The sequence below is a fragment of the Geotrypetes seraphini genome, chromosome 5 (assembly GCF_902459505.1).
Source record: "Geotrypetes seraphini chromosome 5, aGeoSer1.1, whole genome shotgun sequence".
NCBI classification, from domain to species: Eukaryota; Metazoa; Chordata; class Amphibia; order Gymnophiona; family Dermophiidae; genus Geotrypetes; species Geotrypetes seraphini.
In genome coordinates this window covers 82,720,330-83,002,133 of record NC_047088.1, presented here as the reverse complement: position 1 = coordinate 83,002,133, position 281,804 = coordinate 82,720,330, and the positions used below count along the sequence as shown (strand labels likewise).

Sequence of the window (281,804 nt, the reverse complement as noted above, 5' to 3'; positions counted from 1 at the left end):
AGAGTTCTCTACATCCACTTCCTCCACTGCCAGATATCTTCCCCAAAGATCATAATATTGCTGCCAACGTCTAGTCAGCAGGGCCGAAAGCCTATAGCGTTCGCAAACCCAGCCCAATTTAGCTCTCATAAGAGGTAGTGTGGGTATAATCGTGCTTCGCCAATGGCGAGCCACAGTCAGCCTAGCTGCCGTGAACGCCAACTGTACCAGACTATCCTGAGAAGCATCAACCCCACCCGCAGGAAACCCCAATAAGGCCACCTCCGCTCTTTCAGGGAGGGGCACCTGAAGGAGAGCCCCCACATAGTGAAACACCTGTCTCCAGAAATCTTGAAGTGACTGGCAGCTCCACCACATATGAAAAAAGATTCCCCGCTGCCCACATCCCCTCCAGCACAAGGCTGAGCCCCGAGCAGACATCTTGCTCATATGAACCGGGGTCATGTACCAGCGGACCAGCATCTTAAGAGCATTCTCCACTAGTACCGGAGCCACCGCTAAATGGTGTATCCGAAGCGATATAGTTTCCCACAAGGCCTCATCGAACTCCTGCCCCAAATCCCATTCCCAGGCCTCAAGATACGTAGGTTTCCGGGCCCCATCCTTATGCACCCATTTATACAACAGGGAAATGCAGCCTCTGCTCACTGGGAATCCCAACAACTGCTCAAAGGCCGAACAGGAATAAACCGCGGCATCAGCCCGTTTAGCCCTTTGCAAATAACTTTTCACCTGGAGATATGGGAACAGGTCCCTAGATTCTAGCTGATAGAGAGCCTGGAGCACAGGAAAAGCCCGGATAGTCTCACCCTCCAAGAATTGGCCAAAGTACTGCAACCCGTTCCTTGCCCACCTCACAAATATCCCCCCATCTCTCCCCGGCACAAAATCAGAGGCAAAGCGCAATGGAAGAAAGTGCACCCCCTTACTCTTACCTAACAGTTTGTGAGCTGCTGCTTTCCAAACCCGCAACGTCCAGGAAGTGAATGGATTAGAAACAGTCCCCAGCTCCCTCGCCCCCAAATCCCCCCACAGCAGCGACCCCAGGGTCCGAGCTCCCCCCGAATCATCCAGCAATCCCTGTTCCACCTGCACCCATAACTTCACAGAGGGTGCATGCCACTCCACACCCGCTCTTAACTGAGCCGCTCGATAATAATGCTCCAGATGAGGGATCCCCAGACCCCCCTCTGCCTTAAACTTAAACATGGCCCACTGAGCCACCCGTCTGCCTCCCCACACAAACCGTAAGAGGCTGCGCTGCCAACGGATAAAATACTTCATAGGAATTTCAATAGGCAAAACTTGAAAAAAAATATAAGAACCTAGGTAACACCAACATCCGAGATACCTCCATGCGTCCCATCCAAGACACATATAATTTATCCCACTGATCCATATCCCGAGCCAGGGACGCCACCAGGGGAATATAATTAAGTTGAAATAAGGACGTCCAATCCACCCCCAGCTGGATACCCAAATATTTGATAGGGCCCTTAACCCAACGAAAGGGCACCACCCGCTTGATACTAGGAATATCAGATTCCGGGACTGATATATTAAGGATCTCCGTTTTAGCCATGTTAGCCTTAAAACCCGATAAAGCCCCATAGGTTGCCATAAGTTCCTGAAGGGAACGAAGAGACTCTACGGAACCCTCTACAATTGCCAAGATATCATCAGCGAATAAAGACAACTTGTGTTCCCTCCCCTGAACCGTTACACCCCGCACCCTAGTTGTCAGTCGAATCTTTTGTGCAAGAGGTTCAATCACCAAGGCAAATAACAAGGGCGATAAGGGACAGCCTTGCCTCGTCCCCCGCTGTAACTCAAAGGGAGAGGAGTAGACCCCATTGATTTTCACACATGCCATGGGTCCATTATACAAAGATAGAATCCAGGACACGTAGCGGGGCCCCAGGCCAACATGGCGTAGGACCGCCTCCATAAATCGCCAATCCACCCGGTCAAACGCCTTTTCGGCACCCACCGCTACCGCCACCCAGGAACCCCCCGAACGGCGGGCCTGCCAAACCAAGTTCAGAACTTTACGGATCCCATCCGCCGCCTGCCGACCCCCTATGAACCCCACCTGATCGGGGTGAATAAGTGTCGGCAGATGAGACGCCAACCTATAAGCAAGCACCTGAGCAAAAATTTTTGTGTCAATACCCAGCAGGGAAATCGGCCTATAACTCCCACACTGGGTAGCATCCTTCCCCGGCTTTGGCAAAATCGTGATCCCCGCCAACCGCATGAAGAAAGGTAATTGAGCCCCGTCTCTCAGATCATTATATAAGCGCGCTAATAACGGCACCACCAAGGAAGACAACTTCTTATAAAACAACCCCGTGAACCCATCTAAGCCCGGGGATTTCCCCGGTTTCAACTGTCGGATCACATTATGCACTTCCTCCAAAGAAATATCAGCATCCAACTCTTGCATCACCGAAGCCGGAAGGGATGCCAAGCCCAAATCCTGAAGATAAGTCTTAATCTCCTCCTCCGACCCTTGACTCTCTGGCGTATAAAGCTGCTGATAAAATTCACAGAAGCGAGCATGTATAGCTCCTTCAGCCGTCAATGTCTGACCCGAACCATCCTTAATTGCCATGATATTAGATTGCGTCTGCTTAAGGCGGAGACGATGAGCCAACAATTTCCCCGTTCTATTACCAGATTCAAAAAACCATAGACGAAGGCGTTCAAGATTGAATTGGACCTCCTCATCCTCCAACTTCCCCAAGTCCGCCCGAACCTCACGAATCCGAAGCCCCAGGGCTGCCCCTCCCTGACCCCGCTTATGTTGATCAACTAGCTGCCTTAAAGTCTCTCTCAGGCTCCGTTCCTTCTGCAAGGTAAGCCGCTTTTTATACGCAGCCATCGATATAAGCTCCCCCCGTAGCACCGCTTTCAAACTTTCCCAGATCGTCATCGGAGAGTATTGGTTAACAGCATTATGCTCCAAAAAATCCAAAATAACCTGCTCCACCTTACGGAGCAGCAACGGATCCTTTAATAAACTATCATTCAATTTCCAGTATCGGTTCCCCACGCGTGACGCCCCCCAGCGGACATCCATCCAAATGGGAGCATGATCCGACCACCCAATGTCCTCGATGCACGTGTCAAGTAATCAACCCCCCCCCACCCCTTATCCAAATACAACATATCTATTCTGGTATAAACCGCATGCATGGGGGAGTAATAAGAATAATCCTTACCCATCCAGTGCTGAGGACGCCAGCCATCTACCACATTTAGAACATCAACAAAATGCTTAAGACGCTGCCTATCGGCCTTAAGCCTGTCTCCCCCAGCCCCGGTAGAATCCCAACGGGGGTCAACCACCAGATTAAAGTCCCCGCCTACCAGCAACGATCCCTTTTTAACCAACAGTACTTTGGCCAATACCTCATCAAAGAAGGAACCCTGTTGAGCATTCGGGGCATACAGATTCACCAATGTAACCACTTCCCCATTGATTTGACTCATCCAAATAACCCAACGCCCCCCCTCATCCCTCCATTCCTGTTCAGGGACTAATTTAAGATGTCTAGTAAATAAAATACCCACCCCCGCCTTCTTCCTCTCCTTCCTATTAGAGGCCCAAACCCTGTCCGGATATTCTTTATATTGTATCAACTTTTCCCCAGTTTTCAAAAAATGGGTTTCTTGCACAAAACTAATATCAATCCTCAACCGCTTTAATTCTTTTAACAATAACTGGCGTTTACGGGGCATGTTGAGACCCTTGACATTAAAGCTGCCCACTCTCAATTTAGCAACTGCCATAACCCCAAATATAAAAACCACACAAGTCTCCTCTCGTTCTCCTCCCCCCGCACCAACCCCCAAATCCCATGCTGTTACCCCCCAACCCCCCTCCACCCCACCCCCCTCTCCACCAAACCCACACCCACCACCTCCGTCTCCCTTCCATTACTTCAGGTGACCCCACCAAAGCCCATGTCCCCATCATGCACCCCCCTGCCAAAAGTACCGCCCAACACACACACACTGCAACCACTCCCCCTACAAGATGCCCCTCACCCACACCCCCAGGCATGCCGCCAAACACAGGATACAGTCCATGCTGTCCAAAAGTCTCAGGTCTCCAGGAGTCCTCCATAGGGTAAGACCGCCACAGTCTCAGCTTCGCCTCAAGTCGCTGGCCCTGCTCCACGTCCCGCTGAGGCCCCTATGCCTTCTCCACCATCTGGCCGTCGTTTGCAGGACTGCGGTGATCTAGCTTGCCACTGGAATCGCTCCGCCGGCTGGCCCAAGGATTTCCCCAGAGGGGGATCCTCCGTGCTCATGAGACCTTCCCTCCGCAGCAGCGCCCCAGCGTCGGACAGGGTTGTGACTCTCTTGTGTGCCCCATTGATGGTAATCAGGAGCCCAAATGGAAAGAGCCAGCGGTATTTCAAATTATGCTTTCTCAGAATCTGCACCACAGGACGAAATTCCCGCCTCCTCTGCAGTGTAATTGCTGAAAGATCTTGAAAAACTTCCACTTTATGTCCCTTCCAATCAAACGTGCCCAGCTCTCTGGCCTTCCGCACCATCCGATCCTTGTCCACAAAAGCATGAAGGCAGGCGATGATATCTCGAGGACTATCATCCTTTTTGGGTCCCAGAGCCCGGTGGGCCCTGTCCACCTTCACCGCCCTTGCATCAACCTCTTCCCCCTCCTGCGGGCAAAGGGTCCCAAAGATCTCCTGGACCACATGTACCGCATCCTGATACTCAGTCAGCTCAGGCACCCCTCTGATGCGCACATTATTTCTGCGGGACCGGTTCTCCAAGTCCTCAAGGCGGGTAAAACAGTCCTGCCAGTCCTTCCGAGCTGCCGTGAAAGCCCCACTCAGATCTTGCACCACCACCTCTTGGTCCCCGATACGCCTCTCGGTCTCCTCCATTCTCCCCAGGAGGTCAGCAAAGTCCTTCCGGATTTCTTTTACTGCGTCCTTAATCTTACCCTTCACGACTGCCACCTCTTGTTTAATGTCTAAAGCCCACTGCTGAAGATCTGCTTTGGTGACAGCCGCGGCGCATTCCTGCCGTCTCAATCTCGGAGAGGCGCCCTTCTCCGACTCGTCCTCCGATGCGCTTTCCCCTGACTCGCGCTCAGGCGCTCTGGAGGCCCCGCGCACATGACGCAGGCCGCACTGCTCACTGCCCGTGTCGGGCCGACGCCCCTCTGCAGACTGCTTTTTTGATGGCATTGTTCACATGCGATCCGCTCTGGACTTATAATAACTGGGTTCCGGGCCAGGAGGAAGTGCCAAAGCACCCTTGGGAAGGAGGTAAATGCCCATGGAGGTCAGAGCTCTTACTCTAACCGTCCACCATGCTTCGTGACGTCACCGGAAGCCGAGGACACTCTCTAAAGTTAAAAGGGGATAGATTCCGTACAAAAGTAAGAAAGTTCTTCTTCACTCAGAGAGTGGTGGAAAACTGAAACGCTCTTCCGGAGGCTGTTATAATGGAAAACACCCTCCAGGAATTCAAGACAAAGTTAGACAAGTTCCTGCTGAACCGGAACATATGCAGGTAGAGCTAGTCTCATCTTGGGCACTGGTCTTTGACCTAGGGGCCACCGTGGGAGTGGATTGCTGGGCACGATGGACCACTGGTCTGACCCAGCAGGGGCAATTCTTATGTTCTATCTGCGGGGTGCAGAGAGGTGAGAGACTGGTAGGGTGAGACTGCAGATTGGGTATTTGAGAAAGTAGGCAAGACCAGGCGATTGGTTTTGCTTGCAGGCGTTAGGAACTTTATTTGATTCTCAAACTTAACCAACTTTATTCGATTTTTAAACTTTACCAACATAGCATGACATATGTTAGGACACAGGTTTTCATATATGCTCATGAAACAAGAGAGTATACTACCAACATGGTGTTTTGATGAACAAATATTCTTGGAATTGTGCCAACGTGACAGAACATAAGTCTATCATTCAAGTTTGTCCGTCTGACTCAAGACTAATATGTGTGGTCAGTTTTAGACAATCGTGGTGCTAGCGTCCATTCTCAGGTTTCTGGCTACCCTCTGTGTGGATCTTGGTAGCCTCTTGTAGGATGTTGAGACCAAAATTGTTGGAAGTCTATAGCGGGCGATCCAGGCAGTAATGTCTAGTAATGGTATGTGGGGTGGACCAGGTAGCGGATCTGCAAATGTCCTGCAGTAGAGTATTTTGGAGGATTGCCAGCATTGTGGCCATAGCCCTCAGTTGGTGCACTATGGCTTTGTTGATAAGGGACAGTCCTTCCTTCTCATAGGAGAAGGCTATGCAGCTGGAGATCCAGCCCGATATGGTGCACTTCCCCACTGGTGCTCCTGGTTTGTTGGGGTCAAAAGAGATGAATAGCTGTGCTGTTTTTCGCCATGGCTGTGGGCGTTTAATGTATAGGCAAAGAACACAGGTGCAGTCCAAGGTATGTAGGAGTTGTTCCATTTTGTTGGCGTGTGGTTCTGGGGAGAAGGAGGGGAGCATTATTGCTTTATTTTTTTTTATTGAAAATTTTTTAACATGAATCCTCAAGTATACATAAACTAGGAATACTATAACAGAAATCAACATAGGTAAATCAATTACAGCTCAAATGCAAGAATCCTATCCAGTCCACATCTGCGGAGAGAAATAACCAATCAATGTAACTTTTCAAAGAAAATTAAAGAAAGATCATTACATCCTTCAAATATCCTGGTGTAAATAAACATTATCTCCTCCATAGTAACTGAAATCTGTCTATACCAAGTACAAAACAATATAACCTAAGAAGTTATTTATCAAATTGACCTAAGAATTGTTCTAATTGAATTGAATCGAAAAATACATAATCTTTATTTTGAAATGTAATCAAGCATTTGCACGGGAAAAAAAACAAAAAAAAAGTACCACCGAGATCTACCACCTTAGACTTCAAAGCCAAAAAGGCTTTCCGTCTAAGCTGGGTGGCTCTTGCCACATCAGGAAAAATATGAATCTTTGCTCCACAAAACATTGCCAATTTATTCTTAAAGTATAATTTCATGATTAATGCCTTGTCACTCTCATTTACACAAGATACCAGGAGACTGGATCTATTCTGAATCATATCCTGGGAATCTTCCAGGAATTGTTTTCTAGGAATATAATAAAGAGCAGAGACAGGTGTTGAATCAAGATTAGTTATCCCCAAGATTTCCCCAAGATATTTCCAAAATAGCATCTCAGGAGAGATCAAGTGGGTAACAGGTAGGTAACGTAGGTTTCTAATCCTTGCTGAATTCTCCATCATTTCTAACTTAGAATGAATAATATGAAAATCTTTTATAGCAGATGTGGAGAATCCTTGAAGGTTAGAGACCTGTTTATCTGTTTTCAGCATACATGCATCCAATACTTTGATATTTGAATCAACATTCTCTAGCTTAACAACAACCTCTTTTGAAAACATTTGAGACTGAGTTATGACAGATTTGAGTAACTTCTCCATCCTCAATTAACCATAAATCTTTTAAAGACACATCCTGCCTAGATTCATCAGAGGCTTCAAAATCAGCTGTAAATGTAGAAATTTGAGGCATGCTTCTATAGGAAACAACCAGATCAGTCTGGGCCTCTGCAGCTTCCAAAGAAGCACCGTTACCTACTTCGGAACCCAGATCAACAGGAAAATCAGGAGGAAGAGGAGGAGATCGCTCTGGAGAGCTCAATGAGGCCCCTGATATCTGAGCAACTTTGTTCACCTGTAAGGTGCTAATACTGCCTACCAAAAGGTGGCAGTCCATTGGGCCTGAAGAGACCGGGGTGGAGGCTTTAACCTTTCCTTTGCACTTCCCTATAAACAAAGAAATAATATAACAGGAAAAATGAATTATACTTGAGCTATATGTAGACCATAAAGTCAAACCTTGCTCCTCTTGTCTCCAATTGGCTCCAAGGGGCTCCTAAGGGGCCACGCGCCACAGGAGCGACAGCGTTTTTGACAAGCCAGATGAATTAGGGCCCGATGATGTCATTGGTGCTCTTCTCCGTGCCTGCCCGATTCGCAGCACTCAGGGGACTCAAAAACAAATGCTGCTGTAGACCAGGGAAACACGTATGAGCAATAAAGCCCCACGCTCTGTCAGCAGACACCACCAACAGCACTTTCTCCCCACTATTGTTTTATTTATGTGGAAAGGTGAGACCATTTTTGGTAGAAACAGGGTGCATTCTCAGCACTGCGTGGTCATGGAGGATTTGCATATATGGTGGGTATGTCACCAGGGCTTGTAGTTCACTGATGCAACTTGACTTGATGGCGAGTAGGAAAACTGTTTTCCAGGTGAGGAACTTGTTTGGTACCTCCTCCAAGGGCTCGAAGGGGTGCTTTGTTAGCCTGTGAAGGATAATACTAAGGTCCCAGCTGGTGGAGGGCAGCAGACCGGTGGGGTGCAGGTTTACCAATCCTTTCATGAACTTGGATACGAGTAGATGTGTTGCAAAGGTCCTAGCTTCAACTTGGTTGTGGAAGGCTGAGATGGCTCTCAAGTGGACTTTTACGGAAGATATCGTCAGGCCCATCGCAGACAGGCCGAGCAAGTATTGGATGATTGCCGGGATTAGGAAGGTGAATGGGTCCCTCCCTTCCAAGGTACACAAGATATGGAATCTCTTCCACTTGAGCACGTAGGATTTTCTGGTTGACGGACATCTGGCTGCTAGTAGGATCTCGTTCACTTCTATGGGCATGTGTAGTGGTCCCAGGATCACCCATTCAGCATCCAAGCCATCAGTGGCAGGGTTCCCAAGTTGGGGTGGAGAATGTGCCCCTGGTCCTGGGTGTTTAGGTCTGGGTGTAGCGGCAGTCTGATTGGCGGTCGTGTTGAAAAGCGTTTTAGAAATAGGAACCACATCTGCCCCAGCCACTAGGGTGTGATGAGGATCAGTGTGGTGGCATCCTGTCTAATCTTCTGCAGTGTTCTTTGGATGAGGGGTAGGAGGGGGGGAAAACGTAGTTCATTTGTTGGCCCCAGTGTTGGCAAAAACATCCTGTGTTTGAGCAGAATAGGGTGCATTTTTGTTGTCCTCAGTGGCAAAGAGGTCCATTTCTGGGGGGCCCCATTTGCAGAAGAAATCCATGGCTATTTCTGGTTGAAAGGACTATTCGTGAGGGTCCAGTTTCTGGATGATGCTGTCCGCTAGGGTGTTTTGAGGCCTGGAAAGTAGTTGGCTTGGATGATAGTGTTTATCGATAAGGCAAGGGACCAGATCTTGTGGGCCTCTCTGCAGAGTGGGAGGGAGCCTGTGCCTCCTTGCTTGTTGACATAGAACATTGCCACCTGGTTGTCTTTTTGGATCAAGATGGTCTTGTTGGAGATCCAGAGGGCGAAGGCTTGAAAGGCATTCCTGATTGCCCTGAGCTCCAGGAGGTTGATGTGGTGTTTGGCCTTGGACGGTGGCCAAGGACCCTTGGTCCATAGATGAAGAAGGTGGGCTTCTCTTCCCAGTTTGGAAGCATCCTTGGTGAGGGTGAGCTGGTGTTGGGGTTGTTGGAAGGGCTTGCCCTTGTAAAGGATCTGTTGATGTGTCCACCACCAGATTGCACTGCAGATGCACTGATCGATGGTGATTTTGTGGAATAGGGGTTGAGTGTCTTGGTTCCATAGTTTTCTGAGGTACCGCTAGAGAGGTTGCATGTGGAGCTTGGCTAGCAGGACAATGTGGATAGAGGCTGTGACTGTATGCACTGATGATATTTGGTGTATCAGGGGTGCATTTCTGCATTGAGGGGTGTGCAAATTCTTGCCCTAATGATTTCCAGTGATTGCAATGGCTGTAGGTTGGATTTTTTGGTGTTCATGAGAAAGCCTAAGGATTGTTGGAGGGATATTGTAGTTTTGATTGCTGTTGTGGTATTCTGGATCGATGGTAGGGAAATACGCATATAGTGGCTGCCACAGTGACACATTTTGTGAAGACTCTCAGAGCGGAGACAGAGTCCAAATGATAGGTATTGGAATAGCTGGGTGAGTGCCTGAAAACAAAGTAGCTTTTTTTGAGAGTGGTGCAATGGTATGTGTGAGTACGCATCTTGGAGGTCTAGTAAGTTCATCCAGTAGTTCTTTTGAATTAGCAGCAGGATGGTTCCCAAGAAGTGCATGCAGAATTTTTCTTTGAGGACATACTTGTTGAGCTTTCATAGGTCCAAGATGGGCCTGAAGCCTCCCATCTTCTAAGGGATGAGAAAGTAGCAGTAGAATCCTTGGTTGAATTGCAACTTGGGTACTGGTTCTGTTGCTCTTGCTTGGAGGAGGGCCTAAATTTCTCTGAGGATGAGCTCGGGCTGAGATTCTTTTACATTTCCTTTTGGTGCGGGGTTGGGTGGTGGGTAGGTGTGGAATCTGATGCAATATCCTTTTCTTATGATTTGTAGCACCCATTTGTCTGCTGTTATGTTTTCCCAGGCTTTGAGGAAAGCTGAGAAGCGGCCCCCGACTGGAAGAGAGGGCGGTGCTAGAGTCAAAAACTGGGACCTGCCTTTGCGGAGGTGGAAGTAGCTGGCTTTTGTTGTTTTTGCTGATAGGGGACATTGTATGATTGTGGTTTCTGCTGGTGAGATGGCCATTTTGTCTGGTTGTCATACTGTCTTGCAGTGTTGTGGTGTCGACGATACTGGTTGGTGTTATGCCATCTTGATGTTAGGGGTTTAACAAATCCATCTGAGGAGAGGGTCTGGAGAGTTGTACAATGTTCTTTAATTGTGTCTACTGCTTCTCTCACTTTGTCTCCAAAGAAGTTCTCCCCTCAGCAAGGTGCATCGGCAATGCATTTATGGGTATCCTCGCATAGGCTCGAGGTTCATAGCCACGCCAGTCATCTGGCTGCTAAGGTGACTCCTGCCATGCGGGTGGATGTCTCAAATGCATCAAAGACTGCTCTAATCATGTGCTTACTGCATTTCTCCTTGTCACGCAGGATGGGAGCTATGCAGGCTTTTCCTTCCAAGTGTAGAGAAGTTATTTCCTCTGCTTTCCTCAGAAATTTATCATTATACAAGATGAGGTGGAAGAGGTGGATATTAGTTCTTGCGTTTAGTATGGAGTTATGGTAAACCTTCTTGGTGGTGGTGTCTAGAGTCTTGTGCTCCTTGCCCGGAGGGTTGTTAGCATGTGGGCAGTTGCTCTTGACTTTCTTGAGGGCAGACTCTACAATGATGGATTGGTGAGGAAGCTGTGGTTTGTCAAAATCCAGTACAGTGGTACCTTGGATTACGAGCATAATCCGTTCCAGGAGCATGCTCGTAATCCAAAATGCTCATTTATCAAAGCGAGTTTCCCCATAGGAAATATTGGAAACTCGCTTTGATACGTTCCCCCCCCCCCATGAGAACCATCATTGCTCCCCCCGAAGGCCATCCCCCCGCGATCCGGCACCCTCCCCCCCGGCCCCCCCCCTGCGATTCGGCACCCCCCCCCCCCGATGCGATTGGGCACCCCCCCCCCACCGCTTCTTACCATCATCTAAGCACCGGCACCGGCATGTCCTGTGCTTGGTGCCGGTGCCCGAAGATCAGCCTCCTCTTCTGCTAGGCCTTGAGCATCTGCACATGCTCAAAGCCTGCGAGTTCACGTGTATAAATGAAAAAGGTTGTTCATAGAGAAGCATAAGCAGGACCTGGGTGGCACCAACATTTACACACATAACTTGTAGAATATTGTAAGTTATGCACTAAAATGCCACTTAGGTCTGCTCATTCATGCCTGCTATTGGCATGGTACAAGTTGATGTGCCTAAATGTAGACACGTCGATGCCAACATTGTGAATATTCTGTAATGGAATCTATCATTGTATTGTCACACACTGCAATTGGGGGTGCTGTAATATAGTACGGAAACTGTACTGGCATCGCTGATTAATCACCTCAACAGCCTATTCAGCTTAGGTACTAGTGCCCTGATTCTTCAAATAGATTTGAACAGTGCCTTCGACTTGGTAGATCACGATTTACTGTTGGGCTGCTTGAATTCAATGGAATCATGGGTAATGTACAGAAATAGTTCCAGGGCTTTTTCAAAAATAGATCTTACCAAGTTTATAATGCAGGTAAATATTCTTCCTCATGGACAAACTCCTGTGGAGTCCCGCAAAGTTCTCCATTATCGCCAACACTGTTCAACATATATCTTGTTCCCTTGGACAATTTATTACAAAGTCTAAATGTGATGTTTTACATTTTTGCCGATGATATCACTATATTAATTTAGTTGAAATTTTTTTCAACTGAATTGAACTTAATTTCAAATGTCCTTAAAAAAAAAAATAGAACAATGAACGATGAAGTCCAAACTTAAACTTAATCCTGAAAAGACTAAGATTTTTCTAGTCAGTCCTAATGACAAACTTATGGTAACTACTATTCAAGTCAATGGCCAAAACTTTGAAATAGCTACTAATGTTAAAGTCTTGGTAGTAACTTTAGACCGTCACTTAACTTTTGAGAATCATACTGATCAAGTGATTTAAAAAATGTTTTGTAATTCTGTGGAAATTAAGAACTATAAAAAAGTACTTTGATTTAGCTTCTTTTAGGATACTAGTACAATCCACTATTTTATCTACCCTAGATTATTGTAACATTATCTACCTGGGATCAACCAAGAAAACACTTACTAGACTGCGTTTGGTACAAAATGCAGCAGTACACTTGATTTTCAGCTTGAGAAAGTTTGATCGTGTGAGTCCTTTCTACTTGCAGCTCCACTAGCTTCCTTTTGAAGCCAGAGTCATCTTTAAATTTGGTTCCATTTGTTTTAAAGCACTCTTTGGTTTATTACCAACACTAGTCTTATAGCCCGTTACATTAACTGTTTATGTACCATACTCCAAAAGCTTGCCGTTTCAAGAGTTTTTTTGGAAAGAAACTTGCTTTTCAAGCTGGAAAAACGAATTCTTGGATGAGCTCTTTGATTGCTCATTCACAATCTTATTATGTATTTAGAAAGTTGATGAAAACTTACTTATTTGAAAAATTTGTACGATAATTTTATTGTTGTATTCTCTGATTTTGTACTTTCACTGAAATGTAACAGTTCTCTTGATGTGAACTGCCCAGAACTATTGGTTGGGCGATATACAAAAAATAAAATTATTATTATTATCTTGACTGATAAGTTGAATACTGTCAGCAATATTTGGAGTCTGGTTATAACCACATATCATTTCCATCATTTTTGGCTTATTGGTGCCCAGATGCAGTTATAGAATTAGGCCCTGATTTTATAAAGTCAGTTTAAAGTTAGGTACCAATATTAGTACTTAACACCCCTTAATGGCTTTAATCGGACTTAATGAAAAGTTAGGCACCTAACTCTAAAAACTTGATTCTATAAAAAAGTAGGTACCTAGCCCAAAGTGGGTGTGGTTAGGACGGATCATGGGCGTGTTTTCGAGTTAGGCACCTTTTTGTTAATTAGGTGCCATTAGGCGCTGATATCAGTGCCTAACTTTAGGCAAAGAAAGCCCTAGCATAAATATGGTGAACAACTTCTATATATAATATGGGAGTGTTATATCATATATCATTTAGTCCTAGGTTCATTAGTAATGCACTCTATAAGTTCCAGAATAAAATTTCTTTAAATCATAATATAAATGTGCATAAGTCGAGTCTCTTTCCTTTGAAAGGAAACTGCAATGAGAGGGCATAGCATGAAGTTAAGAGGTAATAGACTCCAGAGTAATCTGAGGAAATACTTTTTTACGGAAAGGGTAATAGATATGTGGAGCAGTCTCCCGGAAGAGGTGGTGGAAACAGAGACTGTGTCTGAATTCAAGAGGGCCTGGGATAGGCACGTGGGATCTCTCAGAGAGAGAAAGAGATAATGGTTATTGTGGATGGGCAGACTAGATGGGCCATTTGGCCTTTATCTGCTATCATGTTTCTATTTAATCAAACATTTATCATGTCTTCACAACGTCTTTCACATATAAATAATATATTGTGTGGAGTGGTCAGAAAATGGATACACCCTTAGCTCTTTGTGCTATTTCTTATTCAGAGACAAGAAAGCACTATTTTCAATCATCACATTTTTCACAACAGTATCACAAGAGAAGGAAATAAAGTGCACTTATCTTGTAAAGTTCAAAAAGCCTTCTCTTGAAGTAAATGTGGTGCATTTTTCCCAGTGCTGTCTGAAAGTGTTCAAAACTTTCTGTAGTGTCTATATATTCGCCCAATACCCAAAACCCAACTAGGATCCCAATTTCGTCAATAAATGGCTTCTTCGGGGGTAAATTAAAAACAAGGTGAAATAAAATAAAACTTAAACTCCGGTCTTCGGTGAAAATCACATACTTCAGAACTCGTAGTGTTTAACTGTAGGCGGACTTTAGAGAATCAGTGCATCTAGGCACCAAGTTATAGAATTGCTCCCGAAATGCCAGAGAGATATTATGCAGTCAGTCTCTAAATGCTGGCTGCCACATAGCAACTGGCGCTAAGCATATTCCAGACAAGAGCACAATAGCTGGTTTTATGTGCATTTCATTCTTGACACATATAGGATCAGATCCTAAATAAATCTGTTCTTCATATTTTGGCTTTTTCTTACTGCTTTGCTGATGACAGTATAAGGAAAAGCATGAAAGCTCAAATCATCCTCTGCCAGGGTTCACGATGCTCTAGTTCAGGGGTGTACAAAAGGTCAATCACGATTGACCAGTAGATCGCAAGGGCAACACGAGTCAATTGTGGAGCCCATCCCAGGCTTCGTGATCAACTCACGTTGCCTTTGCATTCTCCCTGCTTCCTCGACACCACAAAAGCCAGGTGCATGCAGCCACTGCATAAGTGCCGGGCACACAAGCCTTCCACACACACACCCCTTCCCAATGTCAATTTTGGCATTGGAGAGGAAATTCTGGGCCAGCCAATCACTGCCTGGCTAGCCCGGAACTTCCTCTCTGATGTCAGAAATGATGTTGGGGAGGAAGGCTTGTGGGCCCTGTGCTTGTGCAATGGCTGCATGGGCCTGGCTTTTGTGGTGTTGGGGAAGCAGGGAGAAATCTGAAGCAGCGGCACTTGGGGGGGGTAGGGAGAGAAAAAGAAGACAGAAAGGGGGGTAGGGAGAGAGAAAGAAAGACAAAAAGAAAGCAAGGGGGGGAGAGAGAAAGAAAGAATGAAAGGGGCAGGGAGAGAAAAAGAAAGAAAGGGGAGGTGCAGGGAGAGAGGAAGAAAAAATTGGACTCGTGGAGGGACAGAGAGTGATATTGGTTGGGGAATAGAATAAGATCTGGAGGAGAGGAAGCATGCAGAAGGCATAAAGAAAGGAAGAAATATTGGATGCACAGTCAGAAGGAAGTGCAACCAGAGACTCATGAAATCACCAGACAACAAAGGTAGGAAAAATGATTTTATTTTCAATTTAATGATCAAAATGTGTCCATTTTGAGAATTTATATCTGCTGTCTATATTTTGCACTATGGCCCCCTTTTACTAAACTGTAATAGCGATTTTTAGGGCAGGGAGCCAATGAGCGTCGGGAGCAGTGCGGGGCATTCAGCGCAGCTCCCTGCGTTAAAAACAGCTTTCACGGTTTAGTAAAAGGGGAGGGAGTATATTTGTCTATTTTTGTATAGTTGTTACTGAGGTGACATTGCATATTTTAAAGTCATCTGTCTTGACCTCTTTGAAAAAAATCCCAAATATAAATTATAATTAACATTTTCTCTGCGTACAGTGTGCTCTGTTTTTTTTATTTTATTGTTAGTAGATCATTTTGACTTGATCATTTTAAAAGTAGCTCGCAAGTCAAAAAAGTGTGGAAAACTGGCCAGTGACTATGTTCTGGCTCTGGTTTTTTTAGTTCTGATTTAGGAGAACAAGGAACATAGTGGCATATGAGTCAATAGTCAAAGTGATTAATGGGATAGGAGAAACTCCTGGCCACTTAAATCACTTTTGTGAGGATAACTACTGATATTCAGCAGTTAACCACTTACTGTGCATGTCAGCACTATTTGCTACAGAGAAAACTGGCTATTTTGTGGACAGTCCAAGAGTAGAGTTGGCACTTAAGCAGTCAAGTGCTGATATTTCTTTTCAAAATTTATATTCCACACTATCATTTCAATTCAAGCAGATCACAATGAATAAACAGGTTAAAATAAATATAGAATAATATAAAGCCCAAAAAATAAACACTGGGTTATACTAAACAGTGCTTTCGAGTAGTCACTTCGTTGCTGTTGGCAGAGACTGCCGACTGGTAATTCTGGTGCCTCTGGTCTTTTACATTCACTACTGGTCACCACCAGTCACTTCTGGTCACTCAGCTTTCTTCTGGTTACCACTGGTCATTTTGATCTCCCGGTACCTTGGACCCCACAGACTCTTAGGCACTGATCAATTCAGGTCTCCCAGTACCTTGGTCCCCATGGACCTTCTGGTCACCAGTCAATTTAGGTTTGAGCTTACTGGGGATTAGATGGGTGATAGCATGCATCCCCTACAAGGGTTGCTCTTAGGAGTTCCTGTTGCCAAGAACTCTCCTCACTTGTCTTTCTGTGCTCTGGGTCTTGTCTGCAAGCTCTTCTTTCTCTCGGTGTGAGATCTTCTCCAAAAATTAAAATGAGCTTGCTTTGCTTGGCCTGCTAAGAAGAGCCTATACCCAGCAGGTTTTAGCATAAGGCTTCTCCATGCAGCTTTCTCTCAGAAGTTATTGGGGTGATAGCGACTCTACCCCATCACAGGTGCTAGAGGCTTTTAGCATGGGCCAGCGAACTAAATGCTCATAAGAAGTGTGAAGGCCATTTAATTTTGTTCTGATTCTATCCTTCTATATATGGGTGCTTGCTGTTTATCCCATCTGCTATTGAGATCCATCACTGTTTTGTCCACATCACCTCCTCCAGGAGGGCATTTCAAGCATCCATCACCCTCTCCATGAAAGTGTATTTCTTGATGTTGCTCCTAAGTCTATCACCTGGAAATCTCAAGTCAAGTCCTCTGGTTCTCCCACTTCCCTGTCTCTGAAACAGGTTTGTTTGTATATTAAGACCGCTCAAGTATTTATAGAAGTTGCCAGAACTCTGGTTATTATTTTCTGACAAGATAGGCTTCTGAACCTAATTGTTTCAAATAAGAAAAAAGTAGCACCATATTTTAAAGATGGCATGGAAGTTGCTAATTTTCTCTTAAGCAAAAACCCACAATGTCTTTTGACAGGCTGACAGTCGCAAGGTTCTGAATTCAGTTTGGTTTGTGCAACATACTTGAGGGCTTGAGTTCCTCTTTTAAAATTTTGAAATAGTTCATAGGTTTGGCTTAAAGCCTTCTCACACTTTGAATTGTATAACTAATGAATGTGCATGTAAGATTTTATTATTTATATAAACACCAAAGACTTTATGCCATTCACAGACTCAAAATGAATGGATGTTCTTGATGGGAGCATATAACCCCAATTCTGAAACAACTACACTGGCTGTCTATTGAATTTAGAATTTGGTATAAGACCTTATTGATGGTTTTCAAAGTACTGAACAATTTAACTTCAGTCGTGCTGGCTACTAAATTACATTTATATCAACCATCCAGAGCTTTGAGGTCAGCAGAAATAGCATTGTTGAATGTACCTTCTTTTAAAGCAGTGATGCTGAAGGATTATATGGATTAAATATTCTACATCATGGGTCTGATGTTATGGAATATGCGTCCAGCCTACTTAAGATTAGAGCAGGATGTGAAGGCTTTTAAAGAGGTTTAAAAACCCTGCTGTTTCAGAAGGCCTATCAATCTTGAGAATAGGGATGGTGGTAAATGTTTCTGAATGGATAGTTCTTAACATGTATGATGTGGGATGACCAGTTCTAGAGATTTACTACTGTACTGTTATAACCAGTACAGGTATAACCAGGTACTATAGTTATGACCAGTTTTAGAGATGTACTACTGTACAGGAAGTGGTCCAGTGAAGTGGCCGTTACTTAGGGCTCCTTTTATCAAGGCGCGCTACAGCGGTTAGCGAGTTGGACATTTCATCACGCGCTAACCCCCGTGGCAGCCTAAAATCCTAACGCCTCGTCAATGGAGGCGTTAGGTACTAGCGCGGCAGGTGGTTTAACGTGCGTTATTCCGCGTGCCTTTGTAAAAGGACCCCTTAAGCTAAGTTTTGTTTCTTTAAAATTAAGAAAACTACAAAAGTATAAAGTTTTTCAAAAAATGTAAATAACTTGGTGAAGATGAGAGACCGATGATGAGTTGGGTTGTGGAGCTTTTTACCACGGTTCCATATGACCAATGCAGAGGTTCTCTAACCGCCATATCACTTATACATTAAGTGGGAAATTCTATAACCAGTGCCTAAATTTAGGCATTGGTAGGCACCCTGGCCAGAAAAGGCAGGGTTGAAGCGCCTACCAATGCCTAAATAAATGGCGGCTGAAATTGTGGCTAGGAAGCCGCTTTAGGCCATGCAACGCCAAAGTAGGCTTGTACAACTCCCAGAGTGATGTTAGGCAATCTAAAGTGGCTACCCAGTCGTGAAACCCTGGCCTACATTTCAGCCACCTATTTTTGCCTAGACCGCAGCAGCCGATCGTGGCAGGGAAATTCCCCCCTCTCCCATCAGCTGAGCGTCAGGGATTCCCCAAAGCCGCGATTCTGTAACCAGTACCCAAGTTCTGGGCGCCGGTTACAGAATCGCAGCTTTGGGGTGTCCCTTCGTTCAGCTGATGGGGGAAAGGGACGTCCCCTGCCACGATCGTCTAAGAGTGTCCACGGCAGGGAAACCCTGAGCCCCACTGCAAATCAGCCAGCAGGAGATGCCCTAATTGAGCATTTAAAGTTAAAATATTGGTTTTGTGTTGGAGGTATGGTTAAAGATTTTTCAGGTATAATAAGGAGCAAGTTATGTTGTTCTAGTGCTTCCTGCATTTGTAATTTTATTGTTGATTTTAGGAATTATATGAGCACCAGAGCATTTAATACTCTGGGCATGGTAGAAACTTCTACCGTTGCTTAGTAAAAGAGGTGGGGGGAGGTAAGTGTATACTGCCTTCAATGTTAGAGTACTGGTACATAAATATACATATTACATCTTCAATCTTAAGTTAGGTGATGGTGACAAAGAAGGGATTTGCACAAGCAACCCCTCCCCCCAAAAAAAAAAAACCCTTCAGTTAATTTTTGGATTTCCAGATTTTTAGCTTCTTCATACATTTTTAGGCATAGTAGAATTTTTCAGGATCCACACACCTGCAATTCTAGTTTGTTGTTTGTTTGTTTTTTATTTCTTCAAATTTTACAAGCGTAAATCTTGACATGAAAATAGAATCACAATGCAATAAAGTAAATTCCTTATCCAACTAGGAAAATCACCAGAGTAAATTTAGTGCAATTCTAATTACACCTCATCAATATAAGAAAACTGAAGAGGGGGGGGGGCATGATGTGGAAAAAACAGGGAAATAAAGTAAATTAATAACGAAAAAGCTTGTTGTATAATTGGCGGATTAGCACATTAACTATCTATGTTTCCGCTTCGTTCACATTGGAGGGTGTGGAAACTGCTATTGGAACGAGGTTTCCTCGATTCCAAAAAAATTCTGTAAATGTAAAAGGTCAAAGAATGCAAAAGTTTTATCTTCCATTTTAACAATACATTTACATGGAAATTGAAGGAAAAAAGACCCTTTGAGGTCTAATACCAGAGGTTTTAAAGCCAAAAAGCCTTTCTCCTCTGTTGAGTGGACCTACAAAGGTCAGGAAAAATCAAAACGGAGTTACCCAGAAATTTTACATCCTTAAATCTAAAATACATTCGTAATATCCAATTCCTATCGTATTCTAATGCAAATGTAGCAATAAGGGTAGCTTTATTCAATATTTCCTCAGACTTTTCGAGGAAGCTAGTAAGATCAAAGCCAGCTTCTTGGTTCTGAGCTAAGATAAGTTTTTTCAGTGGACTACCTATATTAATATAGTAAGCTTTAGTAATCGAAGGTATAGATTCGGCAGGTATTTGTAATACCTCTCTCAAAAAATTTTTAAGCATTTCTGTTGGTTGTAGAAGAGGAGATTGAGGAAAATTCAAAAATCTCAAGTTCAAACGCCTTTCATAATTTTCCAATCTTTCCTTTCTCTGATGAATATTCAAATTATCCTTGACCAAAGTGGTTTGAACTTTTTTCACTCTTCTATAACCTTTTCCAATTCTTTGACATGGGAGTCCATTTTAGTAGCAAAGTCCCCTGTTTGCTTAATATGGGATTGTACCACCTCTGGAAGTTGAGTCAATTTAACCTCTAGATTAGTAACAGCTTCCCATACCTCCTCCAATGTAACTTTTTCTGTTGTTCATCTCTTCAACTTCATGGGGGTCTCCATACCAGCCTCTTTAGTTCAGGATACAGTAGGTCCTAGCCTCGGGAGCTCACCCACAGACTGTCCTCCTGCTGCTCCTTCACTGCTCTCCCCGGCTGGTTGTTCCGCCATGGCAAGGAATAGTGAAGTCAACGTCCCAGCTAGGAGGCCTCCAACAGCAACCTCTTGGGTATCTGCAGGGCTTCCCATCGACTCCTCCAATTCACTTCTGGGTTGAGGTGGAGTCTCGTGGTTCTCGGAGCTCAGCGTGGTTCCACTCACGCTGAGGGTGAAATCCCCTGTTAGTTGTTCACCACTGCCCCGAGGATTCTCTAGTGCTAAAGGTAGGAGGAATCTATCCAGCGTCTGTTGTCCCGATACCGGGGAGGGAGCCGAATCGACCAGAAATGTTCGAGGCTTCCCCTTCCTCTTAACCAATTCTAGTTTTATGTGAGTATAATTTATTTTGAATGACGTTTTTTCAGTGCCCAAATGAACCGGATACACAGTAATGAATGTATGACACTTCAAGGAGTGCTCAGAGGAGAGACCTATGAACTTGGACTTCTGCATACTTTTCTCAGTCTTCATCATTGTACTTTGTGTGCACAAACTTGGATTGTAAATCCTTCAAGGCAAGAAATATTGTAATGACGAGATGGTGCACCACTGGTGATATATCAAGTTTTCAAGTTTCAAGTTTTATTAAGGTTTGTTGTATACGCAATATCATATACTTCAATGCATATAACATTTATAAAAAATAGGGGACAAAACAAAACATTTTTTATACAATTGAATACAAATTATATATGTTCTAATACATAACTGATACAGAGGGCAAGGGGGATGAACCACAATCTTTAAAGAAAAGGAAGAACACATATGGTGGGAACACAAAAGAGAAAAAAAAAAAGGGATATAAAGGCAGAAATGATCATTGAAAAAAGAAGATAAATTTACGACCTACTCGTAGGTCTAATTAAGATCTAAAAGATTTAGTGATTGGTAAGTTAAGCTATCTATGTTTCAAATGCGTCCTTGTACAGGAAGCTTTTTAAGGAACGCTTGAATTTTTCTAAAGAAGGTTCATTGCGTAAGTATATTGGTAAATTGTTCCAAAGCTGGGGTGCTATAACCGAGAAAATGGGAGATCTCCTGGTCCCTATTACTTTTAAAGAAGGGATAGTCAGTAAATGTTGTTGTGTTGATCTAAGTGCCCTGAATGGAGAATACGGTATCAAGAGACGATCCAGAAATATTGGAGCGTGTGATTGTTGAATTTTAAAAGTTAACAGTATAATTTTAAAAGTTATTCTATGTGTGATTGGTAACCAATGTGCTGCTTGTAGAGGTGGTGTAACATGATCATATTTTTTTGAATTAGTAATCATTTTTATTGCTGTATTTTGTATTATCCCAGGACAAGCAGGCAGGTATTCTCACTAGTGGGTGATGTCATCCGACAGAGCCCCGATACGGACATCTTGCAAGCATGTCTTGCTTGAAGAAACTCAGAAGTTTCGAGATGCCCGCACCGCGCATGCGCCAGTGCCTTCCCGCCCGATGTACCGGGCGTGTCTCCTCAGTTCTTTTCTTTCCGCGGAGCTGAGAAGTTTCTCTTCATTCTGCGCTGACTGAATTTCAGTTTTTTGCCTTCTTTAACCCGCGTTTTTGTTTATTTCTTTGAATTTAATTCACTTTTAATTTATTTTTTCTAAAAAAAAAAAAAAAATTATTTCTTCCGGCGATTCGGCCGGACCGGCCTCGTGGCTGCGGCCTAGCGCCTTCGACCTTGCAGCGTCGATTTTCCGGCCTATGTCCCGGCCAATCACCGGTTTTAAAAAGTGCAGCAAGTGCCAGCGTGCGATTTCGTTGACGGACCCGCATCAACGCTGCCTTCAGTGTCTTGGTCCGGAACACGTTCCGAAATCGTGCCGGCCTTGTTCCACGCTCACTGCGCGCTCGTTTAAACGGCGCTGCTTGCTCTGGGAGTCGATGTTCAAGATGGAGACTGCCAAGGACATCTCTGCTTCTACGTCTGTTGAGGTTTCGCCGGTCCGTTCGAAACCTGCATCGACGACTCCTGCATCGAGCATCGTGAAGCCAGCATCGTTTGCACCGGCTTCAGTATCGAGTTCAGCATCGGCGCCTGCCTCCGTCTCCTCAGTTCAGGTACCGCCTTCCGCTGTCCCTCCCGTGGTCATCAAAGTGCCTAAAGCTAGCAAGCAGAAGCACTTGGCCACGAAGGAACGCGAAGACCGTACAGGAGGACCCCCTTTCGGTGCGGATCCCTCCATATCGGCTTCGCTTCGATCCCTGCTAGAAGCTCAGTTTGTCGAGCTTATGCAGACTATGGGACCCCGGCTTATCGCCAACATTCAGGGTGACGTTCCGGCCCCGGTTCCAGGGGGCGGTCCCGCCCCCTCCCCCTCCTCCTCGTCGTTCGATCTCCCTGCTCGACAAGGGGGATCGGCGGAGGGCGGCGGAATCCTCCAAGAGGGCTTCCCTTCCTGATATGCCGCCTTTGGAGCCCATCACACCTCCACGACATCAGGGTACTAGGTCGGCCCCTGATAATCGGAGTCCTGGGCATACTGCATCGCAGGAGGAGTTCTTCCGCACTCCATACCAGACTTGGGTGGCGCTGCGTGAGTCCGCATCTCTGCCACCTCTGCGATCCACTGCATCTAGTCCTATCCATTCCTTCGAGTCTTCGAAGGATCGATCGATGCATAGAAGATCTCGTTCCCCGTCCCGTCACCGGGAGGGGCATCGATCTCGGCACTCTTCTCGACACTCCTCACGTCATTCGGAGGTGTCTCCGCAAAAGAAGATGCAGCGTTTGGGATACTCCTCGTCGGATTTATCCCAGCCGGAGGGACCAGAGTATGAGGAACCATCTACCTCCTATTCTCCATGTCGCTCCCAGCTCTCCCTGGAACCGGAGGCTTCCACTTCTTCTAGTCCGTCTCGCCGGCCGGCCTTGGTGGACCAACTGTCTTTTTCATCCTTTCTCCGACAGATGGCGGATGACTTGGATGTGACTCTGGACACTGGGTCTCGATATTCTAAAGAGTATCTGGACACCATGCATTTGCCTCATCCTCCGGCGGAGACACTTCGGCTTCCTCTGCATAAACTGCTGGACCAGACTTTCATGCGTTGTTTTGAGACACCGTATTCCATACCTGCAGTTCCCAGTAAGCTGGATGCTCGATACCGCATCGTTCACCACAAGGGGTTTGAGGGAGCTCAACTTTCTCATCAGTCCCTTCTAGTCGAGTCCTCTCTCAAGCGTTCTCATCCCTCCCAAGTCTACGCTTCCGTGCCTCCGGGCAGGGAGGGGAGAACGATGGATAAGTTTGGTAGACGTATCTATCAAAACTCGATGATGGCGACTCGAGTGCTCAATTACAATTTTTTCTTCTCTTCATATTTGGATTTCTTCTTGCCGGTGCTCCGCAAGTTCATCCCTTTCATCGATGCTCAGGCTCGTTTCCAGTTTGAAGAGGTGGTGGCGACCCTGTCCCAGTTACGACTGCAGCTGATGCAATCCTCCTACGATGCCTTCGAGCTCTCGGCACGTGCTGCGGCCTGTTCGGTCGCCATGCGTCGCCTGGCGTGGCTTCGTACCATTGATATGGATCCGAACCTCCAAGACAGACTTGCAAATGTGCCTTGTGCGGGAGCGGATCTGTTCGATGAGTCTATCGAGACTGTTACTAAAAAGCTTTCGGACCATGAGAAGTCTTTTCAGTCTATTCTGTGACCTAAGCCGAAGCCTCAGCAGTCTCGTCCTTCTAGACCGCCTCAAATCTACCAGCGGCGTTATCAACCGAGGCAGACTCCTCCTGCGAGACAGCCTGCAAAGAGACAGCCTCCCCAGAAGACTCAGCAGAAGCCTCAGATGCCGGCTGCACCCAAGGCTACTCAGCCTTTTTGACTCTCTTCCAGGGCGAGCAGAACGATTGGTTATGCTCTCTGGACCTCAAGGAGGCCTACACTCACATCCCGATTCATCCGGCCTCCCGCAAGTTCCTCAGATTTCGGGTGGGACATCTACATCTGCAGTATCGAGTGCTTCCATTCGGCCTTTCCTCGTCACCCAGAGTCTTCACGAAGTGTCTGGTGGTGGTGGCCGCTGCACTCCGGAACATGGGTCTCCAGGTGTTTCCATACCTCGACGACTGGCTCATCAAGGCACCGTCGGCTCCAGAGGTCATTTCGGCGACCTTGACTACAATTTGTTTCCTGCAGAACTTGGGCTTCGAGATCAACTTTCCCAAGTCACATCTTCAGCCCACCCAGTCTCTCCCCTTTATCGGGGCTGTCCTGGATACCATCCAACTTCGAGCATTCCTTCCTCCTCAACGCAGGGATGCTCTTCTTCTACTCTGCCAGTCGGTGTCTTCTCGCCAATCCATCTCAGCGAGACACATGATGGTCCTCTTGGGTCACATGGCATCCACAGTTCATGTGACGCCTTTTGCCAGACTACATCTCAGAATTCCTCAATGGACCTTGGCATCTCAGTGGACTCAGGTGTCCGATCCGTTGTCCCGCCACATTGTAGTCACTCCTGCTCTACGGCAGTCTCTTCTCTGGTGGATGACCTCTTCGAATCTATCCAGAGGTTTGCTGTTTCACTCTCCTCCCCACCAGAAAGTTCTCACGACCGATTCATCGAACTATGCATGGGGAGCTCATCTGGATGGTCTTCGCACTCAGGGGTTCTGGACCAGTGCGGAACGACTCCATCAAATCAATCTTCTGGAACTCAGAGCCATCTTCAATGCTCTCCAAGCTTTTCAACATCTGCTTCACGACATGGTGGTCCTTATTCGCACCGACAATCAGGTCGCCATGTATTATGTCAACAAACAAGGGGGCACGGGCTCGGCCCCTCTTTGCCAGGAAGCTCTTCGAGTCTGGGATTGGGCGGTCCGCCACAACACCTTCCTCAGAGCTGTCTACATTCAGGGGAAAGACAACGTCTTGGCAGACAAATTGAGTCGTCTTCTCCAGCCTCACGAATGGACGCTCCACTCCGACCCTCTTCATCAAGTCTTTGCACAGTGGGGGACGCCTCAGATAGACCTCTTTGCAGCCCCCCACAACTTCAAACTGCCTCAGTTTTGCTCCAGGATCTACACTCCTCATCGCCTCGAGACAGACGCTTTTCTACTGGATTGGGGGAATCGCTTCCTATCTGCGTTTCCTCCTTTTCCTCTCATTCAGAAGACTCTAGTCAAGTTGAAATCAGACCATGCCACCATGATTCTGATTGCTCCTCGGTGGCCCAGACAACCTTGGTTCTCCCTTCTACTTCAACTCAGCAGCAGGGAGCCAGTACTTCTTCCAGTGTTTCCTTCACTACTCACTCAACATCAAGGTTCACTACTTCATCCCAATCTGCAGTCCCTCCACCTGACAGCTTGGTTCCTTTCAACATAACTCCTCACCAGTATTCTCAAGCAGTGAGGGAGGTCTTGGAGGCTTCCAGGAAGCCTGCTACTCGACAATGCTACTCCCAAAAATGGACTAGATTCTCTTCCTGGTGTATTTCCAATGCCACGGAACCTCAGCGAGCTTCCCTTTCTTCTGTATTGGACTATCTTCTACACCTATCTCAGTCTGGTCTCAAATCTACCTCCATACGAGTCCACCTGAGTGCTATTGCGGCTTTCCATCAGCCTCTACAGGGGAAACCTTTGTCTGCTCATCCTGTGGTTTCCAGATTTATGAAAGGTCTTTTTCATGTCAAACCTCCTATCAAACCTCCTCCTGTGGTTTGGGATCTCAATGTTGTCCTGTCTCATCTCATGAAGCCTCCGTTTGAACCTCTCAACAAGGCTCCACTTAAGTATCTCACCTGGAAGGTGGTTTTTCTGGTGGCCCTCACGTCTGCTCGCCGGGTCAGTGAGCTTCAGGCCCTAGTGGCGGATCCACCGTTCACTGTATTCCATCATGACAAGATGGTTCTTCGTACTCATCCGAAATTCCTGCCTAAAGTGGTCTCTGAATTTCACATCAACCAATCCATCGTGCTTCCAGTGTTCTTTCCAAAGCCTCATTCTCATCCTGGGGAAGCTGCTTTGCACACTCTGGACTGTAAACGTGCTTTAGCTTTCTACTTGGATCGCACTAAGCCTCACAGAACTGCTCCTCAACTTTTCGTCTCCTTTGATCCAAACAAGTTGGGACGACCTGTATCGAAGCGCACCATCTCTAACTGGATGGCGGCTTGTATCTCTTCCTGCTATGCCCAGGCTGGATTATCCCTTCCCTGTAAGGTCACAGCCCATAAGGTCAGAGCAATGGCAGCCTCTGTTGCCTTCCTCAGATCGACACCGATTGAGGAGATATGTAAGGCTGCCACTTGGTCCTCGGTTCACACATTCACCTCTCATTATTGTCTGGATACTTTCTCCAGACGGGATGGACAGTTTGGCCAAACAGTGTTACAAAATTTGTTCTCTTAAGTTGCCAACTCTCCCACCATCCCATTGGGGTTAGCTTGGAGGTCACCCACTAGTGAGAATACCTGCCTGCTTGTCCTGGGATAAAGCAATGTTCCTTACCGTAACAGTTGTTATCCAGGGACAGCAGACAGCTATTCTCACGTCCCACCCACCTCCCCTGGGTTGGCTTCTCAGGCTAGCTACCTGAACTGAGGAGACACGCCCGGTACATCGGGCGGGAAGGCACTGGCGCATGCGCGGTGCGGGCATCTCGAAACTTCTGAGTTTCTTCAAGCAAGACATGCTTGCAAGATGTCCGTATCGGGGCTCTGTCGGATGACATCACCCACTAGTGAGAATAGCTGCCTGCTGTCCCTGGATAACAACTGTTACGGTAAGTAACATTGCTTTATCTGTAATCTTCTTATTTCTTAATGGGTTATGCCATGGTATAAGGTGTTGCAATAATCAAGCCTAGAAATGATTGAGTGTATTAGAATGTTAAGAGCTTCAGGTTTTAAAACTTTTGATAAGGATCTAATGAGACGTAACTTATAAAACAATTTTTAACCACTGAACTAATCTGGTCGTGATAAGAAAGTTCCTGATCTAATATTACTCTCAATATTTTCGTTGTAGTTACTATTTGGAGAGGGATATTGTTTAGGAGTATCTGCGATGAAAATTTAAGATCATTTTTCCATGGGAAAAACATTACAAAAGATTTTATTGCGTTCAGGGCCAACATATTATCCTTAAGCCACTGGCTTATTTGTTTTAACTTGTTATTTATACTTGTTATAGCAGGGATCTGGATTTAACACCACACCTTTTTCAATAGTAAGGATAAGTTAGGGGAAGTTTAGTTTGTTTTTTTCATTTCAAGTTTAGACACTTTTTTTTTTTTTAAGTATGCGCTAGAACCATTTAGGGAAGAATTCATCAAGGGGTACTAACCAATTTAGCAGTTAGCATCAGTGGCATAGTAAGAGGATGGGGAGGGCAGACCACCTTGGTGCCTCTTCTCCTCTCTGCCCCCTCCCACGTACCTCTTAAAAGGTTCACTGGCATGAGCAAGATCTTACAGCTGCTGCTTGTGCCAGCCTCAGCTTCCTTCTGACATTTTTAACCTATTGTATTGTTTTAAGTTTGTATTGTATTGTTCCCCTTTGAATGTACAGTGATGCCTCGCATAACGGACGCCTCGCACAGCGAACGCTGCGCACAACGAACTTTATGTCTTGATCCGTACAACGAACTTCGTTTCACACAACGAAGTCGCCCGAGCTGCATCCTTCCGCGCAGGCACTGCGCTTAACTGCCCTCTCTCCGCCTGGTTCCCTCTTGCCCCCCCCCGACTCCCCGACACGATCGGGGCAAAAAGGAGCCCAAGCCCTCTTGCCCCGCCGATTCCCCGACACGATCGGGGCAAGAGGGAGCTCAAGCCCTCTTGCCCCCCCGACTCCCCGACACGATCGGGGCAAGAGGGAGCTCAAGCCCTCTTGCCCCCCCCGACTCCCCGACACGATCGGGGCAAGAGGGAGCTCAAGCCCTCTTGCCCCCCCCGACTCCCCGACACGATCGGGGCAAGAGGGAGCTCAAGCCCTCTTGCCCCCCCCCGACTCCCCGACACGATCGGGGCAAGAGGGAGCTCAAGCCCTCTTGCCCCCCCGACTCCCCGACACGATCGGGGCAAAAGGGAGCCTAAGCCCTCTTGCCCCGCCGATTCCCCAACTCCCCGACAATATCGGGCCAGGAGGGAGCCCAAGTCCTCCTGGCCACGGCGACCCCCTAACCCCACCCTGCACTACATTACGGGCAGGAGGGATCCCAGGCCCTCCTGCCCTCGACGCAAACCCCCCCTCCCCCCAACGACCGCCCCCCCCAAGAACCTCCGACCGCCCCCCCAGCCGACCCGCGACCCCCCTGGCCGACCCCCACGACACCCCCAACCCCCTTCCCCGTACCTTTCTGTAGTTGGCCGGACAGACGGGAGCCAAACCCGCCTGTCCGGCAGGCAGCCAACGACGGAATGAGGCCGGATTGGCCCATCCGTCCCAAAGCTCCGCCTACTGGTGGGGCCTAAGGCGCCTGGGCCAATCAGAATAGGCCCGGGAGCCTTAGGTCCCTCCTGGGGGCGGGGCCTGAGGCACATGGGCCCAACCCGACCATGTGCCTCAGGCCCTGCCCCCAGGAGGGACCTAAGGCTCCCGGGCCTATTCTGATTGGCCCAGGCGCCTTAGGCCCCACCAGTAGGTGGAGCTTTGGGACGGATGGGCCAATCCGGCCTCATTCCGTCGATGGCTGCCTGCCGGACAGGCGGGTTTGGCTCCCGTCTGTCCGGCCTACTACAGAAAGGTACGGGGAAGGGGGTTGGGGGTGTCGTGGGGGTCGGCCAGGGGGGTCGCGGGTCGGCTGGGGGGGCGGTCGGAGGTTCTTGGGGGGGGCGGTCGTTGGGGGGAGGGGGGGTTTGCGTCGAGGGCAGGAGGGCCTGGGATCCCTCCTGCCCGTAATGTAGTGCAGGGTGGGGTTAGGGGGTCGCCGTGGCCAGGAGGACTTGGGCTCCCTCCTGGCCCGATATTGTCGGGGAGTTGGGGAATCGGCGGGGCAAGAGGGCTTAGGCTCCCTTTTGCCCCGATCGTGTCGGGGAGTCGGGGGGGCAAGAGGGCTTGAGCTCCCTTTTGCCCCGATCGTGTCGGGGAGTCGGGGGGGCAAGAGGGCTTGAGCTCCCTCTTGCCCCGATCGTGTCGGGGAGCCGGGGGGGCAAGAGGGCTTGAGCTCCCTCTTGCCCCGATCGTGTCGGGGAGTCGGGGGGGGCAAGAGGGCTTGAGCTCCCTCTTGCCCCAATCGTGTCGGGGGTGCCAGGGACCACACGGAGTCACCCACCGTACCACCCGATTCGGGTAAGCGCAGGTATCGGTGGGTGGCTTATTTGCGGGGGGGTGCCTTATTTTACATTTTTTTCTAAAAAGGGGGGGCTGTCTTATTTGATGGCCCTGCCTTATCATCGGGGAAACACGGTAGAAAAAAAAAAAAATGAACAGTTAAGTCCCAGTTTTTGCCGCTGAGACTCTGCCCTCTCACTGTAAAATTAGACTCTACTTAGTCTGTCTTTAAATTTAAAAAATGTGTGTTGTTTTAAAAAACAATTATGTTTTTAGATGTATCTAAATAAAAATAATAACCAAAAATTTATCTTTTTTTATGTCATCTTAGCATATTTTATGCTACAGAACGAATTATTTTTTTTAACATGTATTGTTATGGGAAAACGCGTTTCACACAACGAACGTTTCACATAACAAACTTGCTCCTGGAACGGATTAAGTTCGTTGTGTGAGGCACCACTGTATTTTAAATTGTTCATCGCTTAGAACTATGATTAAGCGATTAATCAAAAGAATTAATAAACTTGAAACTTGATCATTTCCTGGTCGCGAAACCAGAATGTGATGTCAGAAGGGAGCTGAGGCCACAGCAGTTGGAAAACGCTGCTTGTGCCGATGACCATTTCAAGACATACATTTGGATGGGGGATGTGTTCAAGCAGTGAGGGGTGGGGTGCACAGCGCAGTAGGGAAGAGCAGGGGGAGGCGATGCTGAGCACTATCACCCCAGGTGCTAACCTCCCTAGTTATGCCACTGGTTAGCATGCACTAAATGCTAAGGTGCCCATATTCCTATAGGCACCTTAGCATTTAGCTTACACTACATTGGTTAGCACCCCATGTTGAATTCCCCCTTAGTGTGAGTAAAAACGATTTAGCATGCACTACAAATTCATACATTTGTATATTCCATGCACCTTACTAAAGAAAAGTAATAGCTTCCAAATTTTTTCATCTACTGATTTCAGACAAAAGTATAAAATTAGAAATTAACTTGAAGAATTGAGGGTCGGAGTAAAGGGTCAATATTCTGACTGGCGGGGAGTCACGAGCGGTGTGCCACAGGGATCGGTGCTGGGGCCGTTACTCTTTAATATATTCATCAATGACCTGGAAAGGGAGGTAAAGTGTGAGGTTATAAAATTCGCAGACGATACTAAACTGTGCGGCAGAGTTAGGACCAGGGAGGAGTGTGAGGACCTGCAAAGGGACCTGGACAAGCTGGAAGACTGGGCAAACAAATGGCAAATGCGCTTCAACGTGGACAAATGCAAGGTCATGCATATAGGGAAAAAGAACCCGCTGTTCAGCTATAAATTGGGGGGGGTATTGTTGGGAGACAGCAGACTCGAGAGAGACTTGGGTGTGCTGGTGGATGCATCACTGAAGCCATCTGCACAGTGCGCGGCAGCCTCGAAAAAAGCCAACAGGATGCTGGGCATCATAAAGAAGGGCATAACAACCAGAACACAGGAAGTCATCATGCCACTGTATCGAGCGATGGTGCGCCCACATCTGGAATACTGCGTTCAGTATTGGTCGCCGCACCTCAAGAAGGACATGGCGGTACTTGAAAGAGTCCAAAGGAGAGCAACGAGAATGGTAAGAGGGCTGGAACACTGCCCATACGCCGAGAGGCTGGATAGGCTGGGGCTCTTCTCTCTGGAGAAAAGGAGGCTCAGGGGAGATATGATAGAAACCTTCAAGATCATGAGGGGCATAGAGAGGGTGGATAGGGACAGATTCTTCAGATTGAAGGGGACAGCTAATACGAGGGGGCATTCTGAGAAACTGAAGGGAGATAGGTTCAAAACAAACGCAAGGAAGTTTTTTTTCACCCAGAGGGTCGTGGACACTTGGAATGCATTACCGGAGGAAGTGATCAGGCAGAGTACGGTCCAGGGATTCAAACAGGGATTGGACGGATTCCTGAGGGATAAAGGGATCATGGGATACTGAAGGAGGAGCTGGGATGTAACACAAGTATAGAAAGTTAACCAGGTAATGAGTAAAAACCAACCAGGTCGTGCATGGGAAAGACCGGAGGGCTAGGGCTTCGATAGGAAGGCAGGACTTAAATGGGAAGCCAAGGTGGCAAGGGAGCCCCTTCTGATGATTTTGACAGGTCGTGACCTGTTTGGGCCGCCGCGGGAGCGGACTGCTGGGCAGGATGGACCTGTGGTCTGACCCGGCGGAGGCACTGCTTATGTTCTTATGTTCTTATTTTATCAACAGTAAAATAAACTTGAGGCCGACTGAATTTTAAGCTCAGTTACAGTGCCAAAGGCAGCCCAAAATCCTTTTTGTCCTTGGTTTCAATTTCAGTTGAAAGATTATTTTAATTTTTGGCCATATTTTCATTTTTGGCCAAAAATGACTATGTATTTTAAGCGGAAGCTGAAACTTTGTTCTTGTCCTATTTGTCTCCCTTCCATTCTTACCCCACCTCCCCCCCAAAAAAAGTTGTCACTCCCCACCCCCTACCTACCTCTTCCTCACTTGTAGACCCCATGGACCTATTTTACAATCCCTAGTGGTCTATCAGTGCAGTTCTGGCAGGAACAGTCCCCAGTTACTCCTTCCCATTCATGATCTGCTCTCAAAATGGTTGCCATGACCGTGGCATCACTCCTGACTACACCACTAGAAAACCAGAGGGGTAATCCTGAGTAGAGAATGACAAGGGAATGGGGACAGAGCCCACATGGTGAGGATGGGGACAGAGGCAGAGTCCACAGGGCAGGGACAGGGACAAACTTTGTCCACATGTCATTCTCTAAAAACTTGAGACTAGTATCGATATGTAAAAACTTAATACATCTTAGACAACTAGCAACTGAATTCAATGATTTAAAAAAAAAACACAAAACAAAACAAAACTGCAGAAGCTGCTTTTGGATTTAAATGAACTACTGTTAAATGACATAAGAACATAAGAATTGCCATACTGGGTAAGACCAAAGGTCCATCAAGCACAGGTTGCTGTTTCCAACAGTGGCCAACCCAGGTCCCAAGTATCTAGCTAGATCCCATGTAGTAAATCAGATTTTATGCTGCTTATCCTAGGAATAAGCAGTGGATTTCCCCAAGCCATCTCAATAATGGCCTATGGACTTTTCTTTGAGGAAAACTGGTGAAGGGTATGGAGAAACTGGAATACGAGGACAGACTTATAACACTAGGATTGTTCTCCCTTGAGAAAAGGAGACTGCGTGGGGATATGATCGAGACCTTCAAAATACTGAAAGGAATTGACAAAATAGAGCAGAGAAGATTATTTACATTGTCCAATTTGACACGGACTAGAGGACATGTAATGAAGCTAAGGGGGGACAGGTTCAGGACTAATGTCAGGAAGTTCTGCTTCACTCAGAGAGTGGTTGACACCTGGAATGCCCTCCCAGATGAGATTATTGCGGAATCGACCGTCCTAGGCTTCAAGAGCAAACTAGATGCATATCTCCTTAAGAGAGGCATATAAGGATTTGGTGGACTATAAATTACAACAGGTGTACACCTGGCAGGGCCTCCGCGTGTGCGGATCGCCGGACTTGATGGACCGAAGGTCTGATCCGGAGATGGCAGTTCTTATGTTCTATGAAATTATCCACACCTTTTTAAAACCCTGCTAAGCTGATTTCACCACATTCTCCGGCAACAAATTCCAGAGTTTAATTACACATTGTGTGAAGAAATATTTTCTCTGGTTTGTTTTAAATCTACTACTTAGTAGCTTCTTTGCATGCCCCCTAGTCCTAGTATTTTTGGAAAGCGTGAACAAGTGATTCACATCTACCCTTTCCACTCCACTCAGTATTTTATAGATCTCTATCATATCACTCCTGAGCTGTCTCTTCTCCATGCTGAAAAGTCCTAGCTGCTTTAGCCTCTACTCATAGGGAAGTCGTCCCAAACCTTTTAGCATTTTCGTCACCCTTCTCTGTAACTTTTCTAATTCTGCTATATCTTTTTTTGAGATACGGTGATCAGAACTGCACATCATTTGTGTCTTGTCTGCCTTTGATGTAGCAACAAGAGTCTTATCTGCTGATCAGACTCCTACCATCTGCAATGTTCTTCTATCAGGTGCCCAACTGTTCAAGCATCTTACTGCAACAGATTCATCCATCGTTGCTGGTATCAAGAAGCATTTCCAACATTTAATAGACACTTATTTTCCTGTCAATCCACTACACAGTTGAGGTTCTCTTCTACACCCATGTCTGAAAGACAATCCAATTACCTTCCCAGATGATGTAAAAACGCAAATGAATCTTTGGGAAGGTTGTACCAAAACCAAATCGAAATGAAAGGCTCTGTTTGTGATTTATAAACAATTGTTCAGAATATTATTCCTTTTTATACTTTAATAAAAAGATTTAAAAATAAAATCATAAGTGTGTGAGGTTTGTACAAATGAAGACAGTCCGCAAGGATGGAGTCAGAGCCCATAGGGATGGGGACAATCTTTGCTCCCGTGTCATTCTCTAGTCCTGAGAGAGCTTTTATTTTTTTGTACCGCAATTGCAAATAATGTAGTTATGATCTTGCACAGAAGTTTATATGGTAAATGCACTGCCTCAAATAAATGCTTTGGATACAAACTATTACCAGAAATTTAAGTTTGTTAAATTTGGTAACATAGACATAGAAACATAGAAACATAGAAGATGACGGCAGAAAAGGGCTACAGCCCATCAAGTCTGCCCACTCTGCTTACCCACCCCCTGTCTATGCCCTAATGACCCAATTTCCTTATCTTGACCCTCATAGGGATCCCACATGGGTATCCCATTTATTCTTAAAGTCTGGCACGCTGTCTGCCTCGATCACCTGCACTGGAAGCTTGTTCCAATGATCAACCACTCTCTCTGTGAAGAAATACTTTCTGGTGTCGCCATGAAATTTTCCGCCCCTGAGTTTGAGCGGGTGCCCTCTTGTGGCCGAGGGTCCCTTGAGAAAGAAAATATCATCTTCCACTTCGACACGTCCCGTGAGGTACTTAAATGTTTCGATCATGTCTCCCCTCTCCCTACGTTCCTCAAGAGTGTAGAGCTGCAATTTGTTCAGTCTCTCTTCGTACGAGAGACCCTTGAGCCCCGAGATCATCCTGGTGGCCGTCCGTTGAACCGATTCAATTCTGCGCACATCTTTACTGTAATGTGGCCTCCAGAATTTCACACAGTACTCCAGATGAGGTCTCACCATGGCCCTGTACAATGGCATTATGACTTCAGGCTTTCGGCTGACGAAACTTCTATTGATACAACCCAATATCTGCCTTGCCTTAGATGAAGCCTTCTCCACTTGATTGGCAGTTTTCATGTCTGCACTGATGATTACTCCTAAATCTCGTTCTGCTGAAGTCCTAGTTAAAGTTTCTCCGTTCAAGAAGTACGTCCTGCATGGATTTCCGCTTCCGAGGTACATGACCTTACATTTCTTAGCATTGAAGCCTAGCTGCCAGGTTGAGGACCAACTTTCCAATGTAAGGAGGTCCTGCGCCACATAATTCTGTAAACTGCATTCACTTACTATATTACATAGTTTGGCGTCATCGGCGAATAGTGTTATTTTACCTTGAAGCCCTTGAGTCAGATCCCCTATGAATATGTTGAAAAGGAGTGGACCCAGGACCGAGCCCTGCGGCACTCTACTGGTCACCTCCGATGTTTTAGAGAGGGTACCATTAACCACCACCCTCTGAAGTCTGCCACTCAGCCAATCATTGACCCATGCAGTTAGTGTCTCTCCTAACCCCATCGATTCCATCTTGCTTAGCAGCCTGCGGTGTGGGACACTGTCAAAAGCTTTACTGAAGTCCAGGTACACGACGTCCAAAGACTCTCCCAAGTCCAACTTTCTTGATACCAAGTCAAAGAAGCTGATGAGATTGGATTGGCAGGACCTACCCTTGGTGAATCCATGCTGACTGGGATCCCGAAGATTCCCTTCATTCAAGATCGTGTCCAATTTGCTTTTAATTAGTGTTTCCATGAGTTTGCACACTATTGATGTGAGACTCACCGGTCTATAATTCGCAGCCTCTGCCCTGCAACCCTTTTTATGCAGAGGAACGACATTAGCTAATTTCCAGTCCAGGGGAACTTTCCCCTTACTTAGGGAGAGATTGAATAGCTCAGCCAACGGTTTCGCCAGGACATCGCTCAATTCTCTGAGCACTCTTGGATGCAAATTGTCTGGTCCCATGGCTTTGTTCACCTTGAGTCTTGCCAGTTCACTGTAAACTTCACCTGGTGTGAACTCAAAATTCTGAAACGGGTCTTCTGTGCTTTGTGTTGCCTTCAACTGCGGACCGTGTCCCGGTGCCTCACAGGTGAAGACTGAGCAGAAGTATTCATTCAGTAGTTCGGCTTTATCGGAATCTGCTTCCATGTAACTTCCGTCCGGTCTTCTAAAGCGTACTATCCCGCCTGTGTTCCTTTTTCTGTCACTAATATACCTGAAGAAGGATTTGTCCCCCTTTTTAATGTTTTTTGCCAGAATTTCTTCCACTCGAAGTTTTGCCTCCCTAACTGCCATTTTGACCGCTGTAGACCTGGTCCTATATTCTACTTTTGCCTCTCTTTTCTCCGTGCGCTTGTAGGAGAGAAACACTTTTTTCTTCTCCTTAATGAGGTGCGAGATCTCCGCGGTGAACCATTGGGGTTTATTGTTTCTTTGTCGTTTATTTACTGATTTTATGAAGCGGCTAGTTGCTTCATGTATGGTTGATTTCAGTGTTAACCACTTAGCTTCTACATCATCGGTCTCCGCTTGGTCCTGCAGCGTCTGATGGACGAAATCTCCCATGCGTGCGAAGTCTGTGCACCGGAAATTGAGTACCTTTGTTTTCGTGTTTGATCTAGGGAAGCCTTTCCTAAGGTTGAACCATACTATGATGAGTTCTTTAGGAATTGGTCTCTATGAAGTTATGACATCAGCCACACTCAGAGTGTGACACAAAGTCAGCCACTGTAAAAGCACCATGATTTTTAGTTTCAGTTTTTATTAGCTGTGGTCCATATGTGTGGAAGCTTTATTGCTTAGAAGTAAAATATGGTCTATCGTTATTTAAATTATATTCTGGCTTAGGTACTCTGGGTTTAGCAGAGGGATGCAGACTGCAAGCTCTGACAATCACCAGCAGCCCTCCCTATTTCACATTCGCACAACCAAACTTGAGTTTTCATTTTGGGCTAAAACTAGGTGATGAGTTTCGGCTTCCATTTTGGCCAAAAGCTTTCAGACAGTTGCAATGGCATGTATGGTTTCAACTAAAACTGAAAAAAAAGCAGTTTCAGTTAGCCTCTAAAATAAACACATATATTTATTCTTAGGAGGTAAAACTTTTTCTGAGAATATGATTTATTATTCCCCTCCCCCTCTCTTTTTTTAGGATTATCACAATTCAAATTTAGCAGATTCTGAAACCAAGAAGCCATTTGTGTCACTACAGCTGCTATGTGCAAGTCAGGGAGGACAATGTGTTTACCTGTGGCCTGTTTCCAGTCATGCAAATAGAGACACGTTCATTTTACCGACGTCATAGCTGTAACATTATATGGGCTCAGCTTGGAGGCTGGAGATTTGAAGGTAGTAAAAAGGGAGGTGTTTTAAAGCTCTGTTTTTCAGCAAGGGCTGGAGACAGAACTGGTTTTCAGGATTTCCACAATTAATATTTTTCAAAAACACTTGCATAGATACGTTTCTGAGAACAAGACTAATCTTTATAGCTTATATGCAGAAAACCAGCCTACTTGTGGCTTTGGCGGGTCAAATTTAGAAACTTTCATCTTAGAGTATGCTCCCTATGGGGAGAGCTGAGAGCACTGGCAGGAATAGAGTTCATCCAGCATAGTTGTACAATGGAAAATTTGTTCTAGCATCACTTCTATTAAATAAAGTTTTTGAAAAACACAAAAGGAAACAGATGAAATGAAAGAGGGAAAAGAAAGAATTCAGTAGACTATAGTGTATGAACAGGACTAATTATACACTGTATATGAGTTCGCTAAGGTTCACATTTATTTAACCATTCATTAATTTTAACCTCAGGGGAACTACACTTCTAAGTCTACAAGCATTGAACAGAGCATAAAAGAAGTTCCCTCAATTTTCACACCAGCACAGTGGTTTAATGTTTAATATGGTTGGAGGAAGTAGAAACAGGATGTGAGGAGAAACTGACGAGATAAGCATAATGCTTTATTATCTGTGTCTTAAAGGACAGAATATATTTTACTAAGACAAGAGGATTCATAGTATTAAATGTATAGATATATAGATAGGGTTACCAGATGCCCGGATTTCCCTGAACATGTCCTCGTGTCGGGCAGGGAGGAAGTCCACGCTTGCGCGGATGCCACGCGATGATATCATGCGCACGTGTGACATCATCGCGTGACATCCATGTATGCATGGACTTCCTGCATGATGCGATTTATGGACAAGAGTAGGCAGCGGTGGATAAGAGCAGGCAGCGGGGGGGGGGGGGGGGAATTAAGGCAGGGATGGCAGAAATGGGCAGACTTGGAGGTAAGGTCTAGGGGTCCAGATTTTCCGATTGGAAAATCTGGCAACCCTATATATAGATGGATGGATACATCTATTGACAATTCATTCATACTAGAGAATGACACGGTGAAAAAATTGGTCCCCGTCACCGCCCCGTCCCCGTCTCACCATCCTCTGCACCGCCCCGTCACCGCCATTCTCTTCACCGCCCCGTCACCGCCACTGCCACCCCATTCACCGCCCCGTCACCGCCACTGCAACCCCATTCACCGCCCCGTCACCGTCACCGCTGCATACATAAAAGCCTCAAACGGGTACGATTTTATATACTTTTCTAATATCTCCCCTATGTATCTGCCATTGCCCCCCCCTGTGTCCATATACCATCCCCATGGCATGTCCCCTTTTTGTCTCTGTCCCTATGCCCCATGCACATAATTTCCCCTCTTTCTGTTACCTTCCTGTGTCTAGATTTCCCCTATCTTCCTCTTCCATACCAGTGTGTCTCTTCTTTTCAACCCCATCTAGCTTTTTTCCCTCTTTCTTCCCCCCCCCCCTGCTTCTAGCATCTGGCTCACCTGCCTGTCCTTCCCTTTCTTTCCTGCTGTGGGTTTTTCTTTCCGTTTTCATCCCCTTGGCCCAGAATCCTTTTCCCTTTCACTCCCTCCTTACAGTCTGAGCCGGGAACACGGGTGATCGCACGGTCCTCGCAGCCCCCACCCGCCTGCCCAATCGATCCTAGTGTTTAGCCAGCTCTCTCCCTTCTCCTCACCTTAGTTTGCAGGCTTTCTTTTTTGGCGACCTGCACGCTTTCCCAAAGAGCCGCACACGCGCGGCTGCTCAGTGTTCAATCTTCTGCTCTGCTGCAACTTCCTGTTTCCGGTTGCGTCAGAGCAGAAGATCGAAACTGAGCAGCAGCGGCTCTTTGATAGCGTGCGGGTCGCCGAAAAAGAAAATCTACAAACTAAGGTGAGGAGAAGGGAGAGAGCTGGCTAAACACTAGAATCGATTGGGCAGGCGGGTGTGAGCTGCGGGGACCGCGCGACCCTTCAAGCCTCACTGCGGGGACAAGACCCATTCACCGCCCCGCGGGCGGTGAATGGCCTTGTCCCCGTCGCCGCAGCGACTGCTAGTTTTCTTCCCCATTTTCGGCGGGTGACCCGCGGCTAAAATGCGGTGGCCGCGGGTAAACCGCCACCGTGTCATTCTCTAATTCATACTACAGGGCAGACAGTTGTTATTCTAGAAAACATATCTGGTTGTAGCTTTTGGGACTTACCTAGCCTCACAATAGAAGGTAACACTGGCAACTCATTTGCTGATCTTTATGGATTCAAGTGACAGAGGATTAGTCTAACAGTTAGAGCTGTGAGCTATGATCTAAGGAGGCCAATGGCTGGCACGACCTTTCCTCTGCTGTGTCCCACCCACAGTAAGCTACAACAGCACAGGAGGATAAAGTCTGGTTGGCCAGAAAGGTAGCCTTTAGTGTTGTCTCCAATGCTGTAATTGAGCATGGGGTGGGGGGGAGGGAGGGCTGGACCTCAGGGCATGGAAGGGAGGATTCAGCTGCAGGTGCCCCCTACCATTGAGTGGCCCTGGGCATTTTGCAGGACTCGCTCAATAGTAGCTACGCCCCTGGTGGCTGAGTATTTCTTAATATGGAAGCCATTTCTTATTTTGGATGCATTTTCCAGCCTGTAGCAAAAGTCCAAAACATAGTATCTCTTGATACATGGGAGATATGTTAAGCCAGAATACAGTACTATATTAGTCTTGGTCAAGAATTGCATCATGGGGATTCATTCAAAGAAATCAATTTTTTGGGACATTTCTCATATTTACATTCTCAAGTGATTGTGGTTTGGCTTTTCAAGCCAGTGCACTCTGCCGCCATCCGTTCCTGGGCAGTATTTTGGGACTAAGCAGGACAGGATGCTGTTGTATCAGTGCCCCTCCATGTGGACCCTTCTACATCATGATGGAACAGGACACTCATTTACATGCCATCTGTGTGCATAAGTATACAGAATAGTGTCACGTTCAAAGGCAAGTGCACATTTACACACTCAAGTAGCAGCAAACACCCATGTGTTGTTCTGTAAGGGCATGCTTGAGTGGCATAGCAAGGGGGGAGCATGTGAGGGGATGTCATGTGCACAACTTACAGAATACAGTACGTTACACACACCTTTGTCACATTTGGGTGCTCACAGTTACACTAGGTCTATGGCTGGTGTGTGGGTGTTTAAATGCCAATACTGGGTTAGTCCAGGATTATATAAAGCAATCTGCGCATCCAGATACTGTTACAGCTAACGTAACCATTTATTTTTTTTCATCAAAATGGGACATTTATTGTCAACCTCACCCCCAATCCCACCCTAGCCCTGCCCCCAATTTCTTCCATTCGTTTTTCATGTACACATAATATCTTATTAATTCATGATAACCATAAAATTTTAAAAAACACAAAGCACACTATACGCAGAGAAAATGTTAATTATCATTTATATTTGGGGGGATTTCAAAGATGTCAAGGCAGATGACTTTAAAATATGCAATGTCACCTCAGTAACTATAGAAAAATAGACAAATATAGTGCAAAATATAGACAGCAGATATAAATTCTCAAAACTGACACATTTTGATTACTAAATTGAAAATAAAATCATTTTTCCTACCTTTGCTGTCTGGTGATATCATGAGTCTCTGGTTACATTTCCTTCTGACTGTGTATCCTTTCTTTTATTTCTTTCTGCACTCATGCCCAACAATTGTCCCTTTCTATTCCCTCCCTCCTTTCTTCCCATTTCCTTAGTGCCCCCAGTGCCTCCTTCCTATGTCCTTAGTGCCCTCAGTGCCTCCTTCTTTTGTCCCCCTCACTGCCTTCCAGCCTTAGTCACACCCCCTTCTTCAAAGCCAGCCTGCCTGCCTCCCTCCCTGCTGTGCCTGCCTCCCTCCTTCCCTCCCTCCAGCGCCCGATTCAACACCCCCCTAGATCGCCACTGCCGATGCTGCCTGCCAGCTTCCCTCCTTCCCTTCCTCCAGTGCCGATTCAAACTCCCGTCCGCCCGCCATCACTGCACGTTCTTCTTGCCACCCAGAAGCCTTCTTCCCAACATCAATTTTGATGTTGGAGAGGAAGTTTCGGTCCAGCCAATTGCTGCCTGGCTGACCCAGAATTGACATTGGGAAGGCTTCTGGACGACAAGAAGGTGCAGCGGCGGTGGGTGGACTGGGGTTTGAATTGGCGCTAGAGGGAGGGGAAGCGATCACCTGTCCTGTTGTCCCTGTGCACAGCTTTGGTATGCTATCCCTGAAAACGGGACATTTCGGCGTCCCGAAGCAGTGGGTTGGGACAATGGAACAGCTGGTCAAATAACGGGATCGTCCCGTTGAAAACAGGACATATTGTCACCTTAGTTATAGCTGCTGGTCTAAAACAGTGGCATATCCATGCAGGGCTGCCTGGGCCCTCCAATTTAAGATTAAGTCACCACCAATGTGACAACCAGTACATGGTTAGTGGGGCTGCTCTAGCCCCGCCACTCAAAGAGTTTCCCTGCCGGAGCCCCTCCCATGCTGCCTGAGCAGCAGAAAGTCAGCAGGGTGCTCTGGCAGCTGATGCAGCACTTTGCGCATAGTCAGTGCACGTATTTGAAGCAAGCATGTGTAGAAGTGCGGGCATCAGAGGCCGGAGCAGCCTGCTGATTTCTGCTATTGAGATAGCGTGGGCTGGACTCCAGCAGGGAAACTCTTCAGCTAGTGGGGCTTGAGCACCCCCACCAGCAAAGGTATGATTGGAGGGGTGTGTGGCAACTGCAGCAGCAGGGAGGGAGAGGGGACAGAGGAAATGCTTGGCCCTCCACAGTCCACCCTCAGCTCCCCCCAAGTCAACTTCTGGTTACACCCCTGGAATAGGCTCTCACCACACAGCATCAGAGCTATAAAAAAAAAGAGGTGCTTATGTAGAATTAGCCCAGGTGGGTAAAAATAAAGAAGGAGGGGCTGTGGGGGATGAGACGGGGGGGGGGGGGAGGGAGAGAGAAAAAAGGATGGTGTGCTAGAGATACCACTACTAGTGAAAGATAAACCAATGTGCAGAATTAAAGCACCAATTCTAGCTTTTGCATAGAGTGCCAGTTAGTATAGAGACAGCATTGACCACTTTCACGGGAAGGATGAAAGCACTATGGTGGCAATGTGGCTTGCAGAACCCATAAAAGCACCAATTCTCATAATTTGTTTAGGCTATGATGCAGTGCTTTAGAAGACATAGACAATCCCATCCCTTCCCCCCCTTTGAACTCAGAGTCTATGATAAAGTACATGAATCTAAAACCACTTAGGATATAAGCAAATAAAATAAATAAATAATACAACAGGAAAGACACACGAAAACCACGTTGCCATGGGGTTCTTTAGTTAAATGGGGCCTGTAGCAAGGAGTGAGGCTTCTTGAAATTCTTAAAGCTAAGGGAGTGAGTAGTGTCTAAATCAGTGTATCTCAAACTGTGTGCCGAGGCACACTAATGTGCCTCCTGAGATTCCAGGTGTGCCATGGTACACTGGGGAGGAGGAGATGCGCCAGCAGACTGCCTACAGGACGTGCCTATCATGGCAAGAGGCACATCCTGTAGGCAATCAGTGGGCGCCAGCACCTATCCTCTCTGGCCCTCTTCCCTTCTGGGACCCCCCCCTCCTAGCATCTCAGGGCCCGCCTGGTGGGCCTTCACGCCCACGCGGACATCGACATGATGTCGCGCATGTGCATGATGTCATCACGGCAATATCGGCGCACTTCCTGGTGCCTCGAGCCACAGCCCCTACTTCTAATGTGCTGCGGCTCGAGAAAGTTTGCGGGACACTGGTCTAAATAATGATCAGAGTTCACTAAAGAGAAGGAATGCCTCAGACATTCATGTGCATCAGCAGAAAAATGTTTGCCTTAGAAATAAACTATGGCCTTGATGCTGTAAAATGGTGCATTACAACTCTGCATTAAGCTTCATCACTAAGAAGTCTTTTACACTTGTTGCCAGGGGCAGACTGAGCGATCTGGGCCCCCCAGGCAATAAGGATCATGGTCCTCCATCCTCCCATCCATCAGAGATTACTGGTTCTGCATCTATTTTAATATTTCTACAGCACTTACCTTGACTTCCAGAAGAAACTTAAGACATCTCTCTTCTCTCTATAGCCATTCTCTTATCCTTCTCCTCTTCCCTCTAACAACCATAAGATTGAGCTTGAAAATGTAACTTCAAGAACTTGATCTCTTCTTATAAACCACATAGATTCCTTGCAGAGAATTGTGGTATATAAGACACTATACTGTATTGTTTTCTTCCTTTTGCTATATCTTAATGTACAAGAAACTATCCACTCCCTCTCTTCCCAGGCTGCTCCATACACTTTACATAAAAAACCCTACTAGTAGGGGGTTTCCCTGCTGGTAATGAGTACTGTCTGGGAATTCCCCTTACCTCCTGTTCCAAAATGTATAGCAGTGGGGTCCCTCAACTAGCCAGTAAGAAAAAAGGGGTAAGAAATCTCCCTATTTGTAACTTTTTTTTTTTTTTTTTTTTAAAGTAACAAAGATTTCATGGCAAATTTCATAGCTATGCATTTAGCTTTTTAAAGAGCAAGCACATGGTAGCAAAGATGTTGAATACGAACAGTTTTGCTATACTAGGTCTTATGCCCAAACTTTACACTAATCAAGATTTGACAGTTTTAATGAAACAAGGAGATAAAGAATGGTTTCAAATTGGTAAAGATGTACAACAATGCTGCATACTTTTCTCATATGCGTTCAATTTATATCCAGAAGAAATCATCCAAAAAGCAGGACTGCATGAAGAAACCTGAGGTGTGAAAATTGGTGGAAGACTCATCGACAGCGTTCACTGTGCTGAAAGTAAAAGAATCTGAAATATCTGCTTATCAGGATCACGAAACATGCCTTAGCATAAAGAAGAAAACTGGTAAAATCAATAAGTGCATCCTTGATGGAGAAGAGTAGACAATTTCAACCTGTTCAGATCAATAATGAAACAACAAGCAATCAAGAAATTAGATAACTTATCGCTCTTAGCAGAATAGCTAGGAAGGACTTTCAAGTGCAGAGAGAGATGTATTTATTTATATAGGCATTCACCTTAGCCAAGATATGGTAGTTTCAATAACATCATATGGATGCAAAAGTTAGACAATGAAGTGCAAGACAGAAAGAAAATCAATACCTTTGTATTATGGTACTTGCAAAGAATACTGTGTATATTGTGGATTAATTTAAAAAACAAACAAACAACAACCCAAAAAATCAATATTGGAGGATATCAAACCTGAACTTTCCTTGGAAGCTCAAGTGACAAAACCTTGGCTTTCATACTTTGGACATATCAAGTGAAGGAAAAGATCATTAGAGGAAACACCATGCTTGGCAAGACTGAAGGTCAATGCAAAATACCAGCAATGTGATTGATCAATAGAATTTCAGCAGCTATGGATGCCTGGAATGCGCTCCCGAGAGAGGTGGTGGAGAGTAAAACTGTGACTGAGTTCATAGAAGCGTGGGATGAACACAGAAGATTTAGAATCAGAAAATAATATTAAATATTGAACTAGGCCAGTACTGGGCAGACTTGCACGGTCTGTGTCTGTGTATGGCCGTTTGGTGGAGGATGGGCTGGGGAGGGCTTCAATGGCTGGGAGGGTGTAGATGGGCTGGAGTAAGTCTTAACAGAGATTTCGGCAGTTGGAACCCAAGCACAGTACCGGGTAAAGCTTTGGATTCTTGCCCAGAAATAGCTAAGAAGAAAAAAAATTTAAAAAAAAAAAAATTAAAATTGAATCAGGTTGGGCAGACTTGATGGACCTTTCGGGTCTTTATCTGCCGTCATCTACTATGTTACTATGTCACCTAACTGAAAATTAAATACAGCTCAGGATAACTATTCAAAGGTTCACCACAAGTCAATGATGACTTGACCATAAATAACAACTACAAATAAAAAGGAATTATAGGTTGTTTTTAAAGATTATATTTTAAGAGTATTATAATTTTGTACAGTAAGTTTCAAAATTACCTTGTGCCTGAGAATCCAAATCTTACTTTCCATTGACTTTCGTTTACTGTGATTTACACCACATGGTTTAATTCAAATTAATATCTCCAAATGTGTTTGCTTTACATAAATACAAGTACAACAGTCCATTCTCATCTGGTGCCAGGGAAGGTAACTGAGAACCAAACTTACAGCAATTCAAACTAGTGGAGAAAAAGACCTCAGAGTTAAAGCCAATATTGGCTAGGAAACCACTAATCAAGCAGGTACTAACAAACATACAAGCCCATAAAGTAGTCCCATAACAGTCACAAAAAAAAAGACTCCACTTGTATTGTATTATAGCTAAATAATGGTCCAATCCTCTCTAGGCATCAGGAACAGCAGAGTCTCACATTTAATACTAAAAATATCCACACAGTCCTCGATATCATACAACAGCACAAAAACTATGGTCATTTATCTTGTGCTGGTCTTCCAAACAGCTCTGAAGAGAGCAATTCAGATCTCTACGGGAGTACCCTATTTCGCCGGACACATCTTCAGGGGAATTATCAAGGCAACAGGCTAGGGTTACCATATGGCTCCAGAAAAAGGAGGATGGATTGAGACATCCGGGTTTTACTTCTGTTGCTTTCAATGGAAGTAAAACCCAGATGTCTCAATCCATCCTTTTTCTGGAGCCATATGGTAATCCTAGGCAACACTCCGCTCACAATTGTTTGCCACATTGTGAGTGGAATGTTGCCTTGATAATTCCACTGAAGATGCGTCTGGCGAAAGGGGCAACTCCTATAGGGATTTGAATTGCTCTCTGTACAGCTGTTTGGCAGACCAGCACAGGATAAGTGGCCATAGTTTTTGTGCTGTTGTATGATGGGCTTGTACGTTTGTTAGTACCTGCTTGATTAGTGGTTTCCTAGCTAGTATTGGCTTTAACTGAGGTCTTTTTTCCTCCATTAGTTTGAATTGCTTGACATTCGGTCCTCAGTTACCTTCCCTGGAACCAGAAGAGTGGACTTTTGTACTTGTATTGATTATATTTCCGCTTTTTCCTTCTTTACATTTTGCTTTATATAACCCAGTTACACAAATGAACCCCCATCTTGGGGGCCAGGTTATTCTAGCACAATCTCAACTTTTCAAATTTATTGTTAATGGTCATCTCTGCAGATGGATTGTCCCTTAAGTGGCATCTGATGGGGAAGTGTTTGGAGTATTTTGGGGAGGCAGAATAGCTCTTTTGCCATCCAGAAGACAACTGAAGTTTTGCGACTGTTTACATGCTTCAGCCACTGAAGTTTTAGTTAACTAATTTAAGCTTTGTGAAACTTTATCAGCTGTGGATCAGTTGCACCAATCTTCAAGTAAGGGTAGTAGAGAATGTGATTTAATTATGCATCATGGATTATTGTTTTTTGAAATATGTATTGATAATGAAGATTTTTAATTTGTTTATGAAATATATTAATTACTAGTATTTTAGCCCGTTACATTAACGGGTGCTAGAATATATGTCTGTCTGTCTTTCTTTCTATGTCTCTCTCCCTCCCGCTGTCTTTCTTTCTGTCCCTCTCTCCCTGGCCCCCTTTGTCTGTCTGTCTTTCTGTGTCTCTCTCTGCCTCTGTGCCTTTCTTCTTTTCTTTCTGTCTCCCTTCCTCTCGCTGTCTGGCTTTCTTTCTATGTCTCTATCCCCCCCCCCCCACTTCCCTGTGCAGCAGCCACAGCAGCATTCTCTCCCCCTCCATGTCCCTGTGCAGCAGTATTCCCTCCCCCTCCACTACTTCCCTGTACAGCAGCATTTAGATTCCCCCTTCCCTGTGCTGCAGCCACAGCAGCAGTAGCATTCCCTCCCACCCCACCCCACTTCCCTGTGCAGCAGCAGCGTTTCCCTTACCCCCCTTTTCCCTTCCCTCGGTCTTGCCTGATCCCTTAGTCCCTTGCCGCCCCCACCCTTCCCTTCCCGCGGTCCGACAAACCTGCCGATTCCAGCAGCGTGCGCAGCACTCTACACACGCTGCTTCGGGGCCTTTTACTGCCCTGATTTACTCTGGCACGTCCCTGATGACATCATCAGAGACACGGCAGAGCAAATCAGGGCAGTAAAAGGCCCCAAAGCAGCATGTGTAGAGTGCTGCACACGCTGCTGGAATCAGCTGGTTTGGAGTCGGGACCGCGGCATCCCTTTGCGGCTGGAGTGTTTTGGGCTTCCCTTCCCACCCCGTGAGGTGTCGCCGCGGCTCCTCTCGATCCCGCCAGCGTCAGAAGCCTTCTCCGATGCTGGTGTGGCTGGTGAGAGGAGCCGACACGGAGAACAGGGAGTCCAGTGCTGGCGTCCAATCCTGCCGGCGAGTGGTAGGTGCTGGGAAGTAAGGCTGGGGACTTGCGCATGCGCACTCCTGCAGCCATAGACCTACGGATCATGGAAGCACACAGATAGGAGTGCGCATGCGCGAGATAGGCTTTTATTATATAGAATATATATATTATGTGCTCTGTTGTCTTTAAATGTATTTATGAAACACCTTTGTATAGCTACAGTAAACTGCTTTGAGCAGTCCTTTGAAATGGTGGGATATAAGTGCAAGATTAGATTATACTTCTGTAATTGGATTGTACATGTTCCATAGTTTCCTACAATAAGCACATAGGGCAGGATTCACTAAACCTCCAAACCATGCACGATCCGTTTCCTATTGCATGCCGGCTGACTGATTCAGTAAAGGACAAAACAATGGCCAATCAGGGACTTCCCTAGACTCCTCCCTAAGGAAGTCCCTTATTGGCTGAGGAGCCCGAGGCACCTTAGTAAATTAGGGCCTTAGATGATGATGCGCTGGGGTGTGGCCTAAGGCTGTTATTGGGCAGCTGCGGGCCGGAGCAGCAGAAGCAGGAGGATTTTTCTCCTGCTCCTGAAGAGACCATCAGCGTTGGAGCAGGAGGGTGCAGGCACCCCTCCTGCTCCCAAAGATGGGAGCCTCAAAGGATCAGGAGGGATCGGGCACCCCTCCTGCTCCCAACAATTGTAAAGGTACCAGGGTGGGTGGGTGGGTGGGCTGGGCCCGACTGCCTGGGCCGACCAGGGGGGGGTAGGGAGGGAGGCCTAGGAGCAGGAGGGACTGAGCACCCCCTCCTGCTCCCAACTTTGGGGTCAGGTCAGGCGTTCCGTGTCGGGGGGGGCTGTGCTGGTTGGAGGGGTTAGTCGGCCTATGGCGCAGGAGGGACCAGGCACCCCTCCTGCTCCCAACATTTTTAAAGGTACAGGGAGGGAGGGGGGGTCTGGCCGGCCTGACCATGGGTGGACCGGTCAGGTGTGGTAGCTCTCCTGCTCCCCCCTTCCAGGCAATCTTGCCACCCAGACTCTCCTGCTCTCTGCCGCCTTCCGTGTAGTGCGAGCCCACGGGTTTAAAGCGGGGCTGCACTGCGGCGTGCAGCACCACTTTAAACCCACGGGCTCACACTGCAGGGAAGGCGGCAGAGTGTAGGAGCTCAGGGCAGAAAGCAGGGCTGGAAGATGGGGGCGAGCAGGCAGGAAACACGGAGCAGAGCAGGACTTCTATGGAGCTGGAGAGTCGAAAAGACATTTTTGACTGGTCTCCAGCATTCGCTTCTTGAGTTGAGCGGCCAGCCCAGTCAGATCTAAAAATTTTTGTAGTGAATTGAGTTGCTGTCCAATTTATGTGCATTTCACCTCATTTACATGCATGGATTCGAAGCGGATCCTAGGAGAGGCAAGCGAATCAGGCCAGATGGAAATTTGATAGTAAAGTGGTTGCAAACCGATCGGTACACGATCGGTTTGCTTTGTGAATCTAGCCCATGGTAAGGTTTAACCCTAGTATAGAATTTTCTGCTTTGTATACTTTGGTATTTCTATAGGTCCTTCCTAATACATCCTATATAATAAAACCCTAGCCATGCATGCGCACTCAACTGCGTGCTTCCATGATCTCGGAGATGTAGGTCTGTGGCCGCAGGAGTGCGCATGCGTGAGTCCACAGCCTTACTGCTTCCCAGCCGCCAGCGTTGGACTCCCTGCTCTCCAGATCGCGGTGTCGGTTCCTCTCATGAGCCACACCAGCGTCGGAGAAGGTTTCCGACGCTGGCGGGGATCGAGAGGAGCCGCTGCGACACTCGCCCAGAGCAGGCCAGACCGTGGGCCAGGCAGGGAAGCGCCGAAAGAGACTCCAGCTGCGAGCCGCTCAGTGGGACCAGGCAGGCAGCCACGTGAGGGAGGGAACAGAAACAAAAAAGGGTACGCGCAGGGAGAAGCTGGGCCTGCCTGCGGGAAACACGATAAGGGAAGGGGGGGCCCTTGGAGCAGGCTACACCGCAGGAGGGAAGGGGGAGGGGCCAAAAGGAGCAGGCCACATCGTGCTAAGAGTAGGGAAGGGGGGTGGGGGAAAATGCTGATACTGCTGCACAGGAACTTGGAGGGGAAGGGAAGTACCTGCTGCTGCTGCACAGGGAAATGGAGGGGGAGGGAAATGCTGTTGCAGCTGCACAGGGAAGTGCAGGGAATGAATGACAGACAGACAGCAGGAGGGAGGGAGACAGAAAGAAAGGAGGAAAGACACAGGGGCAGGGAGAGGGACAGAAAGACAGAGAAAGGGGGCCAGGGAGAGAGACAGTGGGAGGGAGAGAGACAGTGGGAGGGAGAGAGACAGAAAGACAGACATACATATATTCTAGCACCCGTTTATGTAACGGGCTTAATGCTAGTCTTTAATATTTTAGTACAAAATAGTGGTATCTACATGCCATCTACTGGCTACTATAAAGAATGCAGCTGTTGTGCTCCATCCTAAATAAAATCCCTTTGTTGCAAAAGGAGGTGAGAATTAATACTTTGCCTTTAAAAATCAGTCCAGAAGCTGAATTTCTAAATTACTGAGGGGTCCTTTTACTAAGGTACACTAGTGGATTTAGCATGCGCTTAATGTCACCCTTCCCATTTTATACATAGAAACAGAGAAAAGTGAAGGCAGATAAAGACCATATAGTCTATCTAGTCTGCCTAACCATGTCATCTACTATCCCTTCCTGTCCCTTAGAGATCCAATGTACTTATCCCAAGGTTTCTTGAATTTAGAAACATTTTTCATTTCCACCATCTCCATTGGGAAGTCATTCCACACATTCACCACCCTTTCCATGAAAAAGTTTTTTCTGAGGTTAATTCTTTGTCTATCCCTTTCACCTTCAACTTATGTGTGCTCCCTCTTTCCAGAGCTTCCTTTCAAGTGTTACTTGCCTCATGCTCATTTATGCCACATAGCTATTTAAATATCTTTTATCATATCTCCCCTCTCCCATCCAAAGTATACATATTGACATCTTTAAGTCTATCCACATACACTTTATGATAAATACCACTGATCATTTTAGTAGCCTTCTCTGGGCCAACTCCATCCTGTTTAAATATTTTTGAAGGTGCTTTCTCAATAAATGTACACAGTATTCTAAATGCAATCTCACTAGTCTTATACAGGGGCATCATTACCACCTTTTTCCTATTGACCATTACTCTTTCTATGCACCCAAGCATCCTTTTAGCTTTTGTCATCACCTTTTCTACCTGTTTGGCCATCTTAAGATCATTATGTATGATCACACCAAAATCCCAATCCTCTTTCATGCATAAAGGTTTATCACCCACTATACAATGCCCTCAATGTTTTGCAGCCCAAATACACTACCCTGCATTTCTTAATATTAAATATGAGCTGCCAAATTCCAGACCATTCTTCAAGCTTCACTGGGTTCTTCCTCATGTTATCCACACTATCAGGGATGTCTAACCTATTATAGACTTTGGCATCATCCACAAAAGGCAAACCTTACCTGACAGCTATCACTTACAAAAATGTTAAAAGAAAAAGTCCAAAAACCGATTGATGCACACCACTGGTAACATCCTTTTCCTCAAAGTGAGCTCCACTTACCACTACCCTCTGTTGCCTTCCACACAACCAGTTCCTAACTCAAATCTGTCACTTTGGGGCCCATACTAAGGACACTCAGCTTATTTATTAGATGCCTGGGTGGAACAGTGTCAAATGATCTGCTAAAATCTTAAATACACTACTTCTAGAGCTCTCCCTCTATCCAATTATCTGGTTACCCAGTGGTCCAGATTCACTAAAGTCAGCGATCGTTGCTAAACCTGTTTTTACAGGTTTAGCAACGATCACTGCTAACCAACCCGATTCACAAAACGGCCCACGTTTTTCCCCTCGATCGCCCATTCTCCAATCCGGCCATGCAAATTAGTAAAACCCCATGCAAAATAGCCAACTGATTGATTCACTTACATTTGTTTGGCTATTTTGCATCGGGTTTTAAGATCCTATAACTGTGTTACCGACAGGTCTGCCTGGTCTTTTTTTCATTTTTAATAGTACAGATATTTTGCATGTTATTACACACGCAAAATATCTGGCCAATAAAAAGAAATTTTTAAAAAGCCTCTCAACAGCACCCGCCCCCCCCCTCAATAAAGCATCCCCTCCCTCCCCGAACAAAAAAAAAAAAATGGCGATTGAGTCAGTGAGTTTGCATGCAACTGATTTGCATGCAAACTTGATAGTGAATCAATCGTTGTTTGAAAATCGGCCAGAGAATTGGCCAACAGGGACTGAGTCGCTATCTTTAGTGAATCTGGGCCTTAGGCATCTATAATGTAGGCCTTTAAAATCTTAGCCTACATTACATGTGCCTAGGCCCCGATTTTTGTAGGGAAACTGAAAGTTAGGGGACAGTAGGCGTCCTACTGCTGCCTAATTTAATTGGTCTAATTGGCGATAACACAATAATTGGCCGGATTGTTTAAAACCAATTAAAAACAAATTTTAATAAAATGTAGGCGCCTACAGAATGGGCCGCTGATGTATCATCTACAGAGGTGCCAATTAGCACTTACAGTTAAATTGGGCTTTGCTTGCACTGAAAGTGACCATAGGCGCCGGTTGGAGCCCCTATGGCAGTATCTCGCTAACCTTTTTTGAGCTGGGGCACACAAAACCTAATGTCTCCGGTTCAAGACACCTGGAAGTGTGCTGGCGTCGGCATGATGATGTCATGCGCCACCGTCAGTGCATGCACAAAGGCCCTTCAATTGGGCCTTGCACTGAAAGGTCCGGCACTGGAGAGAAAAGCTGGCAGAGAAGAGGTGCTAGCTTCAGGAGATTGCTTACAGGACATGCCTCTCTTTGCGAGCCATGTCCTGTAGACAGTCAGCTGACACCAGCACGTCTCCTCTTCCACAGTGTACCCATGGCACGCTTGAAATCTCAGGAGGCACACTGGTGTGCCGCGGCACACAGTTTGTGATACACTGCCCTATGGAAACAATTCTCATGTAAAGTAGGCACCAGAAATGTAGGCCAGTAAAACCCTGACCTACATTTCTGGTTTCTACTTTACACGTGGCTGTGATTCTGCGACTGGTGCCAGGTTTGCTATATATTAAAGAACTCAATGTGTCCGTACATGGCCATTTGGATGAGGAAGGGCTATGGAAAGCTTTGATGGCTACAATGGTTTAGATGGGCTGGAATGAGCTTTGACGGAGACTTCAGTAGATGTAAATTAAGCACAGTACCGGGCAGAGCTTTGTGTTCTGGCCCAGAAAGAGCTAAGAAGGAAAATTTAAATTCAATCAGTAATTTAAGGAGCAGGTAAGGTTGGGCAGACTGGATAGACTATTCGGGTCTTTATCTGCCATCATCTACTATATTACTATGTCGGACAATACCGGTGCCAGTTGCAGAATCTGGACTCTAAGTTTTAAGTTAGGCACCGCTTAGCATGATTCAATAATGTGCGCCTAAGTGTGACTGACATGCAATAGGCAGCCAACTTTAGGTGCTAATTACAGTGGTGGTAATGAAGGACGCGTAACAAATGCCTGATCTGTATTGTGTACTTAGGCGATAATGATATGCTGCAAAACAGCTGATACAGCATATCATTACTGCTTAAGTACAAAACACACAGATCAGGCATTTGTTGCGCATCCTTTATTGCCACCACTTTTTGGGACACCCTAAGGAAGACTGTTTGTTCAAAACACGGACCGTGTTGGGTCCCATATTTTATATAAAGTGGTTCATTTATACGCAACAATCTGTTTGTTTAAAATACGCTTTGCCTGCACCTTGTGCATCTGTCTGCAGTATCTTTCTTTGTCTTCTGGATTTCAAACACACAGACTTCAGCAAAATGAAGTATGTGATGGAGGAGCTGCAAGGATGTGGAAAAACTTAACTAAAATGTACAACAGATCTTTATGTAAGGCACAAACAACATAAAAGGAGCAGAGATGGCCAGAAGTCTGTGGAATTGAGCAAAGTTTATTATGCAATAAATGATTTGATGGTTTTGATGAATGTGCCTGATTTAAAGGTCTCAAAATTTACGAGTGTGTAAAAACATGAAAATATGGACATATAGATATAAAGGAAACACAAAATTTATAACACACTAATAAGCAATACTCATAAGACAAAAAATAAATAATAAATGTAACCATTAAAACAAAGTATTTAATAAATAAAACAAACCTTGGCCAGAAGATAAAAACAACACATAAAAAACAAGCTAACAATTTACATAAATTGACTCATGTTATACAGAAGTAGCACTCACATGATCTATTAAGGATCAAAAAAGGGATGATTGTTGTCTCTCTCATCTTATTAAAGTGAGGATTTTCATTATATATTTTACCCTTCACACAGTGGCATCAGAGGCCCGGGGGGATGGGGGAGGGGTGGGGGGAGTTGCATGGCGGCAGAAGTGAGCATCTCTCCCACTGCCAGGAAAGGACATCAGGTGGTGGATTGTTTGACTGCTATATCTGAAAATTATAGCAGAACTACTAAAAATGGTTAAAGTACAGAAGTCCTAGGAAGGAATGCTGCCATAGAAGGTTCAGCAATTATAGGCATCTTTTAAAAAAGAAGCTTTTAAGATTACTCTTGAAGTAGTCTATATTCCTATCTTCTAAGTGGGAGGGCATTCCAAGTCTGTGGTGCAGTAACCCAAAATATGTTTTGTCTGCGTGTACCGATAATCTTTAATGATGGTACTGTCAGAAGATGTTGACCCATGGAACGAAGTGTATGTGTTGGGGAGTACGGAATTAGCAAATTATGTATATATTGAGGCTTCTTAAAAAGCTGCATTTTGAATGGTTTTATAGGAGATTCTATGCGTAGTCGGGAGCCTTCAAAAGTGGTAGAAAATAAATTATATGCCTTTTGCACTCGAGGAATCGGTTATGTGGCCTGGATCCTATGCAGGTGATTAGCTCTCAGTGGTTCAGACCCACATAACCAGGTAGTGCCACTGAGTATCACTAGTAACTGGCCATCCCTTAACTGGTTAAGTTAGAGGTGGGCTAGGGGTAAAGCAATTTAGCTGGTATGGGGCAATATTGTCCACTAACTGGCTAAGCAAGCACACAAAGTTAGGTCAGCAAAATAGCCATCTTAACTTCTTTATGTGCTGAGTTAACCAGGAACTGGTCTGAATTTTGGCCAGAACCCAGTTAATTTTCAGATCAGCAGACATATCCAGTTACAGACTTTTTTTTTTTTTTTTTACCATGACCATCCAGAAATTTTCACACATTCAAAAATGTTTGTACTGTAAACCTACCATTATTTGGGAAAAAAATACCAGGGTACCAGCTTTCTGTTAATGATGTCACAGTGACAGACTTTTTTTCTGGAGCGTAACGCTGCCTCAAATAATCACCACTCAAAGCAGCACTGCGTTATCTGGGACAGCCTGCCACAGGGCCTGATCGACAAGACTGTTAAGAACGTCTCAAAATGACTGAAGGCTTGTGTTAAAGCTGGGGGTGGACACTTTTGAGCATACACAGTAACTGCAAAATTCTGACATGTTGTTAAATATATCATTTGAATGACATTATTTTACTGTTTTAGCTCAAATATTTTCAATGCACAAAAATCGCTAGGTAGTAACATTGAAATGTCAGTAACAACAATATAGCTTAAGATAATTATATTGTTTAACACTAATACGTAAGTATGATGACATACTATGTAAAATTTCTCACTGAAATTTAAAGCAGTTCCTCAGAAATTGGCAAAAAAAATAACCCCTCCAAACTCTAGAGGGATAACTTTTTTTTGTCTCACCCTGTATACATATATTTCCTTTTTTGGGGGGGGGGAGTATAACTCAAAAGTGAAAGTGCATTTGCAAGCACATAATTACGAGGGAAGGAATTTGCCAGCAACAGATATAATGGTGAACAGGAGTTGAAGGACTAAAGCCAAATTCGGTCATGGAAGTGATTCTGTTCTCAGCTGTACTGTGTACAAGAAGTTTTGACACAGAACATATGGAATGATACTAAGTGTAACCACTTACGTACCCTCATGTTATCATTCTTTATCGCCTATATAGACTTATGGCTGGGGAAAAAGATTGTTTTTAGACTCTTCATTTGAGCAGGACAATAATTTGAGAGACTTGGTATAGTTATACATGCTTTGAATTATTTCCACTGCTAGTGTTTATTCTATATTTGGTATTGTAGGGTATCTTAGGCAAATGCACCAGCCATTTTAATCCCCATGGGCTTCGATGTAGTTACTGCACTGACCCATGCTGTTCGGTTTGATAAAAGAGGCCCTTAGTTTACATGTTATTTATTTATTTTCATCAATTAGGGGGTCTTTACTAACAGCTTGTAATGTGCTAACACCATCAGCATTTTGCTGTTAGTAAATGACTTCATATTATTTCTGCAACAGATCTACGATCTCTGTTTTCAATTCTTTTCCTATTTATTATTTGTTAAATTCTTGCTATGTTTATTATGGTATAGAGGGTTTTTTTTCCACATGGGGTTATCTTATCAGTACAAAAATCCATTGATGCTTCAACTGCTTCATTTTTGTTGCAACTTTTTCAATCGGAGCCTTTCTGCCTCACATTTCTCTAATTCATATAGCTACAGTCGTTCACTTCAGACAACCAGCGTAATGAGTATGTTGTTGGCATCAGTGCAATTAATGTCTGAGTTAATGATGTATTATCTTTTTTTTTTTTTTGGCAGCATGCTTATCAGAATGAGACACCTGGAATATAGTAACATAGTAAATGACGGCAGATAAAAAGACCTGAATGGTCCATTCAGTCTGCCCATACGTTATAACCATTAAAAAATACATTATTAAATTAACTTGTCTCTTTGATATTTCTGGGCCATAGACTGTGAAATCTGGTATTGTCCTAGGTTCCAAATGCTGAAGTTGCCATCCAAGCTCACTCCAGCCTATCCAACCATCCCATTTGTTTGTAGGATATCTACCATAAAGTCTGGCCATATTAGTGATGCACACCCCAGCCCATCCTACACCGAACCACCATATATGGGACACAGATTATGCAGGTCTGTCCAACACCAGCCTTAGTTCTTTAATTTACATCCTTCATTTTCTAATTAGAGATCCTCTATTTTTATCACATGCTTTTTTGAACCCCATCACCGTTTTCCTCTCCACCACTTTACTTGGGAGGGCATTCCAGGCATCTACCACCCTCTATGTGAAGAAGAATTTCCTAACATTGGTCCTAAGTCTTCCTCCCTGTAACCTCAAATTAGTACTTCTTGGTAACTCAACCAGGATTCCAACATGGTAAAAATAAGGGGATGGTGGTAATGGGAGCATGCATGCTGCCAAAAGGCCATTGTGTCTGAAAAACACTTTTGTTTATCAGATGCACCACCCTTTTAAATATTTTTCACTCCTAATCCTGAGCACTGAATACAATTACTATGCCAAATTGCAATTGTGTGAACAAATATACAACCATGGTGAATGCTGCTTTGGAGTTCTTCCCCTCCCCCTTGCTTTCCCATATTTAAAAGAAGAAAGGATGGGACAACAAATATCATCACCCAGGTTTGCCTGTGATTATATACTTACATGGGGGTCCTATGCAAGTTGACAGCCGTGTCTAGCAGAATAGTCTTAGCAATAAAGTTGTATTTAGTCAAGTCACATCTTTCCATATCCAAATTCACTATTAGTCAATCAATTTGAAGACATCAGCGCCTGTAAATTCTTCTTATGGTAAATGGGGTGAAGGCTCCAAAAGCTTATTAGAATCAAAGAAAGCTTCTTCATCAAAACTTCAATACTGAATTATTCAAATACTGCATGACCAGAAAATGGTGTGCCAGATTCCATAGGGGCTCTTTTCACTTAGATAGCCTTTTCATTTGGGGGAATTTTGCATCACTGCACAAGCAAAAATTTCCTCTCCTACACAATTTAATATTTTTTGTGCATAATTAGTATGATGGCTAAATGAGGACCACAAGAATAACAGCCTGGAGTACTGATCCGAGCTACAAGTTAGAAGCAGCAACCTTGTGAAAGCATCGGCCGATGCATGGTGACAGAGGCATGAACTCAAAGAGGGTAGTGGCACAAAGCGTGCTGACGGGGAGGGTGCAATGTCAGAGAAGAGTATAAAGAGAAAGTGGAAAAGGAAGAAAAGTTCAAAAGAATGTAAGAAAAACAAGGTAAAGTATGTAGCCTGAATGGATTGTGGGAACTGTTGCCAACTTTCCCTTCTGCTCCTTTGGGCATCCAGTACAATCAGAATCAGGGCTGAAATCTGGAATTTTGAACCTTCAATTGCAAATACCCTGGGATATTTGCTCTATTTTACATCTACTCATTGCAGTGAGTTCTCAGCCATGCTTCAGAGCTCCTTTCAGAACAAACCCAGTCCCTAAGTATTAAGTATACCATTGCAAGATAACTAAACTCTTTCCCACCTAGGAGCTGCATGTACAAAACACTGCCAATGAATCACTGGCCTAGCCCCAAGATTACCAATTTGATGACAGAACAAACAATCGTCTGCTGAGGTAGAGAGTGAAATGAAAGCCAGTTCTGTTGCTGCCCAGGGTGAAACAGAAGTATCTTCACCAGGCTCAGGTAAGTGTATAGGTGATGGGTTTCCTTTTCTATTTCCAATATGAACCAATTTAGATTAAAGAAGAATTCAAGCTAAGAAATGACAGCTTATTATGCTGATAATGAAAGGTTTTGCATTGCTTGTCATGCTACATTTGTACAGTATATATAATACTGTTTGCTATGCTTTGCTTATATGCCATGCTATATTTGCCATACTATGCTTATATATACACTATCCCCCTCTTCTATTAAACTGCGCTAGCAGTTTCTAGCGTGGGGAGCCACGCTGAATGGCCCGCGCTGCTCCTGACGCTCATAGGAACTCTATGAGTGTTGGGAGCAGCGCAGGCCATTCAGCACGGCTCCCCGCGCTACAAACTTCTAGCGCAGTTTAATAGAGGCCCTATGTTTGCCATGCTGTGCTGTATATATAATACTATGGTTTCCAAACTATGTTAGCCACGCTATGTTTGTCATGCAGTGTTTGCCATACAATGCACAACATGCTATTTATTGTAGCAGAGTTGGTACTTGTACAGTTAGGTACCAATATTCAGCACTTAACAGGATAAGTTAACCGGTCAAACTAGACTCCATAAAATAGTCTTATCTTTGTCCAGTGCAACTTATCCAGGTAATTGAATATTGACCCGGAACCAGATAAGTGCCGTCCACCGTACCTACCTTGATATTCAATGCCAGAACCCAGACATGGCCCAGCACTGAACATCCAGGCATATGCCCAGCACTGATGTAAAGCTGCAGACCACCACTGGATGACCATTCTGTTATACTGTCAAAACATACTTGATTCAGCATTTAAATTATGACGCACAGAATTTCCTTAGGTGTATTCAAGACAAAGTAATTGGGCTTAGAGTCCTTGGAGTTGTTCTTGGCTCCTTAGCCTTTTAATGTTTTATTGGAAAACTGGTAATTTTGTTGATTGTCTCTCATAGGTTTCCTTATATCTCTTGTGCTGTCACTGAAGACTTGTGGGTTTTTATTGACAATTCTGAATTGCAAGCTGGAGGCAATGAACTGAGTAGGTCTGTATTCCTCTTGGGCAGCATGTGATATCTGAGAAACTCGGAATTACAGCTTCTACACCTGAATACTGCACAAGTTCAACTTGATGCTTCAGAAGTAGAATCTTCTACTTTGTGTACTAATGGTTTCATTACATATCATAAATTTGTCATTTGATTAGCATAATAGCTCAAAGGCAAGAGAAAAGTGAGCACTACATACTCAAATAGTAGAATGGAAATACCAATTTTATATAATTCAGCAATAATGAGTGACAAAAGAAAAACACAGCTGTCTATCTTCCAGTGTAAAGTTCAAGTACTGATTTACTGCTGTATAGAGCAACACCATGTTCTGCCCTACAGGTATAAACTTAGGAATATGAACAATAAGACACAGGACACAGTTCTGCTATAATTGCCAGCAGAGAGATTCTGTAGCTGTTATTTCAGCTATGTGCTGTCTGATAGCTGATCACTGTGCTCTGGGAGTGGCTTACCACAGCTGAGAACCAAACACATATCCTTAAACCACCAGTATTCCACTGGCTACAGGACTTCAGGAAAACATCAATATGTGCAAGATATTTAGAAAAAATGGCTCTCTCGGGTGAACATGTAAAGCTTTTGCATCTTCACCTACTCCAGATTTAGTTTTGGTATTCAAGGCTGTTTAAACAGCCTCCTTAGGAGGCAAAAAAGCCTGAAGTAGCTCTCCACAGGTAGCCTTCCTAGAAATATGGGGCCTTCTCTTTGACAAGAGGAATTAGAAGAGATATACAGATATACAAAATAATATGGCAAACATACATCTGATGAGAATTTCCTGGTGCACACAACTATCCTCAGTGGAGCCTGGATGACTCAAAAATCTGTTAGATTCTGTTTTCAACACCACCACAGGTTTCCCCTAAAAAAAAATAAACAGAATAGCGTATCAAGTGTGTTGACATAGACTACTGTCATTCAGAAACCTATACCTGGTCAAAACATTAACCCTTAATCCATATTAACCAAACTGATGACTAACTCTGTGTGTCAGCAATCAAACTTCCACCTTAGCATTCATTTTTACCTTAATTCACACTGAATCTTCTCCTGACCTGTTAAAATAATGTCTATACAAACCCACTTAATTATATATACAAATACAAGACAATGTAATTATAAACAATTAAGACCAAGGTATGTGACAGAGACAGGCACAATTTTGTTTTACATAGTTATTTTAATTTACAGCGGTTTAATAAAAGAGATTATTAATACAAAGGCAGAAGTATCTTTCATGCTACAAGCAGATGAGATACAGTACCACAGATAAAATCAGGGAGAGGACATAGTTGCATACAGAAAATGTATGGAGACGATGCCTATAGGAAAACTACTCTGGGTATTTGCTGTATCTTCACAATATATTAAAGTGTACATATTCATACTCCAATCACTTAAGAAATAACAACAAGGAGCCAGTTCTCCCTTAATCAATCACTTTCATGTTCCAGAATGAAAGATTAGGTTTCTTACTACTGCTAATCTTCCTTCTTGTAAATCTCTTCCGGAGGCTGAACTAGAGTGATCTTGTATGTCTGGTAGCTTCTGCTGCAGGGCTACTAAAACCTGCCAGGGAGTTTCCTGTCATGCTCAGTTAGTAGAAAAGCCAGGTAGATCTATGACAACAGGAAACAGAAGAAAAGAAAGAGAGGGCACGGGAACTCTCGCTACCAGTCAATTCTGCTCAAGAAATTATTACACTAAAAACTAAGGCCAAAAAAGGCCTACTGTAATCAAACACATAATGTAAATATTATAAAACTTAGGACATTTATGGAACGTAGACACAGCCTCAAGATCAGAAGGGGCACCCCCCCCCAGGAACCCCACCAACCCTTAAACCTTACAAAGGGGAACATGCATGTAATTCTTAGTGAGGCTGGTCAAAGACAGAAATCCAGCTTACCAGTTACTAAAGAGGCGACCTGAGAAGCGGACAAAACAGATGGGTGGGAGTTCAGCCTCCAGAGGAGATTTACAAGAAGGAAGATTAGCAGAAGTAAGAAACCTAATCTTTCATTCTTGTATAATCCCTCTGGAGGCTGAATTTGAGGGATGTATCAAAGCAGTCCCAAATCTTGAGGGGGTGGGGGGAAGGGGCAATGAGCCCGCTGCAAGAACAGAAGCGCCAAGGGCCGTATCACCTTTAGCCGCCACATCAAGCCGGTAAAACCTGGAAAAGGTATGAAGGGAAGCCCACGTGGCCACCCGACAAATCTCCTCATGCAAGACTGCATGAGATTCAGCCCATGAGAAAGCCATTCCTCTGGTAGAGTGAGACTTCACCCCAAGGGGAGGCTTCTTCCCTGCCACCCACATAGGCCGCATAAATGGCCGCACACATCCAATGCGAAATGGTAGCTTTGGAAGCAGGCCAACCGCGATGCATGGGGCCTGCCAGGACAAACAGATGGTCCAACAGACGGAAGTTGTTAGAGGCCTATAGGTATCTCAAAATGAGATGCCGTACGTCCAGACACCGCAAAACAGTCTTGAGACTTGAAACCCAAAGGAAAAAAGGCTGGCAAACAAACTTCCTGGTTGACATGGAAAGTGGAAACCACTTTTGGAAGAAAAGAAGGCACAGTCCTCAAAGTCACCACAGACTCTGTGATGCTAAGAAAAGGATCTCTGCATGACAAAGCCTGAAGCTCTGACACTCTCCGTGCCGATGTGACCGCCACAAGGAAGACGGTCTTAATGGTTCATAAGGCAGATGAGTCAGGGAACGTAGGACCAAATTCAGGTTCCACGATGGGCAAGGCAGTCGCAAGGGAGGCCTCAGCCTCCTAGCCTCCCTCAAGAACCAGCTGCCTGAACAATCGTATATGATTTGACGGTGTAGGTATCTGAAAGCTCTACTGACATAGACATTTGATATACCAGTCTATTTTTCTTGTCTGTTTTCAGATTTGTGAGACTGAGTGCCATTACACTTTTGTTGAGTGTTGACATAGGTAACAGCCATCGCATTGTCCGAGAACACAGACAGTCTTCTGGTGGAGACACCCTTGAAATTTCAGTAGAGCTAACAGGATCACTCGCAGCTCCAGTCGACTGATGAACCATCTGGTCTCCTGCGCTGCCCAGCAGCCCTGGACCGGGACCGACATGCAAACTGCACCCCAGCCAGAGAGACTCACAACCGTGGTTAGGATCACCCAGTCCAAGACCCGCAGAGGGAGCCCTTTGTTCAGAGTGACCGGGCTCAACCACCACAACAAAGGCAAACCAAGGCAGCTTCACCTCCAGTGCATCTCTCTGGTGATTCCACCGCATCAGAAGTGAAAACTGAAGAGGATGCAGGCGAGCTCTTGCCAACAGAATCACATCTATGGTTGCTACCATGAGACCCAACACCTATAGGTACTGCCAGGTCGTCGGTGCCGAGACCGCTAACATGTCCCGAGACCGCTAACATCGCACTCCTGAGTTTGAGTTTTCTGGAAGAAATGCCTGGTTCAGACCCATGTGGAACCGGATTACCAGGTATTCCAAGTCCTGGGTCGGCTCAAGGCGACTCTTCTTCAGATTGATCACCCATTTGAGACGTTCCAGCAAAGACACCACTTGGCGAACCGCCAAGCGGCCCTGCGCCCACGAGGGAGCTCTATCAACCAGTTGTCGAGGTACGGATGCATGAGCAAACCCAGAGATCGCAGATGGGCAGCCACCACCACCATGATCTTGATAAAAGATCTGAGCGCCAATGCCAAACCGAAAGGGAGCGCCGCAAACTGGATATGCCTCACAAGAACATGAAACCTCAGGAACCTCCGATGATCTTGGAATATCAGGATGTGGAGGTACGCTTTCGTGAGATCCAAGGAAGCCAAAAACTCCCCAGGTGCCACCGCTGCTATGACAGAATGCACCATTTCCATCCGGAAACGCGGAACTTGCAAGAATGCGTTCACTGCTTTCAGGTCCAAAACTGGTCTGCAATCGTCGGAGTCCTTCTTTGGCATGATGAAATAAATCGAGTATCTCCTGGAGCCCAAGTCATTCCTTGGGACTGGCTCTATGGCCGTCAGATTCACCGTAGAACGCACCTTGCTGGCCCTGTCTGGATTTCCCTCGGGAGAGAACAAGAAGTCTGCCGCCAGCCAGAATAACTGCAGTCAAAGACAGTCCCTGAGTACCTCTAGGACCCACTGGGCCGAGGTTATCTTTAGCTATTCTGGAAGGAAGGCCCAAAGCCATCCCCCGATTCGGGTGGGGGGCCTCACCAGGGATCTGGCATCATAATTTTCTCTTGGAAGGGACAGAAGATCGAGAGTTGGAAGGCTGTTGGTGCACTGCACCTCCAAAGCGAGGTGTGTAGGATGCTCCAAAATGCTGTCCCATTGCAGGGGGTCCGGCGTACTGTGAGGATCTCCGAAAGGGACAAAAATTTGGCCATCCCGTCCCCCTGGTCGGACGAAGTATAGAGCCAGGAAGCGCCTTAGGTTTATGGTCCTGCACACTTGCCATCAGGTCATCCAAATCCTGGCCAAACAAGAGCAAACTTTTGAAGGGTAATTTGCTCAGTGACCACTGGCGAATCCTCTCCTAGCAGAAACTAAATAAGCTCCCAGTTTAGCAAAAACTTTCAAATTATCATAGAGTGTGTCTGCCAAATAATTCACTCCATAAACCAGGAAGTCGAGATCCTGAAGGACAACCTGCTCAGAATCCTGATGAAATTTAGTATGACATGCCCGGGCCACAAAGGAAGTGGTCGCTGCAGCTCGCACTCTCGTTGCAGTGGAATCAAAAAGACGCTTCATGACAAAATCTAGTCTTCGGACCTGGATATCCTTCAGGACAACCCCTTCATCCGAGGGGAAAGAGGTACGTTTAGAGACCTGAGCCACCGCCGAATCCACCCTCGGTGAGACTAGGCGCTTGGAAAATAATGAAGTCATGGGATACAATTTAGCCATGGCCCTAACACACTTCAAGGGACCCTCCGGGGCCTCCCAAACCTCCAAGAGCATTTCCGCCAAATCTGCGTGATCTGGAAATGCAGCGGAAAGCAGGGGCTTAGAATGTATGATGGAACACTCCGCCTGAACCACTGAGTCTAAATCAAGTTTCAATGTCCGCAGAGATTCAGAGATAAGATCAGGAAGGTGACTGGACTTAAAGAGCCTGCGCACCATCTGATCCTCTCTCAGATCGCAGAAATCAGTGTTCTGGGAATCCCCGAGATCCGCTAGGCTGGACAAGGAAAGGGCATGAAATAAAGATGGGCCTATACTATCGTCCACCCGGGCAAACCGGAGATAGCGATAAAGAAATGGATGCCGAGATGAAGCGAGAATGCAAAAGTGGTTACACAGTTGTTATGGGAGACTTCAACTATCCTGGGATAGACTGGAGTCTTGGAAGCTCAAGATGCGCTAGGGAGACAGAATTCCTGGAGGCTATACAAGATTGCTTCATGGAGCAGCTTGTTAGAGAACCGACGAGAGGAAATGCCACTCTGGATTTAATCCTAAATGGACTAAGGGGACCTGCAAAGGAAGTGGAAGTAGTGGGACCGTTGGGAAACAGTGATCATAATATGATCAAGTTCAAGGTTGAAGTAGGCATACCGAACGGAAAGAGAACCATAGCGACATCTTTCAACTTCAGGAAAGGAAACTATGAAGCAATGAGGGAAATGGTAAGGAAGAAACTTAGGAACACTTCCAAAAAATGGCAAACAGTAGAACATGTCTGGTCTTTTTTCAAAGACACAGTGAGCGAGGCACAAAATCTGCACATCCCCAGATTCAGAAAGGGGTGCAAAAAGGGTCGAACAAAAGACCCAGTATGGATGACTAAAATAGTGAAGGAAGCGATAGGCAATAAGAAAAATTCATTCAGGGAATGGAAAAAGGACAAAACTGAAGGGAACCAGAAGGAGCACAGGAAGTATCAAAAAGAATGTCACCGTGTGGTTCGAAAAGCCAAAAGAGAGTATGAAGAGAGGCTAGCCAGGGAGGCACGAAATTTCAAACCGTTCTTCAGATATGTTAAAGGGAAACAGCCAGCTAGGGAGGAGGTAGGACTGCTGGACGAAGGAGACAGGAAGGGAGCGGTGAAGGAGGAGAAAGAAGTCGCAGAAAGACTCAACATGTTCTTCTCGTCTGTATTTACAAACGAAGACACAACCAACATACCGGAACCTGAACAAATATTCAATGGAAATCAAGCAGAAAAATTAACATCCATGGAAGTGAGCCTTGATGATGTACACAGGCAGATAGAAAAACTTAAAACTGACAAATCCCTGGGTCCGGTCGGAATCCATCCCAGGGTTCTGAAGGAATTAAAGGAGGAGATAGCGGAACTACTGCAGCAAATTTGCAACCTATCCTTGAAAACAGGCATGATCCCGGAGGATTGGAAGATAGCCAATGTCACGCCCATCTTTAAAAAGGGATCAAGAGGTGACCCGGGAAACTACAGACCAGTGAGTTTGATCTCGGTTCCGGGGAAACTGACGGAAGCACTGATTAAAGAACACATCGATGAACATCTGGAAAGAAACGAACTTTTGAAAACAACCCAACATGGTTTCTGCAGGGGGAGATCGTGCCTAACCAACTTATTGCACTTCTTCGAAGGAATTAACAAACGGATGGACAGAGGAGACCCCATAGACATCATATACCTTGATTTCCAAAAAGCCTTTGACAAGGTGCCTCACGAACGTCTACTCCGGAAACTGAAGAACCATGGAGTGGACGGAGACGTACATAGATGGATCAGAAACTGGTTGGCGGGTAGGAAACAGAGGGTAGGGGTGAAGGGCCACTACTCGGACTGGATGGGGGTCACGAGTGGTGTTCCGCAGGGCTCAGTGCTCGGGCCGCTGCTATTTAATATATTCATAAATGATCTAGAAACAGGCACGAAGTGTGAGATAATAAAATTTGCGGACGATACAAAACTATTTAGTGGAGCTGGGACTAAAGAGGAATGCGAAGAATTGCAAAGGGACTTGAACAAATTGGGGGAATGGGCGGCGAGATGGCAGATGAAGTTCAACGTTGAGAAATGTAAAGTATTGCATGTTGGAAACAGAAACCCGAGGTACAACTATACGATGGGAGGGATATTATTGAATGAGAGCAACCAAGAAAGGGACTTGGGGGTAATGGTGGACATGACAATGAAGCCGACGGCACAGTGCGCAACAGCCGCTAAGAAAGCAAATAGAATGCTAGGCATAATCAAGAAGGGTATTACAACAAGGACAAAAGAAGTTATCCTGCCATTGTATCGGGCGATGGTGCGCCCGCATCTGGAATACTGCGTCCAATATTGGTCTCCGTACCTTAGGAAGGATATGGCGTTACTCGAGAGGGTTCAGAGGAGAGCGACACGCTTGATAAAAGGGATGGAAAACCTCTCATACGCTGAGAGATTGGAGAAACTGGGTCTCTTTTCCCTGGAGAAGAGGAGACTTAGAGGGGATATGATAGAGACTTATAAGATCATGAAGGGCATAGAGAGAGTAGAGAAGGACAGATTCTTCAAACTTTCGAAAAATAAAAGAACAAGAGGACACTTGGAAAAGTTGAAAGGGGACAGATTTAAAACGAATGCTAGGAAGTTCTTCTTTACCCAACGAGTGGTGGACACCTGGAATGCGCTTCCAGAGGGAGTAATAGGGCAGAGTACAGTACAGGGGTTTAAGAAAGGATTGGACAATTTCCTGCTGGAAAAGGGGATAGAGGGGTATAAATAGAGGATTACTGCACAGGTCCTGGACCTGTTGGGCCGCCGCGTGAGCGGACTGCTGGGCATGATGGACCTCAGGTCTGACCCAGCAGAGGCATTGCTTATGTTCTTATGTTCTTATAAGTCAGCGGAGTCCGCTGAAGAGACATGCGACAGCAGTAGCATAGAAACTGATAAAGACACTGAGGCAATAGTGGGAAGTTGCCGCTGGCTTTCAGGCGGACCAGCAAAGGAACAGATTGACATGCTGGAATCCAAAGACTGCACAGACTGCCACACTGGAGTCTAAGAGGGAGACACATGCCCACTTTCTCATGAAAACCTGATACATCATATCCACAATTTCCAGTGGAAAATAGTCCCCAGCGGCCAGAACTGATCTGCGGGACTCAGATTTGGGATGTTTTGAAGACTTATGAGACTTTTCCCAGAACTGCGCTTGCGTTTCACGAAAGCACCCTCCTCACCCAAATTTGGCGTCCCAGATGCTGGAATCGCATCTCCGGCGGAACATAAGATATGTCGCTGCTGGGTCAGACCAGTGGTCTATCATGCCCAGCAGTCCGCTCACACGGTGGCCCTTTTTTGTCAAAGACCAGTGCCCTAACTGAGACTAGCTCTACCAACGAATGTCCTTGTTCAGTAGGAACTTGTCTAACTTTGTCTTGAATCCCTGGAGGGTGTTTTCCCCTATGACAGCCTCCGGGAGAGCGTTCCAGTTTTCCACCACTCTCTGGGTGAAGAAGAACTTCCTTACATTTGTACGGAATCTATCCCCTTTCAACTTTAAAGAGTGCCCTCTCGTTCTCCCTACCTTGGAGAGGGTGAACAACCTGACCTTATCTACTAAGTCTATCCCCTTCAGTACCTTGAATGTTTCAATCATGTCCTCTCTCAATCTCCTCTGCTCGAGGGAGAAGAGGCCCAGTTTCTCTAATCTTTCGCTGTACGGCAGCTCCTCCAACCCCTTAACCATATTAGTCACTCTTCTCTGGACCCTTTCGAGTAGTACCGTGTCCTTCTTCATGTACGGCGACCAGTGCTGTACGCAGTACTCCAGGTGAGGGAGCGCCATGGCCCGGTACAGCGGCATGATAGCCTTCTCCAATCTGTTCGTGATCCCCTTCTTTATCATTCCTAGCATTCTGTTTGCCCTTTTCACCGCTGCCGGAGGATAGTGCTGGGTCCACGCATGGTTCACGCCCCTCGTGGGCCGCAGCGCATGTGATACACAGCTGTGAATCTGTCAGCCATCCACCACATTTATGGCATGAATCCATGCCATCCTGTCCTAAGGTGGCCATCTGTGAAATTTGTAGCAAAAATGAAGCTTCTAAGACCAAAAAAATATGCTTTTAAAAACTTTAAAGAAAATCCAAGATAGCCACTGCGGGTGCCAATTTTGCCTAAAAAACGTCCATTGAAAACGCAAAAAATGGGTGGGGAGGAGCATCCTGAAGGATTTCGGCAGAATGCCATCACACCCCTGTTCCCGATTTGATGGTGAAAAGGAAGTCTAAGACTCGGGTTTATCCCACAGAACCCGGGCCGGTTCCACATGTATTGGGCCCGATGGATGTTTTTGTTGAGCGAGGCGCTGGGTTAGAACCGGATGAGAAGTCCTCAGCTGGAAGAGGGAGTGAGACGGAGCACTCTAAAGCTTCCCTCTAGGCAGTCAGCCTCTCTCCGGAGGAGCGGAGTTCACCGGAACAGCCATGCCCCCGACTTTTGTCAGAGAAGAGCTGGAGGGTAGCGAGGAGATTAAAGACCTTACACTACAGAGAGTTTCCACCGCCTCAGCATTGTTTATACTACCAACCAGCGCCTTGGTTTTGACCGGTGACCTACAAGAATCTGCCACAGCAATGTTGCCTTCAGGTACTGTGTTTAAAGAGGTAGAATCTGCTTTTTCTATTTCTCTTTTGAAGAAATCCCCAGTTATTGACTTGGACTCAATATGGGAAGCAATTTCCATGTTACAATCTTCCCTTGGGGTTTCAATTCAAAAACTAGCTGTATAAACTTCTGGATCATCATTAGAAATTTCTCAATTACAACAGAAATTGGGGAAATTAGAGTCCAAAGTCCTGGACCAAGAGAAAAAATTAGAAAGTATAGGAGCACAAAATCAGCTCCTAATGAGAGAAAATGGTTATAGAAATAATACATTGGAGATATTAGAGAACACAACACGGAGACAGAACTTCAGATTGATTAATTTTCCTAAACTTCCTACAGCTTCTGCTTTAGAATTGATCGAGAGATACCTTTCTGAGGTTTTAAAGGTGCCCGAGTCTTCATATCCTCCTATTTCAAAGATTTAACTATCTTCCTTTTGGAAAGAAAAAATTGAGAGAAGAACATTCTGATCCAGGAACTGAAGCTCTAAATATAACAGAAATTTTGGAAAAATCCAATTATGAATTAATTTAAACAGCTACTTTGTTTGTGCAATTGGCGTTAGATTCTGATAGAGAATGGTTATTAAAGATGTTTTTTAAAGTTAAAGATAAATTGTTTAACCCATAGAATTAGAATGTATCCTGATGTATCCAGAATAACTCAGAAAAAAAGGAAGCAATTTTTGTTATTATGACCCCAAGTCCTAAAACTGGGAGCATCTTTTGTTTTAAGATTTCCGTGTAAGTGTTTGGTTAACTTTGAAGGAGATACTTTTTTTTTTTTTTTAATCTTCACAGTTATCCAGATTTATTATAAGTAAAGGGCATATTTTGACTAGTACACCTGTTAATATCCAAAAATGAAGCTCAATTAGATAGACCAGGCCAACCTTCAGGATTCCTCATTTTCCTTTTCTTTGATTAGTAACTTAATTTGATAATTCCGTTTATTTCAGGTTTTCCTCCTCCACAGATTGAGGACTAATTTATGATCTAGGTATAATAAGATGTTTTCTTAATTGTATTTGAATTTCCTGTTAAATGCTTCATTACCTAGACTATTTCTGTATATGATCTATTTCTGGATTATGTTAAATTTGAAATTTAATAAATACAAAAGAAAAAAAAAAAAAAGAAAACGTGAAAAATTGAGATTTTAGGATTTTACAGGTGGGGGGGGGACCAGGGCATGCAGGGAAACCACCCAAACCCCGATTTGATCACCCCCCAAAATCGGCAAACTCTGTGACTCACAGACACCACAGAGACATGTGCTGCAATGAAAGTCTATGGCAGCCTGCAATACACAGTACAAGCAAGGATATCAGTACCTCAGGAGCTGATTAAACTGGATTTTTCAAGTCTTCTGACTGCCTCACCTTCCCTGTCACCTCAGATCACGACCACCAGGACCCCTCAGGGAAATTAGGAAAGACATGCGGTCCAGTTCCGATCCCTGCCTACCGCCACAGAACCGCATCAGCCTACGCTCTACCCCTTTGCGGACGAACCAGGGGAGAGAGGGCTCCCGATCCCGGAGACATGATCCAATCTGCAGGCTGTCTAGAGGGCTTACTGCAGTTTAAGCTCACAGAGCACCCTCCAGAAGCAGATAAAATGTAAAATATCTGTGATCTCCCACCGAAGGATCAATCGCACAGAGTTGAACCGCTGCACATGGGCAAACCCGCAAAATAAATAAAAAAAGACTAGGAATTTAAAATAAATCACGAGCAGAAGAGATTGATTTCAACCATGCAGAGAAGCTGCAGGTACAAAACTGAGCATGACAGGAAACTCCCGGGCAGGTAGCCCAAAGAGGAGGGATCAAGTTTTAGTAGCCCTGCAGCAGAAGCTACCAGACATACAAGATCCCTCGCGTTCAGCCTCCACACGGATTGTACAAAAAGAAAATATGTACAAGAATTTGTGGGGCATGTATAGCTTTGATCTGCTTTTCTAAACACAGGAATTTCCTTCAGCTGTGGGACCTTAAACTAAGAACTGCTTCAACTAGGTCTGACCATTAACATAGCCCTTGGTCAGCTTCCTGGTTCATCTGACATCACACCCTATCTACTATTAAACCTACTTAATCTGGTCATACAAAGCTTTCCATCAGACCTGAACTGTTCCTGGTAACAACTTATCTTTGCTCAGACTTTTGTAACACTCTTTGTGAAAATCCATTAGAAGACATCTTCTGAAGGCAGTCTTGGCTTCTCTTGAAGCTTCTGGCTTTCTTCTATGGGCCAAGATAATGAAAACCAATGATCCAAAATTTTGTAGATACTTTGGGGGAAGGGAAAAATCCATTGGAGGAAAAAACACATTACTTTAACTGGGAACACTATGCCAGCTGCAGTGTGGCAGATCATAAACTGCAACTTATGAAACAGTATGCAGCCCACTGAAAGAGAAATAGAAAATGAGGAAGAAAAAAAAAGAAATAATACTTGTAAGCATATACTCCAAGAGCACATGAAAGAGAAAAATCAGCTGGCAGCAAAATGACTTAACATCTGTGGGTCCAGAGAAGTGAAAGAAACCACCATGTATGCCCAGAGAATGGATCCTGAAAGCCCTGGAAGGATCCTCCATATCAGCATGAAAAAGATACTTCTGGACTTGTTTGTGTTTCTTAGTTACACTAGCTTGTCATAAGAGAAAGGGGATTTATACTCAGATTGTCTAGATGCATATATCTTTCCACAACTTTTTTCTAAAGAAGAAACAGATCTTTTCAATAGCCAGCAGTGGCAAATATTTTTACTGGAAAATTATCTGAAATCTTGGGTTTGGGTAAATCAACCTTTCAGCAATGTTTTCAATGCACCATTCATATTAAATGCTGTATTTACTTTAGAAATAATACCCTTGACACAAAAGGCATGACTTTATTTTAACAAGCTAAATTTACAGAACACATTAGAAATTATCAAGTTCATTTTGGCATCATACTATTATCATGCACATCTACCCAGTGTTCTGGCTATCCTTCTCTTGAGTTTTATAGCATTTTAAAAAGTTCTTATCATAATAGAAAGAGTATAATAGCAAATATAGAGGCCCTTTTACTAAGTTATGCTAATGGATTTAGTGCACGCTAACAATTAGCACGTGCCAAATGCCAGGCAGCCCATTATATTCCTATGAGTTTAGCGTGCACCTTAGTAAAATGCCTGTATGGAGTTAGACTCCAGCAATATGTACTTTTGAGTGACTGGGAGGAGTAAAAGGTATGAATGGGAGTAGAGAAGACATCTGGTGAGATCTGTGAAAGACAATCATATTGCTTTTAAAGAGACAAATGTTACAAAGGTAATGAGATTATTAAGTGAGTAGAAACAGCAACAAAATGGGACTTTACAACTTTTTTCCTGAGCCTCTTTGTTTCCATTCTGTTGTCCAAGGATAAAGGAAGAAAAAATTGAGTTTCAGGAGCTGCCATACTTTTCCATGAAAAGAAAAGAAAGTCATGAATTTTTCTTCCCGTACATCAGAATGAAAGCTAATCAGGCAAAAGGTCAGCCATCTTGTATTACTGTAGGTCATACTCAACATCTAGTTTTACTCTTCTTTTCAACTACCCTTTTCATGACCCTTTGTTTCATGCCTTTAGAATTGTTACCATTTTTGCCACTAGTTCTACCAGAAGGCCAGTTCTATGCATCCATTACCTTTTCTCTAAAGAAAAATGTCTAGAGCAACATGTAGATTAAAAATTTTAAATCACAATTAATCACATGAATAAAGGACCAATATCTTCCTCTATCCTGCCCCCAGGTCTAACATCTCTCACTTTCTCTTCCTTTCCTCCCACTATCCAGCATCTCTCCCTCCCTCCCCTCCACCTGCAGATCCCTTGTCCCTCTTTCTTCTGTCTATCCCCTGCCTCCGAGTCTTAACATCTTGCCCTCTCTCTTACCTCTATGCAGTTGGGCAGCATCTCTATCCCTTCCCAGGTCCATTATCTCTCTCTCCATTTTTCTCTCTCCTTCCTACCTTCAGTTCAGCATCTCCCCATCTTTCCCTCCTTTCCTAATTCATGGGTCTCTCATCTCTATCTTCCTGCCTTGCCCGAATTCAATTGTCCCCCCTCTCTCAGTTCCTTCCCACTCCCTGGATTATCTTAAATCAGGTCTTCTCAGACCCCAGCAGTGGCAGCAATACTCATAGGCTGCCTGTGGCCTGCTCCAGAGCTTTCTCTCTGGCCTGTTCTGTCTCTTCTGATGCAATCTCCCATTTATGCAGGGGCAGGGCAGGCAAAGTCAGGTCAGGTCAGATGGAAAGCTGTAGAGCAGGCTACATGCAGCAAATGAGTATTGCCAGGGACTGACATGACCTGATTTAAAAGTACAAAGTGCAGGTGGGGGGAACTACTGAAATGCAGACAAGGTGGGGAAGGAGAGATACTGGATCACAAATCAGAGGATGACAGGGAGAAGGGAGGGAAAGAGGGGTGGATGCTGGGGGGAAGACTCTGCATCACAATTAATTTTATTAGCTGCAATTATTTTTTTAATGTGTTCACTGCAATGTTAACTGCAATTAATGAGCAGCCCTAAACATTTTTTTGTGTGTGTGTTAATAATCTTTATTGGTCTCAAAGGCAGAGACCAATAAAGATTATTAACACAAAAAAATTCTTCATCCTTTTCTCGTCTCATATTATCATTTTTGTCTCTTGTGTATCACTTAAATTTCTGAGGTCTCCAATGTGTTTGTTATATCACTTTCTTCCTTCTTGCAATTATGACTAGATATATTTTAGTCCTGAAATTTCATCTCATACTGCTTAAGGTGAACACTTCATGCCATTGTAATGGCTCTGCTGAGGATTAGCTTCATCTTTGCTTTATTCTTTCATATATATCCTCTAAAACTGGACACTATGCCAGATATTTCACTAATAAGTATAGATCTACAATCAATTGCTTTTTTTCTGTTATCTCTCTTCCTAGGTACCCTAGCATGCCACTCTTTGACCAACTGCCTCATCATTCTCCTTTGACTATCATATACCACTGTTATCAGATTCTGTATTGTTTTGATATGTGGAAATATCATCTGCCCCAAACATACAGTTGTATGTATGCATTTAAAAATATAGTGCTAATCAAGTAAAAATAAAGAGCTAATCAACTCTCATGAGGCAAACTGGCAACCATGAACTGATGAAATTGAAGTGTGTAAAATGCAGATTAGAAATAAATAACAAATTTGAACATTAGAAGAATCCTGCTTTATTCAGTGGTGCAAACATTTAAAGCATAAAGCACAGAAATGTTCACAGAAGTACACTGAACACATGCAGTGAAAGTGTACTAGGTTAAAATAGTTCTCACAACTGTAAATGGTTTCCCCTTAACACTTTGTCACTACTCTCACCGAGAATGGTGGTGGATAGCAGTCCCCAGGTTTCAAGTCATTCCTCATGGATGTTGAACAGCTTTGCTACTTCGTTGAGATCCGCATGTGCCTCACCATCTTTAATTATCTGAAGGGAACACAAAATATGGATTTGCTATTGAACATTAGCTGAGCTACACATCTAGGGCCAGGAGCACAATGCTAAGCGCAATTCTATAATACATAGATGCACTATAGAGAATCGCGCTCAGCTCAGCAGTGCTGAGCGAATCTAAGCGCATCTATATTGTTAGATGTCCTTTGCAGAATCACTTTTTAGGCATTGCAGACATTCTTTTTTTTTTTTTTTCAAAATATATTTATTGAAAATGGCAAAAGGTCCGGACAAGCGACCACAAGCAGAGCATAAACATACACAATGTCACAGTATCACAGAAGAGAAGAGGAACATCAGCAACAAGCATGAACTCGCCTCTCCCAACTGAACACAGCCAACAAGCGCAAGGCAACATGCAGTAAAAGGCCAAAACTAGGAACACAAAAACTCCTTCCCAGAACCCACAACGATGAGAAGCCCGTCTGGACCCTCAGCCATAAATTTTTGTGAATATTCCCCACAGGCACCAACACCCAAACCGTCCATCAAGCACACCAGTCCTCACAACAGACGCTCACAAGGCACCCAGTCACCACACAAACTGTACTACCAGTCACACCTACCCCCCCACGCCCAAGCCCAACCCCCCCCCCCGCCCCGGTGAGAGTGCAAGCACGAAGTGAACCGTGATGAAGACAGCAGTAGAAATAGAGAAATTCCTGACCATTAGTATGGCCAAGGAAAGCCCTCAAATAGAAGAGATCATGGTGAAAGAAGCTCCAGCAAGTGCTCCCACAAAGCAACATAGTGTCTCATTTCTAACTTACTAGATTTACTGTAGGCGCGGATCTCGAATTGCGCCATCTCTCTCAGCTTGGTCCGCCATTGGGCCTGGGGGGGTGTGTCTTCGGATACCCAGTAAGTCATAATCATCTTCTTCCCCACTAGAAGAGCATTGTAAAGGAATCGTCTTTGCGGAAGTGAGAGACCCTGTTCCTGTAAAGACCCCTGGAAACCCAAGAGGAGAGTGCCATAGTCCCACTCAATATTGCTGTGAGTAACCACATCAAGAAGGCCCAGCAGCCCCGTCCAGATAGTGAGTTTTTGTGCATTCAAGGAGAGAGTGAAGGTACGTGCCAGGCTGTGATTTACATTTACTGCATAGGTCGTTTTCCCAAAGTCCTATCTGAGCCCCCCGTTGTTTAGTAATATAGACTCTGTGCAAGATTTTATACTGTAGTTCCTGGTAGTCTGCCGATTTAGAGAAAAGGTAAAGAGACTGGAAGCAGTCCAAAAATTGGGGCTCAGAAATACTCAAACCTAGGTCCCCCTCCCACCTCTCCCGTAGGGCACTCATCCCAGGAACCTGTGCCGAGAGACGGAGAACACTGTACCAGTGAGACAGCCGATTGAACGCCGGCGGGGTCCCTTCGAAAATCCAGTCTAGTGGCCCCGCATCCCAGCCCCGCGCATGAGTCTGTCGCGTGGCCTCCCAGTAGTGACGGAGTTGAAAGAAAGAAAACAAGTACCAGGAGGGGAAGTCCCATTTCGTCTGGATCTGTTGAAACGAGGGGAAAGTGCCACCCGAAACAGCCAAAACATCGGATATGGTGCGACATCCACTGCGTGCCCAGGCCCTGAATATCGTCCGTCCCCAACCGGGGAGAAAACTCGCATTACCCTCGAGGAATATAAAGGGCGAAACCGCAACCGGCAGATCTTGCCGACGCCGCCACCACTGCCAGGCCCTTCTAAATGGAGCCAACAGGGCTGAGCGGCCCCCCGAGCGAGCCAGATGGTCCGGCTGAGAATGAAGCAGGTTGAAGAACTGAAAAGGTAGGCTCCAAGATGCAACCCAGCCCTGCGGAAAGTAGCGCGCTACACCGGTGTGGCCCTCGTGAATCCACCGCATCAGGGCCGCTACATTGTACAGGCGTAAGTCAGGGACATTCAGCCCTCCCCTTCCTCTAGCCAGCATTAGCTTTGCCAGCGCAACACGAGGAGCCTTAGAGCGCCAAAGAAACCGGGAGATCAAAGAGTGAAAGCGGAGGACATCAGGGCGGCGAATCCAGATCGGCACTGTCTGGAGCGGGTAAAGCAGTTTGGGGAGCATGACCATCTTCACCAATGCCACTCGACCCAGCAAACCTAAAGGGAGATCCTGCCACTGGAGGCACAGTTTCCCAACGGCGTCAAGATGACGAATAACATTCATAGAGTAAAATGTGGCTGGGTTGGTGCTGAGATAAATACCCAGATAACGGACCGGATGAAGCGACGGCGGGATGGGTAGTAAGGCATGCCATGGTTCCACGGGGCCGCCAGCCAGCAGCAAGAGTTCGGATTTACTACAATTAACCAGCAAGCCAGATAGGGCCCCAAATTCCCGAACAATAGTCAAAGCCGCCTCCAGGTGTACGGGAGCCCGATCCAGATATAGTAAAATGTCATCCGCAAACATGCTAATTCTGCACTCCTGTCCCCCCACTAGGATGCCACGGACCTCCGGGGCCTGACGTATTTTGATAGCTAGGGGTTCTATGGCTAGCAAAAACAACAGAGGAGATAACGGGCACCCTTGCCTTGTTCCCCGCTGCAAGTCAAACGCCTCCGTCAAACTCCCATTGATAAGTATACGGGCCCGCGGTTTGGTATATAAAGCTTTAATCCAATCCAAAAAACTCCCTGTGAAGCCGAAACCCTCCAATATCTGAAATAAGTATTCCCAGGAGACACTGTCGAACGCTTTCTCCATGTCTAATCCCGCCACTGCCGACTGCCCTCCCCTACCCCTATGCTCGTGAATGGCCCCTAACACTTTGAGCAGATTCATGGAGGCGTACCGACCCGGTACGAAACCCACCTGATCCGGGTGAATCAGGTGCGGTAGGTAACAATTAAGCCGCCGCACCAGCGTCATAGCCAACACCTTGATATCCTGGTCCAGAAGGGAGATCGGGCGAAAAGAGCTCACCAGGTCAGGGTCCTTCCCCGGTTTGGGCAACAATACTATATGGGCCATGTTGTCAGAAAAGGGGGCGTCCCCTCTCGCCACCGCGTTACACATCTTACTGAGCGGAGAAGCCACCAGATCCCCCAAAATCCGGTAGTATTCCGGACCCAGGCCATCCGGTCCCGGAGCCTTAGCCAAAGTGAGCGAGCCAATCGTGGTAGAGATCTCCTCCGCCGTAATAGGCTCATTGAGAGACGCGGCTTGGCTCGCCGACAACATGGGTAACTTCAAGTCGGTGAAGAACTGGGACATAGCGTCGGCATCCAAAAAACGGCGGCCGTAAAGGGCCTGATAGTATTGAACAAACTGGGAGGCAATGTGACTCTCCCCCTCGTGACGAACCCCCCTAGAGTCCTTAATAGACGTGATGACCTGTCTCTTTTTGTGCGGGCGGATCAAGTTGGACAGGAGCTTCCCCGTTTTACTACCCCACCTATAAAGCTGGTATCTTTGGTAGTACAAGGAGGTCTCCGTTCGCTTATTGAGAAGTTCCTCCAGCTGACCCCGCACCAACCGCATCTCCTCCCGATCCGAATCCGATAGTGTGGTGATATGGGATTGGCGGAGGGTATGCAACCGAGTGGATAGCCTCAAGAGTTCCCCCTCCGTCTGTTTACGTTTGCTAGCAATATAAGCGATAATGTGCCCACGGAGCACTGCTTTGGAAGCGTACCAGAATGTAACGGGGCCCACATCCGGCGTGTCATTAGTAAGTTGGTAATCTAACCAACGCGCCCTCAAGAAAATGCGGAACTCCGGGTCCTGGTACAAGGAAGAGGGCAATCGCCAAGAGGAGGTCCTTCCCGCCGGCGCCACGCATAAACGGAGTCCCACTGGTGCATGGTCAGATAATGTGCTCTCATAAATTTCAGATTGAGTAGCCCTCGAGAAAAGGCGTTTATCAAGGAGGAGGTAATCCAGCCTGGCATACACCTTGTGGGCATGTGAGTAAAAAGTGAAATCAATGTCATAGGGGTGTAAGGTACGCCAAACATCAACCAACTCCAAGTGTTGAGTGAGAAAGCCTACCCCACGTGTGTCGTGGTCCCGGGTCCGTGCCCGAGGCGGCTTACAATCCACACCCGGGTTTGCAGTGATATTGAGATCCCCGCCCACAACTAAATTGTAATCAGAGTGTTGTGAAATATGGGCCAATACAGTAGAGAAGAACTTGTGACAATAGACATTGGGTGCATACAGGTTGCACAACAGTAACTTAAGACCCCAAAGCTCTCCCAGCACCAGAACAAAACGACCCTCCGGATCCTGAATTTGCTTATGAAGATGAAAAGGGAGGTGTTTGTGAAGGAGAATGGCCACCCCCCGCTGGCGGCCCGTATAGGCCGAGGAAAACACGTCCCCCACCCATCCCCTGCGTAACTTGATATGTTCCAGCTGAGAGAGATGCGTTTCCTGTAGGAAGGCTATATCCGCGCCCAACTTGCGGAGGCAAGAAAGCACTCGCGATCGCTTAATAGGAGACTTGATACCATCCACATTGAATGTGAGTATCTTAAGGTCAGCCAGGATCAATTCTAGGTGGGCTGGAGCCGAGCAGAGAAAAGAGAGAAAAAACCACTCCTGGGTCTCCCAGCTGAACCCAGTAGCCAGACAACAGATACCAAATAAGTCTGCACCTCCCCGATACCTCCCCCCCATTCCATCCAACCCACAGTCCTAGCACAATCACACCGACATACAAAACCCCATACATACACCCCCAACAACCTTCCCTAGCCCCCCTCGCCCCCCTCCCACCCTCCCCCACCCCTCCCCATTCGTGTAACCCATACACTGTCCCCAACAAACCCACTGCCTACCCATAGCAGAACCCTCCCCCCTCCCGCAAACTGTCCACCCCAAATGGACCATTACAACGAACAAAAAAGAAACATGTAGGATATAAGAGGTCCAGATCAAGCCGAAATAGGTTCAAGAGCAGTGCCATGCCCCAACAGCTGAGGGTTGGTGTCCAGATGTACCCGAAAATGGCGTGGTAGAAAGCAGCCAACCTCGGATCCTAAGACCACTCAAGGATCCGACCGATGCACCAGCAGAAACCGTCAGAACACAAACAGCAACAGTCAGAGCGGCAGGTGTCCGCCACAGGTCAGCATCCGAGGCATCCAAAGCACAGCAAAGGCCCGGCGGTCGAGGATCAAGGAAGAGGGTGGGCTGCCAGATTGCCCACATAGGTGCGGGCCTCCTCCACAGTGGTTAGGGTCTCAGAGGCACCATTTCTCCAGACCCGCAGCTTGGCAGGGAAAACCAGGGCAAACTGGATCCCCCTCTTATGAAGCTCAGAGCAGAAAGGTGACATTAACTTGCGTTGGGCGGCAACTCGCACTGAATAGTCATTAAAGACCAGTACCTTCACCCCCTCGTATTCCAGGGCTCCAGCCTTGCGGTATGCCCTTAGCAGCGCTTCCTTGCCTCTCCAGTTACAGAAACGTGCAATTGCTGTGCGTGCTCTCTTGCCATCCCCCGATTTAGGGCCAATGCGGTGGGCTCTTTCACAGTCAAAGTGCAGGCCAGAGCCCGACAGGCCCAGTGTCTCCGGCAGCCATATAGTGAAGATCCGGTACAGGTCAGCATCACCGACAGATTCTGGTAGACCAACCAGCCGCAGGTTGTTACGGCGGCTGCGGTTTTCCAGCTCCTCAAGTTGGTCCTGCATGTCATTGTTAGTTTTACGGAGCGCCGACATTTGAGCCTCCAGAGACGCACACGTGTCTTCCTGGCCTGAGACCCGTTGTTCCACTTCAGTGAGGCGCCTCTGTTGAGAGTCGAATTTTTCATGCACCTCATCAACTGCCGATTGCAGTTTGTTGAGGCGATCCGCCAGGGCAGCCGAAACTGATCGGGTAATCTCCTGAATCCAGTCTCCCGCAGGGATGGTGAATGACGCTGACTCCGCCGCCATTTTTACAGCGGGAGACTGAGGCCGATCCCGAGAGGTCTTTGCCGAGCGAATCGGCATGCCCGACGGCAGCGCGTCCCCGAACTGCGAGGGTAACAGCGCAAGGCTTCTAGCACTGCTCCTGAGGATCGCGCGATTCAGCTCGGGTGGAAAAGTGCTGAGAAATAGCTGGTTTTCAGCGGGATCAGGACGGAGCTCTCCGCTCCCACAACCGGTCAGGTAGGCTGCATCACGTGACCCCCCGCATTGCAGACATTCTAATAACATCTATAACGTTACCGTGTGTTAGTGTTATGATGTCATTAGAACAGCAATTTTATGCTGTTTTTTTATATTAAAATTGTATGCAATAAAATGCTGGCACCATTATAATATTTTATTTATCTCTTAATTATTTATATACTACTTATATCCAATATGGTATTTAAATTTCTCATATTTCTCTTCCATTCCAGTTTCCCAGGGTCACAAGGAGTAGTGGGGGATTTGAACCAACAACATCAGGGGGCTAATGAGGTGCAATATGCTATATATATTTCATGTGCCTTGCTTGAGTAATGCATTATTAAACATCTTTTGACATTAATATCAAACTGGAGTCCTCTTTATCCCAAAAAATAAAACCAAAAGATTTCTGATCCAAGGAAGAAGGTGTTACCTTCGAAAGCTAATCATAAATTACATTAAGCTAGTCCAATAAAAAAGGTATTTTTTCCTTTATGTTTTTGTTTTATTTCTATATATTACTTTCAAGAGTAGGCCAACATGGCTACCGCACCATTTCACTCTATAACAAAGTAAATGCAGTAGGACCACCCAAGGCTATACCTTCATTATTATATTCATTGAACAATGCAAAAGCTCAAAAGGAGCCCCTACCAAGACCAAGACTGAGATCCCACAGAGGCACAACCAGCCATCAAGTAGGATGAATGTTTGATCCCCTCCACATCTGGCAAAGTTGCCAAAGACTTTCCCTTCAGGGTTCAGTCCACTCCAGTGTAGCACAGGCCGGATATGCAATTAAGCCAAAACATTACCTGGAGTCTGCATCTGTGACTATTTGAACTAGCAAGGTATGCTATGAATCCTGTGTCATTTTGTGATGTGTTTTATCCCAGAGTGCATTTAAATCAGGGACAGTAGCGGCGAAGTTCCGCTCTGCTTTTGTTACTCTCTTTGAGGTGTTCCGGGTTCCTGTGGTTCTGAGAGTAAGTTTATAAACACTATTATAGTATTAGTATTTAAGACCGTTATATTAACGGATGCTAGAATAGATGTGTAGACTTTTAGCACAATGGGTCGCTGAGGCTTTTCTTTCTTTCTTCCTTTATGTTTTTTTATCTCTCTCCCTGCCCCCCTTTCTTTCTGTCTCTGTCCCCCTGTGTCTCTTCCCTGGCCCCCTGCCTTACTGTCTCTCTCCCTGGCTGTCTGTCAGTCTTTCTTTGTTTCTGTATCTTCTCCCTTTGCGAGTGTGGGGCAGTTGTAGGCGCGCAAGTGCACTCTTTCCGGCCACGGACATACGGTACACGCAGGTAGGAGTGCGCATGCGCCGCTTAGGGTTTTATTATGTAATCATTAAGCCCGTTACATTAACGGGTGCTAGAATATATGTCTGTCTGTATCCCTCCCGCTGACTCTCTCTCTCTCCCTAGCCCCCTTTCTCTGTCTGTCTTTCTGTCCCTCTCTCTGACCCTGTGTCTTTCTTTCTTTCTGTCTCTCTCCCTCCCTCCCGCTGTCTGTCTTGTCATTTTTCCCCATTTCCCTGTGCAGCAGCATTTCCATCCCACTTCCCTATGCAGCATTTCCATCCCACTTCCCTCCTATCCCCCCCCCCCCGCTTTTCCTGTGCAGAAGCAGCAGCGCAGCATTTTCCCCCACCCCCCTTTCCCTTCTCTTACCGCGATCTTGTCTTCTCTTACCTGCTTCGTTCGGCCCCTTCCCTTCTTTTACTGCCGTTGTTCTGCTGTTCTGGCCTGCTCCTGACCCTCCCACCGCCGACAAACCTCCAGGCTCCAGCCGCGTAGGCAGCACTTTAAACACGCTGTTTCGCGGCCTTCTACTGCCGATTTCCTCTGCCGCTGGAGCCGGGAGGTTTGTGGAGGGTCAACGGGCAGAGCGGGGCTGCTCTCCACCACTCGGTTGCTGCCACTGCCTCACAGGGCCGCGAGTGTGTTGTAGTCGCGCATGCGCACTTCTTCAGGCCACGGACATACGGAACACGCAAGTGGAAGTGCGCATGCGTGGCTTAGGGTTTTATTATAGAGATTATTATGGAAGGATTCTTTTGCTAATTTTAACTATGATCTAATAAAGTTTATTTGTTTGAATTTTCAACCAAAAAGTCACGGACATTTTTATTTTCATTTCTTCTTAGCCCCCTTCCTGACGACGCTGTTGGTGAAACTCGAGTCGTAGGGAGGCCATTTTCAACAGAACACAGGGGTGTTTTAGAGCATTAAAACTACATTATATTGGTTCAGCGCTGTATGATCGCCATAACCTGCCTCCTATTCATCAGATAAATAACAATTGAACTGTTTAGTATTTACTATCGTTTATACTATTATTGAGGGCAGAAGGAGGAACACTTCAGTGCAATGATGGTCCCTCATTACAACCTCATTACCCTCAATTGCCTCTTTAATCCGTTTGGTAATACACACTTTAAAGGTTTACTTCCCCGTTCTGAGAGCCACTGAAGAAAAAAAAAATGTACGGGACTGGATTGGTGTGGTAGCACAAAAAAAGGAATTATTACTTTGGAGAAAAACCTAATGGCAGTGATCATCTTTTCAACTACTGGGTAATTCCAAGAATGACAACTATTGGAAACAGGATGCTGGGTTTTATGGATCTTTGACCTGAACCTGCACTGCACTTCTATATTCTTATCATATTATACAGACATTCTTGCATTATACTGTCAGGAAGAGCAGCAGAAGAGCACACTCAGAAATACTCTATATCTAGGATATGGTCCCCCTTTCTTCTCACTCTGTCCGCATTCAACTGCACTCCCATTTACACTCACTTTAAATTTCATAGCAAAGAGAAGACAGATACTGTACTTCATTCCACTGCTGTTAGACATCCAATGCGATATAATAATTTCAAAGTAAACAACATTTTTTCAAATTTATGAAAAGCACACTTTCTTGAATTGAAAATCTTATAGTACCTACCTTTCTGGCAATTGGCATCCTGTTGAAGACATTCCACAAAACAATTCCCACAACAACACTGTCTCTTAAATAAAAAACGATGCCTTTTCCATAATCCTCGCCTTGCTGTTGTGCCTGAGCTGAAGCGACAGGGACAGGGATAGAGAGTGCTTTGGCCTCTTCTTCCATTTTACTCTCTGATCGAATGCCAGTGCCTACAAGCATACACATAGTAAGCCGAGACGGCCAGCCCATTCTGCACATGTACTACATATGAGCAAATTAATCTAATCTAATCAGGATTTCTTAATTGCACTTCTCCAGAATAGGTTCAAGGCGATTTACAAGATAAGAGGCCCATGCAACATCAGGGGGAAAAGTTACATCACATAGAAGGAGAAGGCAGAACTGTCATAAAAGGGAGAGAATTATAAAAAACATTGTGGAGGAGGGTTACATTGTTATGAGAGGAGAAGCAGTTATAACACACTGAGGAGGAGGCCTATGTAACACAGGTAAAAGTTACATCAAATGGAAGTAGGCAAGGAAGAAAGAGTAGCCCGAGAGCCTGTCTCGATGGGCGAAGTGTAACATGGGGCTGGAAGGCCCATATGTCGCCCACGAGGCAGGCTGGTAGAGAAGAGGGACAGGAGTAGAAAACAGTTAGGGAAATAGTTGGGGGAGTGGTTCGCGCCAAAAGGCTGGCGAAGGATTGGGTAGGCAGTAGAAAGGACGGCGTGGGGGAGGTGATAAAGCCGGGACCTTGGAGGACTCGGCTTTTTCAGGGTCCTCCAGGGTTGCTTATTTCCCCACCCACCCACCCATTAGGTGGTGGCCTTGGTAGCTCGGGAACGCGGGTCTCCCGAGATACTGGGTCCTGGGGATCCGGCGATGAGCGGTGGGCCGGCTGGAAGCTGTGCCTTGGGGACAGGTGACCCGGTTAAAGGGGCATGAGGTCATGCCACCCCTCAGACTCTTGCTGTTTATGGCGGGGTTGGGGGCAATTTATTGATGTTTACACCGGGTAGCTCAGGAGGAGCTTGCAGATGTTGTTCTATTGAAGTTTAATGTGTTGAGGATGTTAATATATGCAAATTAATTTATTTGCTGTTCTTGATTAATAAATTGAGCTGCGGCTATGTTCCAAATTATGTGTTGTCTCTTAGTTAATTGGGACAGGAGAAAGTAAGGAGGGGGTGTATGGGCAGCAGTAGCGACTATCCAGATCCCGCTGTTACTCCTACGATAGGGAGAAGTCTGAGAGTACTATTGAGGGAGGCTAAATTGTTGCAATGTACTGTGGAGAACGGTTACATTATCAGGAGAGATTGCAGAGGCACCGAGTTAAATGAATTTATCACATAGGTAAGTTTTTAATCTGTTCCTCAAGGCAAGGTAGTTATGGTCAGTCCTACTTTCAGAGTACAGTGGTACCTTGGTTTACGAGCATAATTTTTTCCAGAAGCATGCTCTTAATTCAAAGTACTCGTATATCAAAGCACATGTCCCCATAGGCCACAATGTAAACTGAAACAATTCGTTCCACAACCAAGGTTTACTATGATGGCCCAGGGGTGGGTACCGTGGTGTAGCGTGTAGCATGGTGGCTTCCTTTCCCCTGGGTCCCCGTGCGGCTCTCTTCCCTCTTTGGCCGATGTCTTTTCTGTTCACCAGAGCCTCCCAGCTTCTGATTCAAGCCGGCCGCCATCCTTTTAACACATGTGCAGGACATCTGAACTCCCCTGTCAAGCCGGCGCCGCTTCAACAGCACGCGCACCACATACAAGCACGCAGGGGTTGGGCCCATGTGCCTAAGGCCCCGCCCACAGGAGGGGCCTAAGTCTCCCGGGACTATTCTGGTTGGCCCAGGGGCCTTAGGCCCCACCTGTGGGCGGGGTTTCAGATGCCTGGGCCAATCCGGCCCCATTCTGCAGCCGGCTGGCCTGCTGGACGAGCGGGTTTGGTACCCGTCCATCTGGCCAACATTTTACAGGTATGGGGGGTGGGATTGTGGGTGGGCGGGGTCGTGGGGGGTCACGGGTCGGGCCGATCGGGGGTTTGGGGGGGGGCGGTCGTTGGGGGGGTTGTGTTGAGGACAGGAGGGCCTGGGATCCCTCCTGCCTGTATAGTAGTGGGGGGTGGGGGATAGGGGGTCCGCCTGGGCAGGAGGGGTTGGGCTCCCTCCTGCCCGATTGTGTAGGGGAGTGGGGGCGAGAGGCCAGGAAGGCTTGGGCTCCCTCCTGGCCTGATCGTAATCGGGGGGTGCCATGGGTGCCCGGGGCAAGAGGGCTTGGGCTCCCTCTTGCCCCAAATGTAATTGGGGGGGCAGTGCCGCGGGGCAAGAGAGCTTGGACTCCCTCTTGCCCCGATGTCGTTGGGGAGGTCGGGGGTGCCACGAGGCAAGAGGGCTTGGTCTCCCTCTTGCCCCGAATGTAATCGGGGGGGGGGGGGGGGGGGGGGGGGGGTCGGTGCCGCGGGGCAAGAGGGCTTGGTCTCCCTCTTGCCCCGATGTCGTCGGGGAGGTCGGGGGTGCCGCGGGGCAAGAGGGCCTGTACTCCCTCTTGCCCCGATGTCGTGGGGGGGGGAATGGATTCTTTAATCAGTGTTGTTTTTGACAGACACCGGTTACAGAATCCAGCTTTTAGGCGAAGGACTGGCTCCTCCTTCGCCTAAAAGCCCTTGTGTTGGACGTTTGGGGCTTAGGCGTTTTTTGGTTCATTATGGGGATAGACGTCGTGGGGTATAAGTGTAGACATAGTGGTGGTCTGGACGTTTAAACAGCTGAATGTAGAGGCAGGCCATTATCAAAACAAACCTCCATTTGGATGTTTTTTTTTGATTATGGACATTTTCCCTGCTTCTACTTTCAACGTTTAAGTCCTTAGGTCAAAAGGGGACTTAGACGTTTTTTTTTTTATTATGCCCCTCTATATGTATAACCACTTTGAATAGTTTTGTGTTATTTGCAAATTTAATCATTGTTCCAATTTCCAGATAATTTATAAATATGTTAAATATAACTGGTCTCTGCAGCACTCTACTGAGAAAAATGGTCCATTTATTGATTTCAAATAACCAATTCCCAATCCACAACAAAACATTGCCTCCAATCCCATAACTTTTTAGTTTTTCTAGTCTCTCACGAGGAACTTTATTGAAAGCTTTCTGGAAATCTAGATCAATGTTCTTCAACTTTTTACACCTGTGGACCGGCAGAAATAAAATAATTACTTTGTGGACCGGCAAACTACTAAGACTGAAATTTAAAAAAACATTTCCGCCCCATCTCTGCGAGCTCAGTCCCCGCAAACCATCTGATCTCATCCGCACAAGCCTCAGTGATGATTTTATATTGAACGTATTTTATTAAAGTATAAAAAGAAACAATATTCTGTACAATTGTCATTTTATAAATACAAATATACAGACCATGGACCAAAAAAAAACCCTGTCTCCCCTCCCCTATCAAGAAAACTGAACAAGCCAAATTATTACAGAATGCTACACAGAAATGTCATGCTAACAGAATACTGCAGTCACACATGACAGGAATAGTGTTAGGGGAGTGACTCCTGGTCAGAGAGAGCCTTAAGCTAGCTAGAAGCTAAAGAAGCACTGCCTGGGCTTTGCAGTCCCCAGTTATGCCTCTAGCAGGATATATATTTCAAATCTGATATATTCTAATGACAAAATAGAAATAAAATAATTTTTTTCTACCTTTTGTCTTCTCTGGTTTCTGCTTTCATCTTCTTTTCACTCTTTTCCTTCCAGCGTCTTCCCTGTCTCTTCAATCCACCATCTGCCCGTTCCATCCACTGTCTGCCCCTTCCAGAAACTATCTGTCTCCCCCTGCCGTCTCTCCTCTAGATCTCCCCCTTTGGTCTGGCATCCATCATCTTCCCTCTGTTCCCTCATGGTCTGGCATCTTTCTACTTTCATCTCTCTTTCCCTCCCCCCTGTGGTTTTTAGCATCTCTCTCTGTCTCCTTCCCCGTTCTCTAGCATCTCTCTCTCCTTTCCTTTTCTTCTCTGGTCTTCCTTCTTTATTTTCTGCCTCCGTCTAAATTAAATTCTTTCTTACTATGCAGTCCTCAGTTTCCCTCTTTTCACTGTGTCTACCCACAGCATGCCACCCCTTTCCTTCATCCCTCCACTATCTCACTAATTCTATCTTCTTCCCCCATCCAGTATATGTCCTTTTTCTTTATCCCTCCTTCCATCCAGTATGTGTTCTCTTTCTCCACTTCCATTCAGCATTTGCTCTCCCTTCTCCCCACTTCCATCATCTGCCCTCTTCTCTCTCCCCTTCTCCCCACTTCCATCATCTCCCCCCTTCTCCTCACTTCCATCATCTGCCCACTTCTCTCTCCCCCTTCTTCCCACTTCCATCATCTGCCCCCTTCTCTCAATCTCTCAATCCACCACAGGCCCATCTCTCTCACCTTTCTTTCTGATTTTGGCAACAAGATCGGTAACGCCCCCCTCCCCCCCCACGATAACACTCAAGTTCGGCAACGGGCCTCCTTCTCCCCCAGCATCAACAGCACTTCAGATCGGCAACCGCGGTGCTCAGGTCAAACCTTCCCTCTGACTTGAACTGCCTGGGCGGAAACAGGAAGCTGCATCAGAGGGGAAGCTTTGGGCTGAGCACCACGTTGCCGATCTGAAGTGCTGTTGATGCCGGGGGGAGAAGGAGTCCCACTGCCAATCTTGAATTGCGTCACCCATCGCCGTTGCAGCTCAGACGCTGATGGCCCCAATCTGATCTCACCGGCCCACATGTTAATTCATGCCTTCAAAGAAATGGAGCAAATTGGTGAGGCAAGAAATCCCTTCGCTGAACCCATACTGACTCTATCCCTTTAAACCATGTTTGTCTATGAGTTTCGTAACTTTATTCCTTAAAATAATTTTCACTATCTTTCCTGGCACTGCAGTCAGGCTTACCTGTCTATAGTTGCCTGGATCACCCCTGGAACCCTTCTAAAAAATTAGCATTAAATTGGCCACCCTCTAATCTTCAGTTACAATGGATGATTTTACTAACAGGTTACAGATAACTAACAGCAGATCAGCAATTTCATGTTTGAGTTCTTTCAGCACCCTTGGGTGTACACCATCCACTACAAGTGATTTATCACTTTTAAGTTGTCAACTTGGCTCAATATGTCTTCCAGGTTCACTGAGATTTATTTCAGTTCCTCTGAATCTTCACCCTTGAGAACCATTTCTGATAAGTGGAGTTTTTTCTGACCTGTTGGGCTGTGGCAGTGGGTCCCTAGCTAGGTTTTAGCTTTAACCGAGGACTTTTTTCTCCACTTTGTTATATGTACTCCACTTGTTGAACTCTGTTTTCTCCTTGTATTGGAAGAGAGTAGACTATTTTTTTTAAATTCTTTATTCATTTTATATTTACATCAAGTAATTGAAATCACCTATTATTATACAGTTGCTCAATCTGCAATCTTTCATAATTACTGTAAACATTTCATCTATTTATTTCCTGTAGAATGTTTATTATTTGACTCAATTCCCTCTTTAACATATAGTGTAACCTCCCTCCAATTTGATCCACTATCATTGCAATATAGCTTATACCCTGATAACACAGTGTCCCATTGATTGTCCTCCTTCCACCAGGTCCTCTGAGATGCCTATTAAATCAACCTCTTCATTTAGTGCTATATACTCTAACTCTTCCATCTTATTTTTTTAGGCTTCTAGCATTTGTATACAAATTGTATTTTTTTCCTGCATCTATAGGCTGCTTAGAAGTTGATGGGGATAATTTGCACACTAAAAAATCCCTCTGTTTTCCGATTGAGCATACCTGGCTTCCTTTCACGATTACTGAAACCTCTCTATTGGGATTCCCTAAATGTTCTTTTTTAATAGTATCCTTCAAGGATATTACACGCCAAACCATATGCTCCTGGGTGACTGTCACCTCCCCCTCCCCCATTTTGGTTTAAAAGCTGCTCTATCTCCTTTTTAAATGTTAGTGCCAGAAGCCTAGTTCCATCTTGGTTAGGTTAGAGTCCATCCTTGTGGAAAAGGTTCCCCCTTCCTCAGAATGCTGCCCAGTTCCCAACAAATCTAAATCCCTCATCCCTGCACTATCATCTCAATCATGCATTGAAACTTTGAAGCTCTGCATGCCTCTTGGGTCCTATGTGTGAAACAGGGAGCATTTCTGAAAATGCAACCCTGACGGATCTGGATTTAGCTTTCTACTTGAGCCTAAATTTGGCTTCCAGAACCTCCTTCCCACATTTTCCTATGTCATTGGTACCCACATATAACAAGTCATCTGACTACTTCCCTACACTATCTAAAATCCTATCTAGCTGATGTTATTAGGTCCACCACCTTCGCATCAGGCAGGCAAGTGACCAGCCAATCAGCTATCTACATGACTACTGATGGAATCACCAATTACAACATAACATAACATAACATAAAAACTCACTTGTATACCACAAATACCATTAAATTATATGCGGTTCATAGAGACTAGTAATACAAATGAATAAACATCCAATATATATGTGAGTTAGATTCCTAATCCATGAGGCTGCCTGAAAAGACAGCAATCGTTCCTGGAATTTCTTATATTTATATCCCTTTACAGAAGGAAACAAAAATAATGAATGAGATTTTCTAGAATGTTTAGAATTTGTAATAATGAAAGATTCCATAAGCTACTCTGAAATTAAGCCTGTTAATACCTTAAAATAAATACAGCCAAACTTGAATTTAACTCGTGCCTCAACTGGAAGCCAGTGCAATCGACGATAGAAATCGGGGACATGGTCATACTTCTTTAAATCAAAAATCAGTCTGACTGCTGCATTCTGAATTATGCGCAGTCTTTGAAGATTTTTTTGAGCACCAGCAAGATGAACGATGTTACAATAATCTAGCTGACTAAGGACCAATGATTGAACCAACAGTCGAAAGGAGTTAACATCAAAATATGCTCTAATAGTTCATAGTTTCCATAGAGTATAGAAACCCTTTCGAACCAACAAGTCAACCTGATTTTTCATAGTAAGGGTACGATCTAGAATTACACCAAATATTTTTATGGTTGGCTGGACGCTATAGACTACCATTTATGTAACAACTACATTTAAATTTGGTGATGCAAAGAAAATTTGGTTTTTTTCTGTATTAATTTTCAATTTGAAATCTGCCATCCAAAATTCAATTGTCTGTAGAATATCGATAACAGTTTGATTGATTTGAGAGAAAGAAGTTTGTACAGGAATTAAAACATTGATGTCATCTGCATAGCTAAATAATTTAATTTTGAACTGAGATAATCTATTGCCTAAAGAGGCCAAATAAATGTTAAAAAGCAATGGAGACAAAGCTGACATATCCCTTTCCTCAGAAGGCCATAGAGACACATCCTCGGTGCAAGAGGATATTGCATTCCCTGGTAGACATATCCTATCTACAGGATTACTTTCTACTTCACCTGGATAATTCTATCCTTTTAGGAGACCTCCCTCCTCCAAGGCAGCATAGAGGCAGAAAGACTGGGAGATGGGACTACTCTGCAATATCTCTATAGGTCTCCTCTATGTACCTGTCTGTCTCCCTCAGCTCCTCCAAATCTGCCACTGTAGCCTCTAGAGAACAGACTCATTCTTTGAGAGCTAGGAGCTCTTTGCATCGAGCCCAAACAAATAACTTCTCACCAACTGGGAGATAATCATACCTGTGACACAACACAAAAGACTTGATAGCACTCCTCTTGCTGCTGGACTGCTGTCTGCATCTTAGTATTACTGAGGCGTTTAATTAACTAAAATTTGTTAAGGTACTAGGAATATTAGATAAATCTAAAAAGACTTAAGATTATACGATATACTGTGTGATTTATTTAACGTTTGCTTCTCATCAAGCATAAAATGTAAATTATAACTCTATAAAGAAAACACTCCTCTTATTATCCTAATTAGAATAACTGACTAGAAATGAAGAGATGTGCTCGGAATGAGCAGGAGTTGGGGAAGGCGGAAGAGAATGAAGACAACTAGGTCCTGCTGTGCCTTCTAGAGGCTATCTGAAGTTGCTTCTATTCTAGCAGAAACTAAGGGCCTGTTTTACAAAGCTGCGCAGCAACTGCCCCGAAGCCCTTTAAATCTCTATGGGCTTCGGGGCCATTACTGCGGCTTTGTAAAACAGGCTCTAAGTTTTACAACTATGGAAAACTAGTGAAAAAATAAATGTTTGCTTTATAAAGTCACATTATTTATAAAACTGTACGTACTCTTTTATCCCCAGATAAATCACCAGAGCACAGAGCAAAATTTTCATTTACCTAGAGAAATGTCCTTTTCTTGCAGAACTTCTCAGAAAAAGGCCATGACCCTTTGTTCTATAAATTTATTTATTTTTTAATTTAATAAGAGGTCTTTATAGTAAAAACTGCAGATAACAAGAACAAGCATCTTAAGCATAGAGACTGCAAGCTAGTACACAATAGATCCAATGCCATGGAACCTCTGATTTTTTTCAAAGTAAAAAGTAAAATAAAACACAACCAAGGAAAATAACCCCAAAAACAACAAGGGGAAATGGGGAGATAAAAAGAAGAGACATATGAACGTGGATACAAATTTCTTTTCAAATATGTACCTATTATGCATTATTTGTAGTTTGAAATGCCTACATATCTTGGCCATAGTCAACTTCTCTCATCTCACTTTTAAAAGATCTAGACAGATATACAAATACATTCAGACTTTTCTTACCGGATTCCTCTGCTGCAGATTTTGGTGTGTCTCTTGTAGTTGCTTTTGCAAAAACTCCTACAGTGGGTAAACTGCTGTCGACAAGGCCAATTGCTTCATACCCAACATCAGGGCCCAAATCACTCCTTTGATAAAATGAAAATAAAGTCAACAACTACAGGTATATATACCTGTTCACAATCAGAAATGAACAAAGGGAGTGCTAGAGAGACACTGACTAAGATGGTTGCTTGTTCCCTTTGCTCCTTCTCCACTGCAAATATGTTGTTTTGCGCTTCAAAATCTGTCAAGATGCTGAAGTCATAATTTAATATCACAGAGAAGTTTTGAGTCTGAATCCAGCTAACAAAACAGACTCTAGGACTTCCTGTCACAAGGCCAAAGGTATTAATTCAGGGCTGAGCACAAGCAGATTATATACCTGTCACAGTAAGTTGTCTCCTAATCAGAAGACTTCTAGAATTAGAGGTACTGGTGGTCATGTTTATCTGCATACTTGATGCAACTAACCATGAGGAAATCTGGCCTAGAAATAGTAATCATGTTATGCCAAGAAAACCAGGCTGAGATCAATGGAGCTGGACAGGACATCAATGCAGCTAGTGAAAGTCACAAGATGTACTGCTGCAGTTATGATTATCACATATACTCAAATATCAACTAAGATTTTTGAGCCAAAAAAATGGGGATCTCTGTTATATTTGAGTCTATTACCATAGTTTAAAAAAAATATCCCAATTTAAGCCTAACGGGCTGTGGGGAACAGAGTTGTAGGTCAGGGGCAGGCCTGACATGCGAAGCAGGCAGCTGATTCCACCCGATGGTGGCCACGGCAGTCCTCCATGCTGTTTGCCAGCGGAAGGAGTGGGGAGTGAGGAGTCAGTGGCACATCCGGATTGTGAGCAGCCAGATGCCGCACGGGCCTTCCCTATTGCCAAATCGCTAAAGGCTCTGCCAGTTTTGATATCGCCCCCCCCTTCTGAAATCGAGACCGGCAGAACCTACAGTGAATTAACAAGAGAGAAGACCCCCGCGGCATCTGGCTTCATTATTGTCAGTCGGTTTAGTGGGACTGAGACAGGACCGAAGACAGGGCTGCTCACAATCCAGATGCACCGCTGACTCCTCCTACTGGCAGCCAGCAAACAGCATGGAGGACCAAGTGAAGCTTGAAGATTAGTCTGAAATATGGCAGCTAAGATTTAATGTTAAGAAATGTAAGATCATGCTTTTGCATATGCGGGCTAAAGTCTCTTTTTTCCTACATCTTAGAAGCCATCCAAATAGCCTTTGCACGCTCAAGAGCAATGCTGTATGACCAACGCGTTCTGGATGCTCTAGGTCAATTGGACCCTGCGTGAGCAGTCTTAAATAACATGGAAGTCCGAGACCTTGGTCCCTTTACAGATGGACCAATCTATATAACACGGTCACTTTAGCCAGTCTGGTGCTACTAGAATCATCAGTCCTTGGTGCGTTATGATCCTGCGCAGAAATTTGTCTATCATGGGCCACGGAGAGAAGACATAAAGAAGTTCTGCCTTTGGCCAAGGTTGCACCAGAGCTTCCACTTCCTAGCTCGCATCTTCAACTGAAGAAGCAAGTCGCCTTCTTGATAGTCGCCAATGTCATCAGATTGAAAGTTGGTCACAACGCAGGTGAAGGCGGCTTCCTGAGACAAAGACCACTCCCTTCCGACTGAGGAAATCGATTTGCACATTGTCAATTCTTGCCACATTTGCCACCGAAAATGATAAGAGATGGGACTCTGCCCAACGAAGTATCTGCCGGAGCCCAATTCATCTTCTGGTATGGATTCTATGGCTTCTAGATTGAGCAGCCTTTGTACCGTTACTCGGACAAAAGGCGTTAGGTTATGGCAGGCCATACTGGAATGGATAGTGTGCAAAATATTTTTGTTGAATATGTTGTAGATTTTTCTATATGAAGACACCTACTTTTCATATGCTTCTGGGTAAATCTAGTTAGTAATGCACTTGTGAAACATAGGGCCAATGCCCAATTAAGAACCAATGAAACGTTAGGTGCAAAGATATAAAAATTTGAAAATGGATTGCAGCCAAGGCCAGAAAAACACTAGGGATTAAAAGTAAGAATGGTCATAATAATATTCTGTATTTATGTAAGTTGCTGGATTAAGCAAGATCATAAGAGAAATTGGGTATATGTATATATAATACATTTTTGTAGAGGTATTAATTTTTCTCTCTCTCTCTCTCTATTAAGTATTCTTTGTTTCTTTGTCTGGGTGTCGTCCTGTGCCGTTGTGCACACTCCACTGTCTGAAGCTGTTCAAATCCCTGAAGAAACCAATAGAAAGTTGGTGAAACGAGTGCTTGTTGGAGCTTGGTGGTCTTTGAATTTTCTACACGAGGCTGTGGATTGCTGCTGTTGAAAAAAAGAAGTGCACTGAAGACCAGCAGCTGCCTCTTGACTGAATTCTCTGGCGCCAGAGCTAAGTAGTTTTTTGATTCTGCTTTTTTCAGCATGTTACACTTTAAAGCTTTGTAGCTTGAAAACTTTTGTAAAACTATTTATAAAAATGATAAAAATGTTTAAAACAATAGTAAAAAATATTATAACAGTTTGAAAAATTCTTTTGATTACTGTGCACAGTAGTGGGTTATATCCCCTGTAGATCTTTAAATATTGTTACAAGGGTGTGAGTTTTTTGCCAATGACAATTAGAACGCCAGCTGAAAATAATCAAAGATTGCTGCGTGATGTAAGGTTTTGAGGCTTTTTCTCCATCTGTTTTATATCTGCTGGTGAGTGACATTTTTTGAAATTTTTGATTTTTTATCACTACGATAGTGATCTTGAGAGACATTTAAATACGTGGCATGAGGCGAGTTTCTTTCAATTGAAAGGAAACTCCAGAGTGAGAGGGCATAGGATGAAGTTAAGAGGTGATAGGCTTAGGAGAAATCTAAGGAAATACTTTTTTACAGAAAGGGTGGTAGATGCGTGGAATAGTCTCCAAGTAGAGGTAGTGGAGATAGACTGTCTGAATTCAAGAAAGAATGGGCCAGGTATGTAGGATCTCTTAGGAAGAGGAGGAGATAGTGGATGCTGTGGATGGGCAGACTGGATGGGCCATTTGGCCATGAGTTGTCATGTTTCTGTTTCTAAATAAAAATTTTCAGCACACCACTTTAACAGTCAAGAGGCTCACGTGTTATATATCTCCGATGTACTTTTTTGCCATGATATTGTATTGTTATATGTACCTGAAATTTCAATAGAGCGATTTAAGCCTGATGTACCTTCACCTCTGTACTAAATGAGCAACTAAGGCAGGGCTTTCCAAATCTGTCCTGGGGACTCCCCAGTCTGCTGAGTTTTCAGTCTATCTACAATGAATAAACATAACATACATACATGGAAGACTCAGTATAAGCAAATTTTCCTCATGCTTGTGGATATTCTGAAAACCCAGTCAGGTCAGTTTCAGAAGTTTTGATGAAGTGGCTAAAGGGCAATGAATTCTCAACATTGAATTTCTGGCCTATCTGCTAACTAGCCTAAATGCACTAAGAGCATTTCAATAGGTTAAGAAATAACTTTCAGATGCTAATGAGCTCTGGTTGCTACCAGCTCAAGCAGATCCAAACCAACCACCTAATGATAAACAGCTGTGTACACCTAGGTCAATCCGGTTAGCCAGTTTCCAGTTTTAATCAATTAGTTTGAATCCACCTTGCCAACAAGAGTACTACAAATTGAATATTTGTACAGAACATGAATAATAGTCAGTATGGTTTAAAGGGAATGAAAACTGTACCAGAACATGGACTGATGCCAATATGGTTTAGCAGCTCCTGTCATATTTTCTCCAGCTAGTCGGCCACTCACAACAGCATGGTCATGATGTTCCACACGTCTTCTGCCCAATTTAATATCATAAAAACAGGCGGCATCTCCTGCCTGAGAGACACAAATGTTAATTATTAACCTGTAGGACTGCAGATACAAAGAAAAGTAATTTATAGGGTCTTCTTCTCTTTGAATATCACTGGTGCCCGCATAACTTCCGGGTTTGCCCCAGCTGCCCCTAGACTGCTTCAGCACTGTGCAGATCATGTTGGGGCAGTCAGAGCCAATATTCAGTTGCACCACTCAGTTTAACCACTTATCAATCCTTAAATGTTGTAGGAGAAAAATGTGGTCTTAGCTGCCAGTTTCGACAGAATATCTGACTCACCACCCAGATGTTAGAGCGTGCCTGCAGCTCTGCATTCACCCTAAATCCTCCAAAATCTGAATCCACTTCTAGTCCAGATGACTTTGCCAGTTCAACATTGGGTTCCAAGCCCACTGCAGCAACTACATGATCTGTTTCCACCTAAATCCAAAGGAAAGAAAAAAACAAACAACAAACCCCATGCAAATCAGCTTCAAGAATTTCCTAGGGCCTCTAGCTGTGACACAGGCAATACATGAAAAAAGTCACCATATGAGAAAGATAGCTCAGTTACCTTTCTTCCATCTTTTAGTTTTATTATTAGCTTCTTGTTTTGGAAAGTAACAGACTTCACTACTGCTTCAGGCACAACTTTAACTCCTTCTGAAATGGTCATAAAAAACACACATTGTAAAATCAGGATCTAATTAGCACTTCACACAAAAACACAAAGGACTGGTAAAGCAAAGTTACTCAACTGCAGCAAATGCTCTCAGATGTGCATGACATCATCCACAAAGCCCAGTATAGATGCTGCCTAGCATTCTTTTATTTTCTAGAAGCCTTTGTTAAGTCCACCACACCTGCATGAGTGTCTTCCTGCCCATCCCCCTCAGTTGGATAAAGAATTCAACTTCTAGAGAAGGTAGGAGAGGGTATGTAAGAACATATGTCTTTTCTGTTCTCAGAGAATGCATGCTATAGGTGATTAAGGGCTGGATTCACTAAGGACACTGATCGTGTTCCGACCAGTTTGCGACCCGATTTTCCTGCGACCCAATTCACTAACCTTGTGGCCAATCATCCTCCGATCCGCGCATGCAAATGAGGGGAAACGGATTGCAAATAGGCAGGCAGCAATTCACTAACAAATAACTGGAAGACCAACAGGGCTGGCCAATCAAGAAACTGCTGGGGACCAGTAGCTCACATCCTTCCCGACTGCATCTCCTGCTCGCTGCCCCGATCGCCGCCCTGCTTCTGCCCCAACTCTCCTGCTCTCCTGTCCTGCCCCTGATCACCGCCCTGCTTCTGCCCTGACTCTCCTTGCCTTCCCCACAGTGCGAGCCCATGGTTTTAACCCACAGGTTTAAAGTGAGTTAAAACCACGGGGTAATGAAGTATAAGTAAAAAAAAAAAAAGGCACTGCTCTGTAAGGTGCAACATATATGCTTATAGGATTAGCCTCCTGCTATTTGTGTGATTTCATCTGATATCACTGATTAACTCAAACTACCGTATTTTCTCGCATATAACGCGCGCGTTACATAAGAACATAAGAACTGCCATCTCCGGATCAGACCTTCGGTCCATCAAGTCCGGCGATCCGCACACGCGGAGGCCCTGCCAGGTGTACACCTGGCGTAATTTATAGTCCACCATATCCTTATATGCCTCTCTTAAGGAGATATGCATCTAGTTTGCTCTTGAAGCCTAGGACGGTCGATTCCGCAATAATCTCCTCTGGGAGGGCATTCCATGTGTCAACCACTCTCTGAGTGAAGCAGAACTTCCTGACATTAGTCCTGAACCTGTCCCCCCTTAGCTTCATTACATGTCCTCTAGTCCGTGTCAAATTGGACAATGTAAATAATCTTCTCTGCTCTATTTTGTCGATTCCTTTCAGTATTTTGAAGGTCTCGATCATATCCCCACGCAGTCTCCTTTTCTCAAGGGAGAATAATCCTAGTGTTATAAGTCTGTCCTCGTATTCCAGTTTCTCCATACCCTTCACCAGTTTTGTTGCACCCTCTGCACCCTCTCCAGCAGTTATACGTGGTTTTTACGTACCGCGCATACCGTTGCGTGTTATACGCGTGAGCGCGTTGTACAAAATTTTTTTACATAGTTCCCCCCCTGACGTCCGATTCACCCCCCCCCCCGCAGGACCGCTTGCACCCCCACCCCGAAGGACCGCTCGCATGCACCCGCACCCCCACCCCGAAGAACCGCTCGCACGCACTCCCACCCGCACCCCCACCCTGAAGGACCGCTCGCACCCCCACAGCCTCCCGACCCCCCCCCCCATCATGTAGAAGCTCCTACCGGTGTCCTGCTGCTTCCTCTTGGCGGTCCCGACACCCGACACGATCGGGGCAAGAGGGAGCTCAAGCCCTCTTGCCCCAGCCAACCGCGGCACCCCCGACACGATCGGGGCAAGAGGGAGCTCAAGCCCTCTTGCCCCCCCCGACTCCCCGACACGATCGGGGCAAAAGGGAGCCCAAGCCCTCTTGCCCCGCCGACTCCCCAACTCCCCGACAATATCGGGCCAGGAGGGAGCCGAAGTCCTCCTGGCCCTGGCGACCCCCCCCCCCCCCCGCTAGTTGTTCGGGCCAGGAGGGAGCTCAAACCCTCCTGGCCACGGCGACCCCCTACCCCCACCCCGCACTACATTACGGGCAGGAGGGATCCCAGGCCCTCCTGCCCTCGATGCAAACCCCCCTCCCCCCAACGCCCCCCCCCCCAAGAACCTCCGACCGCCCCCCCAGCCGACCCGCGACCCCCCTGGCCGACCCCAACCCCCATTCCCCGTACCTTTGTGTAGTTGGCCGGACAGACGGGAGTCAAACTCGCCTGTCCGGCAGGAAGCCAACGATGGAATGAGGCCAGATTGGCCCATCCGTCCCAAAGCTCCGCCTACTGGTGGGGCCTAAGGCGCCTGGGCCAATCAGAATAGGTCCGGGAGCCTTAGGTCCCACCTGGGGGTAGGGCCTGAGGCACATGGGCCCAACCCGACCATGTGTCCAAGGCCCCGCCCCCAGGAGGTACCTAAGGCTCCAGGGCCTTTTCTGATTGGCCCAGGCGCCTTAGGCCCCACCAGTAGGCGGAGCTTTGGGACGGATGGGCCAATCCGGCCTCATTCCGTCGTTGGCTGCCTGCCGGACAGGCGGGTTTGGCTCCCGTCTGTCCGGCCAACTACACAAAGGTACGAGGAAGGGGGTGGGGGTGTCTTGGGGGTCGGCCAGGGGGGTCGCGGGTTGGCTGGGGGGCGGTCGGAGGTTCTTGGAGGGGGCAGTCGTTGGGGGGAGGGGGGGTTTGCATCGAGGGCAGGAGGGCCTGGGATCCCTCCTGCCCGTAATGTAGTGCGGGGTGGGGATAGGGGGTCGCAGTGGCCAGGAGGGTTTGGGCTCCCTCCTGGCCCGAACAACTAGCGTGGGGGGGGGGGGGTCGCCAGGGCCAGGAGGACTTGGGCTCCCTCCTGGCCCGATATTGTCGGGGAGTTGGGGAGTCGGCGGGGCAAGAGGGCTTGGGCTCCCTTTTGCCCCGATCGTGTCGGGGGTGCCGCTGTTGGCTGGGGCAAGAGGGCTTGAGCTCCCTCTTGCCCCAATCGTGTCGGGGGTGCCGCGGTTGGCTGGGGCAAGAGGGCTTGAGCTCCCTCTTGCCCCGATCGTGTCGGGGGTGCCGCTGTTGGCTGGGGCAAGAGGGCTTGAGCTCTCTCTTGCCCCGATCGTGTCGGGGAGTCGGGACCGCCAAGAGGAAGCAGCAGGACACCGGTAGGAGCTTCTACATGATGGGAGGGTCGGGAGGCTGTGGGGGTGCGAGCGGTCCTTCGGGGTGGGGGTGCGGGTGGTCCTGTGGGGGGGGGGTGTGAATCGGGCGTCAGGGGGGCATCAGGCTTTCAGGGTGGGGACAGGACTTCAAGGAGGAGAGGAGAGTCGGGGCGGGCGAAAGGAGAGTCGGGGTGGCCAGAGGAGAGTCGGGGCGGGCGAAAGGAGAGTCGGGCAGCATGCGCGGTATACGGCTGTGTGCGGTATATAAAAATTTCTGTACATAAATTTGTGTTTTTCGCGTGCTATACCCGTGTGCGCGTTTTACACAGGTGCGCGTTATCTACATGAAAATACGGTAATCCTGCTTCTTCTCCCAATTGTTAAATGCATGAGTAATTGGTAGAGGTATGTGTAATTACTAGATACTTGCTGTAGATCTGCTTAGGATCTATATCCCCTTTGGGCCACCTTCGAAAATTACACCAATCCAGTCAACAACCATACAAACAATAACTCAAGAATTTACAGGGAAACCATTACTAGGAAGAAATACTTTACCCTGCAAACATGAATCTCCTTCTGATTTTACTGATTTGTCTGGTAATTGGCAACATCAAAGATGTTAACTCACTTCACCCACAATTACAATCAATCAACTACCCGGATCTGTCAATTTTACACATCTCTGATCCACAAGAAAACATAAGAAATCACATTACTACTATCTCAAATAAAAGAAGACACCAACAAACCCTTAAAAAAAGAATAAGGCAAGTAAAACCCATCAAAACCACTACCGCTACCAAACCTATCACACCCACATCTGTCCCCTGTGCATACCTTAATACTAGATCTGTCAGGAATAAAGCCTTCCTACTTAAAGATTGGATCATTAACAAGCAAATAGCCTGCCTTTTACTAACTGAAACATGGTTACTATCAGAAGATGATCCAATAATAATTGATCTCCTACCAGACAATTTTAAAATCCTTACGCTAAACCGCGTGGGAAAAAAAGGAGGAGGCTTAGCAATTATTCTTAAAGAAGGATTTGAGTTCGAACTACTTGATTCCAAAATGACCGACCAACTAGAAATTTTAACCTGTAAAATTGGTAACTGTCATCTAGCAGAATCCCTATCCTGCATATTATTCTACGTCCCACCAAAAAGCTGGCCAAATGCCAAAGAAGACTTCTGTGCATTTGTCCTAAACAATTCAATCGGTCCTTCTTACAATATCATCGCAGAAGACATAAACATACACCTAGATGAAAAGGACAACACAAATGCGAAAGAGTTTAAAAACTTTCTATCCCTACTCAATTACAACCTCCCTCCACCCACACAAACACATGAAAAAGGACATCAGTTAGATGTGGTAGCCATGTCCACAAAGGACATCCCAGATCCTACCATCTCTATACGTAAAGGCACCTGGTGTCATGATATCTGGTCTGACCATTTTACTTATTATTTCCAGCTAATCTGGTCTTATCATAAATCTAAAATACGCCTAATAATAAAAAGAGAACATCACACAAGAGGCTATATTAACCCAATAGAATACTGGTCACAATATGAACTGCAATCAGAGATAGAAGAAGGAATCGATTTCTGGGATCACTGGATGACAACCAGCATATCCATTTTAGACAAAATCACCCCTATACGTAATAGCAAAAGCAATGCAAATAAATATAACAAATGGTTTGACACCGAACTTCTAAAAATGAAACAACTAGCTAGACGACTAGAAAGAACTTGGAAAAAACAGGAGAACTAGCTGACCATAACAAATGGAGAGTTAACATAAAAATCTACAAACAAATGATAAAAGACAAACGTAAAGCATTCTACTCAATTAAAATCAACTCATCTTGTAATGGCTCACAAGGAATCAATACAAAAGAGCTATCCAACCTGATCACAAATTTATTTGACACCGCTCGCTACACCACATCCACAAACAACACTAAATTACCCTCTGCAAATGACTTAGCACTGTACTTCGATTCAAAAATTAAAAACCTTAGAATCCATTGTTCAACTAAAGACCCTAGTGATCATCAAATAGCTCTCACCCAAGGAAATGATATACCGTCAGACATGATCTGGAGCTCCTTTCAAGATTTAGTGTGGAATAATTACACCCGACTATATAACAAATACTCTAAATCCTATTGCGTTCTGGATTCATGCCCCCCAGAAATCATGAAAGCGGCACCTTTAAAATTTAAACTATCACCGATGCAATACTTGGCTCACAACCTAAAAACTGGGAAGTTTCTCTCTAATAATGGTCACAAAATAATAACCCCAATTCTAAAAAATCGAAAAGAATCTTCAGCCCTAATATCCAACTATAGACCGGTAGCATCCATTCCGTTTACTGTAAAAATAATGGAGGGATTGGTACACATCCAACTGATGGATTATCTTGATCAGTTCTCTCTCCTATATGAAACTCAATCCGGTTTTAGACCGTTATTCAGTACTGAGACAGTAATTGCAGCTATCTTAGACAATCTGCGCCTACTGTTTAGTAAGGGCCTTAATGCCCTGGTTATGCAATTCTATATGAGTTCTGCCTTTGATCTAGTACACCATGAGAAACTGCTGCAATGCCTAGACGCCATTGGTATCAGGGATGAGGTGCTGAAATGGTTCCATGGTTTCCTTATATCCCGCACTTATCAGGTACGTTTTAATTATGAGCTTTCAAACACCTGGAGCAATCCATCCGGTGTGCCACAAGGGTCTCCACTATCTCCATTGCTCTTCAACGTCTATATGTCCTCTCTGGGCACGCAGCTAACCCAGCTGGGAATAAAACTATTTAGTTATGCAGATGACTTTACGATTATCATCCCATTCGCTAATTCTGTCTCTGAAACTATTCCCAAAGCTTCAGAAGCCATAAACATGATGGAGCACTGGATGACAAACTTTAGGCTCAAACTTAATTCAGAAAAAACAACTTTCTTCGTTGCTTCGCCTCATCCGCTTGACACCAAATCACCACTATGTATCAATAAACTTAGTTACCCTATCCAGCCCACCATTAAGATACTAGGTGTAACTTTGGATCAGTGCCTAACCATGAAAAACCAGGTAGACTCCTTAATCAGAAAGGGATTCTTTACTCTCTGGAAACTCAGATCCATTAAAGCTTACTTCGATACATAGGTATTCAGAACCCTAGTCCAATCCCTCGTACTAAGTCTACTTGACTACTGTAACATTTCCCAAAAGAATATGCAACCTTTACAATTGATGCAAAATGCAGCAGTCAGACTGATCTTTGGGCTGAGGAAGTTTGACCACGTGACACCCTACTACCAGCACCTGCATTGGCTGCCAATGGCGGCGCGCATAAAGTTTACATTTGCCTGCTTCTGCTTTAAAGCACTCCACAGACTTGCCCCTAAATACATAACTGACCTTCTCAGCCAACAGACACAAGAGAAGCTCACATTCCAATTTCGTTTCCCCCCCCCAGTTCGAGGTTGTAAACTGAAAAAACACCATGAACACCTTCTCTCACACCAAGCATCATCATGGGGTAAAGACCTAGAACAATTGCTTTCGCCCACTACTTATGGGGAATTTAGGAAACGTCTAAAAACACACTTGTTCCTAAAGCATCTAGACAACTGATCCTCTCTTCTCTCTCCCCTCTATAGCGATTAACTTGTCCTTTTGATCACTCTCTCCTCAACAATGAATTTCCTGTCCTATTGATTCTCTTTCTTCCTCCCCTCTTAAAGTCAATTCAATTTGTTACCTTTGCTTAATCTTCTGTAAACAGCATAGAACTTCACGGTATTGCGGTATATAAGCTGTTATTATTTTTATAATATTATTTTTACTAGTGAGACATCCTACAGGCCATCACTTACTTTGAATATGACTGCATTCAGGTTTCCTCAACTTGCAAAAATTTATATTCTGAACCACATAATTAAGAACCCCAAATGTGACCAGGTCCTCTCTGATAACAGAGAAAATGCAAGCTCACTTATACATACTGAGGTGCTGCTATCTTCTTGGAGACATTCCCATTTTGTTACAAGATATGAAGTGACCAATTAAGGAACCAATGCAGACAGCTACCACAACACTCGCTGCACAGTTACTACCAGATGCTATTTACTGAGTAGTGCATAGTGCAGTTGAAAGTGGGTATTAACTTGTGTGGAAGACAAAGGCTGCAAAATTTATTGAAATGGATGCTAATAAGCCCACTGAGCATTCTAGTCCAAAGTACATAAAATAGGGGTGGTTGGGGGGCTTGTAATGCACAATAACCACAGGACTTTCTCACCAGGTCCAAGGCAGTGTAGCCTGCCAACCTAAGCCCCCTGACCAAATAACATTGCTTTCCGTGGCTGAGTGGTAACTGGCTCAGGCACTGACAGGAATAGTGACATAAAAAAAGTAGAAGCAACCTGTATTGGCCTCCTCCAACTAATAACCTGAAAACAGCCCCATCTCCCCAATCCCTAACTTAAATACATCCCTGGTGACTAATATAACCCCCACCTCCATTTCTTCCCCTCCTTCTTCTGCACCGACACTTGTGCTGTTTACAATTATTTTTAGTTGGATCCTTCTTTCACTTTCTGAAACATTCTCTTATAGCTCTAATAGCTTCCTTCCTCCTTATTTAGTACATTGAATACATTTAGTCTGGGCTTCCAAGATGGCATTTCTAAATTGCATCCAGGCCTGATGTAATTTTTTGACCTTTGTAGCTGGTCCTCTAAGTTTCTTTATTGCCATTCTCCTCATGTTATCATAGTCTCCATTTTAAAATTAAATGATATTGGATTGGATTTCTTGTATGAACATATTCCAAGGATTATATCAAATCGGATCATGTTATGATCACTGTTATCAAGCGGCCTCAGCACAAGTACCTTCCTCACTAATTCATGTGCTCCACTAAGAACTAGAATTGCTTCACCTCTTGTCAGTTCCCGGGTCAGCTGCTCCATAAAGCAGTCCTTGATTTCATCAAGGAATTATATCTCCCTAGCATGCCCTGATGTTACATTTACCCAGTCAATATCGGGGTAGTTGAAATCACCCATTTTTATTGTTACCCAGTTTGTTAGCCTTCCTAATTTCTGACAACATTTCAGCACTTGAGCCAAATCACTGCCCAGGCACTGACAGGAAAGGTTACATTTTGCAATGAGCTGCAGATTACGGCCACAATTTTAATCTGTTACAGGAAAGTCAACGGGCTTTATGTCAAACCTTTCTGCACTGGCTCCTAAAATCAAACAAACTCTTGGTCAATATAAAAGCCTTTCTTTACCTCGCCTGACTTTTTCGGTGGTCCAGTTGCTTAGGTACTCTGGAAGAATCTTGCCCATATTCCCATGCTCCGGAAACATCTGAACAACTTCCAGCCCTGTTGTTTGTGCTGTAAAAAAAAAAAAATTACGCAGATGATCTTTAATGATATGCAAATACTTCAAATGCTGCTTAGTTTACCTCATTGGAATGACTACGAGACGGCATTGTATTTTCCAAAACAGACAATATTTTTATTGTTGGTATAAAGACATAAAATTACAGCAGCAAAGACATAGCAGAAAGAAACATTATATTGTCAGTTCAGAATATGCAATGGAGAGTAGAACTTACACCCATATGCCAAGCAGGGGGCTAGCATGTCCCTGCTGGCATACCCAAGTGAATCTCTCTCTGGTTTTACCTGTGATACGTGGATTGTTATATAGAGAAATTATCTCGTTGTTCCAAAAAGCATATCCCCGAACTCTGGTCATGTACTTCCCTACTGGTACAAAAATGTATACCTAACTATTCCTCCCCCCAGTCCATGCCTCTCTCATTTCCCCCCCCCCAGGAGGGGGGCCCGAGCAGAAACAGAGAATTCTTTGTGAACTTTCTTCCTCCAGCTCCGAGATCCTTATCACCTTGCAGATGCTAATTTGTGGTTTTACAATGCTGTACATCTTCAGGATGGCAGCCTTGTAGATAGTCTTATGCAGAAAGTTGGCAAGGGTGACCTTTCAACACCCCAGCTGTGCTTGGTTCCCATAACTTGCTTCAGAGAAAGGCAGCAAATGTCCAGCCTGGGTAAGAGTTCTGTCTTGGTATCAGGCTCCTACGTCTCTTACTCCCCTTTCATCCTGCAGGGGATGTTGCTTGTTATGTTTTATGGCTTTTCAGGGTGCCTTGCATATGTGAAGTCATACAGAACCGATAACAGCTCAGCAGAACCTTGGAGTAGTATCCTCCCAGCAGGGAATGGAGACAAAAACTTTGCAGCAAAGGCCAGCTTGGTTAGCATTTCAAAGGATATAGTTCACAGACAGCAAGGTACAGGCTGTTCCATCTGAAAGGAAAGCTGGTTTAGGCTATGGGAAAATATATATTAAAAATATCTGTAGTGTCCAGCATACACAAGTGAGGCCAGTATGTCCAGTTTATCCATCCATCCATCCATCCATCCATCCATCCATCACGACTAGCAGGTCGATTCTCAGAACTTCTGTGGTAGAGTCAACAGAGAACATCCCAAACTGCCAAAACAGTGAAGAAAAATAGCTCTCCCCATTGCTCAAAGGACATACTATTCAAATTACTAGTGTTTAAGCCCGTTACATTAACAGGTGCTAGAGTACAAGTCTGTCTATCTGTTTTTTTTAATTTGTCTCTCTCTGTTTGGATGCTGTCTGTCTGTCATTCTTTCTGTCTGTCTCTCCCTGGCCTCCTGTCTGTCTATCTTTATTTCTAACTCTTTCCTCTTCCCTCAATCCTGCATGTGCCCTTTTTTCTTTCTCCTCCCCACTTCCTTCCAATGTCTGCTCCCCCTGTCCCTCAGACTTCCATTCAGCGGTTGTCTCTCCTCTCCCCCACACTTCCATTCAGTGTCTGTCTCCCTCTCTCTACCCTTCTATCTACTGTTCACTCTCTGTCTTGTCCCTTCCATTCACTGCCCTCTCTTCTCTTTCCATCCAGTGTCCACCCTCTCTCTCTCTGTTCCATATGGCATCTCCTCCTTCCTTTCCCCCTTCCTTTTTCCTTGGTCTGGCATACATTCCTCCTTCCCTCCATGTCCTGCCACCTCTTCTTCCCTCCAAGCCATTCTCTCCCCCTCTGCTCCCTTTCCTCCACTAAGAACTAGAATTGCTTCACCTCTTGTCAGTTCCCGGGTCAGCTGCTCCATAAAGCAGTCCTTGATTTCATCAAGGAATTATATCTCCCTAGCATGCCCTGATGTTACATTTACCCAGTCAATATCGGGGTAGTTGAAATCACCCATTTTTATTGTTCAGAGAATGGCCATCCGGATGGTCTTGGGGCTCAAGGATCTCACGTACGAGGAAAGGCTGAACAGATTGCGGCTATACTCTCTCAAAGATCGCAGGGAGAGGGGGGACATGATCGAGACATTTAAGTATATCACTGGTCGTGTAGAGGTGGAAGATGATATTTTCTTTTTTAAAGGAACCTCAGCCACAAGAGGGCATCCGCTGAAACTCAGGGGCGGGAAATTTTATGGCGACACCAGGAAGTATTTCTTCACAGAGAGAGTGGTTGACCATTGGAACAAGCTCCCAGAGCAGGTGATCATGGCCAACAGCGTGCCTGATTTCAAGAATAAGTGGGATGCCCACGTCGGATCTCTACGAGGGAAGTGTAAAGGTATCACCACCTGAGTGTGATCTCTAGGAGGGTAGTTAGGGAGGGTTAATAGAGTGGGCAGACTTGATGGGCTATAGCCCTTTTCTGCTGTCATTTTCTATGTTTCTAACTTCATCGGGCAGCAGCAGCATTCACAATTCATTGCTGTTGCCGGCTTCAGGTCTTCCTCTCTGTCTCAGATGGCTAAGATGGCGGCAAAGGTGGCTGAACAAAAATTGTCTGTAAACTCCATGAAAACAGAAAATAGGCAGGACCCGGCAGAGAGGAAGGCCTGAAGCTGGCAACAGCAGCGAATTGTAAACGCTGCTGCTGCCCGAAGAAGCCAGGCCTTGAAGCACCCGAGGCAGACCGCTTCTCTCCCCTCCCAGCCCAACCCCCGCTGACTCGTTTCTGGCCGGCTCCCTTACCCTTTCCGATCCCCGCCTGCGTCGCACGACACCCTCCTTCACCACCACCGACATGCCTGCATGCACCGGAAGCGTGAAGACGTCGGAAGCAGTTTCACCCTGAGCACCGGCAATCGGGGTGGCGAGGACGCAGCTCAGGAGACTGTGAAGGTGTTGGCGGGCAGCGGCGCTCCACGAAGCCCTCCTCCCTGCAGCCGCCACCAGCACCAATCGGGGCGGTGAGAACGCGGGCAGGGAGAGAGCTTGCCTGCGCTTCCTCCAGCGGTTGGTGAGTGAAGGCGGGAGGAGGGGAGTGGCTAGAGTGATCCCTGCTGCCGCATTCTAAAATGGAACACAGCCACAGATCAGAAATCACAGCGGCAGGGATCATGCAGTTTTAAAAGCACATGCGCGGGTAAGGTTTTATTATATAGAATAATACCCATTAAAGTGTTAATGCAGGTTACTAAATTTAGCTCTTTATACCTCAGGCAATGAAGGGTGAAGTGATTTGGCCAAGTATCAAATGCCACAGGATATGAATGAAGTTAATCTGGTAACTTGTTGCCATATATAAAACTTAAAATAAGGAAGTAATGTGTCTTCCATAGGGACAAATACAAGTTCCTGATCAAGAACACTACTTATTCTAAAGTTTATCTACTTGTGATCAGATACTACCACATGCTCAACATGCACAACCTCAAATACTGCACTTCTTAGAATATACAATCCCAATAAACTTGTACACATTTGAGCGTTAAGTTGTACCAGGGATTTCCACCATTTAATACTTAATGTGCATGGGATCTTCAGATTGCCATCGGTGTAGCATAACACCCCACATCTGCATAAGTCTCATTACACCTACTCTTTTTTCTTATGCTGTTAATTAATCTTCAATTTTAATCTTTCATTTTATAAGTGGTTGCTGACTTAGCTTTGTAATGTGTGTTCATTAGCTAACACATCCCCCCTGTTTTTTCCAACACGTTTTGTATCCTTCCTCAGGGTCGGGAAAGACTGTCTTTATAAAACACTGTTAGCATTACTGCTACTCCTTTCACTCTGCCGAAGTAAAGCCAAAAGCCGTGCACATTAAGTATTATATGGTGGAAATCCCTGGTACAACATGCACAACAGCAGCAGCAGGGTTATCTTGCCCAAGCTATCTTTAGCTATTTCACTATAAAGTCCTGACATCTTTGGCAAAACTCGTATCTGTGGAGGAAGTGACGTCATGACCCGATATGGCTGCTTAATTTGAGCGCTTCTTTGTAGCTGCTCAATAAATCTAATTATTTTGTACTCTCATCACCTGTGTGAGCCGGGAGCGAGCTGTTTTGGTACCTCATTGGTTTTTGAGGATGGCCACAAGGAAAAAGTTGGAGAAATTCCGTTTCCCAATGGAGACGGGGGATAAAGTTGATTCGGTGCCTGGGCCTAGTCAGATTGACAAGACCAAACCGTCGACTCCTGCCTTGTCAGGGATGGAAGAGGAAGGACAAGCGGGAGCGATTGGAAAGGGCGCTTTGACCTCCACATCGGCAGCACCTCCATGGTTTCAAGAGCTTCGGCAGGAGATGTTGGGGGTTCTCCAGGATATTAAAATTGGCACTGGCGGAGATTAAGGCGGAGGTGTGGGAATTGGGCACCCGCATGGCGGCCTCCGAGGATCAGGTGGCTAAGATAGCGGCAGAACAAAAATTGTCTGTGAACTCCCACAATTCTCTTCTTAAAGAATTGCAAGCACCATGTTGAAGATCTGGAAAATAGATCCCGGAGGTACAATATCCGTTTTAAGGGGATTCCGGAATCGGAGGAGTACTGGGATTGTGCGGCTGTGATGCGAGATCTCTGTAGTTCGTTATTGGGGCTGACTGATGAGGCCAAGAAAGGTCGGCTTCATATTCAGAGAGCGCATTGCAGCCTGGGATCCCTGAGTGGGGCGAATGTAACGCCTAATACTCTATTAGATCATTCTAGTGGGGGGGGGGGGAGGGTCAGGATATGCTAAGTCTCACCGGAAAGCTTTTTGGGATTTAATGTCTAAATTGAATCTTTTTGATTGCTGGAGAACTACCCACACTACCCAACGGAACTATACTTTCTATTCCCATGCTACCTGCAGTTATACGAGATTGGATAGCAAACTATATCGCAAGTCAATAACACGGAGGACTGCGAAGATCTCCAAAAAGATCTGACAACACTGGAAAAATGGGCCAAAAAGTGGCAAATGAGTTTCAACATAGGGAAATGCAAGGTCATGCATATAGGGAAAAAAAAACCCTATGTTCACTTACAAAATGGGGGGGGATCAGCGCTAGGGGGTGAGCGACCTTGAAAGAGACCTGGGAGTGATGGTAGACACAACATTGAAGGCGTTGGCGCAATGTGTCACGGCCTCAAGGAAAGCAAACAGAATGTTGGGTATCATTAAGAAGGGTATCACGACCAGGACAAAGGAAGTCATCCTGCCACTGTATCGTGCTATGGTGCGCCCGCACCTGGAGTACTGTGTTCAGTTCTGGTCGCCGTACCTCAAGAAGGACATGGAGGTACTTGAGAGGGTCCAGAGAAGAGCAACTAAGGTAATAAAGGGCATGGAGGACCTCTCATATACCAACAGACTGAAAAAGCTAGGGCTTTTCTCCCTGGAAAAGCGGAGACTTAGAGGAGACATGATAGAAACCTTCAAGATCATGAAGGGCATAGAAAAAGTGGACAGGGACAGATTTTTCAAATTAAGGGGATCAATACGTACAAGGGGGCACTCAGAAATTGAAAGGGGAGAGGTTTAGAACAAACGCCAGGAAGTTCTTTTTCACACAGAGGGTGGTAGATACATGGAACGCGCTACCAGAGGATGTGATAAACAGGAGCACGCTACAGGGGTTCAAAGAAGCTTTGGATAGGTACTTGGAAGACAAAGGGATTGAGGGGTACAGATAAGAGTAAAGGTAGATTATAGGGATGGGATTAGAGGTAGGTTACAAAATTAATCAGGGACCACTGTTCAGGCACTAGGCCTGATGGGCCGCCGTGGGAGTGGACCGCTGAGCAAGATGGACCTCTGGTCTGACTCAGCGGGGGCAACTTCTTATGTTCTTATATGGGCCCATTGGAATCTATGGGGGGGAGCTGGGAAGGCGGAAATTAAGGCTATCCAGATCTCTGATCATGCTCTGGTTTGGGTGTCTTGGAAGGGGTTTGGTAAGCCGAAAGGGCGTACTTTAATGAATCTTTACTAGGGGATCCCAAAGTCATGGAGGAGGTTCACTTTTCTATCAATTGTTATCTGGTCGAGAATGATATAGTGGAGGTGAGTGATGGAATTCTTTGGGACACTCTGAAGGGAGTTGTGAGGGGGGTTTTGATTAAATGGGGAGCGAGGAAAAAGAGACGTAGGGAGGAACGGACCCTTTATTTGCGGGAAGAGTTGCTGCGTTTGGAGTTACATCATAAGGACACGTTGGATCCAGGGGTCGCATGTCAATTGCGGAGTTTAAGACAGGAATTACAGCAATTCCAGTTGGAGGATGTAGCTTTTATGACAGCCAGATTGAAACAGAGTCTTTTTGAATATGGGAATAAATCCGGAGCTCAGTTGGCGAGATTCCTTTGCAAGCGTAGAGCTGTACATATGATCCAGGAAATTAAGGGGAGTGGAGGGAGCGTTTCTCACACGGATTCTGATATACAGGCCTGCTTTCTGACTTATTATAATGATTTGTATAAAGGGGTCACCCGGCCTTTGTGGGACAATTTGGGTGATTTTTTGGACTGCTTGCCTTTAACCAGACTGTCCCTGCTGGAGTTTGACAGATTGGAGGAGCCAATCTCCGAATTGGAGGTGGTAGGGGTGATTAGAAGCTTAAAACCCGGAAAGGTGCCTGGGTTGGACGGGTTCTCTGGTTTGTTTTATAAAAAGTTTCAGGACACATTTACTGCTTTGTTGGTACAGGTAGCTAATGGGGTTCAAATTGGTAGCCCATTCCCGGGTCTATGGGAGATGCGGGTATTACTGTCCTGCCCAAGCCAGGGAGGGAGGCGACTAGTTGTGGGGCTTATAGACCTATCTCCCTTTTAAATGCGGATGTTAAGATCATAGTGAAGATGTTGGTTCTGAGGCTGGCTTGCGTCTTGCCACAGCTTATCCATGTAGATTAAGCATGGGTTTATACCTCGGCGCCAGGTACAAGATAATTTGCACCGTACCTTGCATGTGATGTGGGAGGCCCAGCGCCTAAAGTGAGGGATGGCAGTTATGGCTATTGATGCAGAGAAAGCCTTCGATTGGGTTATTTGGGACTTTTCTCTGGGACCTTTATTTTATCGCTGGGTTAGAGCCCTGTATGCCAGGTCTCGGGCCTGTATTAAAATTAATGGGTCCTATACCAATTTTTTTGCAACTGGTAGAGGTACTCGGCAGGGGAATCCCTTGTCCCCTATGCTATTTGCATTGTCCATTGAACCTCTCATGGCGGCGATTCGTACCCACCCTGGCTTGCAGTGGGTTTGGGTGGGGGCTTATGAGCACCGCATAGCATTTTTTGCGGATGATATTTTGTTGTATATTCGAGATCCGGAGGGTATACTCCCCATTATATTGGATATTTTCCGAACCTATGGGGGATTAGCAGGGTTTAAGGTTAATATGGACAAGACAAAGTTGATGAGTGTTAACTTGGAGGAGGGGGTAGAAAGGAGAATTACATGTGGCTTTCCTTTTCAGCTGGCAGGGGAGAAATTTAGATATCTCGGAATTCAGATTACTAAAGATTTGACTCAACTTTATTCAGCTAATTATGGTCCTTTGTTGGCACAGGTGCACAGGGACCTTCAGCAGTGGAGGGGGTTGTGGCTGTCGTGGTGGGGGCGTATAGCGGTGTTGAAAATGAATATCCTCCCCAGGTTGTTGTTTTTATTCCAAACGCTGCCTATTCCCCTTCCTAGGGGGATTTTAATAGGATTGCAGAGAATCTTTTTCCAGTTTATTTGGGGATGTAAAGCTTCCCAGTTGACTAAACATGTTATGTGGGCCCCTAGAAAACAAGGTGGGCGGGCAGTGAGAATCTTCTCTGGTATTGCCAGGCGGCTCAGCTCTGCTTTATTTTGGATTGGTCTTTGGAGGGGGTTAATTTGGGGGTGCAGATGGAACAGTTTTGGGTTGGACAGCAGCCTTTGCGGGATTGGATATGGGGATCTTTGTGTACTGGGGATTGGTTGTGGGGGGTGGAGAATCCTTTTCTTAAACATCTTATTATATTGTGGGGTTCGCTGAGACGGCAGTGGGGGTGGGGGACGGGGACCTCAACTTTGGCGACTATATGACCAGAACCTACCTTTGCAGTGGGGGGTTCTTCTGAGATTTTTGCTAGGTGGGAGAGGTGGGGTATTCGGTTATTTAAGGATGTATTACAGGGACATGAGATCATTCCTTTTGCTACCTTGCAGAGGAGGTATTCTTTGCCAACTGGAGATTTTTTTCCCTACTTACAACTTAGACATTATATCCAGGCCCGAGGGTGGTTGGTAGATTCTCAGGGAGGTCGGGGGCAAGTGGAAAATTTATGGTTATTGTTAGGTAGGGTACCCCGTCCGATTTCAGTATTGTATTCTTTTCTTAGGAGCTGGACTAAACCTATTTTTTCATTTCGGTGTAAGTGGGAGGCAGATTTAGGGTTTTGCCTGATGGAGGGTCAGTGGGACATAATTTGTTCTGAAATACGCAAAGCATCAGTGTGCGTGTTGGTTCAGGATAATGCATATAAAATTGTACCTCGTTGGTACTATACTCCTGCTCGTCTACATGTTATGTTTCCTAATGTACCTGATGTTTGTTGGAGATGTGGGGAGGGGGGAGGTACTTTTTTTCATATATGGTGGGATTGTGCTAAGGCTCGACCATACTGAGTTATGATTACTGGCTGCTTGACTGACTGGTTGGGGGAGCTGGTTTCGCTTACTCCTCAGACTTGTTTATTGGGTCTTACCAATGTGAGAGATGTCTGGTGGCGTAGGAAATTACTACGTATAGGTTTGTCTGCAGCCAAATGCTTGTTAGCTTCTTATTAGAAAATGAGCCTGGTACCATCAGAAGGGGAATGGAAAGATCGGGTGGGTTCTTTACCACATATGGAATGTGTGACTGCTAAAATTAGGGGTTGATTATTGGTGGATTTTTGGATGTGGGGGGAGGACGGGGGGGGGGTACTAGATGTTTTACTTTGGAGTGGGGGTTTGGTGGAATTTTGGGGATGGGAGGGAGGGGGGAGGATTGGGAAGTATTGGGTACAGTATTGTTTGCTTCTTTTATGTGGTATGGGTAGAATTGATATTTGTTGGGGATTCAATGTTGGGTTTGGTGTGGGTGATATGACCTTGTAATTTGCTTGTGTCCATTGTTTATTGACTGTTGGTCCTGATTGTGTCTGTAGTTGGTTTCTTTTTGATTTCTTTTTCAATAAAAAATTTATTGATATTAAAAAAAACCTCGTATCTGTATCTCTTCTCCATCTTAGTTTTCCTGCTGAATTTCCATTTGTCATAACACTCTGTTAATTTGCTCAATTTCTTTTTATGTTTCTTCTTGTAGAGTCTCTACTCAGCTTCTTTCATGTGTGCCATTATTTAAAGTCACATTTTAATCTACCTTGCTACCTAGAATTTGTTGACCTTAATTGACACAAATCATAGTAAAGGCTAATTGCTTTGTACTTTCCTCAGCCTCTGCTTGTATGGATTCCCGTGGAGCAGGAGGACAAAGTAACCCTAACTCTTTGCCAGTGGCTCTTCATTAGGCTGCTAGGAGTACATGACTGATCTGTGATGCATTTCTGGGGTCAAATCAATTTCATCACCATGTGCGTCATTTCTCCTGCAGATTTATTGCCACTCTCTCATGCAGCAGCTCAGAGCATTCACTATACGACACATCCATCCAGTGAGTGGTGCATCACATGATCCCCCCTGCCCTACCACAGTGTGAAAACTGATTTGTTATCCTACGGCTAGTAACTGTAATACTGAAATAAGTCAATAAGTAGCAGTGTCATTAAATCACCTCTGTATACTGTATTATAAAGTTATATTGATCCTGGAGAAAACTGCATAAATTCTTGATGTTGGTCTAATAAATTACCATAAACTACAGAAGATATAATGGGCTTTTGAGACCAACAGGTTCAATTTTCAGATCTCATTCAATGAGATCCAAGGAAAGACGACACTAAGGAACAAAACACAGAATTGTAGCATCTTCATTTAGACTTCTTGAAGCTGTGTTGTAAGTATCTATTCTACAATAGAACCTGGTTCTGTTACAGAACACAAGCAAACTGTATATACTAGAATATGAACCAAGATTTTTGGGCCAAAAAAGTGTCAGCGCTTTAGTCCTCCCTTTACAATGACCAGCGCTGCTCTCCTCCACCATACCCCCTGCCCCCCACCACTAATGATTGGCATGGCTCTCCCACCCCCGATGACTGGCATTGCTCTCCTGCATTCCCCTCCAATGACCATCGCTACCCCATCCCATCGCACCAATCCCAATGACCACCACTATCATCCTCCCTGTTATTGTTCCTTACCATTCTGGCGCTTAATTAGGCTGACACCGATAATCTATTCTGGGCAAGTGTGGGGCCCTTGAGCATCTGTGCATGCTCAAGACCTACCAGCTCCCACCCTCTCTGGGGATCTCGGAGATGGCAGGAGACAGCAGGCCTTGAGCATGTGCAGATGCTCAAGGCCCTGCACTGGCCTGGAACAGAATATCAGGATCTGCTTCGATGAACGTCAGAACTGTAAGGATCAGTGGGGTAGAGGATAGTAGTGGCGATAATTGGGAGGTGGGGGGTCTGAAGTGGCAAATTCTATTTACCTACAGAAACCACTTTGAAAATTTACCCCAACATATTTGAAAATATGTGAAAGAATGACACGGACACCCCACCTCCAAAGGGCTAAGTGACATCCAAATTTCAGTTTGGACTTGAACTTTGTGATTGAGATAGTAGGTAGGCGCAGGAGACAACTGACAGGGTAGGGCTCCAGAATGACACACCTATCTACTAGAAAAGATATTAGCAAGGTAAGAACCTAATCTCTCTTTTTAGTGCAATAGGTGTATCATTCTGTACGAACAGGATATACAAAAGCTGTCCCAGAAAGCTAGGGTGGGACCAGGCCGTAACACTGAGGGCCCAAAGGCTGAATACTCCCTTGCCATTACATCCACCCTGTAAAACTTGGAAAAAGTATGTAGAGAGGACCAAGTCACTGCCCTACAAATCTCCTCAGGGGAGACCACCTGAACTTCCGTCCATAAAGAAGCCAAATTTCTAATTGAATACACCTTTAAGGAGAATGGTGACTGTCTATCTATCACAGGCAATGTATGCTGACAGAATGGCCCTAAAGATCCATCTGGATATCGTGGCATTGGAAGTTGGAGCATTGCGTCTAGCCTGATTAGTGAGCACAAAAAGGTGGTCAGATTGCCTGAATTCGTTGGAGACCTCAAGATATTGTAGAAGCACTGCTTTCACATCCAATTTTTTCAGATTCCACCCTTCTTTGAACCTGTAAGCTGGAACACAGGCAATCCAACTTCTTAATTCACTATCCATCCCAGTCCCTTTCCAAACAATATTTGTCCCTTAAAAGGAAGTCTGCTGATGGTAGCTTTGGAGTAGGAATTTCCAGCCTATTGCCTGATCCAGAGCATTCTGCGGGCTAAGATCAAATAATCTGAAACTCTGCTGATGACATCTTAGAGAGCATCAGCTACATAGTCCATTCCAGCTCGAACTCCCACCACCTGGTATGAGAGACGCGTGTCACAAAGGAAGCTGCTGCAGCTGCTTCGATACTCAAGGCTAGTGCTTTGAATTAGAGAATGACACGGTGGCGGTTTACCCGCGGCTACTGCGTTTAGCCGCGGGTAACCCGCCAAAAACGGGGAATGAAAATTAGCAGCCTCTGCGGGGACGGGGACAAGGCCATCACCGCCCCGTTGAGTGGTGAATGGTCTTGTCACCGCAGTGAGGCATAAAGGATCGTGCGGTCCCCGCAGCGCCCACCCGCACGTCGGCTCGATCATTTAACCAGCTTCCTCTCTCCACCTCACCTTAGTTTGCCGGCTTTCTTTTTCGGCGACCGGAACGCTTTCAAAAGAGCCACGCACGCGCGGCTGCTCAGTATTCAATCTTCTGCTCTGACCCAACCGGAAACAGGAAGTTGCAGCAGAGCAGAAGATTGAACTTTGAGCAGCCGCGCGTGTGCGGCTCTTTGAAAGCGTGCCGGTCGCTGAAAAAGAAAACCGGCAAACTAAGGAGAGCTGGAGAGCAGTAGCGTACCAAGGGGGGGGGGGGGCGGGAGGGGTGAAAAAGGTAATGGCGCCAGGCCTTGGAGCACCGAGGCAGAACGCTTCTCCCCCCTCCCAGCCGAACCCCCGCTGACCCTCCTATCTCTCCCCCCCAAGTGAACCTTTCCGACCCTCCCAGCGAAAGCAGCAAACCTCCCCCCAGTAGCGTCGGCTTTCTCCTCCCTCTGCCGCATCACTAATGACGTCATCAGTGACGCGGCAGAGGGAGGAGAAAGCCGCGAAGGAGATTTGCTGCTCTCGCTGAGAGGGTCGGAAAGGTTCACGGAGTGGGGGGAGATAGGAGGGTCAGCGCGGGTTCGGCTGGGAGGGGGGAGAAGCGGTCTGCCTCGTGCTCCATTACCTTCTTCGGGCAGCAGCAGCGTTTACAATTCGCTGTTGCCAGCTTCAGGCCTTGTTCTCTGCCGGGTCCTGCCTACTTCCTGTTTTCATGAAGACAGGACCCGACAGAGAGGAAGGCCTGAAGCGGGCAACAGCAGTGAATTGTGAATGCTGCTGCTGCCCGATGAAGTTCAGGACATCGGGGAAGGAGCAGGGAGAAATCGGCTGCTGGCTTGGGGGTGAGGGTAGGGAAAGAATCGTGGAAGTGGAGAAATTGGCACGATGGCTTTGTGGGGGCTAGGGGGAGAGAGAAAGAAAGGAAAAAATAAAGAGGGGGGCCAGGGGGAGAGAGAAAGAAAGGCAGAAATAAAGAGGGGTCAGGGGGAGAGAGAAAGAAAGGCAGAAATAAAGAGGGGTCAGGGGGAGAGAGAAAGAAAGGCAGAAATAAAGAGGGGGTCAAGAGGGAGATAAAGAAAGGCAGAAAGAAAGAGGAAGGCCAGAGGGAGAGAGAAATAAAGAGGGAGGCCAGGGGAAGAGAGAAAGAAAGGCAGAAATAAAGAGGGGGGCCAGAGGGAGAGAGAAAGAAAGGCAGAAGGAAAGAGGAGGGCCAGAGGGAGAAAGAAATAAAGAGGGAGGCCAGGGGGAGAGAGAAAGAAAGGCAGAAATAAAGAGTGGAGCCAGGGGGAGAAAGAAAGAGGGGGGGGGCAGGAGAAGAAAGAAGAAGGACCAGAGACTCATGAAATCACCAGACAAAAAGGTAGGAAAAATGATTTTATTTTCAACTTAGTGATCAAAATGTGTCCGTTTTGAGAATTTATATCTGCTGTCTATATTTTGCACTATGGCCCTCTTTTACTAAAACGCAGTAGCGGTTTTTAGCGCAGGGAGCCTATGAGCGTCGAAAGCAGCGTGGGGCATTCAGCGCAGCTCCCTGTGCTAAAAACCGCTATCACAGTTTAGTAAAAAGGGAGGGGGAATATTTGTCTATTTTAGTATAGTTGTTACTGAGGTGACATTGCATAAAGTCATCTGCCTTGACCTCTTTGAAAACCCGCGGAATATAAATGATAATTAACATTTTCTCTGCGTACAGCGTGCTTTGTGTTTTTAAAATTTTATTGTTGGTAGATCATTTTGACTTGGCCACAAAGGTAAGGGGGAGGGAGGGAGGGGAGCTGCTGAAAGACATCTAGTAATCCTTGCAGGCTTGACTGTGCAGGGAATTATTTTTGTAAAACCATGTTTTGTTATGTGACTGGAATTATCTAGACTTTAATTTCTATGAATGAATAGAATGAAAATGATATAAAATTACTTGCTTGCGGGGACCGTGTGTTCCGGCTCACACAAGGAAGGAGGGGGTGAAAGGGAAAAAGTTTCTCTTCCTTGGAAATAGATTCTGAAGTGACCTCATCAAAGAAGACCAGCACCAAATGTACAAGAAATCCCTTAAACAATGTCAAAAGAGCCCAAAATAGAAAACTGCTACTGCCTTGAGACTCCATTATTGAAGGAATCAACTTGAAATCACAGAAGAGACAGGAAAAGGTTAAATGCCTCATGGAATCCTCAGGTACAAAATACAAACCAAATTGTGAATGAAATCAGAGCAGACAGTAAGTATTATAAAATTGATGTCATTATCCATCTGGAAAAAAAGGCGTACTAGAAATAATGCCTCAGCATTACAATTTTCAGAAGTTCTATTTGCTCATGGTAAGGGAGAAGAGAGACTGCTAGTGATGGTGGGGGGACTGATAGAAGATATGAAAGAAGGGTGGTAGAAAGGAACAGATGGTAAAGGAGGGAGGGAAGGGTGGTGGTGGAAAGGAATAGAACAGACATTGAAAGAGGGTAGAGAGGAACAGACCCTGAAAGGAAATGTGGAAGGCAGAGTGGGGAGAAGACGCTGGAAGGGAAGAAGACAGATGCCAGACTATGGGGGAGCAGAGGGAAGAAGATGGGTGCTAGACGGGGACGGTGACGGGGCGGTGAATGGGATGGCAGTGGCGGTGACGGTGAAGGGAACGGCAGTGACGGGGCGGTGCAGAGGATGGTGGGCCGGGGACGGTGCAGTGACGGGGACAGATTTTTTCCCCGTGTCATTCTCTACTTTGAATGTCTTTAAAGAATCACATCCACTCTGCGATCTTGCATATCCTTTAATACCACACTTCCCTCATTTGGTAGGGACATCTTTAGTTACCTGTGCTACTAAGGAATCTACCTTGGGATGATTGAACAGCTGCTGACATTCCTGAGACATCAGATACAGCAGAACCATTGTATTGGCTACTTTAAGGGACTCATCAAGAACATCCCAATCTTAAGGTGGCCAAACAGGTAGAAAAGGTGACAGTGAAAGCTGAAAGGATGCTAGGGTGCATAGGGAAAGGTATGGCCAGTAGGACAAAGGAGGTATTGATGCCCCTGTATAAGACTTTAGTGAGACCTCATTTAGAATACTGTGTATAATTCTGGAGGCCGCACCTTCAAAAAGATATAAAAAGGATGGAGTCAGTCCAGAGGAAGGCTACTAAAATGGTGCGTGGTTTTCGTCATAAGGCGTATGGGGACAGAATTAAAGATCTCAATCTGTATACTGCGGCCGCTTGGACGATGGCTGAGGGGGCTGGACAGAGGCAGCCATAGCAGGAGACTGAACAGGGGTGGCTGTGGAAGGCAAAAAAAAAAAAAAAACCTGACGACCTCACGACCCCCAGAACTGAAGCAGGACCCCCTGCTGCCTGTAAATAAGACTTGCATATGGCCAACATAAATTCAAGGCTAAACAACCCTGGCAGCAATCCACAAAGCATAGCAGGAGCAGAAGACACATTTAACACCTGTTCCTGTTGTTCTAACACAGGAGGAAGGTCGCCTGAGGTCTGAGCAGTAGTGGCTCGTGGCCAGTAGGGGGTGATGTCTATGGGACGGTAATGGAATGGACATCAGGACATGATAGTGCAATATTTTTGTAGAGTTTTTCTACAAAAAGGCCTGTTTTTCATATGATTCTGGGTAATTCTAGTTAGATACAAGCATATGTGTTAGTTAAGGTCACGCCCAATAGAAGCGTACGAAAAACGGGTGAATAAAAATCTGAATATGGACGTAGTCAAGGCCAGAAAAACACACTACAGATTAACATTAAGGGAAAGTATAATAATATTCTTTTTATGTACTTTGCTATTAGGCTAGATCATGGAGGAAATCAGGATATATATGGACTCCATTTTGTTCTCTGTCTTTTCTATATCTTCTGTGTCTTGGACTCCATTTTGTGTCAGTGATTTTCTGTCTCTGTCAAGTCTTTGTTCAGAGTTTTTCCCGCTTTTAGCAATGTGGTTCTAATTGATACCAGATGTGCCTTAGGCTGGCTAGGAAGAAGTATCCTAAACTGAGATATAACATTTATGAAATATGAATGACCAAGTTATGAATGTATGGAATGCTTGGGCCCAAGCAAGTATGAATGGATGGATGTATTAAAAATGAAATGGAAGGATACTAAGGAAAAAATCCTGAACACAACATCCAGAAATGGTTAATTTAGAGTCAGAGACTGCTGTTCCAGTCTTTAACATAGGAAGGCTTCTGTGTGAAGATCAATGAAATTTGAAACTGTCAGCTTAGGGAGAGGGGGAAAACAGCCCCTCCTGCTCTTTGATTGCCTTCTCCTTCACTTTCTCCTTTCCTCTAAGGCTGACCAATTTTCAGCACTGTTTGTAAGTAACATGAAAATTGACTGTTCAAAGCAGGCTGAGAACATTTCAGCAGGCTGAGAAAATTTTAGCACCCTGTTAACAATTGTAGATTTTCTTGAATAATTGGATATGTTATAAAATGTTAATGAAACGAAATAGCGGAGTTACTGCAGCAGATTTGTAACCTATCCCTGAAAACAGGGGTAATACCGGAAGACTGGAGGATAGCAAATGTTACACCTATCTTCAAGAAAGGAACCAGAGGCGACCCAGGGAATTATAGACCGGTCAGCTTGACCTCAGTTCCGGGGAAGATGGCCGAATCATTGATCAAGAATAGTATCAGTGAGCACATAGAAAAAAATGAGCTGATGAGAACAAGCCAGCATGGTTTCTGTACTGGAAGATCTTGCCAAACAAACCTACTGCACTTCTTCGAGGGGATAAGCGGACATTTGGACAAAGGTGACCCCATAGATATACCTAGACTTCCAGAAAGCCTTCGACAAGGTACCTCATGAGCGCCTTCTAAGGAAACTGTGGAACCACGGGGTGGAAGGGGACATACACAGATGGATCAAAAACTGGCTGGCAAACAGGAAACAGAGGGTAGGAGTAAAGGGACACTATTCTGACTGGAAAGGGGTCACAAGTGGCATCCCACAAGGGTCAGTGCTGGGACCGCTGCTATTCAATATATTTATTAATGACTTGGAAACAGGGACAAAGTGTGAAGTTATAAAATTTGCGGATGACACAAAACTCTCCGGTAAGGTTAGATTTGTAGAGGAATGTAAAAAACTCCAAAGGGACCTGGACAAACTGAGTGAGTGGGCAGATAAATGGCAGATGAATTTTAATGTGGAGAAATGTAAAGTTATGCACATAGGGAAAGGGAACCTGATATACAACTACACGATGGGGGGGATGACATTGGGAAAAGGCAACCTAGAAAAGGACTTGGGGGTTTTGGTGGATAAAACAATGAAACCGGCAGCACAATGCGCAGCGGCCTCAAAAAAGGCAAACAGAATGTTGGGCATTATCAAAAAAGGTATCACTACCAGAACCAAGGAAGTTATCCTCCCGCTGTACAGGGCAATGGTGCGACCGCATCTGGAGTACTGCGTCCAGTACTGGTCGCTGTACCTAAAGAAAGATATGGCGATACTCGAGAGGGTCCAGAGAAGAGCGACGAAAATGATAAAAGGCATGGAAAACCTCTCGTATGCTGAGATGCTGGAGAAGTTGGGCTCTTTTCCCTAGAAAAGCGGAGACTTAGAGGGGATATGATAGAAACTTATAAGATCATGAAGGGTATAGTGAAGGTAGAGAGAGACAGATTCTTCAGACTGGCGGGGGCAACAAAAACTAGAGGACACTCAAAAAAATTGAAGGGAGATAGGTTCAGAACAAATGCTAGGAAGTTCTTCTTCACCCAGAGGGTGGTGGACACCTGGAATGCGCTTCCAGAGGGGGTAGTTGAGCAGAGTACAGTTTTGGGTTTCAAAAAGGGATTGGACGAGTTCCTAAAGGGTAAGGGAATCCAGGGGTACAATTAAAGGGTTACTATACAAGACAAAATGCTCTTGAGTAATAGATCACTACAGGTCATTGACCTGGGGGGCCGCCGCGGGAGCGGACTGCTGGGCATGATGGACCTATGGTCTGACTCGGCAGAGGCAATGCTTATGTGCTTATAAATGTAATTTCTGAAACTTTTAAACGTAGAGGAATTTCTTTGTCTAACTTTTAAACACCTCTTTGTTATTTTATTGGCTGACAGTCGATGATGTCACACTGAGCCAAAGGTATATAATGGGGTGTTTCAAAATATTGAACTGAGTTCATTATCAGAAGGCCAGCATTTTGGCAACTATAACGACCTCCCACTAATGCAACTGTTAACGCAAGCAATTATGCTTTATTCTTTTGAGTCTCATAATGAAACAATATAAACAATAACTAAATAAATACATAATTATAATTATTATATTTTGGTAAAACCTTGCATTAGTGTCATTTTGCATGTTTTGTTATTTTTCACACCTTCAGTGAAAGCTAGCAGCTTAATTGGCAGCTGCAGCTTTATGAGTGCGCAGGCGTCCAATGCCCATGCTCAGGTCGTGGGCAAAATGGACATGCTACCCGCCAAAACTGAGAAAAGGGCCATTGCTAAACTGTCCCCTGAAAGAATACATGGCAACAAAGCCAAATTCGACCTCGCCGCTACAGAAACACCACTAGCATCTCCAACCGCAGCGACAAGGGAATCCTTTGCCTCCCCGGCAGTCCACAACACCAAATCCACCAGACCGCTGGCAGCTGAGGAAACCCCAGTGTGGACAGCAGGTGAGACTTTGGGCATCATCAGTGCCTCCCACTGATGAGCAGTGCGCCAACACCTGAAGCCAGGTCCCCCTTGCGGCAGCTGAACATTTCATGCACCTACCAGCCGCATCCACCGCTCAACGCCCACATAAAACACACTTGTACTGCTGCTTTGAAGTGCTCATACTGAATGCGTCAAAAAAACCACATACCACGCTGTACAAAAATGGCGACCTCAAGACCGCTTTATGCTCCTTTATTTCTTGTATCTTTTTTTCCCCCCAAACTTCTCACAGCTAACCAGCTGTCTCAAGAGAGCAGAACTCACAAGGTACTATGAACTGTAGTCTGTGCCGGACAGGTGGTCAGGCGTACAGTTGAGATTATTCTAAACACAGAAAAACCTGGGGAGATGGGGGAAATGGGGGGAAGGACTCGACCCTTTCGAATGTGGCACTCTCCCCTCGAGGTAAGTAGGACCCCCAAGAAGGTCCCCCCAAGCTATGTCTAGAAGTAAAAGAGTCAAGAAAAATTCCCTAACCAGATTCAACAGGCCCAAAGAAGCCTCAGCACAGACTGCACAACTTACCACTCCACCTGTTGGAGACTGAGAAAAGACTGAGTGTAATAGGGACTGCACACCCCGCTTGTACTGTAGCCAAAAGTCAATGTTTCAGTCTCCACTTGCTGGAAGAGGAGTGAAAACCCATCCGTTTTTGTGCTGGTCTGGAGGGACACGAAATAATCTCGGTTTACATTTGAGTCAACTTTTTCCCCTCCTTTTTAGGGGAAAAGGGTCACCTCGGTTTATATTCGAGTATATGCAGTAACTTAATATCAGTGCACCTAACATTTAGGCACTTACAGTTACAACAGCCACACAGCTGGTATTGAGTATGGATGTTTAAGTGCAGCAGAAATGTGTGTACCTTACAGTATTTTGTAAGCTATATGCATAAATGGGAGCTCTTCCTATGTCCCACCCATACTCAATCCCTCTATAGGCTCCATTGCAAATACCCACTCTGTAAATTAACTGAGTATTTACAGAATAGCGCTTAGGAACCCTGCTAGCACATGTGTGCTTATGCGCCATTAAGTCCTACTTTTCTAAATATCTACATGTGTGATGCCCAAGTTATAGAATTATCATTTTTTTGTGTGTTCAGAGCACACACTGGACACTGATTGCAGTACAATTTTTTTAATCCTCTTCACAGGAGAACAGTACAACTACAGTAGATTCAAATGTGCACACAGAAAAAACAAGGTACTTATATTATCTCTTATCAGCTGTGGAAAAATTAGGTTCCATAAATATGCTACACATACCTCTTCTTCCTAAAGCACAGGCCAGTTCACTACCCAGGAAGCCTCCACCAATAATAGTGATGGACTTCACATTTTTTGAAATCTTATCCAGGGATTTAAAATCCTCAATCTGTAAGACAAGCCAGATTTATATTACCTTAATACACTGGCAATATTCATTATGGGTATAAACTCTAAAGTGACTAAGTTAAGACCTGGTTGAGTGGAATGCAACAAAGGGTAATAGTAAATGGAGTTCACTTTGAAATAAAGGGTATGGATTGGTTTTTAGGGCTAGATGTACTAAAGTAAGCGATCGTCACTAAACCTGTTTTCACAGCTTTAGTGATTAGTGACGACGCCTTTACCGACCCAATGCACAAAACGGCCCACTATGTTTTTCCCCTTGATCACCCATTTTACAATCCAGCCATGCAAATTAGCTAAAACCCCATGCAAAATAGCCAAGCAATTGATGCACTAACATCGCTTGACTATTCCCCCCCCCACAAAAAAAAAGGGGGGGGGTAGTGACTGGAAAAACCAACTGGTCTTGATCTGTCGGTAACTAACTATGTTACCGATAGGCCTGCTTGGTTCTTTTTTTCCTCAATGGCACCGATATTTAAATATCTGTCCCATAAATAAATAAAAAAGTCCCCCACCACCGATGACGGCACTCCCCGATAAGCGCAGCACCAGGAATACCCCCCCAAGAGAGAAGATTGGCAGGAGAGATGCCTACTCCCTCCTGCCAACAGAGCCCACCCCCCCATGAACTATCCCACCATACTCCCCCAAAATCTCCCCCAAACACCCCCTCCCCACCCAGGTACCATTGTTAAATACTGGGAGCTGGAAGGAAGCACAGTCCTTTCAGCTCCTAGTCCCACCCATCAAAAATGACGGGCCTTCCCCTCTCCGGTGTACCATGTGATGCATGGGAAGGAGCCTAAGGCCTTGATTGGCTGATGCCTAAGGCCCCTCCTGAGGGGAGGGTCCTTAGGCGTTTGAGCCAATCAGGGTTTTAGGCTCCTCCCCATGCATCACATGGTGCATCAGAGAGGGAAAGGCCGGTCATTTTCAATGTGCAGGACTCGGAGCTGAAGGGACAATGCTTCCCTCCCGCTCCCAACGTTTAATAAAGGTATTGGGGGGGGGGGGTCAAGGGAGCATTCGGTGGCATGAGAGAGTGGGCATCTCTCCTGTCTTTTTTTTTTCAGGAGGAAGGGGGCTGTGGCACGGTGGAGGGGGGGTCCATGGCAGGGCATGGTACAGGGTATTCGGCTAGGTAGGAGGGAGTAGGTATCCCTCCTGCCATTTTTGCTGCCGTGGAGGAGAGGAGGGTCACAGTGCAGGGGGATTTTTTTCTTTTCTTTTTAATAGGGTAGATTGTGCTTGTGTAACAGGAGCCTGCTTCCCCTATCACTGCTGTTATGGCTCTGGACATGTGTCAATCGTTCACTGAGCAACTGGTCTGTCGGGTTAGCATGCAAATGATTTGCACCTCCGTGCAAATTATTTGCATGCAAACTTGGTAGTGCATTAATCGCTTGTCCAGAATCGACCAACAGTGATTCAGTCGGTATCTTTAGTGCATCCAGGCCTTAGTTCAGTTTTTAAATATTTTTGTAAGTAATATTGTGGAAGGGCTGTCTGGTAAGCTATGCCCCTTTGCAATAATATCAAAATCTGCAATCGAATATGCACGCCAGATGGTATGGATATGATGAAGAGGAATCTAGTAAAGCTTGAAGAATGTTCTAAAATTCAGCAGCTAACATTTAATGCTAAAAAATGCAGGGTCCTGCATTTGGGCTGCAAAAACCTAAAGGGTGCAGAATAGCGTAGCAGTACATCTGTGCACAAAAGAATAGCAGAGCTTGGGGGGTGATTGTTGTCCAATGATCATAAGATGGCCCAACAGGTAGGTAAAAGGGTCATGGATTTCATATACCGCATTTCTATGGGTACAATCAAAGCAGTTTACATATACTATATGCAGGTAGAATAGACAATGGGAAAGTCAGAACGATGCATGGATGCACAGGGAAGGGAAGGGCTAAAAGGAAAAAGAGAGGTGGTAGTGTCTCTTTTAATAAAAACAAGGAGAACAACTGTGGAACTGATGATTTTGATGAAGTGTTTATTTGAACAATCCTGGTGTGCAAGGTGCATTTCAGAGAATCCAATATAAAAACACACAGTAAATAAATTGTGGTATATACCCAACTAGACAGCATTGTTTTGATCGGTTACAATTATTCATACACAGTATTTTGTTTTGCTTATTTGCAATCCATTGCTTGTGGTCTATAGAAGTACTGGACACTGGAAGAAGGTCTTTTATGACTGAAACACAGCCCATGTCGGGTCTATACCACAATTTATTTACTATGTGTTTTTATATTGGATTCTCTGAACTGCACCTTGCACACCAGGATTGTTCAAATAAAGACTATCAAGATCATCAGTTCCACAGTTGTTCTCCTTGTTTTTGCTCTGCTGCTTTTCGTGTGGAACTTCATTGGTGGATATTTTTTATTTTGTCTTCTGCAGTGTCTCAAATCTCATTTAAAGCACTGTGTACAATTCTGGAGAATACATCTTTAAAAATATAAACTAGATGAAGTCGGTCCAGAGGGCGAGGGATAGAGAGAGGACACCAGCAGAGAGGCAGAGAGAGAGAGAGAGAGAGAGAGAGAGGCAGAGAGAGAGAGAGAGAGAGAGGCAGAGAGAGAGAGAGGCAGAGAGAGGCAGAGAGAGAGAGAGAGAGAGAGAGAGGCAGAGAGAGAGAGAGAGAGAGAGAGAGGCAGAGAGAGGCAGAGAGAGGCAGAGAGAGAGAGGCAGAGAGAGAGGCAGAGAGAGGCAGAGAGAGAGGCAGAGAGAGAGAGGCAGAGAGAGAGGCAGAGAGAGAGAGGCAGAGAGAGAGGCAGAGAGAGAGAGAGAGGCAGAGAGAGAGAGGCAGAGAGAGAGAGAGAGGCAGAGAGAGAGAGAGAGAGAGGCAGAGAGAGAGAGAGGCAGAGAGAGAGGCAGAGAGAGAGAGAGAGACAGAGAGAGAGGCAGAGAGAGACAGAGAGAGAGACAGAGAGAGGCAGAGAGAGACAGAGAGAGAGACAGAGAGAGGCAGAGAGAGACAGAGAGAGGCAGAGAGAGAGAGAGAGGCAGAGAGAGAGAGAGGCAGAGAGAGAGAGAGAGAGGCAGAGAGAGAGAGAGGCGCAGAGAGAGAGAGAGAGGCAGAGAGAGAGAGAGAGGCAGAGAGAGAGAGAGAGAGAGAGGCAGAGAGAGAGAGAGAGGCAGAGAGAGAGAGAGAGGCAGAGAGAGAGAGAGAGGCAGAGAGAGAGAGGGAGAGGCAGAGAGAGAGAGAGAGAGAGAGAGGCAGAGAGAGAGAGAGAGAGAGAGGCAGAGAGAGAGAGAGGCAGAGAGGCAGAGAGAGAGAGAGGCAGAGAGAGAGGCAGAGAGAGAGAGAGAGACAGAGAGAGAGAGAGAGACAGAGAGAGAGAGCACCAGCAGCAGGCTGGAAAAGGGGATAGAGGATTACTGCACAGATCCTGGACCTGTTGTGCTGCCGCGTGAGTGGACTGCTGGGCACGATGGACCTCAGCTCTGACCCAGCAGAGGCATTGCTTATGTTCTTAGAGGTAGTGGAAAAGAAATATGATTGAGACATTTAAATATCTCTGTAGTATAAATGCGCAAGACATGAATCTTTTTCAACAAAGCTCTAGAATGAGGAGGCATAGGATGAAGGTGAAAGGGGACAGACTCAGAAGTAATCAAAGGAAATATTTCTTTAAGGAAAAGGTGGTAGTTGTATGGAATAGCCTCCCAGCAGAGGTGTGAAGAGACAAAAGACTGTCTCTGAATTCAAGAAAGCATGGAACAGGCACAGAGGATCTTGAAAGGAAAGGAAGGGGTAGTACAAATTAGGTAGATTGGATAGGCTATATGCTCTTTACCTGCCATCATTTTCTCTGTTTTAGATTTCTAAGCTACACAATTACAATTAAAATTACAAAAAGTTATTTGAAGTCTATACACAAATGTGCAGAATTTGTGTATTCTTGGCTTTGACACAAATTCAACCGTGTAAAGAAAAGAAGGCTTTGTTTTGTCCTTCTTTCACGAAAGCATGATTCATACTAGTAATACAATACTTCAGAATGCCAAATAGAGAGTTGGGGTCACCAAAGCATAGGCTTTTCCATCTATCTACAAGATGCAATATACAATATGCATTACCCGTCTAAAAAGTGTTGTCCTTTCCTTCACTTCTTTTCCTGCCCTTTCAATGGCTGGGAGATTTCGTGGAGTACCACCTATGGGAGGTGGAGGAGGCAAGAGATAATTAATGGACTAAAAGAGGCAATTGGCTCTAAGGTAATCATATGTTTAACACAAATGATGGCAATGACCAGTTTATCCATTATCAAGTCACAACAGTTTAGTCTCCTGCACAGAATAAAGTTCATACTGTTTTGAAATAAATCTTAAAGCAAGTCTTGAAAAAAAATTCACTATCACCACACAAAAATTAGGAGACAATATTCAGCCTACAGTGGTCAGAAGTTAAGCTTCTGACCACTGAAGGTGGAATTAACTCCAGATATTGCTGGGCCATATCCAGGTTCCAGCACTGAAAATACAAGTTTGTGTTGTCACCCAGAATTTAACCAGACATCAGCCAATATTCAGACCAATGACTGATTAACTTGACAGATGAAGTTAGGACTAACTTTTTGCTGTCCTAATTTTATCCACTTAAGCAGTTGGTGGTGGATTGAATATCACCACTAAGCATTTAAAGAATTGCTCTACCCAAATTTCAGCTGCAGAGTCTCTCCTGCTTAGTAAAACTCCTTTGAATACCGACACCTAAATGTTTTACGTGGTCTGCATGCAGTTGGTCTATCCTTCAAGTTCACACCTGCATCTGCTCACCTTCATTAGATAGATTGTGAGCCCATCGGGACAGATAGGAAAAATGCTTGAAGTACCTGTATGTAAATCGCTTTGAGTGTGGTTGTAAAACTACAAAAAGGCGGTATACAAGTTCCAATCCCTTCATGGTTAAAACAATTTTAAAATATTTGTGAGCAACATAATAAAAACAGATTAAAATGGCCCATGCATGAAAAGGCCATCACAAAATGGAAATCAGATGACAATTTTGATTAGAATACGCCTGCGTGGTGGGATTCAGGGACACCCAACTATTTTAAAAAGCTGAAGCCTGGTACAATACAGACACTACACTTATGCCTGTATTTATGGTGGTAATAAGCTGAATGCTCCCAAGCTGATTTTCCATTCAGTACAGATATTTTACAATTAGAAACCCCACTTCAAAAGAATATAATCAAACAAAAATGACAAAGCGATCACAGCGCATGCGCAGACCATCTGTAGATGATCTGCGCATGTGCTAGACCTCTGGGCCCACTACTGTAGTGGCCACTTATCTTATAATATTAATCCAGCCTTATAAACGTCAATGAAACTGTATTACCCTAAATGGGCTGGATGTTATTTTGTTGCTCGTGTCTATATAGTATTAGAAAGGACGCCTCAGCCCCACCACTCCACCGCAAAAATTATTTAGATCGCGGGAAGCATTGTGTGGTGCTTCATCATTGGCTGTCTTTTCTGAGTTTAACCAACTTAAGTGTTTTTACTTTATTTTTGCATTTTTTAACTTCGTTGTTATATTTTTGATCTGGTCATCTCTTAAATACACCACTGTTATATTGTACTTATTGATAGTGATCAAACTTTAGAATAGTACTTATCTCAGCCAAACCTGGGGAGCCAGACCCGACATGTTTCGCACATAAACTGTGCTTTCTCAAGGGTCTCCCTAAAAAATATGGAAACGGAACCGTAAACATACAGTTGTGTACAGCCCCCATCCTATCAAAAGTTATAACATTAAAAACCAGTGTAATAGAATACGACTCACCGAGGTCGCCGCCGTCATCCGACTCCAAGAGTTTAAATGAGCAAAAGATGGTGCCGGCGTCCTCGGAACTTAATTTAAATACTTCCTTCTCGCCTTCAAGTACACGCCCCCCTGCAGCTTATTGGCCGGGCTCGTGATGAGCTCACATCACAGAACTCCATTCAATCATGTTATCATGTTATTTAACCCACGGGGTTCAACTGTATCAACCTTAAAAATGTACCTCTGCTCCTCTTCATTGAGCTGTCTCAGATCCCCCTCCCCCTCAATATCATTGATCTTGTAAATAATGCGCCATCTCAGTTCATCTACAGAATGTTGATGTTTAGCCCAGTGCTCTACTAAGGGAGCCTGGGCTACCCTGTTTACAATGCGGGACTTGTGTTCGTTAAGACGTAACTTGATCTTACGATTAGTGCGGCCGATGTATATGAGATCACAGGGGCAGATTATTGCATACACAACCCCTTGTGAGTTGCAATCAGTATCTGTTCTAGATCTTAAAATCAGATCCCTCCCAGGAACCTGCCAACTATCCCCCTGGATGGTGAGTGGACACCACTGGCACCTTCCACAACTGCCGTGGCGACCACCCACCATTCCCTGTCTCATCCCATATCTTTGAAAATTGCACCGTTGGCCCAATGATCTCCCCCGAGAATACGCGACTAAGGGGAAATTTTCCAAAGGTTTGTGACTCTGTACTATATGCCAATATTTCCTGAGGATGCTTACCAGGGCTGAAGTTGCCCTGGAAAAAGGCAAGACACAAGTGAGTTGATTATAATCTCCCTGAGGAGTATCTCTCGGTTCCAACAAAAGGAGATTCCTCTGCGCATATCTCCCCCTTATATACGCCTGTCTAATTGAACCTTCAGGATAACCCCTAATCCGCAGCCTGTCCCCCAATTTTTTAGCTTCCATTTTATATTGAGTGGTCGAAGAGCAAATCCTGCGTATCCGCAAGAATAGCCCAATAGGCAAATTGTATCTTAGTTTGTACGGGTGAAAGCTGTTGTAATGTAGTATAGTGTTTTTAGTGACTGGCTTTCTGTAAAGTGATGTGGAAATCAAACCCTCCTGTATCTGAACGGAAATGTCTAGAAAGTCAATCGTGGTTTGGTGACATACCATGGTGAATTTAATATTGGTGTCAACAGAATTCAAATGCTGGTAAAACGCTTCTAATTCTTGTCTCGTACTGTCCCAAATAAAGAAAATATCATCTAAAAATCGACCCCAAAATAAAATATTGGGGTACCATATAGAGGTATACACCCAGGTCTCCTCAAATTTTGCCATATATAGGGCAGCGACTGAGGGGGCCAAAGTAGCCCCCATCGCTACCCCCTGGGTTTGTTGGAAAAACTTCTGATGGTATTGAAAATAATTTCTCTTTATCACCCAGGTAGCCAATTGTACGAGAAAGTCAATAGATATGCGGTGAGGGGTCATAGCCTGAAGTGTCTGACGAATGGTATGGAGAGCTTCATCCTGCGGGATCTGGGTGTACAAAGACACAACGTCTAAAGTTACCAACCGTTTGTCAGACCTATCCAGCTCCAGATTCATCAAGTCCCTTAAAAAATGGGAAGAATCCCTAATATAAGATTTAATCTTAGGGACTTCTTCCCTGAGGAAGAAATCCACCATCTTAGAAAGGGCTCCAGAATGGAGAACCGGGTGTTGACAATGGGTCGTCCCGGAGGGTTTTCTCGGGGGAGATCATTGGGCCAATGGTGCAATTTTCAAAGATATGGGATGAGACAGAGAATGGTGGGTGGTCGCCACGGCAGTTGTGGAAGGTGCCAGTGGTGTCCACTCACCATCCAGGGGGATAGTTGGCAGGTTCCTGGGAGGGATCTGATTTTAAGATCTAGAACGGATACTGATTGCAACTCACAAGGGGTTGTGTATGCAATAATCTGCCCCTGTGATCTCATATACATCGGCCGCACTAATCGTAAGATCAAGTTACGTCTTAACGAACACAAGTCCCGCATTGTAAACAGGGTAGCCCAGGCTCCCTTAGTAGAGCACTGGGCTAAACATCAACATTCTGTAGATGAACTAAGATGGCGCATTATTTACAAGATTGTAGGGATATTTCCGTATTCACACCTGAAGGTTAGGCCTCTATGATGTCATCAAGCCTGAACCATTGTTTCAAGAATATCTCTCTCTGCAAGCAACTTTCCAGCATGAATTTTGCAAGAAGTAAGAAGAATGATGCATTATGGGGATGTACCCGAATGTTGCTATTCAAGGGCATTCATCTGTGCTTTAATAATGGGACAGTGTGAATCTTGAAGAAATTATTCTGTTCTTATCTGTCTAACAGCCCTGGGTCTTCCAGCATATATGATACTTTATACAGAAAGGCTATTCATCAAGTTCTGTTTCTGGATTGGTCCGAGGAAGTCATCTGATGAGATTCAAGAAAAGAAAGGTGCTAATTAATTAATAATTAGTTAGTCTGTGATAAGGTCCGGGGAAGCTCAGATCTGCTCACAGATGTTCTAATTGTAAACTTTTTCTTTCAATAATTAGACCTGTAAGTTACCTCATGTGATTCTCTGCCTAAGAGATAGAAATTCGGACATTTAAAAACTGTTCTGAACTTAGCACAGATAAACGGAACTTATTGCTGATGATTTATAGCCTCATCAAGGATTTTCAACACGTGTAACTTTTACAACGGTATTCCTGACGTCTTCCAGCTGTCACGAAGTTTTCTTCCACCTAATTGTGCCGGAGAGGCTAATTAAGGGTGAGCATACGGAAATTACTTTTATTAGCTTGGGAATTAGATAGGAATCATTGATAAAGGTAAAGGGTTGAAAAGTTACCTGGGTGATAATATAATCATTTGCTAATCAGGGATTATTATTATAAGGAATAGTGTGTGTGTAACAAGAAGTTTTACTTATTTGTCTAACCATTAGATTGTGATAATCATGTACTGAGTTTCATTTGTGTAATTAGATATTTTGAACAATATTTAGATTCTGCAGCTGGCTTGTGAATTATATTTTTCTATTTTCATAATAAAGATATTTCTCATTAGCCTGGGTTTGTGTCGTATAATTAGACCATGATATTTGAACTTGAATAAAAGGTTATGGTTTTCTCTAGACCACTTAACAGAAACGTAACGTGTTTATAATACTGCTAAGTGAACCATAAATCCTTCTACAAGATCAATGATATTGAGGGGGAGGGGGATATGAGACAGCTCAATGAAGAGGAGCAGAGGTACATTTTTAAGGTTGATACAGTTGAACCCCGTGGGTTAAATAACATGATTGAATGGAGTTCTGTGATGTGAGCTCATCACGAGCCCGGCCAATAAGCTGCAGGGGGGCGTGTACTTAAAGGCGAGAAGGAAGTATTTAAATTAAGTTCCGAGGATGCCGGCGCCATCTTTTGCTCATTTAAACTCTTGGAGTCGGATGACGGCGGCGACCTCGGTGAGTCGTATTCTATTACACTGGTTTTTAATGTTATAACTTTTGATAGGATGGGGGCTGTACACAACTGTATGTTTACGGTTCCGTTTCCATATTTTTTAGGGAGACCCTTGAGAAAGCACAGTTTATGTGCGAAACATGTCGGGTCTGGCTCCCCAGGTTTGGCTGAGATAAGTACTATTCTAAAGTTTGATCACTATCAATAAGTACAATATAACAGTGGTGTATTTAAGAGATGACCAGATCAAAAATATAACAACGAAGTTAAAAAATGCAAAAATAAAGTAAAAACACTTAAGTTGGTTAAACTCAGAAAAGACAGCCAATGATGAAGCACCACACAATGCTTCCCACGATCTAAATAATTTTTGCGGTGGAGTGGTGGGGCTGAGGCGTCCTTTCTAATACTATATAGACACGAGCAACAAAATAACATCCAGCCCATTTAGGGTAATACAGACCTCTGGGCCCAGCATAGATATTTTTTTTCTTTTTTTAAACTTAACACCAACTCTCCTGCTCTCCCCTTTCAGCCCTGCTCTTGCCACCCAGACTCTCCTGCTCTCTGCTGCCTCCCCTGCAGTGCAAGCCCGCAGGTTTAAAACGGGGCTGCACTGCAGCGTGTAACCCCGCTTTAAACCCATGGGCTCGCACTGCAGGGAAGGCAGCAGAGAGTCACACTTCCTTTCCTCTCTTTCCTATACCCTTTTTTGTTTTGAAATCGGCTCCAAAGCAGAGCTCAAGGCAGAGAGCAGAGCAGGGACAGGAGCCCCACGATTCCCCCGGTGCTGCAAACCTCTTTCAATCGGGGCAAAGAGTAGGGCAATGGAGCAGGAGAGTCGGCAGAGACCTGTGCGACTGGTCCCCAGCAGTTGCTTCTATTCTTGATCGGCCAGCACAATCGGGGTCCAAAATTTGAATGGTGAATCGCATCCCGGCCTACTTTGCATGCGTTTCTCCTCATTTGCATGCACGGATTTGAAGCAGATCGCTGGACAGGTTTGTGAATCGGGCCGGAGAGAAATCTGGTTGCTAGGCGGTCGCAAACCAATTGGTTTGCTTAGTGAATCTAGCACTTTGTAAACCAGTTGAGTTCCAACTGACCCCCACAATGGAGGTTGCTATATAGACTTCAACCCAAATGGGTACGGTCATTCAGAACATCCCTAGTCCTCTTGCAGTGCATAAATATGTGTGATCAATAAATAATTCAGTGTTCAAAATCTCCATCGTATGCAGGTTCAATATTAATGTACTAATAGTCTCTGAAATCATTCAATTAAAGAGTGCCAATCATTTGCCATGAAACACACTATATTCCATATAATAATAATAATATAACTTTATTCTTGTATACCGCCATACCCAGAGAGTTCTAGGCGTTCACATCAATTAAACAAAGTTTAATAAGAAATTACAATAAACTAGAATTACAAGTAAAGTAGATATTCAGGTGAGCATGAGGAGGGGAGTTTTCACAACAGATAAACAAAATTTAACAAGAACTTACAATTGATCATAATTACAAGCAATGAGGTGGTTAAGGTGAGCATGAGAGGGGGGGATTGTACAGGTCATTGGAGGTAGTGAGATGGGGGGGAATCAAAAAAGGGGTTGGTCGTTTGAGAGGAGGGGTCGTTTGAGAGGAGAGTTGGGTCGTTTGAGGGAGGGGTGAGAGAGGGGATTAGGGATTTTGAGCGTGGAATAAATGAGTTTTGAGTATTTTTCGGAAATCCAGGTAGGAGTGGGCCTTGAGCAGAATTTGGGCTAGCCAAGGGTTCTGTTTGGCTGCCTGGAAGGCGAAGGTTTTGTCGAAGAACCTTTTGAGGTGACATAGTTTTAGGGAGGGGAAGGCGAGAAAAAAAACTTGTTGCACTTAACTTTCTGCCCGATGGCTGCCCAACCGTTTCACTGAGGGTGTCTTTCAAGCATACAAACCTAAAGATTAGATTAGATTATACTACCAGATCCTCCCATAAACTAAACTATCCTTCTCCTCGCTAAAAGGCATTTCCCACAGGAAAGCTAGGGACCTCCCTCCACTTAAAAATCACTGAGCTCTGGAACAACCTTACCTCCCCTCTTCGGAACTTGAGCTCTCTCCAAGTTTTCCACAAGCATCTGAAAACCTGGCTTTTCTCAAAAATGTAAGTCTCCCTCCAAATTAGGAATCAAGGAAACTCTTTTAGCTTGGCATCCCAAGTCCTCTAAATTTTCTTCACACTTCTACCTCTAACCCTCTGTTGTAGTTCCTTCCCATTTCTTCTCTGTAAACCGCACCGAGCTCTACGAACGTGGAGATGATGCAGTATACAAACCTAAGGATTAGATTAGATTAGGCTGAGTGCTGTGCTGAGAGCAGTGTTGTCTGTGGTCTTCAGCTAACGATTTTTCACAAATTTGGTGTTCATATTTGAGGCATAGCTCCTGATGAAACCAAAAGTGAAATGGTTGGGCAGCCGTCGGGCAGAAAGTTAAGTGCCTTTCCTCTACAGCACTATATGTACTTTATAATTTATATAGAGCCTGTTTAAAATATAGATTTTGAATGAATCTTTTTGCACACATCACTTTGCCAAGACCAATGATGAAAAAAGGGCACGAAAATAGTTAAGAGTAGTGTCTTAGGTGTTTGAGGTCTGGCATTAAAATCTACTTGAAATTGGTTTTGTCCTCGGCTATTTTGTATTAAATCACAGTATGCCATTCAATGTAATCATTCAAAGCCTGTGGCTGAACTGCATGCAACTCAAAAATCCAAAATTTTTCCTTTAGTTGCAAGTGGCCCATACTATGATTTAATGAAATATACTTTACTTCTATTATACTTCATGGATGCAATTTTTAATGCATCGCTTATTAATTGCATTTATTTATGATAATAAAGTTATTCAAATATGTGGTATTGTAGACATCAGTATGTCATCACGGTTTTTTACTTCTTTGCAGGTAGCGTGGGTAACGTTCCTCTCAAACTAATTTGCCATCTTCAACACATGCCAATTCTCTGTTCGCAGCAACGGGTTCCTGAAGAAGAAAGCTAAGCTTCTAAAACAGAGCTCTGTCAAACCCAAATACATTTTAACTGCGTGGAGCATATTGCATCTGGCTATAAATCATAGCTGGCAGCACAGCAGATAAGTGACAATTGTAACAAATTTTTTCTCATATCGTGAATGTATAATACAGACTACAGTGTGTTTCATGGCAAATGATTGGCATTCTTTAATTGAATGATTTCAGAGTATTAGTACATTAATACTGAACCTGCACATGGTGGAGATTTTAAACACTGAATTATTTATTGATCACATGTATTTATGCACTGCGAGAGGCTCAGGGATGTTCTGAACAACCACACCCATTTGGGGGTTGAAGTCTATATAGCAACCCTCCATTATGGGGGTTGGTTGAACCAACTGGTTTTGCAAACTGAGGGCCCTCACACATTCACCTTATAATATTTTTGGTTTTACTAGTTTTGTGATCGTTCCCCAACCCGATTCACTAAACGGCCCACCGCCTAGTTTATGATCCCATCCGATCCACCCATGCAAATTAATAAAACCCCATGCAAAATAGCCAAGCGATTGATTCACTAACAATTGCTTGGCTATTTTGCATCGGGTTTTACTATTGTGAAAACTCGACTGCTGCAGACCTTTCGGTAACTGTGTTACCAACAGGTCTGCCTGTATTTCTTTTTACTTTTCTTTTTAATGGCACTGATATTTTGCGTGCGTTACACATGTAAAATATCAGCCCGATATAAAAAAAAGAATAAAAATGTCGTCGCCCGCCACTGCTTCAAAATTATGGCAGGAGGAATTCCCACTCCCCCCAAAAAAAACAAAGGCAGGAGGGATGCCGACTCCATCCTGCCACCAGACACCCCCTCCCCGTTCCTGTAAGAGAGCAGGAGGGGTGCTCACTTCCCCTGCTCCTATGCCTCCAGCGATGCATCTAGGCCTTAGGCCCCGCCCCGGTGCATAATGTGATGCACGGGGAGGGGCCTAAAGCCCTGATTGGCTCAGGTGCCTCAGACGCCTCCCTTGGGAGGGGCCTGAGGTGCTTGAGCCAATCATGGCCTTAAGCCCCCATGCATCACATGATGCACCAGGGCGGGGCCTAAGGCCCAGAGGCGTCACTGGAGGCATAGGAGCAGGAGGGACTGAGCACCTCTCCTGCTCCCTTACAGATACAGGTATGGGGACGGGATGTCTGGTGGTAGGAGGGAGTCGGCATCCCTCCTGCCGTTTGTTGGGTTTTTTTGGAGGTGAGTCGGCCCGATGGCAGGAGGAAGTGGGAATCCCTCCTGCCATAATTTTGAAGTGGCGATGGCGGCAGGCATTGGTGGGGAGGCACTTTTTTTGGTTCGGGGAGGAGGGGGGCACTTTGTCAGGGGGAGGGCTTTTTTTCTTTTTTAATCAGACATATTTTGTGTGTGTAATACACGCAAAATACCTGCCCAATTTAAAAAAAAAAAAAAAATTTAAAACCCAGCAGAAGCCCTGACAGTGGTGACAAGAAGCTGCTTCTCCTGTCAGGGCTCTGCCCTGACTCAATCGCTCACTGAGCGATTGAGAGCGACTGAGTTGGGAGTTTGCATGCAAAAAAGACAGTGAATCAATCGCTGTTTTAAAATCGGCCAGGAATCGACCAACAGCGATTGAATCGCTATCGTTAGTGAATCTGGGCCATAGTTTGTACAATAGTCTCTTTTCAGACATCAAATAAATCTTTATAATTTCCCTTCACTACAGCAGAACAAAAGCATGTTCTTAACAGAATATAATGGAGTTACCTGTTGCAATTAAACATTTATTGTAAGATATCTCGGCGTGATCATCAAGTCTCACTTTATTTGCTCGCACATCCATGTAAACCACCTGCAAAAATAAATCATGCATAGGAACTAAGTTCAGTTCACAACATTCATGTATCAAGTAAATAATTCTTGCTTTAGAATTCTGTGTATAGCCATCATTATTAAAATGGTAGAAATAAGTATAATTTATTGATATACCTTCTAAGCATTTTGGATTCCTCCTACACCATTAATGTTTAGGACATGCATAGATTCCACACTATATTTTTAGTTGTTCTTTAAAAAGAAGAGAGTACAAGTTGGTCCTATGGCTCAGCCACAGCACATGAGATCCAAGCTCTTACCACTTGTTCAAAAAGGCTCGTGTGTATCACAAAGACAAATACCCTTGAATTCTAGGAACAAGAGCACAATGGATACAATCTGGGGCAGTCTCTACTGGTGGTGTGGAGGATTAATATCCAAGGAGATTACCCTCTAGCTCTCACAAATAGCAAACATTCCCAAGTTTCTGGGCATGATTGTCTGGAGAAAAGTAATATGTAGATGGAAAAAAGTAGAAACAATGCATTCTCACTATTCGCAGGGGTTAGCTTCCTAAAAAATCCTGTGACTACGGAACCATTGATCCTATAGGAAAAAGGGGGTTAGGTTCTTGTGTGACCCTGTTGCCCGATTCGGGAAAATAAATTTTTGATTAGATTCAGCCTATTGAATCGATTTTTTGGTTCACAGACAACGGCGTGAAAGACAAAAGCGCGCGCCGACAATTGAGCGCAGCACGCGCCGCCGCGCCACTCTAAATTACAGTTTTTAGGGGCTCCGACGGGGGGTTTTGTTGGGGAACCCTCCCAGTTTACTTAATAGACATCGCGCCGGCGTTATGGGGGGTTGTAACTCTCCAAATTTTACTGTAAACTGAACTTTTTCCCTAAAAACAGGGAAAAAGTGAAGTTTTCAGTAAAATGTGGGGGGTTACAACCCCCCACACCCCCCACAACGCGGCGCGATGTCTATTAAGTAAAGTGTGGGGGGGTTCCCCCCCACACACACACCCCTGTCGGAGCGCTAAAAACAGTAATTTAGAGCAGCGCGGCGGTGCGCGCTGCGCTCAATTGTCTGGGCGCGCCTTTGTCCCGGTGCGCTTTTGACCTGACACCAATTTTTCGATTCAATTCGATTTTCCTGCCCAATTGGGTGTTTTATTCAAACATCCTGGTGGGTTTATTTTATAGCCTCTTCACCCACCCCACCACCCCCTTTGCCCTCTCCTACCCACACTGGTACTGTGATATAAATAAAATAAACAAACAAAAATGACTTTTCTTCTCTGTTAAATACTAGTTCACGTTCACGGTCTAATACCAGCTCTGGCAGGATACAAACTTCAAATCTGAAATATCATAATCACAAAACAGAAAATAAAATTATTTTTTCTACCTTTTGTTGTCTGGTCATTCAAATCAGATAACTGGCTAGCCACGGTCTCCTGCCCATTTGTCATTTTCTTCTTTCTCCGTGCTAACCATCCATCTTCCATCTCTGTCTTCCCTTTCCATTTCCCTTCCCTACCCTGGAGTTCTGGCATCTTTCCTTTTTTTCATCTCCATCCCCACAGCTGCAGCGATGGACCTCACCATCTCCAGATCCACCATCTCTCCTTTCTCAACTACCCTTTCATCCAGCATCTCTCCCTCCTTCCCCACCACCCCAGGGTCTACGAGTTCTCCCTTTCTCTTCCCAACTGCCATCCTATCCAGTATCTCTATCCCCTCTCCACACCATCCCTTGTGTCCAACTTCTCTCCTTTTCTGTTCCCTCCCTAAATCTCATTGTTCACTATCTCTCTCCCTCCCCTCTGTTTTAAGACCCATTATTTCTTTTCTCCCCCCGTCCGGCATATGCATGTCTCTTTGAACCCCCCCCCTTCGCTCCCTCTGTGTACTTCTAGAGCAAGGCCCCCTCCCCCCAAAGACCTGCATGTTCCCCCCCCTTCTTTGTAGCGTCTTCTGGCTTCCCCCCTGGCCTACAGTCTCTTGCACTACAAAATTGCTTGCCTGTATTTGGAAAGCTGCTGTATTCTGCTGTGGTTATTTTGTTTACATCACAGTACCAGTGTGAGTAGGAGAGGGCAAAGAGGGTGGGATGGGTGAAGAGGCTATAAAATAAACCTACCAGGATGTTTGAAACCATGAGCATAAAGTGTGGACTGCGAAAACTCATTTTATGGTCACTTCATCACGTTCCCAAATACAATGAATACCTTGGTCAAAACTTGAAGGGGAAACAAGCAGTAGCCTTACTTACGTTTTGCAAAACCAGAAAAGGAAGCCAGGAAAGATCAACCTCATGCAATCCACAAGAGCAACTAAAGAAAGCACGGCTTGCTTTTTGCACAATCTTACAACTTCGATTAAATCAACGCATCAATGTTAATTCCACTCTGGCTCTTGCAACCCACCTTTGTTTCCCAGCTGCTGGGGAATGAGGTTTGAACGTACTCTGCAGCACACACACATTCTCTCTCCCTCTCGAGAAAAAAAACTTACCCCCTCCCCATTAGGTGTCTTCCACCCCCCCACACACACACCCTCTCTCCACAGAGCAACACTGTCAGAGCATTCTGATTCCTTCTGAGGACGAGCTGTTGGTTCAGCGAAGGGAGGGAGCGGAAGTTTACACATTGCTTTGTAGCCTTTTCTCCATCCCACTCCTTCGAACCTACAGTTTGGCTCGATCTGATCTGAAACTACCTGCACACCTTCTGTGCGAGTAGTTTCAGATCAGATCGAGCCAAACTGTAGGTTTGAAGGGGAAGGGGGGTGAAGAAAAGGGCTACAAAGCAATGTGTAAACTTCCCCTCCCTTCACTAAACCAACCAAGTTCCCTTCACTGAACCAACCAAGTTCAGCAGGAACTTGTCCAACTTTGTCTTGAATCCCTGGAGGGTGCTTTCCTTACGTTTGTACGGAATCTATCCCCTTTTAACTTTAGAGAGTGCCTTCTCATTCTCTCAACCTTGGAGAGGGTGAACAACCTGTCTTTATCTACTAAGTCTATTCCCGTCATTATCTTGAATGTTTCAATCAAGTCCCCTCTCAGTCTCCTCTTTTCAAGGGAGAAGAGGCCCAGTTTCTCTAATCTCTCACTGTACAGCAACTCCTCCAGCCCCTTAACCATTTTAGTCGCTCTTCTCTGGACCCTTTCGAGTAGTATTGTGTCCTTCTTCATGTACGGCGACCAGTGCTGGACGCAGTGTTCCAGATGAGGGTGTACCATGGCCCGGTACAGTGGCATGATAACCTTCTCCAATCTGTTTGTGATCCCCTTCTTAATCCCCTAGCATTTTGTTCGCCCTTTTTGCTGCCACCGTACATTGCATGGACGGCTTAATTGACTTGTCAACCAGTACTCCCAAGTCTTTTTCCTGGGAGGTTTCTCCAAGTACTGCACCGGACATCCTGTATTCGTGTATAAGATTTTTGTTACCGATATGCATCACCTTACACTTATCCATGTTAAACCTCATTTGCCATGTCGCGCGTGTTTATGTCACTTTGCAGGTCTTCGCAATCCTCCTGCATCTTTACTACTCTGAATAACTTCGTATCGTCTGCAAATTGAATCACCTCACTCATCGTACCAATTTCCAGACCGTTTATAAATATGTTGAAGAGCACAGGTCCAAGCACCGAACCCTGGGGCACTCCACTCGTGACGCTTTTCCAGTCCGAGTATTGTCTATTTACCCCCACTCTCTGTTTCCTATCCGTCAGCCAGTGTTTAATCCACGTGAATATTTCACCCTCGATTCCATGGCTCGCAATTTTTTGAAGTAGTTGTTCATACGGAACCTTGTCGAACACCTTCAGAAAATCCAGATATACAATGTCGACCGGGTCTATCTACCTGTTTACTCCCTCAAAGAAGTGCAGCAAGTTCGTCAAGCAAGATCTTTCTTTGCTGAAGCTGTGCTGGCTGGTCCTCATCAGATTGTGTCTGTCAAGGTGATCAATGATGTGGTCCTTTATCAGCATCTCTATCATCTTTCCCGGTACCGAGGTCAGACTCAACGGTCTGTAGTTTCTCAGATCTCCCCTCGAACCTTTTTTGAAGATCGGCATAACATTCGCCACTTTCCAGTTTTCCAGAATCCTTCCTGATTTGATCGACAGATTAGCTATTAGTTAAAGCATTTCAGCTATAGCCCCTTTCAGTTCCTTGATTACCCTCAGATGGATGCCATCCGGTCCAGAGGATTTATCGGTTTTAAGCCTATCAATCTGCCTGCATACCTCTTCTAAACTGACCGTCAACCCTGTCAGTTTTCCATCTTCATTTCCTGTCGGCTTCCGGTATGTTGTGTATATCCTCTTCGGTAAATACAGACGCAAAAAATGTGTTCAGTTTGTCGGCGATGGTTTTGTCCTCCTTTAGTACTCCCTTTATTCCATGGTCATCCAACGGCCCCACCGCTTCCTTCGCGGGTCGTTTCCCTTTAATATATCGAAAGAACAGCTTGAAGTTTTTTGCCTCCTTGGCTATTTTTCCCTTGTAGTTTCTTTTAATAATAATAATAATAACTTTATTCTTCTATACCGCCATAGTCGTGAAACTTCTAGGCGGTTCACATTGAAGAGAGCTGGACAGTCAGTGAGTTACAATATGCAGAAGTCAGAGAAATACAGCATACAGAATCTTAAAAAAGGCATTTGAAATACAATATATACAGCATACAGAAGCTTAAAAGGCAGCGAAATACAATATATAGATTGTTAGCAAATGTTAGAAGTTTCAGATGTTTCAGATTTATATGCAGGAGAGGACATATTTAGTGTTTGGTGTAGGTACTTTTTAAGTGATATTTCTGTCGAATAAGGCAGTTTTTATGGCTTTTCTAAAGGCATCATAGGTCAGTCTTGCTCCATTGATGTAGTTGTCTAACCAGTGTTGTTGTTTGTTTGCTTGGTACATAAAAGTTCTATCCAGAAAGGTTTTGTATTTGCAGCCAGTAACGCTTGGGTATGCAAATAGATTACAGTTTCTGGTTTGTCTTGTAGGGTTGTATAGTATGAAGTGAGGTAACAGGTAGATAGGAGCTAGTCCCCAAACTAGCTTGAAACAAATGCAAGAGAACTTGAATATTATTCGCGCCTCCATTGGCAGCCAGTGAAGCAGTCTGTAGTAGGGGCTAACATGGTCACTCTTTTTCAATCCAAATATCAAGCGGACTGCTGTGTTTTGGCCCCTCTTACCGCCTTATGGCACCTGCTTTGATGTTGTTTGTGCTTTTTCCACTTTTCGTCCATTTTTGCCCTTTTCCATTCCTTAAACGAAGTCTTTTTGTCTCTGATCGCTTCCTTCACCACTACAATGAGCCATGCCAGTTCCTTGTTCTTTTTCCTCTTGGATTCCTTGTTGATATGCGGTATATAGAGATTTTGCGCCTCGGTGACTGTGTTCTTAAAAAGGGACCATGCTTGCTCTAGCGTTTTTACATTGCTTATCCTCTTCTTAATCTTCTTCCCCACCATGAGTCTCATCCCTTCATAATTTCTTTTTCGGAAGTTCAGTGTTTTGGAGAAGCAGCTGTCATGAGGCGAATGGCTTCATTTCAACAGCGAAACTGGCGAGGGAGCAAGCAGGGAGGCAGGGCTCGGGAAGAGTGCACCAGGTGCTGGGACTAGGACGAAGCGGTAAAGGTGCGACATTCCCACATGTGTGCGCAGCCCATGGCTGATGGACGGGGAGAGTACTACATTACTTTCTCCTCGCTTGCGCTCCGTGAGAGGCCTCTGCTGTCTTTCGTGCTCACTCATGTTCATCCCTCGGATTTGCCAAAAGTGCTGATCTTTATTGAAGTTTAGAAGCTGTTTATTAAAACTAAGCCTTTGGCCCCGAATCGGCAAGGCCAATTTTTTTAAAATACGAATCAATTAACCCAAAGTGAATCAATTCGAATCAGGCAGCACTACTGTATACTTTTACTATGTAACACCATAAACTCATTTCATGTACACTTCTTGTAAAGAACAGATTATTTATTATTTTATACACAGGGTTTTTTTTTTTTGTAAAAGTACAATATGGTCTTTTGGTGTAACAATATTCATGCACAGCTCTATGAATATTTTTCATCCTCATGAGAACACACTTTCTTTGCACCTGCACTGGTGCATAGCCATGAATAAGCAACAATGGCCATGAATGGTGAATATTTTATTTTAAGTGAATAAGAGAATCCACGAATATGGAACATGCAAATAGTAAGAACACTCTAATACTCCTTATTTTATAATCTTGCAGAAGGAGCAGTTTCAAAACTGGAGTCTCAAATCTAAGACCATGGATGGTAGAAAACAGAATTAATTGAGAAGGTTAGAGGAAGAACATGGAAAGAAACTATGGGATGGTAAATGATTGGGTCATTTCCTTTAGCTTTTACAAAAGAAAGTGAAGGCAGTGGGGGCAAAAAAATATAAGCATAGAAGAAATAGGATTAATCAGATGGGAAGATAAAAGGGTTGAGATAAACCTAGAGAGCCAGGAAATAGTGCTATGTAGAGGAAGTAGCACACCTAAAAACTGCATATGTATAATGTGCAGGGGATGAAGAACCAACTAACGTTCTTAATGCATATTTAATCACCATGGTAGCATATGGTATTCATAAGAAATTAATTTAGCTACTACCAAACTGCCAAAAGATCTCTGCCGTTTTGCATTTTTTTCCCTTAAAACTTCTCCTTCTTGCTCTCTCTTAATACAAAGTGTACATTTGAAGTACAGTACTTAATAACAAGAGACATTATTTATTTTGGATTTAGCTCACACCTTTTTTCATCAATAGTTCAAGGGAGTTAGATAATAAGACCTGAATGTAAGTTTGCACCTGAAGTAACGCAGAGTTAAGTAACTTATTCAAGATCACAAAAAATAGCAGCAGGCTCTAAAGGCTTTCCTTGTTGCCAGTTCAGTGTTCTAACTACTGTGCTACTTCTCCATTTCACCTCTATTAATATACTCGCTTTACAAGTGGACAAAATACAGATAAGAGTGCTTTATGATCAGCCTGAGAGCTCTCTAACAAATGCCTTAGAAGACTTTCTAATCCTATCCAAAGGTTGTATGTGCATTTAGCAAGACAAGTCTCTCATTAAGCATCAGTGGGGTTCAGTTCATTTTCTCTTAAACAAGAGATCTGTATTGATAATGAGAACAGTCACAACTGTAAGAAATATCAAACTTGTGAGATTATAGTATAGGGATGAAAGGAAAGGAAATGGAGAGCAGCTTTCAAAAACTTAACATATTTCTACCAAAGAAGAGGGTTGAGACAGAGAATCCAAGCAGGCAAAAAAAGATCAATCCGAGGGCAGCAGTAAGCAGGTGGTTCCAAAGGATGTAGAAACAGGGCAGCAGAGGGGCTGAAGGCACTAGGATTTTTGGTTGGTAAGAAAACAAGCTTTCTGCTTTGTTGATGTTGTACTAGGCCTTTGGAATAAATTGTCAGAAGATCTCAAATACAAAAGATTATTTGAACTTTTGGAAAATGTTGAAAATTTGTTTCTGGTGTTTTTGGTTTATTTTATAAATGAGTACATTAAGTTGTAATATGAAACAATATAGAGAGGAAGGAGGGCATAAAAGCAATATTTTATTATTTAATTGGTCAGGTATGGAGTTTTAACATTTTATTAAAGGAGATGGAGGAAGGAAATCATCAAGTGCAGTAAAGATCGCCTTTTATGCACCTTAATTTACTGCTGGATATAGCAGTCTGTAGAATCTCAGTATCACAAGTTGTTGAACATGTTTTTAAAAGAACACTGATTGCGAGTCACCTTGCAAGCAGTGTTATTCCAACAGCTTGGACATATCAGGCAGCAAAGCCTAAGCCCCATGCTCTCAGGCCAGCAAAGCAGGGTCCACCCTAACTCAAACCCCCCACCCCAAGATGCAAGGTTGATGCCCCTCACTCACAAGGTAAAGCTCCACCCCCATCCCCACATTTGCATACCTCTATAGGGGCTGCCTGTAAAAGCAATAAATTATCTTCAAGTATTTGTATGTGGGGGGTTATTGATAGCATTAAAAAAACAAAACAACTCGTACACTGCTTTGAGTCTAGTGGTTAGATTTTAGCATAAACAGAAATAGAATTTAAAAAACTAGAAAACTATATGACCACAAAGGCATATTTTGTTTTAAAAAAAAAAAAATTCTGACTTAACCTTGTGAATTTTTAGAAAGGTGTGGTAGAAATAAAAATAAAATCAATCAACCCACCCTAGAAATCAAGCACAAGGAAGGAATTCTGAATTGAAAAATTGCACACCTACCTTTCTCCCTCCAAGGACAGCTACACCCCCATTTTCTATATGGGGAAGGTTAGTGACAGGCACATAGAAAGAAGGTGGCTGAAAAAATATGCTGCAGAGAGATATACAAATAAAGATCATAGGAACTGTATTAAAAGTGGCCCTATAACCTAGGCATTCACATTTATGCACATTACGTGAATGAATAATATTTAGCATACTAATAATTAAACATGTGTGTGTATTTAATGCATGTAAATAGTAGTATGGTGCCTATGAACTAGTCTAAAAATATTCTCTCAACTTACACAGTGGGTATTTTGTACTTAGGGGAAAGGCAGGATGGGGCTCCTACTTATGCACATAACTTACAAGAATATTGTAAGCAAGGCATATTCTTGCTGCACTAAGGTGCACACGCTTATTGGAGGCATCCAGATATAGAATTGCCCCTTAGATGTTTTAACACCAGTCAATCCTAAAGTTCTTTAAAATGTTGATATAGTTAAATTAATAGCCTGCTCTATTAGATGCCACCTGGTGAATTTTCATTACAGGATATTTAGCATCCAACCCCAGCACTCATCTGTCAACTCTCCATGTCCCTCTTGGAACATCTCACAGGGTAGAGAGTCCTCATGGTATTGGGTAACCATGAAATTTTCTAAGGGAAAAAAGCAACTTGCAATCCTGGGGGTACAAAGTAACCAAATGACAATCTGAAAGCTGTGCTCGTGACCAGTCTTTTTTATATTGGGGTGTTTGGATTTGATTTATGATGCTCATATTAAAAAGCATACAGAAACGTACATAGCATAAGGTTTTCTTTAGCATTTAAGATGAATATCTGCTACCTGCTAATGAGCCCCATCCCCAGCAGTTCAGATGTGTCTGGATGCAAATTCTACTGCTCATCAGATAACAAGTATTTTATAAAGACCACAATTCAGATCACATACAAAGGCCTCAGATATTACATATCATCTCAAATACATCATTATTTCTAGCATATCACCAATTTTCACAGAGGTGGATTTTCTTGAAATTTTTGAATTCAAAGAGATCTTCCATGTAGGTTTAATCTCATTTTCAGTTTTACTTTACAATTTTTCCTGATATCCTACACAAGAACTGCCATTCTGAGTTCAACCAAGGGTCCATCAAGTACAACATTCTGTTTCCAACAATGGCCAATCTCTTCTCCAAGAAGAAGAGTCCCGATTTTGTTAGCCTTTCCTTGTAAGGGAGTCATTCCATTTCTTTTATCATTTCAGTCACCTTCTCTGAATCATTATATCTATCAGTGACCAGAACTGCACATAATAGTAAAGGTATGTTTGTACCATGGAGTGATATTTTACACTAAATAGATATGTGATTTGATATGTTTGACGTAGGTATTTAGTAAAAGAAAAAAAAGCAAACATACCACACAAAAACAAAATAAAAAAAACTCACCACGTTAAATTAAAATATTTGATTATGAAGAGAAAAAAAATAAAATACTGATAGAACTATTATAATAACTAGTCTTTAAACCCGTCTGTCTGTCTGGTTTTTTTTTCTTTGTCCTTGGACGCTGCCTGTCTGTCTGTCATTTTTTCTGTCTGTGTCTCTCCCTATGTCCTTAGTGCCCTCAGTGCCTCCTTCCTATGTCCTTAGTGCCCCTTCCTATGTCCTTAGTGCCCCTAGTGCCTCCTTCCCATGGCCTTAGTATCCCTTCCTACGTCCTTAGTGCCCCCAGTACCTCCTTCCTGTGTCCATAATGCCCACAGTGCCCCAGTGCCTCCGTACTGTGTCCTTAGTGCCCCCAGTGTCTCCTTTCTATGTAATTAGTGCCCCTAGTGCCTCCTTCCCGTGTCCTGGCTCTCAGCCTGTTTGCTCTATTGGGCTACTCTTACCTTAAGTTTAATGCTTCGAACATTAAACTTTAAGCTAAAAGTAGCTACAGTTCCAAGATGAGTGAGATAAATAGTGTAAACCATTTCCAGGATCTGACAACAAACCGTGACTTATTTCTCCCTTCAGCTCCTTCAAATAGCAGCTCTGGGGCTACTCAGCTGAGCACACTCTTCACCTCATAAATCAAGGGGACAGCAGATTCAAAGCTCTCCTTCTCACCCAGGCTAAAAGCTTAGTCTAGAAATCCTACATCTGGGCCTCACTTAGTTTACGCAAGTTGGCGATTCTTTCATAGAATAAGTTCATTTATAAGCAGATCCGATTATTGCATTCTTAAACAAAAGCACACCTCAGTACTCAGGGTGGGAATGGTCTGGCCGACTCCCTTGCCGGAGTTATTTTTCAGTTTAAAGGTGCCGCCGCGGCTCCTCTAACGATCCCCACCTGCATCGGAAGTCTTCTCTGAAGCAGGGGCGGCTCGTGACAGGAGCCGCCGCGGCACCTGTGTAAACTAAAAAATAACTCTGGCAAGGGAGTCGGTCAACTGGCAGTTAAATTCGGAGCTTCGGTCGGAAGTCCAACGCAGGCGGGGATCATGAGAGGAGCCACCGCTGCGTCTTTCAACTAAAAAATACAATACCGCAAGACGAGCAGGGAGCAGGCCAGACTGAAAAACAGGACGAAAAACAGAACCCTAAGCGCGCATGCGCACTCCTACCTGCGGGACCCTATATCTAACGGAAAACGGATGCACGCAGGTGGGAGTGCGCATGCACGGTTTAGGGTTTTATTATATTAGATACAAGTCTTTCATATTAAAAGAGTAGTACACTTTAGTGAAAAATCTGTTAAATGTGGTTTAGATGCCATACTGAAAATAAATTCAAAGCTTGGAATGTGTCAGAAATGAAATATTTTCAATGCAAAAATACAGCATGGAAATTTTTTTCATTTTTTTTATTAACATTTTAAGAAGCATTGAAATTTTCCACCTCACAACTTTCTCAGGTTATGGTAAAAGTTTGTGGTAAGAGCGGATAGCGTAGCTGGTTTTAAGAAAGGTTTGGATAAGTTCCTGGAGGAAAAGTCCATAATCTGTTATTGAGAAAGACATGGGGAAGCTACTGCTTGCCCTGGATCGGTAGCATGGAATATTGCTACTCCTTGGATTTTGGCCAGGTACTAGTGACCTGGATTGGCCAACGTGAGAACAGGCTACTGGGCTTGATGGACCATTGGTCTGACCCAGTAAGGCTATTCTTATGTTCTTAACATAAAACCACTGGATACTTGCTATCCAGCAGAGGTCACACACCTTCTCTCTTTGCCATTCCACTGTTTGAATCTAAGTGTTTCCGTGACTTGTGGATCTTCAGAAAACCACAGTTCTTTGGACAGAGGAGGGCGCATATATGGAGGGTCAGCTTCTTCTGATATAATCAAGACCTTTACAAATGGGAAAAAAAAGACAAAAGAGCTCAAGTTCCTTACTACAGTGGTGTATGCAGTGAAAGGATTGAGAAAAACTCAAAGTATTTATACATTTTCTGTTTCATATTTGGCTCTCATATATCTGGTTATATTGACAAACTCTTGCCATTCCACTGGTAAATCTGTCTCAGGAAGAGCAGAATGCTTTTTATGCAAACTGAAATGAAAACAAATGCTACCATTTACAGTCTATTTCCTTTATCCCCCATAACCACTGAAAAGTGGTCTTAACTCTAGCTTACCCGTGCACCAGGGTCTCGTGCTCGGATCGATCTGGCTGCAGCAAATGTTGCTGTGCCCCCACCAATGAGCAGGAAAGGGACATGGGGTGGATTTAGATGGAGAGTGCTCATGTCTTCCACTGGAGCTGCAACTAAAGGATTAGAGATAAGATGCAAAAGATCTGACTGAAATGCAAAACATAACCTACAACTGAAAACTTAACTACTTTACACTTGATCACACCACAACTAGTTTAAGAAAGCTGTGAGATCAGAGTGCATAGCATTGCTAGAGGAGTTGCCTTGATGCTCTTTAAATTACAAAAAACTGAAAGAAAAGAAATGGCAGCCATTAACTCTTAGGGGCCAATGTAATAAAGTGCTACAGGCTTTCCACACAATTTTGCATGTAACCATAGAAGTTGTCCTATATTTAAATACGTTTTGAGCATGAGCTTATTGTGTGCAAAGACTTACACTTATATCACAACACAGCTTATTTAAATCCTAAGCTAATGAAGGTTTAGTATTAGCTATTAAACCCAAGGCAAAAGTGTTTCTATGATATGCATTATAGAAGACTAGAACATTACCAAATAGCACAGTTACTTACCGTAACAGGTGTTATCCAGGGACAGCAGGCATATATTCTCACATGTGGGTGACGTCATCTACGGAGCCCCAGCGCGGACAGCTTTTCAAGCAAACTTGATTGAAGTTTCAAGTTTGCTACACTGCACCACGCATGTGCATGCCTTCTTGCCCACTAGAGGGCGCATCCCCACCTCGTGGTCCTCAGTTCCATAACCAGCAAAGAAGCCATCCCCGGGGAGGAGGGCGGGTTGTGAGAATATATGCCTGCTGTCCCTGGATAACACCTGTTACGGTAAGTAACTGTGCTTTATCCCAGGACAAGCAGGCATGATATTCTCACATGTGGGTGACCTCCAAGCCAACCAAAAAAAGGCAGGTGGGAGGATGGCAATTTAGGAAAACAGATTACGTAACACCGACTGGCCAAACCGGCCGTCGCTTCTGGACAAAGTATCCAGACAGTAGTGGGAGGTGAACGTATGAACCGAAGACCAAGTGGCAGCTTTACATATGTCCTCCACAAGAGTAGACCGGAGGAAAGCAACAGAAGCTGCCATCGCCCGGACCTTATGCCCCGTGACTCGACCATGAAGCGTGAGACCAGCCTGAGCGTAGCAAAAAGAAATACAAGCAGCTAGCCAGTTGGACAAGGTGCGCTTGGAAATAGGATGTCCCAGCCGATTCGGATCAAAGGACAAAAATAATTGAGGAACCTTCCAATGAGACTTGGTACGTTGGAGATAAAAAGCCAACGCCCTCTTACAGTCAAGCGTGTGAAGCGCTGCCTCTCCAGGATGAGAGTGGGGCTTCGGAAAGAACACTGGAAGAACAATAGACTGATTGAGGTGGAAATCAGACACAACCTTAGGCAGAAATTTAGGATGGGTGCGAAGAACCACCTTGTCATGATGGAATACAGTAAAGGGCAGGTCCGCAACCAAAGCCTGTAGCTCACTAATCCGACAAGCAGACGTGAGCGCAAGTAAAAAGACCACCTTCCAAGTGAGAAACTTAAGAAGAGACTTGTCAATAGGCTCAAAAGGAGGTTTCATCAGTTGAGCCAAGACCACATTAAGATCCCAAACTACAGGAGGAGAATTCAGAGGAGGATTAATATTAACTAAACCCCTCATGAAACGAACCACCAGAGGATGAAGAGAGAGAGAACGTCCCTCTAGATGCCGATGGAAAGCAGCAATAGCACTAAGATGTACCCGGATGGAAGTTGTCTTCAGCCCAGACTCGGACAAATGCAACAAATATTCCAGAACCGAGGACACCGGAACCAAACTTGGATCCAGATGGTGCGAGGTACACCAGGATGAAAATCTGGTCCACTTCTGAGAATAACAAAGCCGAATCGAGGCCTTGCGCGAGGCTTCCAACACCTCCCTGACCGCCGAAGTCAGGGGGAAAGGAACCAAGCCGTCAGATGTAATGACTGAAGATTGGGATGCAACAGCGAACCCCGACTCTGAGACAGCAGAGAGGGAAACACCGGCAGAAGTAGAGGCTCCCTGGTACTGAGTTGAAGAAGCAGGGAGAACCAGTGCTGACGAGGCCAACGAGGCGCAATGAGAATCATAGTGGCACTGGATGACTTGAAGTGAACCAACGTCCTCAAGATCAGAGGAAAAGGAGGAAACGCATAAAGGAATCTCCCTTCCCAGTCGAGAAGGAAGGCATCTGCCTCGAGACGGTCCTGGGAGTAAATCCGTGAACAGTAGAGGGGCAGTTTGTGAGTCTCCGGGGAGGCAAACAGATCCACCTGAGGCGTTCCCCAGCGGTCGAAGACCTCGCGCAGAACTCGGGAGTTTAGCGACCACTCGTGCGGCTGGAGAAGACGACTGAGTTTGTCGGCCAGACAATTCTTCTCTCCCTGAATGTAAACCGCCCGCAGGAAGATGTTCTGGGAAGTCGCCCATTCCCAAAGGCGCAAGGCCTCCTGGCACAGGGACCAGGAGCCCGTTCCCCCTTGCTTGTTTACATAATACATTGCCACTTGGTTGTCCGTCCGTAACAGGACCACCTGATTGCGCAGTAGATGACCGAACGCCCGAGCTGCCAGAAAGATGGCATGAAGCTCCAACACATTGATGTGACACAGACGGTCCTCCGCCGACCATAGCGCTTGAGTCTGCAGACCGTCGAGGTGAGCTCCCCACGCATACTCCGAAGAGTCCGTGGTCAGGACCTTGTGATGTGGAGGGACGAGAAAGAGCAAACCCCCGGAAAGATTGGAAGAGTTGGTCCACCAACGGAGCGATCGTCTCAAGGAAGGAGTGACCGCTACAGGGAGGGAGAGCGGGTCTCGATCCTGACGCCACTGGGAGGCCAAGGTCTACTGAGGAATTCTCAGATGCAATCTGGCAAACGGCGTGACATGAACTGTCGAAGCCATGTGGCCGAGTAGAATAATCAGCCCGTGCGCAGAGACGGAGCGCTGCCGCAGAATCTGGCGGGCCAGGCGAAGCAGAGCCTCCAGTCTCGACGAGGGAAGGAACGCACGAAGGCGAACCGTGTCCAGCACGGCCCCGATAAACTGAAGGGATTGAGCCGGGCACAACTGCGACTTGGGAAAATTTACCTCGAACCCCAGACGTTGGAGAAAACTGATAGTCTGTCGGGTCGCTGAGATAACCCCCTCCCGGGACGAAGCCTTGATCAGCCAATCGTCCAGGTAGGGGAAGACTTGCAGTCCCTGAGATCTTAGGGCAGCCGCGACCACCACCATACACTTTGTAAAGACCCGAGGAGACGAGGCCAGCCCGAAGGGAAGGACGCGATATTGGAGGTGCAACTCCCCCACCTGGAACCGTAAGTACTGGCGGAAGGCGGGATGCACCGGAACATGAGTATATGCTTCCTTCAGGTCCAGGGAGCACATCCAGTCCCCCGATTCTAACAGAGGGTACAGGACTGGAAGGGACAACATACGGAACTTCTCCCGGACCAGGAACTTGTTGAGCCTCCTGAGGTCCAGAATTGGGCGTAAGTCCCCTGTCTTCTTCAGGACCAAAAAGTAACGGGAGTAAAACCCCCGTCCCCTTTGGTTCGGGGGCACGGGCTCCACCGCCCGAAGGCTCAACAAGGACCTGGCTTCCGCCAGGAGAATAGGAAGCAGGTGTCGACAGCCAGGAGAAGCCCCCGGCGGATGTTCTGGCGGCATGGCTAAGAAGTTTAGCGAGTAACCCTCGGAGATGATCCGGAGCACCCAAGCGTCCGACGTGATCTCGGCCCAGGCTGGAAGAAAGGCCTGCAATCGGCCCCCGATAGGAAGGGGATCTTTTGACAGTGCGGAGGGGGCCCGCCCCCAACCGCGCATCACGTCAAAAAGACAGAGCGGGTTTAGACGCTCCTTGCGCTAGAGGCTTTGGTTGGGACACCCTGCCCTGCTGCTGGGGACGTCGGGGCGGTGGCCTGGAGAAGGCCGGCGTCGACTTCTGCGGGTACCGCCGCGGAGGGGGTCTAAACGGCTTCTGCGGCGGAGCCCGGGGTTTGGGACGGACCAACGAGGCAATAGAGTGCTCGTGTTCAGACAAACGCTTGGTCGCCGCCTCCAAGGATTCGTCAAACAGCTCTGAGCCAACACATGGAAGACTGGCCAGACGTTCTTGCAAATTCGGGTCCATATCCAGGGTACGGAGCCATGCCAGGCGGCGCATGGCCACCGAGAAGGCGGACACGCGAGAGGCGAGCTCAAATGCGTCATACACAGCATGGAAGAGGTAGAGACGCAGTTGGGACAAATTGGACATAAAAGCCCCAAAATCCTCTTTATGGGAATCCGGCATGACTCCATAATACCTCGGCAACGACTTCACCATCTGTCTCAAATAAGACGAGAAGGTGAATGCGTAATTTAGGACCCTGGTCGCCATCAAAGAGTTGGAATAGAGGCAACGACCAAACTTGTCCAAGGTCCGTCCCTCCCGTCTGGGGGGAACCGCCGCAGAGACCCTGGAAGGCTGTGACTTCTTCAAAGCCGACTCCACCAGTAGGGACTGGTGGGACAGCTGTGCCTTATCAAAGCCCTTGCACGGAACAGTGCGATACTTGGACTCCATCTTAGAAGGCACCGCTGTGACTGTAAGAGGGGAGTCAAGGTTCCTCAAAAAGGTCTGGGTAAGAACCTTATTAAGAGGGAGCCAAGGCGTCTCTCTGGGGGGAGAGGGTAAATCCTGCTCCTCCAAAAACTCCTTGGTGTACTGTGATCCTGCTCCCAGATCAAGGTCCAAAGCCCTTCCCATATCTAGAACGAATCTAGAGAAAGAGGAGGGCTTCGAAGGTGGAGATGGAGATCGAGACGAGCGCCTCGCCAAGAAGGAAGGAGAAGCCTCGCGTAAGTAACGAGGTTCCCTTCCCGTGCCAGACCCCGAACCCCAAGAAGCCGCACCGAGCGATCGAGGCGGGGTCGGGGACCACCCATGCCCCGAGGAACCCCTTCGGGAAGTCCCCGGGGTATGGGGCACCGAGGCACGCCCCTTTCGTCTTGGCGAAGAGTCCCTCGAGCACTCAACCTCAGACGAACGGAACAGCCTCGGATTATCGAGGCGTAGTTCGGAGACCCGCAGGCAGTGTTCCCGCTAAGCTGCGTTGACGTGCGCACGCGCACAAAATATTACCTCGCAGCGCACAAGTTTCTCGTCGCAGCGCACACAGTGTAGAGCACAGTTCTTCAACCGCCGGTCCGCAAACAAAATCTTGCCGGTCCACGAAGGATTCGGTCCCCGCCGCAACGAAAGGCCGGCGTCAGCTGACTTGCAACTTCCTGTTGCAGTCGCTGTGCCGGGACTCCTGCCTTCGCCGGGACTCCTGCCTTCCACCGCGTTTGCCTCCTGCCTTGTCTCCGCACCTCCAGACCAGCAGCGGCAGCTGTGTATGCTTTTAACTTCGGCACAGAGCTGCCCCTAATCAATAGTTTAGCGCGGTTTCATAAGGCAGCCTCGGGGCCTTTGCTAGGCCGGCCCACATCGCATCATCGAAGCGGGCCGGCTATCAAAGGCCCCGAGGCTGCCTCATGAAACCGCGCTAAACTATTGATTAGGGGCAGCTCTGTGCCGAAGTTAAAAGCATACAGAGCTGCCGCTGCTGGTCTGAACTCTTGGGCCGCTGAAGGAGGGCAAAAAGCAGCTGTCCTGGAGGTTTCCCTTCCTCTCGCCTTTACAGGTTCCTTTTTTCCACCTTTTTTTTTTCCTTCAAACGGCAACGGGCCCCAGCATCGACATCAATCAAGTAAGTTCCACTGTCAATCAAGCGGTTCTGCTCGGCCAAAGCTTCCCCTGTGACATGAGCCACCCTCAGGGGAAAGAAAGTGACCCACAAAGGTGAGGGGAAGGGGGGCAGATGATGGAAGTTGGGGGGGGGAGAGAGAGAGAGAAGGGGCAGATGATGGAATGGAGGAGATGAGAGAGAGAGAGAAGGGGACAGATGATGGAAGTGAGAAGAAGGGAGAGAGAGCAGAAGGCAGATGGATGTCAGTTGAGAAGGGAGAGCAGATGCTGAATGGAAGTGGGGAAAGAACACATACTGGATGGAAGGAGGAGATAAATAAAGGGGGAAGAAAATAGTAAGATAATGGAGGGGTGAGGGAAAGGGGTGACAAGCTGTGTGTAGACACAATGAAAAGAGGGAAACGGGACTAAATAGTAAGAAAGAATTTAATTTAGATGGAGGCAGAAAATAGAGAAGGAAGACCAGAGAAGAAAAGGGAAGAGAGAGCAGAGAATGATCAGATCTGAGTGGAGGAAATGAGAAGAGAGATATGCTAAAAACCACAGGGGGGAGGGAAGGATAGAGATGCCAGACCATGAGGGGAACAGAAGGAAGATGATGGATGCTAGACCAAATTGGGGGGTGGGGGGGGGGCAGGAGGAGAGATGGCAGGGAAAGACAGACAGTGAATGGAAGGGGCAGATGCTGGACTGAAGAGACAGAGAAGGTTATCATGCTGCTGTACCGGGCCATGGTACGCCCTCACCTGGAGTACTGCGTCCAGCACTGGTACTTTAAGAAGGACACGGTACTACTCGAAAGGATCCAGAGAAGAGCAACTAAAATGGTTAAGGGGCTGGAGGAGTTGCCGTACAGCGAAAGATTAGAGAAACTGGGCCTCTTCTCCCTTGAGCAGAGGAGATTGAGAGGGGACATGATAGAAACATTCAAGGTACTGAAGGGAATAGACTTAGTAGCTAAGGCAGGGAGAACGAGAGGGCACTCTCTAAAGTTGAAAGGGGATAGATTCCATACAAACGTAAGGAAGTTCTGTGGTAGAAAGCAACATATTTATTTGGCTCATAACTTGCTGGCGCCCGATATTTTTAGCTCACAGTGAAAAAAGTTTGCTCACAACACCCGCCCGCTTAGAGGGAACACTGCCCGCAGGGTCTCCGCCCCGGTCGGCGAGGAGCGACCGCGGCGTCGAGGAGAAGCCCGTTGGCGTTTGGGCTTCCTCGATCGACGCTTCGCTCGAGGCCGACCCGAGGAACCCCGGGAGGACCTCGACGAGGACGAAGAGGAAGAGATCCTCCGAACTCGCCGCATCTTGTCCCGAGGCCGCACACTCCGTTCAGGCTGGTCCGCCGAGGTCGAGGGCAAGGTCGGGGCCGAGGCCAAAACCCCCCCCGGGCCCGAAGTCGAGGGCACCGAGACCGAGGTCACCGACGCCGGGGCAGCCGAGGCCGAAGCCTGCTGAAGGTGCGTGAGGGCCCCGGACAGCTCCGAGGCGATGAGAGCCCGGAGCAAGTCCTGGAAGACGGGTACCCCCATCATAGCCGGCAGATCCGGGGCCGTCGGGTGCTCCCTCGAGGGCGACCTCGGTACCGAGTATTCCCGCGGGGCACCCGACTTCGGCTCTCAGGGCGGGGCCGAGGACGACCCACCCGCCCCCGCCGAGGAACTCGAGGATGGCTTCTTCGAGGCTGAAAGTGAAGAAGGAAGTGAGGACTTACCCTTCGCCGGCTTCGACGTCGAGGGCTCCCGGGGCGAGGACGAAGGAGTCGAGGCCGAGGTCAAGGCCGGGGCCGAAGCCGAGGCCGACGTCAAGGCCTTCCCCGCCACGGGGTCCACTGCAAAGAGCTTCGCCATACGAGCCTGACGGCGGCGGAGAGCTCTCCTCTGAAAAGTGGAGCACCGGGAACAAGTGTCGGTGGGGTGCTCAGGGCCCAGACAACGCAAGCACCACCGGTGAGGATCGGTAATAGAAAGAAGCCGATCGCACCGGGTGCACTTTTTGAAGCCCGTCATAGGACGGGACATGGGCCCAAAAACCGGCCGGGAACAAGCGAGGTCCCGCGGCCGCGGCTACCGGGAGCCCCCGGAGCCGAACGAAAAAGTTTTTTTATGTTTTGTTTTTTTTCGACGAAAACTGAAAGAAATAAAAGGAACAAAAAAGAGAAACACAGCGACCGAGTCAAAAAAGAGACACAGCCACGGTGACAGAAGGCAAAACTAAGAGCACAATTTCCACAGGGCTTCTGGCTCCGCGGAAGAGAATGAACTGAGGACCACGAGGTGGGGATGCGCCCTCTAGTGGGCAAGAAGGCATGCACATGCGTGGTGCAGTGTAGCAAACTTGAAACTTCAATCAAGTTTGCTTGAAAAGCTGTCCGCGCTGGGGCTCCGTAGATGACGTCACCCACATGTGAGAATATCATGCCTGCTTGTCCTGGGATAACTAAACTTCTCAATTAAAACACCAACAAAAAACACAAAAAAAGATCAATCAAAAAATACACAAGTCTTATAAACCAGAATCTCAGCTCCAAGAACATAAGCCACCTGATATCCAAAGGATTTAACTAAGCAGGAGAGGCTTCTGTCAGGTTAAACCATGCTAAACAGTGCAAACCCAAATAGTGCCACTGAATATCTGGTCTCATCAGGTCAGTGATGGTGTAGTCTGGGGACAAAGTCCAAGAGAAGCTGGCATTTTACCCATTTAGTAGCAAAAGGGATAAAGTTAAGGCAGCAAAAAGGCTGTCTTAGCTTTGTCTGCTTAGTTATCTGGATCCTGGCTGAATATCATGGATTTCTAGCACTAGGATCTGGGTACATCCCAGTGCAGAAAATCCAGGTACTCGTATAAAACAGTCCGTGATAGCTAAGAACATAAGAAGTCATCCTGGGTCAGACCAATGGTCATCCAGCCCAACATTCTGTTTCCACAGTGGCCAATTCAGGTCACAAGTATCTGTCAAAAACCTAAATAGTAGGTGGTATTTAAAACTATGCCGATTGTCGTGGAGGGAATATTTACTCTACAGAACCTAGGAAAATTATAATGAATGTATGTGCTATTCACAATAAAAATGCATTTAAACCCGCATTCTATAAACAACACCTTAAGTTAGGCAGTGGTAGGTGTCCTAACCACTGCCTAACTCAATAGCTTTAATTGGTTTTAATCAGCGCAGTAATTGACCGCACCATTAAAAAAACAATCAAAAAGTTGCTTAAAAAAAAGAGTAGGTGCCAGAATCGCGTCTAAGTATGGTATCTAGCGGCAGCTAAGGTCAAAGTAGGTGTGGTTAGGGGTGGAAATGACCTTACCATTTCAAAAAATACAATATAAGCACTTCAGTACTTCATCACCCATATGTGGAAAAACAAGTACAGAGATACAAAAGGTGATATAGGTGAACAGATCACATATGGTGTGACATGAGGATTATACAATTTATTATAAGATACCAACTACAAAATTCTAGTTGAGTTAAATACAAATGGTAGAGCATCTGATTAGAAAATAAGCTAAATATGTAATGCTAACAAAGTCAGCAATTATATCCACCATTTCTGAAATGGATATGTCATTTATGAAGGCTAGTTAAACTCCAGTTATGTGACTGCTCGTAGAATAAAGCATTAATATTTTGTCTAGAAACAGAGTTCCAGATTTTCTAATAATTCAGCAAAAATGTTTTCTATAATCAGTGTTCACAATGTGCAGCAATGTCATAGAAAACCATCTGTGATGTCATTATCATGCAACAATGCAGGATTCCGAGTGACCTGATTTTTGTATGCTAACCTTATAAGCATAAATTCTTCATTAAAATATTTTTGTTCATAAATAAATCCAAACAATTCCATTCCCCATTGTTTTTATTATCTTATCCTAGACAAATTAAGTAAAATGGAAATCCTAGCAAGCATTTTCAAAGCTTTCATTCATTCACTCATGCTGGATAAGTGTGTCTCTATATAACCATGTTAGGAGGTGTGAATCAATGATGAAGATATATGAATTTTATTAATCTATGTCTGGCTCTCAGCAATGGAAATCTGCCAAATGCTGGAGTTATTTATGAAAGGCTGGTTCAACTTAAAATATCAATGAATGGTGCTCTGACTCATGGATCAGGCAGATTTATAGTTCCAAAATGTACTTTGCACAATTGCTTCTTGCAATGTGACCATTTCAGTAAAATATGTTTTATCTTCATAGCTATTTATTTTACATACAAACACCATGGCTTGTCTCTTTTTTACAGATGTCCACACGCTAGAGCCTAAAATCTGAACATAAATCATGCATTTTTACTCAATATCTCAAAAATTAAAGGAATCTGGTACTATAAAAAAACAGTATGGGCTCCTTTTACAAAGGTGCGTTAGGGGTCTTAACGCATGGAATAGCATGCGCTAAAACGCCCCGCGCGCTAGCCGCTACTACCTCCTTTTAAGCAGCCGGTAATTTTTCGGCTAGCATGCACTATAAACGCTAGCGCACCTTAGTAAAAAGAGCCCTATACAATGAAAAATATCATGCAGTTGACCAAAGAATTGTATATTTAGATTGAAGAAGCTGCTTTTCCGACAGCAATAATCAGAATGATCAACTGATTTAAAATAACTCCATTCTCAGCAGAACAACAATAAAAATCCAACAAACAGCAAATCAAAAATTCTTATGCCCCTCTATAAGACTATGGTGAGACCTCATTTAGAATAGTGCTTACAATTCTGGATACCACATCTTCAAAAACAGGATGGAGTCAGTCCAGAGGAAGGCTATTAAAATGATTGATGGTCTTCAGCATAAGGCGTATAGGGACAGAGAAAGATCTGAATATGTAAACTTTGGAGGAAAGGCAGGAGAGGGGAGATAGTAGAGATGTTTAAATGCCTACATGGCATAAATGTGCATGAGGCAAGTCTCTTTCAAATCAGAGGAAGCTCTGGAATGAGAGGGCATAGGATGAAAATGAAAGGGGATAAATTCAGAAGTAACCTCAGAAAATACTTTTTTATGGAAAGGCTGGTGAATGCTTGGAACGGCCTCCTGGAGGAGGTGATGGAGACAAAGAGTGTATCTGAATTCAAGACATCTTGGGACAAGCATGTTGGATCTCTAAGGGAGAGGAGGGGATAGTGGATGGTATGGTTGATCAGGCTTAAAAAAAATATAAAATTTAGCACATTGTTAGAGCATGCAAATGCTAAAAATACTGCATCCCATGATAGTCCATTTTTTCCTGCATTAGTTGCATGTTAGCACCTAACACAGCTTAGTAAAAGGACCCTAATGGTAAGATATCCACTTTTGTGAACACGACATCTTACCAGCCCTTAAACCTTGCATCTTAATCACCCTTACCCAGTTACATTGCTATTTTTCTAATAAATGTCCTTACCTCTATCTTCTCCTGCTGGTAGTCCTTTTTTACCTGCTAAAAGACATTGTTTGTTGATAATTAATACTTTAAATCCCATAAATAATATATAAGACTCATAGTATATCAAGGACACAGGTGAGACATTTGTTGCCCTGAAGAAAAATCTTGAATTGTTACACTAATGCAGCGATGGCGAACCTATGGCACGCGTGCCAGCTGTGGCACACGAAGGCCTTGCAGCTGGCACGCGGGACGGTCCGCAATAGAGAGCTGCACGGGTCACGGGGATCCCGTGGGGACGCCTCCGAGGGTCGCGGGGTTCCTGCGGGGCTGGATGTACTAAGTCGCGCGGCTTTTCTCCCTACCTGCTCTGCTTGCAGCACAGAGCAGAACGGAAGTCTTCCCGACGTCAGCGCTGACGTCGGAGGGGAGGGAGGGCTTAACAAAGCCCTCCCTCACTCCGACGTCAGCGCTGACGTCGGGAAGACTTCCGTTCGGCTCTGTGCTGCAGGCAGGGTAGGTAAGGAGGAGTAGCCTCGCGGCTCGAGTGGCTACCAAGGGAGGGAAGGAAATTTAGATTCGTGGTTAAGGGCAGGGAGGTTTGTCAGATCAGGGCTGTTGTCGGTCGGTCGGGTTAGCGCCACAAAAGTAAGGGGACCTGGCCGGCTGTGCTGCACACGGGGCGGGAGAGAAGGAGGGGGGAGGACGCTGAAAGCACTGGGGAAGACAAAGGGGTGCAGAAGGACGCTGAAAGGCCATGAGGAAGACGGGGGGGGGAAGGACACTGAAAGCATTTGTGGAAGACAGAAGGGGGAGAAGGACGCTGACAGGACATGGGGAAGAGGGGGGGAGAAGGACGCTGAAAGCACTGGGGAAGACAAAGGGGTGGAGAAGGACGCTGAAAGGCCATGGGGAAGACGGGGGGGGGAGGGACACTGAAAGCATTTGTGGAAGACAGAAGGGGGAGAAGGACGCTGACAGGACATGGGGAAGACGGGGGGGAGAAGGACGCTGAAAGCACTGGGGAAGACAAAGGGGTGGAGGAGGACACTGAAAGGCCATGGGGAAGACGGTGGGGGGAAGGACACTGAAAGCATTTGTGGAAGACAGAAGGGGGAGAAGGACGCTGACAGGACATGGGGAAGACGGGGGGGGGAGAAGGACACTGAAAGCACATGGGGAAGACAAAGGGGTGGAGAAGGACGCTGAAAGGCCATGGAGAAGACGGGGGGAGGAGGTGGAGAAGGACGCTGAAAGGCCATGGGGAAGACAGAGGGGGGAGAAGGACGCTGACAGGACATGGGGAAGATGGGGGGGGAGAAGGACGCTGATAGGAAATGGGGAAGAGAGAGTGAGGAGAAGACGCTGGCAGGGAAGAAGACAGAGATGCCAGACTATGGGGGGAGCGGAGGGAAGAAGATGGGTGCCAGACCAATTTGGAAGGGGGGAGAAATGGAGAGGCACAGTAACAGAGCAAATGGAAGACGCAGAAGAAGAGAGACAGTGGATGGAAGGAACTGAATGAGAACATGAGGAAAGCAGAAACCAGGCAACAAAGGTAGGAAAATAATTCTATTTCTTTTTATCTTTTTTTTTTGCTTCAGGATAAAGTAGTATATTAGTTGTGTTGATAAAAATTTATAAACAAGAGGCTCTGGTAGAAACCCGTTTACAAAGTGTGTATTCTTCCCAATTAATATTTCCAAATTAATAAAGTCTTTTTGCTTATTTGTAAATGGGTTTCTACCAGAGCCTTTAATTCAGTAGCATAATTAAATGAAATAACTATTTCTGAAGTTTATAAGGACGGGCGGGGACGGAGGGGATTCCTCACGGGGACGGGCGGGGACGGAGGACATTCCTCGCGGGGACGGGTGGGGACGGAGGGATTCCTCACGGGGACGGGTGGGATTTCTGTCCCCGCGCAACTCTCTAGTCCGCAATTAAGATATGCAGCGCGGCAGGAGGTGAGTGTGCTGGTGTCTGCTTTGCAGCTCATCTGGCAACAGGGCCTGACTGGCCATTGGGAGGACCGGGCATTGTCCCGGTGGGCCGTGGCCCATCCTCCTGTGCTGGCTGCAGTCTTGTGAGTGGATGTTTAGCCTGCCTGTCTTCCCCTTAGTATCCTATGAGCCAGGCAGTGTGTGAGGGGGAAGTGGGGGGAGGAAGAGAAGCTTCACACTGAGTCTGTCACAGGAACTCAGTAAGGCTGTAGTGTGACTCCACATGTGACATCTGTAATCAGGAACAGTTCCTAGTGCTCCCATGCTAGAGAGGTGAGGATATGGGGGGATGTTAATATGTCTAATAATGTGCTCTTCTGTAAAAACCTCTGTATCTTCCATGGGGGACATGCTAAATTCGAGGAAATAAAAAAGCTGCTTATGATGATTGCATAGAGAAGTTCAGTAAGCTGAGAGGAGGGCTGGGCTCTCTGTGAACAACCAACACACTAATCCTCTGCGCTGTACCTTATGGAAAACTCAATATAGCAAAAAATAGTAAAGTGTATATGTGGCCCTTCACAGTGCTTTTGTAAACATCATAATAAAATAACAAAGGCTCCAATAATGAAAAATAAAAGTCCTTTTCCCATACACTCAGGTTGCACAAGTCCAGTTTTCACCCGGACAGTATATTTTTTGACCAAAACGGATGTCTACAATTAGTAAAATTCCCCAATCACATATTTTTTTATGGGGACGGATTTGTATACAGCACTTCATTAGATTTTTTTATTATACAAATTTTATCTTTTTGTAGACTTGAAGTCTTGAACAAAGAAAATGAGTACAGCAAAAAAAGCAAAAACAGATAGTGGAAGACCATTCCAAGAGGCCTGGACAGAGACATATGGAGTGATTGAACGCAGTGGGAAAGCATTGTATATTATGTGGAATGAAAGTGTTGTTTCTCGCACATCAAGTGTCAAACGTCACTTTGAGACCAACCATAACAGTGTTGCTGAACTTGGTTTAGCTCAAAGAAAAGAGTTCCTTGTAGGAAAATTAAAGAACTATCACTCCCAGTCTCTTAGTTTTAGCAACTATCTTTCAAAAACTAATCATCTTACTGTTGCCAGCTTTCAAATTTCACTGTGCATGGCAAAACATGGTAAGCCCCTCTCTGATGGAGATTTTATCAAAAAGGCAATTTTGGCTGGGAGTAATTCACTCTTCCATGATTTCCAAAACAAGGATAAAATTGTGCAGCACATCTCTGAGATGCCGCTAAGCAGAAATACTGCAAAAGATAGGGTTCTGCGAATGGCTGCTGATGTTAGTCAACAGCTTACTTGCGACTTACAAAAAGCACCCTTCTCCATGTGCTTGGATGAAAGTACAGATATTACTAACCATGCAAGACTAGCGCTCATTTTGCGTTATGCTACTGGTGACATCATGAGAGAAGAGCTTGTAAAACTGCTGTCTTTGCCTGGAAGAACACAAGGGATAGATATCCACAATGCTGTGATGGAGGCTTTTTCATCACTAGACATAAGTCCAGAAAAAGTAGTTTCAGTTACTAGCGATGGAGCACCTAGCATGGTGGGGACAACATCAGGATTCATTCATTTCTTTGCTAAGGAAGCAAAACATCCACTGATTCAATTTCACTGCATAATACACCAAAGAAAGCAGCAAAAAACTTGACGATGTCCTCAAAGATGTAACAAAAATGGTGAACTTCATCATGGCGCGTGCTCTTAATTTCGACAATTTCAAGCCCTTCTTGATAAGGTTCAGGCACAATATAACACTTTACTGATGTACAATAATGTCCGGTGGCTGAGCAGAGGACGAGTGTTAGAGAGATTTGTGGCCTGCTTGGAAGAAGTTAGGCTATTTATGAACGAAAAGGGGGAAGACTATCCTCAACTCACCAACATGGCCTGGCTTACCAACCTCATGTTCTTTACAGATTTTACTAACCACTTTAATGTACTAAACAAAAAATTACAAGGCATGGGAAAAACAGCAGAAAGCATGTTTAGTGACATCAAAGCTTTTGAGAGAAAATTGCATGTTTTTGAAAAAGACCTTGAGAGTGGACAGCTAAAATATTTTCCCAACCTAAAAATACATTTGGATAATTCTACATTTGTGGACAGTCATAAAAAACACCAGGAAATCCACAAAGCATATTCCACCATTGTAGCCGAAGCAAAGGAGAATTTTAGTAAAAGATTTTCTCAGTTCCATAAGATGGAGACAACCCTTTCATTTATAACTTCCCCAGAAAAGTCCACATTTGAAGATCTTGATCTTTCCTGCTTACAGTGGTTGGATATTCAAAATTTGGAAATGGAGCTACTGGAATTTCAAGAAAGCTCTATCTGGAAAAGTAAATTCAATGACCTGCATGCGGCTCTTGAACGTATTGAGTGTGAAAGGGTGACAAATGAAATCACTGCTAGCAGTTCTGAAAATGAAATCCTAAAAGCGTGGAATTCTCTGCCAGACAATTTTAAGTCCATGAAAGCACTTGGGATTGCTCTTCTTACTTTGTTTGGGTCATCCTATGCTTGTGAGCAGCTGTTTTCGGCTTTGAATCATATAAAATCTGATGCTAGAAACAGATTAACGGATGATATGAGTGCTGCATGTGTTGCTCTGAAATTAACGCACTATGAGCCAAGGATTGACAAGTTATCAGCATGCATGCAACAACAAAAATCACATTAATTTTTTTCAGAGCATGCCCAATGCATATGTTTACATGAAGCAGTGTTTTCAGTTTGCAGTTAAGACACTTTCTAAGTTAATTAAATATTATTTAAAGATGTTATTTAAAAAAGGGACTTTACATGGCCCTGTTGTATTCCAATCTGGAATTTCCAATAAAAACGGTTGGTTTAATTGAAAGCTCTTTTGTTTTCTTTACATCATATTATTAGAAATGTAATGATTTAACTATTTTCTAATTTGATTGTAAATTTTACAAAAAAACATGTATAGACTCTTTGGGAATACACACCGAGTCTTGACACAGTTAACAGTTTTAAGAAGTTTATCTTTTTTTTTACTCAGGATACATTTGACATGTTATGTGAATAATACATTTAAAATAATACATTTAAAAATACATTTACAAACCACCTCACCCTCAACAACCCGCTAAATGTTTATAAGATCTACAACTTACCTCTCTAGCTAATCATTGTAACTCTGTTTTTTTAAATTAACCTTTTGTAATCCGCCTTGAACCGCAAGGTAATGGCGGAATAGAAATCCCTAATGTAATGTAATGTAATGTAATGTAAAATATATTGTGTAACTGAATCAAATTCTTCCTAAATTCATTAAATTGAATGAAATCATTAAAACATTATAAATTGCCAATAAATTGAAATGAAAACCAAAGGATTGTGAATCAAATTGATTCTCTGACAATACAAAGATTGCAACCTTTAAAAATGATGTTACATAGTTCAGGCAACTTTATAAAGAGTTTTTAGATACTAAAATCTTGTTATTAAGGTTTAATTGACGTGCTGGCACTTTGAGGAAATTCTTTGGTTTTGTGCGGCAGTTTGGGCACTCGGGCTCAAAAAGGTTAGCCATCACTGCACTAATGGAAAAGTAGGAACCACAGCATCTTGAACTAAACAGAGATCGCTTTTGTCACTGTATTTTTGGATTTGCAGTATTACTCTACATTTATCTGATCACAGCAGAGTTATGATACACAAGATTTCTCAGTGACCAATTACATATTTCTTCATTCAACATTTAAGGTTATCTTATATTAATTGTTATTACATAAGGCAGTTTCAGGGCTACAAAATTTTGCAGTTGGTGCTCAACTGGAAAGGGACACTGCTGCAAGCACTGACAGAAATCTGGGAAGAGGCCTCAGCCTTTGTCTCTGTGGATAGACCCTGCAGCCTGGTGAAGGACTAGCAAGCTGAAAAGTGGGGAATCCAGCATTCAAATCCCATATACAGTCCTTGTGACCTTGGGCAACCCTTCACAGACAAATATCCACTGTACCCTGAACTACAACTGGAAAGGTGTGAGCTAAATCCAAATAAATAAAGTATAGAAGATAAAAAAAGAGTGGGGTATCTGGAACATAAGAATAGCCTTACTGGGTCAGACCAAAGGTCCATCAAGCCCAGTAGCCCGTTCTCACGGTGGCCAATCCAAGTCACTAGTATCTGGCCGAAGCTCAAAGACGAGCAATATGCCACGCTGTCAATAACAGACTGTGGACTTTTCCTCCAGGAAACTGTCCAAACCTCTCTTAAAACCAGCTACGCTATCCGCTCTTACCACAACCTCTGGCAATGCGTTCCAGAGCTTAACTATTCTTTGAGTGAAAAAAATATTTCCTCCTATTGGTTTTAAAAGTATTTCCCTGTAACTTCATTGAGTGTCCCCTAGTCTTTGTAATTTTTGACAGAGTGAAATATTGATCCACTTGTACCCATTCTACTCCACTCAGGATTTTGTAGACTTCAATCATATCTCCCTCTCAGCCATCTCTTTTCCAAGCTGAAGAGCCCTAACCGTTTTAGTCTACAGCAGTCAGGTTTTAGGATCATAAAATCCGATGCAAAATAGCCAAGCAAATGTTAGTGAATCAATCGCTTGGCTATTTTGCATGGGGTTTTACATATTTTCATGGCCGGATCGGAAAATGGGCGATCGAGGGGAAAAACATGTGGTGGGCCATTTTGTGAATCGGTCAGTTAGCACCGATGGTTTAGCGACGATCGCTGACATTAGAGAATCAAGGCCGAAACCATACAGGCTGCTTAACTGCAACCTGAACTCCCAGAAATGTGATAAGGACAGAAGGGGAAGACTGCCCCTCCCCCTCCTTGAGGAACCCAGAGGATTAGCAAGAAGAGAGACTTCTTAATGGAAGTATATTATATAAGACAGGCCCAGCCTTCCTGGTTCAACAGTTTTTGGTGGGTCTGACCTGTGTCTACTGTATCCCAGCTCACTGAGCTGCTTCAGTACAAATTGTTCCCCACTAGCTTCACTCTTCATTCCTGTTCTACCCTTGGTTCTTTTCTCATGCCCGATTACAGCACTGTGATGGGTTCTTGTTCCAATTATGATTCTTTTCCCATATCTGCTTCCTAATCACACCTGATTTCTGCCTTGCTCAACTCTGCCCATGGTTTCACCTCTTCATCCATGCTGTTGCCCAGGGAAAGTCTTGACGTGCACCCAAGTTTCAAATTTGTGCTTATTCAACTTCTCTCTATGCAGATAAAAGGTAAGCATTCAAAGTTTACTAATATTCCTTTGTTACTTGTTATTTTCTTACCTTCTTCATGGGACGGTTTTTCATTCTCTACAGAAAAATATAAAAACAAGTTTTCTGTGAGAAAACATGTCCCAGGTAAAAGATTATTACACAGCACAGATCAGCAATAAGAAGTTAAATCTGAAGCCTCCAGTTGATTTTTTACATATATTTGGAGTTGAAAGTTAAGAAGGAAGCCTAAAAACCTATTTAGACCCAATAAAACATCTAAAGACACACCAGATAGTTCAAGAAAATAAATAAAAATAAAACATAAAGGAAGGAAAATAAGGTGATAGCTTTGAAAAAGTTATCTTATTATTTCCCTTTGGTTTATTTTATCACTACTTTATGGAAGCAAAAAAAAAAAAAAAAAGTGGAAAAATACATTACGAATGTATACAAGTCTCAGGTAAAAGAATAAAGGAGGACCGAATAAATTCCAATATACGACAGAGGTGAATCAACATATATAAAATAGTATTTCTTAATAAACCAAAAAACAATGAAAAAAATTTCTAAACCCACTAAAACCAGATTGCGTGATTCAATTACATACAAAAAAAATTGCAATACACATGAAAATGTTGCCAATTTGACACCGATTTGTGTTTCAGCGACAAACGCCTGCCTCAGGAGTCACAAGATCTAGCCAATACTGTGTCTGACCTGTGTATAGGCAAATACTGTCAATGAACTGGCAAGTGTTGAATAAAAAGGCAGAACAATCACTGCATTCACTTCAAGGGTGCCAGTAAAGGACACAGCTTGGCTGTTAACCCTCACATTTATATGTTTCTTATGAATTGATATCCTTATAATTTTATGTTTATATACTACTATTTGCATATTGTTTTAGCACAAACTCCTGAAGCAGCCCATGAGTGGGTGAAATGTGGATCACGTCAGGTGTTTGTTTTAATAAATAATTATTTTTTTTCTTGGGATCTTGTGTGTGATCTGCTGAGGGGGGTCTTGGTAGTGAGTTTGAATGACCACAACTATATTGAGGAAGAACTGCAATGGAGAGTATGAGATGATTATTTGCTCTTCAGGCTCAAATTGCCACTTCTGAGGGGACCCCCTTCCCCCCAAAAAACAAACAAACCCCCAATGACCCCTGAAACAGCCCATGAGTGGGTGAAATGTGGATCACATCAGGTGTTTGTTTTAATAAAAGGATTATTTTTTCTTGGGATCTCCTTGTGTGTGATCTGTTAGGGGGTTTTTAGGCCAGTGAGTTTGAATGACCACACCTATATTGAGGAAGAACTGCTGGTATGGAGAATATGAGATGATTGTTTGCTCTTCAGGCTCAAATTGCCACTTCCGAGGGAAAAAAATCCAACTTTCCATCATAATGATTCCATAGGTTCAAAGGAACCATACTGAGGTCCCATGAGAATGGTGGTTTCATTCTTGGCTGCAGTTTTTGTATGGTACAATCCCTTCAGCAAATTGAGCACTTATGAATAGAGTGTTTCCATTCAAGTGGTAAGCTAGGGCACTCTGAAGCACCTACACTTGAAAGGTTTCAAGCCCAGATGATGAAAGGTGGAATATATATTGAAGCAGATTTGTAGCACACACACAGTGAAATGAAGGAATAAGTATACGCTGACAACATCCAAACCCAGGGCCAGATTCTCCAATATTGCTGATAAAATCCATCAGATCACTGTAGTGTTGGTAAATTGTCCGATCTCAAAATAGTGATCAATGTTGAAACAATTTTGCATGCAAATGAGGTTCATGAAGATTTACCATAATCCCATCCAATCAGTTGCTGGAAAAGCAATTGACACATGCACAGAGGAAGCCCGAACAGCTGAACGGCACTGGAAGCCCCAAAACAGTCTCCTGCCATTCAGCTGTTCAGGATAGGAAGGCTTTTTTTAAATGGGTACAGGTGTTGTGCATGTGTTACACATGGACAATATGTGCCCCCATTAAAAAAAAAAAGTCATACTGGTCCCCTCCCGACAATGGCCCGCAAACAAACAAAAAAAATGACAGGCCAACCAGGCCCTGCCCCCTCCCTTGAATATTGGCAGAAGGGATGCCCACTCCCTCCTGCCTCAAGGACCACCCGGAACAACCCCTCCTCCTCCCCCTGTGAAGATCAGCAGGAGGGTACCCACTCCCTCCTGTCTTGGCTACCTGGACCCCTCCACACACACACACAACTCCAACCCATCCCCATACCTTATTCAGAAGATCAGCAGGAGGGATGCCCATCCCACTCCTGGGATGCACTGGGAAGGGGCTACAGCTCTGATTGGCTCAGATGTCTAAGGCCACTCCCATAGGAGGGGCTTAAGCACATGGGTCAATCAGGGCCTAAGACCCCCTTCCTGATGCATCCTGGGATACACTGGGTGGGGGGGCCTAAGGCTCTGATTGGTCTAGCCTTGAAGGACTCCACATTACCCTTGGCACACCACAACTGAAAAGCCTTGCAGACCTTAGCATAGGCCGCAACAGTCGAAGGCTTTTTAGCTTGGAGAAGAATAGAAATGACTACTGTACAACTGCCATACGACTCGTATATACTTGAATATAAACCGATCTAAATATAAACTGAGGTAACCTTTTCCCCCCAAAAAGGAGGAAAAAAGGTTGACTCAAATATAAACTGAGATTAGAAATTTTGGTATGTGAGCGTCATAATAACATAAGTGATCACTAATTTTTCAGTTGGGGCTGTTTCGAGTCCAGAAAAGCTGAAGGAGAGCTGACAAATATCTTCCTACTTGGAGCCATGACACCAACCAAAGTTTCTGAACTTCTATCCCCACCAGAACACCGGGCCTCAGTCACACATGCAGAAAACAGAAAAATCCTTTTCAAATACAAACCCACAAATTAAAAGTACTATTGTACACAAATGAAACCCCAATATGCCAGACTCTGAACATAGTACACTACAAAAGAAATAGAAAGAAATGCATTTATTCCTGAACAGTTCAAATTATAAAAGCAGATGTAAATTTTCAAAACTGACTATTTCAATCACTAAATTGAAAATAAAAACATTTTTCTTACCTTTGTTATCTGGCAATTTTATTTTTCTGATCATCTTGCTCCCTCTTTGCTCTTAACTCTGTTTCCAAGACCTCCTTATGCATTTGCTGTTTTTTTCATCTCCTTCTTCACATCTTACACTAAATCCATCTTTGGCACTGATTTTCATATTCAGTTTTCTTCCATTTTTCCGCCTCCATTTCAAATCTATCTTTCCAGCTCTTCCCCTGCCCTCCGTCCATGTGCACCATCTCTTCCCCTTCCCTCCGTCCATGTGCAACCATCTCCTTCCTCTCCTCTCTGCCCCTCCCGTTCAGCATCTCTCCCTTCTTTCTCCTTCCCCACTTCCCTAGTATATAAAGTTTTTAATAAACAAACATAAAATGTTCTCCCCACCAAATTCTGAAGCTCTTTTCACCAGAAAAGCTACATGGTCACCGATGTGGGAGTAATTCTCTTGCGCTGCTTGCGGCCTCCTCTGTACTGTTCCTTTGGTGCAGTCTGCCCAAGTGGAAACAAGAAGTTGTTTTGAAATGGGGGTGAACCACAGCAAAATAACAGTATAGAGGAGGCCACAGCAACGTTGAAGAATTGAAGAATAGTGGCTTAGGCACATTTGTCCTTCACTAACCACTCCTCCCTGCCACAGACCAACGTCGCATTTACAGTTCCAGGAAGGGCCTTGAGTGTCTGCGCTTGCTCGTGTCCTGCTGGCTCCTGCCCTCTCCAGGATTCTCGAAGTCCAGCAAGCCTTGAGCAAGTACAGATGCTCAAGCCCCTTCGCCAGCACAGAGGTGTCGGCTTCCTGAGTCCTGGAACTGTAAGTGCGATGTCGGTCTGGGGTGGGGAGGAGTGAGTAGTGGATGATAGGATTATCAGTCATCCGGGTGGGAGGAGTAAGATAGCAATGCCAGTCATTGGAGGGGGGTGGGAGACAGCAGTGCCTCTCATTGTGGAGGGAGGGAGACAACAGTGCTAGTCATCAGAGGGGGATGGAGGATAGCAGTGCTGGACATTGGGGGTGGGGTAGTGTGGGGTATAAAATAGCAGCGTTGGTCATCGGGTGGGGAGGAAAAAAGCACCATCATCAAAAAGGAGGCTTGAATATAAACCGAAGCCCCCATTTTTGGGCCCATTTTTTTTTAGTTCTAAGGCTGAGCGCTCAACAGCCATGACCAAGTCCAAAAAGATCTGAGCTCTCCATGTGAATTAGACCTTGCCTGAGTAGCCCCAGATGAACCGACAGCTTGATACCTTTGTCCCATTGGAGCCGTACTAGATATGCATACTATGGCCAGTGAACAATCTGGAGCTATAGTAGTAGGATCAAAAGTCCCAGTTGAATAGCGATTCTGCAAATGACCTGGCCCACCATGGTTCAAAGTAGAAACACATAAAGTAGACATAAAGCAGGCTGGCTCAGCAGATAGGTTTTCAGGATATCCACACTGCCTCCATGGCATGCAAACCTAATTGTGGATATCCTGAAAACCTGTCTAGCTAGGGTTCCTTCACGACAAGTTTGGGAATCAATTTAAGTACATAAAATGCATAATTCCCTATGACATACTAAAAAAGCAAAAAAAATAAAACAAAACACCTGTGCCCATGGAATAGCTCCAGTGGTATTAGACAGAGGGACTGCTGTGGATCAGAATCCCAAGCAGACATCATACCAATAAAATGCAAACTGCATGTAAAATGGAGGGGGGAGGGGAGGAAAACAGAACCAGGTTGGTGAGTTTAGATAATTTCACCCATTTGTGAGGCTGATTCATCCTGCTTGTTAATGAGAAACATGTCATATGAGATGTTTGACAACTTATCTCAAATATTCACTAGTAACTTGAGCCAACTACTATTTATGAAAGTACAAAACATCCTTTTAAGTATAATAAACTGTTTGACAAAACACAACCTAACTGCCACTCTGCTAAACATCTAATTTGGCATCAACAGTAATTTCTATCATAGTACCCACCACTGATTTCTCTTTCTTTCTGCTTCTGTTCATTTGTTGAAAATGATGTCAATCGATGGTTGTATCTGGCTCTGTCACTTTTCAGGGTCTTGACGAGCTAATGATAGAACAGGGACATGTAAATAATTAGAATTTTCCTTTTTTTTTTTTAGATTCTACTAATCAAACTTCAATTAATCACATGATCTTATCCCTCCCTTTCCCAAATCTAAATTTGAATAAACCAGAACTGCCCCATCCATGTTATCAGCATTAGGGTACAATATACCTCACAGCAGAACATTTGCTCACTGCAGAATTAAAATGTTCTTCAAGTAGACCTATCCTCAGAAACTCTCAAAAATTCATTTTAGAAAGTTTCACAGACCACCTTTGAAGTTCCCATAGGAAATAATGGAGGTGTACTTACAGTCTGTGATGTGCCTGCCTTTCTGCTCTTTACACTGCAGCTGAATGGAGGAAGAGAGATTTTTTGCCTCACAATAGCTCCAAAAGGACCAGACTTGAAAATCTTCAGACTGCCAATTGCACAGACACTGACTGTAACCTCTCTCCCCCACCTCCCCCCACACACACACACACATACACAGATACTCTCCACACGACCGGGGGCGGGAAACACAGCCAGCAGCGTGAAACCCAGAGGAGTTTTACTCAGGAAGCATACAGCCTGCGCTTAAACCCAACAAGGTCAGAGGGCAAGCGAGCTTCCAGGGAAATGGACCACGAGTCCAGGATGGGTAGCACACAGCAGGCTGGCTCCACAGATCCACTGAAGTTTCTCAATGAAGCAGCAGTCCAACTCCATGAGAGTGTGTCCTTTTCTCTGACAGAGGACCACCACAAAAGGGTCTCAAGGCACTCAAAGCCATCAAAAAAGATGAACTTTAAGCAAAAAAAATAAGAAAAAGATGCAGAGCAAATCCAAAAGACTTCTGCAGAGATTGCGTGCAGAAACTGAAAACTACAGGGGCTCTAACTCTCTCTCTAAGATGGGAGGAGCATGTGCTCAGAAAAGTGTTTAGATTTCTGCAACTCCCAGATTACAGGAAGGGATTGAACACTTAGTGAACTGAATCCAGAAGGGCATTCGGAAAAGTTGAAAGGGGACAGATTTAAAACAAATGCTAGGAAGTAGAGAATGACACGGGGAAAAAAAATCTGTCGTCGGCCCACCATCCTCTGCACCGCCCCGTCACCGTCACTGCCATCCCTTTCACCGCCCCGTCACCATCCCCGCAGCATCCATATAAGCCTTAGTACAGTAATATTTAGCTTATTCCTTTCTTGTAAATCAAAGTTCTGGCTGCTGAACTAGAGAAAGAGATGTTCAGCTGGCAGGGCTTTGTTTATAAATTTTTATCCACACAACTAATATACTACTTTATCCTAAAGCAAAAAATAAATAAATAAATTTTTTTTCTACCTTTTTTGTCTGGTTTCTGCTTTCCACATCTTCTCATTCAATTCCTTCCATCCACTGTGTGTCTTCTCTCTGCGTCTTCCATTTGCTGTTACTGTGCCTCTCCCTTCCCCCCGCTCCCCCATAGTCTGGCATCTGTCTTCTTCCCTTCCAGCATCTTCTCCCCACTCTGTCTTCCACTTTTCCCTTCACCCTCCTTCAATGTCTGTTCTATTCCTTTCCACCACCACCCTTCCCTCCCTCCTTTACCATCTGTTCCTTTCTACCACCCTTCAGCTCCTCTCGCGTGGCCTATCTATCTACCTTCCTCACCTTGAACCTTCTTTGGTATTATGGGTTAAATAAATTGAAGGAGATATCATCCACAGCTAAGACCAAGGCTAGTTGATGAGGAGCAGATAGGGAGAAAGCACACGGGGTTGTGAAGGAAGGCTTAGGATGTCATTGTCTAAGGAAGTTTACTTGCAAATGAGCCCCAGAAAGCAGAAGGAACCCTCTACTTTCTGTGCCAGCATTTCCTTCACCAGCTCAAGCTCAAAGGAGCTTCTTGAGCTCCCTCCGGAGTTTTCACCATTGAAAACCCATCATTTCCCCCCACTCTCTACTTCCTAGCACTGATTTCTCATGCCTAGTCTTGCCAGCGCAGAAGGAAGGGGCCAAAAGCCTCACCTTGAATTTGACCCGAGAGCAAGGAAGCGGGGCGAGGCTGCTCCTTGGCCAACCTGCCCTCTTTCTTCTCAGTTGCACTTTGCTGCCCTCCTCTTCATTTGCGCAACTGAACACGACTCTGCTGCCAGAAGTGTCGACGATGATGAGCAGCCCGGCTTTCCTCGACTCGTCCTCTCCTCTCCTTTAGGCCGGCACAGGGCCTTTGCTGGGGGCCGCGTCCGGCTCCTCCTTCGGGGCGCCTTCGTGCAGGTGCATTATGTCAGCGATGTGGTTCAAGAAGAGCCTGAAGCGGGGGCTATGGTGCTGCTGCACGAGCCGGGCGTAGGCATTCTTCTGGGGAGGGTGCGGCGGATCCATGGGGGAGGGGCGCCCGTCACTCTCACACCAATGAGGCCATTGTCCTCGGTGCGCTTGACCTAAACCCGTCAGCCTCCCGGGCCGGAACCTGTCCGTCGCTGGCTGCTCAGTGTTCAATCTTCTGCTCTGCTGCAACTTCCTGTTTCCGGTTGCGTCAGAGCAGAAGATTGAACACTGAGCAGCCGCGTGTGCGCGGCTCTTTGAAAGCGTGCAGAGGTCGCCAAAAAGAAAAACCTGCAAACTAAGGTGAGGTGAAGGGAGGGAGCTGGCTAAGACCCATTGGGCGGGCAGGGGCTGCGGGGACCGCGCGATCCTTGATGCCTCTCTGCGGAGACAAGACCATTCACCGCTCCACGGGGCGGTGAATGGCCTTGTCCCCGTCCCTGCAGCGACTGCTATCTTTCTTTCCCCGTTTCGGCGGGTTACCCGCGGCTAAACACGGCTAGCCACGGGTAACCACCACCATGTCAGACTCTGCTAGGAACTTCTTCTTTACCCAACGTGTGGTGGACACCTGGAATGCGCTTCCAGAAAGCATAATAGGGCAGAGTACGGTACTGGGGTTCAAGAAAGGATTGGACAATTTCCTGCTGGAAAAGGGGATAGAGGGGTATAGATAGATGATTACTGCACAGGTCCTGGACCTGTTGGGCCGCCGCGTGAGTGGACTGCTGAGCACAATGGACCTCAGGTCTGACCCAGCAGAGGCATTGCTTATGTTCTTATGTTCTTATGAATCACATTTGTGCTGGTGTTGTGCCTGCTTAAGCTGTAACTGCAGCTGGACAATGGAGAGAACTGCTGCCTCAGACAAGCATGAAACTTCACTCCAAATACTTGTTTCCTTGGGCTGCCAGTCAGACTCTAAATGAGACCAAGACCCGAGACCCCCACAGCTCCTCGTGCGTCTTTGGGGTGGGGGGAATGCAGTCAGCACCCACTAAAGCCCTCAGGACCAGCACAGGGCCACATAGCCTGCACTCTAGCTCCAGTAAAAACCAGGAGAAAGCCTTGCTCCCAGGGGAATGGTCCCTGAGCCCCCAAAGTGTTAGGGCAGTCTGGCCAGGAAGGTTCAAAAGGTTGCACTCCCAGCTGCAGATTTCTCACCAGTAGCAACCTATGCAGCATCACAAGCTTCAGAGTTCGGATAAAAACCCGAAAATAAAAAATCCAAATCAGAGCAGATCAGAAAGACACCTTCCAACTTGCTTATAGAAGAAAAAACTGAGGAGCTGGGGCGCAGCCCAGAGATGCAGGAGGCAAAGCTGAGAGAAAAAGGTAGATGTTGCCTTCTACAAACTCACAAGCAAAGGAAAATAACCCACTGGTTCAAGACTCATATGCTTTTTAATAAAAGGAGCATGTTGGGGATTCCAGGGCTGATGGAGGAAGGGAGAGAGGGAACAGAATTCCACCAGAGATGGAAGGAGGAAGGGAGAGTTGCTGGCCCAGGTAATGGTCAACTTACGCATAAGTTGAGGATTTTAGACCATTTTTAGGTCTAAAACTGCCCTTGACCTATAATTGAGTATATATGGTAGACATTTTTAAATATGTTTGACTGTCGTTGAGGGCTCCACAGCAATGTGCTGATTAAGAGGAACCAACACTTCAAAATAGCTTCAGAAGCACACTGTTATTGCAGTTGTATTTTCCTTTTTTAAAAAAAAAATTAAGAATTTTCAACAATGTTACATCACAGAGTTAAAGAAATGGAAAATATAAGAAATATAATCATATCTGTTTTCATCTTTCAAAAAGGGAATTCCATCTAGCCCACCATTATCCCTTAATCTAAAGTCAGAACAAACAGATCAAAGCTTATTTCTCATTAGCCTAAATAAATGATACTAGTTGGTTGGGTGGGGTCCCAAAAACATAATCCTTATTTTGCAGATATACATAAGAAGATAAGAATTGCTGCTGCTGGGTCAGACCAGTGGTCCATCCTGTCCAGCAGTCCGCTCACGCAGCAGCCCCTAGGTCAAGACCAGTGCTCCAAATGAGTCCGGTCTCAGCAGTTTAGCATGAACTTGTCCAACTTTGTCTTGAAACCCTGGAGGGTGTTTCCCCTATAACAGACTCTGGAAGAGCGTTCCAGTTTTCTACCACTCTCTGGGTGAAGAATTTCCTTACGATTATAAGGAATCTATCCCCGTTCAACTTTAGAGACACTTACAGGGAAATTTAAGGAAAAAAGTGACCCCTAGACCCACAGCTCTAGGTTTCAATGCCAAAAAGGGCTTTCCTCCTGAGCTGTGTAGGTCTAGCCACATCAGGGAAAATCAAAATCTTATCACTACAGAATTTTATGTCCTTACTTTTAAAGTAAAATTTCATAAATCAGAACTTTGTCTGATTCACTTAGGCAAGTTACCAGTAGAGTGGATCGAGTTTGAATCTTCCAAAAAATCAGTAAGATTAGTCAACAGAAAAAAAGCTGGTCCACTCCCTGTTTCATGGTCAATTTTCTCTTTTGAGGAATAATTTGAAAACATCATAGTGTCTGCATTAGATAATCCTAATATCTCCTTGAGATATCTCTTAAAACAGAATCTCTGGGGATATTAAGTGAGTTGAGGAAAAATTAATCAAATGCAGGTTCCTAGCCCTTGCATGATTTTCCATCATTTCCAATTTAAGGTGAATATTATATGAATCTTTAGTCGATGACGCAGAAAAAGATTGCAGGTTTAAGGCTTGCTTTTCAACCAAAATCATTTTTGCGGGTTTGGAAAGACAGTTCTAAGAAGCTAGTGGGCAGGGCTCAGGGGGCTCCTTTTCTTCCCATTTTGTTTGCATCTGACTTCCTACCAGGTAAGGAATGGAGCATATTTAAACGCTGGGCGTGCAGGGGGCTACATTGCTTTGGCCAGATTGTGGAGGGGGGAGAATATTAAATTGTTTCCTGAGGGTCAAGCTCAATTCCAGTTGAAGCAGGGGGATTTGTTTCCCTATCTACAGGTAAAAAATTATATTATGAGGGCTAAAGTAGAACCTAAAGCTTTACAATGTTCTCAGTTTGAATTGCTGTTGGGGGCTCTGGTGCGTAGAGGGTGTATTTCAGCCCTGTATCAAATGTTACAGGTCGACAAGGACCAAAAGACCTCCTATATGAAGGAATGGGAGGTGGATCTGGGTATCACTTATTCTGGGGAGGAATGGGAACAGACTGCCCTGCGCATTCAACATGCTGCGGTGGCACTGCAGTTGGTGGAGAATGCACTTAAGCTATTAGTGCACTGGTATATCACACCTGCATTGCTTAGCAAAATGTATATTTCATGTACAGATAAATGTTGGAGAGGGTGCAGATATAAGGGTACATTCTTTCATATGTGGTGGGGATGTCCTAGAATTACGGGTTATTGGGCTCAGGTTTTTACACCTTCTTCAATGCTGGGTGGGAGTTTGAGCACAAACTGCATTATAGGGGATGATACCAGGGTGGGGGGGGCAGACACTCAAGACAAGCTGACTCGTCTGGCTTTCACGGCTGCCAGGTTGGTACTGGCCTTTCATTGGAAGAGCCCTACAGTGATTATTTTGCAGATGATGGAGAAATTGGGTTGGGTCTGCGAGAGATATAGACTCTCTGCTTTACTTACTCGACATTGGCAACAATTTGAGGATGTAAGGGGTAGATTTCTAGAGGTGGAGGGAAGGGTATGCTTGGCCCAGTAGCTCGATGTTGGTATTGAGGGGGGGGGGACTAGTGCTCTGAGGGTGCTTTTGATCTTGTCTTTGTATAACTATGTCTTCTCTATGTAAAGGGCTGGAAGCTCTATGGATCTTGGAGTATCTCAGCTATCTCTTCTAGGGGGTGGGGGATGGGGACGGAAGGAGAGTTGGAGGGGATCTTTTGGATGAAGAGGAGATATTGAGGGAGGGAGTTCATTGGTGGGCTTATGGAAAATGGTAAACAATGGTCATAATGGGTTTGTATTGTTAGGGTATTGGTGGTGATCATGGTGTGTGCACTGCTTTGTTGTATTTTTTCAGATGTATTTGAACGTGTTATAAATAAAGAATTACAAAAAAAGAAAAAACCTGAACCTGGTTAGTTACAGACTTCAGCATCATCTCCATCCTTACGTTTAATTGCCACAAATCGTTTAAAGTAACTTCCTGTGGTATTGAGCTGTATTTTCCAGGTTGCATTTTGATTCCTGAGCTTTCCTAATCTTGACTGCCTACTGAAGCCCATCCAGCCTGAGAGAGGTAAAGATCTAGTTATTTGGAGAGGGAAGGTGGCTGCAAAAGGAAGTGAGAAGGAAGATAGAGGGGGAGAGGAGGGAAAGGGAAGATGACGACAAAAAGCACCCCCTCCCCTCCAAAAAAATAAGAGCAGGAAAAAAGAAGGATGAAAAAAATTAAGTCATTCTACTTGATGCCTAAAATTCTGGCCAACATTTAACATTTCAAAATATTTTCTACCCTTGAATATATTACAGATGCAGTTACAATTTAAAATAAGGATAGTAAAACCACCAACTTTATAGTGAAAAAATTTCATCCTTGAAAAGCTTAGCAAGCCACAGCTAAATTCAAATGTACATGTCATTATGAAACATTCTTAAGATCTGGAGATTATTTCCCTGCTATCATCCTATGGCTACACTTAGCAAAAATTCATTACTGTTGCTATGCACCCAGTGAAATGTGGCTTGCCAGCTAACTAAACCCAAAAATGACAAGCTGCCAAGGAAAGTACTTCATGTGACATCATGGAAAGGGCAGTTCCATGGACTCTACAGTTTTCAGCAATACCAGCAACCTGAGCTTAAATTTACTTTAAACAGAACATATGCCATCCACAAATGGTCTATTGGAGGTATGTATGATGCTGTCTGACCAGGTGGTATACTAAGGGATCAACAAAATCAGTTTTAGTACATTTCATTGGAATTTAGAAAATACAAAGTAATGAAAATGAAAGTTTATATGACAAAAAAAAATCACATTTTAGGGAAACTTGTCACATGACAATGTGCAGTTTCTTACAGGCAGCCATCCCAATCTGATGTCCTTATTTAATGGGCAAGCAAGTTTAATATTTGCTTCAATGTTTACCAAGTCCAAAGTTGACAGACACAAAACACTGAAAAACATATCACTGTGAGGTTCATGGGGTATCGAAATCACTTATGCAAAGATGATTTCAGAAAACTCACTGCCCATAACCGTTTGCAAATGCAGTAAACTAAGAAACACAAATGTATTCAAAAGATAGATGGAGAATGGATGCCCAACCTTTAAAACCTTATTGAAGAAATGCTGTTTTTGTTGATCCCTAGTTAAACATGCATGGTAGGACCTGGGCTCTCATGCTTCTGCCACCACCCCACTCCCTCCCACCTCAGGAAAGTGCAATTTAGTTTACCCCTCTTACATAAGTTCCTGCCCCTGTGATTGCTCCTCCTACAATTAAGTAGTACACAAGGTTGCTGCCATCTTTTCCAGGGATACCTGTAGACAGCGATCTAGAAGAGGTTCTTAGATGGTGACACTGCGCAACTGCAGGTGTACACAGAAGATCAGGGGACAGAGAAAAAGGAAATAGATAAAAGGCAGCACTAAAGATTAGTTGGAATTAATTTATAAGCTTATTACATAGCTCCTTGGGGAGAAAAACATGTTAGTTTTCAGTTACCTTGCTTTCTTAAATTTGTGTTTTTTTTTCAGCTGCACTCTGCTTTAGAATTTTTCTTTGTGTTTGGGAGGGGAGGAACAGCAAGTTATACATCTTGTAAATAAATTCTGTACAGTAAAAAAAAAATAATTACAAGCATGTCCATATTGCCATTCTGCCTCTGCATCAATGTCTGGTTCAAGTTAGGAAAAATACATCCCTAAGCCCGAAGGATCTGCTTTTGAAACACGTTCTGAAAGCACAAGATTATTCCAATAAACCAAGGTAACTGAAAGGAGAAATGAAAATGCTAGTAACAGAGAAGCTGTTCATGAAATCTCCATTCTGCTCTTTCAGGTCGCTGGGCAGGCAGCATTTACACAGGAAACTTACATGAAACCTGCAAATGTTAAAAGGACTGGAAATCTGAGCGGGAAGTACAAAATGGTCAGCTAGTAGCAGAGCCCAAGATGTAGCTAGTTCATAAGCTGCCTTTCTACTTACATAAACACCAGCTCCTAGGGATGATAAGCCCACAACAAGGACAAATATAGAAGTGTCCCCTTTGTCCCCCGGTACACCAGAGCTAGTCATGTGTCTGGTTAGCTGTGGTTCTAAGGGAACACGCCATCGCTGCAACAAGATACCTAAAGGACACAATTTATCAGACAAAAAATACACAGAATTATCAAGGAATGGTTTATCCTCCGTTTCATTAGCTAACCTGGTCAATGACTGAAACCAACACAGAATTAACCAGTCAGGAGAGTTTCCTCATATTCATGTTTGCCATTGGATACTAGACAGGCTGAATTCTGAACGTTGCATGCTAATGGATACTGAAATAAAAGCTTAAAAATGGACTACAGTATTTTATCTACTCTCTGGTAGGAGACTGCAGGACTCTATGCTTCATACTTGGGAAACAGCAGTAGAAAAAGTAAAATAAAACTACTACCGTACTTCTCTCACAAAATCTTGTTCTCCTAGGGGTGGGGAAGCAAATCATCATAGCAATACATACCCTTAGAAAGTAATATATAAAACATTAGCAGCTCTTTAGCTCACTTCTGGCAAAACATGAGCCAGGAACATTTATAAAAACTGGCACTAGTCAAATCAATTTTGTAAGCCAGAAAAATAGTGTGTTCCTTATATTTTGCCCAATGTCTTCTTGCTTCTCTCTTTCTCTCCATTTTCTTCCTCTCCATCCCTCCAGCCAGACTTGCTCTCATACCATTTCATCTGGCTTCTTAATCTTCTTTTCATTTACTCTCGCCCATAAATCTGCCTCTCCTCCATTTACCAACTCAAGGCCACAGTAATAAGAGTGGCAGCTTCCCAAGTTGACGGCAACCCAGGATTTCTCGACCCTGCTTTAATATAACCAGTGTTTGCTAAAGCTGCACTTTAAAAAAGAAATTGGTTATTCCATGTCAAGTGGTCCAATACCCACTCGACCTCCTCCAAATTGAATAAAATTTTGTGTAGATGTTCCCTATAGCCTCAAATGAAACCATGCAAATTTTTTCAGCTTGATCTCTATTGGTTTCAGACCTATAGTAGAGGCTGTTGAACGTAGGTCATTCTCGGAGTACTGTGCTCTGCATAGCCCAAAATGGCAATTTTGTCTAGCTATTACAGCCCAACAAAGCCTCCAAGAGAAATGAAATTTTGGGGATTAATCCAACCCGTACTACTACTTTATTTCCCCCCCCCCCCCCTCTTTTACGAAACTGCGTTAGGCTTTTCATTTATCACTGGCTACGGCAGTATTAGCTCCAACGCTCATAGAATTCCTATAAGCGTTGGAATTAATACTGCCACGGTCGGTGAAAAAAAAAAAAAAAGCTAATGCTGCTTTATAAAAGGAGGTGGGGGATGGGGTTAATGTGCAAAGTTTGGAATGTAACATTAGTTTACCTCCACTGTTATGAGCAAAAAATGTTAAGAAAAGAAATTGAATGCCTACTTTGACTCCTTCATTGCTCCTGGCGTATATTTTGATTTAAGTCATAACTGTTCCAGAAATCATGGCTTTATGAAGCTCTGCAGCCAATTGGAAGCAAAGATATAATTACCGTATTTTCACGCATATAACGCGCGCGTTATACGCGTTTTTACCTACAGCGCATACCCCTCGCGCATTATACGCGTGAGCGCGGTATACAAAAGTTTTCCTACATAGTTCCCACCCCGCCGACGTCCGATTCACCCCCCCCCCCAGCAGGACCGCTCACACCCCCACCCCGAACGACCGCTCGCACGCGCTCCCACCCGCACCCGCGATCGGAGCAAGAGGGAGCCCAAGCCCTCTTGCCCGGCCGACTCCCCAACAATATCGGCCCAGGAGGGAGCCCAAACCCTCCTGGCCACGGCGACCCCCTACCCCCACCCCGCACTACATTACGGGCAGGAGGGATCCCAGGCCCTCCTGCCCTCGACGCAAACCCCCCTCCCTCCCTCCAACGACCGCCCCAACCAAGAACCTCCGACCGCCCCCCCCAGCCGACCCGCGACCCCCCTGGCAGACCCCCACCCCCCTTCCCCGTACCTTTGCTAGTTGGCCGGACAGACGGGAGCCAAACCCGCCTGTCCGGCAGGCAGCCAACGACGGAATGAGGCCGGATTGGCCCATCCGTCCCAAAGCTCCGCCTACTGGTGGGGCCTAAGGCGCGTGGAATGACACAGATCTGGTCAGCCAGTCGTCCAGGCATGGGTGAACTTGCAAGCTCGTCTTGCATAGTTGGGTAGCTACCACCACCATCACTTTGCCAGCCCAAAGGAAAGAGCCGAGAACTGGTAATGATTTTCCAGGACATGAAATCTTAAGAACTTTCTGTGTTTTGGAAAGAGGGAATGTGCAGGCAGGCCTCCTTCAAATCCAGCGAGGTCAGAAATTCCTACGGTGCCACCACCTCTATGATTGATTGCACTGTCTCCATTCGGAAGTGCGGCACTTTCAATGCTCCACTGACGTGTGTAAGCTCCAGAATGGATCTCCACTCATCCGAGTCTTTCTTGGGCATGACGAAGTATATGGAGTATCTGCCCGAGCCTGAATCTTTGGATGGCACAGACTCTATGGCATAACTATCTAACAGCCTCTTGCTTGCCTTCTCTGGTCACCCTGTCGGGAAATCCACAAACCAGTCCATTAACCCTTTCAGGACCATAAGGATCGTAGGCCAATTTTTGTGGTTTTGACGACATTTTTATGGTAAAAAGGGCTTGCAGATGCCAAAAAATTGATTTTTTTTTGTGAAATATCATTATTTTTATTTAAAAAAATCACACTTCTGGCTTATGGACAGTGTGGCAAGTGAATCTTCTCGTCAATCTGGCAACGACGCTAATGAATGAATGTCGGAACCAGTTTGTTTACATAAAGGCAGTATCATATGGAATCCGTACATATCAAATTTAGAACTGTAGACTATCCCAATCAAAATTTATAGGATTTTAAAGTTATGGGACAAATATGTCCCTTGGTCCTGAAAGGGTTAAGGGCTGGGTGAATTCAAACTTGTAACCATTCTGAATGATTTCTAACATCCAACGGTCTGATAAGATCTGTACCCATTCCAAAAGACATCCCCTTATCTTCAAGGGAACTGCTCAGTCTAGACATGGCGTTATTGTGCTTTCTTGGAGGTTGGAGTGGAATGAGAACTGGAGGCTTGGCTCTGCCTGGGACCTGAGAATCTCGTCTGGCTCTCTGGAAGCATTTACAAGAGGACCTACCTGAGTACTGCTGAAAGAGCCTGAAGCCACAAAAATTAGACCACCCAGAGCCTCTAGAGGCTCACAGTCTGCTGTCAGGTAGAGATTTCAGTCAATGATCTGCCACGCTGGTCATGAGATCATCCAATCCCTTTCCAAACAACATTTGTCCGTTGAAAGGAAATCTACTAAGGGTAGCCGTGGAGGAGGAATCCCCAGCCCATTGTCTGATCCAGAGCATTCTGCAGGCTGAAATTGAATAAGCCAAAACTTTGCTCATGACTCTGATGATGTCATAGAGAGCATAGGCTATGCAATCCACTCCAGCTAATAGGATCTGGGGCAAAGTCTTGCCCTCAGCCAGTTCAAACCCCAGCAACCAGGTATGACAGGCACATATCACAAAGGAAGCTGCTGCTGCTGCCTTGATTCCCAAGGCTAGCGCTTTGAATTGTCTTTTAAGAATCACTTCCACTCTGCGATCCTGCATATACTTTAATCACACCTCCCTCATTTGGAAGGGACATGTGTTTGGTTACCTGCGCAACTAAGGGCTTGAGCTGAACGAACAGCTCCTGACACTCCTGTGCCATCAGATATAGCCAATTAATCTTAAATCCCCAAATGTGGAAAAAGGTCCTTAAAAGATACAATAGTCAAAAAGTAGGGCTACAGCCAAGCCATTATCTTAGCTACTTTAATGCTCTGTGACTAAAGAAATATACAGATCAGAAAGGTTCTGAGGCGGCCCCCAATGGGAAGAAGGCCTGACAGCGGAGCGGAGGGGGCCAGCCCCATCCGCGTATCCCGTCAAAAAGACGGGGACGGCTTGGCAGCCGCAGGTGGCTGGGACTTGGGCAAAGCCCTAGGATGAGCCTGCTGACGCCGGGGCGGAGGCCGCGAAAAAGCTGGAGTGGACTTCTGCGGGTAGCAGCGCGGGAGGGCCCGGAAAGGTCTAGAAGCGGGTGGCTTAGGTTTTGGCCAAACAAGAGAAGCAAACGACCTATCATGCTCCGAGAGGCGCTTCGTAGCCGCTTCGATGGTATCATCAAATAGCTCCTTACCAACACAGGGGAGGTTCGCCAACCGATCCTGTAAGTTAGGGTCCATGTCGACCAGGCGCAACCAAGCCAGCCGACGCATGGCCACAGCAAAGGCGACGCATGGCCACAGCAAAGGCGGCGACCCTGGAGGAAAGTTCGAAGCCATCATAGGCTGCATGGAACAGATGGAGGCGTAGATTGGATAAATCCTCTAGGAGCAGGCCAAACGCCCCTCGACGGGAGGCCGGCAAATCCGCCGTGAAAGCTCCCAATAGTCCAATCAGGTGTTTCAGAAGGACGTAAATGTAAAAGTATAGTTTAGCACCCTAGAGGCCATCATCGAGTTCTGGTATAGCCTCCTGCCAAACTTATCCAGGGTCCTGCCCTCACGACCCAGAGGGACCGCCGCGGAGACCTGGGAGGGGTGAGCCTTTTTCAAAGAGGATTCCAACAGCAGCGACTGGTGAGATAGTTGCAGTTGCTCAAACCCCGGGCAAGGCACCGTACGGTACTTTGACTCCATCTTAGAGGGGACAGCCGTCACCATATAGGGAGTCTCCAGGTTCCTGATAAAGGTCTGCCGGAGCACAGGGTTCAACGGCAGCCGAAGGGACTCCCTAGGCGGAGACGGCATATTCAGCTCCGCCAGAAACTCTTTAGAATACCTCGAGTCGGACTGGAGGTCTAAGTCAAGTGCGCGACCCATGTCCTGGACAAATCGAGTGAAAGAGGGGCGAGACGCTCCCGGAGCCCCGTGAGGGGACGGCGAACGTGACCTCCGCCTCGCAGAAAAGGAAGGGGAAGCCTCCCTCGAGTAACGAGGCTCCCGCTCCGACCCGTACTCCGATACCGGGGAGACACTCGGGAAGCGCTCCGGGGTCGAGGACCTGCATCGCCTCGAGGAGCCCCTCGGGGACGCCGCCGGGGTACGGGGCACCGACCAACGTCGGGCCGGAGACCTGTCCCCGAACTCCCTCGGTGAAAGCCTGGAGCCTCGGAATGGAGCCCCGGACCGAGGGGGAGTTAACAGAATCCGAGGGTTAGCGAGCGATAACTCAGCTACCCTCAGTGGTCCAGTACGAGACGTCGGGGAGCGGCCCCGCAGCGGAGGAGAACTCCGGGCCTTCTTGGAAGTTCTGCGGCCCGAGGACTCGACATGCTTCGACCGACGCTTCGCCCCGCGGAGCTCTGTGGGGGAAGAACGCCTCGAGCGCCTCGGCGAGGAATCCAAGGAGGACGAGAGGTGGCGAGACCGGCGCACCTTGTCCCGAGAGGCCTCGACACGGGGCTCAGGCTGGTCCGGCACACACGAGGTCGGGGCCGGGTGAAGGTGGGCCAGCACAGCGGACAGCTCCGATGATATCATCACCCGGAGCATGCATCGAGGGCATGTCCGAGGCTGCAGTACACTCCACCGAGGGCAACCTCGATTTAGAGTATTCCCGTGTGGTGGAGGCACTTCCCGAGAACTTGGAGGACTTTGCCGGGACCATAGGCAAGGAACTCCCACCATGCCCGGCCAGCGTCCCCGAGGCTGGCTTCTTCGCCGGCGTGGAACCTGAGAAAGGAAGAGGGGACTTACCCGGAGCCGAGGACTTCTGCGAACCCGAGGTCTTCGGGGTTGAGTCTCGAGGCAGGGCCGAGGAACCCAAGGCCGAGGTCAAGGCCGGGGCCGAGGTCGAGGGCTGGTCGGCGGCAAAAAGATCCGCCATGCGGGCCTTTCGTCAACGGAGGGCCCGGTGTTGAAGAGTAGCGCACCGGGGGCAGGACTCGGTCGGATGGTCGGCCCCCAGGCAGAGAATGCACCAGCGATGCGGGTCTGTGATGGACAAAAGACGATTGCACCTGGTGCACTTTTTGAAGTCGGTCAAAGGCCGGGACATAGAAAAATGTACAGGCCGCGGCCAACGAGGCCACGCAGCCGCGACAACCCGGGAGCCCCCGGGTTGACCAAAATGAACCGCGACTTCGCGACGAAGCAGGAAAAATAAACAACACTCGCACAGCGACTTCAAATTAAAGAAAATAAGAAAATCGCGGTGCTAGAAGGCACTTGGTGCAGAGCCTAAAAAATACAAGACTTCTTGGCTCCGCGGAAAAAAACGAACTGGAGACCATGAGGAGGGGATGCGCCCTCTAGTGGAGCAGGAAGGCACACATGCGTGGTGCAGCACAGCAAACTTGAATCTTTAATCAAGTTTGCTTGAAAAGCTGTCCGTGTCGGGGCTCCGTAGATGACGTCACCCACATGTGAGAATATCATGCCTGCTTGTCCTGGGATAAAGCCTCCTTCCATCTGACGTGCACAAGGAAAAACTGAAGTGGGCAACAGAGCCCTCTAGTGAAAGAGGGGAATTCAAAAGCTGGAGTGGATTCCTTCTACACTGCTTGCAAACATGGGGACATTACCCATACAACCAGAATGACACACCTAATGCACTAGAAACCAAATTGACACAGGAAAATGCTAGAAAAAGAGAATTCAAGTATATAAGGAGCAGAACATACACAGATCTCTTCTCTCTCACACACATACACATAGACACACTCACCCCTCTTCAGAAACCCACATAGCATGATATACACATTCATGCACACACATACCCCTCCTCAGACACTTACAGAAGGAGACACATTTTACTTAAATGTACATGTACACTGTACATGTGTAATAAGCCTATTTCTATATAAAATACTTTTTTCTAAGCCACTCCTCTCTGTTGTCTTACTGTGCTACAAGCAACCCCCATTGCCTTGAGAAGTGAATCTGGGACCAAAAGAAAGAAAAAGGAAACATAAGAACAAGATGAAAGACAAAAATTATAGCCTCAACTTCAACAGTTCCATGTAACATCCATTTTGATGGTATTCACAAAATTACTTTTATAGCTGTTCCTTGCTCTTTGGCCAGGTAAATTACCTTTATTTTCAATGCTCAGATAGCTACTTAGAGAAGCCCATGGTTGCTGAATGTAGACAGAACCACCATCACAAGCTGAGAAGTTAGAAGGGTCTTTACATGACTAATTGAAGGACTAATGAGCCATTAAAGATTCATTTCTGTAAATAACAAAAAAAAGTGTATGCTATTCTACTTATAGTAGGCAGGATGTGCTATCCCTTTAATTCCTCCATGCACAACTGGCCAGGAAAAACAGTCACTATGGCAACCTCAAGATAATAGTAATATAGTCAATAACAGCAGATAAAGACCTGAACGGTCCATCCAGTCTGCCCTGCAACTACATGCATTACAATTTCATGATTGAATTGTCTTTTTTTTACTTTGTTCAAGTTCGCCACTGAAGCTTACTCAAGCCTATTTAAACCATCTCTTTTTCAGGATTCAGACTGTGAAAGTTTGCCCATTCATATTCTAGTTAGAGATTCTGTGTTCATCCCACGCTTCTTTGAATTCTGTCACTGTTTTCCTCTCCACCACCTCCCTCAGGAGGTATTCCAGGCATCCACCACCCTCTCCGTGAAAAAGAATTTCCTAACATTACTCCTAAGTCTACCATCCCTCAGCCTCAAATTATGTCCTCTAGTTTTATCAATTTTCTTCCTCTAGAAAAGATTTGGTCCTATATTAATACCTTTCAAATATTTAAATGGCTGTATCATATCACCCCTGCCCCTCCTCTCCTCCAGATTATCCATGTTGAGGTCCTCCATCTCTTCTCATATTTCTTTTTGGTGCAGACAACCAACCATTTTCATTGCTTTCCCCATCAAGTCTTCTTATATCCTTGGCCAGATGTGGCCTCCAAAACTGAACACAATACTCCATGTGGGGCCTCAACAATGACCTGCAGATGGGCATCAACACCTCCTTTCTTCTGCTGGTAATGCCTCTCTCTATACAGCAGGGGTGTCAAAGTCCCTCCTCGAGGGCCACAATCCAGTCAGGTTTTCAGGATTTCCCCAATGAAAATGCATGAGATCTAGTAACATACAATGAAAGCAGTGCATGCAAATAGATCTCATGCATATTCATTGGGGAAATCCTGAAAACCCGACTGGATTGTGGCCCTCGAGGAAGCACTTTGACATCCTTGCTATACAGCCTAGCATCCTTCTGGCTACAGCCACCGCCTTGTCACATTGCTTTGTCAACTTCAGATTCTCAGACACTATCACCTCAAAGTCCCTCTCCCCGTCTATGCATATCAGCTTCTCGCCTCCCAGCACACACATCCCACTCAGATTTCTACTCCCCAAATGTATCACTTTGCACTGAATTTTAGTTGCCAAACATTAGACCACTCTTCCAATTTTTGCATGTTTTCCACTATATTACTAAGGTCACAAAAATGTACTGATAAATAACCAGTTATGTTCCCATTCTAAAGCATAACTAGGTACGTGCAGATCACTCCCACCTGTGCTGGTTCCAATCCTAAAAAGGTTCACAAGACTGCCACTGAAAGTCACAGCAGTTATTTTGACTGCGGAGGTGGCAAGGGCAGAAGTGAGAGAGTGATAAAATAGGCAAATAACCTTTGGGTGAGAGAGGAGGAGAGCATGGGACATAACCAAAATGCACCAAAATTTTCAGTCAAAATTAAAACAAGGATGAATGATAATTTCATGCTGATTTTAGCGCAGAAGCCAAAATCAAAACAAGGATGAATGAGAATTTCATGCTGATTTTAGCGCAGAAGCCAAAATCAAAACTCAGTTGGCTTGTGGTATATATCAGAACTTGTGTTTTACACTGTTTCAGATATGTAACATACATTTATAACTGAAACAGCATTACAAAATCACTGTGAGGGAAGCCATAGAGAATAGCACTAACACAGAAATTTGAAAAATGGAAATGAAATGAATGCCAATGGCAGGCTTTTACAAAGCTCATCTTCATAAAAGGACCCAAATGACACTTAAAACTCTGATTTTCAAACAACCTATTCCAGACTTTTGCACACCACTGTACATAAAATCCAGAGTTTTATTGTATATTATTGGATCTGAAAAAGACTCAGGTTGAAAACAGCCTACAAAGAATTCTCTTTGAAACAATTCCTTTTCAAGAAAAATTACTTCCATTGACATAATCAAAAGAAAGTAAATACAGCTTGGCTAAATATTTTTTAATTTTATTACACATGATGTAATATTTCCCAAACAAAGGGCTCCTTTAATAAACAGCAGTAGAGGTTTCTACCACGGGCTGGTGAGGTAAATGCTCCGACACTCAGGAATTCTATGAGCATCAGAGCATTTACCTCGCCAGCCAAAAGAAAATAAAGATCAAAGTAAAAATAGTGCAAAATTTATAAAGGTCTATAAAAGACACATGCAGCCCAAATTTAGATGGAACATAGTTGGGCCCTATGCAGCTCCAGTAGCATTTTAGAAAAGGATCTGCCAGGTTAGAGACCTTTCCAAATTTTACTATGTTCACCATGGTAACGTGACAGAAACAACCATTTTACAACTTAACATCTAAACATCAACAGAGGCAACTAAGTAATACACGTGTTGGCACTTAAACATCTAGGTCCTGAAATATGAACTTACACAAGTAAGTTCCAACACATAGGTTTATGTGTGTCATGCTGAAAGTCTATATTTCCTAGAGCTCCTCCTACAAAGCTGCTGTTGCGGTAATCGCTCCAACACCCATAGGGATTTAATGGGCCTCAGAGAATTTGCTGTGCGGCAGTCAGAACCACTGCTTTGTAAAATGGGGAGGGGGGTTTAATGCTCCCAAGTGCTGGGCCTGCAATAATTTGGCTCAACCGATTTGGGATGAGGAAAGAATATTGGGGGATCAAGGGGCAAACTTACCTAATCCTTCCTGTAAACCACTGCCAAAACATAGCCTTGCATTCCCCTTTTGAAACGGGGATTATATATATAAGCACTTACTACACATTTATATACAGGGTGGTCAAAAGTAGGTATACAGTATTTATTCATTATTTCTTTTTATTTTACAGGTGTTATGAAGAGCATTCATGTGAATCATGTGTATCAGTTACATAGGGTCTCTTCTATCAAACTGTGCTAGCAGTTTGTAGTGCGGTGAGCCACGCTGAATGGCCTGTGCTGCTCCTATGAGCATTGGGAGCAGCGCAGGCCATTCAGCGCGGCTCTCTACGCTAAAAACTGCTAGCGCAGTTTGATAGAAGAGGCCCATAGTTTTGCTTTTACTTGATTATTGCTCAGTAGTGTATCATACCTATTCAATACTGGTACAATAAAAATGAATAAATACTGAATACCTACTCAATACTGGTACAATAAAAATGAATAAATACTGAATACCTACCTTTGATCACCCTGAATATAAATCTTGGCTTTCTAAAAATTGGGGTTTCATGTGTAAATCTAGGGCCAAAAATCCAACACAAATTTGCATACCTAAGGCCCTCTTTTACAAAGGCGCACTAAGTGTTTTAGCATGGATTTGGTGCGCGCTAAATCAACACATGCGCTAACGCGTCCATAGGATAACATGCACGCTTTAGCGTTTAGCCCACGCTAAAAAACTTAGCGCACCTTTGTGAAAAGGGGTGTAAGAGTCATCAGACTGCAGCAAGTATTTTGCAGTTTTAAACTGAATTTGCATATTTTTAAATTTCCCTATGGAAAAAGAATCAATCAAGTGTAGAGAATTGAACTGGATTGTTATTAGAAAGATAAACAAAACATGAAAAACACTTAAAAAAATATTTCATTAAATACACAGGAATCTAAAAGAAATTAACTCCAGGACGTTTTTCTTTCAATCCTGCACAAAGAGTATATAAACAACTAAAATCAGATTTCACTGCTTAAAAAAATAAGTATTTAGCCTCACATGAACCTGATTTCTTGTATCTTTGTACTTTGGGTTGCATTAGCAACCAATTAAATCTTTGAGGTTTCACCTTGAACCAGCACTTACCTTAAAAAGTGTTACTTATATATTTTTTTTCCTATTGCCTGAGACTGTGCAATCCTTAAAACTGACTTACTGTTGTTCCCACAGGACATGAAAAAGATGTGCCCAGCAACCATGAAAAACTTGATGCAAGGTTACTAGTTCTGAAATCTAGTGGACTCAACTGTATGCCACGGAATGGCAAGTTGTGTTTTAACATCCGTTACCCTATGCAGCCTCATGGTGGAGTTCATTGGAAAAGAAAATAGCTAAAACCACTATCATCCTCAGCAGCGCAGGCCTTTCATTTGAAGTTGTTCCTGCCTACTGAGCCTGGGAAAAAAAGCTCTTTATGACGTAGGAGGAGCATAAACTATTTGGGTACGGTATTAGGGTTGACTAGGGCTCCGTAAGCAGCATGATAAGGTTAAAGGAGCAGCAATTCACCGATTAAGATTTCTATAACGCTACTATGGACGAGATTCGTGTAATCAGCAGACTGATGCTTTGTACTACAGTATAATCAAAATAAACGGATAGGAAGGTTAGGTCTCTACAGTGGTACTGAAAATAGAGGTTTTTGTTCTACCACTCTTTTTTTATATTTTTAAAAAAAAAAAACCACAGGGAGAGGAGTTCTATTGCTAGGGATGGCCTCCCTCCGAAGAGTCCAGCGTTTTAACAGTCAAACTGAAAACCTTGTAGCTCATAATAACGATCACGAAGAAACGGAAAGCTTATTTCAGAAAATCCATGTAACAAACTACAAAGAATGCAACTTCTTCCCAAGAAGCACTCTCTGAAGAATTCCCAAGATATAGATTTATCCAATTACTTAAAAATGTAAACATCACTTTTTCTCAGCAACGTTCCCCAACGCAACTACTGTACTCTTCTTGAAGGGAAAGTGAGACTTTGCGCCCCCTGCCCTCGGGGCCATTCATTACAACTCTCCTTCTATGCAGGTGCACAGCAGGGTCAACGTGTGACCCTTCGGCCTCCCTTCTCCTCACCTGTCTTGGAGCCACGCTGCTTCGCGGTCAACCTGGCCCGTAGGAAAGGCGGCAGCAACAGCCGAAATACCGACGCGCGAAATTGGGACATGACCACCGGTTCCCGTCGCTCTCACGCTGTCTTCACACTGCGCATGTGTCGTGCACGTGTCAGCGTTGCCAACAAGGACGAGCGGGGTTAACCTTACGCTTGCGTAGCTCTCGGTTCGAGAGGAGATGAAAGACCATAGAATTCTATTAAGATAGAAAGTCTCTGGGACGGATAAATCCCGGATACGGAAGGCATGAGGTGGGGGTGTAAGGGCGGCTTGCCCGTTTGGGTAAGGCGCGAATTTGTTTTCCCGGGTCATGCACAAGTACCTCGGCGCTGGACTCGGAACTCAAATGGCGTGTTTTTCACTACTCCCATATTCTACGTGAACGCTGGGCCGCACTTGGGCCACGTGTATTCTGCGCTCTTAGCGGATTCACTACATCGGGAGCGGGCGCTACGGGGTTGTGCGACCCGTCTCAGCACCGGTGAGCCTAAACTCCGTCCTACCTTGCAAGAGTTTACTGTAAAAAAAGGGTTTCACGTTCCATTGAGGGACACATACAGAAAGTATTATTATAGCTTTACCGCCTGAGCAGAGTAAGGCTGCCCACAGGATCCAGATTTCGTAGGACAGGATTGATCCAGTCCCGAGTTTACCCCATTGCATGTTGGGACTTGTGGTCTTGATTTTCTTACCCCACTCCAATCTGGCTTTCGCCACCCCCACCCCTATACCAGGGATCTCAAAGTCCCTCCTTGAGGGCCGCAATCCAGTCGGGTTTTCAGGATTTCCCAAATGAATATGCATTGATAGCAGTGCATGCACATAGATCTCATGCATATTAATTGGGGAAATTCTGAAAACACGACTGGATTGTGGCCCCTGCCCCTGCACAGAAACTTCCCTTGCTAATGTATCCAAATACCAGGCCAGATCCAAAGGCCTCTATTCTATCCTCATCATTCTCGATCTAGCTGCTGCTGCTTTCAACACTGTAGACATAGAAACATGATGGCAGATAAAGGCCAAAGGGCCCATCCAGTCTGCCCATCTGCAGTAACCATTATCTCTTCCTCTCTCTAACAGTTCCTAGGTGCCTATCCCAGGCTTTCTTGAAATCAGACACAGTCTCTGTCAACATCACCTCTACAAGGAGACTGTTCCATACATCTACCACCTTTTCTGTAAAAAAATATTTCCTTAGATTACCCCTTAGCCTATCACCTCTTAACTTCATCCTATGCTCTCTTATTCTAGAGCTTATTTTCAAATGAATGAGACTAGTGCGCATTTACGCCACGTAGGTATTTAAATGTCTCTATTAAATCTCCCCTCTCCAGCCTTTCCTCCAAAGTACAGTGGTGCCTCGCATAACGGACGCCTCGTACAGCGAACGCTGCGCATAACGAACTTTTTGTCTTGCTCCCTATAACGAACTTCGTTTCACACAACGAAGTCGCCCGAGGGGCCCGGGGGGGGGGGCGGAACTACTCTCGCCGCTTCCTAATGTGAGCCGGAAACAGCAGCACCCTCCTGTCTGAATGCAGTGTTCCATCATCTCCCTCCACCTTACCTTAGATGCCGAGTTTTCCGGCTTTCTTTTTCGGCCAGCCACACACTTTCAAAGAGCAGCACATGCGCGCATGCTCTGTTGTTCAATCTTCTCCTCTGACGCAACCGGAAACCGGAAGTTGCAGGAGAGGAGAACATTGATCAACTTCAGCAGCTGCGCGTGCACAGCTTTTTGAAAGCGTGCGGCTGGGTGAAAAAGAAAGCTGGCAAACTCTGCATATAAGGTGAGGTGGAGGGAGGGAAATGTAGGGCTGCAGAACGAATTATTTTGTTTTACATGTATTCTTATGGGAAAACAGGGCTGCAGAACGAATTATTTTGTTTTACATGTATTCTTATGGGAAAACGCGTTTCACACAACGAACGTTTCACATAACAAACTTGCTCCTGGAACGGATTAAGTTCGTTGTGTGAGGCACCACTGTATACAGATTGAGATCTTTAAGCCTGTTTCCATACGCCTTATGATGAAGACCACACATTTTAGTAGCCTTCCTCTGGATCGACTCCATCCTTTTTATATCTTTTTGAAGGTGAGGCCTCCAGAATTGTACACAGTATTCTAAATGAGGTCTCACCAGAGTCTTATACAGGGCATCGATATTGCCTTTTTCCTACTGGCCATACCTCTCCCTATGCAGCCTAGCATCCTTCTAACTTTCACCATCACCTTTTCAACCTGTTGGTCACCTTAAGGTCATCACAAATAACAACCAAGTCCCGCTCTTCTGTCATGCACATAAGTTCTTCACCCCCTAAACTGTACCGTTCCCTTGGATTTTTGCAGCCCAAAGGCATGACCTTGCATTTCTTAGCATTAAATTTTAGCTGCCAAATTTCAGACCATTCTTCAAGCTTCGCCAGATCTTCGTTATTCACACGCCATCCTGGGTGTCTACTCTATTGGAGATTTTGGTATCATCTACAAAGAGGCAAATCTTACCTGACAGTCCTGCAGCAATATTGTTTATAAAAATGTTAAAAAGAAGAGGCCCAAGAACAGAACCTTGAGGCACACCACTAGTAACATCCTTTTCCTCAGAGCGATCCCCATTGATCAGTACCCTCAGTTGCCTTCCACTCAACCAGTTCTTTACCCAGCCTGTCACTTTGGGACCCAGCCTGAGGGCATTAAGTTTATTTTATTAGACATCTGTGTGGAACACTGTCGAAGGCTTTGCTAAAATCTAAATACACTGCATCTAATGCACTCCCTCTAGCCAATTCTCTGGTCACCCAGTCAAAGAAATTGATCACATTTGTCTGACAAGACCTACCTCTAGTGAATCCATGTTGCCTCCAGTCCAGTCCTGTAATCCACAGGATTCCAGAAACTTCACCATTTTCTGTTTTAAAAGCGTTTCCATTAATTTGTTTATCACAGAAGTTAGACTTACCGGCCTGTAATTGCCTACTTTTTCCTTCCACTTTTGTGGAGAGGGACCACATCCGCTCTTCTCCAGTCCTCCAGCACCACTCCCGACTCTAGAGACTCATTGAATAAGTCAGTCAGCACCCTTAGATGTACATCATCTGACCCCATTGCTCCGTCTACTTTTATTTTAGCTAGCTCCTCACGAACACAACCCTCTGAAAATCGATCAGGGTCTACCACTCTTCCATCCCTATTCATGTTTGTCTTCTGTGATCCCGCTTCCGGTGCTTCAGCCGTGAACACAGAAGAGAAATATTTGTTAAGCAATTCAGCCTTTCCTTTATCAGCTTCTGTATATTTCTCCCCTTCACCTTTGAGTCTCACAATGCCACTTATGCACTTCCTATCACTTTTATCCACTACACTCCTCTTTTTTTTTTTTTTTTTTCTTTTTGCATCGAGGTGTTTTATAGGTGTTGAAACCTAAAACCAGTGGGTCATGTGATGCGCTTCACCTAGAAGGACGGGCCTGCACGCCTCTCCTGATCCTGTTGCCGTTTAACCTGCTTCTTTTCCCATTACGCTACTTTTTACCATTTTTTTTTAAGCCAGTGATCGCTTGGGGCTCCACCGGGGCTTCATACCGGTGCTCGTGTCTCGGCGGCTTCCGAGGGATGCCAGTTCGTGCCTCGAAGCCTGCTAAGCTTCTGAAAGGCCCCGCAACCACACCAGCTAAGATGGCGGCTCCCCGGTACTTCCACTCCAAGCTGAAGCCTTTGAGGAGCTTAAGAAGCATATCACGGCCTTTCTTGACGAAAAGCTCACGCGCCTCCAAACCACTGTGGATGGCATTAAAAACACCTTAGAAAGACAAGCCTCCAGACTTCAGCGAGTGGAAGACAGGGTTTTGGTGCATGATGATAGCACTGTGGCGCTGGAGGTTGGGGGCCCGGGCGCTGGAGGAGCGGTGCCATAAATTGGAAGACCGGGCAGAAGATCTTGAGAACCGTAGCCGCCGAAACAACATCCGGCTCATCGGTGTCCCGGAATCGGTGACCGACACGGCGCTGCTCTCCCTGGTTTCGACTTGGCTGCCCCATGAGTTGGAACTGGAGACCGGAGGTGGGCCCTTGCTGGTAGAAAGGGTGCACCGCATCGGGGCACGCCGCGAAGGGGAACAGCGGCCCAGACCGGTGATCGCTCGCATCCTCAACTTTGCTGATAAACACAGGCTTCTGACCCAATTCCGAGCGAAGGAGCAGGTCGCCTATGAGGGGCATCGCCTTCTAATGTTCCAGGATTATTCCATCCGGGTATCGGAGCAGCGGCGAGCGCTGGCGCTGTATTGTACCCAACTTCACCAGAAGCAGATTTAGTTCGCCTTGCAGTATCTTGCTAAGCTCCAGGTACATCATGACAACAGGGCACTCTACTTCACCACGCCGGAGGCCATCCGTGCCTTTTTGAAGGGGCTACCCCGCTGAGGGACTCTCTGCTGTGGGTGTTCTGGACTTCTACTATGGCAAGTGACATGTCGATTGGAGTGACGATTGGATCGGACCTTTCTTCCCTGAGAACTGGTACCTGCCGAGGGACTAGGCATTCCGCCTGTTTTTTCCTTATCATTTTTTGCTTTTTCTCTTCTTCCTTATTTTTTTATTCCTATTTTTCTGACCTAGAGACTGCTGGACTGCATGGATATCTTGTGCTCTGTTTCCTGGCATTGCTTCCCCCCTCCCCCTCCTTTCTCTACTGAGCTGTGGGCCTCGGTGAGCACCTGGAACCCTCTAGTGACGAGGTGTTGACAGTGGATATCTACTGGCTGGGAACGAGACAGCATTTATGGATTGTGTACTCTTGGGTTCCAAGTGCATTTTTTACTACTTTTTCTTTTCTTTTCTTCTAATATTGCTCCTTTACTAGGCTTGCGCTGTGAGCACATCGAGGGTTTTCATACCTTAGTTGGAGGACTGCTTTGCTTGGGGGGACCAAGGCCGTGAGAGGCTCTGGTCTGTTCGCTGAGGTACGGATCTGCTTTTGTGTTCTTCGGTTGCCTGCCACCCTTCAAGGTTTCCTGCTCTTGACACAGTTGAGGGGGGATTGGTGGGTTTGCCTTGGGTTGGGGGACCCGCGGATTGCTGAGGGGTCTGGGAACCGGTGGGCAGCGTTGACATATTGGTTACATGGGAAGGGATGTAGAGTAGTTCACATTCAGGGCTTTAGGGGGATACCTAGGGGTTAGAGGGACGGGGATGCTTTATCTTTCACTGAGGGGGGAGTTCAGTGCTTGAAGGGCTATTCAGAGAAAGGAACGGGGTTGCGGGGTTTTTCTTTTTGTTTCGTGCTGATATTCCACCACAGGATTGGGGGTAGGGTGGGCGGGTGAGTGCATTGAGTCCTTTTGGATACGAGGTTTTGGAAGTCGACGGGGAGACTTTCGGGGTGGTTGGAGAGGGGGTTCTGTGTGAATGTGGTATGGATGTGGTTGCTTGGCGTGGGGGGTAGGTGGGGGCTTAGGACAGGTTTGGGTGGGTTTGATGGCAGAATGGAGACGGGAGCTTTGGGAGCACTCCAGTTTTTTCTCTCTACTTTTCTGAGGAGTAGACCTAGCTGGGGGGGTCTGCTTCTTGTTCTGTTTGATATCCGTCACCCTCTGGGTGCAGTGCTGGCTCTTTTTGCTCAGCAGTTATGGTTAATTTGACTGTTGCTACTCTTAACGTTGATGGTATACATTCCCCAATGAAGCGCAAAAAAATTCTTACTTGGCTTCGACAGCATCGTGTTGATGTAGCGTTCCTACAAGAAACTCACCTATCTGCTGCCAAACATGAGAAACTGCACAGGGATGTGAGCTACTCTGCTTTTAATGGTAGACGGAAGGGGGTGGCAATTCTGACCCATAAGCACCTACCCTTACACGTTCATAAGACCATTAGGGATAAGGAGGGTCGGTACATTCTAGTGCTGGGGGAGCTATGGGGCTTTCAGTTTCTATTCTGTAATCTTTACGCCCCAAATGTCTATGACCATAAATTTTATTCTGGGCTCTTGGGTATAATAGCACAATATCCTACTTATCAATTGCTCGTTGGAGGGGACTTCAATATTACTGCTGACCCCACTTTGGATTGTTCTCCTGCCAAGCCGCATCCGAGGGATTCACTTCAACGGGTGGTGAACTTATTCTGTGAACACCTTGCGGTGGTCGATCCATGGAGAACGCTCCATCTTTTTGATGGGAGTACACGTTCTACTCTAACCCTCACAATATGTATTCTCGTCTGGATTACATTCTGGTGACTCATACTCTCTTCTCACGGGTGGAACGGGCCACCATTGTAGATACCCAACTTTCGGATCATTCGGCAGTTGTTCTCACCTTGGGGGATCACGGATCAGAGGGGGGATAGGACGTGGAGGTTTCCCGCGGCCTTCTATTCCGATAATGATTTTCATGCGTTTCTCCGGGCCCGAAAGCTTGGCTATGACCTGCATAACAATACCTCTGATGTAGACCCAGAGGTATTTTGTGATGTTTTCTAAGGCAGTGTTACGGGGCCATATCGTCCAATACATTGCCACTAAACGGAAGAAGCAGGAGGAGCAGCTCCTTGCTCTTTCAGCACAATTGGTGGCGCTGCGTCGGAGGCACCGGATGAGTCTGGATGGGTCGGAGGGCCAACAAATTAAAGCTATCCGTACTCAGATTAATGAGATCTTGGACTACCAAGCCTGCCAAGATATTTACTATCAAAAATTCCGTCTTTACCAATGGGGTGGTAAGGCGGGCAAGCTTCTGGCGAATTTGGTTCGACCCTACCGGAAAAAACAAATTATCCGCATGGTTAAGACTGCGGGGAGTGTGCTTCACTCGGGAGGCCCAAATTAGGGAGCAATTTGTAGAATTTTATAGTTCCCTCTATGCTCGGAGGGATTTTACTGATGAAAATCGGGATAATTTCTTCCGGGGCTTACACCTTCCGCGACTATCCGAGGATCAGGTAGAGCGCCTGAATGCCCCCATATCTCAGGAGGAAGTCCGTCTGGGGATAAAGAAGCTGACCCTTGCCAAATCTCCTGGTCCCGATGGGTTTGGCCTGGAATATTATAAACTCTTTGTCTGATTTACTAGCCCAACTTTTGGGGAACTACTTCAATCACCTGGCTGCCTCGGCTGTAATCTAGCTCATATTTCCTTGCTGAACCAGGATGTCAAGTTGTTGGCGGCTATCTTGGCGGCTCGGCTGAACTTGTACCTCTCCAGGCTCATAGGGGATGACCAGGTGGGGTTCGTCCCCCAACGTTATGCCTCTATGAATCTCCTCAAAGCGCTGACGGCGCTGCATGAGCACAGGGGCAAGGGAGGAACTTCCGCGATCGTCGGCCTTGATATGGAAAAGGCCTTCGATAGTATTTCCTGGCAGTATCTCTTTTGGATCTTACCGGAGTATGGCATTGATGGGCACTTCCTTCACTGGATTCAGGGCCTCTACACAGAGCCGCAGGCACGCCTTATTGTCAATGGTGGTTTATCGCCTCCCTTCCCACTGTGTAGGGGGATGCGCCAGGGTTGCCCCCTTTCGCCTTTATTGTTTGTCCTTGCTATCGAACTGTTAGCTATCAAAATACATTCCAGCCCTGAGCTCCAAGGTATCCGTATTGGGAAAGCGGAGTGTCGTATTACCTTATTTGCGGATGACATCTTGCTCTTCCTGGAGCAGGCCCCTCGCCACCTACTGGTGGCGTTGCATCTGGTGGCTGAGTTTGGTGCCATTTCGGATCTTCATGTCAATTGTGCGAAATCCGAACTGTTACCTCTGACGGGGATGGGGTGGGAGCCCTGGCATGATACGTTACAGATTCCTCCCATGCGAAAACCCATTGCAATATCTGACAATGTGGAGGATATGTGGTCGTCTCTGAAGTCCATCCTACATGAAGCAACAGACTGATACATAGAGACAGTAAGTAAACGCAGGAGAAACAAAAGACCCCAATGGTTCAGTAAAGAAATTTCAGACCTAGTTAAACAGAAAAAAGACGCATTTATCACCTACAAACATTTAGGCAGAGAGGGGGCGAAAGAGGACTATCTAGACAGATCCAAAGCTGTCAAAACAGCAGTCAGAGAAGCCAAACTCCAAATGGAGGAAGAGCTAGCACGGAAAATTAAGAAAGGGGATAAATCTTTCTTCAGCTATATTAGTGACAGGAAAAGAAACAAAGATGGGATAGTACGCCTGAAGCAATCGGACGGTAACTTTGCGGAATCAGATTCTGAGAAGGCAGAACTACTAAACAAATACTTCTGTTCAGTGTTCACCCGTGAAGCGCCAGGAGCTGGTCCACAGCTGCAGACGGGAGATAACCAGAAAGACCCGTTTCAAGATTTCGAATTTACACCCAGTAGCGTCTATGACGAACTATCAAGACTCAAAGTAAACAAAGCCATGGGACCGGATAACTTACACCCCAGAATGCTCAGGGAGTTAAGGGAAGTCCTGGCAGACCATTATCTGTTCTTTTCAATCTTTCCCTAAGCACAGGAAGGGTCCCCTTGGACTGGAAAACCGCCAACATAATCCCACTCCACAAAAAGGGCTGCAGGACAGAGACAGCAAACTACAGACCAGTAAGTCTCACGTCTATAGTGTGTAAACTCATGGAAACACTGATCAAGCAGAATCTTGACACAATCCTAGACGAAGAAAAACTGCATGATCCACACCAACACGGGTTCACCCAGGGTAGATCCTGCCAATCTAATCTGATTAGCTTTTTTGACTGGGTTACTAGACAACTGGACGCCGGAGAGTCACTGGACGTGGTATATTTGGACTTCAGTAAAGCATTTGATAGCGTCCCTCATCGAAGATTACTGAACAAGCTGAAATCGATAGGATTAGGAGACACTCTAACTACATGGGTTGGGGATTGGCTGAGCGGTAGACTTCAGAAGGTGGTGGTGAACGGTACCCCATCCGAAGCATCGGACGTGATCAGTGGAGTGCCGCAGGGCTCGGTCCTGGGCCCAATTCTATTTAACTTATTCGTAAGAGATATGACGCAAGGACTTAGAGGAAGGGTATCACTGTTCGCCGATGACGCCAAACTTTGCAACATAATAGACAAAAGCTTATTACCTGATAATATGACACACGACCTACTGTTGCTGGAACAATGGTCAACTACTTGGCAGCTAGGCTTCAATGCTAAAAAATGCAAGATAATGTACCTGGGTAAGAGAAACTCGTGTAGAACTTATGTACTAAATGGTGAGACCTTGGTTAGGACCACGGCAGAACGCGACCTAGGGGTGATCATTAGTGAGGACATGAAGGTTGCCAATCAAGTGGAGAAGGCTTCCTCCAGGGCAAGACAAATGATGGGGTGTATCCGCAGAGGTTTCGTCAGCAGGAGACCTGAAGTTATGATGCCGTTGTACAGAGCCATGGTGAGGCCTCACTTGGAGTACTGTGTTCAGTTTTGGAGACCACACTACCGAAAGGACGTGCTGAGGATCGAGTCGGTTCAGCGAACGGCCACCAGGATGGTCTTGGGGCTCAAGGATCTCGCGTATGAAGAAAGATTTTAAAAAATTGCGGCTGTACTCACTTGAGGAAAGAAGAGAACGGGGAGATATGATTGAAACATATAAGTACATCACGGGACGCATCGAGTCAGAAGATGATATCTTCTGGCTCATGGGACCCTCGACCACCAGAGGGCATCCGCTGAAAATCAGGGGAGGGAAGTTTCATGGTGACTCCTGGAAGTACTTCTTCACCGAAAGAGTAGTGGATCATTGGAACAGACTCCCACTCCAGGTGATAAAGGCCAGCAGCGTGACGGATTTTAAGAGAAAATGGGATACTCACGTGGGATCTTTAAGGGAGTAAATTCAGGGGAGGGGATACTTGGAATGGGCAGACTTGGTGGGCTATAGCCCTTTTCTGCTGCTTTTTTCTATGTTTCTATCTTGGCATCTACTTACACACGAGTCCTTTGGTTATGTACCGTTGTAATGTTGTGGCGGCTATAGATAAAATTGGAGCTCTATGTACTGCTTGGCGAGATCTTCCGTTATCTCTACTGGGGAGGGCAGCCCTGATCAAAATGATGCTACTACCTAAACTTTTATACCCTATACAGACAGTGCCATTTTGGGTGTTGCAACGAGATGTCGGCAAGGTGTGATCTCTTTTCACTTTCTTCCTCTGGCGCCAGCGCTTGGCACATATCGCTTACAAGAAGCTGACACTTTCCAAGAGGGAGGGAGGTTTAGGTCTTCCTGATATTCGTGCGTATAATGTAGCGGCCCTTGTGCGGTTTATCCACGAGGGAGTGACGGGGACTGCGAGGTTCTCTCCTCCGGGGTGGATGTCAGGCAGGTGTGCACCCTTTACCTTTCTTAATCTCCTGCACTCTCCTCGCGGTCGGGGGGCAATTTTCCATCCAAATTACGATTCTTACATCCTTTCACCCTTACGTCCTTTCACCCTGGTGGTTGCGCAAGGCGCAGGCTCGGTCTCCTCTAGCCTCTCCATTCCTGCAATTGCAGGGCAATCCTAACTTTTCTCCGGGCCTCGGTTTATCCCCTTTTGCAGCTTGGGCATATCGGGGAGCTCCCCTCCTTGCTCACATGATAGATGGGGACACGAGCGTTTTTTTTCTCTTTTACTCAATTCCAAGCTCGGTGGGATGTCCCTCGTCAACAATTTTTCACCTATTTGCAGGCCATGCATTATTTCCAAAGTCTCTGCTTACAATATGGCCAGGGGTGGTTGGGCGGTCCCCTCGATGAGTATCTCTTCTCTGTGCCGGCATCTCAGAGCTTCCTCTCTGTGTGGTACCGGGTGGTCTGATCTTTTACCCCTACCGGGCCTCTTACTCACCTTCGGGATCTGTGGAATAGGGATCTGGCGGCTTCCTATATCCCTGTCACCTACTCAGAGCTTTTTCACACCTTATATGCTTATGTGAAATCTGCGGCTTGGCAGGAGACTCAATTCAAGATTATGCATAGGGCCTACATTACTAGGAAGAGAGGTGCTCTCATGGTTTATGGGATACAGCTCTATGTACTAAGTGCAAACGGGCTCCGGGGACATTTCTGCATTCCTTCCTGGAATGTCCTGAGCTCTCCTTATGGAACTCTTCCTTTGCGCAGCTCTCTTTGCTTTTGCAGCGTTACCTGGAGTGGGATTATAAAACGCTTCTTCTGAGCGATCAAACCTTACTGGAAGCACAGGGCCTCACTATACCTCAGCGGCGCTTTATTTATTTGACCCTGCTGACTGTTAAACGAACCATATTACAGTATTGGACTCAGGAAGATGTCTGAGCTGGCACGGTTTGAGTCTTGTTATTACAAACGATCTGCTAATCTAGAGGTTCGGGCATACTTAGCTTTATGGGAAGCGTGGGGGGCGGGGAGGGTGTTTGTCTGGGGAGTGTGAGTGATGTGCCTGCAGGAATTGATTGTTGGTTTGACTGTGGTATTTGGTGTGGCTGTTATCCCTTGTGTTGGGGATCACTAGGGTAGAGATACATTTAAAATCAAAACACTTGGTGGGGTCACTTGGGGAGCCGGGATACTCGGTGGATGGATCATACCGGTGCAGCGGTCTGGGGCTTTTTAGCACCTGCTGTTTTCCTTCTCTCCACCTGTAGGGGGAGCTATGTCCTGTGATTTCCTGCCCTCGCTTTGATTGGTATGTTTGGCATGAGGATTGGTTTGGATGGGAGATTTTGGGCATCCTCTCTTCTTCCTTTTTCTTCATTTTCTATGGTTGCCCTGATGCTCATGTCTCCTATGATGCTGGTGCTTGTTTTGAGTCCTTTTTAGCTGCTTTTGTTCTGTTACAGAATTTGCACCTGTTGTGCTTTATGTTTCTTCTGTATCCTATGTGTTCCTCTGGGTGACTTTAATAAAAATGATTTGCAAAAAAAAGAAACCTAAAACCAACAGCCCTAATTATATGTGAAGATATTGTTTCCACACAAGTAGTTCAAGGTAGATTACCATGTAAAGAAAATACAGACTTACAAAATAATAATTCAAATTAAAACCCTTGTCCCCTTATTCCTATCCTTGATATCCAACATTTGTAGACTTATATATTCCTTTTTGTTTTTAAGGAACAGATGAGCATGGATTGAAAATACAACAAGCTGCAAAGGCTGCAGGAGCAGCTCCCTACCAGTTCTGCTCTAAAGTGTCTGAACAGTTCAAAGCTGTATTTAACCACACCCTCATTTCCTACACAGACTACATCAGAACCACAGAGGAACGCCATAAAAGAACAGTTGAAAAATTCTGGACAGTACTGTCTGAGAGAGGTTATATTTATAAAGGAGTATATGAAGGATGGTATTCCACCCCAGATGAGAGCTTCCTTACGGAATCTCAGGTCATGGATAGTCAAGACAAACATGGAAATCTTATTAAAGTCTCCACTGAAAGTGGACATCAGGTAACAGAACTTTGTGGAAATCAATATTTAGCCATTTTGCCAACTTTTTGAATCTACAGTGTTTTGGTGCTGGTTTTCCATTTACCTTCAAGTATGACCTCAAAATTCTCAAATAATCCAGTGATTTCCAAGGGTAAGGAAAATACTTATAGTGTAAGCACTAAAAAGTGTGCTAGTTCTTATAACGCTTCTTACCATGCAATAGTAATTCAGGATGCCAGTGTGTGAATTCCTGTTATGTAGTGCTAAAGCTCTCCTCGTTTGTCACAATGGGGCCTATAAGCTATGTTTGCTGTTAACACCACAGTTAATACTGCACCTCTCCAGATAACATGTAATGAGGCAGAGAATGTGCAAAGTCTGTGATCTAGCAGTAATTAACATAATCTAAATATCTATCTGCCTCATAATGTGTGGTAACATGACAGTTCAAGTAGTACGGTTATCCCAGGACAAGCAGGCAGCATATTCTTTACGCATGGGTGACGTCACCGACGGAGCCCTCGGTACGGACCTTTTTAACTAGAAAGTTCTAGTTGGCCGCACCGCGCGTGCGCGAGTGCCTTCCCGCCCGACGGAGGAGTGCGTGGTCCCCAGTTTCTTCGTTTCCGCGGAGCGAAGAAGACGTGTGTTTTTCAACTCCGTTGAAAATCCTCTTTTTGCCTTCCCGCTCGCGTTATTTTTTCGTTTTATTCACCTTCGGGTGCTTTTTTCTTTCAGTTTACAAAAAAAAAAATACTTTCTTTTTGCTTTATTTTTCGTTCCTGCCCTGGCGGGGCCTGTTGTCACGATCCAGGCCTCGGGGTTTGATTTTGCGGAGGCCGTCTTCCCATTCATGCCCCCGCAGCCCGGGTTTAAGAAGTGCCAGCGGTGTGCACGCCCGATCTCCCTCACTGACCCACACAATTGGTGTTTACAGTGCTTGGGACCGGAGCATCGGGCGGATTCCTGCACCCGCTGTGCCACTCTTAAAAAACGCACTCTGAAGAATCGTCAAATCCAACAAAATCTACTTTTCGGCACCGGCCCGACTATGGACTCGACTTCTTCACCTGCGGCACCGTCGAAATCGGCACCGACCACTTCGACACCGCCTGAAACGACATCGGCGCCACCGGCGCCAGGTAAGCCGGCTAAGAAGCCTTCCACCCTTGAGCGCCCTCCCACCTCGGTGGCGACACCGGTCCTTTCGGCTCCACGCCGACCCAAAAAACGCTCCGCTCCGATATCGGTGAGTGCCTCGTCATCGGCCTCCTCATCACCGGAGCGTAGAGCGGCACCCATGGAACCAAAGAAAAAAGTGGTTCCGGTGCCACCCCTGGATGACCGCATTGCGGCCATCCTCCAGGATAAGTTGCAGGAACAACTCCAATAGCAACTTAAGCAGCTCTTGCCCTCTATCTTGGCACCGCTGCTTTCGGTACCAGACCGGCCCGAGCCCCGCACCGTCCAACCGGTATCCACTCCATCGGTACCTATGGACTCCTCCATGCCCATTCTCTCGGCGTCGCATCTCCATACCCATGCCGAGACTATCGCCTTGACGACGACCGATCCTCCTCGGGACCGAACAGGGCACCGGTCTTCCCGCGACCCTGACCGGCACCGTTCTTCCCGGGACCGAGACAGACACAGGTCTTCATCCCCCGGTACCGTCTCGGTACGCTCAGGCAAGTCTTTGTCTAAAACTCACCATACCGAGCCTTCCACTCCGGTCTCTCGACACGCACACACCGATGTCAGAGACCCGGACCTATGGGAAGAATCCCCTCCCGGTACCGAGGAGGATGCATCGTCGTCGGACGAAGAGCCCTCGGCCCCCGATACCACATCTAAACCTGAACAATCTTCCTTTTCTAAATTCCTCAGGGAGTTGTCGGGGGCCTTATCTTTGCCTCTGGAATCTGACTCTAAGAAGTCACAAGCTTTCCTGGAGGCATTGGATTTCGATCAACCTCCTAAAAAGTTCCTAAAGTTGCCCGTGCATGATATCCTACGGGAAACTTTTTATAAAAATTGGGAGAACCCACTGACTGTCCCTGGGGCCCCCCGTAAACTGGACAGCCTCTATAGGGTTATACCAATCCCGGGATTTGATAAACCCCAACTGCCCCATGAATCTCTCCTGGTGGAGTCCACTTTAAAAAAGACTCAGGGCTCTAGTGTGTATGCCTCCACCCCTCCTGGCAGAGAGGGCAAAACAATGGACAAATTTGGCAAGCGACTTTACCAGAATGCCATGCTTGCCAACAGAGCTAACAACTACTCATTCCATTTCTCATTCTACCTGAAACATCTGGTCATGCAACTCTCCGCCATGCAGAAGTACCTGCCAGAACACAAAGTTCCTCTATTCCAGCAGCACATCTCCAGCCTGCTCCAACTGAGAAAATTTATGGTGCGCTCTATCTATGACTCTTTTGAGCTCACCTCCCGTGCATCTGCCATCGCTGTGGCTATGCGCCGCCTGGCCTGGCTCAGGGTCTCTGATTTGGACATCAACCATCAAGACCGACTAGCCAACGCCCCATGTCTTGGTGATGAATTATTCAGAGAGTCCCTGGATACCACCACGCAGAAACTCTCAGCCCATGAGACCAGGTGAGACACTCTCATAAAACCTAAGAAAAAGGCTCCACCTGCTCGTCCTTACAGACCACAGACCTCATATCAGCGCAGGTTCTCCGCTAGGCCGCTCAATCCACCTTCACAGCAACCTAGGCGGGCCCGCCAACACCAGCACACCCAGGCTCGTGCCCAGTCTAATCAACCTGCCAAACCTCTTCCTCCTGCCAAACCATCTCAGCCCTTTTGACTCCTCTCTCCAGGGCTTAGCCAGTCTTCCACCCTCATTGCCTCTTCCTCAGCCAATCGGAGGCAGGCTCCACATCTTCCTCAGCCGTTGGGAGGTCATCACATCGGACCAGTGGGTCCTCAACATCATCCGCCACGGCTACTCTCTCAACTTCCAGACTCTCCCACCAGACAATCCTCCCGTAGAGTCTGCTTCTCATTCAACTCAAACCCCCCTCCTCCTGAGGGAGGTCCAATCCCTCCTTCTTCTCAATGCCATCGAAGAAGTGCCTCCGGAACAAAGAGGCCGGGGATTCTACTCCCGTTACTTCCTAGTTCCAAAGAAGACAGGAGACCTCCGTCCCATTCTCGATCTCAGGGACCTCAACAAGTGTCTAGTCAGGGAGAAATTCAGAATGCTCTCCCTTGCCACGCTTTACCCTCTTCTCTCTCAACACGACTGGCTATGTTCCCTGGACCTCAAAGAGGCCTACACTCACATCCCAATCCATCCAACTTCACGTCACTACCTGCGTTTCCAGGTACACCACCGCCATTATCAGTACAAAGTGCTACCTTTTGGCCTCGCTTCATCACCCAGGGTGTTCACCAAATGCCTCATTGTGGTGGCGGCCTTCCTCAGGTCTCACAACCTCCAGGTGTTCCCCTACTTGGACGATTGGTTAGTGAAAGCACCTACGTCTCCACTTGTGCTACAAGCCACTCATCATACCATCTCTCTCCTCCATCTTCTGGGGTTCGAGATCAACTACCCCAAGTCGCATCTGCTTCCCACACAGCGCCTTCAGTTCATTGGAGCAGTTCTCGACACCACACTAATGAGGGCGTTCCTCCCCTCCGACCGTCAACGGACTCTGCTCCACCTTTGTCGTCAGGTGCTCCTTCATCACTCCATTTCTGCCAGACAGATGATGGTCCTCCTGGGCCACATGGCCTCGACGGTGCATGTGCTTCCCCTGGCACGACTCCACCTCAGGACACCTCAATGGACTCTGGCCAACCAGTAGTCACAGACCTCGAATCTTCTTTCTCATCCCATCTCTGTGACATCGTCTCTTCAGCGATCTCTACAATGGTGGTTGAACTCCTCAAATCTTTCCAGGGGCCTTCTTTTTCATCTGCCCCCTCATTCCATGATCATCACCACGGATGCCTCCCCTTATGCATGGGGAGCTCACCTGGGAGACCTACGCACCCAAGGTCTTTGGACCCCGCAGGAGCGTCTACATCACATCAATTTCCTAGAACTGAGAGCCATGTTCTACGCTCTCAAGGCCTTCCAGCACCTTCTCTGCCCTCAGGTTCTTCTCCTGTGCACAGACAATCAAGTCGCCATGTACTACATCAACAAGCAGGGCGGCACCGGGTCTCGCCTCCTTTGTCAGGAGGCTCTCCGCATTTGGACCTGGGCCACGGCCCGCAGTCTCTTCCTCAAGGCTGTCTATATCCAGGGCGAACAGAACTCCCTGGCCGACAATCTCAGCCGCATCCTTCAACCTCACGAGTGGACTCTGGACCCTTCCACACTCCACTCCATCTTTGCTCGCTGGGGCACTCCGCAGGTGGACCTATTTGCAGCTCCTCACAACCATCAGCTGCCCCAGTTCTGCTCCAGACTCTTCTCTCCTCACCGTCTGGCCCCGGATGCATTCCTGCTCGACTGGACGGATCGGTTCCTCTATGCCTTTCCTCCACTACCTCTGATGTTGCGGACTTTATCCAAACTCCGCAGGGACAGGGCCACCATGATCCTCATCGCTCCTCGGTGGCCTCGCCAACACTGGTTTCCTCTCCTGCTTCAGCTCAGCGTCAGGGAGCCCATTCCTCTTCCTGTGTTTCCTACTCTACTTACGCAACAACGTCAGTCTCTGCTGCATCCCAATCTGTCTTCGCTCCACCTGACAGCTTGGTTTCTCTCGGGCTGACCTCTCCAGGAAATCTATCTCAACCTGTCCGTCTCATTTTGGACGCCTCCAGGAAACCGGCCACCCTCCAATGTTACCATCAGAAGTGGACCAGGTTCTCCTCTTGGTGCCTCCGTCATCATCACAACCCCACCTCTTTAGCGGTGGAAACTGTACTGGACTACTTGCTCTCCCTGTCCAACGCAGGCCTCAAGTCTACCTCAATCAGAGTCCATCTCAGTGCCATCACGGCGTTTCATGAGCCTATCCTGGGAAAACCTCTCACGGCTCACCCTCTGGTTTCCCGATTTATGAGGGGCCTCTTCAATGTCAAACCACCTCTGAAGCCTCCTCCGGTCGTCTGGGACCTAAATGTGGTCTTATCAGCCCTCATGAAACCTCCTTTTGAGCCTCTTGCCACAACTTCGCTCAAACTTCTGACATGGAAGGTGCTTTTCCTCATTGCCATCACCTCTGCCAGGAGGGTTAGTGAGCTGCATGCACTGGTCGCCGATCCACCGTTCACTGTTTTTCACCATGACAAGGTGGTTCTGCGTACCCATTCAAAGTTCCTTCCCAAGGTAGTCTCGGCTTTTCACCTCAACCAGTCTATTGTGTTGCCTGTTTTTTTCCCCAAACCTCATTCACATCCCGGGGAACAGGCATTGCACAGTCTTGATTGCAAGCGTGCCCTGGCTTACTATCTTGATCGTACAAGGGCTCACCGCTTGTCCCCTCAGCTCTTCCTGACCTTCGACCCTAATCGTCTGGGTCGACCGGTCTCTAAACGGACGCTATCCAACTGGCTTGCAGCTTGCATCGCGTTCTGTTATACTCGGGCCGGTCTGTCACTGGACGGTGCTGTCACTGCCCACAGGGTGAGAGCTATGGCCGCTTCTGTTGCTTTCCTCCGTTCCACACCCATTGAGGAAATCTGCAAGGCGGCCACCTGGTCCTCAGTTCACACATTCACTACTCACTACTGTCTGGATGCTTTCTCCAGACGGGATGGGCACTTCGGCCAATCTGTACTTCAGAATTTATTTTCCTAATGGCCAACCATCCCTCCTCCCTCTTTGTTAGCTTGGAGGTCACCCATGCGTAAAGAATATGCTGCCTGCTTGTCCTGGGATAAAGCACAGTTACTTACCGTAACAGGTGTTATCCAGGGACAGCAGGCAGATATTCTTACGTCCCACCCACCTCCCCGGGTTGGCTTCTTAGCTGGCTTATCCTAACTGGGGACCACGCATTCCTCCGTCGGGCGGGAAGGCACTCGCGCACGCGCGGTGCGGCCAACTAGAACTTTCTAGTTAAAAAGGTCCGTACCGAGGGCTCCGTCGGTGACGTCACCCATGCGTAAAGAATATCTGCCTGCTGTCCCTGGATAACACCTGTTACGGTAAGTAACTGTGCTTTATCTGCAATGCAGTTAATGCATAGCAAGAAAATTGTTCTGTGTGAAACATATGAGAAGATGCTGAGAATGCCCCCAATAGTTAACACAGAAGATCTGCAGACCCTTATCACACTTGGGTAGATGGAAGCATTTTACTATTAATTTTGCTAAATATATACTGCAGGGACCTATTTCGGATGAATGTGTATCCCATATTTGCTGTTTAAAAAAATGCAAACACTGATATTTCTGAGGTCTTATACTGTATATATTTACTGTTACTTCACTAATGTATCATGTTACTTGGTTAGAAAAATAAACTGATATATATAATATATATATATATATATATATATATATATATATATATATATATATATATACATATATACATGGTCTTGATAAATTGTCCATTAACTATTTTCAAAATACTTATTTGTCGCTAATGGAACTTAATCATGTAAAACACCGTAGGTCTAGTCATGCAAATGGATTGGCCAAATGTGGATAATCTGAATAGGAGCGTGCAGGCAGAAATTTTCCATTTTGTTTGTACTGTGTACTGTTTGGTATGCACCGGGTCATTCCACATTAAATGGTCTAATTTTAGAAAAGTGCCCCACCTTACCATCATAGATTTTGATGAAACATATGCTGAATCGTACATGACTCAAACTAACTTTGGTAAAATTTAAGATTCACCAGTGGAATGCTTGTGAAGATGCAGCTTTTTGCTTGAAACCATACTGTGACCATATACAGTATCCCTTCCAAATCTTTGCAAATTTAAGTCAAAAATATTCCCTTGGTTATATAAGCAAAACAAATGAAACTTGGAGATCTTGTACAACCTTTTACAATCTATTCAATGGAACTATTGTATGAAAAAAAGCCCCAAAGGTGGGCCAAAAAAATGGACACATTAAAAAATTTCAGTTTAGCCTTCTGTGGCTCATGTAATAATGAAGCTATCCCTGTAAAAAAAACAATTTCTATTATTTTATGACATGACTTTGTTCTCAAATATACGATTTCAACATATAAGCTGACAAGATTCCCCCTTCTCTTTGTGCTACCCTTAAGTGTTTCACTTTCCTATACATTTAATGGAGTTCCCCCTATTACCTTCTGTCTCTTATATGTTAGTTCCTCTCATAAATATTAATTTGTATTAATATTTTATAAACTCAAATATAAACCGGGATTTTTGGGCCAAAACATTGGCCCAAAAATGGAGGTTCCGGTTTATATTCAAGCCAATATACCCCCCTTCCAAAATTATTGCAGGCCGCTGAGACTACGACAGGCGCTCACGGCAGCCATTTCCTATTGGTGATCTACACGGGGCAGGAGCGTAGGTAAGGCCGGGATGCCGGGAGGAAGGCTGGAGAGAGGCGGGAATGTGCTAAACTATGGGGGGGTTCCACCCCCCAAAAAAATTGCGAATATGTGAAACCGCAAGTGTCAAAACCACGAATGGAGAGGATGAAGTGTATAACTGTTTGTGCTTCAGGCACTCATTCTGTCTGCGTTTGCACTACACATCAGAACATTAAGCTTATGTTGCAAGGCACAAATATCAAATACATGTACAAAGTGCATATGGAGAAAACTGTTTGCAATTTGAACTCCAAAGATTGCATGCTACAACGATGTCAAAGCTGTATCAGCGAGGAAACATTGACAATTTATTTGGAAGAAACATTCAAGGACTGGGATCAGGATGGATCAATCAAATTCAAACAGTGAGTCCATACTGATCTCAAAACATTGGAAACAAGCAAGCTAACATTGAATGATTGTATCTGCAAACTTGGAAGCTGTCAAGTCACCACTTCCTTTTCAAAGCATCAAAGTGAATACTTGAAATCCTTGAAAGCCAATTTAGAAGAAAGTGAATTGATCATTCTGATGGATTTTGCTGAAAAATATTATTTTGTTGTACAAGATGCGGCAAAGGGCTTTCATTGGGAAAATTCACGAGCTACGTTACATCCCTTTCTTGCTTACTACATTGGCGAAGCTCATACCATACAAGTCATAAACGTTTTGATCATCACATATCACATACAACTTGACTCAATATCCATTCATGTGTTTATTCAAAAGCTGATTGAATTTTTGAAGGCAAAAAACGAAAGTTCACATAATCCACTTTTTAGTGATTGCTCAGTAGCTCAATGAAAGTACAAAAATTGTCAACCTGTGCAATCATAAAAGTGATTTCAATATTGAAACACAATGGAGATTTTTTTGGTACAAGCCTTGGAAAATCACTTTGTGATGGAATTGGTGGAACAACGAAAAGATTAACAGGTAGAGCTAGCCTTCAAAGACCATCAAATGACCAAATATTGACACCAAAAGACCTATTCAATTTCTGTGACAAGAACATACATGGAATTAAATACATATTTGTTCACAAAGAAGAAATAGATAAAAACAATAAATTTCAAGAAGAAAGATGGCAAGAAAGCAGCACAAGAACTAGAAAATATCATCAATTTGTACCATTCCATTCAAACACCATTCGTGTCAGCAAAATATCAAATGATACTACCTACTTTGTGGCCAGAACTTCCAATAAAGGCACTACAATACTGGCCTTGAGAATATCACAACTGCTCCCTGGTTATTATATTGCTTACATTTGCAATAACAAATGGATTGGCACCTTGATAAAGTTTATGCAGCCACATGGCCTTCTAATTTATTTTACTGACCTGAAAGATATTTGTTGAATGCCAGAACATCTCATTTCCATGCTCTCTGCCCCATCGGTTATATTATTTGTGCAACTATATCAGTTTTCAGAAACTATTTTGGCAAATGTGGCTTGTAAATTCAATAAAATGCAATGAAGAAATAGACAGAACTTCAGATTGGGCACCAATATAAGATACCCACTTTAGACTTGGGAACCTAGGTTAAGCTGCCTAGTGATTGGCTTGGGAACCAGACAGATACCCGCTCAAGGCTTTGGAACCTTGACAAAGAAACCAAGACTGCAGTCTTGGGAACCTGATCTAAGAGACCCCTACCTGTGGCTGGTATTGTATGGCTGTCGTGTGTGACCTCTACGACGATGAGGTTGCTGGTTCAAATTTCTTGAACTGGTAGTGGCAATGCTACCATGAACCAATGCAATCAAATATTTTCCTTTTTAAAATGCGAAAGAACAGTCGCATAACAAGTACAACTTTAAGAACTAAACTAAACCTTAAGTTACCATATTTGATTAGGGCTCGTCAGTTTGGAAAAGAGACGGCTGAAGGGAGATGTGATTGAAGTCTACAAAATCCTGAGTGGAGTAGAACGGATACAAGTGGATCGATTTTTCGCTCAGTCAAAAATTACAAAGACTAGGGAACACTCGATGAAGTTACAGGGAAATACTTTTAAAACCGATAGGAGGAAATTTTTTTTGCTCAGAGAATACTTAAGCTGTGGAACTTGTTGCCAGAGGATGTGGTAAGAGTGGATAGCGTAGCTGATTTTAAGAAAGGTTTGGACAAGTTCCTAGAGGAAAAGTCCATAGTCTGTTATTGAGAAAAACATAGGGGAAGCTACTGCTTGCCCTATATTGGTAGTATGGAATATTGCTACTCCTTGGGTTTTGGTCAGGTACTAGTGACCTGGATTGGCCACCGTGAGAACAGGCTACTGGGCTTGATGAACCATTGGTCTGACCCAGTAAGGCTATTCTTATGTTCTTAATATATGCTGTTACCACAGAAACTCCTACGAATTTGGACCTTTTATTTTCAGGCACAGTGTGCTCATGTTTAAAAAATTAAAAAAAAAACAAACCCAAACCACCTTTTTTAGGGGGCTTGAAACATGCTGTTTCAAATAGAGCTGGTTCAAAATTGTTTTTGGATGACTTTTGCAAAAGCTTGTTGAAAATATCCAATTTTCAGTGTTTTTTGTAAAATCACAAAATTTTAAAGTCAAATTGTAAAGTAATAAGATTAGCTTTTAATTTGAAATCGTATATTTGAGAACAGTCGTGTCACATAATAATAGACAAAATTTTACGGGGATAGCTTCATTATTGCAGGAACCATATAAGGCTAAACTTTGAAATTTTTTAGCACATCTGTTTTTTTCGGCCCATTTTGAGGGTTTTTACATATGTCAGTTTCAAAAAATGAAAATTTGCATTAGTTCTATTGAATAGGTCGTAAAAAGTTGTATAAGATCACCAAGTTTTATTTGTTTTACACATAAAACCAAGTAAATATTTTGAGTCAAAAGTTGCAAACATTTTGCAGGGAATATTATATATGATTGTGGTATGGTATAGAGAATGACATGGGGAAAAATGTTGTCCATGTTCCTGCTAGCTCAGTTCTCATCTCCACCCCGTCCCCACGAGCTTGGTTCCCTTTCCTGCCCCATCCCTGCAAACCATCTGATCCCATCCACACAAGTTTTATACTGAACTTATTTTATTAAAGTATAAAAAGAAACAATATTCTGTACAATTGTCATTTTATAAATCAGAGTTCTAGCTGCCGAACTAGATATTGTTGCTATCACAGAGACATGGTTCAGTGAATCACATGGATGGGATGCAAACATACCGGGATATAATCTTTTTAGGAAGGACAGAGATGGTTATAAAGGTGGAGGAGTAGCTCTCTATGTAAAGATCAATATCCAAGCGACCGAAATGAAAGGAACCTGGGGAGAGGAAGAAGCGATATGGATTGCTCTGAAAAGAGAAGATGGAACTTCTATCTACGTGGGTGTAGTCTACAGATCTCCGACTCAATCGCAGCAAATTGATAAGGATCTGATTGTGGATATCCAAAAGTTTGGAAGGAAAGAGGAGGTTCTGCTGTTGGGAGATTTCAACCTGCAGGATGCGGACTGGAATGTTCCGTCTGCGGAATCGGAAAGAAGTAGGGAGATTGTGGATGCCTTTCAAGAGGCTCTGCTCAGACAAATGGTGATGGAACCCACAAGGGAAAAAGCGATATTGGATCTGGTCCTCACAAATGGAGAGAGTATCTCTAATGTTCGAGTGGGTGCTCACCTGGGTAGTAGCGATCATCAAACGGTTTGGTTTGATATAACGGCTAAAGTGGAGAGCGGCCGCACGATACTTAAAGTCCTAGATTTCAAACGTACGGACTTTAATGCAATGGGAAAGTACCTGAAGAAAGAGCTGTTAGGATGGGAGGACATAAGAGAAGTGGAAAGACAGTGGTCTAAGCTGAAAGGAGCGATAAAAATGGCTACGGACCTTTATGTGAAGAAAATCAATAAAAACAAGAGAAAAAGGAAGCCGATATGGTTCTCCAACCTAGTGGCTGAGAAAATAAAGGCAAAAGAGTTGGCGTTCATGAAATATAAAAAAACCCAAGAAGAGGAGAGCAGAAAGGACTACAGGGTGAAACTGAAAGAAACCAAGAGAGAGATACGTTTGGCGAAGGCACAGGCGGAAGAACAAATGGCTAAAAATGTAAAAAAGGGAGATAAAAATTTTTTCAGATATATTAGTGAAAGGAGGAAGATAAAAAAATGGAATTGCTAGGCTAAAAGATGCTGGGAACAAATATGTGGAGAGTGATGAGGAGAAAGCAAATGTGCTAAACAAATACTTCTGTTCTGTGTTCACAGAAGAAAATCCTGGAGAAGGACCGAGATTGTCTGGCAAAGTTACACGAGAAAATGGAGTAGATTCTGCGCCGTTCACGGAGGAGGGTGTTTATGAGCAACTTGAAAAACTGAAGGTGGACAAAGCGATGGGACCAGACAGGATCCATCCCAGGATACTAAGGGAGCTCAGAGAGGTTCTGGCGAGTCCTATTAAAGACTTGTTCAACAAATCTCTGGAGACGGGAGTGATTCCTGGGGATTGGAGGAGAGCGGATGTGGTCCCTATTCATAAAAGTGGTCACAGGGATGAAGCAGGAAACTACAGGCCGGTGAGCCTCACTTCAGTTGTTGGAAAAATAATGGAAGTGTTGCTGAAAGAAAGGATAGTGTATTTCCTTGAATCTAATGGGTTACAGGATCCGAGGCAACATGGCTTTACAAGGGGTAAATCGTGCCAAACGAACCTGATTGAATTTTTTGATTGGGTGACCAGAGAGCTGGATCGAGGACATATGCTAGATGTAATTTACTTGGATTTCAGCAAAGCCTTTGATACAGTTCCTCATAGGAGGCTGTTGAACAAACTTGAAGGGCTGAAGTTAGGACCCAAAGTGGTGAACTGGGTCAGAAACTGGCTGTCGGACAGACGCCAGAGGGTGGTGGTTAATGGAAGTCGCTCGAAGGAAGGAAAGGTGACTAGTGGAGTCCCTCAGGGTTCGGTGCTGGGGCCAATCCTGTTCAATATGTATGTAAGTGACATTGCTGAAGGGTTAGAAGGAAAAGTGTGCCTTTTTGCAGATGATACCAAGATTTGTAACAGAGTAGACACCGAAGAGGGAGTGGAGAATATGAAAAAGGATCTGCAAAAGTTAGAGGAATGGTCTAATGCCTGGCAACTAAAATTCAATGCAAAGAAATGCAGAGTAATGCATTTGGGGATTAATAATAGGAAGGAACCGTATATGCTGGGAGGAGAGAAGCTGATATGCACGGACGGAGAGAGGGACCTTGGGGTGATAGTGTCCGAAGATCTAAAGGCGAAAAAACAGTGTGACAAGGCAGTGGCTGCTGCCAGAAGGATTCTGGGCTGTATAAAGAGAGGCGTAGTCAGTAGAAGGAAGAAGGTGTTGATGCCCCTGTACAGGTCATTGGTGAGGCCCCACTTGGAGTATTGTGTTCAGTTTTGGAGACCATATCTGGCGAAAGACGTAAGAAGACTTGAGGCGGTCCAGAGGAGGGCGACGAAAATGATAGGAGGCTTGCATCAGAAGACATATGAGGAGAGACTGGAAGCCCTGAATATGTATACCCTAGAGGAAAGGAGAGACAGGGGAGATATGATTCAGACGTTCAAATACTTAAAGGGTATTAACGTAGAACAAAATCTTTTCCAGAGAAAGGAAAATGGTAAAACCAGAGGACATAATTTGAGGTTGAGGGGTGGTAGATTCAGGGGCAATGTTAGGAAATTCTACTTTACGGAGAGGGTAGTGGATGCCTGGAATGCGCTCCCGAGAGAGGTGGTGGAGAGTAAAACTGTGACTGAGTTCAAAGAAGCGTGGGATGAACACAGAAGATTTAGAATCGGAAAATAATATTAAATATTGAACTAGGCCAGTTACTGGGCAGACTTGTACGGTCTGTGTCTGTGTATGGCCGTTTGGTGGAGGATGGGCAGGGGAGGGCTTCAATGGCTGGGAGGGTGTAGATGGGCTGGAGCAAGTCTTAACAGAGATTTCGGCAGGTGGAACCCAAGCATAGTACCGGGTAAAGCTTTGGATTCTTGCCCAGAAATAGCTAAGAAGAAGAAAAAAAAAAAAAAAATTTTAAATTGAATCAGGTTGGGCAGACTGGATGGACCATTCGGGTCTTTTTCTGCCGTCATCTACTATGTTACTATGTTACTAGAGGAAGAGATCTTCAGATGGCAGGGCTTTGTTTATAAACATTTATCAACATAGCTACAATGCTACTTTATCCTAAAGAAAAGAAATATTATTTTTTTTCTACCTTTTGTTGTCTAGTTTCTGCTTTCCTCATCTCATCATTCTCTTCCTTCTATCCACTGTCTGCCTTCTCTCTGCCTCTTCTATATGGCATCTGCTCTATTTCTATGCCTCTACCAGAAACTGTCTGCCTCTCCCTTCCATCTTTCCCTCCCCTCCCAATTGGTCTGCCACCCATCTTCCCTCCTCTCTCCCATGGTCTGGCATCTCTCTTCGCCTTTCTTCCCTTCAGATCTGGTATCTGTCTCCTCCTCCCCCAATGTTCTGCTATCTCTCTCCTCTCCCTTTCCCTTCCTTTTTTTCTGCTCTTCCTTCTCAATTTGTTTTCTACCTCTTGTCTACTTTCTTAATTTCCAGTCCTCAATTTCCCTTTCATTGTGTCTACCTACAGCTTGCCATCTCTTTCTCTCACCCCTTCCAGTATCTCACTAACTCCTCTTCCCCCAATCCAACAAATGCCCTTTTTTCTTTATCCCCTCCTTCCATCCAGTATGTCATCTCTCTCTCCTCTCCTTTCCGAATTCTGTTTCTCTCTCCCTTTCTCTCCCCCCTCTCTCTGTATCTCCCTCTCCTCTCTCTCTCCTCCCCTCTCCCCTCTCTCTACTTACACTTCCTTCTAGCGTTTGCTCCCACTTGCTCCCCTCCCCACTTCCATCCAGAGTCTGCACCCCTCTCTCTCTACTTTCTTCAGCGTCATTCAACCTCTTCCCCTTGTCAGGTTATCTTCCTCCCTTCACCTCACCTTCTCAGGTGCTTTTCAGAGTTTTCTCTTTCTGGGGTGTCCAGACGTGGCAACCGTTCTCACAAGTCCAAAACCACTGTCCCAAAACTTCTCCTCTGATGCACCTTCCTGTTTCCATCTGGGCGGCTTGCATCAAAGGAGAAGCTTTGGGCAATTGCATTGGACTTGTGAGAACGGTTGCCACCTCCAGACACATCAGAAAGCGAAAACTCTGAAAAGCGCCTGCAAAAATTAGGGGAAGGGATGGAGATGACCCGATGAGAGGAAGAGATGCCCAGACCGTGGGGCCCCCTGGTCTGTGGGACCCAGGGCAGCTGCCCTGTCTGCCCTCCCCTAACTCCAGCCCTGCCTGTGTTGGATCCAGGGGCAGGCCTACCAGCCTCTTCAAAGCTACTTCAGAAGGAGGGACTTTGGAGCAGCCCTGCCTGCAGGAAGCTTCAAAGAGGCTGGTAGGCCCGCTCTGGGAGCCACGAAGATCACAGGTTTTCTGGGGGGGTTTTTGCTGCCAGCATTCGGGAGGGAGGGAGTGTCGTGATCGCGAGGGGGCTGCTGACAGGGAGGGGTGGGAAGGGAGGCAACGCAGCAGATACTTTACTGCGAGGACTAGACCATTCACTGCTCCATAGGGTGCAACTAGCTATGGGTAACAGTCATCATGTCATTCTCTAGTATGGTATCAAACAGAGCTATATCTTCACAAGTATTCCACTGGTGGATCTTAAACTTTACCGGAGTTTGGTTAAGTCATGTAAGATTCTGCACACAGTTTCATCAAAACCTGTGATGGGCATGTGGGGAGCCCTGGACCACCTGACTTGGAACGACCCCACTGTTAATAAAGCAAAACCAGTAAAAAATGCTTTTCCCTAGCAATGATGGCTTGATGCTTTCTTTTGAACAGATAAATAACATTTATTTATTTTTTTTCCAGGTACATTGGACCAAAGAAGAAAACTATATGTTTAAATTGTCAGATTTTAGACCTTTGTTACTGAAATGGCTGGTGGGACACAAACAGGCAATTTATCCAGACAAGTTTTATCAGATTGTTCTTCAGTGGCTGCAGGAAGATCTCCCAGATCTGTCGGTGTCTAGAGAACAAAGTCGTTTAAAATGGGGTGTCCCTGTACCTGGGGATTCCCAACAGATAATCTATGTGTGGCTGGATGCTCTAGTTAATTACCTTACCGTGGCAGGCTACCCCGAAGCTCACCATTCATGGTGGCCTGCAGTGCATCATGTGGTGGGTAAAGATATTCTCAAGTTTCATGCAATATATTGGCCTGCATTTCTGATGGCAGCAGGACTAGCACCACCTGACCATATCTATGTGCACTCTCATTGGCTGGTCCATGGCCAGAAGATGTCTAAAAGCCTGGGGAATGTGGTGGATCCCATGAACTGCTGTGACCAATATACAGTGGATGGCTTCAGATACTTTCTTTTAAGGCAAGGTGTCCCAGACAGAGATTGTGACTATAACCATGAGAAGGTGGTTCAGCTCCTGAATGCTGAGCTTGCAGATGCTCTGGGAGGACTTTTAAACCGCTGCTGTGCCTCCAACATAAACCATACTCAGACCTATGGCTTCTTCTCGAGTTCCTGCTTTCCAGATAAACAAAGCTGTTTTGATAAAGCAACATCTGCCAGGGCAACAGAAGAAGATTACCAACTGATTGAATTTGTGGAAAACTTACCTGCTGAAGTGCAGACCCATTATGAAAATTTTCGTATCTATAAGGCTTTAGAAGCCATAGATGCGTGTGTGAGACTGACAAATAAATTCTTTCAGAGGCACACACCCTGGAAGCTTAATAGCACTAACCCTGCTGAAAAGCTTTGGCTGGATACCATCATGTATGTTACTATGGAGTGCCTGCGCACATATGGCACTCTGCTTCAGCCGGTGGTGCCATTCATTGCTGACAAGTTACTTTCCAGGCTGGGCGTGGTTCAGCATGAACGAATGCTGAAAGATTTCTTTTTTTTGGCTAGGTATAATGGGAAGTACTGTCCCTTTGAAGGAAGAGAACTGGGGCCTGATACTGGAGTCTTATTCCACAGACTTGGCAAACATGAATCGCACAAAAAAAAAGAATCCATCTAGCCTAAAACTGTAAATCCATGCCAATAAAAGTAGTGTTTTCAAAGCCATACTCACTTGGTATATTACTTATAAACCTTCTCTTCTTGTTCATCTAGCTTAATGGTAGTGCAGCAGATCGAAAACCAAGGGAACTGGGTTCAATTCCCACTACAGCTCCTTGTGACTCTGGGCAAGTCACTTAGCCCTCCATTTCCCCAGATACAAGACTCGAAAGTTCTTGTACAGTATATAAAATGTAAACTGCTTTTATCATAACCACAGAAAGTTAGTAGAGTACTCCCCCAGTCATTCGCGGTCGGCAATTCGCGGTCCCGGTCATTCGCGGTATTTTCCAACCACAAATGATCAGGAACATAAGAGGCTGCAACTGCGAATGACTAGGCAGGAGAGAGCAGCCGAACACTTGAGAGTGAAGGAAATCACTCGCGATATGCTCCGACCACCTCTTCCTGCAATAAAGTTGGGCCTTACCAATCAGGAGCTGCTTTGACACGCAGCTCCTGATTGGTGAGGCCCAACTTTAGTAGAGGAAGAGGTGGTCGGAACATACCGCGAGTGATTTCCTTCACTCGCAGGCGCTCTAACACACCTTTGTAAAAGGAGCCCTGAATGGTAAAAAAGACCTAACTAATACTATATCTCATACTATGCAATACCATAACCTGTTCCACAGACAAACTACTGGACATGTGGTAGGCAAAGCGTGGGTGTACTCAGATGTGGCATGCCAAGTTTATACTTAAATTTCTCCCAGAAATTGATTTTATTTTCATTTTTATTTAAAGTATTACAGTATTTCTTTTTTTTCTGGTTGCTTGAGTTCCTGTTAACAGTCTACTGTAGATGCTTTGCAGTTTTGAAAATGGGCATGTTTAGTACTGTATTTTTGTGTTTGTTCTGCAAAATGTCTAAACTCTGATCTAGATGTCATATCGCTTTTGGTTTGTTTTAACAATTGTTATTCCTTTCTTACCTTTTATATACTAATCTTTAAACTTTGACCCTTGTTTGTTATGGATTCACAATAATGCCTTTAATGAACAAAGGTTCACTACTCTGTACTGCTGTTCTACCTGTCATGATTACTAAGCACCTATGCTTCCACTAGGTCATTAAGATTTTTAGAACACAATTGTATACTAGTGCCATTATTTCACATCAGCAGTCTTTATACTATCAAAACAAAGATTTTCAGATTAATCGGTTCCTCCCTCTGGAATTTTCTTCTTGTATCATTTAGGCTAGAACGCTTGCTCCAAACCTGTACACAGAAGCTAGACTTTTTTTTTATTTCAAGATGTATTGGGTACCTAACCATTAATCTTGATCTCTTTCCCTCTTTTTGTTCCTTCTGGGAGATAGGTGTACCAACAATGATCAGTCTTCTTTCTTTTTGTCTTTTGTTACTCTTCTTTCTTATTCAATATTGTACTTCTTTTCATTTTTCCTGATTTTATATTTATTATATTGCAAATGGCTTAGAAAGTTCACTGATTGTGTGTCTAAACGTAAATGTAAATAAACTTAAATAAACGTAAATAAACTTGAATTTTGTACCTGCTACACCCAAACTATGCTCCTGGAATGCCTATCTACAGGTCATTTAAAAGATAGGTGGTTTTTGTTGCACCTACTTATCCCTGAACACTTTTATTACACACACATTTTGCATGTTAAATGTATAAACACAGAAAATGTTTTGTAAAATTAACCCTATATACAAGGGTCATTTCATAAATAATGCATACTATTTTTTTTTATTTTTTTTTAATTTACATGGTTTTGTTTTGTTTTCAAGTGTTTCTTTACAATCCTTCAATATGGTCTCCATGCTTTGCAATAACCGAGTCCCAACGTCCGGGAAGCTTCATTATTCCATCCAAGACACTGTTTTAGTTCAGTTGCCAAATGGCTCGGGTACCGGCAGAAGAAAGCTCTTCCAGAGATGCAAAATTATGTCCACGCATAGGTTGTTTCAACTTTTTTCCAAAGTTGAAACAACCTATGCGTGGACATAATTTTGCATCTCATTGGGGAATATGATCATATTTGTATGGCTCTATCATTTGCATTTAAAAAATATAAATATTTTCCACTAAATTGTCTAGTAGTAATTGAAGACCACAGAAATTTTCTAGAATGCCATAAACTAATCCATAAAACAAATATTTTATATTCAAGACGTGGTAGACACAGATTCCAAAATTTTCTTCTGCATATGACAATTTCTACTAGATAAAGAGTATTATCCTTTATCTCTTTTTCTTCCTTTTCTGTTGTTGAATTGTTAACAATTTTTGAAAATGACAACTTAGATAAGTCAGTCAAGGAATAAGCTAATCTTTTGGTAGGAGAAATATATCCAGTTTGATTATAAACTTTCTTACACAGTTGTTCCATCAGTAGAAGAGTTAGGATATTTTCAGTTTAGAGTGTTTGATCTACTAAATTCTTTTGTCCTAGGCTCAATCCAGATTTATCTTTTCATGCAGGTTTGCTCTCTTGCTGTTTTTGTTGCCTTCATGCTTGAGTCCTAGCAACTTGATGAATTGTGGATCTAAAAAGAAATCATTTTTCTGCCAGTCCAAAAAGGTCTTCCAGCGTTATCCCCATGGTTGTTTTCAACATGTCCAGTCATCTGATTGCAGATCGCCCTCTTCACCTGGTTCCTTCGATCTTCCCAAACATGATGTCCTTCTCCAGTGATCTGATGGTGTGACCAAAATAAGACAGTCATAACTTCATCATTTGGGCTTCGAGTAACATAGCCAGTTTGATCTCTTCTAGAATCTACTGCTCTACCTAAAAATGTATTCTGTGTAAAATGTTCCAGTAGTGTTTTGAATCCTATCATTTCTGGATTAAGATGCCGGAACACGGGTTGCTTCTCTTATTACTTTATTTATTCATTCAATAATTTAGCCCGTCCTCCCAAAGGAGCCCAGAACGGGTTACAAAGTACATCCACAATATAATTGAGACAGGACAGAGATGACATAATTTACAATATAGACATGATCAGTCTTATAGAGGGGGTGATTTCTAAACAATGGAAATATTCAATCAGTCCAATTTTAAAATCACCAAATTTAGATGTTTCTATGGTGCAGAACTATAGACCCATTTCAAATTTATGCTATCCATCCAACGTTCTAGAACCAGGTAGTACTTAGCTGAGCAACTTCATAGATGGGGGGGAAAAACATTGTATTCTCATCAATCAGGCATTAGTGCTCATGGCACAGAAACCATTTTAACTTCATTTGTTACTGAAGTCCTAGTGGTCTTTCTAGATCTAGCCTTGGCCTTTGATCTAGTATAAGGGTAGGGAACTCCGGTCCTCGAGAGCCGTATTCCAGTTGGGTTTTCAGGATTTCCCCAATGAATATGCATTGAAAGCAGTGCATGCAAATAGATCTCATGCATATTCATTGGGGAAATCCTGAAAACCCAACTGGAATACGGCTCTCGAGGACCGGAGTTCGCTACCCCTGATCTAGTAGATCCTTAAAAGAGACAACAGCCATGGAGAAATTCAAATCTTCCCTTAAAACGTTCCCTTTTAAAGATGCTTTCCGGGGTCACGTGACGCTACCGCGCTGAACGGACGCGGGTAGATCGAGCTCCGCTCCCACCTCCAGAAACCGCCGCACAACTTGCTATTAGCCAGCGCGAATCGCGCTGAATTTCCCTGCTTCAGCTTCGGGCTCTCTCCTGCTTCTGAGTGGACCCCCCGGCGGCACGCAGATCAGCCGCGATCGGCCGGCATGCCGATAAGAACCCCGAGGCCTGTCAAGGACCGGTCACTTAAGCCTGAAAAAATGGCGGCCCCCAGCCCGCTCTCGGCAGCTGCGTCCCAGCACGAGGCAGATATGCAAGTCTCAGTCTGCCATCTTTCAAAACTGCTGGACGAAAAGTTGTCTAAACTGCATGCTGTGCTAGAAGAAGTAAAAGACAGCATTGCAGGTCACGCTGCGCACATCCAGCAGGCTGAGGAGAGAATATCGGCACAGGAAGATCGGGCGGACACAGCGGACGGGCGATTGGCGGCCTTGGAAGCAAAAATCCAGCAGCTGGATGATCGGGCTGAGGAGGCTGAAAACCGCAGCCGTCGAAATAATTTACGGCTCATAGGGGTGCCGGAGTCGGTCCGGGATACTGAGCTTGGAGACCTGGTGGCCACGTGGTTGCCTCGGACCCTTGGACTCACTGCTTCCCTGGGCTTGGTGCAGGTGGAAAGGGTACATCGCATAGGAGCGCCACGTGCTGAGGGAGCCAGACCACGTCCTGTTATAGCCCGATTCCTCAACTATGCGGTTAAGGCTCGCATCTTGGAGACATACAGACAAGCTCGTTCCCTGGATTACAACGGCACCAAGCTTCTGCTATTTCAGGACTTCTCCATCCGGCTCTCGGAGAAACGAAGGGCTTTGGCGCCCTACTGCACCCAGCTTCATGCCCGTGGGATCAAATTCAACCTTCACTATCCTGCTAAGGTGCGCATTCACACCAACACCGGAGTGGTCATGATGGATACCCCAGCAGCCCTCCGTTCATATCTGGAGGGACTGCCGGCTCCTTGAGGGGCCGGGAGTTGGTGTTGGCCTGACTGACATACCGCTTTGACCGCCAGGGAGGTGGAGGGCTTTCTCCCTGCCGAAGGGGACGGAATGGTATCCTTTGAATGGAGCCTGCAGAGAGATGGACGCTGACAGCTTTCGGAATGTGGCGCCTGGACTTACATACCCCATGGCTATCTTCCTGCCATCTGTACCTGTTGAGCCCCTTATGCGGGCTCCGGGTCTGTCTCACTGTGCAGGGGGACAAGACTCTCTTCCTGTGCAGCCTGCTGTGAGGTCCGAGGCGGGCGTTCTGTGTGCATCCCCATTTGAAGAGCGTGTTTGTTTACTTTTGTTGCTCTTGTGCTGACTATATAGATATCATGCTGCACTTTGTTTCTGGGGGAGGGGGGTGTGGGGCACGGGATCTGCATTGGGTCCGGGATGGGTAGAGTGATGGAAAGTGGGTCAGTTTTGTGGGGGGGTGGTTGGGAGGTGAGGGGGTGGGAGGGAGTGTATCGGGGGGGGGGGTATGATTGGGGATGTATGCGTGGGGTCTCGAGAGCACGGGTATTTATGTATTTCCTTTGTTTGCCAATACCTGATCTCTATGATGCTACGAAGGGGGAGGGCCTAGCTGGGGGGTCTTCTACCTCTACTATTCTCTGATTGTCATTTCTGCACATGCCGTTCTAGGCTGGGTGGACAATGGTTAATCTCAAATTTTCCTCCCTTAATGTGGATGGGATCCACTCCCCAGTTAAACGGAAGAAAATACTTTCTTGGTTCCGCAGGGAACGTATCGATATAGCTTTCCTACAAGAGACCCATCTCACTAATGTAGAACACGAGAAACTTAGGAGGGACTGGGTGGGTGAAGTGTATTATTCTTCTTACAACACTCGTCAGAGGGGGGTAGCCATTTTGGTCCATAAACAACTCCCGTTTCAATTGCATAGGGTTATCCAAGACAAAGAGGGCCGTTATGTCATAGTGCTGGGAGAGCTCTGGGGACGGAAATACTTATTTTGTAATGTATATGCCCCTAACATCTATAATCACTGTTTCTTTTCGGGGTTGATGTCGCGGCTGGCACAGCACCCGGGTTACCAAATCCTCATGGGGGGTGACTTTAACATTACGGCGGATCCTTCTCAAGATTGTGCTCCGGCCAAACGCTTCCCTAAGGACCACATGGGTAAAGGAGTAAATTTTTTGACCACGCAGTTAGGCCTTTTAGATATCTGGCGCCTATTCCACCCCACGGAGCGTACTTATACGTTCTACTCCAATCCTCACAATTTTTATACTCGTCTTGACTATTTCTTGCTCTCACCCGCGCTGCTGCCCATTGTTTGTGCTGTGGAGATAGAGGACGTTCCTCTTTCCGATCATTCCCCTGTGACGCTATCCCTTCAAATTACAGCTGACTCTTCGACTCGGACGTGGCATTTCCCGGGATACCTCTTTAAAGATCTTGGTTTTCGTAGATACCTTAGGGAAAAATGGCTGGATTACTTTAATACCAATTCTGATCCTGACATTGATCCTGGGCTGTTCTGGGAGGCTTCCAAGGCAGTATTACGGGGCTTCGTTATCGCGTATGTCGCGGGGAAGAAAAAGAAATTAGAAGCGGAATTGCTGATGCTGTCAGGCGAGTTCCAGCAGCTGCGGAGGCGCCACCAGGGGACTTTGCAGGAGGCTGATCGTATCCGCTTACGTACACTTAGACAGCAGATAGATATGATTCTCTCCAAGCGAGCGGAGAGGGATTTGTATTTTCGTCGTTATAATTTGCATAGGTGGGGGGGGAGAGCAGGGAGGTTGATGGCATGCTTGGTCCGCCCATATCGTAAGCGACAAGTCATCACAGCTATTACCGACACGCAGGGTCACACACATACGACTGAAGCACACATACATCAGCAATTTGTGACGTATTATAAGGATTTGTATGCCGAGCGGCCCTCGACGGGCGCAGATAGAGACCGCTTCTTTAGTGATATCCTCCTTCCACGGCTCCAACCGACTCAAGTTCAGGCTCTGAATGCTCCCATAACGCGCCTTGAGGTGGAATTGGGTATTAAGGAGCTTAAATTGACTAAATCGCCTGGGCCGGATGGTTACGGACCGGAATACTACAAGATTTTGTCTGACGTTATATCTGACCCTCTGGCAGATGCTTTTAATTCCTTGCACTCCCAAAAAGGTGTGGACCGCTATAATCTGGCACATGTAGTTTTGTTGCCCAAGCCGGGTAAGGATCCGTCTCAGGTGGGCTCTTATAGGCCCATATCGCTACTTAATCAGGATGCAAAACTGCTTGCTGCGTTACTTGCTAAACGTCTGAACATCTATCTCCACCTCCTTATTCATGAAGATCAGGTGGGCTTTGTACCTGGCAGATATGCCTCAATGAATCTCACGAGAGCTTTGATGGCCATTTATTCTCGCAGAGGGGGAACTAACCAGGCAGCTATAGTGGGCCTTGATATGGAGAAAGCGTTTGATTACATATCCTGGTCTTACCTTTTCTGGGTTATGGAGCATTATGGGTTGGAAGGCGCGTTTGTGGACTGGGTGCGTGGTCTTTATTTTTTACCACAGGCTAAGCTTCTTATTAATGGACAACTTACTTCCTCCTATCCGCTAGCACGGGGTACTCGCCAGGGGTGCCCCCTGTCCCCGCTACTTTTTCTTCTGGCTATTGAACCCCTAGCGGTTAAAATTTGATCTCATCCTTTTCTTCTCGGTATTAAGGTTGGAACCAAGGAAAGTCGCATCAACCTATTCGCGGATGATATTCTGTTATATTTGGAAAACGCTCCCTTACACTTACCGGAGGCTCTTTCTCTTGTTCAAGATTTTGGGACTGTCTCGGGACTTCGGGTTAACTGCGCCAAATCGGAACTCTTACCTCTGGCCTCTCACCATCATGAGCAATGGCATGATGCTCTACCGATTCCGCCGGTTCGGACACCCATGCGATACCTTGGAGTTTATTTAAGCACTCAATCTCATCTTCTTTATCAGTACAATGTTCTCCATCATATTGAGGCTATCCGCGCTCTGTGCGAGAAGTGGAAGGATTTACCCCTCTCTCTCTGGGGCTGTGCGGCGTTATTCAAAATGGTGCTCCTGCCGAAGCTTTTATATCCACTTCAAACAATTCCGCTTTGGATCCTGAATAAGGATGTCCAGGCCTTTCGGTCTATTCTTCTTTCTTTCCTGTGGCGCAAAAGACGGGCTCGTATCAGTTTTGTTACTTTATCCCTAGACTCTAGGCAAGGAGGCCTAAATCTTCCTGATATTCGCATGTATAACGTTGCTTCCCTGATGCGCTTTGTTCACGAGGGTATCTCTGGTCATTATAGGTACTCACCTTCGGGCTGGATCCGAGCGTGGTGCGCTCCTCATTCCTTTGTATCTTTATTGCATCTGTCCCCCCGGTCTATTCCGGGGGAGGATTCCCGATTCCCTCTCCTAAAACCGCTACGCAGGGCGTGGTGGTGGTGGCGGAAGGCGCAGGGGCGGGCCCCACAGGCTTCTCCTTTCTTACCCCTGGTAGGTAATGTGGACTTCCTCCCGGGGATGGGTACGACGGGGTTTCAATTGTGGGAGTCCCGGGGCTGTGTCAGCTTGCGACATCTTTCTGATGAGACCTCAGGGACCTTCCCCACTTTCTCTCTCCTCCAGACTCGATGGGATCTCCCGGCTACGCATTTTTGGGCCTATTTGCAGGCCAGACATTACTATTTTTCCTTAACTCGACAGTGGGGAGAGACATGGGCACTGGGGAAATTGGATTCTTACTTGGCACTCTTACCTTCTCAAACAAATACCTTGTCCACTTGGTATAGGCTACTCAAAAATGCTCTTCCCACCTCTTATCTGCCTAGGGTTGTGGCCCGGTGGTCTCGAGATTTAGCTCTCGGGTTTACGGAGCCCCAATTTCTGGACCTTTTTGCTAACCTTAATCAATTCACGGGATCAATGGACCTTAGGGAAATGCAATATAAGATCTTGCATCGGACTTACATATCTAGGGCTCGGGGATATGCCATGGGTTTATGGGATGATGACACTTGCTCTCATTGTCGGAGAGCGAGGGGCACACTACTGCACATGTTTTTGGAGTGCCCCCATGCGGCTTTATGGCTCCAGGTTCTCCCTTTCCTTGAGGGCCTCCTTGGCCGGACCATTCCCCGGTCTTATAGCCTCTTATTGTTGGGTGACCTGGGAGATGTATCCGCTGCAGGCTTTACCACACCGTATCAGAAGTTTTTGTACACTGCACTTTTAGTGGTGAAAAAGCTGTTGCTTTTACATTGGGTGGAACCTGAGCCCGCGTCATTCACTCAATGGCTCCACAACATGCGGGAGCTAGCTGCTTTTGAACTTCAAACCCATGCGGCATCTACTGGACGTGATAGGGTAGTATACATTTCCCTGTGGAGAGCATTTCAAGTAGCGGCTGATCCCGCAGCTCCCATGGCCCTGCCTTAATTTGATCCTTTTTGGTTATGGGTGGCCCCTTGATTGGGGATTCCTCCGTGCACCCTGACCGGTGACTCTCGAGCGCGGTTGATTGTGGTTTGTCTGTTGGGTGCTAGGTGTGTGGCTGTTGTGGCTTGTGCGGATTGTTTGTGCTGGATAGTTCTGTTGTTGGCTGGTTGGGTGATTGTAGGATGTGGGGTTTCTACTAACGGAAAAATGTTTTTGCAGTCTTCCTTCTCTTGAGGAGGATGCTTTCGGGGGCATCGAGTGTGTGTTTCTCCGTGACGGCTGTTACGATTGCTCCTCCTTTGCTATGAGGCATCTATACTTCCTACTGTTTCGCTTTGTTGTTGTACCTGTTCTGTGGTCATGTGCCTGACCACTGTTGTGTATATTTGACTGCTTTTTCAATAAAAAATTATATTAAAAAAAAAAAAAGATGCTTTCCAAGTTTAACTGTCCTTTTAAGGATTTTTAAAACTTTTTTAGTTCACTTGGACAGACAAATTGTCACCCCGTCCTTTTGTATTTTCCTGTTCTCCTTTCTTTCCTTTCTTATATTGTAGTTCTCCCTTTTCCTTTTTTCCAGTGTCTTTTTGTTTTGCTGTTTATTGTCCTGATTGCTGTTCAGTTTTTTTGGGCAGGTTATTATTTGTTCTTCCCTTGATTTTATTGTTCAACCACCTTGAAATGTATGTTAAGGCAGTATAACAAAATTTTTTTTTTTAAATTTATTTATTTATACAATTTTATGAAATTTTTCCAAGCATAAACATCTTGTACAGAAAAGTATCAAGACACTTCTATTTTAAATTAATTTTCAATTCTGAAAAGTAATTCACTCAAATTATTATAGGAAAAGGAAAAAAAAAATCAGCTTCCCTTGATCACACACCAGTCCTCTAAATTAGATTAGATCCAAGATTTAAAGAGTATCTTAATTAAATGCAAACAATTATAAAAAAGCACATTAACTACTACTAAACAGAGAACTAATTTTCAATAGGAGCTGTTGTTACTTCATTCTCAAGGCATTTCATTGAGATAAATCTAATCAAATGGATCTACAAATACATATTTCAAAGAACGATATCTAATGCCACATTTTACATGGGTATCTTAAAAAGAAAAATCCCCCAATTTGAGTCACTCCAGGTTTCAGGTTCAGAAATTCTCTTCTTTTTTGAGTCTCTCTTAAGACATCTGGGAAAATTTGAATATGGAGACCCAGGAAATCCTTGGATCTATTCTTGAAGTAAAGATTTAGGATCCAGTCCTTATCTGGAGCCAAAGCCACGGTCAACAAAAAAGTGGCTGGTGTGGCCCCTTCTCTGTCCGATTGTTCTAATATAGCGGAAATATCCAATGGATGTTCCTGAGGTTCCTCGACTTTTTCTTTTTGTAGAATTTGGGATCTAACAGGAAGGTAATAAGCCCTTGTAAGGGGAGGTAGAGAATTTTCAGGTATCTTAAGAATCTCCATAAAATATTGTTTTATCATATCTCGAGGGGAAACTGATAGAATCTTAAGAAAATTTACAATCCACAGGTTATTAGCCCGAGTATTGTTCTCCAGAGCTTCCAATTTCCTCCTCATAATTGTGTTATCTTTAACCAGTTGGTCTTGATTTTGTTTAACAGTTATTAACTCTTTATTGGTTTCCTGCTTTAATAAAGACAAATCTTGTTTTAAAGAGTTAATTTCTTCTTTCTGTACTTTTATTTTTGTATCCAAATTTTTTATTTGAGGATTTAGGGTGTTCCCCAAATTCACTACCAAATCCCAAAGAGCTTCTAATGTGACTTGTGGAGGTTTAACCACTGAAAATAATTGTGTTTGTGTGGTTAGAGTCTGTTCTTGAAGCTGGTTTACCTCAATGAAGCCTTGTCTTCCTTCAGCACTAGTTGTCCCGGTCACAGGCTAAGGTGTTCCATTCAGCGAGCCCTCCAACATGCTTGCCTCTCGAGAAGAGAGAACTTCCTGTCCGGCTGCGCTCTGATCTCGCGGTGAGCTGGCTGCCTGCGGCTGTGGCTGGAGAGGTGGCATCCGTACGTCAGGGCTCAAAGAGATGTCAAGCCCTAAGGAATTTGCCGCAGTGATACTCTCCGGCGGCGTTCCCAGCGGGGATGTCCCTGGCGATCCTTGTTCTCGTTGCAGTCGCCATATAAAATCATCAATTGTAGCCGATGGGGGTATCGAGTGTCGGGAGGCAACACCAGCGCTTTTCCCCCTTCTTTTCGGCATTTCTTATCCAAGGTAAAAGTGCAAAGTTGAAGGCTTCCGAGCAGCAGTTAGTTAGTGGTGGCCATCTTGGATCGGCAGTATAACAAATTTTTAATAAGCTTGGTAATTGCTTATTCATAGTTTGTAACATATTGGAATTGTGGGCAATACACTAATGGTGGTTCTCTAGTTTGCTAACCCATAGATCCTATATCCTCTATAATAAAACCCTAAGCGCCCATTAAGGGTTTTGTGATCCCTGCCACCGTGCTGTGTCCCTCCATGCCGAGTTCCATTTCTAGCGCATGGGGCGGCTTGCGGCGGCGGTTTGACTCCTGCGCTGCCAGGACGCCTCTTCTCACCCCCTTACCAGCAAATGCAGCAGCCGCGGGGCATTTGCTAGGCTGGCCTACTTCGATAATGCTGGACAGGGGCAGCAGGGAAAGGAGAAGGCCTACAGCTGGACAGGAGGATCAGGTAAGAGGTGATGCTGGACGGGGGAGGGGGGTAAAAGGAAGGGAGAAGGCCTCTGCTGGACAGGGGGAGCAGGGAAGAGGTGCTGGACGGGGGGAGGTTAAAGGAAGGGAGAAGGGCTGCTGCTGGACAGGTGGAGCAGGCAAGGGGTGGGGGTGGACAGCTGAGGAAAGAGAGAAATAAAGATAGACAGAAAGCGGCTAAGGAGAGAGAGAGAGAAAGAAAAACAAGACACACATCTATTCTAGCACCTGCATTTTTTTTTTTTTGCTACTTCAGCTTCTCTACGCTGTTCTTTGCTCACATGTTTAAAGACAATAGACTGTTTATCCCAGGACAAGCAGGCATGATATTCTCACATGTGGGTGACGTCATCTACGGAGCCCCGATGCGGAAGCATTTTCAAGCAAACTTGATTGAAGATTTAAGTTTGCTCTGCTGCTCCACGCATGCGTGCCTTCCTGCTCCACTAGGGGGTGCATCCCCTCGTGGTCTCCAGTTCAAAATTTTCCACTGAGCCTAGAAGTCGTGTTTTTCAGGCTCTGCCCCAACTGCCTTCTAGCACCGCGATTTTTTCTTGTTTTTTCTCGATTAAGTTGCTGTGCGCGAATTCTTTACTTTTCAACTTGATTCCTGCTTCGTTTTGACGACCCGGAGGCTTCCGGGTCCCCGTGGCCACGTGGCTACTCGAGCCGCGGCTACTTTCGATTCTATGTCCCGGCCTTTGACCGGCTTTAAAAAGTGCACCCGGTGTGAGCGGCTTCTTTCCATCACAGACCCGCATCGCCGGTGCATCCTCTGCCTGGGGGCGGCTCATCCAACCGACTCCTGCCCCCAGTGCGCTACTTTCCAGAACCGGGCCCTCCATCGAAGAAAAGCCCGCATGGCGGATCTTTTTGCTCCGGACCAACCCTCTACCTCGGCCTCGAGGTCGGCCCCGGCCTTGACCTCGGCCCCGAATACCTCGGCATCGCCCCGAGACCCGAATCCGAAGCCCTCGGGACAGCAGAAAGCCTCGGCCCCGGGTAAGTCCCCTCTTTCTTCTTCAGGTTCCTTAACATCGAAGAAGCCAGCCTCGGGGACACCGTCGACGCATGGTGGAAGCCCCATGCTTACAGCCTCGGCTAAGCCCTCCAAGCCTTCGGGCCGTGCCTCCACCACACGGGAATACTCTGATACGAGGTCGCCCCCGGTGGAGCGCACCGAGGCAGTGGACATGCCTTCGATGCTGTCCGTGCCCGTCTTCCAGGACCTACTCCGAGCGATGATCTCGTCGGAGCTGTCCGCTGCAATGGCCCAGTTACAATCGGCCTCGACCTCGACCCCGCAGGTGCCAGACCAGCCTGAGCCTCGCATCGAGCAACCTCGGGGAAAAGTGCGCAAGCTTCGCCGCATCCCATCCTCCTCGGATTCCTCGCCGAGGCGCCTGAGATGCTCTCCCTCCACAGACCGCCGCGGTGCAAAACGTCGTGCTAAAACGACAGAAACCTCGAACCGCCGTACCTCCAAGAAGGCCCGAGGTTCACCAACTCTACGAGGCCGTTCTCCTACACCTCGTACGGGACCACTAAGGGTGGCTGAGTTATCACTCTCCAACCCGCGCATCCTCCGAACTCCCTCTCGGACCGGGACCCCGACCCGAGGTTGCAGGTATTCTCCGAGGGAGTCCGGGTCGAGGTCACCGATTCGACATCGATCGGTACCCCGAACCCCGGCATAGTCTCCGAGGGGCTCCTCGAGACGCCAAAGATCGACGACCCCGGAACACTCTCACAGTGCTTCCCCGGTCTCGGAGCGTGGATCGGAGCAGGAACCTCGATACTCGAGGGAAGCCTCCCCATCCTTCTCCACCCGACGGAGGTCTCGTTCACCGACCCCGCATGGGGCCCCGGGAACATCCTGCCCATCCTTCACTCGCTTTGTCCAGGACATGGGCCACGCTTTGGACTTAGACCTCCAGTCCGACTCCAGATACTCTAAAGAGTACCTAGCGGAGCTGGATATGCCATCACTGCCCAGAGAGTCCCTTCGCTTACCACCTAACCCGGTACTCCAACAGGCCTTCTTCAGGAACCTGGAGACCCCCTACATGGTCACAGCCGTACCCTCCAAAATGGAGGCCAAGTACCGCACAGTACCCTACCCGGGATTCGAACAACCACAGCTCTCTCACCAGTCGCTGCTAGTAGAATCCTCCTTGAAAAAGGCTCACCCATCCCGGGTCTCAGCTGCGGTCCCCCCAGGCCGAGAAGGCCGAACCCTGGACAAGTTCGGCAGGAGACTATATCAAAATGCAATGATGGCCTCTAGGGTGCAAAGCTACACTTTCACCTTCACATCCTACCTCAAACACCTCATTAGACTATTGAGAGCCTTTGAGACTGACCTACCGGCCTCCCGGCAAGGAGCGTTTGGCCTGCTTTTAGAGTCCCTCTCCAACCTGCGCCTCCATCTATTCCACGCGGCATACGATGGCTTCGAACTCTCCTCCAGAGAGGCAGCCTTTGCTATCGCCATGCGCCGACTAGCTTCGCTGCGCCTGGTCGACATGGACCCCAACTTGCAGGACCGGTTGGCTAACCTCCCCTGCGTGGGAAAAGAACTGTTCGATGACACTATCGAGGCGGCTACAAAATGCCTCTCCGAACACGAACGCTCGTTCGCCTCCCTCGTCCGGCAAAAGCCTAAACCGCCCGCGTCCAGGCCGTGCAGGGCCCCTCCGCGCCGCTACCCACAAAAATCCACCCCTGCCTTCTCGCGACCTCCACCCAGGCGTCCGCAAGCCCACCACCGGGCCATGCCCAAGTCCCAACCGCCTGCGACTACCAAACCATCCCCGTCCTTTTGACGGGATACGCGGAAGGGGGCGGGCCCCCTCCGCCATAGCCCCAAGCCTCCTTCCCATCGGGGGTCGCCTCAAAGCCTTTTACCCTCGCTGGGAACAAGTCACGTCGGATGCATGGGTCCTTGGCGTGATCTCATCAGGATACCCTCTCAACTTTCGGGCCATTCCTCCGGACAACCCCCCAAGGAATTGCCCTCCCAACCGGACGCAGCTACCCCTACTCCTCTCCGAAGCTCGAGACCTGCTTCGCCTGAGAGCAGTGGAGGAGGTTCCCCCCGACCAACGGGGGAAGGGCTTCTACTCCCGTTACTTCCTGGTACCGAAAAAAACGGGAGACCTACGCCCAATACTAGACTTGAGACGCCTCAACAAATTTCTGGTACGGGAAAAATTTCGGATGCTTTCCCTACCGACCCTCTACCCCCTGATCGACGAGGGCGACTGGCTCTGCTCCCTCGATCTGAAGGAGGCGTACATGCATGTCCCAGTGCACCCCGCTCACCGCAAGTTCTTGCGTTTTCAGGTAGGGGACTGGCACCTACAATACCGTGTCCTCCCCTTCGGCCTAGCATCGTCACCTCGGGTCTTCACCAAGTGCCTCGTGGTAGTCGCAGCAAGCTTACGCTCCCAGGGCCTCCAGGTATTCCCCTACCTGGACGACTGGCTGATCAAAGCCCCGTCCAGGGAAGCGGTTATCTCAGCGACTCAACAGACTATTACCTACCTACAAAGTCTGGGGTTTGAGATAAACTTCCCAAAATCCCAACTACGCCCCTCCCAGTCCCTGCAGTTCATCGGGGCCACACTGGACACGGTTCGCCTCCGTTCCTTCCTCCCCCTTCCGCGTCTAGAGGCGTTAGTAAGTCTGAGGCGAAGGTTTTCCCTGCTGACCTCGGTATCAGCTCGGCAGATGATGACTCTTCTGGGCCACATGGCCTCCACCGTCCACGTCACACCCTTCGCCCGCCTCCATCTGAGAATTCCTCAATGGACCTTGGCCTCTCAATGGCGTCAAGACCGGGACCCGATCGACCGCCCCATGACAGTGACGCCTTCTTTGCAACGATCGCTCCGCTGGTGGGCCGACTCTTCAAATCTTTCCAAAGGTTTGCTCTTCCTCACCCCACCTCACAGCAAGATACTCACCACAGACTCGTCGGAGTACGCTTGGGGAGCCCATCTAGACGGCCTACGCACTCAAGGGATGTGGTCAGCAGAAGACCGTCGCTGCCACATCAACGTGCTAGAGCTTCGGGCCATCTATCTCGCAGCTGTAGCTTTTCAACATCTGCTCCACGACCGAGTGGTTCTCATCCGAACCGACAACCAAGTAGCAATGTACTACGTAAACAAACAAGGGGGAACAGGGTCTTGGTCCCTTTGCCGGGAAGCCCTGCGCCTCTGGAAATGGGCAATCTCCAACAACACCTTCCTTCGAGCGGTGTACATACAAGGAGAACAAAACTGTCTGGCGGACAGACTCAGCCGCCTCCTCCAGCCACACGAGTGGTCACTGCACTCTCAGATCCTACGACAGGTGTTCGAAAAGTGGGGGACGCCTCAAATAGATCTTTTTGCATCCCCCCACAACCACAAGCTGCCTCTCTTCTGCTCCCGGATGTACTCCCCGGACCGACTCGAGGCCGACACCTTCCTCCTCGACTGGGAGGGAAGGTTCCTGTACGCGTTCCCGCCGTTTCCTCTGATACTGCGGACGCTTGTCCACCTGAAAACAGTACAAGCCACCCTGATCCTGATTGCCCCTCGCTGGCCACGCCAGCCGTGGTTTTCCCTTCTACTTCAACTCAGTGTCAGAGATCCACTGCCTCTGCCTCTGTTTCCCTCTCTACTATCACAGGGTCAGGGTTCGCTGTTACATCCCAAGCTTCAATCTCTTCATCTGAATGCTTGGTTTCTCTCCCCCTGACTGCTCTCCCCGTGTCTCAATCAGTCAAGGAGATATTGGAGGCCTCTAGAAAGACCTCGACGAGAACCTGCTACTCCCAAAAGTGGACCAGATTCTCAACCTGGTGCTCCTCCCACAGCCAGGACCTGGTGTCGGTCCCCGTCCCTCTGGTCCTTGACTATTTACTTCAATTATCTCATTCCGGCCTAAAGACCAACTCCATTCGAGTACACCTCAGTGCGATTGCAGCCTTTCATCAGCCCCTGGAAGGGAAAGCCCTCTCGCTCCATCCCTTAGTCTCTCGCTTCATGAAGGGTCTTCTGAACGTCCACCCTCCTCTCAAACCCCCCCCCCTCCCGGTGGTTTGGGACCTTAACGTGGTTCTGGCTCAACTAATGAAACCTCCATTTGAGCCCCTAGACAAATGCCATCCAAAATTCCTCACTTGGAAGGTGATTTTCCTGCTCGCGCTCACTTCCGCCCGGCGGGTTAGTGAGTTACAAGCTCTGGTAGCGGACCCACCCTTCACGGTATTCCATCACGACAAGGTGGTACTCCGCACCCATCCAAAGTTCTTACCTAAAGTAGTGTCTGATTTTCATCTCAATCAGTCCATTGTCTTGCCTGTGTTTTTTCACAAGCCCCACTCTCACCCCGGAAAAGTGGCGCTCCACACTCTTGACTGCAAGAGAGCGTTGGCCTTTTACCTCCAACGCACTCAGTCACACCGTAAAGTCCCACAACTGTTTTTGTCCTTCAACCCAAACCGGTTAGGTCACCCAGTTTCCAAACGCACCTTGTCCAACTGGTTGGCCGATTGCATCTCCTTTTGCTATGCTCAGGCTGGTCTCGCGCTGCATGGTCGAGTAACGGGACACAAGGTCCGAGCGATGGCAGCCTCCGTAGCATTCCTCAGGTCCACACCTATTGAAATCTGCAAGGCTGCCACGTGGTCTTCGGTTCATACCTTCACCTCCCATTACTGTCTGGACTCACTGTCCAGAAGCGATGGCCGGTTCGGCCAATCGGTATTGCGAAATCTATTTGCTTAAATTGCCAACTTCCCTCCATCCCTTTTCAGTTAGCTTGGAGGTCACCCACATGTGAGAATATCATGCCTGCTTGTCCTGGGATAAAGCACAGTTACTTACCGTAACAGGTGTTATCCAGGGACAGCAGGCATATATTCTCACAACCCGCCCACCTCCCCGAGGTTGGCTTCTTGGCTAGTTAAGTGAACTGGAGACCACGAGGGGATGCACCCCCTAGTGGAGCAGGAAGGCACGCATGCGTGGAGCAGCAGAGCAAACTTAAATCTTCAATCAAGTTTGCTTGAAAATGCTTCCGCATCGGGGCTCCGTAGATGACGTCACCCACATGTGAGAATATATGCCTGCTGTCCCTGGATAACACCTGTTACGGTAAGTAACTGTGCTTTTCAGTCCAATTCTTTATATGTGAGGTTTGCAAACCATTGGACCCCTGAGGAAGGCGTGTTTGCCGAAACATGGACCGTGTAGGGTCCGGTTGGATATTTATATCACAGTATTTTTTATCATTGTACTTTTTTAATTGAATTTTCATGGTTTTATATGTCAGTGTTTAATAAATTATCTCCAGAACATTTGTATCCACAGTTTTTGTTTTTATCGGTGAGATCTATTTGTATGCACTGCTTTCATTATATGCTTATAGATCTCATGCATATTCATTGGGGAAATCTTGAAAACCCGACTGGATTATGGCCCTCAAGGAGGGACTTTGACACCCTTGTATTAGAGTGTTAGAAAATGCATGCAAATTTTACCATGTTACGCCACTTTTTAAATTCTATCATTAGCCGCCCATAAACTATCAGTTTAACATTTAGCCTACTTCAGTAAAAGCTTTGACGCTTATAGAATTCCTAGGAGCATCTGAGCTTTTACCATTGCTGCTAGTGATAAAAACCCTAACGAGGCTTGATAAAAGGAGGCCTTAAAATATTGTGCATTGCCCATAAAGTATATTATGAACAGTAGACATCATACCTAGAGCCCCCTTCTTTTAAGCCGTGCAAGGGTTTTTTTTATTGCAGACTGCTGCGGTAAAAGCTCCGACGCTCATAGGAGTTCTATCAGCATCGGAGCTTTTACTGCAGTGATTTGCGATAAAAATCCCTAATGCGGCTTGATAAAAGGGGGCCTTAGATTGCTCCAGGATAACAGGATGATTAGGCCCTAGAAAAGTGGGGCAGATTGAGAAGCTATGCACGAGAGGACTTTTTTTTTGGGGGGAGGGGCTGACTCCCTCGCTATGGAACAATCTCCCAATAGACAGGCCTTTATAATCACTGGGAGAGGAAGGAGAGAATTTATTAACAATGACCCCCCTTTTATCAAGCTGCTTTAAGGTTTTTTTTATCGTGGGTCGCTGTGGTAAAAGCTCCGATGCTCATAGGAATTCTATGAGCGTCAGAGCTTTTACCGCAATGACCTGTGATTAAAAATACCCTAATGTGGCTTGATAAAAGGGGACTAATGTTTCCCCCCCCCCTCTTTTACAAAAGCCGGCAGCGCAGGCCAGTACTGTAAAAGCTCCAACGACCTTAGGAATTGAATGGGCATTGGAGCATTTGCTGCTCAGCTTTGTAAAAGGGGCCTTTGTTATTTACCTGTAAATTTTATTTTTCCTTTTGGACGGATGTATGGTTCTCTTTGTATGTTATTTTAGGTCTTTCCTTTATTTTGCATGGAGTTCCTTTCCATTTTATATGCTATGGGGCTCATAATCAAAACTTAGGGCCTGTTTTACAAAGCCGCACAGTAACGGCCCCGAAGTCCATAGCGCGGCTTTGTAAAACAGGCCCTTAAACATGTCAGAAACCCACCCAAGTCAGCACTTGGTTGTCCTAAAAGACAGGATGTCCAAGTGCCGATAATCAAAACGGCTTTTTGGACATATCTATGGACTTTTTAGGCTTCTGAATCCCGCTGTGTGCCCAGAGCTGAAAGGGGTGTTTTTGGAGGAGTGGTTAGGGCAGGATGTGGGCTGACCTAGACTTAGTTGTCCTGCAGAGATAATCAAATGTTTGACGAGACTTCCTAGGTGACACTTATACTTCAACCGCCGGTCCGCAGAAAATTCCTGCCGGTCCGCGCAGGGCCGGCTAGATGGGCACCGTTAAATTTCCTGCCCCGGAAATCTTCTGTTCCTCCCAGCCTCGGGCGATCAAGACAGGCTGCCGACGTCGGGTATTCCCTCTGTGAGTCTCGCCTATGCGGAAACAGGAAGTTGGAACAAAATAGGCGGGACTCAGAGAGGGAAGGTCCCAACGTCGACAGCCTGTCTTGATTGCTGCCCCTGCCGAGTCACCGAAGAGGGCCGCAGGGAAGCTGCAAGTAGAAGGGAGATGGTCAGCGTGTGGATTGGGGCCATTAGCAGCGTCTGTGTTGAGAGTCTGCCCACGTGCAGGATGCGGTGGGTAGGGGCCTCCAGCTCATCTTGGGCGGCAGGGCCTGTGGTGCAAAGCTGTTTTTGCCGGCTTGGGGGGGGGGTCGCGAATGTGCAGGGCACAGCAGGAGTAAGATCCTGGGGAGCCTTCAACAGTGGCTGTCTCCTCTCCTAGCAGCTCTGCACTTATCAGGGCAGTGATTCACTTCGGCAACTTCCCCTTTCCTCAGAGGCGGCAACGGACCCAAGGCTGCCTAAGGAAATCACTGCTGCAGGCAAGTACCGAGAGCTACTGGAAGGAGAGGAAGCCACTGTTGGAGGCTGGGAAGCTGCTGGATAAAGGGAGAGCTGCTACTGCACCTGGAGGGAGGTAGAGGGAGAGATGCTGCTGGGAGGGGAAGAGGGAAAGGGATGGGAAGAGAGCTACTGTTGGATAGGGGGGAGGAGGGAAGGGAGAAGGAAAAAAAGGAAGGAAACAGCTGGCAGGGAGATTAGAGGAGGGAAAGGGGAGAGACAGGAATGAGAAAGTACAGAGATATTGATGCTGGAAAGGGAGTCAGCAGAGAAATGAGAGAGGGATAAAGATGCTAGATCTGGTGTAGGAGAGATAAAAATGAAGAAAGCAGTGAAGCTGAAATGAATGATGTAAAAAGGAGAGAGGAGGCACAGGCTGGATGGAAAGGGGAGAGGGGCATAGAAAGAAGTCATATACATATGGAAGGGGGAGAGCCCAGACAGTGGATGGAATGGGCAGATGCTGGAAGGAAAAGAGTGGAAAGAAGATGAAAGCAGAGAACACAAAAGGTAGAAAAAAATCATTTTATTCCTATTTTGTCATTACAATATATCAGATTTGAAATATATATCCTGCTAGAGACATAACTGGGGACTGCAAAGCCTAACAGTATTCCTGTCATGTGTGACTGCAGTATTCTGTTAGCATGATATTTCTGTGTAGCATTCTGTAATAATTTGGCTTGTTCAGTTTTCTTGATAGTAGAGGGGATATATGTGAAGGGGAGGAGAGACAGGGGTCTTGTTGGTCCTTGCTCTGAATATTTAGATTTATAAAATGACAATTGTACAGAATATTGGTTCTTTTTATACTTTAATAAAATATGTTCAATATAAAATCATAACTGAGGCTTGTGCAGATGGGATCAGATGGTTTGTAGGGACCGAGTTTGCGGAGACGGGGCGGAAATGTGTTTTTTTATTTCGGTCTTAGTAGTTTGCCGGTCCACAAAATAATTCTTTTATTTCTGCCGGTCCACGGGTGTAAAAAGGTTGAAGAACACTGAGTTAGACGATGTAAAAGCACGTATAAGTGCCTAAAAGGTATCCAAAGTGACCAGATAACCACTGCAAACGCAGCCTCAGTCCGCACAGCTGCCGGTCATGCCCCTCCGTCATCCTCTTCCAGTTCTGGGTCAGAGCCAGTAGCTGATCTTATTGAGGCTGTGAGTGCGGCTAACGGGAGAGTGAGGCAGCCTGTTTTGCCACTGCTTTTGCTAGTTTTGAGAAGCAGCCAGGATGGCAGCGGGAGGGAGGTGGGAAAGCACTGATGCTGCATGGTAGTTCTAAATTGCTGCGCAGGGTCTTTAAAAGAGATGTGCGGCCACATTGTCTGGGGTACTGCAATATAGGACTATGATGATGTACTGTGATGTACTGCAGGGACAAAGTAAAGTCCCACACACACTCCCCCTGTTTTTACTGACCCCGTTGCACCCCCACAAAATTCAGAATAAAAACGTACATACCTGCCTCTGGAACTTCAGTACCTGCTATAGGAAAGCCTAGTAGAGCTGCACAGAGGTAGCTTAAGTAGTCTGAGGGGTGGATTACTGAACCATAGAGAGGATGACTCAAGCCCCTAAGCCACTCTAACCACTACATTAAAGGTGGAAAATCTCTAAGCCACTCTAACCACTACATTAAAGGTGGAAAATGTGAGCCCACCAAAAAAAAAAAAAAACCCAAACCCTACTGTACTGCTGTATAGGTGCCATCTGCAGCCATAAGGGTTATTGGGGTTATAGACAGGTGGGTTTTGGGGGGTTCACCATAACCTATAAGGCAGTTCTGGTGAGATGTTTTTGTGGCATCTTTTTTGTGAAGTTGCCTTGTTTGAGTGGCCAGTATATCACAATGCTGGCCCCTCCCACGTCCAAAAGGTCTTGTTCTGGATGTTTGGGACTTGGACAAATTTTTGGTCAAGAATGTGGCATAAAGTTAGCCGTAGTGGCAGTCTGGACAATCAAATGCCTGGATGTACAGAGAGACAATTTTTGAAAAAAAAAACACCATTTTAGACATACTTTTTTGAGAATGGACATTTTACTGCTGCTGACTTTGGGCAAATAGCACCCTATATCCAATCAGACTTAGACATTTCTTTTGATTATGGCCCTCCATGTATTTTTAGTTTTGTGCGCTGCTTTGTTCTACAAAAGTTAAAGTGGTATATCAGATTTTAAATAAAGATAAAACATAAAAATTACTCCCAGCCTTCTGTTTGCTCTCATTGGTAGTGGTGAAATGGGATGGGGTGCAAATATAGCATGGTACGGTCCTGCTAATATACTCCTGTCACAAACCAAAATGCCACTATATAGAGAGAAATTCATGGAGAATTTGCTCCTCTCTCCCAGCAATAAGAGAGTTGGTCACTGAATGATCTGAAGACACTGGCATTGATGGAGCTAATATTCTCTCTGCCCTTTTTACCATTTGATTTTGCTTAATGTTTGACACCTTGGGAGTGAGGTGGCTTACCTTCCTGTATGTTTTCAATGAAAGAGTTAATCTCCCTCCAATACCTTTCAAAGGCTGCAGTGAAAGGGTTACTCTCATGGCATGATGTGATGTAATGATTATGTTCTTAAAAGGGAAACTATTCTAAAACCAGAAAAGATTCTTTTGTTTATTGCGGGTTCACTGTTGGACCAATTGAATTTAGTTGAAGTCTCTTTTACAAATAAATTTATTTCACACGACACAAAAACACTCCGGTCCCCTTCCCTGTTCATTTTCCTGTACAACAGAAGCCCTGTTTTGCAGAGTCATAGTAAATCATCTCTGCTTTTCCATCTCCCAAGTGTGAATTTCACAAGTGGGAGGATCTTTCCTCTGCTCCGCATAGCTACAACCCACCTGATCCTTCCTACCCACCCAGGATTTTCTTGTGGCTCTAAATGTGTACTGAAGGAGGGGGGCAGCAGGCATCTGAGGTCTTCCCAGTGCTGCTTGACATACAGTATATTTTGTGGTGCAGTGTACATTTTGATTGGAATATTTTTAAGACAGCAACTGAAAGAAGTGCTTTCTGATTTAGCAGCTAGCTGGTCAAACCCCCCTCTGTCTGCTGAATTCACTAATGAACAATTGAGAGAGGGAGAATTGGAATTTCCCAGCCACGCTCTGGAGACAGAATCTCTCCGTTCCATCATGGAAAATCCAACATTAATAAATGGGAGAGTGCAAAATCCCAACCTTTCATCCTTGGGCCTACAGTCTTCTGTGGATCAATCTGTTCAGCTGCGGATATTTAAAATCATTGTTATTGGGGACTCGAATGTTGGCAAAACTTGTTTGACCTTCAGGTTTTGTGGAGGGACATTTCCAGAGAAAACAGAAGCTACAATTGGGGTAGATTTCAGGGAAAAAACAGTGGAAATTGAAGGAGAAAAAATTAAGGTAATGTATGGTTGTCTTTATGTCCAGCAGTGCCTAGTGTTTATATACGGCAACTGTGTATCTGTTTTCCTTTCATTTCAAAATGGCTTTATCCCCTCCCCCCCCCTTCTCTTTCTGTTATTGTCTGCTACAGCATGCTGATTTAATGAATTTGTCTCATTTAGGTTTATCTCTTATCTATAGATAAAAGGTATGGTATTTGTATGTTTGTGAGCTCTGTGATTTCTTCTAGAGGGCTGCCTAGAAAAATGCATTTAGCCAGTGCCTGGAATTAGATACAATAGCAGGTAACCTCTGACAATATTCTGTGCCCTGAGGCGGGATTCCTCTGTGGCTGTGTGTATGATTGGTAATAATATTGCAATTTGCCTGGATCTCCCTCAGATCTCAATTGTGCTTGTTTATGCAGCCCTCTTATCCCTTATAAGCAGCAGGTTTTTAGCAGGTGCCTCAGCTCTGCAGGTTCGTTTTATATAGGGGAACCTTTTTGAGAGAGTTAAAGATGCAGAATGCATTCAGTGGCTCTTCCAATACTCCATTCTGCTGTTATGCAGTTCTGTGCAGATGGGCAGTGCAAAATATATGGAGCTTAGAAACATTTAAATACATATAGGCCTGTGCAGGCAGTGTGAATCTGTCTCTAATCCTTGTAACCCAAGACTGGGCCAATGTGCTTAGCATCTTTCCCCATAGATACAAAATGGGAGACAACCTTTTGGCCTGTTTTCCAGGTCTCCAGCAAAAATCAGTAAATTTTCCATTGAACAATGAACATTTTCAGCCAGTCTGGTTTCCAGGTAACCATAATATACTGCTTATTAACTATAGAAGATCACTTTACACAAGTTAATAGGCTCCAGAAAAAGGTGGGTGGATGGATTAAGACATCTGGGTTTTACTTCCATTGAAAGCGATGGAAGTAAAACCCAGATGTCTCGATCTGTACTCCTTTTTCTGGAGCCATATGGTAGCCCTACATAATTATGAACACCAGATAGCCTGAAAACTTTCAGTCCTGTTCCTGACAGACCAAAGTTTGCCATCCCCTGATAAGAATATATTATGGGTCTATGCAGACAGCATTGTTATTGCAAAGATTTTACTTCCTTGTCAGAATACTACATTATGTGTGGGTTTGTTTTTTGGGGTGGGTTTTTTTTGGGGGGGGTTTTTTTTTTTTTTGGGGGGGGGGAGTTAATGGAAACAAGCAATATGAGACACAGTTTATACCATATTGGTCTGAAAATGCTACATTTCACTATTATATGGGCTTCTTTAGTTGGATAGTGTCTGTGAGAATGCTATTCAGACAGTCCAAGTGTTCCAGATCTTCCTGAAGTTTAAGGTAGGGAGACCAACTAGTCAAGAGTTGGTCAGTCCTACCAGTTTTATTGAAAGGTGGCTAGCAGGACAGAACACACTGGCAAATTGAAGTGCCAGTTTTCTGTTGATCTATGGCCTCCCCATGTTGATCTTAACCTCCCCATATTGTCCCACAAATGTTCTTGTTTTCTGAGCTGAGTTGTCCCAAGACCTGATCGCAGTTCCACTTTCCATTCCAATTGCATTGGTAAAAGGAAGCAAGCCAGCAGGTACACTGCTCTAGGCCACAAAGAGATCTAACTACCCCTCCCCCAAGCTGGCATCTGTATGGGAGGTATGTACTAACCTAGACTTCTGCCACGCACCTTAACATTGAGCTCCCATTGCCATTGGGCCTTGGGATAGTCTAACTGGAAACAAAAGTGCCATGGAGGAAGAGAAGTTTGGTAATGGGAGGGGGAAAGAAGGTAAACCAGTAGGAACCTTTGTTTATAAGATGGTTTATGCTTCCTTCTGCTTCTTGACTTCGTGTCATTATATTGTAGCCTGAAATCAGTGTAGTGGTGGAGACAAAGACTGTGCCTAGATTCAGTAGAGCATGGGACAAGCACATAGGACCTCTAAGGGAGAAAAAGGGATAGCAGATGATATGGCTGGACAGAACCGATACCATATTGTCTTACCCGCTGTCATTTTCTATGATTCTATGAGCTGAGCTGGAAGCAATATGGTTGTGGATAATACAAAAATAATAATGTGAAGACAATAAGATTTATTATTTTCTCATTGCATGTTATGGTACATGGATGTTCAGATATCTACACTCTGGCTCAACTACATCCACTAAGATAGGTCTGTTCTGTGTAAAACATCGCTTGAAAATACAAACTGGAACGTGGAAATTTTCAGAAAATAAAAGGAAGAGCAGAGTGCCTAGAGTAAGGTCTTCAAACCATGTTGCAGGCAACTTGCAGCACTTTCTCTGGGGTCTTATAGGTCCCAAGAAGCTGCAGGATTAGCTAAGAGCTGCAGCCTGAAAATGAAGTCATCGCTTTCAGAGTACTGTACACGTATTTGCTGCAATTTTATTTTGTGCTCTTTCAAAGGAAAGGAGAAAGTGAGTTACAATGACTAGCAAAACAACAACTACCTTCTTACCAAGGAAAGGTGACATATTTGATGAAAGATACATAAAATAACTTTGCAGTGCTTGATAGTAATTAGAGAATGACACGGGGACAAATATTTCTCCATCCCCGTGAGAACTCATTTTCCTGTTCCTGCCCCATCCGCCGTGCAAGCTCTCTTCATCTGCACAAGCTTCAAACACTTTAAAATGATAAGTGTTTGAGGCTTGTGCGGTTAAGACAGAGCTTACAGGAATGGGGCAGGGACAGCAACAAAACTCGCAGGGATGGGACGAGGAACTTGAGTTCCTGCAGGAACGGGGAAAAATTTGTCCCCGTGTCATTCTCTAATAGTAATGCACAAATACATTCTGTGAGGACAGACTACCCTTCCTCCTTCTGTTCTGTGGTGCACACTTCCTCTGTAAACAAGAAATTTATCCGGTGGTGATTAGTAGGTAATGGAGATGCCCCCTGTGCTTCTGCTTGAGCTTCTGGTAGCCATTCTGTGACCCGAGGGAAAGCAGAAGTGGAAGCAGCAGGAGCAGAGGCAGAGAGATAAATGAGATGGTGAGAAGTGGAGGGATAATAGGATGAGAGATGCTGATGGAGAGGAACCGACTGATTGAAAGGACGATAAAGAGAGGTGTAACGTACTGGAAATATGAAGAAGATTGTTACATAAGAACATAAGAACTGCCATCTCCGGATCAGACCCATGGTCCATCTAGTCCGGCGATCCGCACACGCGGAGGTCCAGTCAGGTATACACCTGATGTAGTTTTAGTCACCCATATCCCTCTATGCCTCTCGTAAGGAGATGTGGATCTAATTTGCCTTTGAATCCTAGCACAGTGGATTCCTTAATAACCTCCTTTGGGAGAGCATTGCAGGCGTCTACCACTCGCTGTGTAAAGCAGAACTTCCTGGCATTTGTCCTGGACTTGTCCCCCCTTAGCTTCAAACCATGTCCTCTTGTCTGTGTCACGTTGGACAATGTAAATAATTTATTTTCCTGCTCTATTTTATCGATGCCTTTCAGCATTTTGAAAGTCTCGATCATGTCCCCTCGCAGCCTCCTCTTCTCAAGGGAGAACAGTCCCAGTTTCTTGAGTCGTGCCTCATATTCCAAGTTCTCCATACCTCTTATCAGCTTCGTTGCTCGTCTCTGCACCCTCTCCAGCAGTTTTATATCCTTCTTTAGGTTGGGAGACCAATGTTGGACACAGTATTCCAAGTGCGGTCTGACCATTGCTCTATAAAGCAGCATTATGACTTTCTCCGATCTACTCGTGATTCCTTTCTTTATCATGCCTAACATTCTGTTTGCTTTCTTTACATTGCTAAAATAGGTCATATGTTAAAGACTAGAATCAATGTACATAGACATTAAGATCTCTTTACTGTTTGCTAGGGAATGCACTGGGATTCAATCCTTTACACCAGTCTGGACTTCTCAGGATGTTAAAAGGCTGCACCCTCTAAGTCCCACCAACTTCCTAAAGAACATAATGCCAGTTTTGCTGCCTGAATCCTTTTAGAAACTCTGGCCAATCCACTTTTGTGGTTTCAATAACTGCTCACAGTTGAATACTCCAGCTCTAGATAGAGAATGACACAGTGACAAAATTCATCACCATTCCAGTCCCCGCAAATAACCCCGGGAAACAATCCTGTGTCATTCTTTAGTGTCTATCTCAACCTCAGTCCTTCAGTGCAAAGCTTGAGAGTCAGTGGTTGTGCCCATTCATACTCTGATTCTTCCTTCTCTCCTTGAAGAATGACTTGGAGGTGGTTTCTCACGGGGACAGGCATGGTGATGGAATTTTGTCACCTTGTCATTCTCTATTCCAGATTCTCCTTTAGATCTATATTCTCAGCTCCTCTCTATGTTCTAAGGCCTATCTGGTCATGATGAGAGACAGTGCTTCTCAGAAGCCCTAGCCCCACAAGGCTCCACACCCAGACACAAGTCCCTTATAGTTCCCTCTAAAACACAGCATGGAAACACCTACTACTGCTGAGGCTTTCTGGTGGTCCCTGTCTCCTGCAGCAGCGGCTCTTCACCCCTGTTCGACCAACGCCGACAGGCATTCACAGAGACGGACCCCCTGACGTCATCGGGTCCATCTCCAACCTCTTGAAAAGTTGTCGCTGCCGCGGTTTACATTCAGGAGCTGTTACAAACCCGGAGGATATCGGAGGAGGCTTTATGGTGGTTCCTGTCTCCTGCAGCAGCGGCTCTTCACCCCTGTTTGACCAACGCCGACAGGCATTCACAGAGACGGACCCCCCTGATGTCATCAGGTCCGTCTCCAACCTCTTGAAAAGTTGCCGCTGCCGCGGTTTACATTCGGGAGCTGTTACAAACCCGGAGGATATCGGAGGAGGCTTTCTGGTGGTCCCTGTCTCCTGCAGCAGCGGCTCTTCACCCCTGTTCGACCAACGCCGACAGGCATTCACAGAGACGGACCCCCTGATGTCATCGGGTCCGTCTCCAACCTCTTGAAAAGTTGCCGCTGCCGTGGTTTACATTCGGGAGCTGTTACAAACCCAGAGGATATCGGAGGAGGCTTTCTGGTGGTCCCTGTCTCCTGCAGCAGCGGCTCTTCACCCCTGTTCGACCAACGCCGACAGGCATTCACAGAGACGGACCCCCTGACGTCATCGGGTCCGTCTCCAACCTCTTGAAAAGTTGCCGCTGCCGCGGTTGCGGCCGCAGCCAAAGGGGCGTGCCCTAAGGGGCACACAAGGCCCCTTGGGAGCCCCTTGGAGCCACGAGGAGCCTGAGAGCAGGATCTTCTTGGTAATATAATTTACTTTAAATATTTGCATGTTTGGATATGGGGAAAAGAAAAATCAAACCAAAAAGTTCAACACCAGTGGTATCTGGTCCCATGGACAGACATTTAACATTATTATCTGAAAATCCACTTGCTGTATCATCAAATATAGATTCATCTTTGTCAGGAGCATCAATAAGTCCCCTCGAACGGACTCCTCCCCTTCACCCAGTATCAAGTGATAGTAGGAATATAAACCCTACTATATCCGATGCACAAGGGGTTTCCTCTACTCATATAGGTAAATTAGTTTATACTGAAATACCTAAACCATTGATTCTTTCTGGAGGAGTGGAGGAAAGTCCACGTACAGAGGAAACACAGGATATTACCCTAAGGGATTTATGGTTAGGAATATCTAGAGTTGAAGGGTGTCTCAGGACAATGATGAAACAAATGGGGGATTTTTCTCAGTCTGTTTCTTCTAAATTAGAAAATGTGGACTCTAACTTAGGTTGTTTGGATAAACGATTAAATATTGTAGAAACTTAATGTAATAATTTACAAGCTGTCTCGGTGTCTGCTGTTAAAGATTCTACAGTGATACATTCTAAAATTCAATCTATGGAGAATATGAATAGAGCAAAAAATCTCCGCTTGGTCAATTTTACAGTATCTCATTTATTGTCACCTGAAATTTTATTAAGGAAGTTTCTTAAAGAAGTACTGGGAATGGCCAATGTGGAGAAATTTCCAATAAATAATTATTATTACATTCCTCCTAAAAAAATTGAATCTGCCCAGGAGGTGGACCATCTGGCCACACCAGAGGTAAATCTGACTGAATTTTTGGAAGATACACAGGATGTGATCCAGAGTCGGTCCACCCTGGTGATAACATGTATTTGCGAGATGGATAAGACGTTAATTATGAAACTTTATTTTAAGAATAGGTTAATGAAATTTTGTGGGGATTTTGTTAGGATTTTTCCGGATGTCTCCAGAACCACTCAATTGAGAAGGAAAGAATTTCTGAAATTGAAGGACAGAGTTTTGGCTCTGGAGGCATCTTTCTACCTGAAATTTCCTTGTAAATGTTTAATTAAGTTACAAGATATTGAGTATGCTTTTTGGGATCCTATAGAACTACAACAATTTTTAGTTGCGAGAGAATAGAAATGAGTTTGTTTCACCTAGCTGAGAATAAGAGGAGTAATTGAATTAATATCCCATAGTAAGGAATGATTCAAGGTGGTCTAGTACAAACCGAGAATTATTGTCCTTTAGTTTTCTTGAATTTATTTGATTAGAAATAGTAACATGTTCTCCCCATTGATGTGGGCTTAAAAGGAATTATGTATATATGATTTGATTATGTATTGCTTTGTGTGATTTTTTCCTTTTTTCCTTTGGAACTATTGGATATTGTAAAGTATTCAAAACTATAATTAAAAAAAACAAACAAAAAAAACTGCTGCTGGCCTGGACACTAGGCTCAGCTCCATTACCTCCCTGAATACACTCACAACTTGGGAATAGATACTGATCTATTGGGGATAGATTGGGGATAGATTGTGAGCCTGCCGGGACAGAAAGGGAAAAATGCTTGAGTACCTGAATAAATTCATGTAAACCGTTCTGAGCTCTCCTGGGAGAACAGTATAGAAAATTCATTAAATAAATAAATATTAAACGCCAGAGGAACATTCTGGTGTTCTGCTACAAAGGAAACAATGAAGTTAAAAAGTGCAAACTCGCCTTTCTTGCCTTGCAAATCTGTGTTTTCAATGTGGATGTTAGCTTCTAATTTTGAAATGTTTTTATTGAAGAGATTTTAAATTAAGTTTCTACATGTAAAAAAATTAAGCAGTGACAACTTGCAGTGTTCCCGCTAAGGTGCGCTGGTGTGCGCTTGCGCACAAAATATTACCTGGCAGCGCACAAGTTTCTCGTCACAGCGCACACATTGTAGAGCACAGTTCTTCAACCGCCGGTCCGCAAACAAAATCTTGCCGGTCCGCGAAGGATTCGGTCCCCGCCGCAACGAAAGGCCGGCGTCAGCTGACTTGCAACTTCCTGTTGCAGTCGCTGTGCCGGGACTCCTGCCTTCGCCGGGACTCCTGCCTTCCACCGCGTTTGCCTCCTGCCTTGTCTCCGCACCTCCAGACCAGCAGCGGCAGCTCTGTATGTTTTTAACTTCGGCACAGAGCTGCCCCTAATCAATAGTTTAGCGCGGTTTCATAAGGCAGCCTCGGGGCCTTTGCTAGGCCGGCCCACATCGCATCATCGAAGCGGGCCGGCTATCAAAGGCCCCGAGGCTGCCTCATGAAACCGCGCTAAACTATTGATTAGGGGCAGCTCTGTGCCGAAGTTAAAAGCATACAGAGCTGCCGCTGCTGGTCTGAACTCTTGGGCCGCTGAAGGAGGGCAAAAAGCAGCTATCCTGGAGGTTTCCCTTCCTCTCGCCTTACAGGTTCCTTTTTTCCACCTTTTTTTTTTTTCCTTCAAACGGCAACGGGCCCCAGCATCGACATCAATCAAGTAAGTTCCACTGTCAATCAAGCGGTTCTGCTCGGCCAAAGCTTCCCCTGTGACATGAGCCACCCTCAGGGGAAAGAAAGTGACCCACAAAGGTGAGGGGAAGGGGGGCAGATGATGGAAGTTGGGGGGGGGAGAGAGAGAAGGGGCAGATGATGGAATGGAGGAGATGAGAGAGAGAGAGAAGGGGACAGATGATGGAAGTGAGAAGAAGGGAGAGAGAGCAGAAGGCAGATGGATGTCAGTTGAGAGGGGAGAGCAGATGCTGAATGGAAGTGGGGAAAGAACACATACTGGATGGAAGGAGGAGATAAATAAAGGGGGAAGAAAATAGTAAGATAATGGAGGGGTGAGGGAAAGGGGTGACAAGCTGTGTGTAGACACAGTGAAAAGAGGGAAACGGGACTAAATAGTAAGAAAGAATTTAATTTAGATGGAGGCAGAAAATAGAGAAGGAAGACCAGAGAAGAAAAGGGAAGAGAGCAGAGAATGATCAGATCTGAGTGGAGGAAATGAGAAGAGAGATATGCTAAAAACCACAGGGGGGAGGGAAGGATAGAGATGCCAGACCATGAGGGGAACAGAAGGAAGATGATGGATGCTAGACCAAATTGGAGGGTGGGGGGGGGGCAGGAGGAGAGATGGCAGGGAAAGACAGACAGTGAATGGAAGGGGCAGATGCTGGACTGAAGAGACAGAGAAGGTTATCATGCTGCTGTACCGGGCCATGGTACGCCCTCACCTGGAGTACTGCGTCCAGCACTGGTACTTTAAGAAGGACACGGTACTACTCGAAAGGATCCAGAGAAGAGCAACTAAAATGGTTAAGGGGCTGGAGGAGTTGCCGTACAGCGAAAGATTAGAGAAACTGGGCCTCTTCTCCCTTGAGCAGAGGAGATTGAGAGGGGACATGATAGAAACATTCAAGGTACTGAAGGGAATAGACTTAGTAGCTAAGGCAGGGAGAACGAGAGGGCACTCTCTAAAGTTGAAAGGGGATAGATTCCATACAAACGTAAGGAAGTTCTGTGGTAGAAAGCAACATATTTATTTGGCTCATAACTTGCTGGCGCCCGATATTTTTAGCTCACAGTGAAAAAAGTTTGCTCACAACACCCGCCCGCTTAGAGGGAACACTGGTGACAAGTGGCACTAGCAAGTAGCAATAGCTCTCTGTGAGGAGTACTCAATTTCAGTCTTCAAAGGCCCTAACCCAGTCAGAATTTCAGGATTTCCACAATGAATATGCATGAAATCTTTTTACATACAGTGGAAGCACTGCATATGAAAAGATTTCATGTATATTTATTGGGAAAATACTGAAAACCTGAATGATATTGAGCACTCCTGCTTTATGTAAAGTTTCCTAAGGGGGTAAATTCTATAACTTGGTGGCTCTGGTTACGTACACCAATGCCACATGCTGTGTGCCAATCTTATAATGGCCAAGATGCCAGTTTAGAATACTAGTATAAACCTAAATTGTGCAAAGTAATTAACTTACAGTATTATATAAGTTATGTATGTATGTATGTAGAACCCTGAGATCTAATGCCCAACACCTTTTACACATCCCATCAATACATCAGTTTAGCATGGAACGATCATCAATCCTTTCTGTTACAGCTCCCACGCTCTGGAACACTATGGGGCTCATAATTGAAAGAGAAAAACATCCAAAAACCAGCCTAAGTCGGCACTTGGACAAACATTTCTCAAAAGCGTCCAGTGCCGATACTAAAAACGGGTTTTGGACATATTTCTAAATGACCTAGGCCTTCATAGTGCCGCTCAGGGATCTCAAAGTCCCTCCTTGAGGGTCGCAATCCAGTCAGGTTTTCAGGATTTCCCCAATGAATATGCATTGAAAGCAGTGCATGCACATTCATTGGGGAAATCCTGAAATCCCGATTGGATTATGGCCCTCAAGGAGGGACTTTGAGATCCCTGGTGCTGCTGAATGACCAAAGGTAAACGGGCGTTTTGGGAGGCGTGTCGAGGGCGGGAGTTGGGCGGGACGTGGGCTGGCTTAGACCGAAAGTTTTACAACAGAGCCTAGATGGAAATTGGACGTTGTGACTTAGACCATGTAAAACATGGTCTAAGTCACAAAAACCCACCTAAAGTCACCAGATAAGCACTGCAAATACATAAAACAGACCCCCACACACTACCCCAGTGATCACCAACCCCCCCACCCCCATAAAAATTTTATTCACAACTTTAAATTTCAGCCTCCAGACCATCATCACCTGGCCGCCTGGCATAGGAAAGCCTAGTCGTGATGCACAGAGGCATCTTAAACCATCTTGGGGGTGGGTTAGGGACCCTTAGAGAGATGGACCCATGCCCATAAGCCCCTGTAATCACTGCATTGATATTGAAATATGTGCACTCCCCTATACACCCCCAAAACCCTTTTGTACTGGCATATAAGTGGCCTTCTGCAGCCATAAGGCCTATTGGGGGGGTAGATAAGTGGGTCTAGGAGATTCTGGAAGTGGTTTGGAGGGCTCACCATAACCTATAAGAGAGCTGTAGGGAGGAGAAGCCATGGCACCCTTTTTGTGAAGTTCACAGCAGTGCCCTGTAAGGTACCCCACTATTTAGTTGGCATGTCTGGGTGTGCAGTCCATCACTTTGCAGACCTCTCCCACATCCAACAGGGCTTGTTCTAGGCGTTTTGGACTTGGACGGAAAGTTGGACGGAAATGTGGTATAAAGATGGACGATTTAGTGGCTTGGACGATCAGATCGGCAAGATGTATAATTAGACGATTTTCAAAACAAAAAAAAAAGTTTGATGTATCTTTCGAAAATGTGTCTTAAGCTCTTTTTAACTTTGGATGACTTGCGAGATGGACGTAAACGGACTTAGACGTCCCTTTCGATTATGCCCCTCCACGCCTGCAGATCTACGAGAAGAATCATCTTTGGACCGATTTAAAACAAAATTAAAAACATTTTTATTTAAAGACGCTTTCGACCTTTAAGTTAACATACACACGTTTACTTTTTCTTCCCTTATTATGATTATTACTTACAGAAGGGTCCCATCCAATCGTTCTTCCCTTTATTGTCTGTCTTTTCTACAGGCTATGTAGTTCTACCCCTCTTCCCTAGTGTACCAGTATGTTATATCATTTGTGTCCCCCAAATTTTACATTTTAATGTATATTTACTTGTACTCTGCTTAGAAATTCGATAAGCGGAATATCAAATTTTTAAAAAACTTGTAATGCCCTTAGCCCACCCATCCAGTTCCCACATATGCATTCCCATCTTGCAGTTATGTACTATAACATTTAGTATGACCATATATAATGGTTCCCAGTACACTTACATGCATAACTGCCAATTTTGGTAACGCTGACATGCATAAGTATAGGTGCCAGCTTATAGAATTGCCCTTCACATGCTAATTTATTTATGTTCAGCAGTTTCTTCTTCTTCAAATCAAGCAATCCAGCCTTTATTAATTTATGTTGCCATAAGCTATTATGCATAAGTACCTGGAATTTTCTTCATTTTCACTTTATAACTCTCTTCCTACTAGGACAGTCCTTGGCTAGAGGCCATTAATTGTTCCTTTCAGAGAGGCCAGTGCAGGAAGCCTTGTGGAAGAGCCACAGCTCTACCGTGAAATTAACTCTCCTAACTTATTCCATCATGCTATTTGCAATGAACATGCAAATTACTGCTGCGATTGGCTCAGGTACTGACAGAAATTCCCCCAGGTCAGCACTGGCCTAATCTCCCTCCTCTCCTGCCTGATCTGGCCCAGCCCCTCCCCTCAAATTAATATCCCCTCTCCTGATTTTAAAATTGCCCTGGTGTCTAGAGCATTCCCCGCCCATTACCTCTCCTCCCAAGTAAGAAAAAAATCCCCTGGTGGTACCAACTTCCCTCCCTCCTCTCCCCACCTGAACTGACTTCAACATATCAAATTAAAAAGTTAACATGCACAAATCATAAAAATCAGTTATATAGGACAGCAAATCATGTCGAGAACTACATTCATAAAAAATATGGACAGATGATCAAATATAGTGTGAAGGGACTGCTTTAAAAGTATGCATTGACATGCTTACTGTGAAAATATGTGCAAAAGGTTAACTACTTTAAGGGACACAACCAATCCAGGGACAGAAGCACAAGTCCCTTTAAACCAGTGGTCTCAAACTCGCGGCCCTGGGGCTACATGCAGTCCGCCAGGTACTATGTTGAGGCCCTCGGTATGCTTATCATAATCACAAAAGTAAAATAAAACAATTTTACCGCATACAAAATTGTAATTTCTTTAATAAGACATTAACTATTTTTTTTTCTGAGACCCTCCAAGTACCTACAAATCCAAAATGTGTAATCACTGCATTGATCCTTAAACATGTGCACTCCCCTATACATCCCCCAAACCCTTTTGTACTGGCATATAAGTGGCTCCTGCAGCCATAAGGGCTATTGGGGTGGTAGATAAGTGGGTCTAGGGGATTCTGGAGATGGTTTGGGGGGCTCATCATGGCCTATAAGGGAGCTGTAGGGAGGAGAAGACATGGCACCCTTTTTGTGAATTTCACAGCAGTGCCCTGTAAGGTACCCCACTATTTAGGTGGCATGTCTGGGTGTGCAGTCCATCACTTTGCAGACCCCTCCCACGTCCAACAGGGCTTGTTCTAGGCGTTTTGGACTTGGACGGAAATGTGGTATAAAGATAGACAATTTAGTGGCTTGGACGATCAGATCGGCAGGACGTATAATTAGACAATTTTCGAAACAAAATAAAAGTTGGACATATCTTTCGAAAATGTGTCTTAAGCTGTTTTTTACTTTGGACGACTTGCAAGATGGATGTAAACGGACTTAGACGTCCCTTTCGATTATGCCCCTCCACATAAATAACATCATATCACATAATATACAATCATCACATACATGAATAAAACCCCACCCAAAAGTTCATTCACCCCAATAAAACGGACAATTTATAAACTTTCTCTCAATGTTCACCCGTATTTTCAAAATAGCACCAAACACTGTAGCTTGTACTTAGTTCTTCACAGCAAAATCAGTTCAAATTCCTTTCTTTATGGTGTTCTCCGCTTGTTCCACAGCTTAAGGAAATTTTATAACACCCACAGTATTCAAGCTCGACACGATTTTGTGTTTCGCCGTTAGGCGTCTTCAGGAGCTTAATCAAGTCACGGTTCCATTTCATCTATACATGCTTAGAAATCATTATACAAAACACTCAGCGTTCAGCTGTTGTGATTCTGGTATGGATGTCTCACCCGAATAAGCTGCACATTGTGGGCTTCTTTTACGAAGGTGAGCTAGTGGTTTTAGTGCGCGCGCTACACGCTGACGCCTCCATAGAGCTGGCATTAGTATTTTCTGTGTAGCGCGGGGTTAGCGCGCGTGGCATTGTTGCGCATGCTAAAAATGCTAGCACACCTTCGTAAAAGGAGCCGAGTGTTTGTATAATGATTTCTAAGCATGTATAGATGAAATGGAACCGTGTCTCGATTAAGCTCCTGAAGACGCCTAATGGCAAAACACGAAATCGTGTCGAGCTTGAATACCGTGGGTGTTATAAAATTTCCTTAAGCTGTGGAACAAGCGGAGAACACCATAAAGAAAGGAATTTGAATTGATTTTGCTGTGAAGAACTAAGTACAAGCTACAGTGTTTGGTGCTATTTTGAAAATACGGGTGAACATTGAGAGAAAGTTTATAAATTGTCTGTTTTATTAGGGTGAATGAACTTTTGGGTGGGGTTTTATTCATGTATGTGATGATTGTATATTATGTGATATGATGTTATTTATGTGGAGGGGCATAATCGAAAGGGACGTCTAAGTCCGTTTACATCCATCTTGCAAGTCGTCCAAAGTAAAAAACAGCTTAAGACACATTTTCGAAAGATATGTCCAACTTTTATTTTGTTTCGAAAATTGATTGTATATTAAGTGATATGATGTTATGTATATACTATATTTATGTGGAATTGTTTGAACCAGTTGAATAAATTAAATATTAAATAATATAATTGATTTGAGGGTATTTGCGTAGCTTTTTTGTTTGATTTTTAATGAATATGCATGAGAGAGATTTGCATACCAGCCACTTCCATTATAAGCGAATCTCTCTCATGCATATTCTTTAGGGATATCTTGAAAACCCAACTGGCTGGGGGTGCCCCAGGACAGAGTTGTGAACCACTGGGTTAGAGCAAGAGGCTAAGGAACAGGGGACCTAGATTCAACTCTCAGTTCAGCTGTTTATAATTTTATTGAGCCCTCCGAGGACAGAAAAATACCTACTGTACCTGAATGTACACTGTTTCAATTGACTTCAGGCTTGCAGGTTCCTTATACATTCAGATACACAGATACCAATTAAGGGGCCCTGTTCAGACCAGTTTGGTGCAAACCCCCCCCCCTCACCTGGACTTAAGATTTCAAAAGAGGTTTCAGGGATTTATAGTATTTATTTAAACAGAATTCTTTAATTGCCAACTATTATTGTAATCTTTTGTGATTTATAATCTTGGGATACCCTAGATTAGTGTTTCCAGGCATCTTGATTTCCTCGGACATGTCCTCCTTTTTAGTTTTGTTTTAAATCAGTGGTCTCAAACTCGTGGCCCGCCAGGTACTATGTTGAGGCCCTCGGTATGTTTATCATAATCACAAAAGAAAAATAAAACAGTTTCTTGATCATATGTCTCTTTAGCTATAAATTACAATATTATTATTAAGACTTAGCCAAAAGGAAAGATTTATAAACTATAAAGAGTTTTACCTCATGCAAAATTGTCATTTCTTTACTAAGACAACTATTTTTTTCTGAGGCCCTCCAAGTACCTACAAATCCAAAATGTGGCCCTGCAAAGGATTTGAGTTTGAGACCACTGGTTTAAATTGATGTAAGGATGATTCTTCTCATAAGTAATTAGGTATGGAATTCCAGAGGGAGGGTGCGGTAACAGCAAAGATATTAGATCTCATTGTATTAATATGTTTTAAAGATGGAATTGTGAGGAGTCATAGAGCAAAGAGTTTTAGATGGGCTATATGGGATAAGAGGTCTAATGAATCACTCATCTAATCAGTACTTAACTGTTAGTGCATATTTCATATTCTTTCTCTGTTGGTGGGTGAACTGTCCAAGGTCTCTTACCAGCACATTTTTTTTTCCAGGTGCAAGTCTGGGACACAGCAGGGCAGGAGCGCTTCAGAAAGAGCATGGTGGAACACTACTATCGCAATGTACATGCTGTCGTTTTTGTGTATGATGTGACCAAGATGACATCCTTCCAGAACCTGAAGACATGGATTCAGGAGTGCAATGGACACTCTGTTTCCCCAATGGTACCCAAGGTGCTTGTTGGCAACAAATGTGACTTAAGGAACAATATCCAAGTGCCCTCTAGCATGGCACTGAAATTTGCTGATGCACATAACATGCTTTTGTTTGAGACGTCAGCGAAGGACCCCAAGGAGAGCCAGAATGTGGAATCTATTTTTATGTGCTTGGCCTGTAAGTTGAAGGCACAGAAGTCCTTGCTATATCGGGATATGGAGAGGCAGGAAGGCAAACTACAACTTTCACAGGCCTCAAATAGTAAAAGCCCTTGTCCTTGTTGAAAAGAATATTATGAGAGAAATAATTAAAAAAAGAGGCATTGTGGATGCTGCTTTTTTTTCTTCTGTGTTTGTATAACATTTACTGAAATCTGCTTGTTTCAGTTTGAATTACTATGAACAAAATAAAATTTGTATAGAAGATTTCTGTTTTCCCTAACTTCTCCCATGTAGTCAAATTGGCTTACAATTTTTTTTTTAATGAGAGCTTCACTCATAGCTTCTGCTTTCTTCAAAGTACCCAAGAAAGTCCTCTGGGATTTCAGTCAATAAAAAAAAGTTTTGTGGAAGGGAGCTGAAAGCTTGCCACCTGATATTCAAAGCAATTTAAAAGGCTTGGACAGGCTCCTGGCCATTTAAATTGGTTGTCTGTGGCTAACTACGAATATTCAGCAGCACTTAAGTAGATGATGTTGCTGAATATTTGAGGTTAATGCCTGAGCCAAAACTGGCTAACTTGTGGGTGTTCCAGGTGTATAATTGACACTTATGTGGTTAAGTGCAAGTATTCAGCCCTTAACTGCATAAGCTAATTGTATATCTTAAATTGGGCTACATAAAAAGCAGTCCTATATTATTCAGTTCATCACATGCAGTTAAGGACTGAAATATTGCACTTAACTGCATAAAGTTTAGCAGCCAACCTATACCCAGATATACAACGTTGGTACCCGAACATGGCTCGGCATCGAATATCCAGGAATACTGTCAGTGGAAGACACAGAAACGCTGACCATCACCAGCTCAATATTGGCGAGTTGGTTCTCCATGAGTTTCACCTGGCAAGAGCGCTGTGAGGGATCTGATGAGAGGCAATGGGAAGAGCAGGAAGTACAACAGGTCACCCTTCCTTATATTCAATTTGTACAAATATATGGTGATCACGATACACATATTTCCACTTACATGGGCGATGAAAATGCTGCACACACAGTTTCAATTCTTCAGCTTCCCAGGACTAGCAGACCATGTGTTATTATCTAAAAACAGATAACTAACATCATATGAGTTGCTTTTCCATAAAATCATGCTCAAAGTGTGATACATAATAATTTAAAGTCATACAAATAAAGCAACTTAAATAATTCAATACTCACCTGTTAGAAGCTGATGAAAATAAAAAAAAGAATAGAGTAGAGTAGAGGTATGGTCTAGTCTAGGATTCTCAACCCACAGCCAACAGCTTGGTTGTCAGAATATCCAGAATGAATATGCATGAATTATCTCCATCACCTGCATAGCCATGGCATGCATATTCATACAAGCTATCTTGAAAATCAGACTGGCTGGGGGTGTCCCAAGGATAGGCTTGAAAATCACTGGCTTAGTGGTTAGAGCAATGTATTCCAGTCTTCACTAGGAGGCACACTTAGCCAGTTAGATTTTCAGGGCTGCTACAGTAAATATGCACGAGATAGGTTTTCATGCATTGGGTCTCCAACAAACGTTAATCTCATGCATATTCATTATGGATATCCTGAAAACCTGATAGGCAAGGTGTGCGTCTTGAACAGTTTTCCAAGTTGATCCTGGAGTAACCCCCTTGCCAGTCAGGTTTTCAGACTATCTTCAATGAATATGCATGAGATTGATTTGCATACGCTGCTTCCATTGTATGCAATTTCTTTCATGCATATTAATTGTGGATATCCTAAAAATCCGACTGGCAAGAGGGGACTCCAGAACTGACTTGGAAAACACTGCTCTGGAAGAGTGATGGGAAGAACCAGGGAACGCAAGTACCAAAACTTGATTCATTTCATCCTCCATTGCCTCATACTGTATTAGCAGCAGTGTTACTCCATGGTGATTTCTAGACACCATGAGCTGTTTTTATCAGACCTGAGCATGTTGCCAGTTGTTTGGAAAGTCCTCCACTTGTACACTATTTTCCAGACCGTGGAATGGCTAATGCCAAATTCTTTCGAGATCTTTTTAAATCCCGTTCCAGACTTATAAGCTGCTACAATCTTCTTTCTGAAGGTCTCAGACAGCTCTTTTGATCTCACTATGGTGTTCACTCTCATCGCAGCAGTCATGAGCACACCAAACTAAATGTCTGAGGTTTAAGTAGGGCAAAATGCTGAGTAACAATGTTCTAATCATGTGCACCTGATATAATACACCTGTGTGTGATTTGAGTCACTTTAAGTGGGAGGATATGTGGGGGTGTCCTAATTTAGTACTCAGTTAGAATACACATTTTTATGGATATCTTTTGTTTCATGAGTAAATCAAGGAAAATTTATGTTATTTACCTGCAATCACATTACTTTCTTTTCCAGAGATAAATAAAAAAAAGATTTGTGAACATTTCTTAAGAAAGAACTGAATATTTCAATTGTGTGTCCTAATTTTTTCACATGACTGTGTATGGTGGAAAATGCGAGGCCACCAAAATCTTACTATACTGCCATATAGGTGTCACCAGTAGATATCTCACAGCAAAAACAGGAAGACCCAAATTTCCACAGGAAGAGAAGAGGAGTTCCAAACAAATGAGACTGTGGAAACTCAATGTCCTTGGACTTTCAGGTGTAATTTTTATTCAATATATCCTTGAAAATAACAAACAAAAACACTGTCCACATTTATCATTAAAGGACCCAACACGGGCCGTGTTTCGGCTGAACACGCCTTACTCAGGGATCCAAGATGTTATTATACAGTCTTTGACAAAAAAGATGAAAGACTTGATAATCCAAATTCAGAAGTTCACGTACAGGGCGCAAAATCACAGTGCTGGTAAGACAGCATTGCTTCGGTACATTGCCAGTCTTAGATTGCCAACAAGGTCCAAGTCATGTGAACTAGTCCCAGCCTGTCCTAGCCATATTCTCTCTCTGTGGACTGTCAGTCTGCTGTTCCTAGAAAAGTTGGAATTACCATGCCATAGACGAAATGTAAAACCAGAACAATCTTCTTTCTGCTTAATACAGGATATAAAATCAAATAAATAAATAAATAATATCTAGGGAAACCAAAGGGCCAAACCTTTCCTGATGAGCCTTGTTAAGGTATCTGTTCCTGGAATAAAGCACTACTTATCATGCTATGTTGTCCTCTTTATCTCTTAAAAACAAAGGCATCTTGAAATGCTATTTAAAACCTCCCTATTTATTATTTTTTTTAAATAAATTTGCTGCTCTTCCTATTGGTGTTGCTGACATTCTGTTGGTGTTGAAAAAGCTTCACTCATGGCATTGGATTTCATGGACTGATAGCAGAGGTGCCATCCTATTATATTTTCATTTCTATACTGCTAGTAGATATTTGCAGCTCTATACCAACACACAAACAAGACCATCCAAACCCAAGGCAGGCCCCACAGGAGGTATAGAATGACAGACAGCTATGAGGGCAGTGCATATATTTATTTTTTTTGGGGTGGGGGGGGCTCTTGTAATACGTGCAGCCTGATTTTTAGTTGATATCAAACTTAAGGAGCTAAGAAGGACAGAGATCAGACACCCTGTAAATCTCCTGGTGGTCTGTTTTCATCCAACTGCCAAGTCCTGAAGGATTTTGTGGGAAGCAATGCATTTTGAAGTTAGAAAACCAGCATTAGAAACCAACTTGAACGACTGCTAGTTTATTTGCAGCTTAGCAGATGACATTTGGGACAGAATATGCCCCTTACACTAAAGTGATATGTTACCCATAGGAAACAGCTGCCAATCTGTAAATATTCCTACCAAAGGAATGCCAATACCATTAAAAATATATCGTTTTTTCACTTTATTTCATAGTTCCACAATGAGATAAAAAGAAACAAAAGCCAGTAAGATAAAGAAATAAGTTGTCATTCAAAAATATATTATCATACATGAGGGGTTTTTTTTGTCTATTATTGAACAGTTAAGTGATAATGATTATTTAGCTGTGAGATGAAAAACGTAATTCACTGGGAAGAAAAATAATTGTGAGAAATATTTTCTCTGACAGTTACCATATGCAATACATGTATATGCCCTTAGAATTTCCACAACCACTTCCTTTGACAAAGAGTTTCACAAACTAAGGGCTCCTTTTACGAAGCCGCGTTAGTGGCTTTATCGCGCGTGACTTTTAATCACGCACTAACAAAACTACCGCCTGCTCAAGAGGAGGTGGTAGCAGCTAGCGCAGCCGGCAGTTTGGCGCGTGCTATTACGCGTGTTAAACCGCTAACGCGCCTTCGTAAAAGGAGCCCTAAATCTAACAATCTCCTTGGAATATATTCCCTGACATCTTGTATTGTCCCAACAGTCTCAAGGACAAACACACCACAGTGGAGATGTTCAATAATGTTGGTGTGCGATTTTATGGTCAAGAAAAAAATAGGGGAAAAAACAACATCACAGACACAAATATGCAACAACCAGAGTGGAATTGTCCAAAAGAGAATGATGTGCACTAAAAAAGTGTCCTTCAATCCGTCTGGTGAAATGACAATCTTTATTGTTCAAACATCAAATTGACAAATTGACTCGACATGCGCATGTTTCGGCCAACAGGTCTGCCTCAGGAGTCTTCAAAAGTCACTAAAGATGATATACGAGGTATACTGACACTCGAATGAATTTGACCACAAATCAATCAAAGAAGAGTGGCATGTCCCAACAGTCCCCCATGAATATTTTCCACCTATGGTCTTTCATGAGCATTCCCCCACCCCCAACAGTGTCTTATGAATATTGTAGGCCCCCCAAGAGTCTCTCCTAAATGTTGCCTGACAGTCCTAGATCATGCCCTTTGATAGTCAAATATTTCCCTTGGCAGTCTCTCTTAGTGGTTCTTTGCTGAACTAATGTAATATGCCTAAGATGCCCAACTCCAGTCCCTGAGCACTGCAAACAGGTCAGAATATGAAAAGATAGATTTGTATTAAACTGAGGCAGGCTGCATTTATCCCATGCATTTATCATTAGGAATAGCCAATCTCTAACCACTACGTGGCCCTCAAAGACCAGAACTGGACTCCCTAATAATACTCATTTAAATAAAAAAGTGTTCTATTTTTTATTTTTTTTTAATGTTATCTACCTTTGAGAAATATCCTGCAATGTAATGATCTTACATTTTCATGTGTATGAGGGATTCTGTAAAGGCATTAGATATAATAATTGCTGGACAGAAATTCTAAAGCCTGATCAGACAATTGACACTTGGAAAAATAAAGAATCTAAAGTGTAATGTGGATATGCATATCTGAATTGAGGTCATCATTTAGGGGTCCTTTTATCAAGCCGCGCTAGCGGGGTTACCGCGTCGGACATTTCATCACGTGCTAACCCCCGCAGCCGGCTAAAAAACTAATGCCTGCTCAATGCAGGCGTTAGCAGCTAGCGTGGCAGGCAGTTTAACGTGCGATATTACGCACGTTAAAACCCTACCGCAGCTTGATAAAAGGACCCCTTAGTTTAATACTTTGGTACCATTTTCAGTATGAAAGATCCTTTAGTGAGTCAATATACTGGGGTCCTTTTACTAAGGCGCGCTAACCGATTTAGCGCACACTAACGATTAGCATGTGCTAAATGCTAGGGCGCCCATTATATTCTATGGACGTCTTAGCATTCAGTGCGCGCTAATCGTTAGCGTGCACTAAATCGATTAGCGCGTGCTAAATCGGTTAGTGCGCCTTAGTAGAAGGACCCCACTATTTCTTTACCCCCCCTCCTTTTACAAAACCAAAAAAGCGTTTTTTAGCGCAGGCCAGCCCACTGAATGCTCTGCACTGCTCCCAACACTCATAGAGTTGCTATGAGTTTCGGGAGCAGCGCAGAGCATTCAGCGCGCCGGCCTGAGCTAAAAATTGCTTTCACGGTTTTGTAAAAGAGGGGGGAGGGGTTAATGATTGGTTTTACAATTTGATGATGGCATGAGTGTTCAGCCATGATCCCCCTGGGAGATTTTGTTTAGTTATTTGCATTTACTATACCACTGGAACTGTACAGGAGAGAACTAAACAGTTTACAATCTAAAATTTGGGGGGGAAAAAGAGGTCAAGCATGCCATTGTGTGGATAGGAAAGAAGTAAATCATTCACATAAGACAAAGATGATTTCATATTATGATAAGATGGCTGATGTCTAGAGAGAAAGAAAGCTCTAGTGAAATGCCAAGATGTATATCTAGGTGAGAAATTCTAGTGGACTTAACACTGACACCATAAGAACATAAGTTGCCATACTGGGACAGACTGACTGCCCATCAAGCCCAATATCCTGTTTCCAACAGAGGCCAACCCAGGTCCCAAGTACCTGGCAACATTCCAGAGCTGAGATTGTGATGTCACAATGCCTCATTCCACAAATGCCTAAGAGCCAAACTCATCAGTGATGTCACAATGGCTTGATTGTCCTGTACTTGGCTCACATAAGAACATAAGAATTGCCATACTGGGACAGACCGAAGGTCCATCAAGTCCAGTATCCTGTCTCCAATAGTGGCCAACCCAGGTCCCAAGTACCTCACATGTCAATCACACATCGGCACCGTTTATAGAACAACGTCTGTTTTCAAACAGGCACCTTAGATAGAAGCCAGCATTTTATAGACTTACATTTAAGGTGCCTGTCTTGCGCCTACAGAATCACCTAGGGTTGCCTAAGGATGCCTAAGGCCACATCCATAGGCGTGCCTAGGCGCTTCCGCAGGTGCACAAATGGCACAAATGGCGCCATTCATCGCATCAATTTTTAAAAAAAGTGTGTCCCAATTGGTTAGTTAGATGGCAGTAGGATGCCTACCGCTGTCTAACTCTGGCATGCCCTTACCAGAATTTGCAACAGAATGACCCTAGAGTAGGGTTGTCAAATGTTGGTTCTCGACACCGGTGATGTGGTAAGGGGAAGGAGGGATACAAACCACCCCAATCGACAGCACCTCTCCTCCACTCAATCCCTCATACCTCTTTGGCAAGTATCTCTAACCTGTTGCACATGCCTCAGCTCTCCCTCTGAAGGAAAGCGTGCACACGGTGGTGGGAGGGCGAGGAAGGAGCAGGGAAGAAGAGGATGGGTGACGCCACTGGCCCGGGCACCTCCCACCCTCACTACACAAAATAATGGTATATATTGAAGAATTAAGGCCAATATTGGGCAGACTTGCAGGGTCTGTGTTATGTATATGGCCATTCAGTTGAGGATGGGCTGGGATGGTTTAGATGAGCTGGAGTGAGCTTCGATGGAGACTCCAATAGAGTCAGTGGTTCACGGTCCCGGTCATTCGCGGTATTTTCTGACCACGAACCGCCAACCAGGAGAGGACAGATGGAAAGGCAGGAGAGAGCAGCAGGAGCACCAAAATCACTCGCTGTATGCTCCGACTGCCTCTTCCTGCACTAAAGTTAGGCCTTACCAATCAGGAGCTGCGTGTCAAAGGCCCGACTTTAGTGCAGTAAGAGGCGGTCGGATCATACAGCGAGTGATTTCCTTCACTCACCGGCGCTCCGGCTGCTCTCTCCTGCTTCTCCCGCTGCCCTCTCCAGTCTCCCCCATGAAAAACCATATTTGCGGTTTTTCCAAAATTCACAGGGGTTCCTGGAACGGAACCCCCACGAATATTGGGGGAGTACTGTACCTGGCAGAGCTCTGGGTTTCTGGCCCAGAAATATCTAAGAAAAAGAGCAATTTGAATGAAATTATTAAATTATAGAGAGTGTATGTTTGGGCAGACTGGATGGACCATTCAGGTCTTTATCTGCTGTCATTTACTATGTTACACCACTGACTGACATTCTGTTTTGAAATAAGAGGATCAGGAATCCTTTATTGTATAAATGATTGCCATATTTTTATTAATATAATGCACCTACCCAGATAATGTGCCCAGATGTATAAAATGTGAAATTGTGTGTCTATGTAAAAAATAAACTCATATAACATGCACATAGAAACATAGAAACATAGAAAGATGACGGCAGAAAAGGGCTACAGCCCATCAAGTCTGCCCACTCTACTGACCCACCCAATTTAGTCTGTGTGCTAATGACCCAATTCTTTAACTTGATCTTCGTAGTGATCCTACGTAGGTGTCCCATTTATTCTTAAAGTCAGGTACGCTGGTGGCCTCAACCACTTGCACCGGAAGCTTGTTCCAGCGATCTATCACTCTTTCCGTGAAGAAGTACTTCCTGGTGTCGCCATTAAATTTCCCTCCTCTGAGTTTGAGCGGATGTCCTCTTGTGGCCGAGGGTCCTTTGGGAAAGAAAATGTCATCTTCCACCTCGACACGTCCTGTGATGTACTTAAATGTCTCAATCATGTCCCCCCTCTCCCTACGTTCCTCAAGAGTGTAGAGCTGCAGTTTGTGCAGTCTCTCTTCGTACGAGAGACCCTTGAGCCCCGAGATCGTCCTAGTGGCCATCCGCTGAACCGACTCGACTCTGAGCACGTCTTTATGGTAATGTGGCCTCCAGAATTGCACACAGTATTCCAGATGAGGTCTCACCATGGCTCTGTATAGTGGCATTATGACTTCAGGTTTCCGGCTGACGAAACTTCTTTTGATACAACCCATCATCTGCCTTGCCTTGGATGAGGCCTTCTCCACTTGTTTGGCAGCCTTCATATCTGCACTGATGATTACTCCTAAATCTCGTTCTACTGAAGTCCTAGCCAATGTTTCTCCATTCAAGGTGTAAGTTCTGCATGGATTACCGCTACCAAGGTGCATGACCTTACATTTCTTAGCGTTGAAGCCCAGCTGCCAGGTCGAGGACCAGCATTCCAATGTAAGCAGGTCCTGCGCCATACTGTCTTGCAAGTTGCTTTCACTTACTATATTGCATAGTTTGGCGTCGTCGGCGAATAATGTTACTTTACCTTGAAGCCCTCGAGTCAAGTCCCCTATGAATATGTTAAAAAGGAGTGGACCTAGGACCGAGCCCTGCGGCACTCCGCTGGTCACCTCCGAAGTCTCAGAGAGGGTGCCGTTGACCACCACCCTCTGACGTCTGCAACTCAGCCAATCGTTGACCCATGTAGTCAGTGTCTCGCCTAACCCCATCGATTTCATTTTGCTTATCAGCCTGCGATGTGGGACGCTATCAAAAGCCTTACTGAAGTCTAAGTACACGACGTCCAGAGACTCCCCCGAGTCTAGCTTTCCTGTTACCCAGTCAAAGAAGCTTATGAGATTGGATTGGCAGGATCTACCCTTGGTAAAACCATGTTGACTGGGATCCCTTAGGTTCCCCTCATCCAAGATCGTGTCTAATTCACGTTTAAGTAGTGTTTCCATGAGTTTACACACTATTGATGTGAGACTCACCGGCCTGTAATTCGCAGCCTCTGCCCTGCAACCCTTTTTGTGCAGAGGGACGACATTAGCTGTTTTCCAGTCCAGGGGGACTCTCCCCTTACTTAGGGAGAGATTGAAGAGCATGGATAACGGCTCCGCCAGGACATCAGCCAGCTCTCTGAGCACTCTTGGGTGCAAATTGTCCGGTCCCATGGCTTTGTTCACCTTGAGTCTTGACAGTTCGCTGTAAACATCAGCTGGTGTGAACTCAAATTTCTGAAACGGGTCTTCCGCGCTTGGTGTTGCTTCCAGCTGTGGCCCATGCCCTGGTTTCTCGCAGGTGAAGACTGAGCAGAAGTATTCATTCAGTAGTTTGGCTTTATCAGAATCTGCTTCCAGATAATTTCCGTCCGGTGTTCTAAGGCGTACTATCCCATCTGTGTTCTTTTTCCTGTCACTAATATACTTAAAGAAGGATTTGTCACCTTTTTTGATGTTCTTTGCTAAAGTTTCTTCCACTCGAAGTTTGGCCTCCCTAACCGCTGTTTTGACCGCTGCAGACTTGGTCTTATATTCAATGTTAGCTTCCCCTTTCCCGGGATGTTTGTAGGAGAGAAATGCCTTTTTCTTCTCCTTGACGAGGTACGAGACCTCATCTGTGAACCATTGGGGTTTCTTATTTCTTTGTTGTTTATTTACTGATTTTATGTAGCGGACAGTTGCCTCGTGTAGGGTCAATTTCAGGGTTGACCACCAATCCTCCACACTATCAGTCACTGCTTTGTCCTGCAGCATTTGATGGACGAAATCTCCCATGCGTGCGAAGTCAGTGCCCCGGAAATTGAGTACCTTCGTTTTTGTTTGCGATCTAGGGAAGCCCTTCCTAAGGTTGAACCATACCATGTTGTGGTCACTGGTGGCTAGCGTTTCTCCTACTGAGACCTCCGATACGCTTTCCCCGTTTGTGAGTACCAGGTCCAGGATCGCCTGGGCCCTAGTGGGCTCTAGTACCAATTGATTGAGCCGTACTCCCTTCATGGACGTTAATAGCCTCCTGCTACTACAAGTTGTTGCTGAGAGTGTGTTCCAATCTGCATCAGGCATGTTGAAGTCCCCTAGCAGAACAGTGTCCCCCCCAGTTTATTGTTCTAAAGCATGCTAATTGTACAATTAACGCATTTGGTTTTAAAGGCTTTGTTTTTAGGAATTATTAGCACACAAAACCTGCCAAAAACCTATCCGTTTGCTCTTTAATTATGTGAAATGTCTCTGGAGAGAGTTGTATATCTGAATAGTGCCTCCTCAATTTTCTGTTTATACTCTAACAAAACTTCCCTGGGGTTAAATAAACATGTTTTCTCGCTTGTTTAATCAATTCTTAGAATAGCCACACTCAAGAAATTTATCACACAGTCTTATTGAAGCGTGAATATATTCCGTATTTGAATCAAATGGAGTGGTAGCCATGTTAGTCCACTTTTAAAGGTAATATATAGAAATAAAACAAAACATAAAAGAAATAAGATGATACCTTTTTTATTGGACTAACTCAGTGTTTCTCAACTTCTTCAAGCCAAGTACCCCCTAAGTCTAACAAATATCAACCAAATACTTCCACCCAAGCTCCGCCCCTGACCCTACCCCTTAATAATAATATTTATTTATTTAACAATTTATATACCGCATAAAACTATGTGATTAACATGTTGGTTACACACATAATATCCTAATTGTCCTTTGGTCGCATATATATGTAGACAGTAGACAGACATGTTATCAGTTCAAAGTTTAGCGTTAAAACTGCAAAAAGTTCAAGATCAAATCTTCGTTAACACTGGATCTTAATACTGGAACAGGTATAGCAATATTGCATAGGAAAGCATTAACAAAAAGCTGCATTTTTCAACATTTTCTTGAAATTGATCTTTCCAGGCACACAATCGCAGAATACCAGGCAAATCATTCCAGAGTTTAACACCAGGCACTGACATCATTGATGCTCCAATCCTATCATGCATGAATACAAACATAACTACCCTTAAACTAATTATAATGCAATTTCTTCCATTCATTTTTCTTATACACACAATATAATCTTACTAATACATAATGGTAAACACAAAATAAAAAAAACACAAAGCACACTGTACGCAGAGAAAATGTTAATTATCATTTATATTACATTACATTACATTACATTACAGATTTCTATTCCGCCATTACCTTTCGGTTCAAAGCGGATTACAAAAAGAGTTATGGAAGAAGGGTTACAACGTTAGATCAGAGAAGGTTTCCAAGAGAGGGAAAAGTAGGATCTGGGGTTAGGGAGGGGATGGTAAGAGGGGGGTTAAGCTTTATCATGGTATTAAGCTTTATTAAGGGATTTCTTGAAGAGTATAGTTTTTATTTCCTTTCTGAACATCTTGTAGTCTGGGGTTGTTGTCAATAGGTTGGAGACTTGGTTGTCTATCTTCGCTGCCTGAGTGGCAGTAGTCCGTTGTATAGTTTTTTCCTTTTTACTTCTTTGATTGGGGGGGGGGGGTGTTTTCCTATGCCTGGTAGAGGTGGTTTGGATGAGGCAGTTATTTAGGTAGGTTGGGCTGTCTCCATTTATAGTTTTAAATAGTATACAGTAGAATTTAAATTGTATTCTTTCCTGGATTGGAAGCCAATGAGAATTGATGAATGTCTCAGTAATGTGATCATGTTTTTTCAATGAATAGACGAGTCTCAGAGCTGTATTCTGAATTGTCTGTAGTTGTTTAATCATTATTGCAGGGCAGGGGAGGTAGAGGATGTTGCAATAGTCTAGGATACTTAGGATTAGAGATTGTACTAGGAGCTGAAATTGTGTTTTTTCGAAGAATTTTCGGACTTGTCTAAGGTTTCTCATAACTGCGAAAGATTTCTGTATTGTTTTGTTAATTTGTGGTTGCATGGTGCAGCCTTTGTCAATAGTCATACCTAGAAGTTTTAGGGTGGTTTGCAAAGGGTAGTTGATAGAGTTGATTTCTAAGTTGGTTATGGTTGGGATTTTGTTATTTTCTAGGAGGATGAATTTAGTTTTGTCTGGGTTGAGTTTCAGTTTGTGGTCTTCCATCCAAGACGTAACTGTAGCTAGAGTTCTGTGTAGTGTGTCTGACATTAAGAGCATTGGTTGGTCGCAAGGAATGAGGATGGTGATGTCATCAGCATAGCTATAAGAGGACAGGCCTTGTTTGTTCAGGTAAATGCCAAGAGAAGCCGTATATAGGTTGAAGAGAGTAGGGGACAGCGGGGACCCTTGTGGAACGCCACAGGGGTTGGACCAAGGTTTGGATTTTTCTTTGTCTGATTTTACTTTGTATGTTCTGGATTTTAAGAAACCTTCAAACAATGAGTATACTTTACCTGAGATGCCTATTGAGTCCAAGATTTGCAGTAGGATGTTATGGTCTACCAGGTCAAATGCCGCCGTCAGGTCCAACTGTATGAGCAGCATTTTTTTTTTCCAATGCTGAGGTGTTGTCTTGCTGTGTCGATAAGGGAGCCTAGTAGTGTCTCTGTGCTGAAGTTAGTTCTGAAGCCGGATTGTGTGGGATGGAGTAAGTTATGGTCCTCGAGATAGTTGGTGAGGAATTTGGCTACTAATCCTTCTGTTAGTTTGATATATAGAGGTATTGAGGCTATTGGTCTGTAGTTGGATGAGAGGTCTGTTGGTCCTTTTGGGTCTTTTAAGATTGGGGTGATGATGATTTCGCTGAGGTCATTCGGGAAAATGCCATCTGTGAGCATGGTTTGTATCCAGTGTAGGAGTAAGGTACGGAACTTAGTGCTCGCTGATGACAGGAGATATGGCGGGCAGTGGTTGAGTTCACATGATGCGTGGCTGTACTTATTGTAGAGTTTGTTGAATTCGGTCCAATGTATCTTAGGGACTTGGACCAAGATCTGTCTGCAGCACAAGATTCATTTTCTGTGGGGAGTATTGTGACTTCGAGTAGGTGGGTTGGGTTACTAATGAGAGTAGCTCTGGTGTTTATAATTTTATTCTTGAAGTGTTCAGCTAGGAGGAAGGCTGAAGGGGAGGAGTTATTGTTAGTGGTCAAATAGGGTATGGTGTTAGTTAGATATTTTAATATTTGGAATAGTTTTTTGGTGTTTTGGGTTTCCGTGCCCATTAGGTTGGTGTAATTTTTTTTCTCTTTTCTTTTAATATATCTGGGGGGTTTCAAAGAGGTCAAGGCAGATGACTTTAAAATATGCAATGTCACCTCAGTAAATGTGGCTTCCATGCATGAGATAAGAGACTGATTACTTAATAGTAAGAAGAAATAATTTTAATATTTAATATTATGATTAGAGTGAATATAGGGTTTTATTGAATAAATGAACTAAACAGGCTGGTAATTATTTTTGGACTAGTGTTTTTTTTAAATTTATCTTTATTCATTTTTAAACTTACAATAAGTGTGATATTAAATAAACACATTTAAACACTGAATATATCACTTAGTATTCGGCAATAATACAATCAAATAATCTTATCTACCTCCCTTCCCACCCTTTCATAACAAGTAATTAAAATACTTTATATAAGATGTTATACTAAAATTTCCACCCTCTCCTTCCTGAAAATTGAACTTGTAAAATTTAAGGGAAAAATGGCACCTATTCATTACAAAATTTTGTTAATGGCTCCCAGACATCTTGAAATGTCTTTAAATATCCTCGCTGTGTTGCTATTACTCTCTCCATTTTATAAATATGACATAATGAATTCCACCAAAAATTATAATTCAATCTACTCCAGTTTTTTAAGTTATAAGTAATTTGTTGAATGGTGTTATGCCTCAGCATATTACTGACATGTTCAGAACATATTACTGATATGAATCCTCAAGTCTGCTTACCTGACATCCTGACCTCCAAAGAACAGTAAGACCAAATGGTCTCTGCAATAACCTTGCTTATTTGAAATCCTGACTTCCTTTGTCTAAGTGTCAACTGGATAGCATCAAAGAGACAATAAACTGCAACACCTCCTTGCGTATTTGAGATCCTGACCTCTTTGATCTCCACAGAACAGTAAGACCAAATGGTCTCTGCAATAACCTTGCTTATTTGAAATCCTGACTTCCTTTGTCTAAGTGTCAACTGGATAGCATCAAAGAGACAATAAACTGCAACACCTCCTTGCGTATTTGAGATCCTGACCTCTTTGATCTCCACAGAACAGTAAGACCAGATGGTCTCTGCAATAACCTTGCTTATTTGACAGCTTGACTTCCTTTGCATGCGTAATAACATCAGTAAAGACAAATGGGAAACCGGGCTCTGCCACACCTCCTGGGTTACATCAAAAGGAAAAGGGGAACCAAACAAGTATCTGCTATCTTGACTTCTTTTGACCAGGGTGTTGTCAAAACAGATAACAAAAGACTAGAACCGGCTGTCTTACTAAGAGGGCAGCAGTTTTTCTCTATAAAAGAGACTAACTCAGCCCATAGAAAATGAATCCAGTTTCGTTGCAACCAAGGGACAGCCCGGTTCGGTTCTCCTCTCCTATCAATCGCTGTGGATTCCAGATTGTGAGGGATAGTGATGTCCGAAAATACGGTGATGTTATTCTATTTTTATATTTATCTATGCATGTAATAAAGTGTTATTGTTTAGGCTTTATATAGTCTGTGTGCTTTTTTGAGTGTCACTGATCATCCCATTGGGCGGAAATAAGTGGCAGAACAAATGGCAACCCCAGTCATTATCAGCAATAGTTTGTTATTATTTGAGGATGTCTGACTTTTTGCCCTCATTGACATACCAAATAATACAGTATCATATGATAATGTCACTGGATTTTCTAATAAACAATTAATTTGGCCCCAAATTGATTTCCAAAAAGACATAACAAATGGACAATAGAATAATAAATGATCTAAAGTCCCTGCTTCGAGATGACAGTGCTAATATCTATTAGACTTAGAGCTATCCAATTTTTGTAACCGAACAGGGGTCCATAATGCTCTATGTAACAGAAAAAAACATGTTTGTCTCATAGATGCTGACACTGTACATCTCATCCTCCAAGTTCAAATTCATGGCCATTGAGATGCAGTAATTTGATGCTTGATCTCAATGCTCCAAATATCTCTCAGACCAGTATTTGGTTTCTTTTTAATTAATTCAGTTATCAATTTATACCACTGAGCGGCCTGGTGTCCCAGGTAGTCCACCTGAAAGCATAAGAACTCCAGACTATATTGATTATTAAGATTTTTCCATTCAGGGAACCCCGCCTGAATGGCCTGCTTCAGTTGCATCCATCTAAAACTTTGTGATTTATTAAGGCCAAATTTATGTTGCAACTGTGAAAACTCAAGCAATTTACCATTAGAAATAACATCTTCTAATACACGTATTCCTGCAATCATCCAATGCTTCCAGATGGCCTTAAATCCGCCAATTTGAATCTTGGAGTTCAGCCATATAGTTTGATTTGTGAATTGGAATATGTGTTAAATTACTCACATATCTTAAGGTTTTCCATGTGTCTACTAATATTTTATTTTCTTTATATAATCTAGGCATTTTGATACTAAGAACGTGGCATAATTGCAGAGGAGACATGAGTTGCCATTCCAACGTCAACCATTCTAGGAACTTCTCCATGAGCTCTGGAAGGACCCAATACATACCCTGGCGCATAATATAGGATTGACGATACCTATAAAAATTGGTAAAAATGTACCCATCCCTCTGTAATTGGCTTTTGTAAAGATACTAAAGCAACTTTTGGACTAGTTTTAAATATATACCGGCGATATAAACTGTAAACTCCTAGGTATTTATAGTTTTACCTCAGTAACTGTTACAGAAAAATAGACAAAATATAGACAGCAGATATAAATGATCAAAAATGACACATTTCAAACACTAAATTGCAAATAAAATCATTTTCCCTACCTTTGTTGTAGTGAAGGATGTAGGAGAGTCTATGAGTCTATGTTGTATTGTTATTATTTATTTTGTATGTTGTTCTGTAAAATGCCTAGACTTTAGGCAGTATATAAATTTGATAAATAAATAAATAATTCCTTTCCCAGTCTCTGTTTGCACTTTCTGTGCTCTTAACTGTGTTTCCAGGGCCTTCTTATCCATTGACTGTTTTTCTCTCCTTCTTCACTTTCTGCCCTACATCCATGTATGGCATTAACTTTTAACATTCAACTTTTTTCCATTTTTCCGCTTTCTTCTCAAAATCTACTTTTCCATGTCTTACCTTCCCTTCCTATCTCTCTCATCTCCCATGGTCTGGCATTTCCTCCTTTCTGTGGTCTGACATCTCTCCCCTTCCTTTACCCTCTTCCCACAGTCTGGCATCTTTCACCTCTCCTTCCCATAGTCTGGCAAATCTCTCTCCCCCTCCTTCCCTTCCATTGGTCTGGCATCCCTCTCTCTCTCCCTCCTTCCATCACCCTTCCCCAGATATGACATCTCTCCCTTTCTTAAGTCATCTTTCCTCCCCACCCCACCCCCCAGTATAACGTTTATCCCTCCCTTCCTCCTTTCTGCCCTTATTTGATTTCAAAGGTCTTGCTTTCCTGGATTGTCTTAAAATTTCCTTTTAGTATTCTCACCATAAAATCATTGATGCAGTGTTCTGGTTTTGTGAAGTGCTGTCCCACAGAGGTGACATTCTGGTTGGCATAGTAATGTTTAATATGATATCTGTGTAAACTGATTCTTGTCTTTAGAATCTGGCTTGTCTCTTCAATGTAGCACCTTCTTTACTGTTTTTGCACTGAATGATATACCACATTAGAAAATGAGCATGTGAAGGATCCCCTTATGCTGAATGTTTTCCCTATGTGAGTGACTGTGGGATCCTGTGAACTGTGTTGGCACAGTTTGCAGCTTGGTATATTACAGGTACATGTGACATTCTCTTCTTTTTTGAGTTTCCATTAGAAGCTAGCTTTTTAGTATTTTTTTGTTTCAAATTATGTGGTTGTCAGAAGCAGTGGTGTACCTAGTATGTTTGATACCCTGGGCTGACCATTTTTTTTAAATCCGCCCTCCTCTATATAAAACCATGTATTTTTAGTACTAATCCACAAGTCACACAACGAGTGTGCACCTAGGAAAAGGCAGCATCTTAAACAATGCAGTGAGCACTAGAACATCAATACATCCATTGGAAAACTAAACAAGCCAAATAAATACAGATCGATTCTGCACAGTCAATGCTAACAGAAAACCATGTCCTTTTTATACATACAGAACAAAGATACACCTTCACCTAATATGGAATAAGTAACCACAAACTAAAAATAGAAATATGTAGACAAAAGTTAAACTGAACCGCCAAGAAGCCAGACTCTGCATACAAAGCAACACCACAGAAACAGTAACATCCCTGCGACAGCCTTTCTCCTGTGTGGAATCTTAATGTTGTGCTAAAAGGGCTTGTGGAAGTCCCTTTTGAGCCATTCTAGGATGCATCCTAGGATGCAAAAGAATATCTAAAAGGCTAATGACAAATGGAAATGACAAATAGAGTCAAAGTTGGACCTTGGGTGAGATATGAGCTATGGAGATTGGAGAATGGAGCAAATTTGTCACATGCAACATTTAAGCTATAGTATAAGTGCAAAGATTACAGGACCAAAGTAGGAAGCAGACTGCATGTAAACTTGCACACATAAGGAGTGGGGTAGAACACTAACTTATCTTCATAATTAACAAGCTTGGCAACAGTATCCTATCAGTAAAGGCCTGAAACAATGAGTCAATGTGGGCGATTATCTTCCAAATGTGTAAGAAAGAAACCACCATCTGGCATAGAAGTAATTTCAAGATACTGTTCCTTCTCACTGGACTTTATCATTTGGAAGAGGCATTACCCTCAGCCCCTGAGGCGTACTCACTATAATGGAGGAACCCTCTACTGCTCCTGAAGGGAAGACTAAACTAAACT

General features: G+C 45.1%; 3 protein-coding genes across 10 annotated transcripts; 2 read left to right on the top strand and 1 right to left on the bottom strand.

Annotated features, from left to right (window-relative positions):
- Positions 1–59,524: 59,524 nt before the first annotated feature.
- On the bottom strand, positions 59,525–195,667 carry AIFM1 (apoptosis inducing factor mitochondria associated 1). 7 transcript variants are annotated; one of them, XM_033945173.1, is made up of 19 exons: positions 194,542–194,860; positions 183,382–183,524; positions 174,797–174,893; positions 169,813–169,839; positions 162,547–162,582; positions 151,337–151,467; positions 150,919–151,049; positions 147,723–147,813; positions 139,357–139,441; positions 129,366–129,442; positions 125,145–125,253; positions 105,314–105,421; positions 96,793–96,881; positions 96,519–96,659; positions 96,099–96,241; positions 92,294–92,418; positions 83,551–83,744; positions 74,354–74,462; positions 59,525–60,204 (listed from the first exon to the last, which is right to left on the bottom strand). In XM_033945173.1, the coding sequence occupies exons 2-18, from the start codon at positions 183,469–183,471 to the stop codon at positions 74,391–74,393; spliced, it is 1,746 nt and encodes a 581-aa protein (XP_033801064.1). In that variant the 5' UTR covers positions 183,472–183,524; positions 194,542–194,860; the 3' UTR covers positions 59,525–60,204; positions 74,354–74,390. The 7 variants fall into 7 exon arrangements, with proteins under 7 accessions (XP_033801064.1, XP_033801065.1, XP_033801058.1 ...); XM_033945167.1 differs by lacking the exon at positions 194,542–194,860 and adding an exon at positions 195,531–195,667 and having other exon boundaries at positions 59,526–60,204; XM_033945168.1 differs by lacking the exon at positions 194,542–194,860 and adding an exon at positions 195,531–195,667 and having other exon boundaries at positions 59,526–60,204; positions 96,793–96,878.
- Positions 195,666–224,616, top strand: MARS2 (methionyl-tRNA synthetase 2, mitochondrial). Of its 2 annotated transcripts, none has more exons than XM_033945176.1 (3): positions 195,666–196,049; positions 207,783–207,988; positions 223,392–224,616. In XM_033945176.1, the coding sequence occupies exons 1-3, from the start codon at positions 195,815–195,817 to the stop codon at positions 224,565–224,567; spliced, it is 1,617 nt and encodes a 538-aa protein (XP_033801067.1). In that variant the 5' UTR covers positions 195,666–195,814; the 3' UTR covers positions 224,568–224,616. The 2 variants fall into 2 exon arrangements, with proteins under 2 accessions (XP_033801067.1, XP_033801066.1); XM_033945175.1 differs by having other exon boundaries at positions 207,654–207,988.
- Positions 224,617–247,624: 23,008 nt separating this feature from the next.
- On the top strand, positions 247,625–263,754 carry RAB33A (RAB33A, member RAS oncogene family). The gene is made up of 2 exons (XM_033946330.1): positions 247,625–248,203; positions 263,174–263,754. Exons 1-2 carry the CDS (start codon positions 247,955–247,957, stop codon positions 263,618–263,620), a joined length of 696 nt encoding a protein of 231 aa, XP_033802221.1. The 5' UTR covers positions 247,625–247,954; the 3' UTR covers positions 263,621–263,754.
- Positions 263,755–281,804: the final 18,050 nt, after the last annotated feature.

Bases quoted from the DNA above. Each gene is read 5' to 3' on its own strand.
- AIFM1 (XM_033945167.1), bottom strand. From the start codon at position 195,621: ATGTCCCAATTTCGCGCGTCGGTATTTCGGCTGTTGCTGCCGCCTTTC. The intron at 96,882-105,313 runs GTAAAGAAAGGC...TGACCATTTCAG, and splicing joins CACCGAAAAAGTCAGGCGAG to AAGGAGTTAAAGTTGTGCCT. The intron at 96,660-96,792 runs GTAACTGAGCTA...CTTTGGATTTAG, and splicing joins AACTAAAAGATGGAAGAAAG to GTGGAAACAGATCATGTAGT.
- MARS2 (XM_033945175.1), top strand. From the start codon at position 195,815: ATGAGGTGGGGGTGTAAGGGCGGCTTGCCCGTTTGGGTAAGGCGCGAA. The intron at 196,050-207,653 runs GTGAGCCTAAAC...TTTGTTTTTAAG, and splicing joins TGCGACCCGTCTCAGCACCG to GAACAGATGAGCATGGATTG. The intron at 207,989-223,391 runs GTAACAGAACTT...TTTTTTTTCCAG, and splicing joins CCACTGAAAGTGGACATCAG to GTACATTGGACCAAAGAAGA.
- RAB33A (XM_033946330.1), top strand. From the start codon at position 247,955: ATGGAAAATCCAACATTAATAAATGGGAGAGTGCAAAATCCCAACCTT. The intron at 248,204-263,173 runs GTAATGTATGGT...TTTTTTTTCCAG, and splicing joins TTGAAGGAGAAAAAATTAAG to GTGCAAGTCTGGGACACAGC.